This window comes from Narcine bancroftii, chromosome 10 (genome assembly GCF_036971445.1).
Source record: "Narcine bancroftii isolate sNarBan1 chromosome 10, sNarBan1.hap1, whole genome shotgun sequence".
Lineage (NCBI taxonomy): Eukaryota > Metazoa > Chordata > Chondrichthyes > Torpediniformes > Narcinidae > Narcine > Narcine bancroftii.
This window is the reverse complement of record NC_091478.1, coordinates 35,353,123-35,595,432: the sequence shown is the minus strand read 5'-3', so window position 1 is coordinate 35,595,432 and position 242,310 is coordinate 35,353,123. Positions and strand designations below refer to the sequence as shown.

Below are 242,310 nucleotides of genomic sequence, written 5' to 3'. Positions count from 1 at the left end.
GGATTGCATTCAGATCTAAGGAATACTGGAAGAGGATTTAAAATTGTTGGACAAATTGCTTTTAAAAGGGAATTTACGAAAAGGACAAAAAGTGAATGGTGGAATTGGAGTTGTGCAATGTGATTTACTGAGGGTTGGGCCTAAATATCAACGATTTTTCAAAGAAGTGGTGTAAATTTGACTACACAGAAGCCTCTTGGCTCAAAGTTCTTCGATTGCATGATTTAGGACTTTGCAACCATGGGAAATCCTCTAACTTCAACAAATGCATTGAACCTCTCTCTCTCTCTAGAAAAAAAAAGCACAAGATCATAAGAAGTAGGAGTAGGCCATCTGGCCCATCGAGCCTGTTCTTCGATTCAACAAGATCATGGCTGATTTGACTGTGGATTCAACTCTACCTACTGCTTCCTTGTCCAGAGAATTCCACTAATTCCATTAGCTTCTGCCTTGAAAAAACATTCCCTCCTCCTCTCTGTCTTAAAGCAGGGTTGCATGGCTTGAACTTCAATGTCTTGTTCAATACCAGAGAAGGGGAATCGAGAACCAGATGATGTAATTTTAAAATCAGGAGGGAGAGATTTAATAGAAACCTGAGGGGCACTTATTTTACACAGAGGGTAATGGATGCATGGAAAAAGCTGCCAGTGGAGGTAGCTGAGGCATGTACTATTGCAACGTTTAAGAAACATTTAGATGGATATGTAGATAGGATAGGTTCAGAGGGACATGGGCCTAACACAAGTAGGTGGAACGAGAATGGATACGATATTTTGGTTGGTGTGGGACAAATTGGGCCAAAGAGCCTGTTTCATGCTATATGGCTCTATGATAATATACTGGATGTCTTGATTGGAGACCCCATTTCGTGGTATATCAATAACAATTCTTGCTAGTGTGAGAGTGGCCACTGGAAGGTGATGCCATTCCCACTAAGAAACATCCTCATTTAATCTGATAACGTCCCTGTTGCATTTTTCACACTGAAATGGAAATATTTTGGAAATTAACATTAGTTGAGATATTTCCGAGCAGAACTGGGAGATTTTGATTTAAATCAATAGTCCTCAACCTTTTTCTTTCCACTCACATCCCACTTTAAGTAATCCCTATGCCATCAGTGCTCTGTGATTAGTAAGGGATTGCTTAAGGTAGTGTGTGAGTGGGAAGGGAAGGTTGAGAATCACTACTCTAGACGCGATTGTTACTGAAGTATTTTCCTTGAGAAAAATTGTCATTGGCCCATTTCCTTTGGAGTTATGAAACCGTGCACATAACGAGTCAATTAGGTACGATTAAAACAGTGGTTTTCAACCTTTTTCTTTCCACCCACATCCCACCTTATGCAATCCTTTACTAATCACAGAGCACCTATGGCATAGGGAATACTTAAAGTGGTATGTGAGTGGAAAGAAATAGATTGAGAACAACTGGGTTAAATCATCTTTTTTTAAAGATTAGTAATAACTAATGGCAATTGTAACAATTAATTCCCTTCATTACACTCATATTTTTGGCTCTGTAAGTTTTCCAAGGGGTTCAGAGAATACACACTTCTGTGGTGAATTGCATCAGATGCCTCAATTGCCCAAGAGGAATGATTATTGGACGTGAGCGAAACACGCAAGTTATGAGCTCAATCAGTTCAATTCAATCCAATTATACCAAATAGTTAGGAACTCAGCATTGTTGCATTCATTTCAAGCAAATAAACACACACACAGCAGCAGGAATGGCCGCACCCATGAGATTTAAAGGGACCATCAATTACTTGCAAGTTAATTCTTGTTTTGTTTGTTTCAGGTCATTAACTGATTTTACAACTAGTTGTTGATTTCTAGGTTAATTTCATGTAAAACTCTATGGGAAGTGGTGTGGCAGATTCCCAAGGATACTTCGCTAACTTGAAGGATTGTCAACCAACCACTTGTTCCCAAACGCGGGTCCACTGGCTAATGCCAGCACAACTGGGAAAAAAAGAGCAAAGGGCATGGAGAACAGCACACAATGCTGGGAGAGGGAGAGGTGGGGAGAGCGAGGTGGGAAAGGGAGGAGGAAGAGGGAGGGGGAGGAGTGGGGGGAGGAGTAGGGGAGGGGGGAAAGGGGGAGAGGAGAGAAAGGCAGGGAGCGAGGGGGAGAGAGGGAAGATTGGGAGAGAGAGGGGGAGGAGTGGGGAGAGGGGAGAGGGGGAAGGAGGTGGAGGGGAGAGGGGATAGGGGAGGGGGAAAGGTTGGGATAGGGGGAAGGAGGGAGGGGTGGGGGGAGAGGGACAGACGGGGAGAGGAGAAACAGGAGAAAAGGTAGATAGAGCAGGAAAAAGAGAGGGGAGAAGGAGAAGAAGGGGAAGTGGTAGGAGAAAGACAAATAAAAAAAATGGAGAAATGCATAGAGAGGGAGGAGAAAGATAATCAGGAAAAGAGAGGAGAGGAGAAGGAACAAGAAGGAAAGGTTGAAAGAGGAGGATAAGAAGAGGGGAAAGAAAAAAAATGAATAGAAGAAGTATAAGGAGGAGAGGGAGCGAAGGAGAAGAAGGGAGGAGCCAATTGCCGCCCCGACATGACAGGATAATTTGCAGTGAATGCCATAATTCAGTCAGAGGGCATCACAGCAGACATTTGCGGAGCAGGCAGGTGATGGCATCTATCAGTCTATAATGCAGATCTGACCCCAGCACTGAATTTTTGAAGTTCACTCCTATAGGTTAATGGAAATACAACCTTGGGCAGCAGAACAAGGTGTAGGACCATATGATGATCTGCACGAAAGGTCATGATGTAAAATATCTGTGGTTCAATGAGCATCTTCACTCTGAAATCAGCCACTACCTGCAGCTGGCAACTGTTAGCCCCCGAATAGGACAGGGACTGTATTGTCAATTGTAGTCAAACATGGGAAAAGGAGATTTGTTTGTGCGCTGTATGAATCTGCATGAACTTTAGGGTATGTGGGCTCATCCAGGTTAATGCTGGAGATCTTTGCCATATTTCATACCTTTCTGTCCTTTGGAATTATAAAAGAAATCACTGAGATTCTATTTAATGAATTCTTATCATATTTCATTCCTTCTTGCCAGAGACCAGCGCTGGTAGGATGTTGAATTCCCCACCAACACCATTGATTGCAAGCACAATGTGTGGCAAGCTCACGACATGTAATTTCTAACCTACCTTGAGCTCAAATACAGTATCAAGCTTCTGTGCTTTTTCTTACCACTGCTCTCAGGCAGAAGGTACAGAAGCCTGAAATCTGGCAAAAACAGACTTTTTTTTTCCCCCCAATTACTATCAGGCTCTACTATGAACCTCTCCATACAACCCTACCCAGAGCACCACTCCAGGACAAAAGATTTCTCTGCACTTTTTTAAAATACCATTTTTTATTTTGCACGAACTGCAATTGTGAATATTTGCATTTTTATATTTACTGTATTTTCTCTCTGTGTGGCCACTTATATTTATTGGTGTACATTGTGGATATCTACAGCTGTAGCAAACAAGATTTTCAGTGCATTTGTTTGACAATAATCCATCAAAGGCATACTTGGTGGATGAATCACAGCGTGGTGTGGAAGCTACTCTGCTTAAGGTCTGAAGGTAATGAATGCAGCTCGGAAAATCCAGCACATTCTGTTCCCTTCAATCGACTCAATCTTCACGTCCTGCTGCCTAGGAAACTCAAACAACATACTGAAAGATCTATCATAGCCAGCAGCGTATTCTCCCTTCATTAGGGAGAAAGCTTGAGAATGTGAGTGCACGCACTAGCAGACTTAAAGACGGCTTCTTCCTTGCAGCCATCAGGCTCCTGAATGAGCCCCACAACAGTGCTCCCACACTGCCCTTGCTTGGTGATAATAGATCTTCCTTTTCATTGTAATCCTATACTCTGTAAATTATGCTCTGTGCATAGAAATGCTACAGCACAGAAAACAGGCTGTTTAGCCTCTCTAGTCTGTGCCTATCTAGATGAATGTTAGAGCTATCCTGTTAGTTGTTCTTAGAAATACCTTTCTCATTGTACTAACTATTGAGTGACAAATAAACAAATCCAAATAAACATAAACTCTCATCTCAGAGCCAGAGGCAGCAAATCATGTAAGCCAACCCCCAGAATCCAGTCAATGGTCAAGATGCCTTGAATCTGCAAAAGGGAATTATGGAAGCTACATTTAGCCACCTTTACAAAGCAAAGGGTGGCTGCTGGGCGTCATTGGCTCCCCTCTGATGATATGGCTAATGGCTCCATCGTGTAATTGTCTCAGTGAGAGCCAGATTGTCACAGAACATGTGATTAGGACACCCTCTTGGTTTGCTGGATGAAAAGGCCGAGGACCCTATGATATCTGTCTTGGAGGACGACATCAGAACATCACTCAAGAGGGTGAACCCTCGTAAGGCATCAGGCCCTGATGGCATACCTGGCAGGGTACTGAAAATCTGCACCAACCAACTAGCCAGAGTGTTTGCAGACATTTTCAACCTGTCACTGCTGCAGTCATAGATTCGCACCTGCTTCAAAGGGACATCAATCATTCCAGAGCCCAAGAAGAGTATGCCTCACTACCACCCAGCAGCACTAATTTCTACTGTGACAAAATCCTTTGAGAGGCAGGTCATGGCCAGAATTAACACTTACCGAAGCAAAGATCTGGACCCACTGCAATTCACCTATTATCAAAATCGTTCCACAGTCGATGCAATATCGTTGGCTCTCCACTCAGCACTGGATCACCTTGAAAACAGCAATTCATACATACAGCTGCTCTTCATCGACTACATCTCAGCCTTCAACACCATTATTCCTGCAGTGATGGTAAAGAAGCTACAAACTCTAGGCCTCTGTAACCCCCTCTGCATCTGGAACCTTGACTTCCTCATCGGAAGACCACAGTCAGTATGAATTAGAAACAACGGCTCCTCCTCACTGATTATCAATACAGGCGCACCCCAAGGATGAGCGCTTAGCCCACTGCTCTACTCGTTATTCACCCATGACTGTGTGACCAGGCACAATTCCAATGCCATCTACAAGTTTTCCGATGACACCATAATTGTCGGCAGAATCACAAATGGCAATGAGGAGGCATACAGGAGGGAGATAGATCAGCTCATTGAATGATGTAATGACAACACCTTGTGCTCAACATCAGCAAAACCAAGGAGATTGTTGTGAACTTCAGGAGGAAGTCAGGGGAACATGACCCAGTCCTAATCGAGGGCTCAGTAGTGGAGAGGGTCAAGAACTTCAAATTCCTGGGTGTCAACATCCCCGAGGATCTGTCCTGGAACCTCCACATTGATGCAATCACAAAGAAGGCTCACTACGGGCTATATTTGGTGAGGTCTCTGAGGAGATTCGGTAGGCCACCGAAGACTGTCATAAACTTCTACAAGTGTATGGTGGAGAGCATTCTGGCTGGCTGCATCACTGCCTGGTATGGAGGTGTCAACTCCGACCCCCATCATCCTCTTCACCATCAGGGAAAAGGTACAGGAGCCTAAAGACATCCACTCACTGGCACAAGGACAGTTTCTTCCCCGCTGCCATCAGATTCTTGAATGATAAATGAACCAAAGACACGACCTACTTTTCATGCACTAGTATTTTTACTTTTCTTTATGGTAATGTCATAAGATGGTTATAATATAAATTTTTACACTATGATTACTGCTGTAAAACACTGAATTTCATTACTTGTTTATGACAATAAATTCTGATTCTGAATGTTTGAGAGGATTTTGCAACACCAGCAGAATAGATGTTCTGGTCACCTCATTATTGGAAGGATGTGGAAGCTATGGAGAGGGTGCAGAGGAGATTCACCTCGATTGGAAAATAAATCTTATGAGTCCAGGTTAGCAGACCCCAGAGTTTTCTCTTTGGAGCAAAGAAGGATGAGAGGAGACAATAGAGATCTGCAAGATTCTGAGGGGCATAGATAAGGTAGACAGCCAGCACCTTTTACCCAGGGTATGAGCAGCAAACACCAGAAGACATCTGCACAAAGTGAGGAGAAAAATGTTCAGGGAAGACATCAAGGGTATGTTTCATCCAGAGAGTGTCGTAGAGATCTGCGTTCTATTTCAGGACTCATGGCGCTCTGAAGGATGCCAAATGTGTGCATTGCCCTGTGAGTTCACACAAGCAGAAACAGTGGTGGAGTTTGAGCAAAAATAGAAAGAGGGAAAAACGTTAGCATCTCCAAATGTGCTTTGGAATCAAATGTACTGTTGAAATGCAGAACCACAGGAGGAAGCAAAAGAGAAAAGCAACAAAGACCACTGCCAAGGTTCTCCTTGGTCAACTTTAGTCAACATAATAGCAGTGAACACAATTCTAATTCCCCATTTTTCCCTGGAACTGAATGTCTACCTGGCCGCAACAAAAGCATGAAATTTGATGCAAAAGAAACATCCCAAAACCATGTGTACATATCATGGGGAGTTCTCATTCTGCACGGTAATGTTAATTAATCAACTTTATTCACTTCCACAGCTTTTTAAAAAAATTGATACATGGTAGAAATTCATTCCAGTCGGTGAAACACAAGCCGCGCAATTACACCCAATTGACTTATCAGCCCCTGTGTCTTTGGAATGTGGGAAGAAACCAGAGCACCCAAGGAAAACCCTTGCAGACACGGAGAATGTATAAACTCCTTGCAGACAGCAGCGTATTCGAACCTGAGTTTCTTGTGCTGTAATAGCGCTGCGCAAACCGCTACACTAACCGTGCCTGCCTTCTGTGTACTGAACTTTCTTCCAGTGCTCTCCAGTCGTTCAGTAAAAGTGCATGTAAATGTGGCAGGAAGACAGCTGCTAGCTGCCAGCTCAGATAAAACCTCCAACATCTCTGAGCCCTGGCTTCGCTCTGCCACAGCTTGGCATGAGTGGCAGCAATCTGGGCTGTCATGCTAGTTCATGTTCAAGTTCATTGTCAGGTTACAGGCAGTCAAGAGAGAGAGAGAAGGAATGGGAAGAAAATCTCAAAAAACAAAGTGCTGGAGAACTCCGCTGGTCCAGCAGCATCATTCTCAACGTTTCAGGTCAGAACCCTAAGAGTGGGAAGGGCTGGTATAATGGGAAGAGGGTGGGTGTGGTAAGGATGATAGACAGATGGGGAGAGTGAGAGGTAAAATTGGGAGACAGAGGCAGTTGATTGGCAAGTGCCAGATTAAGGGATAGAGAGGCACTGATAGAGGGTGATAAGTGGAAATAAAGTGTACCAGTACTGGAATCCAATAAAGTTATAATAGGAAAATGATGGAAACTATTAGGGGAGAGGAAAAAACTATCAGAGAAAGGTGGAGACAGCCAGCCTCATGGACCCAATGAGCGAGTCTGTTCAGTGTTCTCAGTTCTGCTTGGTTTGACCCATCTCTGGGGGGAGGGTGGGTGAGGTGGGGCACGGAAGGGGAAAGAGAGAAAGCACACATAAATGCACTGTTCCCACCCCAGCAACCGACAAATCCACCCCCATCCATTGCACCAGTCTCCCAGTGTCCAGCAAATATCCGAGGAGGACCTGTGTGCTCAATCCACAAGCACCGCCAATCCGCAGGACAGGGAATTCAGTGCGTATGTGTTTCCAGGGCATGAAACAAAGGCAGGTACGCAAGTTGTTGCTTTTGAATAGATGGCGGAGTTCAATCTCCTGGGCTATCTGAAGTGTGGCACCAGTGCAGGCAGGGAGAAACAAGGCCCAAACCAAATGCATCCACATGACCAAAAAATTGATTTAGTAAAACTTACCAAATCCATTTTTTAAAAATTACATTTTCTTGAACGGGGTGGGGGGGGGGAACGTTAAAAAGGCTTCACTTTTTGTAAATTATGAAGTTGGAGATGAACAGCATGAGCTCACACTGCCTCCTTCTGGCCAGTTCTCCACACTTTCTTCATGCCTTTTTTAATTTCATTCATTTATTTACCTTCGATTCAGATTAGTTGTCAGAGCACATGCATGACATCACAAGCAAATCTGAGCTTCTTTTTCTGTGGTCAAGGCAGAATTACCACATATTGGTAGCGCAAAAAAAAACTACACAGCGTATACATATTTAAAGAACTGTAAACAGAAAACAAAAATAAACACATCGACTGTGTAATACAGAATTTAGAAAAAAATTCAATAAAGTGCACAAGCGAGAGTCCCTGATTGAGTTTGTTGTTGGTGGTGGAGGGGGAGCAGCTGTTCCTGAACCTGGTGGCGTGAGTTTTGTGACACCTGAACCTCTTTCCTGATGGCAGCAGCAAGAACAGAGTGTGTGGTGGGTGGTGTGGACTTTTGATGATTGCTGCTGCCCTCCGACGGCAGTGTTCCCTTTAGATGTTCTCAATAGTGGGCAGGGCTTTGCCTGTGATGTCCTGGGCTCTGTCCGCTATCTTTTGGAGGACTTTGCGCTCAGGAGTATTGGTGTCCACATACCCCTGATGCAGTCAGTCAGCACATTTTCCATGACACATCTGTAGAAATTTGCCGGAGTTTCCGATGGTATACCAAAGTTCTGCAAACTCCTGAGGAAGTAGAGGCGCAAACGTGCTTTCTTCTCGCTGACATTAGTGTGTTGGCTCCAGGAAAGATCCTCCAAGATAGTGACTCCCAAAAACATAAACCCTCTTCACCTCTGATTTCCCCCAATGATCACTGGATTGCAATACCTCCGTTTATCCCTTCCTGAAGTAAACAATCAGCTCCTTAGTTTTGGTGACATTGAGTGTAAGGTTGTTGTTTGTGCACCAATCAGCCAAGTTTTCAATCTCCCTCCTGTAGGCTGACTCATCACCTTTCCTTTATATAACCCATTTCCGTAGAATCATCGGAAAATTTGTTGATGGTGTTATTGTACCAAGTCACACAGTTGTAGGTGCAAAGTGAGTAGAGCAGGGGACTAAGAGTAACTAAAACTAATATTGATTCATTAGCTTGCTTCTGTCCTTTGAATTGCCAATGTTCAATCCCTCACTTCCCCAGTCACACCCTCAACTCAATGAAGCCCTTACGTGGCATAAGCTGATCTTGGCAGCAGCTGCAGTAACAACCTGTGTCTCCTTGGTTAACTGCTTCATTCAGAAGTGAAATGATCAATTAATGAGCCTGGGTATTAATTCATAATATTAGTAAAAAACTGAAGAGGCAGGTTCAGGGACGTGATCTAAGGTCCATGTAAATTGGTCAGCCAAAAGAAAATATCACAGGAAGTTCACCTTTCACACAGAGGGTGATGAGTGCATCAGAGAAAGCTGTAAAGGAAATTGTGACATTTAAATGACATATGGGGCTTTTACATGAATAGGACATAACAAGTCAATGAGGTACGATTACAACAGTGGTTTTCAACCTTTTCCTTTCCACTCACATTCCACTTAACTATTCCCTATGCCATAGGTGCTCTGTGTAAAGGATTGCTTAAGATGCTATGTGGGTGGAAAGAAAAAGGTTGAAAATCACTGTTTTAATCGTACCTCGTTGACTTGTTATGTGCACGGTTTCATAACTCAAAAGGAAATGGGTCAATGACTATTTTTTTAAAGCAAAATATTTCAATAACAATTGGGTCTACAGCAGTAATTCTCAACCTTCCCTTCTCACTCACATACTGCCTTAAGCAATCCCTTACTAATCCAGAGCATGATGGCACAGGGAATACTTAAAGTGGTATGTGAATGGAAAGAAAAAGGTTGATTAATGTAATTAAGAATGACTCCAATGTTATTAGTTATTAAATTCAAAGAAATGAATGCTTTAAGAGTTTTTATTCCAAATTACATAGGTCAAAATCTTTAAAGGATGATAATAAAATAGGTGGCTCTCTATCTTAGATAAGTTTATCAAGATTGAGTATGGAAGAACAGACAAAATTGAGTGCCCACCTCACACAGGTAGAGGTGATGGAGGCAATGAGTTCATTGCAAAATAATAAATCTCTGGGAGAAGGTGGATTTCCACATGATTTTTATAAATAATTTAAAGACATTAATTCCTATTTTCTTGGTCCTATTTTCTTGGAAATGTTAGATCAGACATCAGCAACTCACACTTTCCCGGAATCATTTTCAACAGCAATAATTACTGTGATACCAAAAAGAGACAGAGACTCTTTAAAACTTTCATCTTATAGAGTATTTCATTATTAAATGCAAATTAAAAGATTGTTGCCAAAACTTTGGAAAATAGAATGTCTAAATTATTACCTAAATTAATAAATATGGATCAGCCAGGTTTTGTATAAGAGACAATTGGCTGAGAATGTGTTTAAATTACTTAGTATTATACATTTAGCACAAAAAAGGAATTAAGTTTTACAGTGGCTCTAGATGCAGAAAAAGTGTTTGATAGATTGGAGTGGGCCTTTTTTAAGATGTTGGATAAATTTGTATTCGGAAAGGCCTTTATAAACTGGATTAAGACATTATATAATAATTCTAAAGTTAAAGTAGTTATTAATGGACAGATATCTGCTCCATTCCAATTGGCAAGATATAGTAGACAAGGATGTCCTTTATCTCCAGCTTTGTTTATATTAACTATAGAGCCACTTGTAGAGGCCATTAGGAGTGATTTGGAAATTATGGAGCATAGGGTTAGTCAAGAAGAGAATAAAATTAGTTTATTTGCAGATGATGTTGCAATATATTTGGCAGAACCTGAGACTTTCTTGTGAAAATTGAATTTTAAATTGGAAGATTATTGAAAGATTTCCAGTTATATAATAAATTGTCATGAATGTCCCTTACGGAAGGGCCAATGTCAAATAAATACTCAATTCAAATGGCCAAAAAAGGGATTAAATATCTAGGGATTCGTATAGATAATAATTTAAAGAATTTATATAAATAGAATTATTTACCATTATTTACAAAGATTGAAGATGATTTGAAAAAATTGACAATTTTACCTTTAACATTAGTAGGAAGGATTAACTGAGTTAAGATGAATATATTCCCAAGAATACAATATCTTTTTCAAACTTTACCTATATTACTACCTTAAAAGTTTTTTTCAGGAATTAAATAAATATGAAAAGAAATTTCTTTGCAAAGATAAGATGTCAAGAGTCTGTATAGAAAAGTCAACATGGAAATATGAATTGGGAGGCCTACAGCTTCCTAAATTAAAAAATTATTTTCATGTGGCCCAAATGAGATTTCTTTCTTTTTTTTTAAGGAGAGAGATTAACAGAAGAATTTATATATAAATGGGATTCAAAATTAATAGTTGGCATTAAAGAAATACCATTGTTGAAGCACTTGATTAAGTTTGGAATAAGATTAATGATGAAATTGGAACAAAAAGATGTCTCCGATTCAAAATTGTCATAGCTTTTTCCAAAGGATAATCAATTTTAAAATACTTGGTTTCATTAAGGGATTAAAATACTGAAGTCTGTTATGAATGAGACCAATTGATATTGTTTTGAACAATTAAGGAATAAATATGGAATAACTAGTAGCACTCTCTTATGTTATTTTCAATTGAGAGGATATTTCAGGGAAAAGTTAGGTTTAGCTATGTTGTTACCTACTTGTAGTGAGTTAGAAACTCTCATTAGGAGGGGAAATATTAAGAAATGCAATGTACCTTTTATTACAAACAGGAACTCCTAAACTTGGAGTTCATAAGTCTAGACAGAGGAGGGAGTTGGATTTGAATATTATAATTGATGAGCAAAGCTGGTCAGATCTTTGTCGAGACCAATACCATTAATGTAAGATATAAACTAGTTCAATATAAGTTTTTACATCAGCTATACCTTACATCATAAATATTGAATAAAATGAAATCAGATTCATCAGATCAATGTTTTAGGTGTGTTGAGGAGATGGGAACTTTCTTGCAGTCAACTTGGTCATGTCCCAAGGTAAGAGATTTAGGGATTATTTTTTTTGAACAGGTTACATGTATTGACTGTATTTCTACAAAACCCAGATTTATTTTTATTGGGGAATATAGAAGGAATAAGTCTTAAATTAAAACTATCAACATACCAATTGAAATTTGTTAAAATTGCATTAGTGGTGGCAAGAAAATGCAGTTACTTGGGTATGGGAAGATGGAATGCAGAAAATTACATATAATTTGAGAAATAAATATGGTATATTTTTGCAAATTTGCTGCTCGTATATGCAAATTTTAGGTATAAATATGTAGTAGTGTTCTTCCTGCTCCTTGAGACCCATGTTAATCCTCTCTAAATTATATAGAACCTCTGGTGGGATCCTATGTGTTGGATACTGTTCCTCCAAGCAATCCCTCAAATGTTTTTCTTTTATCTATAAACATCTTTATCGTCAGCCCGCAACCTAGGAGCATGAATTTTAAAGTGCTCAGTGTGTTCAGATACTTACCACTCACATCATTACTCTGTTCATATTAGTGATGGCTCAAGTTTTTTTTTGTTCTTTTGGGTGGGAGAGAATGTCTATATTAATTTTTCACTTGCCAGTGCATATGGATGACATCACGGTGATGGGCGGTGCTACTGCACCACTTGCCCCGCCTCCTTCGGCTCTGGAAGACAGCTCCCGACACTGCTCTATAAAGGCAATGCCAGATCAGCCCTTCTCCATAAAAAGGCAAATTCACCCTTTTTTTTGCCTTCAACCAGCTTTAATGTGGTGTTGCATTATAAAAAGGCCTTTTGTTTCAGTATTCACCAGAGAAGAGGACCTTGGTGAAGGGAAGATAAAAGAACCAGCGTATGAACTGGACTACGCTGAGATTAAGAAAAAGGAAGTGCTGGATTGTCTTAAAAACGTTAGTTTTGATAAGTCTCCAGGACACGACGGGATGTTCCACAGGTTGCTATGGGGAAGGGAGGGAAGAGATTGCTGGGGCATTGGCAATGATCTTTGCATTCTCGCTGGTCACAGGAGGTACTGGAGGATTGGAGAATGACAAATGTAGTCCCTCGATTTCAAAAATATAATAGGAGGAATCCTGCGAGTCATCAGATAGGTGAATCTTACGTCAGTGGTGGGCAAAGTATTGTAGAGGATTCGTAAGGACAAGGTTTATGAGCATTTGGAGAAGTGCAGTTTTCTCAGGGATAGTCAGCATGTTTTTGCGAAGGGAAGGTCACGCCTCTTAAGCCTACTTGAGTTTTTTTGATGATGTGACCAAAAAATTGATTAAGGTCGGGCGGTAGATGTAAGGTAGGGTATGGATTTTAGTAAGGCATTTGACAAGGTCTGCTATGGGAGATTCGTTCAGAAAGTCATGAGATCCATGGAACCTTGTGTGGATTCAAAATCGGTTTGCTTGTAGAAAGTAGAGAGTAGTAGTGGACAGAAAGTATTCTGTCTGGAGGCAGTATACCTATAGTACACTGGGATTCATTAGTTGGGGGATTGAGTTTAGGAGTTGTGAGGTAATGTTGCAGCTCTATAAATCGCTGGTGAGACCACACTTAGAATATTATGTTCAATTCTAGTTACCTCAATGCTGGAAGGATGTTTAAGGCATGGAGGGGGTACAGAGAATTACCAAGATGCAGCCTGGATTGGAAAATATGCCTTATGGAGCAAGGTTTAATCCTACATAACATTATTAAATGGGTACTTGGTGTGAAATGAGCAAGGCTTCTCCAGCATAAGAATTCATCACTACCATATCTCAATGGTGAGCAGTAGCAATAAAAGGTGAGCAGTAGCAATAAAAACTCTAGCTGTTGATGTAATGCAAATCATACAGCAACTTCAGTTCACTCTGTCCACAGATGAAGCTGCTGTAGAGTTTGCATAAACAACCCAGAGCAACACTGGTCTCAATTATTTTCACAGGAAATTATAGCCCAATATATTTTAGTTGTATTTATTTCTGGAAACGGGGGGTTAGAGATTGAATGGGAATTGGGGCAAATTAGGTGCATGTAAAGTAAATCAAACTGAAAGAATGGTACAGACCAAATGCTGGCAAAAAAGATCAGTACAAATGATTCTCAGGGGGTTGGTGGGTGAAAGGGTGTTTTTTTGTGTGGTATGACTTTACTCTTCTACCAAGAAGTACTATTTTCCCCATCTTGTATATAGTCAGGCATTTTATAATATTAGAATATTTTAGAATATTTATAGAAGATCAACTTTACTTAAAAATGTAAGGGTCCCATTTCATCAAATTTACTGAGCAGATACCCCATAGATAACCAGATCTTAGGATGACGCGCATCCCTTCTGAGCTATCATGTCAAGCTAGAATTTTGGAATCACCACAACCGGACAAAGTTTGAATCAGGATGTTCCTGGGATTGAACACTTTGAGTCGTAGGGAGAGATGGGAGGGGCTGCTATTTTATTCATTGGAGCTTAGGATGCTGAGGGGTGACCTAAGAAAGGTTTGTAAAGACATCTTTTTTTTCCCAGGTCAGATGATTCTAGGGCCAGAGGGGGGAGAGATTTAAGAGGGAGTTGAGGGGCAACCTTTGCACTCAGCAGGTAGCCTGGAACGAGTTGCCAGAGGAAGTGATCAAAATGATTAATTACAACATTCTAAAGACATTTGGACATACACATGGATAAGAACAATTTAGATAGATTTGAGCCAAATGCGGTCAGTCCAGATTGCCATTGGGTCAGATTACCACTGGAAGAGCCATGTCGCGGGGCCTCTCCGTGATGTACAATTCTATAGCTCCATGATGCAGTCAGTCACAAATTAACTAATTTCTCTTTTAACGGGCAGTTCAATAATAGATATTACGTGACCCAATTTTGTTGCACATGATCATATTGTTGATATGGATGTGTAAATACCTTCCTGTAAAAGATAGCGCTCAAACAGAAACCTAATGCAAATCCGTTGTGACACTTTGGCTTGGCTTCGCGGACGAAGATTTATGGAGGGGGTAAAAGTCCACGTCAGCTGCAGGCTCGTTTGTGGCTGACAAGTCCAATGCGGGACAGGCAGACACGGTTGCAGCGGCTGCAGGGGAAAATTGGTTGGTTGGGGTTGGGTGTTGGGTTTTTCCTCCTTTGCCTTTTGTCAGTGAGGTGGGCTCTGCGGTCTTCTTCAAAGGAGGTTGCTGCCCGCCAAACTGTGAGGCGCCAAGATGCATGGTTTGAGGCGATATCAGCCCACTGGCGGTGGTCAATGTGGCAGGCACCAAGAGATTTCTTTAGGCAGTCCTTGTACCTTTTCTTTGGTGCACCTCTGTCACGGTGGCCAGTGGAGAGCTCGCCATATAACACGATCTTGGGAAGGCGATGGTCCTCCATGCTGGAGACGTGACCCACCCAGCGCAGCTGGATCTTCAGCAGCGTGGACTCGATGCTGTCGACCTCTGCCATCTCGAGTACTTCGACGTTAGGGATGAAAGCGCTCCATTGGATGTTGAGGATGGAGCGGAGACAACGCTGGTGGAGGCGTTCTAGGAGCCGTAGGTGATGCCGGTAGAGGACCCATGATTCGGAGCCGAACAGGAGTGTGGGTATGACAACTGCTCTGTATACGCTTATCTTTGTGAGGTTTTTCAGTTGGTTGTTTTTCCAGACTCTTTTGTGTAGTCTTCCAAAGGCGCTATTTGCCTTGGCGAGTCTGTTGTCTATCTCATTGTCGATCCTTGCATCTGATGAAATGGTGCAGCCGAGATAGGTAAACTGGTTGACCGTTTTGAGTTTTGTGTGCCCGATGGAGATGTGGGGGGGCTGGTAGTCATGGTGGGGAGCTCGCTGATGGAGGACCTCAGTTTTCTTCAGGCTGAAAACTGAGAAAACTGAGGTTGTGACACTATTGCTTTTACAAAGCCAATGACGATAGCAGACTTTCATCACCTATCTGACACCAGTATGCCACCCAGTGGACAGTTCCAAGATAGCAAGAAGCATTTTTAATATTCACTGATGCTTCTAATAACCCTCAATGGCAATAGAAGGTGAAACCTGACATTTTAATTAAAATGCACAAATATACAAAAAAAACCTGGGAATTACCAGTAATTCTGCGCCCAAATTCCCACACTTACATATCCGCCTCACTTGTAATTTGAAAAAAAAATTAAGAAGCTACTAAATTCTGCCTGCGATATCCCAGCCATGGAATCTATGTGTAGTTCAGCAGATCATTGAGGAAACTACTCAATGAAGTTGCAGAACTAAAATTTGGCCTGGGATCTATGAGTCCATCTATTTAAATAAAGATCAATGGTGATAACCAACAATGGATGAACACAAGATACTTTACAATATTTTAGGAATACAAGTTTGTTCTAATCTTTCAAGCTGCATTTAAATTAATTTGTATTTATTGTTCCACTTCTTTTTATGTTTATATTGTTTAACTCGTCTTGAGCCATTTTTGAAGGCCTGTCAACTGGATTTGTTGCTTTTCCAACTGTTATATTTTTAATAAGCATGATGTTATTGAACAGCTTTATTCAATCCCCACCCACCCTATTAACAAATGTTGAAATGTATTCACTTGAAGTGTGAGAGTGCCTGCAAAATGAACAATCCAGATAGTCAACCAACACATAGTACAGCAGTTAAAAACACATTGCCACATGATTCAGAACAGTAGAACAAAGCAAAAGACAATATAATTTTCCCCACTGTGAGGTTCATTCAGGAGTCTAGGACAATGGAAGTTGCTCAGATCTAGTGGTATGTGATCTCACACTAATCAACCTTTTTCCTGTGGCAGTAGTATTCATGCAGAGACCTGCTGTTGAGCAGGTCCACACTATTTCACTTCAGGTTAGTAATTCCCACTGTGGTGTCACTGACCCCAAGTTCTGGCCTTGTGCTTCATAGAACACAACAGCTCAGAAACAAGCCCATTGGTCCATCTAATCTGTGCCAAACTGTTATTCTGGCTAGTTCCATTGCTCCACACCCAGACTTTAGCCCTCCATATCCCTTCCATCTATGTACCTATCCAAATTTTTCTTAAATGTCAAAAGTGAAGCAGCATCCACCAGTTAAGCCGGAAGCTCATTCGACACTGTCACCACTCTTTGCATGAAGACATTGCCCCTAATATTCCCCATAAACCTTTCATCTTTCACCCTTAATCTATGTCCCCAAATTCTTGTCTCACCTTTATTCTATCTCTACCCCTCATAATCTTGTATACCTCTATCAAATCTTCCCTCATTCTCTGACACTCCAGAGAATAAAGTTGTAACCTGTTTAAACTTTCCCTGTAACTTAGTTTCTTAAGTCCTGGCGACATCCTTGTAAATCTTCCTCATGAATATCTTCCCCTGAAAGCACTCACACAACTTAATGCAGAAAAAAAATTAAAAATAAAACTAGTAACTGAACACTTGACACAGTTGATTTGGATTGAAGGTGCCCTAAAATATTTGGATAACAAAAGTATTTGAATAGCCAAAAACTGATTAGGGTAGTTAACTTTGTGCTATCTTTAACCAGTCTAATAGAGTTTTTCAAGGAGGTTACCAGGAAAGTTGATGAAAGAAATGCTGTGGATGTTGTCTACATGGACTTAAGTAAGGCCTTTGACAAGATTCCACATGGGAGGTTAGTCAGGAAGGTCCAGATGCTCAGTATTCATGGAGAAGTAGTAAAATGGATTTGACATTGGCGTTACGATAGAAACCAGAGAATGGTAGTGAATGACTGCTTCTCAGACTGGAGGCCTGTGACTAGTGGGGTGCCTCAGGGATCGATGCTGGACTTTGATGTTTGTCATCAATATCAATGATCTGGATGAGAATGTGGTGAATTGGATCAGCAAGTTTACAGATGACACAAAGATTGGAGGTGGTGTGGTTAGTGAGGAAGGCTTTCAAAGCTTACAGATGGATCTGGAACAGCAGGAAAACTGGGCTAAAAAATGGCTGATTGCATTTAATGCAAATAAATCTTGAAATTTGGAAGGACAAACCAAGGTAGGACATACATGGTAAATGGTAGGGCACTGAGAAGTACGGTAAAACAGAGGGATCTGGGAATACAGATACCTAATTCCCTTAAAGTGGCATCACAGGTAGATAGTGTTGTAAAGAGAGTTTATGGCATATTGGCCTTCATAAATCAATGTACTGAGTATGGGAGTTAAGATGTTATGGTAAAGTTGTATAAGACATTGGTAAGGCCAAATTTGGAAATATTGTGAGAAGTTTTGGTCACCTAACTACAAGAAAGATATTAATAAGATTTGGAAGAGTGCTGAGATTTACTAGGACATTCCCAGGACTTCAGGAACTGAGCTACAGGGAGAGGTTAAACTGGTTAGAACTTTATTCTTTGGAATCATAGAAGAATGAAAGGAAATTTAATACAGATACACAAAATTAGGAGGGGTAAGGATAGAGTCAATGCAAATAGGCTTTTTTCACTGAGGTTAGGTGAGCTACAAACCAGACGATGTTGGCTAAGGGTGACAGGGGAAAAGTTTTAAGGGGAACTTCTTCACACAGAGAGTGGTGTGAGTGTGGAATAAGCACCCAGCTGAAGTGATAAATGGGGGCTCAATTTTACCATTTAAGAAAAATTTGGACAGCTGCATAGATGGGACAGGTAATGGAAGCTATGGACCGAGTGCAGGTCAGTGGGACGAGGTACAATAGTTCAGCAGACTAGAGGGGCCAATAGGCCATGTTTTCTGTGCTCTAACGTTTTTGGTTCTAAGTGCTTTCACGCTTGATACCTTGGACTTGTTTCTTATTCTTTGATGGGAGAACTCTGGGCGAGACTGTCACCACACAGTTAGCAACAAGCATGAAACAGTGCCATGTTATGTACTAGACATGAATTGAGACTTTAGTATTATAGGCGGAGACCTTGAATCATTAAACTGAATCTTGATTAAAAAGATAATATTTGTAATTGTAATCATTAAATAATAAAATTACCATTAAAAATCAGAATCCTGAGCTAACAGCAATTCTTTGTTATTAAAAAATCTAATTGGTTCAATAACGTCCTTGAGTGCACAGAGCAAATTAAGGATTTTTTTAATAAAAAAGTCAATGTATCCATCTTCACTTTATTTCCAGGATGACTCACAAAAGTCACAAGATTCTCTATTTTGAGAAATGGAACTGCCCTGTTGGTAACACATTGGCTACAGTTCCTTCAAGGTTTGATGTGATCATCTGAACAGCAAGAAATGAAGAGCTGGAAGTCTAAAATAAGAATGGATAATGTTGAAAATATTTAGAAGGTCAGACAGCAGCAGTGAAAAGAGAAAAAGACTTAATGTCACATTATAAATACGAGTCATTAAAAGGGGGAAAGGATATTAAACTGAAAAGTAACTCTGCTTCTTTCCCACAGACGCTACCTGTCCTGTGTTAGTTCTGCATTACACAGAGGAAGGCTCACCTAATCTACCCAATGTACAGTGATTGATGCTGAAACCTGGTGGCAAAAGCAGAAAAGAGATCTCCTGTGCTTCAACAACCGGCACTTTTTAATAAGAATAAAAATGCATCAAGCGATTATATGTATTAAATTCCCCTCCAACAACTTTCATTCGCATGACAGAGTTTGCTCATACCCTGAACAACTTCTCAAAGGCTTGACGGGTACAACTCTACCTCGTCTCTCAACAACTTCTACAGGTGCCCGATCAAGAGAGCTCTAGCTGGACATAGGAGCTGCGCTGCCTAATTTCAGAAGAAATTGCAAAAGGTGGCGAATTCAGCTCACACAAGCCTCCCTCTCCTCCAGCAACAGCGCTGTCTAGGAAAAGCAGCCAAGTCACTGAAGAAGCCACCCCACTCTGAACACGCTCTTCCCCCTCCTCCAATTCCACAGGCATAAAGACAGTTTCCTCCCCGCAGCCGTCAGGCTCCTGAATGAACCTCACAACACTGAGCTCATGCTGCCCTTGCTCTGTACTCATTAATCATTGTAATTGGGCTCCTTCTTTTCTACCTTGTATGGTTGGATGCAGGTTGGAGTTGGCATGCTAGCCTGCTTGCAAAAGAAACCCTCCTCACTCTACCAGATATAATGTGACAATAAGCTTGAACTTTACGCTCCACATTCTAGTAACTGTTGTGTCTCTGCTTCAAGTCATGTTTACAAGACCACTTCTCATAAATTTTCTAATTTACAGTTGTCAGAAATATTAGTGTATACCACTCAAGGTTCTTTTTAAAACAAAACATCATTTCCAGTGTCTAATCAATGTCTTCACATGCAGTGTGCTACTGAGCAGCAAAATGGATAGAGATGGCTTTGAGACTCCCAGATTAATCAGGGTGCATCAAAATGCAACTTTTACCGTTAATCCTGACTTAGACCTGAACCCTGGTTGAACCCAAACAATTTGCGGGTCTGGGCAGGTATGCTCCGATCTTGGATTCAATTTCAGAATCGATTTTCTATATCACTAAAAGGCAATTTTTCCTCGGACAGAAATTTCTCAGCATTCTGATGAATCTATTGTCATATTTGTGTTGTTTCAAAGAAAGGGGATCTGCATTTTACTGAATGTGATCCGAGAAACTTAATGGGAAATGGACAGCAGATAAACTATTAGGTTTGACTTGGCACCATCCATTGTTTAGCACTACAGATCTTAAAATGAGTGTAACATGGCAATTGATATTTGCATACTTTTCCAGTATGATTTGATCTGATTTCCAAATTGGAAATAGTTGCAAGATACATGACATTTGTGTACTGAAGTATGCAAAGTAGGCTCATCACATAATCTGATCTGACATTAGCTCTCCTAAATTGGACCTCAATAATGCAGTTAATGCCATGTTCAACTCACATGGATAATCTATTGCTTATAAAAGCGAGATAGATGACCTGCCCATAATTGTGCTATTGTAAAGAATGATTAATTAATTGTAGCTTTGTTGTTGATTAACTAGAGTGTGTTACAGGCAAGTCATCTTCCTGGTTTCATGGTGCATTAGAAGTCTGCAGAATAAGACCAGAAAATTTTAGAAAAACCCATCCATTTTGGCAGCACCCATGGTTACAGAAACAGTGCAAATGTTTCAGGTCATTAACCTTTTAGTGGTATTGCAGAAAGGGTATTGACCCAAAGTATTAATTCCATTTCTTTATCCGATGTTGCCTACCTTGCTAAGAATTTCCAGCAATTTGCTTTATCCAGATTTTCAGCATTTAAAAAAAAATGCTCTCAGTCTACAGCATGTAGTTGTGAAAATGAATTATGTTAGTACTTTGATGAGCATTACCATGGCCGGAGGAGTGGGGGGGGGGGGGGGGGGGGCGAAGGCAGATATAATAGAGAGAATAAGAAGAGATTATGGGGTGAGAAGTTGTGTGAGGAGGTTGGTCAGAGAAAAGTTCTGCAAGTTCAGCAAGGCATGTGTTGAAGGAACATTTCTCCCTCAAGTATATTAGTAAGACACAGAGCGTTAAAAGGCATTGCTGCAAGCAGGTGTTCCCAACAGATGTGCTAAGGCAGGTAAGGAATATAGTGTCAGTAGTTGTTAAGGCCATGTTAGCCATCAAGTTTTATATTTCGAAGACATCCAGACTGGAGTGGGTGCCATCTACATCTTCAATTTTGATCACAAACCCTGTAGGAGGAAGTTCCATTCACTGCCTCCTTGGGTAAGAAATATAATAAATACTCCAGGATTGAGTTTCCTCGTTGCAGACTCATTTACTCCTGAATGATTTGAGCTGAAAAGATTCATGTAGTAATTATGTAATTTCCTGTCTTTGCTGGATTACAATCTCCTTCCATCTTTGCCACATTCCAATAACCAAATGAAATGTTCCATACTTTCTGCTTGGGAAAGATTAAAGTCGCACAGCTCCAACCATTAACCCTGAATCGTGATCAACTGCACACGTGGGAACATCTTCAGTCACCTCACACAACAGGAAATACTTGGATCACAGTGCATCGGGATAAAACCACTACCTCGGTGTATTTACAGAAAACATATTACCCCAGAATCAGATAGAGATATACCCGACAAAACAATAAAATCTAAATCATATGCAAAATGAGTTGCTGCTTTCTATAAAAATCAAAAAGTTCAATGTTTTAGCATTTCTTGGCAAGTGGTTCTGCTAAACATTCTATTCACTTATTTCAATGTCCTTTTTTTTTAAAAGGGTGTATTTAAAAAAACTGAAAAATCTGTGTATATCTAGATCCTGAGGATATCTTTGCTCTGAAATTTCAATTTTTCCATTGCCACAACAAAGCAAACATTTTAGCACTGCAGCCAAACATTTGGAGAACAGGTGACAAACTGCCTTTTCCCCCATGGTGCTCATATATATCCTCCAATCAAACTACTTGAAAGCAACATTAGCCCAAATGGAACTGCATTTTTAGACTCCAGAACCAAGAGAAAATGGAGGGGTCAGCAATATATTTGCATAGTCATGCTGATTGTCGGCGTGGGGAGAAACTGCACCTCCACTTGCATGCACTGACCATCTACATACTGTAGCTGACAAGAAATGACATTTTATATAGTTGCACCAAAGATACTGGTGGCTCAGTCCATATTAATATGGCCTTATCATATTAAAACACACAAATTCCAGCTTCATATCTCACTGTGTTCAATTCCATCTGAGCACTTAAAGCTTTGGAATTCATTACCAGCACTAAGGAATAATAGACTGTACCATTCATGTTGATGTTAATATTCTATTCTAATTGCTTGCCTGATGCTCCAACTGACTTCATTATCACACATTCTCTTTTCCCTTATGTACTTATTTGGCTACATTTTAAATGCATCCATATATTATATGCTTCAACATGCTCACTGTGGTAGCTAAATCCAAGTTTTGCCACCAATCACTGAGTTGCACATTTTGTTTCTTAATTACAATCAAAATCTACTTATGTGACAACATTCCCCAATTCTGAAGATTTCTATGAGGTATGCCCAAACTTTCCTTCAAGAAAAATAAAAGATTCCCCAATTGTTATTTTGTCTGGATGGATTTAATCTTGCTTTTCTGGCACAGGTTTTGTAAATCTTTTAAAGTTAACCCTTTATCAGACACCACACATACATCAACGGACACCATATTCTGTGTTCAGTCCCTGTGAGCATTACATGTCTACTTTTCATTCTGCATCCTTAAAAGTAAATTCTGGCTCTTAAACACTATTTTTATGATCTCATTAACCTCTATTTCTACCTTTGGAGATTTGTGTATATGTATTCCAAACTCCTTCTAGTCGTCTACCTGTTTAGGTTTGAATTCTCCACTATAATCTCATTTACCCAACTAAAATATCACATGAATCGTAAAAGTAGCGGGCAGAGAATCGTCTGAACAGCTACCCTTTAACCTTACTCCATGAATCCTGAACACAGATGATCCTTTCTACTGATACACCTCACTTCCACATTCTCATTTGTTGATGTACTACATGGCTTCCTATCAGTCATTTGTAAATCTTGATGCAGTACATCTTATAACTTATTCTCATCTCTTCAAAAGTTGGCCAAGCTACACTTTCCCTTTCAGCTGCAGACCATGTAGCCATTATATTTTTGGATTCTATCATCATTAAACTAAATGGCCAGTAGTTACTTTGATATCCATCACTTCTGTGCTAAAACAAAAACACTATATTGGAGACATAATAGACTGCAGATGCTGGAACCTGGAGATCCAAAGCATTGACACTTAGTTCCCCCCTCCTCTCACAGATGCCACCTGAGCTGCCGAGTTCTTCCAGCAGATTGTTTTTTGCTTGACATCTTTCAGTATTCCAGCACAACAGCTTTTAAAACAAATTTAATATTTGTGATCCCACCTCCACTACTAATTTTTCTCAACATATGTCCATAGACTTTAAAACACTTGATTACTTAATATGCTTCTACTTTAAAAATTACCCATACAATTTCTTATCCATGCTTTTCATGATCACCCTACCTATCGGCCAGTAAATATGAACAAAATAATTATTTGGCATAATTATTTAGTTATGCTAAGATCACAAATCTCAACTGTATCTGCATCCTCAATATAGAACAAGACTCGCACAGTGAATGGCAGAGCTCTGGAGTACTGAGATTGGAGTGAGGGAGGTGGGAAGTACAGGTCCATAATTCCATTACAGTTACATTGCAGGAAGACAGGGTGGTAAAGAAAGAGCTTAGCATACTTGCCCTCATCAGTCAGGGCACTGAGTACAAGAACAGGGATGTTAAATTACAATTGTCCAGGACATTGGTGAGATTGCACCTGGAGTAATGTGCGCAGATTTGGTCAAGATATTGTTCAGCTAGAAAGGATACAGAAAAATTCAGGAGAATACTGTCAGGATCTGTACAATTAACACCTTATTGGCATCCATTTTGCAAAGCAAATGATCACAGATAAAGCATGACAGACTTTAGACATTTATTTACCTTGAACCACAAAAAATTTAAAAAAAAACATTTAAAAAGCATAACCTGTTTGGTATATAATTAAATAAACCAAAAATGTCTATGGTTCAACCAAATGTCAGAAACTGCTTTGAGTAGCTTTTGCATTATTTCAGGGCTCTGAATAGAATTCATAATTTATTGATGCAGACTGTAGTTTGATCAAGTTAGTACTCTCACTGTGCCTTACAGATGCACTGAAAAGTTTTCCAAAGTTTAGACCATTCAGGCAGTACTCTTCCATTTTATGCCTTGAACAATGATATGAATGGATTCACAAACTGAACTACATAAAATCTTATTATATCTATCAATACAATCTAGTGAGTAAGAATTACACAAATAGTTTGGTATAAAGTTTTCTGTGAATATGAACCCAAGGAATTGCTGGGTTTGGTTTACATATCTAATAGGTGGTATTACATTCACAGAAATGGAATTTTTTGGGGGAAAAAAATTCCTCTTCTTTCTTCAAGTGTAGCTCTTTTCAGTGAGCAAAAGAAGAGCCTTCATTTAGCAATGTCACCAAAAATACAGCTCAACTTGACTTTCCAATTGTACATGCGAGGTTACGCTCAGTCTACACTGAGGTGCATCAAGCCATTTGAAACAGTGGCTTCTTTGGACCTTCGCAGTTTTTCTATTGCCTTCTGTAGATCCTGTTGCTTGATGGGTCGAATCTTCTCCTTGGCACTAGGAAAACAAGCAGAATATGAACATGTTGAATGAGCATTTTTGTGAAATCGGTATTTATCGGATTAAAAACGTTATAAGCATGGTATTGATAAAGTATAGCAGGATATCAATCATATTTTAATGAAAATTCTGCTCACTAAAAATGCTTGTGTTTACTTTCAGAAATGAATGTGATCCAGTATAAGCAAGTAATAGTTGGGGGAAACTATTTTACTTAAAAGAAATGCACAATTAATATTTTGAACCACCAGTCACAACAAGGTGTCTGTGGTACTACCATGGTCAACAACTATTGCACCACGTTTACGTGTTGGTTTTACTAACAGAATATGAGGAGAAACAGAATAATGGGAAATACTGAAGCTGCTGAGGTTCACTTGCCAGCAACATTTGAAGAACCAGCTCTGCATCCATTACAATTATATTTCTCAACCACACTTTATAGCAATTTTTAAATGATAGCTTTACATCTTGCACACCTTTAATTGCAGAATTAAAAAAAATTAAGAGACATTTCCTTTCACAGGGGACATCAATATCTTTAGACTGTTTTGAGCCTGTATTTTCAAACACATTTCATCCATCGACTTTAACCCTTCTCCATCAACTGCTATTCAGAGAAGAGCCAAAATGGGGAAATAATTCATGACCATCCTTGGCAACTGGTCACAGCATGTGAAACGTCACATACTGTGCAGCAAGTGCTTCATTCTATAATCTAATAAAATACACTACTCAAGTCAGTGGGGATAGTGATCTGAGGATCAAAGATCATTGGAAAGAGTAAAAGACAAAGAAACAAAAATAAAACGACAGGTAGGAAAAAGGAGAGAAAAATTATCTGCATCCCACCCTGAGAATGTCTCCAAATACCTTTCTCAAGTCATCAGTTAGCCCTAACCTCTCTCAACACTGTCAGTTTTCAAAAAGTGCTGGCCCTGGTAAGTACCTGCATCGTTTTGGGCATCAGGAGCTCAGATGGGCTGTGGTGTCGGGAACTTGTATAATCTGTTGTTTCAATAGTGTTATCACATTCACAACCTTGATAGTGTTGATGTTAGCTTAAAACTAAAGTCCTGACAATCAGGTCCATATGCAAAACATTTTATAATCCACCATATGTCTGGTGGATGAAATACTTTTGACTGTTTGATTGTGAATCTAGATCCAATTAGACACCACATTAACAGAAACTGTATCTTAAAAAAATTCCATGTTTTTACCAACCTTTCCTCCTCTTCAGAACCATCTACATAATCTCGGACACAGAACATGGCAGCGTCTCTGCAGAGTTCTTTTAAGTCACTCCCTGAAAAGCCGTGGGTTTCCTTGGCAATTTCACTCAAGTTCACATAATTGTCCACCTATTAAGAAACCAAAGCATATATTTTAGAAAACTATTTCTAGAATTAAGTTTAAATTGCCATGGGAAATAGTTAATGTATTATTTTTGCATGACACTTCTTCACAGGTACAAAGTAAATGAGACAACCTAACAATAGCCACAAAAAAGAAAAACAAACAAACCCTCAGGAGGGACTGTACATTGCAAGGGTACAAGTGTGCATGCAACCTAAACCAAATAATTGATAGATACACTTGCAATGGTTGAATTTTGTGGATTAATTTTTAGTATAAAATTGAGGGGGTCAACAATTACACACATCCTACTTTTGACTGTGGTAAGTACCTGCATCGTTCGGGACATCAGGAGCTGAGGTGGGCTGTGGCGTCTGGCACCTAGGCAAGAGATGGTAGTCGGGAACTCTGAATGGACAGGCAACTGAGGCCAAAAATAATGTTTGGGGTGGTGGGGAGGGGGTTGACTTTTGCACGCAACATGGAAAATAGCAGATTTTTGGCCCAAAATTGGGAGGGGGGGTTTGACTTTTACATGTTATTGACTATTATACGCATATATACAGTAGATAAAAATATAATGGTCTGAATCCATGAACAATGTACTTTAGAGGCTCGAAGAGGTCACAATATTAGTCTTTATAAATCATGGGAAAATTATGGGGCAAACCAAATGATGTGTGTGTCTCACTAAGGAATGCTGGAGATTCATGTCATATTATTACTGGTTCATAACCATTCCCAATATTGAATTCTCAATGTCAGCTGAACCAAATGGACAAAATAGAGAGCTATTATCAGAAAACTCAGTTCAGAGCTCTCATATCCCAAACAGAGCAGAAAGAAAATCAGTAAGAAACAAACATGACCTTCAAAATGACACTGCAAAGTTTGCAGAATTATACTATATTTGACGGCATACAAGACTCTCCCCCACATTATTAGCATGAGATTTCAGTATAAATTTGTTTCAGTGTATTTATCTTCACTCTCCTCAATGGAAATCCTTCCAATCTTGCATGGTCGAGATGCCAAAGCCTCCTCCCGCACGAGCAACAGCAGGAACACATCCTCCTGCCGCCGCACGCTGAGGCTCAGGCTGCTTCCCCCACCACAGTACAAGTAGTAGTAGTAGTTGGAAAAATGCTTGAAGCGTCATTAAAGATGAAATAGTGAAACTTTTGGAACTTAAGGGTTCAATCAGGGAGACGCAGCATGGTTTTAGAAAGGGAAGATCTTGATTGACAAACTTGTTAGGATTCTTTGAGGATATAATGGGTGCGGTGGATAGAGGGGCACAGGTTGATGTTGTATATTTGGATTTCCAGAAAGCGTTTGATAAGGTGCCGCACAAGAGACTTCTCAGTAAGTTACAGGAAAGTGGAGTCCGGGGAAGTATATTGGCCTGAATTGAAAACTGGTTGTCTGACAGGAGGCAGAGAGTCGGGATAAATGGGAGTTTTTCAGGTTGGCAGAGAGTGGTAAGTGGGGTGCCGCAGGGGTCAGTGTTAGGCCCACAACTGTTCATCACTTACATTGATGACTTGGAGGAGGGGATAAAATGTGGTGTCGCCAAGTTTGCGGATGACATCAAATTGAGTGGAAGAGCAAATTGTAATGAGGATGTGGAGAGTCTGCAGAGGGATATAGTTAAGCTGGATGAGTGGGCAAAGGTCTGGCAGATGGAGTACAATGTTAGTAAGTGTGAGGTTATCCACTTTGGCAAGAAAAATAAAAGAGCTGAATATTATTTAAAGGGTGAAAAACTACAGCATGCTGTTGTGCAGAGGGACTTGGGAGTGCTTGTGCATGAATCGCAAAAAGTTGGGTTGCAGGTGCACCAGGTTATTAAGAAGGCAAATGGAATGTTGGCCTTCATCGCTAGAGGAATTGAATTCAGGAGTAGGGAGGTAATGTTGCAACTGTATAAGGTACTGGTGAGACCGCACCTGGAGTACTGTGTCCAGTTCTGGTCTCCATATTTGAGGAAGGATATACTGGCTTTGGAGACGGTCCAGAGGAGGTTTACTAGGTTGAACCCTGGGATGAAGGGGTTGACTTATGATGAAAGATTAAATCGTCTAGGATTGTATTCGCTCGAGTTCAGAAGAATGAGAGGAGATCTTATAGAAACATATAGGATTATGAAGGGTATGGATAGGATAGATGTAGGAAGGTTTTTTGAGCTGGCCGGGAAAACTAAAACGAGAGGACACAGTCTCAAGATTCAGGGGAGTAGATTTAGGACAGAGATGAGGAAAAATAGTTTTTCCCCAGAGAGTAGTGAATGTTTGGAATTCTCTAACCAGGGAAGTGGTTGAGGCTGCCTGATTAAACATATTTAAAATTTGGTTAGATAATTTGTACATGATAGAGGAATTAGGGGATATGGGAAGAAGGCAGGTAGGTGGAGTTAGGTCATAAATTAGATCAGCCATGATTGTATTGAATGGCGGAGCAGGCTCGATGAGCCATTTTTGGCCTAGTCCTGTTCCTACTTCCTATGTTACTAAATGCCAATTGATTGACGGGGTGCGCTGGGACCTGCTGGTGGGAGGGAGAGAAGCCAAGGCAACGGGTAGGGACCAGGCCTACTGCCACGGGCAGCCGATCGCTTGCTTTGAGGGGAGCGCTGAGCCTCGGTGATCAGGCTCCACGCTGAGCCTTTGTTCAATGTGCACAGCTCCCTAAACAGATTGAATAAGGCGTGGGGATGGGTGGCAATGAACAAGTGGCATGTTGAATTGAGTGCGACAGGCTGCTCACTCACTGCCAGCTGCCCCTCATTCAAATTGCTTGCAGGCCGTACCCGTCAAACAAAGCCTGATCATCAAGGCCCAGCCCTCCCCTCAAAGCCCTGTGGGAGTGTGACTGCGTGGGAGGGAGGGAGAGAGTGAGCGGGCCTTCTTACTGGGGGAAATGAGCAGTGTCAACTCTGGAAAGCACGGGCCACCCAAGGGAAGGTAGTCCGCGAAGTTGTAGGTCCGCTTCCTGGATAGTCGCAGCACCTTCACGGGGTTCTTGAAGCTAGGTGAGTAGTTTGAGTGCTTTCCTCCTGTCGCCATCTTGCAAAGGAGAGCCTCCACTACATTTGTATTTCGATGCCCAAAATGGTGGCACTAAAATGTCACCTTCGTGTATTGGACCTGGGGTGGTTTTTGAGGTGATTATTTGGGGGTAAAAGTGTGGTGGGGGGGGGGGGGGGGTTGTGCTATATGCCATCAAATATGGTATTTATCACAACCAGCATCCATGTTAATTAATGATACAACAATAGCAAATCTTTTGTAATAGATCACTGGTCCTACAAAAAAAAATAATTTCCTATTGTTTGTACTTGGAAAGGATAAACCTACAATGGCAGTAGAAATAGATTTCAAAGCAATGATATATGGCTATAGAACAGCTATTCTCAAAATTTATTTGGCTCTGGCTCCCTTAGGAGTCTGCTCAAAGTTTATGGGCCCCCTTCTCGATGAAGAAATCAAGTTTAGTTGATTTCTTCAATACTTCTTTAATACCAACTGCTTAAAAAACATGAAAAGTATTTTATAGTTTCAGTCCGTGGCCACCCTTAAATGTGCTGTCACCCACCAGCCCCCCGCCATATAGCCACATTTGGGAATGGCTGCTTTAGAAAGCCTTGACAATAAAAGCAGTCTGATATATTACAACTGAGATGCAAGCCATATTCAAATAATATTTGACAATCCAATTAAAAACATATTTCAATTTTACTTCCTTTTAATACAAGCCACATACCTTTTCGTTTAGAAGAATTAAAGCCAGGATTAATTCCCGTTGCTTGATATTCTGTGAAAAATACAAAATTCAGCGTTTTTAATCAAACTGTAAAAACAATCCAGCAAAAAAAACTAAGATCATTACTATACGCATAAACGTGCAGCTTAAATACCATTCTAACTCAAAATTTGACAACAACCTCATAGTCTTGGGCTGAGTATCAAATAGTGATAAGTCACAATAGACTAGTGCCATGGTGCCAAAATAACAACCTATCTCTCAAAGTCAATGAGATGAGAATGATCAGCGACTAAAGAAGGGAAGAGGGGATCTACACCCATGTCCACATTAATGGTGTTGAAGTCAAAAAAGTAGCTTCAAGTTCATAGGAATAAAGATTTCCAATCACATCAACTTGATGATCAAGCAAGTACATCAACACCTCTACTTTCTTGGAAGACTAAGGAGGTTCGACATGTTTCCCCTTTTTCCCATTGCTCAACAACTTCTGCAGGTCCATCATTGAAAGCATGCTTACTGGGTGCATCACTGTGTGGATATCAGCGCTGTTCCGCTCAAGATCAGAAGAACCCTAAGATGGTACTAAAAGCAGCTCGAAAATAATGAAAATTTTCCTCCCCTCCGTGAATCCCACTAATTTCCTGCTGCCTGGGAAAGGCAGCTAACATACTGAAAGACCCATCGCACTCCAGATGCACTGTGTTCTCTTTCCTCCCAACAGGGAGGAGGCCTAAGAGTTTGAAAGCACAGACGAATAGGCTCAAAGGTAGTTTCTTCCCTGCAGCCATCAGGCTCCTGAATGAACCACATAACAATGCTCTCATGCTGCCCATATTTGTGCCAATTAATCTTCCTTTTCAATTCTCTATAAATCCTATGCTGTATAAATTGCACCCTATACACTCTAGCTGTAGGAATGTTACATGTTAGTCTGCTCACTGAAGAACCTCTCTTATTGCACGAGTATTCTTGTGATAAATATTTTTTTTAAAAAATGCTTTCTGCAAACAGAAACAACTGCTTGGTTTAGGATTGAGGATAATGATTGTAGTAATGCATTCTCCTCATCAAGAGAGGGTAAGGGGGAGGGGAGGGGAAGAGGGAGAGAGGGGGGAAATGGTGCTGAGCAACATGACAGGTGTAAAAATGTCATTCAGGGGAAGAAATCTGTCATCCTCGAATGTACGTGATCGGGCCCACAGCATCGTGGAGTCTTGATTGCCTTTGGAAATGTCAAAGCAAAATGGAAGGGCCAAGTTCAAGAACAACTACGTTAATCAATGCATAATTCTCAACAATGCTAAGGATCCTCACCTAATATTTTTGGTTCTTAAATATGGCCTGATGGTCTTTTCCAGTTCCATGCCAATTCTTTTTAAACAAGATGTTTTTTTGGGTCTATTTGCATTATTACTATTTAAGGTTTTGTTTCCTTTTCTAATTTCTTTTCATCTTTTCCTACCCTAGATTGTATCAACATATTCTCATGCATCTGGCCTGGAGTCATTTGCTCGCCTCATCATAAATCTGAATTTGGAGCCATCTGTCTGCTCTATCCCTGTAACTATTACAATGGCAAGCTATGATGTGTGTCACAATTTTAAAGCGAGATTGTGCTTTGTAGCAATGGGACAGGAGAGACAATTGATTTTTTTTGTTGTTGCTTGGGCTGCACATATGTTTTTATTGAACGAGAATCCTGAAGCTTTAAAAACAAAACCATTAAACAATAATATAACCATATAACCATTTACGGAGCGGAAACAGGCCATGTTGGCCTTTCAAGTCCGCACCAGTTCACTGATTTTGTGCGCCCTCTTCAGGCAATGGTCCCGGTAGATCACTTCTATCTGACAGTTCACGGAAATCCTGGAAATTTTTATCTAAAACAAAACTTACAGGCTGATTTATATGAAATCTTGTTGGCATCCTTCGTAAAATGGCAGTGTCCAGATCTTGTGGTCTGTTAGTGGCGCCCATTACAATTACCTGGACACAGGGCAAATTCATTAAAAACAGTGAGATCCTGGAACAGCAGCAAATCATCAACAATTTCAGATAAGAAATAATTGAAAATCACTTATTATTATTTCTCAAATCTAATAATTCTAAGATAGAGGCAATTAAAATTTATGATCATAATTGTACATAAATGAGCCGATAAAACACTCTTTCCAGACCATGGTGCACACACAAAAACCATATACAGGACATAAAGATCACATAAATAATTAAAGTATATGTATATAAATATTTGAGATGTTTCTCATGGTTACAGGATACGGTTTATCAGTCTCACAGCCTGTGGGAAGAAGCTATTCTGCAGCCTGCAGTCCTGATTTTGATGCTCCTCCACTTTCTTCTGATGGTAGTGGGTTGAAGATATTGTGCGCTGGATAGAAAGGGACTTCCATAATTCCTTGAGCCCTCTTTAGATAGCGCTCCAGATAAATGTCATCTATCGAGAAAAAGGAGGCCCCAGTGATCCTCTGCGCTATTTCAATGATCTTCTGTACAAACTTCCAGTCTGATCCTTTGCAGCTACCATCCCACACAATAATGCAGTCAGACTGGTCACTCTCAATTATGCTCCTATAAAAGTTTGCCAAGATAGGGGCTGGTAGCCTTGTCCTCTTCAGCCTCCTTCCTGACTAATGAGTAAGTGCTGCGAGTCCAGGATAGGTGGTCCCTTACATGCGTGCCAGGGAACTTTGGTCTCTCCATTCTTTCCTCAACAGAACTGTTGATGTGTCCTAGAGTGGTCAACCTTCATCCTCCTGAAGTTCACAATCATCTCCTTTGTCTTGTCCACATGAGTCACGTTCTTATTTTCACACCATTTTATGAGCCTTTTAACCTCCACTCCATAATACGACTCGTCATTATTGCTGATGAGATAAATCACCATTGTATCATTAACAAACAAAGATTCTGTTGGAGCTGAACCTGGTAGTGCAGTTATAAGTCACCAGCGTGAACATCAGTGGGTGAAGCACTCAGCCCTGAGGTGCGCCAGTGCTCAGCAGGGTAGGTCATGAAGTTTTCCTACCAACCCGGACAGACGGTGGTCCTGCCATCAAGAAGAGGGAAAGAAGTGTCGAGTCCCAGCGAAGACAGTTTATCCACCAGCCTCTGAGGAATTATTGTGTTAAATGAAATACATTAATATGTTAAGAATTTTTAAATGGAGGCTAAGGCTTCAGTAAAATAACAAAAGTATGATTGCTATCAAGCTCTTGATTAAAAATGTAAAAAATATGGGCTATTACACTTACAAAATAAGGAAATTAATTCTGCACAAGCGTAGTCTAATTTGTACACAGGGAGAAATTACCTTTTTTATTGCTGAATTATGTCAAGCAGCAAATGTTTACCTAATTTCTGTCAAATAAATTATTATCCAGAACTACACATGTCATTCTTGTCCCGCAACAACTTCCACAGGTGCACTATTGAATCCACACTTGCTTTATGAATCATGGCATGGGAGGGAAGCTACTCTGCTCAAGATCCGCAGAAGTTACAGAAGGTCGTGAATATGGCTCAGATTATCAGGAAGGTTTCCCTCTTCTCCATCTACTGCTTCCTTGGAAAGGCATCCAACTTACTAACGGACCCATCACACTCCAAACGCACTCGCCCAACGGGGAGAAGACTTGAGAATGTGAAGTCATGCACACACAAGCTTGAAGAGTTTCTTCCCCACACCCATCAGGCTCCTGAATGAACCACACAACAATGCTATCATTCTGCCCTTGCTTGGTGCCAATTGATCTTTCTTTTCAGTCATTGTGCTCATTACATAGTTACATGAATATTGGAGATAAGCTGTTAAGTCTTATTGCAGAAGAATCCTTCTCACAGTTCTGGGCACTTTGTGAAGTTATATGAACATAAACTACAATGCCATATTTCATGTTGCACTATCTCAAGGAGATTTGGTGATGCATAATGAATGCTTTGCAGAAGACACAAAGACATGACCAAAAATAGACACATTATAAATGATTTATTTAATTAAGTGTAGGGTTAATAAGGTTAAGATTCATCTGGGGGTAATAACTAATCAATAATGGAACTATTCGTGGGGTTATTAAGACATGGAACAAGAGCACAGGATGCCTTTAAAATAAAAAGAGAATGAATTTAATTCAAAACTTTGGGGAACGGAGGCACGCATAGATGGAGCAGCAGGACTTAGTGCAAGATAGCATACATCTTATCAGACTGAACAGGACAAGCGCCAAGGAAATAAAGAGCAGACTATTAACATTGAAACTTGCATCGTTTAGTCACCTGACAATTGGAGTCTGTATCAAGACCATCCCAGAGGCTCATGAACTGAGCTTTCATCATTGCTGTGGCTTCATGGTCAGAGCTGGACCGATTACGCAGAAAGGAATCTGTGGGATAAATGTTAGAAAATTTTCATAGATTGTTACACACCGAGCCCTTGAAACTAGAGGATGGCAGTTCTACAGTACTTTCCCCACCCCCCCCATCCAAAAAGCTTGGGACCAGATATTTTTCAGTTAACTGGATTTTTTGAATAACTGAATAAAAGAGTTAAGCAGGCCCAGTGGCATCAGCAGAACTTGAACAAGAAGGATTTTCAAGCATGAAATAATGTTTAATTCTTTCTTAAAAACTGCTTTCAAAATAAGATACTAAACACTTCCTCCTTTTCTTTTCCCCGACATTGACAGTGTTACCTGCAGACCTTTTTGCCATTGTACAATACCGTTGGATTCTAAATGGCGCAAGCAGAAAATCAGAGCCCCATATGAGCATGTCGGGTGAAATTGCTTTTTTTTTCCAACTTGTAATGTCACATCACCGCCAAAAGAAAAAGTTCAGATAATTTAACGTTTCAGTCGAATTTTGGATATGGGGAAACGTGCTGCATCAGCACCATGTGACAGTGAGAGCAGAAAGAGGATAGTGCACATAAACATGTTGCTGAGCAGTTGATGCAAGATGGAGGCCTTCAGATTTATTAACAATTGGGGTCCCTTTTGGGCAGAGGTGACAGGAGTGGCAGGTTGCACCTGAACATCAAGGTAAGGGAGGTAAACTGCTTAAAGTGAGATACCTGATGGGTAAAGAGGATAAGCTTAGGGCGTGGATAGGTATGGAGCAATGGGATATTGTAGCCACAAAGGAGATGCGGTTGGAGGAGGATCTGAACTGGAGTTTACTTAAATAAATTTTTGGTAGAACAAATTTTGCATTTTAGCGACCTCAAACATATCTTTTGGACTGCCTTGTAGACCTTACACCCCTGCTTAGAAATGCTCGTTATAGATATGATCGAGATAGTGGGAAGAGAGGTGGGGGGGGGGAAGACATCAACATTAGTCAAATAAGATATCTGTATCCATTTACTTGAGGGCATGAGGTGGGGAGGGGATTTAATTGAGGTCAGTAAAATCATGAGGGGCATTAATAAGGAGAATAGTGACTGCCTTTTTCCTAGAGTAGGAGAATCTAAGACAGGAGGGCATAGCTCAGGTGAGGGGTAAGATTTCAAAGGGATGTGAGAGGACAATTGTTTACTTATACACAAGCTGAGCCTATTTCCATGGTGTGAGTCTGTAACTATGCAGATGAACAAGGAAAGTGATTAAAAACATAAATGAATTTTTTTAAAGAAATAGTATCAGCAGAAACTGTAACAGGTGACAAAGTCAAAAATGAATTTAAAAGTGGCAATACATGATCAAAGAGCCAAACTGATTTGATGGAATCATATCATGGAATTAAAGGCAGTCCAAAAGATATGTTTGAGGTTGCGAAGAAAGCACCAGCCTGCACAGATAGAAAATTGTTTGACCAAAAATAAATGAAAATAAACAACAGTAAGAGATCACAGGTTATCTATTTTTTATACAATTTTTTTTTTCTATTTTGCAAAAGAAAAAGCCATTACACATCAAGATTCCAAATGGAAGACAGTTCATGTGTGTATAGTGAAAATAACAAATGCCATGGTTTGAAAATAATATCTTAAGATTAAACAAATTTGCAAGTTGCAAATCCAAAATCCATTATCCTTGTAATTGAGACTGGCTGGGATTTTTGATTTCCTCATGCTTTGTTTGGGTGGGGGGGGGGGGGGGGGGTGGGGGGTGGGGGGAGTTGTATGCATCAAATAGACAATAATTACACTTTTGCTTTTACAATGCTATCCATCGTCTCTTTTAGATAAGACTGGCAAAACACACAGGAAATCAAACATAGGTCAGGCAACTTGGGTGAAATGGCTGTGAGAGTGGGAACAGTTCTGGCAAAGGCTCTGCAAACAAAGCCACAAAGTTGATGGCTGTCCAGGGCACTACTGTGAACCTCTGCCAAGCCCAATTTTCCCAGTACCTCAGACAGAATATTTTTTAAAATGACAAGTTTTCATACAATGATTTTGAATATTCAACCACATTTAGTTTTCAGGAACCAAGAAACAAAGTTCCTGTAGGGTTTTTCAGTTTTCAATGTTTCCAGCAATGTCATGTGCATGCCATGATGTGAAAGGAAGAGATTGGCATGGTATATATTCTTCAGTGAGCAACATTTCTTGATTAAGGGTTATCTATTCAACCCAAACACCCTAAACATACATAAAGCATAACTTTTGGTTCAATTAATTTTGCTTCCGCTCCCTACCACTACAGTTGTCGATAAGACAAAGGAATTAAGCTAAAACTTAAAACAGAAACATCGGTCCTAAAATGTTACATGTCACATTGATAATGCAATATTGGGAAGCTAAATGCACATAATTTTACTGAGAACTATATGCGACCTGTATTAATAACCAAACAATGCAAAAGTTGTGAAAATCAATTAGAGTTGTGAGTCATATAATTAATATCTGCCCGAAGGTGGTTCATGACTGATACACGCTTCACAAAATAAAATCCTTCTGACAAAAGAAACAGACCTCCTTGCAAACAATATGAACACAAGGAGCACAGGAGGCCTTCCAGCTCAAGGAAAGAAAATAAATATGAAAATCATCATTTTAATATGGGAGTAAAACCCTGATACTATAAGCTATGGCATATAAAAAATTGTAAGGAGGTTACTGAAACTTGAGTAGCCTGTGGGGCAGAATATTCCAAATTATTAATTCTAAATTTGTGGGATCAAAAGGTTGAAATCATTACCATTGATAAATTGCATACAGGATATTAGAGGGTTACTTAAGGGCTCCGTTTCTGAGAACAGTCTTTGAGCTGATTTCTCCTTGTCCATTTTCTACAGTAACCCACATCGTATCGCTCTATATACACTTGCTATAATTCTTTCATTTCATTGAGTAACCACCCTAGCACTTCACGAAATTAAACAAATGGAATATATACTGTATCTACTCATTAATGAGTATTATAATGTACTGCTATTAGTAGCTTGAAAACTGCTTTAATAAAGAATGGAAACCATTTTGCAAGCCTGGTCATTTGTAGTCTGGAGAGCACTTGTATATTACAGATGGCCCCCATATTACAGGAGAGTGTTGCATTCCTAGAAAATGATTCACATCACCATTTATATATCATCCACATGTGCATTCCTCCAAAGAATTTATCCTGCATCTCAAATTTTTGGTTACAGATTTGTTAATTCTGTTACCCAAATGGCAGTAACATGGGGGATTGTGAGCAATTGAATTGGATAACAGGAAGATGCCATTTGGTATGACAGGCCCATGTCAGTGTTTGTGCACCAAATCAACTTCTAGACAATCTATCAACATACCTCTTTCCCTTGGGTACTAATTTAGCTTTTCCTACGTTGGAAGGCATCATATAATTTGACAAGCAAATTAATGATACATTAAACAGATGGATTAGAGACTTTTATCAACACCAAGAACATCAAGTACCTTATGCTGGGTATTATTAGACCACCGCCAGTGGGCTGATCTCGCCTCAAACCGTGCATCTTGGCGCCTCACAGTTCGGCGGGCAGCGACCTCCTTTGAAGAAGACAGCAGAGCCCACCTCACTGACAAAAGGCAAAGGAGGAAAAACCCAACACCCAACCCCAACCCACCAATTTTCCCTTGCAACCCCGTCTGCCTGTCCCGCATCGGACTTGTCAGCCACAAACGAGCCTGCAGCTGACGTGGACATTTACCCCCTCCATAAATCTTCGTCCGCGAAGCCAAGCCAAAGATTAGAGCTGGGTCAGAATCGGCATCTAAAGAATTTGTTACAATTCAAACCTCTTGCCAATGTTATTTTGTAATGTCACAATTATTTACGTTTAATCCTTCATCTTTCACCAAGCAAAATACAGGATATAATTATCAATTATGACCAGTTCAAAGTGACTACAAATTAAGGGTTAGGATCCAACATTATGGTTGTAACATTGTGGTCAACTGCTGAAATTAGCAGTGCTGGATTAGGCAGAATTACATTTATAAATTAATTGGGTGACAACATATGAAAGAACAGCATCAGATATTTTAATGTTCAATCTGCCTGAAGCATTTTAATTTCACAAATCTAAATCTTCAGTTGCAAATATACATGCTGCAAAACAATAACAGCAGCAATTAAATCAACGTACCAATTTCATCAATAAAGATGATTGAAGGCTGCAGTTTTACAGCCAAGGAGAATACAGCTGCAGCCAGTTTTTGGGATTCTCCATACCATTTATCAGTCAAGGTGGATGGCTGTAAGTTAATGAAGCGACACCCTGCTTCCTTAGCAGTAGCCTTGGCAATGAGAGTTTTTCCACAGCCTGGAGGCCCATACAAAAGTACACCTAAAGTGAAACAAACAACATGCCTGAAAGTTATTTAAAGATTTCATCATATCACATGGAACTGAAGAAATAAAAAATTACAACCCCTGAAGTCAAAATCAGAGACAAGAAATGAGTGTGTATCAGCAAAAAGAGGAATAATCACCTGAGCATGAGGTCATGTATCATTCCAAATAGAAAAAAAATACTGGCTTGATTATTATATATTATCAATTATTTTTAGGATCAAGTTAGAACCATGCCCCTTAATTGCTTTATTTGTTTTTTTTTCAAGAAGAAGAAATACTATTGACTTAATCTCAGAAGCAAATTTCAGCTTTTACCTTGTTGATAGCTAGATGGGCAATTTTGATGAAATGGAAAGAAAGTAGTCCACCTACTCATGTTCAATGGTTACAGGAGGTCATGTCCTTCCTAAGTTTAGAAAAGATCAGACATAATGTTAAAGGTGAACTTTTATAAGGCGTGGAGCCTATTCATGGAGTATTATAGTAATTTAGAGAATTAGAATGTTTGGATGCCTCCTGAACAGCGTTGTCAGGTTTCAGAATGTCTTTAGTTTCCTATGTATATTAGATATGCAAGTTTGCCTTGTTTAGAGGGAGGGGTTTGCTTTCTATTTTAAAATTTTGATATAATGGGTTTAATTGGGAAGGGTACACACAATTTGTACTATGTAGGATCAAGGTTTTTATTTGAAAAGTACAAATTATCTGTTTTTTTCTTATATTCCAGCTTATATATTGGATTTATGTGTTTTTTTTAAAATTAATAAAAATAGTTTAAAAAGATAATTTATGATATTTTAAAATCTACTGGCAACAATCTGAACACACTATACATGGTCTGATTTGAACAGCTACAACAAATATGTGTGTGGATATTTAAGCACCAAGAGCACCTCTGGGTCATTTCATATCACACTCATACTAAAAGGCTATGAATTAATTGTTAGCCCAGAGTATTAAGCAAATGGGGTGGGTAAGGCGGGGTGGGGGGGGGGGGCAACAAAATCTGACATTTCAATGAAGCCCTTATTGTACAGATGGAGGTTGTGTTTTTTTAGATGATGTTAGACTTCATCTGCTCTTTCAGATGGTACAAGACATTTTGCAGTGCTATTCTGAAGAGTGGGAGCCTGGTGTCCAGGCCAATATTTATCCTCCTATCAGAAGATCCAAACCCTATTACCTGTTATTAGTGTTAATCATGGAAGTTTGCTGTTTTCCCATCGACTGGTCAATTTCTTAAATTATAGCAGCGATTCCACTTTAAAAGACCTGTGAAGTACCTTGGTATTTTTTATTTTTTATTTTTCACACTATGAACTATATTAATCAAAATACACACAAACATTTCCGTCTTGAATATACACAGTGTAATTTTCTCCCCTTTTCTTCCCCCTCCCTCCTTCCCACCCCCCTGCAAACCCATTAAATGTTCAACATATACAATACAATAAACCCATTAAACAATGTCATCACACAATGAAAATAAACAAGAGAATTGTGTCATCTACTTTTACACACTGGATCAGTTCATTTTGTCTTCTTCTCATTCTATCATTTTAGGGGGTGGAGGACCACGGTCGGCCCTCTCTGTTGTGTCCCATGTACGGTTCCCAAATTTGTTTGAATAATGTGACTTTATTTTTTTAATTATATGTTATTTTTTCCAATGGAATACATTTATTAATTTCCATGTACCATTGCTGTACTCTCAGGCTCTCTTCTGATTTCCAAGTTGACATTATATATTTTTTTTGCTACAGCTAAGGCTATCATAATAAATCTTTTTTGCGCTTCATCCAGTTTGAGGCCTAATTCTTTTCTTCTTATATTACTTAGAAGAAAGATCTCTGTATTTTTTGGTATGTTGCTTTTTGTGATTTTATTTAATACCTGATTTAGATCTTCCCAAAACTTTTTCACTTTCTCACATGCCCAAATTGCATGTACTGTTGTTCCCGTTTCCTTCTTACAGCGAAAACATCTACCTGATAATGTTGGGTCCCATTTATTTAACTTTTGGGTCGTGACCAATTATATTGGTCTTTGTAACCAATTATATTGTATCATGCGTAATCTCGTGTTTATTATATTTTTCATAGTTCCAGAGCATAACTTTTCCCATGTTTCATTTTTTATCTTTACGTTTAAATCCTTTTCCCACTTTTGTTTAGGATTATAGCTTATTTCATCAGTTTCCTTCTCTTGCAGCTTGATGTACATGTTCGTTACAAATCTTTTTATTATCGTTGTTTCTGTAATCACATATTCAAAGTTGCTTCCTTCTGGTAACCTCAGTCTGCTCCCCAATTTGTCCTTTAAGTAGGTTTTCAGTTGATGGTATGCGAACATTGTACCATGAGTTATTCCATATTTGTACTTCATTGTTCAAATGTTAATAAATTATTTCCCAAAAAACAATTTTCTATTCTTTTAATTCCTTTTCTCTCCCATTCTCTAAAGGAAAGGTTATCTATTATGAAAGGGATTAGTTGATTTTGTACCAATAATAATTTTGGTAGTTGGTAATTTGTTTTTTTCCTTTCTATGTGAATCTTCTTCCAAATGTTGATTAAATGGTGCAGTACTGGTGAACTTCTATATTGCACCAGTTTTTCATCCCACTTATAAAGTATAAGTTCTGGTACCTTCTCTCCTATTTTAACTAGCTCTATCTTGGTCCAATCTGGTTTTTCCCTTGTTTAATTTGATAAAAATCTTAATTGTGCTGCTCTATAATGATTTTTAAAGTTTGGTAGCTGCAAACCATCTTGTTTGTATCATTCTTTTAATTTATCTAGCTCAATCTTCAGTTTCCCCCCCCTTTCTATAAGAATTTCCTTATTATTCTCTTGAGTTCATTGAAGAATTTCTCTGTTGAGGGAGTTGGTAACGATTGAAATAGGTATTGTATCCTTGGGAAGATATTCATTTTAATGCAATTTACCCTTCCTATCAGTGTTAGTGGTAAATCTTTCCAATGTTCTAAGTCATCTTGTAATTTCTTCATTAATTTGATAATTTAATTTGTATAGGTGGCCTAAATTATTATCTAATCTAATACCTAGGTATCGGATTGCTTGTGTTTGCCATTTAAATGGTGATTCTTTTCTAAACTCTATGTAATCCGCATTATTCATTGGCGTTGATCTTGTACCCTGATATTTTTCCATATTCCTTCAATTTCTTATGCAATTCTTTTAATGATATTTCTGGTTCCGTTAAGTATACTATGATGTCATCTGCAAATAAACTGATTTTGTATTCCTTCTCTTTTATTTTTATCCCTTTTATTTTATTTTCTGTTCTCATCAGTTCTGCCAATGGTTCTATTGCTAAAGCGAACAGTGAGGGAGATAGTGGACATCCCTGCCTAGTTGACCTGCTTAATTTAAATTGGTTTTATATATATCCATTTACTGTCACCTTCGCCAATGGTCCCTTATATAATGCTTTAATCCAATTAATATATTTCTCTGGTAGGTTAAACCTCTATAATACTTTGAATAAATAATTCCATTCTATCCTGTCAAAGGCTTTCTCTGCATCTAAAGCAACAGGCATTGTTGGTATCTTATTTCCTTGTACTGCATGGATTAAGTTAATGAACTTACAGACATTGTCCGTTGACCGTCTTTTCTTAAATCCAGTTTGATCTAGTTTTACTATTTTTGGTACACAGTCGGCCAATCTGTTTGTTAATAGTTTTGCTATTATCTTATAATCTGAGTTAAGTAGAGATATTGGTCTATATGATGCTGGTGTTAGTGGATCTTTCCCTGTCTTTGGTATTACTATAATTATTGCTGTTTTACATAAATCTGGCAAGTTTTGTATTTCTTCTATCTGGTTCATTACTTCCAGGAGAGGAGGAATTAATAACTCTTTAAATGTTTTATAGAATTCTATTGGGAGTCCGTCCTGTCCAGGCGTTTTATTGTTCGGTAGCTTTTTTAATATATCCTGTATTTCCTCTATTTCAAATGGTTTTATCAATTTGCTTTGCTCCTCTTCTTGCAATTTCGGTAGTTCAATTTTAGCTAAAAACTCATCTATTTTGTTCCCTTCATTCTCAGTTCGGTATAATTGCTCGTAGAATTCCTTGAAGTTTTCATTGATCTCTGTTGGGTTATATGTAATTTGTTTGTCCTTTTTCCTTGATGCCAATACCGTTCTTTTAGCTTGTTCTGTTTTAAGCTGCCAGGCTAGTATTTTGTGCGTCTTTTTCTCCTAGCTCCTAATACTTCTGCTTTATTTTCATTATGTTCTTCTCCATCTTATATGTTTGTAAAGTTTAAGTACCTTGGTATTTCTGAATGGCATCATGAATGCCCCAAAGAAATTACCATTTTTTACTCAGAGAAACAATTCATTCAGCTTTGTTGGTCTATGTGTTTATGTTGACCAAAGCCTCTTCCCTTTCTTCCTCTAACCTTATTCAAAGAGGTATCTTGTTGTTGGAAACAACTGAAATACATCGCATTGTTCCTTTGTACCAGAAGACTATCCTTTAGATTTGCACTCCAACGAATGCAGTTTTCATCACTCAATCAAGAGTGATCATTACTTTCAGGAGACCAAATTTATTTTCAAGGATGTGCTTCCTCACATAGAACATTACAGCACAGGAAACTGGCCTTTTGGGCCTTCTAGTCTGTGCCGAAATATTATTCTGCCGAATTCCACTGACCTGCACTCAGACCTCCGTACCCCTCCCATCCATGCACCTGTCCAAATTTTTCTTAAATACAAAAATTGAGCCTACATTCACCATTTCAGCTAGCAGCTCGATCCACACTCCCACTATTCTCTGTGTGAGGAAGTTTCTCCCTAATGTTCCCCTGAACTCTTCCCCCTTTTACCCTTAACCCACGTTCTCTGGGATGCCTCTCACCTAACCTCAGTGGAAAATGTCTACCTGCATTTACTCTATCTATACTGCGCATTATTTTATATACTTCGATCAAATCTCCCCTCATTCTTCTACACTCCAGGGAATAAAGTCCTAACCTGTTTAGGCTTTCCTTGTAACTCAGTTCCTGAAGTCCCGCTAACATCCTAATGAATCTTCTCTGCACACTTTCAATCTTATTGATATCAGTCCTGCAGTTAGGTGACCAAAACTGCACAATCCAAGTCATGTACAACTTCACCACAACATCCCAACTCCTATACCTTGATGAAGGGCTCGAGTCGATGTAAAATACACTCTTTGACCTGCTGAGTTTCTTCAGCATTGCGTTTTTACCCCGACCTCGGTATCTACAGGCTTTTGTGTTTCACTCTCCTCTACACAATACTTTGATTTATGAAGGCCAATATAATATGCCAAATGCTCTCTTTACAGCCCTATCTATCCGTGACGCCACTTTCAGGGAATTATGTAAAGCATCTGCATTCCTATCTCCCACTGTCTACTGCATTTCTTAGTATCCTACCATTTACTGTGTATGCCCTACCTTGGTTTGTCTTTCCAAAAGGCAACACATCACATATGTATGTATTAAATTCCATCTGCCATAGGTCAGCCCATTAGTCCAGCTGCTCCAGATATCTCTGCAAACTTTGAAAGCCTTCCTCACTGCCCACTTGCTGATTCAATTTACCACTTTATCATCTAGGTCAATGCCATACACTTCGATGACAGAGAACAATGGTCCAAGCACTGATCTCCGAGGAACAACACTAGTTACAGGCCTCCAGTCTGAGAAGCAATCATCCACTACCACTCTCTGGCTTCTCCTGCAGAGCTAACGTCGAATTCAGTTTAGTACTTCACCAGGAATACTGAGCATTTGAACCTTCCTTACTAATCTCCCATGTGAAACCTTGTCAAAGGCCTTACTAAAGTCCATGTAGCCAACATCCATAGCCTTTCCTTCACTAATTTTCCTGGTAACATCCTCAAAGAACAAAGATTGGTTAAACATGATCTACCATGCACAGAGCTATGTTGACTATGCATAATCAGTCCCTGGCTATACAAATACTTGTATATTCAATCTCTTAGAACACCCTCCAAAACTTTGCCTACTAATGACATCAGGCTCACTGGTATACAACTTCCAGGGTTACCTTTGGAGCCTTTTTTAAACAACGGAACCACATGAGCTATCCTCCAATCCTCCAACACCTCACCAATAAGTGGCTGAGGACATTTTAAATATTTCTTCCAGTGCCCCTGCAATTTCTACATTAGCCTCACTCTATGTCCAAGGCAGGGTCGGTGCCAAAACAAGTCTTAGCGGGGGGCAATGGATGGGGCACAATCTGACACTTGAAGACCTGCTCAGCAGGGGCAGTTGGGGTGCCTACCATAAACCACCGCCGCCATCCATCCAAAGTAGCAAATGCACTGCTTATATTGCGTGAAGACTAGTGATACTAGAGATGTTAAGACTCTAATGCTGCGGGTGGAGATGGGGGGGGGGGCAATGGCCACAAGTGGGTGGGGGGGTCACCCACTTGGGGGTTGTTCGGGAGGGGCGATACCCACAAATGCTCCCCTCCCTCCAGCGCCAACCCTGGTCCAAGGGAATATCTTGTCAGGCCCTGGGGATTTATCCACCCTTATTTGTTTTAAGACTGAAAGCACCTCTTCCTCTTTAATATGTGCAAGTTCCATGACCTTCTGCTTTCCTCACTTCTCTTTGCCAGTTTTCTGAGTAAATACTGATGCAAAAAACTATTTAAAGTCTGCCCCATCTCCTCTGGCTCCATACATAGCTGACCACTCTAATCTTCATGTGGACCAATTATGTCCCTTACTGTTCTTTTGCTCTTAATATACCAAAGCTATCTCATGTCTTCTTTTTGCCTTCCTCATTTCCTTCTCAAATGTTTTCTTGAATTTTTTTTGACTTCACAAGTACCTCAGTTGCGCCATGTTGTCTATACCTGCTATACATCTCTCTCTTCTTCAACATATTCCCACTATCTCTCAAAAAAAGGTTCCCTATGCCTGTTAAGTTTGCCTTTAATCCTAAGAGGAACATACAAGCTCTGTACTCTCAAAATTTTGCCTTTGAAAAGCTTCCACAAACTGAACACATCTTTGCCAAAAAACAACTTGTTCCAATCCTAGTTTTTTGGATTCTTTCTCGTTTCCTCAAAATTAGCCCTCCTCCAGTTTAGAATCTCACCCGAGGACCAGACCAATCCTTATCCATAATAAAATTAATTATGAAAATGGCATTATGATTACTGGACCCAAAATGTTCCCCTACAAATACTTCTGTCACCTGTCGTATCTGGTTCTCTAATAGTAAATCCAACATTGCATTCTCTATAGTTGGTACTGCGATATTTTGATTTAGAAAACTTTCCTGAACACACTGAATGATCTCCAAGCCATCCAGCCATTTTATAGCATGGAAGTCCCAGTCAATACTTGGAAAATTAAAATCTGCTGCTAACACAACTTTGTTTCCTGCAATTGTCTACTATCTCTACAAACTTACTCCTCCAATTCTCGCTGACTATTGGATGGTCATACCTTTCTCGTTCCTCAGCATCAGTAGGCAAGCCCTCTGGTCTGTACTGTTTGAACACAGCTGTGATATTTTCCCTGACAAGCAATGCCACTCCTCCCCCTTTCACCCATCCACACTGTCCCCACCTATTGCATCTGAAGCAACAGAAGCCCAGAACATTGAGCTGCCAGTCCTGCTCCTCCCGCAACCAAGTTTTAGCAAGTCATAATTCCACTTACCAATCCACGCTCTAAGCAGGTCTGCCTTTCCTACAATACTCCTTGCATTGAAATAAATGCACCTGAGAACATTTCCACCACATACAACCATTTGATTTCTGACTCTACATGCAGTCTTCACATCATCTTTTTCCTCCTTCACTCCACTATCTGCTCTGGCACTCTGATTCCCATCCCCCTGCAAATTGAGTTTAAAATCCCCAGAGCAGCACTAGCAAACCTTCCCACAATGGTATTAGTTCCCCCTCCTGTTCAGATGCAAACTGTCCTGTTGGAACAGGTCCCACATTCCCTGGAAGAGAGCCCAGTGATTCAGAAACCTGAAGCCCTCTCTCCTGCACCATCTCTTTGGTCACATGTTAAGCTGCATCATTTCTAACCTCATTAGCACGTGGCACGGGTTGCATTCTTGAGATCACAACCCTGAAGGTCTTGTCCTTCAACCTAGCACTTTAACTCCCTGAACTCTCTTTGCAGGACCTCATCATCCTTCCTCCCTACATCATTGTTTATCTACATGAACCTCGACATATGGCTGCTCACTCTCCCTTTTTCTTATATTTCTTTTCTCTGTCACCAAGAACATCCTTAAAATCAATCTTTTTGGTCAAAATCTACAGTCTTTGTCCTTATGCATCTCAAAAGTAAGTGTCAAATTTTATTTGAAGGTGTTCTTTGGTGTTTATTGGTTACATCAATCTTCCATTCTGAACTGTGCATTTATGCCATAGTCAACATAGCATCAATGATAAGGAACAAGAAACAATCTGGAATTAGGCAAATTAAGCCTGGCACTTGATGCGCATGAAATATCAAGTGTAGGAGGTGGAATTAATCAATAAGATAGCATTCATACCTCTATAGAAGATTTGTGATGACAATTGTTTGGTTGTGAATTAGATCCCATGAAAATTCCATACTAAAGCTAAATTTATTTCACACTTGTCTATAATATTGTAGCATTTCACAACACCTTTCTAAAGCAAATAAATGGAGGACATCGCTCTATTCAATATTAATGACAAAGTATTGTAATCCACATCACACCATGAATTTGTGTTTATAGCTTAAACACAGTGGGTTGTAGCACAATTTACACGTGAAATGATTAACCAATTTCAAAAGCCCATTGATGCTAAATTCAAACAGAGTGTCTTTACATTTTAAGTTTTAATTCTATGATTCTTTATTCTAAATTATGTTATAAAAGGACAATGAGCATCATGGCACATCATCTGAACACGTAATATTCAAACCAAAGTCAGTGAACTCGTGGTACAAATCAGTACAAGGGGAGATCATTTCCGAAATGTGGTTGCAGAGTGGAGAATGGTTGGGAATTAAATAAGCAAGGGTATCAGGCAATTTGGAAGGATAAGCAAGAAGGTAAGGGGTAGCAATCTTAATTAAGGATGGGATTTGGGTGATAGTGAGAGACAATAGAAGATCCAAGGAGCACAATGTTGAATTCAACTGGGTAGAGATTAGGAACAGTAAAGGGGGGGTGGGGGAGTGAAATTACATGGGAGTTCAATATATATATTTTTAAAAGCAGTAAAGACTCCTTTATCATGTAGCCCTTTGATTTTAATGACATTGGGACATAATAGCTTGGGTAGAAATGAAGATGGTACAACCAAAAATTTATTCTGGTAGGTATTGATAAAACATGATCATCCAGAATTATTTTAATAATCAAGCAGCCATTCTCAACAGGGATGGGGCTACAGTGCATTGAAGGGGGGGGGGGGGGGCAATGACTGAAATCATAAAATATTTGGGTTTTTTTTTATGTAGTCAGCAGAAGAAGTATGGAAGGAATCAATTAAATTTGACTGCTTCACAGGGAAGGGTCCCATAAACTATGAGCAGAGTCCTAAGGGGACTATAGCCAAAAGAAGGTTGTGAATGGCTGATCTATATAGCAGCAAATAACAGCATTACAGTAGCACAGGCAATAAACCAAGAAATACCTGATGCATGCAAGGATGGAAAGGCAGCTGTCTTGGGGGGGGGGGGGGGGGGGTGCGGGGCTTTTAACGTACATAAAATGGGGAAACCAAGTTGATCGAGGCAGACTTGAGGAGGACTTCATGCACTCTTTACATGAAAAAATTCCCCCTCAAATCCCCTTCAAGCCTCCTCCTCCATCTTGTACTTAAGCCAGCTAGTTTCAGACATCCTACCATGGAGAAAAAAAGACATTGGTTATCTACCCTCTCTATGCCTCCATAATACCTTTATCATCTCACCTCTCAGCCTCCTTCACTCCAGGGAAAAAAAAAGGCCTATTACCCATTCAATCTTTCCTGATAACTCATGCTTTCCAATCCAGGCAACATCCTTGAGAACAAGTCAATGTGCTCCACTCACAGATCTTTAGCAAATGCATTTGAATCTGGAGCTTCAAGAATTGCAACTTAGTAAGTAAAGCTGTATCCTCAATCTTCGAGCAATGGATGATCAGTTATAGGAGTACTCTAAGTTAAAGTGCATGCCTGCCAATTGGTTATTTGGTAAAAATATCGTTGTAACAACCCTAATTTGTATACCGCTCATAAATTTACACAAAAAACAAATGCCTATCCCATCTGTTTCAAGCTTTGAACCCACTCTCCCCTGCTATGACATACCTTTTGGAGGTTGCAAAAGCCTGGAACCTTCAAATAAATGTCTTTTTTGAATTGGTAATATCACAGTGTCTTTGAGCTCGGCAATCACATGATCCAAGCCAGCAACATCATCCCATGTAACCTGTTGAAATTACATACAGAGATGAAGGCATTGTATTAACAATGACTGGTGGCATTGCAGCTATTGTAGTGAAATAACTTTCAGTGCAGCTGTACCAAAGGCACAGACAACCTTAACAGATATTTTTAATTTACATTCATTGTTTATTGACGATAGTACAACTCCAATGATCTGAAATCAGATTGTCCAAAATCCTCATATATCTGAAAATTTTCCGTAGCTCAAGTCACCTCACAGTTTGGAAAAAAATTAATCCGACATGAAATTAGAACAATTGTCCTCGTTTCAGGTCTTTCTTTCCAATTCTTCTTTAATTGACTTTTCTCCCCAACTCTCCCTCTCAAACTGTGTGCCACTGTCTCCCAGCTGCAAGCAGTCGGGCGAATTCCTTGTCCTGGCATCATCAAGGAGAGCGGCCTCCCGAGCAGGAGCAGGACTTCGGACTCCCGGGCAGGAGCGGAGACGTTGGGCTCCCGGGCAAGAGCGGAGACGTTGGGCTCCCGGGCAAGAGCGGGGACGTTGGGCTCCTGAGCAGGAGTGGGACCTCAAACTCAGTGGCGTTCCGTCCCATTCTCGACACAGTGGAGATCCTCGATGCTGACTCCAAACCCTCACCTCAGCCTACTAGCACACATGCACACCAGGGAGTCCGGTGTGTGAGTGCGGTAGGCTCAGCAAGGGAGAATTCGGAGTCAGGACTCGAGCGTCGGGAGCTCTGGTGACTGGGAAGACAGGAGCCCGCCAATTTGCCAGTGAGTATTCCACCAGCTCGGGAAGCCTTCCCAAAGATCAGTGGCAACGGTGCATACATGTTGGGGATCGGCTGCAGACAGCACTTTTTGATGAGAATTAAACATTATTTTAATGCTTAAAAAGCCTTCCCTTGGTGTTTGTTGTATCAATGTTTAAACAACAAGTGATTTGCTGTTGCTACTGGGCTGTTTTTAAAAAATGACCGGTTCTCCGAAAAACAGCTATCCAATATAGGCCTGGTCCCAACCCTTTCAGATAATCAGGGTTGCACTGTATTTAGCCATTTGTTATGTTTAAAGACTATCCAGTGAAGAGGATATAGAATGCCAATTCAAAAGCTAATTATAGTTAAAATGCATGGAAACATTCAATATTAACAGATAACAATTTCCTGTTAAATAATTTATAAAAATTTTTTAAATACTGTAGTAAAGGCATCTTTACAATGTATTCTTTGATCTTACTGATGATGGAATGTAATGGTTTGGGTAGAAAATGAAAATGGCACAACCAAAAATTTATTCTGATACTGATAAACCATGATACCATGATCATCCAGAATAATTATAATAATTTATAGCACCAAATAAACACCAGTGCTAATTTAATGCCATTTCCAATATATAAATGGAGTGTTGTAGCATGTAGCCTCTCCATCTGGAACCTGGTGGAAGTGTGGATTGTGGAAGATCATGTGGCCTCTCCATCTGGAACTTGGTGGAAGTGTGGATTGTGGAAGATCATGTGGCCTCTCCATCTGGAACCTGGTGGAAGTGTGGATTGTGGAAGATCATGTGGCCTCTCCACCTGGAACCTGGTGGAAATGTGGATTGTGGAGGGTCATGTGACCTTTCCAGCTGGAACCTAGTTGGAAGTCACCTCTCCTACCAATAATAATCTGTGAGGCTGTCGTGTGATTGGTCCAAGCACATCGAATGAATGGGCAGCCGTATGTGGAGCCTGCTCATCCTCGTTTACTGCTATCTCAAGACCATCACTGAAGTCCAGGCTGCAGGCCACAGGCTGCAATGGGCCCATTCCACATCCCAAGCTGTGGTCGCTGCTGGAAACCAGGTTCATTTGATATACTTGTTGTTGTCATTAATTTACTGTTCATTAGTGTGCTGTGCTTGTGGGTGGATGGGTATTGTGTGTTTAACCCTTGCATTCCCAATTGGGAGTTGAGATTGCTTAGCAGTGATTTACTTGTGCCTAATCAAGAGGGCATAAATAAATTACGAAAGTAAGCTTGCGGCAAACATAAAAACCAACTGCAAAAGCTTTAATAGATATGTCAAGAGGAAAAGATTGGTGAAATCCAGAGTAGGTCCCTTGCAGTCAGAATCAGGGGAATATATAATGGGGAATAAGGAAATGGTAGACCAATTAAATTCTTATTTTAGTTCTGTTTTCACAAGAGAGGATACAAATAACCTCCCAAGGATGTTGGGAAACATAAAGACTAATGCAAGGGAGGATCTGAAAGAAATCAGTATCTCTAAGGACATGGTCTTGGGGAAATTGAAGGGATTGAAGGCCGATAAATCCCAAGGGCCTGATAATCTACATCCTAGGGTACTTAAGGAAGTGGACATTCAGATAGCAGATGCTTTAAGAATTATTTTCCAGAACTCGATAGACTCAGGATCAGTACCCATGGATTGGAGGGTAGCTAATGTTACCCCACTATTTAAAAAGGGGGGTAGAGAATAAGGCTGGTGAGCCTTACATCAGTAGTGGGCAAAATGATGGAATCCATTATTAAGGATGTAATAGCGGAGCATATGACTAGCAGAGAAGGGATCGGACAGAGTCAACATGGATTTACAAAAGGTAAATCGTGTTTGACACATCTATTGGAATTCTTTGAGATGGTGACAGGTAAAATAGATGGGGGAGAGCCAGTGGATGTGGTGTTCCTGGACTTCCAAAAGGCCTTCGATAAGGTCCCACATAAACGACTGGCATGCAAGATCAAGGCTCATGGGATTGGGGGCAAGGTATTGATGTGGATTGAGAACTGGCTGGCAGATAGAAGACAGAGAGTTGGGATGAACAGCTCGTTTTCTGAGTGGCAGGCGGTGACCAGTGGGGTGCCACAGGGATCTGTACTGGGACTCCAGCTGTTCACAATTTACATTAATAATCTAGATGAGGGGATTGGATGTAATATCTCCAAATTTGCAGATGACACTAAGCTAGGAGGGGTTATGTGCACTGAAGAGGGGGTCAGGAAGCTCCAGTGTGATTTGGATAAATTGGGGGACTGGGCAGATACATGGCAAATACACTACAATGTGGATAAATGTGAGGTTATCCACTTTGGTAATACAAACCAGAGGGCAGATTACTATTTGAATGGCAATAGATTGGGAGATGGGGAAGTGCAGAGAGACCTAGGGGTTCTTGTGCACCAGTCACTGAAGGCGAGCATGCAGGTACAGCAGGCGGTTAAAAAGGCAAATGGTATGTTGGCCTTCATATCAAGAGGGTTTGAGTATAGGAATAAGGATACCTTACTGCAGCTGTACAGAGCCTTGGTGAGACCACACCTGCAGTATTGTGTGCAGTTTTGGTCGCCTTCTCTGAGGAAGGATGTTCTTGCAATGGAGGGAGTGCAAAGGTGATTCACCAGGCTGATACCTGGAATGGCAGGAATGACTTATGAGGAAAGATGGCGCAATTTGGGATTGGACTCGCTGGAGTTTAGAAGATTGAGAGGGGATCTCATAGAGACATATAAAATTCTGGCAGGACTGGACAGAATGGATGCAGAAGGGGTTTCCAATGGTGGGGGAGTCCAGAACCCGGGGCCATGGTTCAAGGATAATAGGCAAACCATTTAGGACCGAGATGAGGAGGAATTTCTTGACCCAGAGGGTGGTGAATCTGTGGAATTCATTGCCACAGAGGGCAGTAGAGGCAGGTTCATTGAATATATTTAAGAGGGAATTAGATATATTTCTTCAGTATAAGGGAATTAGGGGTTACGGAGAGAAGGCAGGGATGGGGTACTGAACTTTAAGATCAGCCATGATCTCATTGAATGGCGGAGCAGGCTCGAAGGCCTGAATGACCTACTCCTACTATCTTCTATGTTTCTAATGAACAGTTATTTGTGCATTGTATGTTAGTCTGCGATTGTGTGTCCTTTTGTGAGCTTCCCTCCCCCACCCCGTGCATAAATAAAGACAACTGTTTGTTGATAACACATGTCCAGCCTTGATTCTCTTTGATCCTATCAATCCTATTCTGCACACAAGGTAATGCTGAAACTATTAAGTGTATATTTAAGAGGAACAAAATAGGAGACAGTATAAAGAACCATTTTATTACTCTAGCTTCATTGTTTACTAAAGGCAACTTAACATGCATCATGTGAATAAAGAATGGAGACAGCAGTTCTACTATTTACAGCTTCTCAATTGGCAGCATTATTACTGCCGCAAAATGGTTCTCAGTAGAACGCTAAATACATTACCGACAGGAAAATAAAGGGACTGTTGGGTGATTAACTAAAACTATTAATTAAATCAATTTCAGAATATACTCTGATGCACCATTAATTACTCCGGAGACTATTGTGGAGAAACCAATAGGCTTTAATTCACTTGAGAACATAGCATATCCTTACGGTTTCGCTGCCCTGCACTGAGTTGCTGGGGGCTGTGGAATAGCCACCTTTATACAGGAGCCTGTGGGGAGGGGGCCACAGGTACAACCAGCCAATAGGCATGCTTGACCAGATAATTATACATTTTTTTGTGGATTACCACATACTCCATTATAGATCCCAAAGTTTTTTAACGAGGAACCACATCCAGGAATTAATGAGTGAAAGCACTAGAATTTACTGCAATGACTCATTACTAAATCACTCACTCCATAAATAAGAGAGCAGTTTTATGCATATCATGAGAACCAATTTTGTAACTATTGACTTAGTTAATAGTTCGTTAAAGTTGTTAGTTAAAGCAAACAACTTTCTACTTAATTAAGAGCTACATATTCTAAATTCTGAAGTACAATTTTTTGGAAGCCATGTTTTATACATATAACTTATCCTCACTTTTTCCATTTTTTTTCCATATTAAGCTGAAAAAATAGAAATCAAAGCAAGACAAAACAGTGGAAAATCAGAGCTAAATTTTGGACAGCTTTTTAAAAAAAAAACGTGTATCCTTTCCCTCAACTCTGAGTGATTCAAAACCTTCAATTCAAATACTGATGGGTTTAAAATAAATTTTAAAATAAATTTTTCATTTATCGCGCTTTTCAAGATGACAATATGTGAAATACTATGGAAGTTTTAACACATAATTGCTGTATATTTGAATTGGATAAAAGTATCTTCAGTTCCTTCATCAAAGTCTTTTATACAAACTGTAAAAGACGAGACGAGAGGAACCAGCACCTGTGGAATCCAAACAGAAATCCCAACTTTGTTTCTCATCATCCAGCCAGTTTTTTAAAAATTCATGTCAATATGTTACTTATTAGACCATGGGCTTTTGTTTTCTGCAATAATCTCATCAAATACGTGGTGGAAACCTATTTCCACAGCTTCCCTTTTATCTGTAGCACATGTAATTTCTTCAAAGAATTCTAGTTAATTTCCACTCACTAAACTCTACCTCCACTTATCTAACGTACTGTCAAAATGCAAAAATCATAAAATAAACTCAATGAACAGCACGATTCTAATCCAAAATAAATTGTTCAGAGAAGTTGCCATCCCTTTTAATAGAGAAAAGATTTTAATGGGGATTAAATCTTGTACTGATTTATGTCCCTAAACAATGATTGTACTGATCAGTTCCAAGGGTTCTTTTGGAAGAACAGCGTCGGTTGAATGAATGTTTCCTCCATGATATTAGCATATCAAAAATGTATTTTTAAAGGATAGCCATTTCCAAACTTGAAGTGTAAAGGATCATTATTCTCCATTGAATGTACTCAGTCCACACACAACTCCCAGACCTTTCAACACTGGTTGACAAGACCTGGTAAGGTTAAATTGGCCTTAACCTTTAATTAAGATAATAATTCATTTAAATCGCCATCTTAAAAAAAAGGTTACTATATGAAAAATATCATTTTATTGCAAATGTAACAGTTCACAGCTAATACAAGAAATACCTTCACTATTCTGATCACTTCTTATTTTCCAATACAAAAACACCCAATATTATTAAAGCAGGTCTTACCTGCATACTCAATGGGTCCACAAGGTGGGCTGCAATACTCATCTCATATTCTGAAAGCTTGACATTTTTTACACCAATCTGCTTCATGAGTCTCTCTGCCTAAAATCAATGAATAATTAATTTAAATTATAATTGAAACCAAAAGCATACTCACAACTGTACCCAAAGACTGATTTATTCTCACATTACAACATTAAAGAGCAAGCACTGAATTTTTAAATTCACAGATAATGACATCATTACCAACTCCTCAATTAATAAAAGCAAAGAACAAATTGAATTACGACAAAAAAAGCATAATCCTTGGCTTCATGTTCACTTCCTGCAAGATTCCCACAATTGCACTCACATTTTGCGGGTACACCAATAACAGAGCACATTGCAGTTGCAGACATCCTGCAAGATAGAGTGATTTGCAAGCAGTGATGGGACTTTAGTTTGCATAAACTGTGGCTCATCCCTTAACTTGCATTTCCAGATACTTGATAATGTCTCAAAAACATCCATGGCATTTAGAAATGGTTGAATATATTTGATTGAAAATGTTTAAAATACTTACAATATTAATCTTCAATTAATATTTTAATGAATACAAACCATCACTGGATGGCTTGGAGTTTGTCAACTGTGTTTAGGAAAGTTTTCTATATCAATATATAGCGGTACCAATGAAAGAGGATGCAATACTTGATCTCCTATTAGGGAACCAGACAGCTCAGGTGACAGAAGTATGTGTTGGCGAACATTTTGGCTCCAGTGACCATAATGTCATTAGTTTCAAGTTATAGTAATTACAGATAAGGATAGGTCTGGTCCTCCAGTTGAGATTCTAAATCAGAGAAAGGCCAATTTTGGAAATGAGAAAGGATCTAGGAAGAATGGATCGGGGTGAGTTGTTTTCTGGCAAGGATATGTTCAGTAAATGGAAGGCCTTCAAAGGCAAAATTTTGAGAGAGTTGCATGCTCCCATCAGGATTAAAACCAAAGTTAACAGACATAGGGAACCTCAGTTTTTAAGGGATATTGGCAATCTGGTTAAGAAGAAGAGAAAAATGTATAGCAGGTATAGGCAACAAGGAGCAAATGAGGTACTAGAAGAGTATAGAAAATGTCAGAAAATATTTAAGGAAATCAGGAAGGCAAAAAGAAGACATGAAGTTGCTTTGGCAGATAATGTGAAGTTAAACCCAAAGGTTTTCTACAAGTACGTTCAGAGTATTGGTCCCCTAGAAGATCAGAGTGGTCCTCTATGTGAGGAGCCTCACTAGATGGGGGAGATCTTAAAACAGTTTTTTTTTACATCATTCACTCAGTTAACTGCCATAGTGTATAAGGAAAGAAGGGAAACAAGCAGTAGTGACAGAGAGATTAAAGAGGAGGAAGTACTTGCTGTCTTACAGGGAATAAAGGTAAATAATCCCCTCAGGCCTGACATGATATTCCCTCAGACCTTGAGGGAGACTAGTGTAGAAATTGCAGGGGCCCTGGCAGAAATATTTAAAATGTCCTGAGGCATGGGTAAGGTGCCAGAGAATTTGAGGGTAGCTCATATTATACCGTTGTTTAAAAAAGTCTCCAAAAGAATTACAGGCTGCTAAGCCTGACATCAGTGGTAGATAAAATTAATCATGCATAATTATAATATAATTAAGCTATACGTCCAGCACAGTGTGAGCCCTTCAGCTCCTGTTGTTGTTGTGCTGACCTAGATAAATCTTTATAAGGGACCGTGGGAAAGTGTGAGCAATAAATAGCAATAGCAGGCCATTTTTAAGCAGCATGGGAAAATTGGTAGCACTATAGCGCACAATTTATAAAGACTGTGGGGGAAAAAAGTAATGGCGGACCTGACTTCCCAGAATTCTGTGCGGCAGAGAAACCCCCTCTATGAATGCTCCATGTATGCAGCCAGTTGTTTGAATTCCAGATAACGGGGATTATATCATGTTGTTTAGATCGGTGGTTCTCAGATTTTCAATCTTAAACCCACCTTGCTTCCAACCTAACATGCCATGGCCCACTAGTGCCATTGACTGAACAATATTTTCAAGTCAAAGGCAAAGAAAATCATTTTCATCTAATTTTTAAAAATTTATTTAACATTTTTAAAGACCCACATGGAAACATGCGGCGGTCCACCAGTGGGCTATGGCCCAATGGATGAAAACCAATGGTTTAGACCTGTGGTTTTCACACTTTTTCTTTCCACTCACATACCACCTTGAGTAATCCCTTATAATCACAGATCACCTAAATAAAATTTCATCTGAACAATCCCTTTAACCATTGAAGTGACAGTCCTTCATTCCTGATTATCCCCTTTCTTATAGTGCACATATAGTTTGTTTGTTCAATGCCATGCACTCTCTTTCAAATTATCCAAACTGATTGGACAATGCAGTAATAAACCAAACATATTCAAAATGCATTGAAATAATCACTCATATTTAAGCACAATTTTAATCCTTAAAAAGCGATTCACTATCTTTAGCCATAACCCCTACACTAAACTAAAAGAAGATATTGAAATTTGTTTTTTTCTTGTGTTATGAAGATACCAAATAACCTTATCATGAAGAAGGTAACTCTCTGTTCACTGTAAATTTGGAAGAGCACTGAAATCTGTACAGCTTTGGCAATAGGCCTCAAAATACAAAATGCACTCATTCTCTGCAAAATCAACTGGCTTCTTGGTTTTCATGTCTTTTGTAAAGCTATCATTATATTTTTCCAGATGTTTCTTTATGTGGATTGATTTTCTTGTCTAGATCAGTTATGAATGGGTCGCAAACTCCGTATCTCTTTTTGAAAGATAGGTTAGGCTCACTTCCCCTTCAAGGTAAATTTACACAATGGTACCAAGTATAAACAAAAATCTTAATTTGTCAATTAATTTTAATCAACTGGGATTGTGAGTACTTTAATATTTTTTACTTTTTAAAAAAAAAATTACCTGGTAAAGGCCATTTCGGTCCACAAGTCTGTGCTACCCAATTAACCTACACGCCAAGTACGTTTCAAATGGTGGGGGAAACCGGAGCACCTGGGGGAAACCCACGCAGACACGGAGAAAAAGTATAAACTCTTTAGAGACAGAGCGGTCCTGATTGCTGGCGCTGTAAAGGCATTGTGCTAACTGCTACACCAAACATGGCGCCCTGGAAATGCATCTCCAGTCTTTGAAGAAGAAATGATCACATCTCAATCCTATTTAATTCAGCACATACATTAACCAGTGAGTAAAACAGATAATCACAAATCAATTTTGACCTGGATCACTGTAAATAAACAGTAATGTACAGAGAGCCAATCCTCTTGCTCCTGACCTACTTGTGTTAGTTAAAGCTTATCTATTTCTTTCTAAAAATTGCATTTTGCTCTTTTTAAACTTTTAAATAATTGAGGATCTCTACCACCCCGCAAACAGCATCTTTCAGCTACTCCTATCGGTAAAGAGATACAGGAGTATCAGGGCCAGAACCACCAGGCTTCTTCCCATGGGCAGTGAGAATGCTGAATGACCAAAGGAACTGATCACACCAACTGAGCTAAAACAATATATCTATATCTATATGAATACTTGTCCAGCATATGTATTGTTTGCCTGTATGTGTGTTATGTCTGGTTGTATGTCTGCATGCTTTGCACAGAGAACGAATGCTGTTTCATTGGATAATACTGGTACAACTTGGATGATAATAAACAGCTTGACTTAAATTCTGAGATGAACATGGTGAAATATACATTGCATCCATTAAAAAACCCTGTGTAGGGCAAATACTTCATGACATTGGAAATTTGGTGCTATATCTTCAATCTATTTCTGGTTAGTTGATGGCTCTGTTGTGCACATTTATGAATAAGTTTCCTAGTGTTACTCATTTCATTATACAATTGTGGAGGCCAATGGCCATCAAGCCGGCGCTCCGGGTGGCAAGTGCAACCAAAGGCCAGCAGCCCGCACAGTGGCACTGGCCCCAACAAGCGGACTGGCGGGTGAACGGCAAGGGGAGCTTAAAGGCTCTGGCCTTAATGGTTCTGGCCTTAAGGCGCAGCCAACAGACAGGGACAGCGAGCTGGGTAGAACGGCATTGTTATGCAGGAAAGTACCCACGTGCGGGAAACCCATGCATTGTGACATCATGCAAGGGGTGTTGTGACAACAGTGCAAGTATAAAAGTCGGGCCTGACCCCTAATAAAACTCAGAGCTTAACCCTAACCCTAACCCTACGTGCGTGACTTCTTTCGAGTAGCGCCCAGCTACACAATATTAACCAACTGCCCCGGGCAACATCAAGGGTAATTTAAAAAAAGGCACAAGTATTTCAATTGATGAATATTCTTCTCATTCCATCAATGCATGTTAAATTTATCTCACAGCTGACAATAACACATCTTCTAGACTTCAAGTAAATGCAAAAATGAGAAAAGGCTAAAAATATTCTTATTTGTCATTATTTTGAATATTATCATACAGCAAAGAAAAGAGCTCTTTTGGCCAACTTCGTTCTTACAGTCTACAATACCTATTTGGTCTGTGTGCATTAAAATTTAAAAAACATGAACCAACCTGTTTCTGTGCTTCTACTTTTTGTTTCCTTGTAGGATCAATGGCATCTACCATCCATTTGATAGTGTAGTAAGTTACTGCACCAAATATTGTCAGGCGAAAGATCAAACCAACTATTTCATTCCGTGTCAAAGGACGGGCCAAAGATTCTGTTGGGATGTCTTTTAAGACCATCTTTGCTGCAAGATAAATGATGAAGAGGGAATAAGAAAATTAAATGGTGACAATCAGTTTTCCAGCTATCATTCTTGAAGCTGTACATCACAGAAACAGGGACTTCAGCCAAACTCATCCAGGCCAACAATTTGCTGGATTTAAGAATAGCCTTACTAGTTAAGATGAAGAACGACTGGGAACAGGATTTGAATTTATCATTTTCAGATGAGGTGTGGGACTCTATTTGTCATCTGATTAATACTATCTCCTTATGTGCACATTATTTGTTGTAATTTAAAGTGGTCCATAGAGTACATATGTCTAAAGTTAAATGATCTCGTTTTTATTTAGATACAATTCTCTGTGACAAATGCAGAATTTTTAATGCTTCATTGGTTCACGCGCTCTGGACTTGCCCTAGTCTCAAAAAGAGATCTTTCAAATTTTATCAGTGATTCTGAAGGTCAAATTAGAACATTCCTCTTTAATTGTATTCAGATAATTTCAAGATGATTATGTTTTACTGACTCAAAACCAAATGTTATCCTTTACTTCATTGATACTCAGACATGCAATTTTGATTAAATGGAAAGATAATACTCCACCTACAGATACACAATGGTTAAATGAGATAATGTCTTATCTAAGTCTAGAAAAGAAATAGATATTAAAGGTTCAAATATTAACTTCCAAAAAGATGTGGGCCCATTTATGGATAATAGGGTCTTTAGAGCTGTCAGGTTCGGGGTTGGCGTCACTTGATTTCCATGCACCTCTGTGAGTTCACCCCTCAGCTTTCTATGTTGCAGTGAGAACAAATCCATCCTATCCCATAGGAATACAGCCCTCCATTCCAGGCTTGTCTGCGCTCCTTCTAATGCCGCTACATCATTGAAGAATACAGCCTGTCCAATGATTTCTTCAGCTGCATCTAAACAACTTGAACATTTCACATCTCAACCGAAGAAGGCAAGGATGCTGAAAATCTCTTTCAATATCTCATACTGTGATATCATTTTCAAAAGCCTGTATGTGTGTTATGTCTGGTTGTATGTCTGCATGCTTTGCACAAAGAACGAATGCTGTTTCGTTGGATAATACTGGTACAATTTGGATGATAATAAACAGCTTGACTTAAATTCTGAGATGAACATGGTGAAATATACATTGCATCCATTAAAAAACCCTGTGTAGGGCAAATACTTCATGACACCCCTAAGATTCCTGCGACATCTTAGTTGCATGATTAATGATTGGGGATGGGGGGGCTTAAGAAAAACAATTCAAAGTGAAAGTCAATTTTCAAGGTATTAATCAGAGGTGTACAGCACACAACTCCTGAGGTCCATCAAGTTTGTACTTGATGCCAAAAAATATTTCACATCACATTTGTATGGATTAAATTCCATCTGCCACTCTGGCATTCAACTTTCCAAGTAATCTTTGGCCCTCTGAATCCTTTCATATTGATCTTCACCATTAACTTTTACATTTATTGTATACAAAAATTAAAATAAAGTTAAAAACTTTGGGCACAGTCAGGAAGTGCAAATTGGAAGGGGAATTCATTACTTTATTAATTCCAACATCAAAGGTCTAGTGAAGCAAATTCCCCAGTAAATTTACATTTGGTTGATATAGTACTTCATGTATATTATACCCAAAGATCTAAACTTTATTTTAATTCCAAAGTCTGTATTTTAAAGGTCTAGTCCTTTGAAACCACTCATTTCCCTAACAAAATAAATCCGAGCATTATGATCCAATTAGCTTAATAACAACATCATCAAGTAAGTGGCAATAGGAAATTATAAATTGGCATATTTTACCTTTCAAATATGTCAAAAAATATTTTTTCCTAAAAATCACCATAAAACAAAATATCACCACCCTAGACTTGATGGCAAGACCTAATCCCATACAAGAGGATCCCCAGCCCACACGACCAACCAGTACTTCCCACTCCCACACCTCCACCAAGAAAGGCCGAAAGGTAGACCGCACTCCCCATCCCTATACCACTACTGAGGAGGTCCAGAAGGCAACAGGAGCCACAAAAAATTTTGGACTTATGAACTGACAAACAAGGGAAGGAGGACAAGGGCGGGGAAATAACATTTTTTTTTAAGGGGGGGTGAATGCTGGTGACCTTGTCTATAAAGCAGTCCAGAGCTACAGTCTAGCCTTCCAGGTTCGTCTTGCAGAGAGACAAGACCTCTTAGTGTACATATTAGTTTATTAAAGCTGTCTTATACTCACACTGCTGGTATGGTTATTGTCAATACAATTTAATATATGAATATAACTAGAAAAAAAATGGGTATATGATCTCTGGTGTTTGATAAAAGGCATCATTCAAAAGGTTGTTGAATGAGGGAGGCCACATTCCAGCACAACTAAACAGCTGGAGAAGGGAGAGAATAAAGTGTAAAAAAATCTATCATTTACATGTCAGCAGACTGCTGCAAGGAGGATAACACAGGAATCCGTGTTTTAAGTTTTTCATATTTATATTTGCACTGAGATGAAAAAATTGATAGGAAGAAGTGGAAAGCAACACAGTTTCCAAATATAAGAAACCATCAAATGCTGGTGCAGAGTTGGAGCGAGCTTATCTGCAGATATAACAAAATATCTGGAAGAGATTTGGTCTTTATTTCAAGAGTTTGGAAAACAAAAGTACATTTGTGCCGATTATACTGGGCTTGGTGAAACTTCAATTGTACTGCAAGTAATTATATTCCTAGCTTCCAAAAAAAAGGTGCATCTTGTCAGTGAAGTGCAAGTTCACCAGGTTGACTCCTTGGAAGTCTTATAAAGAGATGTAGGAGATTAGTCTATACTTACTGGAATTTAAAAGTATTAGTAGATCCTCATTAATATACAAATGACTGAGAGGCTGCTTGCTTGTGTTAAAGAAACTGAAAATTGTGGGTCTTATCTACTGAGGATAAGAACAAGAGATTTCCTGATGGAGAACTTTGGATTTTTTTTTAATCCCAGAGGGCTATAATGCCCAAATGCTGATTATATTTGAGACCAAGATTGCAGATCTTTGCTATTCATGATCTGCGTGGGTTTTCCCCGGTGGTTCCGGTTTCCTCCCACCATTTGAAACATACAAGGGGTGTAGGTTAATTAGGTGGCATGGACTCTTGGGCCAAAATGAATAGTTACCATACTATATGTCAAAATACAAATTTATACCTGAGATTATGCATATCAGATAGCAATGTACACTAAAGGATTTGAATCAAACATGCACTTATTGAATGATGGAGTAGGTTTGAGACACCATATAACTGAACCCTGACTCCCACAGCTACTTGACTATATCTCCTCCCACCCTGCCTCTTACAACAATGCCTCTTACAACAGTTTCTCTGCTTCATCTCTCAAGATGAGGCCTTCCACTCTAGGATAAAATGTTCCTTTTCAGGAAATGCTGCTTTCACTCTACTGTGGTCAATAGAGCAGTTTCCTACATTTCCATTACTCAGAGTCTCACCCTCAAGCTCTCTCTAAACAGAAAACAGCTAGAGGGTTCCTCCTTGTTCACACCATTCACCTGACCAACATCTACATTCAGTGCAAAATAGCCCTCAAAAATATTACCCTGGAAGTATATTATGTGCTATAAAGAGTAGAGATGTTATCACAGAGAGAGAGGGAAATATTTTAACCATATCGTTAGAAGATCAGAATCATCTGGCAGCATGGTTTAGCATAGCAGTTAGCGCAATGTTGTTACAGTGCCAGTAATCAAGGTTCAAATCCAGCAGTCTATAAGGAGTTTGTACACTCTCCTGATGACATGCGTGGGTTTCCACCAGGTGCTCTGTTTCCTCCCACTGTTCAAAAAAATTTAACAGGGTTGTAAGTCAAATGGGTGGCACGACCTCATGGACTGAAAGGGCCTGTTTTTGTGCTGTATGTCTAAATTTAAATACATTAGACATTGATCGAAGAAAAAATGAAGGCAGGAGGGATGTCTTCTAAAAGTGCCCTAATATTCAATGACATCTATGGCTGGTTTCACTATTTCAAAAATGTGTAACTTCATAATATTTGCTGTTGGTCCACATGAGACATCAACACCTGAAAAAAACTATCTACCACCTCAGTGCACAAAGCAATCATTTTCATTTGAATTCGGAGTCGCGATGAACGACTGAACTCCTCACAATAGCCTTTCCCCTACTTTTGCTGATCAAGAAACATTGATTTTTCCAATTTTTGGTTAGTCCCACCTCAATCCTGTTCCACTGTCTACATTTCACTTTTCTCTCCAAACCATCCCCCCCCCCAACCTTTACCTACATCTCTCTAATACGGTAGGTCAGACAAGCATACATAGGGTATTCCCCCACCTTCTCTGCCCCGCCCTTTTATTCGTATTTATATACTTGTTATCTCTCCATAAAGGGGCCTGGCCTGAAATGCTCGATGACCATTTTTCTCTGTGGATGCAATACGCAAGAGTGCTGGAGAAACTCAGCATTCACAGGAAGTGAAGGTGACCAACGTTTCAGGCTGGGCCTTGGAGAGTCAGCGAGGCTGCCCGACCCGTCAGGTTCCTCCTGTTCCCTCCAGATTCCAGCCTCTGCAATCCAGTTTCCAACACATGCAGTCTTTCAGCTTCCGATTATTGTTTTACATCGGGTACTACATGAAAAGGCAAATATAAAAAGGATTACCCAACGATTCTCACTTTAACACCAGCCATCTCCAAACAAGAGGCTTTTTAAATGATAAACTGAATGAACGTGCGGGTTTAATGGTCTAGCTGACGTGGAAATCTAGTGGCACAACAGACCGCGATGCGTTGTAACGACCCCTATCATTGCATCGCCGCCAGTGTTGAAATATCACAGATCTTCAATAAACTTTCAGGGTCACTTGATGCCCCTCTGGGGTTTTTGAAAGGGTCGCCCTTGGTCGGACATCGGAAAGAACGTGATCCACTCCACACTCCGCGGCCTTGTTCACAGCCGCAAGGTGAAATTGGGGAGGGTGGAAGCTCCTTGCAGCCCGATCCCCCCCCCCCACCCCCCACCAACCCCCACCAACCCCCAAAATATTTGCCCGCTCACCCAGAGAAACGTCCTGAAATCCAACCCGGTGCCCAGGTATCAACTGCAGTCAAGGACACGCCACCCTCTCGGGCACCGGCTTGACACACACTCACCTGAACTCGAAGCGAGGGGGCGAACTGCGCATGCCCGGCCGTGTCCGCCTGCACCAGACGTCCGGAGAGCAGCAGCCGACGCTGTGGTTCCGGGCGGGGCGTGGAATCGCCCGGGGCGGGTGGAATCACCGTGGGGGGAGAGGGAGGGTGGAATCCCTGGGGGAAGGGAATCACTGGGGGGGGGGGGGGGGGGGGGGGGGAGGGAGGGTGGGATCACTGGGGGGGGGGAGGGAGGGAGGGGAGGGAGGGAGGGAGGGGAGGGAGGGAGGGGGGAGGGGAGGGAGGGGGGGAGGGGAGGGAGGGGGGGAGGGGAGGGAGGGGGGGAGGGGAGGGAGGGAGGGGGGGAGGGAGGGAGGGGGGGGAGGGAGGGAGGGGGGGAGGGTGGGATCACTGGGGGGGGAGGGAGGGAGGGTGGGATCACTGGGGGGGGAGGGAGGGAGGGTGGGATCACTGGGGGGGGGAGGGAGGGAGGGTGGGATCACTGGGGGGGGGAGGGAGGGAGGGTGGGATCACTGGGGGGGGGAGGGAGGGAGGGTGGGATCACTGGGGGGGGAGGGAGGGAGGGTGGGATCACTGGGGGGGGAGGGAGGGAGGGTGGGATCACTGGGGGGGGAGGGAGGGAGGGTGGGATCACTGGGGGGAGAGAGAGGGGGAATCACTGGGGGGAGGGAGAGTGGAATCACTGGAGGGAGGGTGGAATCACTGGGGGAGAGGGAGGGTAGAATCACTGGCGAGCAGGTAAAGTGTGTCTGGAAATTAAATCCAGACCCAGGTATTGGTTAGAGCCAAGGAAGGTGACCTTTCTTTTACATTTTTTTCTAGATTTTGTGTTTAAATTTTCTTTATTCATCAAAATAGATTCCCATATAATTCATACAAATGCAGGCAACAATGAACTGCTGGAGAAACTCGGTATGTCAGACATCATACATAGGTAGAAATGACCAGACACTGTTAGGATTATAACAAGAATATCTCTACATGGGGGTGGGGGGGGGAGGGGGGGTGGTTTATACACAAAAGGTGTGTAATCGGCTGCTCACGTTTTTTTTAAAAAGGCGAATTTACCTTTTATGCTGATGACCAAAAATCCGGATCACTCTGCGCTTTCATGCAGGAATGAATCGCAAACCGGCTTCCAAAGCTGAAGGAGGCAGGGCAAGAAGTGCAGCAGTGCTGTCCGCCACCGTGATGTCAAACATACGCGGTTGGAAGGGCAGTGGTGGACTAACTACCACCTGAGGCCTTAGACTGAGTTTTAGTAAGGCTCCCCAAAGTTGGTTTCATGGGCAGAGGGAGCATAAGCGGGCCTTGCCCCAACTCACCTCCTTCCAACCATCTCACGTTCTTGCTCTCGCGCTCATACACCCACTCACTTGGAGTTGCACATGCCACAGTTTGTTGGCAGGTTTAGTGGAATTTTTCCAGTCTCCAGTGCGATGTGTTGGTAACTGTAATTGTGTAAGAAAATAGGGAGGGTGGGGTTAGTGGGATGGAACCTATCTACCAACCTGGTCTGACTGTGGTCCTTCAGTCAAGAAGTCCACAATCCAGTTGCAGAGAGGGGTGTTAAGTCCCAGTGAGAACATTTTATCCACTAGCCTTGTTGGTATGATGGTGTTGAACGCTGAGCTGAAGTCAAAGGGCAGCTTTGAAGAGAATTGTTCTTTTTTAAAAGAAAATGCTGCAAGCTTCAATGGAAGGCATTAGTAAATTAAGGAAAAATATCATAGAGGAGAATGTGTCAGGGTAACCCTCTTTAAACGCTCAGATTAGTGGATGGACAAAGTTCAACACCAGAAGATAGGCATGTCTTGTTTCCTGACTTAGAGAAGGAAAAGATGATTGATGAGATTTGTCATCGAATACACTATCAAACCCATGCAGGAGCACTATGGAAAGTAGACTTGCTTTGGAAACTCGGGTGCCGAGGAGGCTACACTAAGTAGCAAACCAAGCAAAGTCCATTATGGGCACTGACCTCCCATCCATTGAAAACATCTCTGTGAAGGCAACTAACATCATTAAGGACCCCCAACACCTTGGTCACAACCTCTTATCTCTGTCCCCTTCAGAAGGTATAGAAGCTTGAAGTCCAGCTCCTCGAGGTTCAAGAACAGTTTTTAGTTAACTCTTGAAACATCCCATACCGCTCTAACACTAACCATAAACTGCTGCAGGCCTACCAAAACATCTGTCCACACCCCCAAAATGTCACTTTTACTTTCTAGCACTAACTGCAGCTATGAAATTTACATTAAAAAAATAAATTTAGACATACAGCATGGTAACAGGGCATTTCAGCCCACAAGTCCGTGCTGCCCAATTAACCTACACCCCCGGTATGCTTCAAACGGTAGGATGAAACCAGAGCCTCTTTGGAAAAATCCACTCAGACATGGGGAGAACACACCATCTCCTTACAGAAAGCGCAGGATTCGAACCAGGGTCCTGATTGTTGGCACTGTAAAGGCGTTGCGCTAACTGCTATGCCAACCTGTGCCACCCTTTTTCTGTCTTGCATTGTGGTACTTTAATGTATAGCATTGTAATTACAGTAGTGTACTTGTTTTGCTGTGGTAAGTAAGAATTTTGGTGCATCAGTATATGTATATGACAATAAACTCACATTTAACATTATCGGTGTGTCAGCAATGGTTGCGATGCAATTTGTTTCCAAAAATGTATTTTGTTAATAAAATTTGCAAGTTTACAATACAAATTGTTCATGTCTCAATTTACTGTACATAACGTTACATTGACATTATATCTGCACAACATAACTTTTTTTACAGAAATTCCATGGGCATTTAGTTCAAGGTTTTTACTTTGCTTCCAGCCCCTACTGGTTGTGAAAGGCATTGCCAAAACTAAGCTCATTAACTTACACATTTCCCAGTTTATACTTGTACTGAATCCACAAGCATTCACTGTGAAACTAATCGATAGAAACTTTGAGCAGGGAGATGCAAACATCGAAATTTGGAAGTCGCTGTCTTTGTCTTTCTACAGACAGCTTTGTTTTTCAATTTTGTCCAACACAAGTGAGGAAAATCTCAAGCTTGTTGCAAGCATTGTTCACTACAAAATCCCCGTGCTTGCTAAACTGGTGCATGACGTGTGAGCAAGCTTTAAATGATGAACTCATACATAAATTGTCTTGCCCTAAAAATAAACTTTGTGGTTTGTAATTCGCTAGCAAATATCTCAATTAAATGAAACGTTTTAATGAGTTTATGTTTCAGTTATTTTCATCTCATGTATGTTCCAATTATTTATCTTGGTTTGTAAAGTGTTTAATTTATCAACTATGTGCTTGTATTTCTTCCTGGTAATCTTGTGTCATTGGTGCTTACTCAGCTTGGAGACATCACTCTTTCTTAATGCCTGGATCCTATGGAAATAACGCACAACAGCTACTGATTTTTGAAAAAGTGGAACCCAGCATTATGGAATTCACCATTTCTTCTGGTTACCTTTTTAAAATTTTAAATTTTTTTTTCACACTATGAACCATATTGACCAAAATACACACAAACATTTGAAACTAACTTCCTCAGCAGTCACTGAAGACTTGAATCTAACACTCCAGAACTCGGGTTACTTATTCAGTAACCACCACATGGCTCGGCCATTTCTGACAATTTAACTACATTTATGCTATAATCTATTTCAGTTCCAGTACTTCTTAGATGGCATTTGAAACTGTTTGGCAGATGACTCATTTGTCGTGTTCCTAGTCCTACTGCTACTTCCCTGTTCTCCTTTCTTGCTTTGCTTTTTGCCATATTGGTCAAGCTGACACCTCATTTCAGGCAAGTATCTTAAATCTGTGGAATATTTAGCACCAAATTGGACTGGATGAACAAATGTGTACAACCACCTTGAATGCTATCAAAACCTGCTGAATAGTTTCCACAAGGAAACAAAAGCGTACTGTTTGCAGCATAGGTAAAAGTGAGCACAGAAGGTGTGAACTATTTTCCGTGGGTTTCTACTTCCTAAAATATTGACTTTTGATATCAAATTTAGTGAAATGCTGACATTTTTTTAGTTTTTCAAACTAATAACCTCAACTAAAAAGAGTTAGATATTTCTATTTGCAGTTATGTGACATCTGGTTTCTGTCACTATATATAAATGTAGGCACATGGAAATTAATTTATGAACTGAACTCTTTTATAACAGACTACAGATTTTCAATCTACTGATATTCAACAATAAACTTTCACAATCCATTCTGTCCTGACCCTATGCTTCATTTCAATTTAAAAGCAGTTGAGAGATTATTTGAATTAACTGTTTTTCAAAATATTATAAAGATATCCCACTTGAAGCAACAAAGTATAAAGGCATGTGGAAACAATCTGACCTAAATTTTAACATATGATTTTCTTATCAATATTTTTTCCACTAAGATGACTGAATATTTAATATCATTTTTAACTTATTGGCTCCTTTTAATTCAATTAACTATATTATTTCTAGTTATTTTTGTAGTTGTTTTGATTTTACAAAGTACCTGATAAGCAGCAACAAGAAATTCAGCGTATTGTACAATGTCAATTTACTAATTTTCATTATTTATTCACTGCTTTCTTTTCAAGCATTCCTTGTTCTCAAATTCTCAACAATCTGATATTCTTTTTTCTATTCTATCCACTCACTGGCTTCTCACAACAAAGAAAGTAACTTAAAATACATTTAGCCTTCCTTTCCTACAAAATTTATCAGCAACTTGCAGTTTTATCCTTCTCTTGACCATGTCATTATGAGGATGGCAAATCTTTGGAGTTCTACTGTACCTTGTCAAGCAGTAGTGGTTCAGTCATTGAATTAATTCAAAGCAGATCGATGGATTTTTGGATATTAATGGAATAAAGAGATGGTTTTGGAAAATGAAGCTGAGGTAGCCATGATATTGTTAAATGGCAGAGTAAGGTTGAAGGGCCAGATGGACTACTCCTGAATTTCATGTTCTTCTGATTCAGATATTTAAATGTTTTTACCCTGTCAAAAATATAACTTATTCCTTTAAAACCCTCACAAAGGATAACTTTTTACCTCAAAAATCAATCAAGTAAAACTTTTCTGCACCTTTTTTAGAAATTATGCCTTAAGTTTGGTGACTGAAATTGCACAACGGTGTGGTCTTATATTTCAGCAAGACTTCCTTCCTCTCAATCCCTTTCAATAAAAAAAATAGCTTACCATTTGATTTCCAAAGTGTTTGCTGTGCCTTCTCTAAAAATATTGTAGCAAAGCCTTACTTTTTACATTTTTGGGATTACAGGATGATTGAGATTTTGAATGGGCTATATTCTCCAGAAGAATTAAAAATGATGTAATTGAAATACATAAATTGTTTAAAAAAAGCAGTATGAGGACCATCATTTCCTGCAAACCTATTCTGCCATTTATTTAAATTCACAGTACCTGCAAAGAAAAAGTTAATTCATGATTTTTGTAACCTCCTTCAATGCGACAATAGTCTAAAAGAAGTTTCTCCGATTTGAGATTGACTGTGACAGAATTAATTTTTGAATGATTTTAATTCTGTTGAAGCCTTACAATATTTTACTTTGTTTAAGCCAAATGTTAATACTGTAGAATTAATAGTTATTTTTAAAAAAGAAATAAGAATAGATTCTTTCGTGCTTTATGCCAGCTTGGTTATCATTAAAATCTTTGACATCTTTTACCAGCTTATTGCACCAATATCCTTTAACTAAAAATCCACCAATCCCTTTCTTCAATACTGTATATTTAGTCTCCATAACTCTCTTGGCTCCTATTTCAAGGGCTCCTATTCTCTGGCCTCTGGTTGAAGAAATTTTTCACCTCATGACTGAGGCCAACCTTTTACTTTTGAGACTATGACTTCCGATTCTTGAACCTTAGCCATTAATTACGCAGCTACCCTGTCAAGCAACATAAGAATTCTGTATGTTTCATTGAGATTAGTTCAGGGTGACTCCTGCATTATGGCTGTTTGGATTATAGAAATTCACCTTTAGAGAATTCACATCACTATTAAAAATTTGATCGATTAAATAATATTCACTCACCCAGAATTTCTGTGAAAAAAATTAAATAAACATAATATTTATTTTTCTTCAAAACATAACTGATGGCACAGATTCACATCATGGAAAATCACGATGTGGATCACTTTCTTTGAACACAGCTCTGCCTGTTACATTGGAGTCACCAATATAGTCACAACCTTCTTAAGCTCTCTTTATTGGACAACTTTGCCACTCCAAGAATCAATGTATCAATGATCAATTAACCATTGCTGGATACCTTTGATACAAGTATATCTGTTCTTAGGTAGGGATATCAAACCTGTACATACTATTCCAGATGCAATTTTACTAGGACAATGGATTATTTGAGAAAGGATCTCTGCTTTTGTACTGAAGTATTATTGAAACAACATACCAGTTACCTTATTAATTGCTTGTAGTGCATGCATGTTAAAGTAAACATTTCAAATATTACAGGCACATTAAAATTGATAAAAACTAAACTAAACCTATAATGGAGTTAAACAGTAAAGTCTGCAGATGTTGGTGTCCATTGAACCTATGTTGATCCACTTCCACTATTTAGTCGACTTGATCACCCAACAGAATGGTATACAGAATCATTTTTCAATTGCAAATGGCAGGTATTTCATGGAGAATGAAGAGACCAAATTAAGGAGCTTGATGACATTGATAATAATGAGTTTATTGATATATCCATTGTACACAGACACCAAATTTGTTTCCTGCTGGAGTCAAACAGATATTTTATGTAAAAAAAAGCTACAAAAGTATACATTAAATTACCATACAGAAAAAGATAATGATACAAAAGATGGACAATAAATATTCAGTTACTCTACTGCCAAAAAAAAGTAGCTTAACAACAGTGCAGACAGCATTTTTATGGTTCTGATTAGTTTCTGATGAGTGCAGTGCAGGGAACTTCAAGAACTTGATCTCCATTGGGACAAATTTGTTTTTGAACATCGACGTTGCAGCAAGAAGTGGTTGTAACCAAGATGTTGGGGCTCTTTATGGGATTTACAGATAAAGCCACAATTTCAGATATGATATCTTTCCTCTAGGCTCGTCAGTCCTTTAACCAAAAGTTAATTATTAATTCAAAGTTATGAAAATATAATGGAAAATTTTACAGAAAAATTACAAAGGCTATCCAGGCACTACACTGGAGGTATCAAGCAGCAAAAGCAACCCAATTCCTTCATCTAGGCTTACTGTTCTACTTTAGCTGACTGACCACAATGAAAATATTAGCCCCTTTTCCTTGCCCAAATTTATGGTCCCCCGTTTAGGGCAAAAGTAGAACAAATATCTTTAGCTTTGGATGGATTTCTTTGATTTACATGTCATGAATTTGTATTTTTAAGATTGGACAGTTACCATCTTTTCTTACATCCAAGAGGTTTCCTTTTCTCCATTAGGCAATTTACATCCCACAAAAATCTACTGAATAGAAAATCTCACCCTTTTGTCTCTCTTTTCCTTATTTGTCCTCTGTTATGAAACAGGATTACATATCTTTTCACTTTTGAGGAAAGATAAATACTCAAAACATAAGCTTAGCTCTGTGTAGGACAGTCAAATTATCCTCCCACAAATATGGATTGTGATTTGTTCAATTGTCTTTGGAAAAGTTGGTGTGAAAATGGCAACAGATAATCAAATACCTTGACTGGTATATCAGGTATTTCTGCAGATTAGAATTGACATCAGTCTAGAACTTTCAAGATTTCATTTAAAAATCAGTAGTTGGTTGTATAGTTCAGTGAACTCGTTTCTGTTCACTAAAATCACCTTTTCTCCAAATAATAATTGCTCCTACATTATAGTCTGAAAACACAACATACAACTGCAACAGTATATATGAGCAAGATTTTTTTAACTTGAAGATTGTGACCCATCGACACTGAATCATCTTGAATTAGTCATACAGTCTCTGCTAGTCTGCCAATGAACCACTTTTCTTCATTTCATAAAATTATTTCTTTTTCAGGAAGATAGGTGGAAGGATTTCCATCGTTAATAACATCCAATTTATTACTGTCATTGTTCATCATCTATTAAACATATTTGTAAAATAATGTTAAAGATAATGCTTTAGAGACTGACATCTGGTATGATAATTACCTAAACAACTTAAAGTTAGAACATAAGAAAAGATGACAATAATAAATACCCACTTGGATTATGTTGAATGATACTTTTGAAATAAGTGGGAAATTGAGATAAGATCAAAATTTCAAAACAATATTCCATAGAGAATTTTAATTTTCTGTGGTAAAATTGTTGCTAGCTAATCCTACGAACTAACCCTATGCGCATAAAATTCTTCCTGGAAGTGCCAAATTCCCTCCAGATTCAGTGTTGATCTAGAAACTTAGCTCGTGTTTCTAATTTTACCACATTCATTCAACATTTATTTTATCCAATTTTTTGTTTTTTCTGTATCCTTCACTATTAAAGCTATCTGCATATAAACTTTGTTTTCCAAATCTTTTTCATCTCACTATTTGTTTTCTTACATCCAAGAGGTTTCCTTTTCTCCATTAGGCAATTTACATCCCACAAAAATCTACTGAATTGAAAATCTCACCCTTTTGTCTCTCTTTTCCTTGTTTGTCCTCTGTTATGAAACAGGATTACATATCTTTTCACTTTTGAGGAAAGATAAATACTCAAAACATAAGTATCTGCATTCCTTTACAGGTACCTATGACCTTTCTGCATGTTTTTATTTTGCATGAACATTTTTGAAGAAGTTTTCCTTCCTAACTTTGGCACGATTAACGTAACGGTTAGTGCAACGCTGTTACAACACCAGTGAAAGGACAAGGGTTTGAATCCTGCACTGTCTATAAGGAGTTGGTACATTTTCCTGTGTCTGCATGGGTTTTCCCCGGGGCTCCGGTTTCCTCCCACCGTTTGAAATGTACCGGGGATTGTAGATTAATTGGGTGTAATTTGGCGACACAGGCTTGTGAGCCAAAATGGTTTGTTACCTTGTTGCTTGTCTAAATTTAAATTTACAGTCTCAGATAATTAATATGAAATTATATGCACAATTTCTTTGGAGTCTTTCACCCAAGTTGAAGCAGATGGGAAAGAAAACTTTAATTCTATGCAAAAATTTTTTTGATTGTTCTTCATTCTTTTGAAGTCCTTAATACCTAAGGACATAATAGAACTAATGGAATAAAGTTTTTAAGTGTTAACAGTGACATAATTTTGACCACTTTGATCCTCTACTATCGGTATTTGAAGTAAAATTATACTGAAATGCTGGAAGAACTCAGCCGGTCTTTTCAGCATCTATAGGAGAAAAAGGTATATTGCCGACGTTTTGGGCCTGAGCCCTCCTTCAAGGGGATAATATTAGAAACAAATGGCTTTGAGGCCTTCAGTATGAGGGATTTGACGTCTATTGTAAACATGAGACAATTGAGTTCAGGGAATTGGAAGTGATGGAGGGCATGTGAAGTGTCCAAGAGGAAGGTGGGGAGGGGGGGGGGGAACTGATCCAGGGGGGACAAAACATAGTCGAAGTAAGCAGAGACCAATTTGGTGGGGCAGGAGCACTTGGACACGATGGGACTACTGGGACAATTGGGTTGGTGGATCTTGGGTAGGAGATAGAAACAGGCATATCGGGGTTGGGAAACAATAAGGTTGGAGGCCATGCCAGTGAGGTAACCAAAAGTGATGAGTTCGGAGATGATGCAAGATATCATGGTTTCATGAGTTTTGGTGAGGTCCTGTTGGAGGGGAAAGATTTGTCATCTGGATTCGGCCAGATAAAGATTAGTGCACCAGACCACAACATGCTACCCTTGTCTACAGGTTTGATGGTAAGATTCAGATTGGTGCAGCGAGAGTGGAGGGCCAGGCATTAAAAGGGGTGAGATTAGAATGAGTAAGGGGAGTAGTGAAGTCAATATTGTTGATCTCACGGCGACAGTTAGATATATAAAGGTCCAGAGCAGGCAGAACACTGGATGGAATGTGGTGTTCAGGAGGAAGAAGGTTTAAAGCGGAAGAAAGGATCTGTCATGGGCAGTGGAGAATCGTGGTTGTGGAAGTGGGCACAGAGACAGAGCAGACAGAGGAAGATTTCAGCGTTATGGTGTGTGCAGAACACATTAAGATGTAGCAAAGAGGCAGAGTGTTCAAGTCTCCAAGAGTGGAGGTTGAAGGGGATGGTGAAGATCAGGCAGGGGTTAGGGGCTGGTTCAATGTGGTGGCGGATGATGGGGAGGGGAGGAAGATAGGGTAGATCAGGAGGTGAAGAGTAGGAAGGATTAAAGGGAGCATGGGAAGGTTTGGGAAAGCCGGAGAGTGGAGAGAGAGAGGCCTGTGTGCTCCTGGAGCCAGGGTGGGAGTTCACAATGGAGGCTTGGTCCTGTAGGTCGCAGGGGTCAAGGTGAAAACCCACTTTGAAGCTCAGTTCTGTAGGTTGCTGAGTTCAGGATGAAAGATCATGTCGGAGGCTCGATCCTGGAGGTCAACAGGGCCTGCCTGTGAAGCCCAGTCCTATGGGCCAGCGAGTTCAGGGGGAAAGTTCCGTATTTGATGATGTGTAGGCTGTGTTCAGGAGAATGAATCTAAGGAAAGCACCTGATTGAGTACTGAAAACCTGTGTTGACCAACTGGCCAATGTATTCACAGATATATTCAACATCTCACTCTAACAGGATGTGGTACCCACCTATTTCAAACAGCCCTCACTCATACCAATGCTGAAGAAGAGTGTGGCAACCTGTCAAAATGACTACTGACTGGTGGCATTCATGTCCACAGTGATGGTGTTTCGAAAGGCTGCATGTCAGCTCCTATCTGAGCAGTGACATGGATCTGTTCCAATTTACTTACTGCAGCGACATGTCTATGGCAGATATCATCTCAGTGACTCTGCATAAAACCCTGGAATACCTGGACAGCAAAGATGCAGACATAAGGATATTCTTTATCAACTACAGTTCGGCATTCCACACCACCATCCCCTCAAACTCCAAGTCCTGGGCCTCAATAATCCACTGTGTAATCGGATCATCCTCCAGATTCCAATCAGTGCAGATTGGCAAGAACATTTCATCCACAATCTCCATCAGCACCGGAGCACCACAGGGCTACGCACTTAGCCGCCTGCTCTCCTTGCTTTACACCTATGACTGCGTGGCTCAGTATGACAACACCATTTCTAAATTTGCTGATGATGCCATGGTAACGGGGCTGTACAAAGAACGGCGATGAGTCAGCGTTACAAGAGGGAGTTGAAAACTTGGCTGAATGATAATATTAACAACAATCCCGCACCCAATGTCACCAAAACCAAGGTATTTCAGGAAGGGAAAACCAGAAGTGTACGATCCAGTGATCACTGGGGTTCACTACCTCAGAGGTCCTTTGCTGGACCCAACCTACGCACTTCCATTTCCTCAGGAGTTTGCGAAGGTGCGCCACGACATTGGAAACCTTGGCAAATCTACAGATGGGCTGACCGGATGCATCATGGCTAGTATCTGAGCAAAAAGCCCTGAAATAGATAGTGGATACCACCCATTACATCACAGGCAAAATTTTCCGCACTATGAGAACATCTGCACGGAACGCCGCCAGCAGCAACCATCAAGGAGCCGCACCATCCAGGACGTGTGCTGTTGTCGCTGCTGCCATCAGGAAAGAGGTAGAGGTGCCACGTCTCGTAGCACGACGTTTAGGAACAGTTGCTGCACCGATGGTACTATGGTACCCTGGTTTTTTCTGATATATAAATCTGTTTTGTTTCTCAATACCTGTGTGCAGAAAGCAAATTTGTTTTGAAACCATACTAACAAAATATGCTGTTAATCTGAAACGATAAAAGAAAATGTGTGTGTCCATGATGCGGCAGCGTTTTGTCAAATGACTTTAACAAGAGTAATTGTGTTCAGCTGCATACGTGATGTACCATTCAGCCAAAAGAATGGGGCTGAGTTACAGCAAAGGATAAATATGAAAGGAGGCAAAGTAACTTAGTCTTATGAAGATATTTGCAATTAAGCTGATCAGAAACAGAATCAAATTAAAATATAAAATGAAATACTGTAGGAAACTTGTCAATGGTGACCTACAAAGCATGTCAGATGTATCTGTTATTAAAATAAAGTACCAATGAAAACCTTGACAGCTCAAAACGTAAGGGGTTAACTTCAAAAATTCATTGTTGCATTGAATGGATTCATGAACCAAGAACCTTCTGAGAAAAAGATCTAAAAAACTGGTAACAGTCCAGGATATTTTTTTTGTTCAGTTATGGAATTATGGTATCCAGATACAATTCTTTTTTTTTTCCCCAGAGCAACAGGAGACATCAGGTAATTGTGAGATTAAGTCAAGTGGAGTTTCATCTGCAAAAGACCAAATTTCCACGTTTTTTAAAATCCCTATGATATTAAATTTAAGCATAGAATGTCCTTGGGCCATAAGGGGCCAATCACCATGATGTATATTTACTTAAAAAAAATTATTAAATTAAAGCACATTGCTTCAATAACTATCATGGATAAAGGTGTCTTCTTAAAGCCATGGGTAATTACCTTAATGAACTTGCTGATCGCAGCTGAAAATAGGTGAAAGTATCTTGTATAATATACACATTTCAACTAATTAATAAACGAGTACCTTCTGACCTCATTCTAAATGGATGCCATCCAATGTGCCCATTGCAAATGAGAGGAAAAATAAGTACCCTTTCCGACCCAGTCTCGAGAAGAAGCAAGCATTCAAGATGAATGTTCACCAATGACTGAATTATTAAGGGCAACTATGCTGAATTTTGTATCTGCTGAACTCATTCACGTTTGGTTTACAATTTAAAAAAAATTAACTGAAGCAAATATGCATGAATCTCTCTTCCATTCAACCACATGTTCATGATATAAAGCTTAAACTTATTAAACAGGCGACAATTTTGAAAAGTTGATCTGAGCAAATTTAAATAATTTATCATGAGCAAGAACAGCAAATAAAATTATAATCCCAGTGGTTTTAATTTATTGCAATTTTTACCGTAAATATTCTATGTTAGCAGAATATCACTGGAAATATATCCATACCTAATCTACCTGAGTTATTTTATGTTTCTGATGGTTTATGCCAAAATACACCATTTCCATTTCAGCTGACCAAGTCCTGTTTGATCCATATCCTTCTAAACTTTTCCTATGAATGTTGAATTTTGAATGTTGTGAATCTGCTTCCATTGCTCCTCCAGCACTCGTAACTAATATGGACCATCCTCCGTGTGAAAATGTTGCCCCTCACATCCATCTTAAATTTCTCCCCCTTCACCTTCAACCTATGTCTTCTGATTCTAGAATTGTGTCACCTGAGAAAAAGCTGAGGATTCACTTTATCCATGGTCCTTGTAATTTTATAAATCCCCACAAGGTCACCCCTCAGTGCCTTACGATCCAGGGAATAAAAACCCAGTCTTTCCAGTCTTTCCCAATGACTCAAGCACTCCAATGACATCTTGATGAATATCCTATGCATCCCTTTTAACTTGTTAGCTTGTCAACCAGAATTGCACATCATCAAGGTAGACCTTCACAATACCTTGATAAAGGGCTGAAGCCCAAAACGTCAGTTCCTGTATAAAAGACACTGTTTGACCTGCTGAGTTCCTTACTTTAATCAAGTCTAGAGATTTTCATGTTTTACTTCTTTTGTCTCTCTGTTCTACAATACTCTCCAGGGACCTTCCCTGGTGGAGAGTGTGTGTCCAATAATCTACCAGAAGCAGAAAGGATTGTTCCTCTATCTCCTAGTTGACGATGGAAACCTCCTTTAACCCAACAATCTCAAAAGATGGTTCTAGTAATTCCTCAGAACAACTTCCATTTGGTCCACAATTATCCAGATCTCTTCAGACTTGGTTATATTTTGAAATCAATGTAATCCTATGATTTGGGCTTGTATTTGGTCTGCCTGACTATAATCTTGCACACAATCTTCAACCACAGCAGTAATGCAAAATGCAATTTACAAAAAATAAGCTTCAACTCCTGACAAAACCCTTCAGAGCATTAAGGTATAGAGGGATCTTGGTGTGCAAGTCCCCTCGCTCCCTAAAAGTGACAATACAAGTAGGCAGAGTCATAAAGAAGGTACTTAAGCAGCATACTTGGCTTAATCAGTCACAGCACTGAGTATAAAAGTTGGCAGGTCATGTGGCAGCTGTATAAAACTTTGATTAGGACACATTTTGGGGAAATGTATGAATTGCCACTCAATAGGAAATAGGTTGAGGCTGTGATGAAGGTACGTAAGAAGTTCACTATTATGTAAAATTGATTGGAGTTTATTGGCCATATGAAGTTGGACAACTTGGATTATTTTCTCTGGAGCATTGGAAGCTAAGGAGTGATCCTGGCAGAAGTATATAAAATTGTGAGAATTATGAGAGCTCAGATAGGCAGTCTTTTTCCAAGGGTGAAAACGTCAAATACTAGCAGGAAGAACTTTTAAGTGGGAGAAAACTTACCTTTGGTGATGCAAGTTTTTTTTAAAATATGAAGATTGGCAGGTGTCTGGAATATGCTGCCAGAGGAGGTAGTAGAGGCATATATGATAGCAATTCTCAAGAGGCATTCAGAGAGATACATAAACAGGACAGGGAAGAGCGCGCACAGGCCACATGCAGGCAGATGGGATTAGTTTAGATTGGCATCATGGTCACCACAAATGTGGTGAATCATCTCAAAAGGCCTGTTCTGTGATGTACCAGTCTATATTCTACAAACATTTCTTAGTTTTGCTCTTTAATTGTGATATTCTTTCTTTTCTGTTTTGTTCTGCACTTTGTTTTCAGGTCAGGAACAATGAGATTTAACGTTGACCTCAATTTTGTTGCCATGTGCAAGTTTTGAGGAAGCTGCTTCGTTGTAGAATAATGTGTAACATCAACCAAGACACTTTGGTTTCAATGCTGCCTCTTTATAATGCCCTAATTCCTTCAATAAAAGTCTGAATAGCTATCTCTGCGAATCCATTAAAGTCAAGGTGAAATGGGGCAGTTGTCGCAATTTATGTCATTTTGTATCATTTAGTCTTAATTTCCATACTAATGAAGCAATTTCCATTTTCTGATACAAACATGACAGTATCATAAACATTAAAATTCTATCAAGGTATTTCAGTTATAGCACATGACTGGTAGAATCACTGGAGATACGTCCATCCACTGTGAATTACAGTATTACCATAAACATCTTCCCAGTGAAAAGCTCTGGCATAATCGGCATTGAGTCGATTCAGGCCACACTAAATTGTGGCAAGGAAGTAGAAGCAGTTAACTTTTTGCTTTTTTCATAATTGCTGCAAACACCTTACTTCTTTTCATTGTCGAAAGTCCAATCTGGCTCACCCTTTTACTCTATTAATTCCTGAGTATGTCTGATGCAGCTGTTTCAGAAACAATGGCCAAACTTGTGTAAGAAAGATAACTCCAACTCCCCACTTGCACATCCATCATGTACACTGAGCTGTAAATTCTTAGAACAATAGGACATTTGCTGTAATTTTCTTCCTGGAAGGCCACACATCCATAATGTTCTCATGAACTTCAAATGGAATAGGATGCTTTTAACTGTATCCTACCTGGCTTGAATGGTAGAGTACTCAAAGATGACGCATCCAGATGATTCCTGCATTGCTTCATCTGCAATGAAAACAGAAAATGCCAAAAAAAAACCAGTAAGTCAGGCAGCACTTGTGGAAATAGAAACATTTAACCTTTCAGGTCAGACACTTCAACAGGACTGAAAAAAATGAGAAAACATTTTTTTTTAAACTTTGCAAAGAAACTAAATGATGGTGCAAGGATATTTCTTCATGGATTGGCATGTTAATATGCTGGGTAATATAGTCAAAAGGGTGAGAGACATGACAAAAATAAAAGATATATGAAGGCAGTGAAACGCACACAGAATTATTGCAGAGAACTTAAACCAGAATGTTGGAAATGGACAGCTGGATGGAGGAATAGAGTTAATATTCTAGATAAATAGTCTTTGAACTGAAACATTAACCCTGTTTTACAATTGCTGTCTTGCTAAATGTTTCCAATATTTTGTGGTTTATTTTAGTTTTCCAACTCATCTCCAGTACCAAGAGGTATCATCTGATTTCCTTTTGCTCTATCTCTGCTTTGAAAACAGGAATATGTTCATATACTTTTCATTTTAAAAGCTCATGTTTGAACATGTGGGGAAATCATTTGATGCACTGGCTTTATTCCATAGAACAGGAAATCAGGGGTTTGCAAATGATGAAGTGACATTCATAAATATACTTACAGAATTGCTGCACTCCAAACATGATGGTAAATCTCCTTTATGCAGCTGGCAGTATTTGTTCCCTGCTGTTGTCAGTGTTCTGGATATATTACCCCATCAAATTTTCAGAGGTATTTTTCATTTGATAGAACAGCCTTGCACCAGCAATGCATCAACATTTGTTAAGCAGAGAACCAGTACATCAGTAGATTGTAATAATTCTTTGAAAGACATTAAGCCTTTTGAACTTCCATTCCCATTCCACTTCATGCTGTGAGTTGATGCAATGGAGTTAGAGTTTTTCTAGATTTGGCAGAAATTCAATAATGTCCTACTATGTCTTCAGCCCAGTTCTTTTAGTTAGGAGCACTGCAACTAGCTTTTTACCTCTAGTCCTATAGCATCTTTCTTTGGCTTGGCTTCGCGGACGAAGATTTATGGAGGGGTAAATGTCCACGTCAGCTGCAGGCTCGTTTGTGGCTGACAAGTCCGATGCGGGACAGGCAGACACAGTCGCAAGGGAAAATCGGTGGGTTGGGTGTTGGGTTTTTCCTCCTTTGTCTTTTGTCAGTGAGGTGGGCTCTGCGGTCTTCGGAGATAAAATATTGTACTTCATTTTCCAAATGCTCTTGCTTCTCTTTTGACATATGTCTGTCTTTTTCAAGTTTGCACAACAGTTCTCCGAGATTCAATCACTCTTAAGGCTCCTGTAGGCAAGAAGATCATGCAACATGCTTTCTATGGTTCTCTGGAAGAAAGCATGCTCCGAAAAAACTCCCAGAGGTGGTCTGATATATGTGAATAAGCCATTGTTTGTGCTGAATCAAAAACTTCTTTGACTATTCCAACTTTACACTGATGGTTACATGACTCATGTCTTTAGTGAACTGCTGCCCTCCAAATTGTAAGTAAACCTTTCATTCTCGGAGCGGGGTATTGTTTCTCGGATAAGACTCGATTAACAACCAACCTACAATTGCAATAATTCCAAAGGGATCCCTCGTTTTGTAACATTTGCACAAAGTGTGATGCCAACCTTGTGTATTTAATGGGCTCAATTTTTTTTCTTCAAGAAACCTATCAATTTATGCTTGCAACTTTGGTTTCACTGCAAAAGACATTAGTTTAAAGAACTACAATGGGGTATTGATTTAACCCAAATTCAAACTTGGCTGTCCTTCAATGTGCCCAACTCATTTTTGAAAATATCTTCACATCATCCTTGCACTTTCTATCATGTCAAAATCACTGCTTGGAAAATTTTTCAGTATGTTTTCAGAAATCCAAATCACACTGCTAACCACCTCTGAATCCAATCATCGGTTCTCTCAGTATTTTAGGGGTGATGCAGTTTTGGGGGGGGGGCGTGTTAAACTGGATTTGAAGGGGAGTGGGAACCAAAGTGAAGAGGCAGAGGGAGATGGTTGGCACACAAGAGCTGTTCACAAGGCTGTCGAAGGACAGGCAGATAGGGCAAAATTGCAGCCTCTCAGATAAGTTCCAGTGCAACAGGGACACAGAGTCAAAGAAAATAACAAATACAGGGCAAAAGGATTTTTATTTAAACGCACCCTGCATAAGAAATAAACAGCACAACTTTGTAGTACAGTTACACATTTGAAGGTATGATGTCATGCCTAAAGGATGGATGGCATTGGGATCTGAATGTCCAAGGATACATTGTGTATCAAAAGGATAGTCAGGTAAGCAGAGAGGGTGGTATGACTCTGTGAGGAATTACATTAAAACATGAGAAAGAGGTGACAGAGGATCAGAAGATATAGAATCATTGTATGTTGAGTTAAGAAACAGCATGGGTAAAATGACACTTTTGGCAGAAGGGCAATGTTATGGTAGTCATAAGAGATTTTAACATGCAAGTAGATTGGGAAAACCTGGTTGGGACTAGATTTTGTAGAATCTCGATGAGAGGGTTTTTAGAGCAGCTTGTTAATGAGCCCACTAGGGGATCGGCTGCACCAGAAGTGATTAGAGAGCTTAGGGTAAAGGAACCATTAGGGGGCAGTGATCACAATACGACTGAGTTCAATTTGAGATTTAACAAGGAGAAACTAAAGTCAGATGTGTCAGTATTTCAGTGGAGTAAAGGGAATTACAGTGGTGTGAGTGAGGAACTGGCCGAAATCCTGTAGATTGGAAGGGGGCACTAGTAAGGAGGATGGAAGAGCATCCATGGATTGAGTTTTTGCAAGAAATGAGAGAATGGTGCAGGATAGATACATACCGAAAAAGAGGAAACAATCAAATGGAAAAATGTCACAACTGTGGCCGACAAGGAAAGTCAAAACCAACGTAAAAGCAAAAGAGAGGAAACAAGGAAGCAAAAATAAGTGGGAAGATTGAGGATGGGGAAATTTTTAAAAACTTTCAAAGGCAACTAAAAACTCAGAAGGAAGGAAAAGAAGAAAGTATGTAAGTAGCAAACAGTATCAGAGAATACAAGAAAGCTTCTTCAAGTATATAGAGTAGAAGAGGTAGGGATATAGGACCACTAAGACTTTATGCTGGAGGAATAATACTGGGAGAAAAGAGATGATAGAAGAGCTAAATAAGAATTTTGTATCAGTCTTCTCTGTGGAAGACACTAGCTGTGTGCCAGATGTCAAAAGATATCAGGGAACTGAGTGCAGTTGCTAATACAAGGGAAGAGGTGCTCAGAAAGCTTAATGGTCTGCAGGGGTGGCCAACCTTTTAATTTTGCATACAGCATGGTAAAAGGCCATTTCAGCCCATAAGTACGTACCGGGGGTGTAGGTTAATTGGGCGGCACCATGCTGTATGTATAAATTAAAAGGTTGACTACCCCTGGACTAAGGGCAGTTACCATTAAGAGTCCCAAGTCAAGTGGATTGTACCCTTGGATTCCGAAAGTAGCTGTTGATATTGTTGAATCATTGGAAATCATCTTTCAGGAAACTAAGGAGCTGATGCTGACTTCAGGAAAGGAAAGCCAGATGTGTACAAGTCAGTGGTCATTGGGGGAAATCAGAGGTGGAGAGGGTGAGCACATTTAGGTTCTTGGGAGTCACTATCTCAGAGGATCTTTCCTGGACCCAACACACCAATGGCATCATGAAGAAAGCACATCAGTGCCTCTATTTCCTCAGGAGTTTGCAGAGGTTTGGCATGACATCAGAAATCCTGGCAGATTTAGACAGATGTATGGTGGAAAGTGTGCTGTTCGGCTACATCACAGTCTGGTATGGGAACACCAACACCCCTGAGCATAAACCCCTCAAAAAGGCAGAGGACACAGGCCAGGATATCACAGGAAAACCCTCTCACAATTGAGCACATCTATAGGGAATAGTGCCGTCTGACAGCAGCAGCAATCATTAAAAACCTACACCACCCAGCTACCATCAGCAAAGAGGTATAGATGCCACAAGACTCACCCCACCAGGTTCAGGAACAGCTGCTACCCCTCCACCATCAGACTCCTCAACAACAGACTAATCAGGAACTAATTTAAGGACTTTTACTTGTGCACTTTATTGATTTTCTTTGCTCTCCCTGTATTTGACAGTTTGTATTAGTTATCTGTTTACAGTTCTTTTGATTGATTACATGTCCATGCTGTGTGCACTACCAATTAGTGGTAATTCTCCCACCCAGGAAAAAGAAATCTCGGGGTTGTATGCAATGTCATGTATGTACTCTGACAATGAATCTGAATCTATAGATTCTGGCATGGTGGCAGAGAACTGGAAAATTGCAATGTCATCCTACTATTCAAGAAGAGAGGGAGGCAGAAGAAAGGAAATTTTAGACCAGTTAGCCTGACGTTAATGGTTGGGAAGATGTTGGAGTCCATTGTTATGGAGTACTTGGAGGCATATGACAAGATAGACCAAAGCCAGCATGGGTTCCTTAAGGGAAAATCTTGCTTGACAAACCTACTGGAATTCTTTGAAGTAGTGACAAGCAGACTAAACAAAGGAGATGAATGGATGTTGTATATTTGGATTTTCAGAAGATCTTGACAAGATGGTGCATGTGAAGTTACTTTAACAAGAACCTATGGTATAACAGGAAGCATGCTAGCGTGGGTAGAGCATCAGCTGATTGGCAGGAAACAGGGAGTCAGAATACAAGGATCATATTCTGGTTGGCTGCCAGTTGCTAGTGGTGTTCTGCAGAGGTTAGTGTTAGGGCCACTTCTTTTTATGTTGCATAAATCAATGATTTAGATTATGGAATGAATAACTTTGTGGCTAAGATTGCAGACAATGCAAAGGTGGGTAGAGGAGCAGGTAGCGGAAGTGTTGAGAAAACAGGGAGGCTGCAGAGATTAGGACAATGGGCTGAGAAGTGATCAATGTAATGCAATGTCAAAAAGTGTACAGTCATGCGCTTTGGTAGAAAAAAGAAAGGCAGACTATTTTCTAAATGGGGAGAAATTTGAAAATTGCTGGTCAATGGAACCTTGCAGGAAGGTAGACATGCAGGTTGAGTCAGTGGTGAAGGAGTCAACTGCAATGTTGGCATTCAATTCAAGAGGAATAGAATGCAAGTGTACGGATATAATGTTGAAGCTTTATAATGCACTGATGAGACCTCACTTGGACTATTGTGAGCAATTTTGGGCTCATCATTTAAGAAAGGATGTGCTGATATTAGAGAGGGATCAGAGGTTAATGAGGATGATTCTGGGAATGAAAGGTGGATAGCTTGAGGATACGAGGATAGTTTGATGATTCTTGGCCTGTACTTGTGGGAATTTAAGAGAATGAGGGGGATCTCATTGAAACATTTGAAATGTTGAAAGGCATGGACAGAGTAGATGTACAATAAAAGTCCTAAAATATAGATGCCAGAAATCCAGACTCTCAAACTTTTTAAATTTAGCTGGCTTTTATGTCCATGTGTAAGCACCATAGATATACAGCGGCAACAACTGACCACACTCAATACAGGTAATCTTATCACAAAGAAATCCATTTGTATACTGTATTTCTTATATAATCTTCATTTTTAATTGGAAATCAGATGCATATTTAGGTATGGAGAGATGCAATGCAGAAATTCAAAGTTGTATTCTATTGGAGAAAATTACATACAATTTAAGAAGTAAATATGCTACCTTTCTGCAAATTTGGAGCCCAGTTTAGTTTAAGGATAAACGTGCTTCTATCTGCTTGAGACCTGTGTTAATATTCTTCCCTAAAATGACCATATAAATACTATGGGGTCCCAGTGTGTGAATTGATCCATTGAGCAATCCAGGAAACTAGTTTCTTCTCTCTTTTCTAGACCTTATATATCTCATTGATATCTTTTGTATAGTTTTTGTGCAAGAGAAAAGTGAGGGTAAAAACCATCATGTCACCAGTGTGATTTTCTAACTTAACCAACAAGTAATTAATAAATTGTTATTTAAAAGTTTATTAATTACATGCATGTAACATTTTTAAATAATTTATTGAAAAAAGTTTCATTTTTAAACATAATTTCAAGCATTACACTCTTTATTTAATGAAAACATTGTTTACATTTTTGTTAAATGTTGACTTTACATTTCTTAAAAATTGTTCATTTTTATAAATGAAGCATTTGTATTTGATAATGAATAAACTATCGAAATTTACCTGTTCATCTCTGGATTTTAAAAGCACTGTCTGAAAAACTGGGAAATCCAGACCAACTCATCCCCAAACAATCCAGATTTTAGGATTTTTAATTTTAGGCTTTTTTACCATGGTTGGAGATTCAAAAAACAAGAAGGCACAAGTTAAGGCTAGAAGGACTTCCATTTAGAATAGAGATGTGTAAGTATTTCTTCAGCCAGAGGGTAGTGAATCTGTGTAATTAAGTCACTGGGTGTAGATGAGAGGGGAAATGAATCAGCTAGTGATTGAGTAGTGGGACAGACTTGATGGGCTGAATAACTTATTCTTTGTTCCTGTATCTTATGGACTTTTCTTAAATCCTTCATTCCTTTGACTTCCTACCAGTGTTTCCCTGAATTAAAGTTAAATCCTTTCAGACTGTCTCCTTACTTTAGGTAAAATGGAGCTTTCATAAAATACTGAATATTTTAATCACTGGGGTTTTCTAATTTAATGCCAAGGTTCCAACAGCACAGCTGTAAGCAAACTAGTTTATTTTCATCAACAACTTCATTTGCAATAAAGAAATGCAAAATCTCTTTGAGATTCCTCTCATGCCTACATTTACATAAAACCTGCAATCATGCCTATTGTTCCAACATTTTTTTTCTGCATGCTTCTCCTCTGCATTGATTTTATGAAAAAGAGGGTTTTTTCCGCCTCATCTACAATAATCACAGGGAACAGTTTCTCATTTATTGTACCTTGGACAAAAAGACAAGCGATAACCTTTTGACAGTTTCACTTATTTGCTGAGTCAGCACATACACCAACCACAACCTAACAGAGTAATGGCCTCTGCCAAAAATCAGATAGTTGCCAGGCAGCCTGGGGAATAATCAATCAGACATTGCTGTTTGCCTCCAGCATTTTCCACTTTTATTTCAGGTATTTAGCATCTGCAGATTTGTGCTTTTTGCATTCCTTACATCACATTTGGTTTGTCCATCATCTTCTTGAGGTGGGGCGGGAAAGGCAGGGCATGGTAAAAGTGGGAAAAGGAGTATGTATGAGGTGGGGGGAGGAAGCGGGGGCGGGGGGAGGAAGCGGGAGCGGGGGGGGGAGGAGGCGGGGGCGGGGGAGGAGGCGGGGGCGGGGGGAGGAGGCGGGGGCGGGGAGGAGGCGGGGGCGGGGAGGAGGCGGGGGCGGGGAGGAGGCGGGGGCGGGGAGGAGGCGGGGGCGGGGAGGAGGCGGGGGCGGGGAGGAGGCGGGGGCGGGGAGGAAGCGGGGGCGGGGAGGAAGCGGGGGCGGGGAGGAAGCGGGGGCGGGGAGGAAGCGGGGGCGGGGAGGAAGCGGGGGCGGGGAGGAAGCGGGGGCGGGGAGGAAGCGGGGGCGGGGAGGAAGCGGGGGCGGGGAGGAAGCGGGGGCGGGGAGGAGGCGGGGGCGGGGAGGAGGCGGGGGCGGGGAGGAGGCGGGGGCGGGGAGGAGGCGGGGGCGGGGAGGAGGCGGGGGCGGGGAGGAGGCGGGGGCGGGGAGGAGGCGGGGGCGGGGAGGAGGCGGGGGCGGGGAGGAGGCGGGGGCGGGGAGGAGGCGGGGGCGGGGAGGAGGCGGGGGCGGGGAGGAGGCGGGGGCGGGGAGGAGGCGGGGGCGGGGAGGAGGCGGGGGCGGGGAAGGGGCGGGGGCGGGGAAGGGGCGGGGGCGGGGAAGGGGCGGGGAGGAAGAGGCCGGGTAAGGTGGTAGTAGAGAGGGAGCGGTCAAGGAGGCTCTGAAAATAAGCGGCCGGTTTGACAGGGCAAGTGGACGTGTCCTGACAGGCAGCTCCTTTACCAAGATGGCGCCAGCACGTCCCAACCCTCGGGCTCTCACCAAATCAACTCGTCCCGCTGGCTGAGAACCGATCGCCGACCGCAGTCTGGGACGATGCCGCCGCCTCCTCACATCACTCCCCCCCCCACCCACCCACAAACACGGGACAACGACACCTCTTCACGGAAGATCATCCCTCCCACCCCCCCAGGCCGGTCCGGAGGGTCCCCACACTGGGTGTGGTGGGTTTCAGTGTGTCCCCTTCCCCACACAACGTGCCGCCATCCTCACCATCTGAAAGAAGGAATAGGTCTCTCTCCACCTCCCGCCCCGGCCGTCAGTCCCTCAACCCTTCTTCCCCCGCCCCACGACGGTGGGGGGGAGGGAAATCGCAGCGGACACGTGACCCACCACAAGGAGTGCTGCGCCCGTGTCCCGCCGCCGCATCACCGATGTGGTAATACTGATTTAATTCATTATTGCCCTCGCCCCCCCCCACCCTCCCGCAAAAAGGAAACCGAGCAAAGGGGCAGAAGGCAACTTCAGACCGTCTTCGAACGAATAAAGGAGGGCGCGAAGAACGAAAGACGGCCCTTTGCGGGAGAGAGCGTCCGGCGAGGGACTATGTTTGAAGAGGCGGAGGGTTATTCTCTCCCTCCCCTCCCGGCTCTCGGGGGCATTGCGCTTTTTCTTCCCGGGGAAGCCATGATGGGAGTTTGAGCGTCCGGCGGCCGCAGCGGCTTCGAGGAAGGAGCTGGAGTCGGCGCCGCGGCCGGAGCCCAGGGCTTCGGTGCCCCGAACGGATGGCCTAAGACGTTCCCCACCCGTGTGGAGTGCCTGCTGCTGCTTTAAATGGTGACCGCGGAGCGGCTTGGATCCCCGGAGTGTGGATTATATCTGCCGACGGACGGAGCCCGAGGACCGGCTGCGGATCTATAAATCTCTTCTCGGCTCTTATTTTATTTAAAAAAGAGGGGGGGAAATAAAAGAGCATCTGCTCAGTTTTAAACCCCAGGATTTGCAACCCCCCCCCCTCCCTCCTCCCCTTCCCTCTTTCCCCCCCCCCCATCTTGAGCCACGGGTGAGGGGATTTTTTCTCTCCCCTCCCCCCGGCCGGCGGTAACGGCGGCGGAGGAGGTGATCGTGGAGGAGGAACCTTCGCTGGGAGAGACGGTGAATGTGGCGACCGCCCCCATCCCCTCTTCCTCCTCCTCCTCCTCGTCCCGCATTGCTTTCGCTTTTACCCCACGGATTATTTCTCTCTCTCTCCCCACCCCCACCAACCTCTTCCATGGTGATATAGCGACCCCCGCCCCCCCGGATCGAACTCCCCGCGGAGCAGGTCAGCGGGAGGCAGGCGAGCCCGTGTGTGCGTGCGCGCGCGGGGCTCGCCCTCGGGGTGTAGGCCTCTGAGTGACAGTCGCTGTGCAATAAACCAGAAGCCAAGGGATCCCTTCCACATCCCCCCCCCCGCCCGCCTCTTTCACCGGGATCGCACAGACATGGCCTCGAGAATCAAAGAACTTGTCAGCAGGAACAAGAGGAGATACCAGGAGGATGGATTCGACTTGGACTTGACATGTATCCATTTTTATTTGGGGGGGGGGGGGGGGTCGGTTTCTCTTCTGCCTTCATGAAGGTTGGGTTGCAGAAGTGCAAATGAAACTTTGCACGGGCTTCTAATTTATCTTTTTGGATGAAAGGGCTGGAGACAGGACCATTTTTATCTGATTTTACAGTTCTAGGTAATACGAAAGTGACTGCATAGAGATTTATGGGTGAGTACTTTAACAGTTAAATATTTGTGGGGGGGGGGGGCGTTGTATTTAACAATTCTGTGTATTCTAAACAGCAAATACCTATTGTGCAGTTTTAGGACTGCCATGCGTGATCTTGTAGACATAGGGTGAAGATCGGTCTTGGCCTAGATTGGAACGGCTGAAGTTCTATTTCCAAATGTCTGCTTTTGGCCAAAGCCCTCGGTATACTTATTAAAGCTGCTTTGCACCATAATAGCTTTGCAAAAGATTTAAGCTTTCGTATGTTGGAGACAATTACTTTGATCAGCTCTTCTTTCTTGAGAGATTTAGTAATCCCCGATTTCAGTTTCCTAGCAAAGCTGTCATTCCAACCAAACGGCTGTAAGAGCAGTTTGAAGCAAAATCCATCATTGTGTATTGGATGATGACATTTTAAGATTTGTAATGGATTTCTTGCTTGCCATTTTCCGATCTGACCAAGATCTTGTTTTAATTGTAGTTGAATGGCACAAAGCAGACTTGTAAATGGAGTTAACCGACCAGTTCCTAGAAGCGATGGCACCAGGTCATTTTAAAATTGCATGTGCACACTGATCTGGTTTCTTGAAACCTCTTTCAAATCCTCGACGTAGCTGGTGAATATGCATTTTGTTAGAATTAAGAAGTTTAATGTCCTGTAGTGTTTTTGGCAAATTGAAGATTAAAAATAGGCTGAGTCTTCTTTGGAGTGCAATGGTAGTAGCTTTTTGGAGCTGTGCCCATTGTCCAAGTGGTAAAACTTAGTTTATACTAGTCTTGTTGATGAGATGCCAACCGTTAAAACCCAGTGCTTGATTCATGTTTGGGGTCTATACGTGCATTTTTGTGTGTGAAAATGAACACAATTAACTGTCAATAGTTCTGGTGTAACTATGGTAGGCTTGCTAAAGTTTTCCATAATTAAATATCCTGAAGCATATGTTTGAAAATTTGACGTTTTGTAAATGGAAAGTGTAGCATCTTCCCCCTGACTGATTACATTTTAAATAATTAAATAGGTTTTAAATAACCATGTCAGATCTATCCAAAAATATTTTGTGCATTTGACACTTGTCTCAGTAAATAAGAAATACGAGGGCACAAACCATTACTCTAAAATGGAATTTTTAAAAGGTTTACATTATACAATGCAGATGGTGTTTTTCTTAGCTTTGTTTGATCAAGATTTGTTCATTTTCCATCATGATTGAAATAATCAGTGAAGTACAAAATCTTTTTTAAAAATAAAGGAACTTGGGTAGTTGATATGAAAAGGAGTAACAATGTGACATTTTACAGTAAACATTGCTAATATTATGGTTGAACTTGCATATATTTGTATACTAGATGCTCATGCAGTAATCCACAGTAACAGGATATGTTATTGGTTTAACTGTTTTACCACTGCAGTTTAAATTGTGCAGTAATATTCCCTTCAAATAATTCAAACACACATGGCTGTCATCTGTGGGGCTTTATGACACTTGATGACGTCTGTGTGTTAAGGAAAAGGTGGCCTATTAATGCCAATGTTGGGTAGCTCAACAGTTAATACTCAAGTCTCGAAGTTGGTGTTGGTTCAAATTCTAGGCTTGAGAAAGAAAGTTGAGTTGCACATTGAAAATGCCATCCTTCAGATGCAACTCTAAATTAGTGTGATGTATGTATGATCAGTTACTTGAAGAATTTGACAGTTCCATTATCCGTTTTATCAGCATGATTGGAATTTATACTTCACCCCCATTGAAGAAAGTTCATTAGGCTGTTTATTTCATTGATATTACTGAGATGTTAAAATGTTTGATCTTGATGCCCATTTGTGCATCTAAAATAATTTTTATAATGCTTTGTATTTGAAGCTGTGGTAGTCAGAATGGTTTTTTGGTACATTGGACATTGAATTAAGTCATTAAGTCATTAAGATATAAGTAGCATGAGAGATGAGAGGAAAGCAGAAATGAGTGAAAGTTTGGAATATGTTGATGTGATCTAGAGTAGATTGCTATTTTGGAAGGCAGTAGCGTACATTAGGTATGTGAATTTAACTTTAATTTAAGTACTTTTGCTTAATATGTATGGTTTTTAGAAGTGTATCTTTTTGATGTTTTCCATAGAATGAGTTTGAGGATGAATGTCTTTGGGTACAGCACTTCAAATTTTGATACATAACCGATGTTTTGGGCTTGGCCAAAACCGATGTTTTGGGCTTGCTAGCTAAAGTACACTCTTTGACCTGCTGAGTTTCTCCAACATTGTGCTTTTACTTCAACCACAGTCTCCACAGACTTTTGTGTTTTACCTCAAAATTTGATTTGGATTGGAGCATGGGTTTTGTAGCTGTTTCTAACAGTACTCTGATACTTGGATAAATGCTAGTTTGATGTAAAATTTTCTCTAGCCCCGAAACTGTGACTCTCCAGCAGAAAGAAAAATTCTTTGCAAGATTTTCTCAGGTTTATTGGCAGTGGGCCAGAAATGGGAATCAAGTTTTGAATCATTTTTTTGGTCTTGGAGAAAAGATTTTTTTTCCAATCTGGCTCAATTTCAATAGTGATTCTATCCTTAATAGATTGGGAGAAAAATTTCCTCTGTGGGTGACCTGCACAGAATTGTAATTTGGAATTGTTCACATTTCCTGAAATTGCTTTCAGACCCAAGTGTGGACTTCAGGAGGGGAAAACCAGAGGTGTATGATTCAGAAATTGCTTGTTGGATTAGAGGTGGGGAGGGTGAGCAAATTTAAATTCCTGGGAGTCACTATTTCAGAGGATTTTTCCTGGATGAAACACACAAATGTCTTTGTAAAGAAAGAACTCTACTTTCCTCAAGAGTTGCAGAAGTATGACAATCGAAGACAGTGGCAAACTTCTTGATGTATAGTGAAAAGTTTGCTGACTGGCTGCATCACAGCCTGGCGTGAGGGCACCAATGTCTCTCAGTGGAAAGGCCTCAAAACATAGTGGCAAAACTTTCCCCATCATCTAGAAAATTTACATGGAACACTGGTGTCAGAGAGCAGCAGGAATCAAGGATCCACCCAAGGCATGCTCTATTCTCACTGGTGCCATCAGGAAAAAGGTATAGATGCCACGTCTTGAACCACCAGATTTAGGAATAGTTGCTGCCTCTCCACCTTCAGACTCCCAACCAACTCAGAGACTCATTTAAGGACTCTTATTTTGCACATTATTTATTATTGAATGTTTGTCTGCTGTATTGCACATGCTTATTTACACATTTTTCTTTTGTATATGTATCTTGAATACTATTTTTTGCACTACCTCTAAGTAGAAATTTTGCCAGGCCTGTAGGAAAAAGAATCTCGTTTGCATGTTATATCATGTTCTCTGACAATAAATCAGAACTTTGAATAATCTAGGAAATGGGCATTAATACCCATTCCTTTAATTATAGTTTTTAAACTTTGGACAATAAAAAAAACATTGATATTTTTTAGTTGAAGAGTTTTTGTTATCAAGCAAAGTAGGGCGCAACATAATACTACCTACTGTTTTATAACAGAACTTTTGGTTCTGCATTGTATTTTGCCTGTATTGTGGAATGTTACCAGGCATACATTGCAACCAGTTGTTTTTTAAATGAGTAAATACGGTGTTAAAAATGCATTATCATTATTTAACAACAGCTTAAAGTTCAGTTAAGACCTTTTAGAATTGTGACCCAAGACCGATGCAGATGGTGAATTGCACTAATTTTTAAAATGCTGTGATCCTTACTGAGCAGAGATAGGCTCTTTTGAAAGAAAGGTTGAATGTCATTTTACTCCTTTAATTCAAATTTAACTAAAATGGATTAGTATGGTTAGAAAGGTTTGTTTTAAAATTTTATTGTTTGGTCTAAATCTGCCTGTTTTAAACAGAGATACTCCATTAGAATTGCCAAAGCAATGATTCATTAATTTTAGTTTCATTAAATTGCTTTTGGTTTTAACTCTGAAATATTAAAGTAGGACTGCATCTGGAAATGTTAATCGTACCAGTAGAATAGGTAATATTGAGTAATTCATTGGAGAATTCGGCATTAATAGCAATTTGTCTGGTTTAGACACAAAAATGTCCATTGCAAATGTAACAAAGGACCTTTTCTGATTAAATCTGTTCATGATGTTTTAATACCTGTTCAAGAAGGGACAATTTCACGTGGGGAATAAAGCACTGGAAAATTGTTCTGATCTCCAAAGCAGATTCATTGTTGATTAAAGGAATAATTGTCCCAATGCCAGCCTGTAACTGCAATCTTTCCTGGTTTCCAATAAATACTTCATACGAGCTAACAAACTTTTTATTGTACCCCTTGCCTTTCCAATTCTTACTCCTGCATTAGTAATTTGTTCTCCTGAACAGTTTATCCTTCAAAAGACAGATATTAATGTCTTTGATCAAATATTCCTGTTCAGTGAGCTACCTTGGATGCTCAAGTGTCTGAAAATTTGATGTCAGAATAGTTTGAAGTTCTTGAGGCATCCAAAAAGGTGCAATGTCTTTGACCACGTGAGGGGGCCAAAACTCAACAAAAGAACTTCCAAAGTTGGTATTTTTAGTTTTTCTATTCAACTAACCTTGCATTGCATTGGAATAATCCATTTGTTTTCCTCATGGCTTCGCATTATTGGTCGAAGAATTTATATTCAAATCCCTTTTGTGACTTGATGCCTAAAAATGCATTGAAGCCTATGAAGTACTTTAATTGCAGTCAGCGTTACATTGGAAACCTGGAAGAAATGTATTTGGAGGAAGCAATATGGTGATGATCAGATAATCTGTTTTCAGTTTGATTCAAGGATAGCATTGATCAGAATACTGTCACTTTAAATAGTACAATGGGATTATTTTGCATTGAAAGGGGAGATGAAGCTGATGTTTTGTAATAAGTTTTTGGAGTAGAATTTGTGTCCTGATAGTCACCTAAACTTGACTGATGCTTCGTTTCCATTTCTGCTGAGATTTGTAGCTCCTTTGCAAGTTGAGACAAAAATTATCTTTGGGGAGCATAATGAGTGATTTACCGAGTAGCTTTACTCTGAGATGCATTGATAAACTCCAGCTCCATGAGTGCAAACTCGATTTTGAATTTTTTAGGTTTTGCTGAATTTTCCAAAACCGCACAAGGGGAGAAGGGGATGGTTGGGAGAACCGAAGGCAAAGTAAGTAGGTACTTTATGGTTGCGCTCAGCAGCACCCACTAGTAAGATTTCTGAAATGTGCCAATTTAAAAGATAACTGCTTTCTTTTAAGCAGTTGGGATATGTGAAAGTGCCATTGTGTATATTACCCTTTCCAAAGGTGAAATAATAAAGCAGAATCAGCATTTCATGAACATAAAATTTGTTGTTTTGTGGCAGTAATTACGTTCAAAATTGCTGCAAATTACATAAATAAATTGGTGCAGAAGAAGAGAAAGTGAGATAATGTCTGTGGTTCATTTCCCCTCTGCGATCAGATTTCTGGACAGATGCTGTCTCTCTGCTTTTTGGTGTTCAAGCTCCTGTACCTCTTTCCTGATGGTAGCAGAGAGAAGATGGCATGTCCTGGGTGGTGAAGGTCTGTGACGATGGAGGCTGCTTTTTTGAGACTCTGCCTCTTGTCGAGTGTAGGCTGATGCCCATGATGGCACTGGTAGAGTTCACATCTCTGGAATTATTTTTTTCCTGTACTCTGGCACCAGACAGTGATGCAAATAGTCAGTCTGTTCTCCATGTTGTACCTGTAGAAATTTGTAAGAATCTTCTCAAACTCTCATGAAGTGTAGCCACTGGTGAGCCTTCTTCATGTTTGCGTCGACATAGAGGCCACAGGAGAGATCATCAGAGATGTTAACAACCAGGAGTTTGAAGTTTTCTCTGCTGGACCCCTCTGAAGGCTTGTACTCATATCCTGCTCCTGGTCCACAATCAGTTCTTCAATTTTGCTAACACCACTCAATCAACTGATGTATTTTAGTCTTGTACGCTTCCTTATTGCCACATGCTATCACTTCACAAAACCTAGAATCTGTCTTCTCTCTTGATTTTTAAAATGTCTCAAGCGTTCGGGTGCTTTTTATTTTTATTTTATTTTTGAACCTCATTCTTTGTTGTGAGTTGTCTTGAGAAATTTGTCATTAATCCATGTAGTTGGCTTCTGCAATGTCCATTGAGCTGTGGCCAATTGTCTGAGCAGGGCAAGGAAAGCATGTACATTTTCAAGATATTCTATTGGTTTGGCCATATGAGAAAATTATTATGCATTATTTGCAAAACTTTGGCAGACTTAATTCGTTCCTTTTGAAAAAGGAAAGAAATATTGAGATTTAACATTAAAAAAATCCAGAGTCTTGAATGAACAGAGGTCTGAGGGACTCGGGGTCAGGCAGGATCCATGCAGAGAAATAGCCACTTTCAGATTGGGATATTTTACTGAGAATGAAGAAGGAAAAGGAGATAAATATATATGAAGGGTGTTGGCCATGAGGTGAAAGTGTATTGGACAGAAGGTGAAAAGAGTTGGGTAGAGGAAGAGGCTACAGGAAGTGGGTATGAGAATTGCATTAGAGAAGGTGATAACTGGAGCAAGTTAAGAGGAGATGGAATTTGGTGAAAGTGGGGAGTTGCTAAAAGTTTAAAAAATCAATGTTCATGCTGTTAGGTTTAAGACAAGCCAGAACCAATATCATGAATACGTTGGGTTCATCCTGACAATGGATGAGGCAGAGAACAGAAATGATTGTGTGGGAATGGTTGCGGGGAATTGAAATGGCTGGAAACTGGGAATTCTAGCTTGGACCTCCTGAAAATCACCATCAGCCTCAACATCTGACACATCCACTGACAGTTTCTCCCAACATTAATGTGATCCCATCAGCCACGCTTCTGTTCCCCCACTTTTATTGGGATATTTCACATGCAACTATCTCTCCTGGGCTTCTGGGTCTGCTCTTGCCTCCCCACCCACCATTCCACTCCCTGAAGTACTTCCTGTTGTAATTGCAGAAAGTACAACATCTATTCTCTCATTTCCATGCAAGGCCATAAGCAGATCTTCCATGAGAGGCAGAGTTTTGCATGCACCTTGCCCAATCTCATGTCTAGATTAGGACAAGGACACTTTATCCTTTTTTTTTTTTTTGCCCCTGTGCTCTACAGTTTTAATTTTGTAATCAAACCATTTGTGTGATTTTTAAAATGCACATTCCACATTTTATTAAAGGTTATTGTTTACATTTTGGATTGACCATGTAGAAATTACAGCACATTTCATGCATAGTTCCCACATTTCAGGGTGCCATAATGCTTGTAACACTTGGCTTCACAGATGTTTGATTACTCGGGTACGTTTAATTGCTCATTAGTGCAGATACAAGAGAAAGTCAAAGAAACCATTGAGGTTTTTTTAAAAAAAAAACAGTCATCGGCCAAACCTTTAGGATTACTAAAATCGACTGTTTGGAATGCCATTAAGAAAGAGTGTACTGGTGAGCTCAGTAACTGCTAGGCCAAGGAAGATCTCCACTGATGATGACAGACAAACTCTCATCCTAATGAAGAAAAATTCCCAAATGCATGTCTGACAGATCAGAAGCACTCTTCAGGAGGCAAGTGTGCATGTGTCACTGACTACTGCCTGTGGAAGACTTCATGAACAGAAAAACGGGCTACACTGCAAGATGCAAACCACTAATTATCCACAGAAACAGGATGGCCAAATTAGTTTGCCAAGAAGCTTTTGAGTTTGCAGAATTCTGGAAAAAGGTCTTGTGGATAGAGGAGACCAACCTGTATTGGAGTGATGGTAGTGTAAAAGAACTGCCCAAGGTCCAAAACATGTCACCTCATCTGTGAAACTGGTATTGGCACGCTTCTCTTCATCGATGATGTAACTGCTGATGGCAGTAGCAAAATCAGTTGAAGGGTATATAAACATCTTTACTAAAGTTTGAGCAAATGCTTCCAAACTCATTACATGGCAAGACATACTGCTAAAATATCGGGAGTTTTTTTTACAAAACTTAAAAACTGGATAACTTTTGAATGGCAAATCGGTCACCTGATCTAAATCCAGTTGAGCATACCTTCTATATGGTGAAGAAAAAAAACCTAAGGGGACAAGACCCTGAACCAAGCAGGAGCTGAAGATGGCTGCAATAGAGGCCCGGCAGAGCATAACCAGAGAAAATTTTGCAACTCGTTGATGAATCACAGACTTCAAGCAGTCATTGCATGCAAGGGATATGCAACAAAATGCTAAACATTATTACTTTAATGTATATACCATTGCTATGACCCAATATGGTGCCATGCATTGAGGCACACATGTCAAACTCTGGCCCATGGGCCACATTTGGCCCCCGATATAATTATATTTGTCCCGCAAGATCATTTCAAAAATGTATTAGAGGTGGCCCGCTGGCCGCGGCGGCAGTATAGCGCATGCACAGCTAATACTATAAATCCCAGAATGCATTGGCGTCAGCCCGCTAATCGCCCCCACCTCCTCTGTTTACGTTGCAGGGTCTCACCGTGGACTCTGGTTTTGGGGCCTGGCCGGTGTCAGGGGAAGCCAAGGCCGCTTCCCAGCGCCCGGAACCGGAGGCCTCGGGCCTGACCTCGCCAGGACCGTTGCCCACTCCCCCTCCCTGCCGCAGGCCGACCCGCGACTCACGGTGACGGGGCCGCTGATCCGCCGAGATGCTGCCCTGCAGCGAGAGCCGATGCCCCCGCACTGTCGTTGTCCAACCCGATCGCCCGCAAACCCCGCCCTCCCGCACACAGGCCTGAATAAGGATTATGAACTTTAATCTCAGGATAAAACGATCTTCCAATAGTTTCATGTCACAGTGATAAATATATTCCTGGTTAAAAGTGGTCCTGCACCTGGATACAAGCTCATTAGGCATAAAACTTGAAAAGTGTGTAAATCAAAGGATATCTGTACCAATGGAAAAAGGGCATGGCAAATAACCCTGCTAGAGTTCATGCCTACAATCAATCACCCATTTGATTGTTTCAGGAATCATGTTATTCTCCCACATTCTCAATACCCCTCAGATTTTACTATTCGACAGCACACTAGCAACATTTGACAAATCCTCTATAGAGAAATATTATTTATTGAATATTTTATTTCTCATTTGTTAATGCTTCTGGAAAGAGTTTATCCAAAACTATTATTAAACATTTATTTTAATAAGAAAAAGTTTAACATTACATATGTTGAAAGAAGAGAAAACATGCAGATGTTGTTGAAAATTTTCAATAAATATTTAGTTCGGCCCTCGACTTAGTCGAAGTTTTTGATTTTGGCCCTCCGTGAATTTGAGTTTGACATCCCTGCATTGAGGGGACTATGTATTTAAAAAATGCTGTAATTTCTACATGGTTAAACCAAAGTGTACATAAATAACCTTGAATAAAATCTGAAATTTGTACTTTAATCTCATGTGAATTGTTTGATTACAAATTTAAAACTGTGGAGCTCATGGGTAAATGCAGGAAAAAAAATGGTCTTTGTCCCAAACATTATGGAGGACACTGTATTCCATTTGTTATACTCAATGTGGCCTTCTCCACATTGGTGAGACAAAACATAGTTTAGGCAACTGCTTTGCTGAAGATCTTCACTCATCTATAAGGCCGAACAGGAACTCCTGGCACGGTTAGTGCAATGCTGGTTATAGTGTCAGCAGTTGGGGTTCAAATCCGGGGCTGTTTGTAAGGAGTTTGTATGTTCTCTCCGTGTCTGCATGGATTTCCTCTGGGTGCTCCGGTTTACTCCCACCATTCAAAAGGTTCCAGGGTTGTAGGTCATTTTGGAGTAATTGGGTGGCCATGGGCTCGTAGGCCAAAAGGGCCTGTTATCATGCTGTCTGTCTAAATATTTCCCCTCATTATTTTCACATCAGCACATCTATCCTCTGCTTCATCCATTGCTAAGGTGAGGCTAAGCATAAAACCTGAACAGCAGATCATATTCCTTTTGTTCATCCTTGAACCCAATGGACTGGTATTGTTTTTTTAAACATAGATAGCTCTCACTACTATTGTATTTTTAAAATTAATTTTTTTTTAGACAGTCGGCATAGTTACAGGCCCTTTTGGCCCATGAGGCTAACCTGCCCAATTAACCTACACCCCTGGTAAGTTTCAAATGGTGGGAGGACACGGGAACCTCCGGGGAAAATTCATGCAGACATGGGGAGAATGTACAAACTACTCACGGTATGTGATTCGAACCCTGGTTCCAAACGTTGGAGCTGTAAAGGTGTTGCGCAAACTCCTACACCAACTGTGCCCCCCATTGTCTTTATTGAAACTTCTCACAAAAGTTCTCATTTTTTTCTCTAATTTTCTCTTCCCTTCCCCCCCCCCTCACCCCCCCCCCCCCCCCCGTATATACTTGTTATCTCCTCTTCCTGCTTTAGTCTTGATAAAGTGTCCTGACCCAAGATGTTGACTGACCTGCTAAATCTCTCACTGTTCACATTTAGACATATACCACAGAAACAGGCCCTTGTGGTCTATTACCTGCTTCCTATTTTGGCTCATGGCAATCTTTCAAACTGTTAAATACCATTAAACCTTTTGTAAGGGGTGGGAGTTTGCCTTCCTTGTTTATGGTATACTGGCTGATGGAGGGTAAAAACAATAAAATTTAAAAAAAAAAGTATTTGCAGGTGAAGAACTTTATGTAAAATATTCCTTGTTAAATCTGTGTTCTACTGATGCCAAATAGAAGGCACCTTGATCATCTCGGACCAGTTAGAATTGAAGATTGCTGTTTATTGCTGGTAACATTGCTCTTGTAGACAATACCTAGTTGTTCTTGAAGTGTCATTCTTGGAGCTGTGCAAAGCTCTTTAAGAAAAGTCCTGCACTTCTAAGCCATGAATTTTCTACAGATCTGATTATGGGCTGCATAAGTTAAATTTTTGTCATCAGTGATTAGGCCTGACCAGTTCAAGATAACCCTCAGTGGCTGAAGAGGCAGAGTGGAAAAGGGAACCATGGGTGAGGGTTGCATCTCTTTTTAATCTGGCGATATTGCCAGAAAACAGAAATTTACTCCTAAGGGAACCCTTGTATAGGGCAAAGATAGTGCAGCAGTTAGCTCAATATTTACAGCGCCAGCAATTGGGACTGGGGTTCCAGTCCTGTCCTGTTCTGTCTGTAAGGAGTTTGTACTAACGGCAGCAGATTCAACCTTTATAGGACCAGCGATCGGGAGCAGGGTTCGAGTCCCATGCTGTCTGTAAGAGTTTGTACTAATGGCGGCAGATTCAAATGTGCCAGATCATGGGAGTTGCCAGATCACAGATTGTTGGATAAGAGAGGTACAACCTGTAATGATGGTTCATATGGGTTGCAAAATAATCTGACATATTGTATTGTGATGTACTTGTAGATATGAGGAAAAATTACATGTAGAGTGTCAAATGTTCTCAGTGCAGAATTACAAAAATTAAGATAATATAATTGTGATCATTTTGTGTACTTTTTAATGGAAATATGCATTGATTATATCTGGGATTAAGCAAAAATGTATTTTTTCAGAATTCTAATGCTGATGTTGTTTTCAGTGTATTCATCCTAATGGATGTACAGTACATTTCCGATTATCCAAAATGCTTGGGACCTGATCGATGTCGGTTATGCAGATTTATTGGATAATCAAGAAATTTCTTTAAGCAGCCCAGTGGTATCAGCGGAATACTCCCGCCAACTCCATACACTTCCCCACCGCCGTTGCCAATCCTGTCCGGGAGCCTGAGGTCCCTGCAATTACGTGGGGCTTTGAGACTCCAATGCTTCACTTGAAGTATTGTGTATATTTTTTAGTCTCCTTGACAAACATCATTGTATGTGCCACAGAGGAAATGCAGTGAAGAATCACTAAACTTTTGCAGGGATGGTGGGTTTGCCATATGATACCTGGCTTGTATTTCCCAGAGTTTGAGAATGAGAGGGCATCTCACTTTAACATTTTAGTGCCAGCACAATGGATGGAAGAGAGACCCTGGCTGAAGAGTTGAGAATAAAGGTTCAACAGTATCAATAAGGTCACTTAAGACATAATAAATTTTTTCATGCTTAATATGGTGAACCTTGGAAGTTTTCCACTCTGAAGAGATCTCATCATTAAGTTCATAAACCTATCCAAAGACTTGTACTGGTCAAATATCGATTCAATACTAAAGAAAATAGAGTGCACCAGCACCTCTATTTCCTCAGAAGCCTGCATCCCACAACAACAATTTCTACAAATGCACTATTGAAGGTTTCCTTTGGGTATCAGAACTGCAAGAAACTGCAGAGAATTGTAAAAGCAGCTCAGACCATCACACAAACCATCCCATTCTATTCTCGCCCCCTCCCCCCACTTCATTTACAATCCTGTCTTGGAAAAACAACCAACGTTAAAAGACTTGTAGCATCTTGATTTTATGCTCTTCCAACTGAGCAGCATATTCTTGAGTGTGAGATCAAGCACCACCAGATTCTTTCCTGCTGTTATCAGACTTCTGATTGAACCTCACAATAGTCAAGTTGCCTTTGCTCTGTTCTAACCTCTCTCTCTATCTCTGTTTTAGTGATGTACTACATATGGGTAGTAAACTTGAATCAGAATTTGTGATGAGCAAGTCATGAAATTTGGTGTTTTGCCGTAGCATCACCATGCAAATATTCATATTATAACCATCCTTTGACATTACTATATAAAAATACTAGTGCATGAAAAGTAAGGCAGGGTCTTTGGTTCATTGATTATTCAGGAATCTGATGGCAGTGGGGAAGAAGCTGTCCTTATGCCATTGAGTGTCTTTAGGCTCCTGTACCTTTTTCCTGATGGCGGCAGAGTGAAGAGAGCATGGCCTGGGTGGTGGGGGTCTTTGCTACAGCTTAGAGGCTTTTTTTTATATAAAGACATTGCCTCGAGTAGATATCCTTGATGGAGTGAAGTCTGGTGTCGCAGGCTGAGTTAACAACCCTCTGGAGTTTATTCTTGTCCTGAGACTTGGCACCTCCATATCAGGCATTGATGCGACCACCCAGAATGCTCTCCACGGTACACCTGTAGAAGTTTACTAGAGTCTTCAGTGACATACCAAATCTCCTCAGACGCCTCAAAGTATGGCTGTGATTGCATCAACATGGAGGCTCCAGGACAGATCCTCAGAGATGTTGAGACCCAAGAATTTGGGGTTCTTGACCCACTCTATTACTGAGCCCAGCATGTTCCCTTGACTTCCTCCTGAAACCCACTATCATCTCCTTGCTTTTGCTGACATTGAGCGCAAGATTGTTGTTATATCATTCACCGAGCTGATCTGTCTCCCTGTATGCTTTCTCATTGCTTTTTGTGATTCTACCAACTACTGTATGTCATCAGCAAACTTATAGATAGCATTGGATTTGTGCCTGGCTACACAGTCGTGGGAATATAATGCCGTGGCTAAGCACACATCCTTCTGGTGTCCTGTATTGATAATCAGTGAGGAGGAGACTATCAATGTATTTCTGCATTTAATGGAATTAATGTAGATGGGGATGGCAAAAGAAAACTGAATTGAGGTAAAAGATCACGCCTGGTCATGATGAATGGCAAAGCAAGTTAGAAGGGAAAAGGTGGCTTACTTGGGTCATTTCCTATTTCCAATAATTCACTGAAGTCTCGAGTAACCTGTTGCTGACACAGTTAAGATATTGTTCTACCAAACCCAATTCCAGAACAAGACTTTGGATAGGAAGAGTTCAGAGCTCTATTGGTCAAAAACTGACAAGTGAGGCTAGTTTAAGTAAATAACCTGGTTAACATGGATATGTTGGACTAAAAGGTCTGTTTCTCTGCTGTAAAACTGATTCTTGTGTTTCTTTAACTAGTCCATAATCTCTTTGTACATAGTGGGTTTTGGCATTAAAGACAAATTCTTCAGAGTGGGTCTAATATATATTGTATATGTATAAACTTGCCTGGAATCAATCCATGCACAAGACAAAACTGAAGTATTAGCAATAATCTTAAGCCAGAATTGTGTGGATGGTTTGTCTCTGCTTCCTTGAGTGGTTCCCAGCATCATAAATGCCAATCTTCAGCCAATTTGATTTATTCCACATTGGTATCAAAAACAACTCATAGCATTGATTACAGTAAAGGCTATGGGCTCTGACAGCATTCCAGCCCTTGGCCAAGCTGTTCCTGTATAGCAACAGCACTGACATCTACCCAGCAATGAGAATGATCTGGGGTGAGAATCTGGGCACAATACGGCTCAATGTTATTGGAGGACACGTGATGAGGGTTTAATTCCATAGCTGGCTAAAGTGTTTGTACATTCTCTCCATGATCTCTGTGTATTTGTGTGCTCCAGTTTCCTCCCACCCTCCAAAATGTATGACATTGTCATATGACAAGTGAAATTGGGCTACACTGGTTTCATAGGCTAAAAAGGCTTTCTACCATGCGGTATCATTAAAGATCGTTGCAGGTACATAACAAGTTTAATTGTTGGGTACTTTTACTATGTTTGTTCTGATGGCCCATGATTCCTGATGAAGGAGATTAGGCTTGAAACATTTAATTTTTGCTTTTCATGGATGCTGCTTAACCTGCTGAGTTTCTCCAGCACTTTTTATATTGCTCTATTAATCTTGTTCTATTTGCTTTGTCTGTATTCTACAACTCATTGAAAGGTGTCAGACACATCCCCAACCTCATCACATATCTGGCAAGGGGGAGAGATTGGGACCATCTTCAAAATGAGTGATGGAGTCCATTTGTGATACTTACAAAAGGGTGCCCCTGATATTTGTTGGGGAGAAGCTCAATTTCATGGCAGTCCTTAATAATTACCTCTTCCTAGTGGTTAGAGTAACTCCCATAATTCGTGTGGATTCTCTCTATCTATGGCAGTGGTTCTTAACCTTTTGCCACTCGTATACCATCATAAGTAATCCCTTAATAACCACAATATTGGATTACTTCAGGTGGTATGTGAGTGGAGATTTTAAAAAAAGTTGAGAACCACTGATCTAAAGGGACAGTGATCATGATCTTTACCAGGGTACAATGGCCAGAAAGATGCATGAAGCAGAACCAGTCACCACACATGGGCCTCTTCAACTTCACAGAACCTTTGACTGAGCCATCTAGAAGGAACAGTGGAATGTTTAAATTAGGCTGTGTACAGAAATTCATTTACATCTTTTATGTGGTGCACAACGGCATACCAGCCATGATGTTAACCAGTGAAAAGACAGCACAATTATTTTCACTGGAAACTAAAGTCAAGCAAGGCTGCATCTTTGACCCCAAAACCTCTTAATCTTGCTGCATTGTTCATCTTGACTTTGTTTTTTGACATTTCAAAGTCTTGGGAAATACTGGAATTAAGTATTTCAAACTCTCTCTGTACTTTTTCAAGTTCATTTTAAGCCTAATTGCCTTGTTTGGTACAGTTGGAGAGAGTGGCGTAACTTTAACAGCATCTAACTTGCATGTATTAGCCTTTATTTCTCTAGGTTGCTCAAATGGAAGGATATTGCTCCGCCTATCCATGCTCAATGGCCTTGTGAAGTTATGTCATGTTTAAATTTAGAGAAGATTAGATGCTCAGTTTCCAATTTGAACTTAAATTTTCAAACACTGTGGAGACTTTTTGAATTACTTTTAAAATATGTGGTGTTGATGCAGAGGTGTTGACTAATAAGAATTTATTACTCTAAGGAATTTTTTTTCCCTCTCTTTGCCAAACAGCTTCATTTTTGGTAGTGGGCTGAGATTTTTAAAAAATATATGATAGAATATTACTATGATATAATTTGTTTGAGAATCCAGGGAAAAGTGTAAAATTTTTGAAGCCTCATTAATTCATGTTTTGGGAATGTCCTAAATTTGGAGGATGTTGGCAGAATATTTTCAGTCTTTACCAACTATTTTTAGATTAAATTAGATCCATGCCCTTTAATTGCCCTGTTTGATTTTTCATGTGAGCCAGATCAACTTTTATCAACACCTCAAGAGAAAGTTTTAGCTCTTAGCACATTGATAACCAGTCGAGCAATTTTAATGAAATGGAAAGATGAACTCTGACTGACTCGTGCACAGTGGCTACACGATTAAGTTTAGAGAAAATTAGGAATAATATTAAAGAAAAGTTACAGTTTGAAAAGATATGGGCCCAGAGTAATGTATTTTTAAAAACTTTTAATATGCATTTTTTGATGTGGAATTTCAACAAAAATATTGAAAAAGAATATTCAGCTTGATTCCATGTGGACCACTTCCAGTTCACTAGAGCTGTAGTATGGTGAAGGTGGGCACCTGCAGTGCAATTCACCAATTGATGCCATAATTGTTGCAGCTTCTGCGTGTTTAAGGAATAGGATGTATGGATGTGACTCTCAGGCTTTTCATAAATCCCTGATATAGTAGGCAGCAATGATTTTAGTGTTTCAGAGTGTTGGATTACCTACAGTAGATATTATAGTGTTGGAAAAATACTGTGAAAACCCTCTGCAAAGTCCTTGCATTCACCTCAGGCATAAGCAAACCAAGTCATTGTTCTCTTTTTCAGGTGTTACACTCTGATCATTTGCTATGTTGCTAGACAACAATCCTTGAAACAAGGCGCTCTAGTTCAGGCTATGTTCTAGGGAGAGATTACCAGATGGACAGAGGAAAAGATTCAAGGATGTATTCGAAGTCTCCTTGAAGGAATGCAAATTACGAACTACTGATAACTTTTGGCCCATGATTGCTTAAAATAGAGAAGGAATATTTGATGGCATCAGGAGCACGCAAAGGCTGCTTAAGTGTTAAGAGGAGTGGAACATATCTGAGACAACCCAATCGCTGCCCCATGTGTGCATATCTTTGCAGTTGCCACTTTGGCCTCATTCGCCACTTCAGAACACAAAGTCAGAGTGGATATGAGTTTAAAATCATTAAAATCGGGCAGCCTGAAAAATTTTTTTACTTTTGCCACTGCAAAGAATTATTGACATTCTTACTCCCATTTTAGTCGACACATTTATCATTATGATTTTTTTTTAAAAATAAAAGCTAATTATTTATTTTCTTCCTTACCAAAACCCTAGATCACTTTTGAACTGAAAATTGTTTTTTAAAAAAAAATTGAAATAGTTTGACTTTAAAAGATCAAATTTTAAATGTGTTCACTTTGCAATAATGGCTTGGTTAATTTCTGGCAAACAGATTTTATGTACTTGTGGTGAATAGTTTGAAAAATCTGTACATTGTTCTATTTTGGAATAAAATGAGTGAAGATTTTTGCCTCACGTTGTCAATAGCATTCTTGTGAAGACCAAAACAAAAAAAGTCATTTACTATTCCAGGTGTATTTCCATCTCAATGCATAATTCAGTGATCATTGTCTATAAAATACATGCTCCCTAAATGCATTACGAGGTCAAAAGTTGTTCCTTTTCAGAAGTTGGGAGAGCTGTTCCATGAATGTCTAGGAACTGCTTGGAGCATCGCAGCTAGGTTGTCTAGATTGATTTTTGTCACATAAATTTTATAATGTATGCATTGAAATTCTTGCTGGAGCTGAGGGGGGCACTTCATGAAGATAAAACAATAGTATATACTCTTACAACAGCGCAAGGGGAAAAAATGTGCTATGGCTGCATGTGGTCCTTTTTGTGAAGTCTGATTAGTGCAACAAAGGGAAGTCAAAAGAATGTGATGGCTGTTGGACAAAAACTGTTCTTAAATCTAAAGATGCTGGTCTCAGGCTTCTGTCCCTTTCTGAAGATAGCCACAAGAAGAGATGTGATTGGGGTCCTTTTATCATTTTGGCAGCTTCTCCTAAAGATAGAAGGTTGGAGCCTTTGATGGACCTGGCAATATTTACACCTTTTGCACTCCTGGGCATTTGTATTCCCATCCAGGCAGGTGTGATACACCAGTCAGCATATTACCACATTACACCATTATAAGTTTGATAGAGTACTTGGCATGCCAAATCCTATTAGAAAGTAGAGGCATTGGTGTGCCAACTTCACTGTTGTCTCTGTGCGGGCTCCAGGAGAGGTCTTCTGAAATAGGGGCTCTCGGGAGCTTGAAGGTACTAGCCCTCTCCACTTCTGTCCTATCAATGTAGACAGATATGTGGCCCCTTGACCTCCCCTTACTAAAATTAACAATAAGCTCCTTGGTTTAGGTGATGTCGACAAGATTGTTGTTTTGTCACCAGCTTCTCAGTCTCCATACTACATTATGACTCATTTCCAATTCTTCGGCCAACTGGTGTCATCAGCGAATTTATAGATTACATTGGAGTGAAGCTGAGCTATGCAGTGATGAGAAGGCACTGAGTAGAGCAGAATAGAATATGTTCATTTATATTTTTGTTAACTTTAAGACCAAGAAAGCATCACAGACCAACCTCATTCCCCCACCCCCTCCATTCCCAAACTCCAGAGGGGACCTGTGTACCATTGGTGTAGATCACCTTCATGTTACATCAGCCAACCTCCCTCCTTAGTGGTATCTACTATGTGTTCTGCGTTCCTGTCAAGGCCTTTCGGGTGCCCCTTTAATATTAATGGGTATTCACTTTTTGTACACTATCTTTACTCATCTTGTATTCCTTTTTACTTTGGCAAACACATTCAATCTGATTCTTTCGCAAGTCACTTAACTTTGTATCCTTTACATATATACAGAGTCAAGTTGCATCCCGTTTTGCTACAGCTATCCAGTGAACACTGGCTATTCCTTAGCTTTGACTTGCAGCCCATTGAGTCAAGAGAGGAGGGTGGAAGGAGTGGGTTTGGATATCATTACTTTTCTTCTTCAGGCTGGCCCCATGGTCTTGAGCTCAAGCCAGTTTTACTTGTATTACCTGCTGTTACTTGGAAAGATTTGGTTAAAATTATGAGCCAGCTTGCTTAATAACTTTTTGTACTTAATTGGCATTTGGTATCATTTGATGGGCATTCATCTGCAAACACAGTCTCTTGCCTTTGTCCAGAATACAAGATATAGGAAATGTCTTGGTCACACCTGGCCCTTTCCTACCTCTAGCCAGAAGATATGGTTATGTGTTCCATCATTCAGCAGTTTATGGCAGTGAATGATGATGTTGTGGATAGTGAAAGCCTTTACCTATAAATGGGACATGAATTCTCTGCAACAAGCTTAGTGTCACAATGGATGCCCTGCCTATCAACATTTTGCTGTCAGAAAATGGATACCAGTGCCCATCTCATGATGTGAAAAGCCTGTTAGTGAGAGTAGTTATTGTTGTAACTGCCCTTAATTTGTGACCAAATCCTTGTTCACATGATGCCTATTGGTATCCTTAACTTTGTCATTCTGCCCAATATGTCTATTAATTCCAACAAATTTGCAATACCTTAGATCTTGATAAGTTTTCATTGTGAACTGCCAGTCAGAGCAAGGTTTAAATTTCCCAATTTCTTCATGTTATTAAGAGGTTAACGTTTTTGGTTTCTCCCTCTTTCAAGTGCCTCTGAACAATTGTCCCTGATCTTGTGTGTGAACTTCTCTTTGGTGTTCTGTTCCCTCCCCACCTCTTCCCCACCCCAGGAAGAGTCATGGCTATCTCGCCCATCTTTCTGCAATTTTCAAGTTTCTAATACTGAGTTTGGTGCTATTTTTGATCTCCAGGATTTAATTCTCTATGTAATTCTTATGAGCCTTTGTGGTGCCCTAGACAATGGACCCAAGTTTAACAATTAAAGGCAAATTGTATCATGAAGTAAAGTTACTTGTTTAACAGTGTAGCATTGTTGATTTCCTTCCTGTAAACCTTTACTGAATCGGAATGTTTGAGTGTAATAAATCTCAAGTTATTAACTGAAGAATATTTTGCTGATAACTTTGTAAACTCTAATATTGTGCTTATAATGAATAGCAAACCTTTTTTCTTTGTGGGAAGCTGTTTGAAGATTTAATTTTGATACTGTTGGATCTGATCAGGGAAAACAATAGACTTAAGTGAGATCAGTTTTGGAATGATATTGGCAAGTTTCCAGAGCCCTTAAAGTCACTTGTTCCATGTTCTCTAAATGTACACAAATGAGCGAAATGGCAGTAAATGAAAATGTAATATGGGAATGTAAATTATTGCCTAAAAATAGGTGAGTTCATTAGTACAGGTATGTGTGTATGAAAAGGCATTGCTCAATTTGATAATTTCTCAGAATCAACAAGACAAAGAAAGTAATTGGAATATAGTAATAAGCAAATCTTCGTCTGTACAAAATATCTTGGATATGTTGTACGCTGAGCATGGCACAGACTACTCACTGAGATATATGGGAGACTTTAGATCTTGAATCAGTACTTTGATTTCTCGCTTCCTTTCCTGTCATTCTGAAAATTAATTCAATTATCTGTCAACTGCTTCAAGTTCTTAGAAAACTGCCTATCTTGCAGATTGTATGTTGAATCTTTAGCTTGGGTAATATGATTGTTTATGTTGAAGTATGGTTTTGCATACTTTTGAAAACCATAGAACACTACAGAAGGGAAATGGGCCCTTTGGCCCATCTAGTCTGCTGAATTATTATTCTGCATAGCCTCAATGACCTGGACCATAGCCTTCCATGATCCTAGCATCCATGTCCCTATCTTTTAAATGTCTCTTAAATGTTATTACATTGAGTGGCAGCTCGTCAAAAGCAATCTTTTACAATCACTCCCCTGGCTTCTGAAAAATCAAGGTCTAATCCAATTTTGTATCTCATTCTGTATACCAAGTGGCTGAACCTCTCCGCAAACCTCTCATATGGGATCTTGTCAAAGACCTTACTAAAGTCCATGTAGACAACTTTCCTGGTAACCTTCTTGAAAAACCTATTGGTTGGACTTGATGTACCATGCACTAAGCCATATTGATTATTGCTAATCATTTCCCAACCATCCAAAAACTTGTACATTTGAGGCCTCTTGGAATTCCATCCAATAACTTACTAGTGATGTCAGGCTCACTGGCTGATAATTTTTCTTGAAGCTTTTCTTAAACAGAAAATTATCTATCGTCCAATCCTCCAGCTCCTCATCCCTGGCCAAGAATGCTTTAAATACTTTTGCTAAGGTCCAGCAATTTCTGGACTAGCCTCCTTCAAGGACCAAGGGAATATCTTGTCAGGCTGTGGGAATTTATTCATCCTTGCTTGGCTCAAGACAGCAAGCACCTCCTCTTTTGTAATCTGTATGGGATCCATGAACTAACTTCCATTTTGCTCCAATGATTCCTGAGAACGATGTGGGAAAAAAAATCCATTTAAAATTTCCCTCATTTCTTTTGGCTCTTTGATGTTCATGTTGGGAAGAAAGCTTTTGTATTAATGAGTGTCAGTTGAAATGTATTTTTTTAAATCTGCAATTAGTTGAACCATATTAGGTCTGGTGCCATGTGACTTAAAAAAAATGGTGTAATGGTTATTTCAAGCCAAATTTTTATTATATTTTGGCTAACTTCATTGCTTCATCAATTTGATTTCTTTGCTTTTGAAAGATTTGCAGAAATGTAGATTTATTTGAGTCTTTTCTGATAAATTTAAGTTGGTGTAAAGTAATTTCTTTGTCTATTTAATTACCTATTGATAATTTATTAATTGGATGTAACATGATTCGGCACATCTTGAAGAGATGGAATGACTAAACATTTTGGATGTTGGAAATTTTGGTCTGCAGACTTGGTGAAATGCCTGAGAATATAGGTGTACTGTAATTTGAAATTGACCTTTAGTAGCTACAGTTTCAGCAAGTGAATATTTGGGGAGAAATGTCTCATGACAAAATCACAAATGAACAAGAGAGTGGGGTAGAACTATTGACAAGCAATTTGAATAAAATGAGGAATTCGTTATGTTGTGTCACATGAATTTTTTCAATCACTTATTTTGCCTTTCAACAAATGCAATATTCTGGACCATCACAAATGCAATGGAAAAATGAATCGGAAGAATACTATATATAACATACCAACAGGATAACAAATAGAAGTTCTGCAAAGAACAAAAAGTACATAAAAGAATCAGAAAACACCAATCAAAATTCTTTGGACACGTGAAGAAATACATTAGAACATTTCGTTACAGCTGGAAGGAAAAAGCAGAGGCAGACACAGAAAGAAAATGATAGATGGATTAACCTCATGGTTAGAAACGGGAGGTAACAACTACAATTTGGAGGGTCAGAGACTGTGATGGATGGAAAGACGCATGCTGAATGGCAAGGCACCTGAACACACATTTTAAACAGGTCAGGATTGTTTTGTGGAGTAAAGATGTTTTGGCCAAATAGTTCCTCATACCAATATTTTGATGCTCTTGGAAAATAGTGTAATTCTGTCAAATTTAAAAAAAAATGAATCACAGATGTTAAAGCTACCAACTCTCTAAAAGTGTAACATTTCTGATTTTCCATTCCTTTTGTGTTTCCAAGTCCAGTTTTACACTTGGTGTAGTTTGAGAGTTTGATTATTAGCGGGAGCTTTAAAATTTGTACAATGGAATCCTCAAATTTCAGAAGTGTTGTATTCAATTACTTTTTAATGATCAAATATTTTAAATGACATTGCAATACCATGTCCAAAATTATTCCTCTTTAACTATTTTAAACGAAGAATTTGTCATTTGGTTGGATAAACAAATCATTAAAAAACATCAGGAATTCATTCCTTCATCTCTCCCTACCTCACTCTGTACACTTGTGTTTGAATCAGATGATCAAGTTTACAAAAGTAGTTTGCAGCTCTCTTTTAGCAATAGACAAGCAAATTGCCCAATCATTTTTTTGTAAAATATTACCAAATTTCTCCATGGGATGTTCATGTTGCAGGTTAGCATACAGAATCTTTTGTTTGTTTTTGTAGATGTGGATAATTGTAAATCTTCCTGCAGAAGTTTGTCATAAGGTATGCACATTTCAGGAAGTAAAGTTTAGAGTAAATGAGGGCTACCTTAGTCTAGGACCCTACAACTAGATGATAATTTGTATTTTCAGGAGAAGGAATAGAGCAAAAAAAAATTTCATGTTGCTAAGACAGTGAAGTACTCCTCGATCTTTAGCATTCAAATCCTTGAAGTTGCTTTTGTTTTGGTCTTTAAGACTCTTAATCAAACTCCTATTAAAATCATGAGCTATTTTGCTTGAGGATAAATTTTGTTTGGACTGTTATCCTTGATAGAAAATTAGCTTTTGATGTTAAATTACCAAATTAGTAATTTGGCAATGGATCTGAGTTTTATTAAACCATTATTTTTTTAATTTTGTATCCAAATTGAAACTCTGCAGTTTTATCCACTACTTTTGTACTTTGTCTGGCAGAAGTATTGAATTGTTTGAAAAGAAGCTTTCTGCATTTATGATATAAATGCAACAACAACATTTAGAAGAAAATTCTACAATAAATAAACCCAGTCTCGAGTGCCTTGGATTTTGTCTGTACATTATGAAGTATTTACTTGGTCCAGGAAGTTCAAGCAAGTTTGCATACCATATCTCCAGAGTCCCACCACATAAATGTGCTCTGCCCAGAAGTGCAGTGTTCACCCTCAGTTGTTTCTATTTGATTTTGTTCTTGTTTGCTTGTTATTCTTGGATGTGTGGGTTCAGTTGAGATCTTGGATCAAGTTCGCATTGAGATTTTGACTAAAGAGGAGGGAAGACACCTAATACATAATAAAGTTTTGAAAATTGTATATTTTTCAGTTTGGCAAAAGCTATTGTTAGTTGGCCAACTAAATTCTTATTTTTGTGCCAATTGAGTTTAAGAAAATACAATATGCGGCAAGTTACTTTTTGATCTTGGTATCAGAAGCATAATTTTGTGGCAGTGAGGAAAAAATATTGCTACATTTTCATAAATTTAGTATATCTGCTGATTATAAATTAAACATGACAATTATTTTGGGGAGATGGCATTAAAAGTTTGAATCAAGTTCTTAGATGGGATTAACTTCCTTTCATGAAAATTTGTTCCATACATTGTAATCAAAAATTGGAAACGTTCTGTTTTCCATTGCCTTAGAAACCTTAAAGCTTCCAATAAAATATCTACTTTTATTTTATAATGCTGCAATCTGTATGTTGGTTTCTTTAAAATGGAATGTGTTTTATGATGTCTCCTTTTTCTGAGAAGTTTGAGTTATCTATTGTATATATTAAATTGACTATATTGTGGTATTGTGAAGCATATTTATGAATATGATTCAATATTTTAAAATGTGATATATGAAAGAATACTTTTGCTTCATTCTCCCCCTCCCCCCCCCCCCCCCACCAGAAACATTGTCTTTAGTGATTCAACTAACTGCATTGCAATTTAAACTAATTAAAAGGCTGAATTGAATACAATCTTCCCACAAGTCTTAGTTTTTTTTCCCAGGCTTTCTCAAAATGACCTTGACTGCCAGAAGGTTTAAAGTTAACCATATATGTAGAGGATCCATCATTACCCAAATAAAACAAAATTAGTTATGTCAGCAGTGATCAACTTCCCTTTTGTAGATCATTTGTGTGTCTATCTAACCCTCTGGCCATATCAGGGGCTTCTGATTGAAACAGAAAGAAGCTCTGGTGGGTTGTGTGGACTTATTTTATGCCTCTAGACAAAGAGCAGATCTTTTCCATTCACTGTTTGCAATAACTTTGTATGCACTGCATTATCAGCTGGTCTATAGCAATGATCAGATAAATAATTATCAGTTGTTTGAAGGCTTGATATACCATGTGGTTCCAGCTCTTGTGGATTGTGAGCCTAAAATCCTGCCTCTTGTATGCTTCAGTCCATAAGTAATAATTTGGGGCTACTCCTCAAACTAGTAACTATGCCTCAATCTACATATTAGAAGATTGACCTTGGTTCTGGAATGTCATTTTAGGTAGATCAGTTCCTTACTATAGTGCACTTTTCATAATCTGCAATCTGACCTTGTGGATATTCCAGTAGTTAATCATATTGGCTTATCTGGCACTGTTTCATATTCTCCTGTCTAATTTGTCTGACATTCAACTGGCCTCTTTTCCTATTCATCAAGGTCCAGCTCTCCCATCCAGCTATATCCCTGTTTTTCACAAGATTTTCTATCTTACTGGGGTTCAGTTTCCTGTACTCTTTAAACATGCCAGAAATGTTATGTAATATCTAAAGAAATTGAATTAAAATTTGGTTATTAATATCTGAACCACATCCAATATTCTGGAAAATCTGTGAGTCAGGCACCACCAGAGTCCTGAATATGGAACATTGTACATTACGGCACAGTACAGGCCCTTCAGCCCACAATGTTGTACTGACTCACAATGTTGTACTGACCCATATATACCTACCCAAAAAAAAACCTGAACCCAAGTAAGATAGAAAATCATGTGAAAAAGATGGTAGAAAAAGGGAATCATGGTGAACAAAACAGGTGAGGTAGCTACTTAAGTGGAAGGAAGCATACATTAGCTTAGGAGGCAAAAAACAGGAAGAGCTCATGAGAATCCTATGGTAGCCAGAAGGAACTTAAGAAAGCATTTAGGAACCTTTTCTTTGCCATATCCTTCTAATCTTCATCCACATGTCTGCCTAAGAGTCTTTTAAATGCCTCAATTATTCCAGGTTCAATCACTCCTGGCAATACATTCCTGGCACCCACAACTCTCTGTACAAAATAAGCTTGCCTTATCCTGAGGCCTGCATAAGTAGTCCTTAAACATCCTCCACTTCTGTGCTTTCTCGTGTGAACATCTGTTCCCAATTTATTCTTCCTAGTTGCCTCATCCCATTGTAATTAGCCCTTCCCAATTAGACAGTTTGCTATTTTGACTGTTTTATCCTTGTCCATAGCTATGCTAAATCTCAGAGTTGTCACTGTCACCAAAATGTTCCCCCACTGAGAGGTCTGTCACCTTATCAGCTTCATTACCCAGTTCAAGATTCAGTATGGCCTCTACTCTTGTCGGCTGGTCCACACACTGTATCAGGATTCCTTCTTGGGCTCACCTGACAAATTTGGTCCCCCTCCAGTTCAGGTGCAGCCTGTCCTTTTTGTACAGGTCATACCTTCCCCAGAAGAGATCTCAATAATCCACAAATCTGAACCAACTCTTCAGCCACTCATTCATCTGCTACAACTTCCTATTCTTAGCTTCACAGGCAGCATTCTTGAGATTATCACCCTTGAGGTCCTGCTTCTTGGCTTCAGTATGCTGAATTATTTCATGTTTACTGTAGTTCTGAAGATTAGCTCTGCTCCAACATGGAATTTCAAAGTGAAGTGCAATATTACAGCAAGAATGAATAAAAATAGCTTTGGAGTACTGTCTTGTTTGGTACAAGTTTTCTGAGTTTGCCTTTTTTAAGAGTCCTGGAGGAGACACACTATTCTGAGCTCTCACATTTGGAGAATACCAGATGAATGAAGAAAATGATTCCATGAAGTCTGAAAAGCTGCTTCAGAAGAGATGCAACATCCCAATGACCAGTGGGAATCCCTGTTCCATGATGACTGAAAGTGAGAACAGCACATCTGAAGTGTTGTTGTAAATATCAAACCCATACATTTGGAGCACGTCGAAGCTCTGTATACCTGGCAGAAGCAGTGCACCATCTCATAGACAACCTACTTGCTTGCCCTCTCTGAGGAGGGGTATACAGTTCTCAAATCAGCTCCAGAGTACACAATACTCAAGTGAAAACAAGACATCCTTGGCCCCAGGTGTCAGTATAAAATGAAAATGATTTACACTGGATACATTTCATCAGTATTCCTTTAGACCAGTGGTTCTCAACTGGTTTTCTTTCCACTCATATGCCTCTTCTATTCCCTACACCATAGGTGCTCTGTGATTAGTAAGGAATTGCTTAAGGTTGTATTTGAGTGGGAAGAGAAGGCTGAGAATCACTGCTCTGGACACAATTGTTACTGGAATATTATTTGCTTGAAAAGAATTGTCATTGGCCCATTTCCTTTGGAGTTATGAAACTGTGCACATGAGTCAACGAGGTACGATTAAAACAGTGGTTTTTCTTTCTACCCACATCCCACCTTAAGCAATCCCTTACTAATCACAGAGCACAGCACCTAGAGCATAGGGAATATTTAAAGTGGTACGAGTGTGGAAAGTAAAAGGTTGGGAACCACTGATCTAGACCCTTTCAGGACCTGCAAACTGAATCATGCAAACTGGTAATCAGGTTTTGTAATTTTGGTTAAATAGAATATGTCCACTTAGGCCGTGTTGATTTTTTTTAAAGCTGCTTCAACTTGATATGGTTTTAATGTGATTGAGATATAATTTAGCCTTCTTTTTCTGCACGTCATTACATAATTCTAATTTGTTTTTAATCAAAAGAAAGAAAACAATCTTTTTGATATCTATGATTCAAAAGTTGTGTGCTGCCTTTTGAATTTGGTGTTGAATTTGGCCATTAGATACATGCTTATACTTTTTGAATTTTTCTTGACGTTCATAATCTATTTAAAATGTGGAAAAATATTTTAGCACTTGTCCAGTTGAGAAAGCAGAAAATAATTTGCCAGTTACCGAATAAAGGTTTTTGGTCTGAAATTTGCTGAACAGATGCCAGGTTTGGTTCCAATGATCATCATTCAATGAAATGTTGTAAAAATTGGTAAAATGACCTCTTAAAAGTCGATAGCCATTTTCTCATAGATAGCAGTGTTTAAAATGTAACCTGCAAGGTTCATTCCTCTGTGTCTGTAGAGATTGCTCTTCCCAAATTTGATGCCAGAGAAGGCCTTGGCCACTATTTTGAACACTGAAATTGGCAGCATAAATACCACAGCATAAATGCCTGCTGTGGGTATTAGGAAATATCTGAGGACGAGAGCATGTGATTTAAGTTAATGCAGCCATACCAGAGATTTAAATTCTGACGTGTAGGTCATCTAAGCTTTTTTGTGCCATGCATAGTTTTCGATGTCTGGAATGAGACAGCTTGACAAGTATGTAGAGCACTGATAATGTGGGAAGGTATCTGCATAAAGCAATGTGGAAAAAACAATGGTTGTCGGTTAGATACAATTGTTCCATTGGTAAGACAGGAATGGGAATCTTGCATGTGAATGTCTTCATTGCATGTACATTGTCACCAAAATAGGCTATTAAAAGATGCATTCCACCCAGAAATGTCCAGTTTTTAGTGGGTCAGGACATCCACTGATGAGGGTCAATGTTGTTAAAATGTCCAAATTGGTTTATATTTGACCTGCACATTTTATTTTTACAAAATCAATGTTCAATTTAAGGTGGTTTTTCTTTGAATGAAAGAATCTGTTTGCATCGTAATATCTTTAACAATAGTGATTATTAGAACAAACTCAAGCTAACTAGAAATTTGATCATATTTTACTTGGTTCTCTCGCAATTGTCCATCCATAATCTTGTTTGGTAACAAGGTAAAATAATAATGCCAGTTTATCCTTCATTAAATTACAATTATGCTTTATTTTAGTGCACCAAATATGAAATAACTCACAGTTCTGTAGTCAATGAATTGTCTTGTGTATTCTTGATAATTATGGAATTGATAACTTAAAGGTTCAGAGAACCCACGTATTTAGCACTTGTAACTGATCAGAATGCGAGCATAATCTTAAAATAGTAGGCTGGATTTTGCAGTCATAATGACAGTATAAGTTTTTGCCAACTATTGCTCAGCACTTTAGCATTCTTCCATTTACACTGGAAGGCATGGCCATTTCTTGAATGGCCCTGAAGTTTTGGCCAATTAGTACAGCTGTAAACACTTTTAGCCTTTGTTAAACCTATTAATGGTATGATGGTATATTACAGTATAACAAGGTCCAGTCTTTGAATCTATTTATGTATTTTACAACTCTGCACTGATATTTCAAACTAAAAGGGATTTAAAATTATTTTTTATTTTTAAGTTTAACATATCCCAATATCTCTTTAATGTCTAATAAAGTACCTGTTTTTTTTTTTTTGCTTTGACTTATGCTATCCCTTATTGCAATTAGATGTTCAACAAGGAATTTTCTTGAACTGAAGAAACTAAGAGTTTATTTGCTCCAGTGTATGTTGCAATTTATTGGAAAGTTTTTGGGCGAATATAAAGCTTACTTAAATGCTAAGAAATCTACTAAGCTATAACTGGTACAAAGGAACTTTTGTTGTATCCTCCATCTTTCTCTACATTGCTTTTTTTTAACCCCAGCACATTATAAAATGCTGTTTGTGATTGGACTGTTGATTTTCTGTATGATTGCTATAAATGTAATAAGACAACAGACTCGCCAAGGCAAATAGCGCCTTTGGAAGACTACACAAAAGAGTCTGGAAAAACAACCAACTGAAAAACCTCACAAAGATAAGCGTATACAGAGCCGTTGTCATACCCACACTCCTGTTCGGCTCCGAATCATGGGTCCTCTACCGGCACCACCTACGGCTCCTAGAACGCTTCCACCAGCGTTGTCTCCGCTCCATCCTCAACATCCATTGGAGCGCTCACACCCCTAACGTCGAGGTACTCGAGATGGCAGAGGTCGACAGCATCGAGTCCACGCTGCTGAAGATCCAGCTGCGCTGGATGGGTCACGTCTCCAGAATGGAGGACCATCGCCTTCCCAAGATCGTATTATATGGCGAGCTCTCCACTGGCCACCGTGACAGAGGTGCACCAAAGAAAAGGTACAAGGACTGCCTAAAGAAATCTCTTGGTGCCTGCCACATTGACCACCGCCAGTGGGCTGATAACGCCTCAAACCGTGCATCTTGGCGCCTCACAGTTTGGCGGGCAGCAGCCTCCTTTGAAGAAGACCGCAGAGCCCACCTCACTGACAAAAGGCAAAGGAGGAAAAACCCAACACCCAACCCCAACCAACCAATTTTCCCTTGCAACCGCTGCAATCGTGTCTGCCTGTCCCGCATCGGACTGGTCAGCCACAAACGAGCCTGCAGCTGACGTGGACTTTTTTACCCCCTCCATAAATCTTCGTCCGCGAAGCCAAGCCAAAGAAAAAAAAGAAGGAAGAATGATTTATGATTGCTGGTCTATTTTCAACTAACAATGATTTATGAATTTTAAAGTTTTTTGTGTGGACTTGATGTCTCTTGATACACTAAGATGCTTAGCTCAAGTTAAACTGCAGGAGAACAAATGATGCTTCATTACAAGTATAGTTTGACTTGGGAAGAACTGATCAACGTACATGAAAGATTCTCATTTTAGTGTTGTAGATTTTTATGCATCATTTTAAGACTGTCTGATTAATCATTGCTGATTCTTAGTTTTTCTACCTGCTTAATAACTGGATCTTATTTATCTATAGTTTGTAGCCAATGAACATGACTAATGATGCAATGAGTTGGCATTTTATTGAAAACCTGTATGGGTGTAAAGCAGTTTGGGGTGATACATTCATCATGTGGAACTTTTCTGTAGATTCAGAGCACATATGAGGGAGTGGTCATTGCCGGAAAATAGTACAGCTTATTTTTTTTTAGTCTTGCTCAAGGATTGGATCTCGATCTTCTGATGTGGCTAAATGTGAATTTGTGCCCACTCCAGTAAAGTTTTACTTGTACCTTGTCCACTTTTTGGGGTGTGAAGTTTATTGCAGCTCAATTTGATGAGCAATATGTTTTTTCAGTTCCTGACTTAAAAATTTTTCAGTCAATTTTTTTTTGGTCTGCACTCGGTAGGTTTCCCTATACTATTGTAATGTTCAAAAGTAATTAAATTACTTTGTAGAATAGATTGGCAATCCAAATGTCCATTGTCTTGTTTTAACCATACAGATTTTATTTACATGAAAGACTACACAAATACAGCTCAGTATATGCTCTGATTAGTATGAAATAACTAGAAGCCAATAATGTTTTGTGTTTGTATAGTTCATTTGAAATTGTTTTCCTGGAGCCTGAATATCAGTTTTCAAGATGTTCACTATATCTCAAACTAATTTAAACTTTAATTATCCATAGCCATTGCTTCTGCCAACCTTTCCCAAGCCCTTGCCCTCATGGTAGATATTTTGATGCTTTCTCTATTATATACGGTGGCTCTGAAACAACAGTCGCCTTTTCTTTCCATTCAAATTGCTGTAAAGTCAAAGCTCTTGGATTTCTTTTCTAATACTCGATATTTTTCTGCTCAGACCCACTTCACTGTTTGTGGTTTCTGAAGGTAATCCAGCAAATGAGCATGGATGTACAAAAGAGCGAGGGTCTACTAAAACAACTGGCAAGATTACACATGTGGCATAACAATGTGCAATTTAACCTCTAGCTCCAAATGGTGTGTCAGGGCACTTTGGAAAATGATAGGGCTCCTGTTCATGAAAATAGACCGGGATTTTTTTTTTTTGTTTCTTGACGATGAAACTGCATTTTACATGCAGCTATGATGAACCAAACCACCTTCCCACATCGGAATTTTCATTTTGAATATAGAAATACACACGATCAGAACTTAGTGATAGTCAATAGAGAGTGAAAATTGCAAAGAAGCAGAAGAGCTGATGTTTTATGCTTTTTTTGATGTTTTATGTTTCATAGATATTTTTGTGATTGTTATAGACAATTTTATTTTCGGACCATGGTCAGGACCGGTGCTGTGACATGCTGAAGTAGTGCTGGGAAAGTTGACAGCTGTGTGGGAAATGCTGAAACAACACTGGGGAAAACTGACGTTGTCTAGGAAGCGCTAGGCCAGCGCTAGGAAGCTGATGGCTGTCAGAAGCGTGACTCCATGCGTTGGAAGCCAGTGGGCTCGTGGAGAGCGTTCGTGCTGTGGTCAACCTCTCTCCGCACTCAGGAGAACTGAAGGCATTCACTGGGGCAGTTGAAGAGCCCAGGGCACTGAGTTTTGAACTGGCTGGTTAGGAGTTGGTCGGAGGACAGTCAGTCAGACAGTCGGTCTGTGTATGCGTGCTCACCTGGCAGCTTCAGCAAACAAGAGGCTGAGTTGCTTTGTTCATAGATGCACTGCCGTCTGTAACTGTCTGTCAGTGTGTTGACACAGTAGTTTCAGTGGGAGAAAGGAGACTGAGCCACTTTGTCTATAGGTACCAGCACTGTTGTCCTGATAGCAGTTTGCGCCACTGATACCCAGAGTGTGCATGTGTTGACCTGGACTTCTGCAGTCCCCTTCCAAGAGGAGGACTTCATGTGACAATCGCTTGACAACCTAGGACAGGGTGTTTAGAGGGGACATATGTGGCAGAAGGTCTCTTCTTAATCCTAAGGTGAACTTCAGAGGTGAGACTCTGATGTAGTGACAAGGAAATCACTGGGTGAAAATTCCCATTTGAAGAAATCAAAGGTGTTTGTTGCCTCAATTGAAACTCAGGAAGGTCGTAAGTCAACAGTGATCATGGCTATCTGTCTCCATGCCCAACTAAAAGACCAGCATGAGCTTTTCCTTTTTGATTGACGGACACAGTACAACAAACTAGATTTTCAGAAGCTGCCCAGGCACTAAATGTAGTTGTCAAACTTTGGGAATGTGAGGAAATATCTAAAATAGTTTGAGTCTTAATACAGTACTCCTTTCTTGAACTTGCAATTGATATTGGACTGTGTATCTGAACTGAGCCTCAGCCACTTATAAACAAACGTTTCTCCATCTTGGCAAAAGTAGTAGAAATTCTCTTCCCGTTGAGCCACAAGAAAAAGCACTAATAATAAGATGGCTACCAACCAGCACTGCAATTTTTAAAAAATTGCTGAAATAATATGCTGCATCTTTACTTGATAGCAAATGGAACTAATTGCTGTTTTGCTGCAGTTTTCAGGAGATTCTTTGGCAATAGAGAGCAATAGTCTCTGAGTCGTGCAAAGTTAGATGGGCTAAAATGATGAACAAACAAGGAGAACTGAAGGGAATACACAAAAGTGCTGGAGAAACTCAGCAGATCCCCCAGCCTCCATAGGAGGCAAAGGTAATCAAACCACAGTTTCGGGCCTGAACCCTTTGTCAAGGTCTGAGCAAAAAGCAGACGAGCACCAAAATAAAAAGGTGGCAGGAGGAGGGAAGAAAGGGCAGGGAGAGGAGCTCAGGCCAACAAGCAAGAGGCCATAAGTGGACATGAATTGGAGGGCTCGCGTACAATTGCCAGTTCTACACTCACCTGGTATCTCAAATTCTATTAATCTGAAGGGATTCAATGTGACAGGCAGCATCCATAGAGGGACAGTCAGTGTTTTGGGTTCGGGTATTGAACTGAAATGTTAATTCGCCATTTCTCACATCCATCCAACTTCTCATTGTTTGCTGAAGATTCCAGTATCTGCAGTTTGTGTGTTTCTCTGGACGACAGTGATATTGGCTTCCCACCATTACCAACAATGCTGTGGTTGCAAGCTGGAGGTGATGGCTTTCGTTTATTATTTTGTCCAGAATTGTCAAATTTCACAAGAGCAGTTGCATTTTGGACTGATTGGTTGGAATGTTCACTGTTCAGATGAAAAGCAGTGGAACCAACCAGATGGCTTCTCACCACCCTGTCTTTTCTGCTGTTTCCGAAGCTGCAGATGGGCTGAAGGAAAAATTGATGGCCTGGTTATGACTCAGATTATACACACTACTGGTGATGTACTATGGAACAACTTGGCACTTTCAGGACATTCACAAAATTGTCAACAGCATAAATGCAAGCTTAGCATTTGAAACCAAATATTGGGTTTTGTTCTTGGTCTCCTGCATATCTGGTTGTAAACTTTATGTTGGTGAAGATTAATATGGCTAACCACTCTCTGAATATTCATATCATCTCAATCTGCTGTTTTTTGAGAAGGTCTCAGGTGTGTTGAGCATTTAATGATTTTCTTTAATTCTAAAAATGTTTAATAGTTCTATTGTAACATACTGCAGATATAATAAGGCAGCATAAAACATCAGCTCTTCTGCTTCTTTGCAATTTTCACTATCTATTGACTATCACTAAGTTCTGATCGTGTATATTTCTATATTCAAAATGAGAATTCTGATGTGGGACGGTGGTCTGGTTCATCATAGCTGCATGTAAAATGGATTTTAAGTTGAAGGATGTTTTGGAGAGTGGAGGTCCAATGAACTGTTGCACAAATGTCAGGGTTCAGGAAGTATGGTTCCAGAAGATTGGTGAGTGTTGTGGGTATTGTACCAGTTGGCAAGTGTGACTCAAAGTAATTTAAAGAATTTTGAAGATTGCCTGTTTTGAATGTGCAAGCTAAATGAAGACTCAGATGATAGCTAATCCAGATTTAACACAGGATATATTTTAAATGTGATTGTTAAACTGTTTTTTCAGATAGGCTTACGTGGGAAAGTGACATTTTTCTGATTTTTTTTTAAAAGCTGTTTTCAAATTACTTTTTCATGATGTTTAAATAGATAAGTCAGAGATGTAGGAAAGGCCAAGTATTATTGGGAAGATGAAAAAATACTTTGGAGAAAAGTCATTGTAATCTTGCTTTCCATTAATAAGATTAAAATGACTAATTGCTCCTTGTGTTCTAAGCTTCCTGTGGTTTCTGTTCATTACACAGTAAAATTATGGATTGGTTATTTGTAACTTTTTTCATTACTTTTGAAAATTTACAAACAAGGAATTTTGGTGAGAGCAGAATGTGCTTGCCCCTTAATAAAAGCTGAGATTTTCTGTTCTTGTTTCTTTTTTAAATCAGTTCAGGTACACAATCCTTTATCCAGGCATCCAGAAAGCTCCAAAAACCAGCAAGTCGGGCGGGCAAGAGACCGGCAGCACAACTGGAAGGTGGGGGTCGATATGGCAGCACAATTCGGGTGGACTTAAATCTGGCTTTCCAAAATCTGGAAAAATCCGAAATTCAGAGCACATTGTCCCCCAAGGGTTCCGGATAAAGGATTGTGTACCTGTATTCTAAAAAGTACATGTATTTACTGCAAAATGTGTATTTTGTTTGAACAAAAATGGCCATTCTTTGGGATCCCACCCATATAGCTAAACATTCAAAAAATAAATTGATTTGTGTAATTTCATTCTTGTCATGGGTGTGCTATCTGTATCATTTGTCATCGCAAAGATCATTCCAGTATACAAGTAATCTATCAGATCTTGGGGGTCTGATTAAGTCTTCGAGGACTGAAACTCCAGGCCCTCAGTTTTTTCCTGATGTTCCAGCATGTGCCAAATATTAAATGGTGGAAATAATTAACAAATCAAGCAGTATTTTTGGCAGGAGAAGCTGTGTTAACATTTCATATAAGACACCCCTTGGATACTTTCACTTTACCTATTTTGCCATGCACTTTTCTGCTATCCACTGCACTCTGTGATATGCCTGGTTCTTAGTCAGCCCTGTTCCAAATTTTAAAAAGTTTGGCACATTCAGTGCCTTCTTGAAAGAAAGCTATATTGTTGGAAGTCTTTTTACTTGGATGAGATATTACCGCCCCATTGCATGAAAATAAAATATCTTGTGCTACTCTTCAGAGAGGAGTACCACAAGTCCCAATTAACATTTTTTTCTTTGAGCAATGTAATTAATACTGGTTTTTAATTTGCCTTTTGACTATTTTATGACTTTGCTCTTCCCAAATCACCTGTCGAATATTATGACAGTGAATTTGTTGTACCACATGATAGGCTTTGTACTTCCAGTGAAGGCTGTTGCACTTGCCAAAACTGATGCAAGTCTTTCACAGACTGGAATTTTAAATCTTGAATACATGTCTATATTGCATGCCTTTTAGGGGGTTATTCATTAAATAATGTTAAATTCATTGAAACGATTCTAACATGGAAAAGGCTGCAGCACCTTTTTCCTTTATGAAGAATGTTCATTGCTACCTTAAATTCTGAAAAATATAAATAACCTTTAGAAAAATATGAAAATTAAAAATGAAAATTAAATATGAAAATTAAATTTTAGCCGTAGATATTTTAGTTTTGCGGAGAACTCTTCGCTTACAATTACTGATTCTTTGGTGGCATCTGGGGGATGAGTTATGTCACGCCCTTGACCCATTTTACTAAATATAACCCACCTTGTTCAAGGTAATCGATCGCAGTCCCATAAATGCATATCAATATGTTTGTGTATTGTGAAACTTCCTCAATTGTACAAAGAACGCTTTTATCTCAAAATTCTGTGTGGCTTAGTGATCAACCTGAAGTCTGAAGCGAATCCTTCATTTGAAATTTGTCAGTTCCATTGACCACAAATAGATTGTAAATTATAACTGTTATAGGAGCCTCTGGAATTCCAATTCAAAACCAGAGAACTGCTTCTAGGTTTCTGAAATAGATACTTGGACATTTTCATATTGGAACTTAAATTCTTCCAGTCCGTTTATCAATGATCAACCAGCAGGAAAAACTTCCAAATAAGTAACATTCCTGTTCACCACAGGGACAGTGTTGAAATCCAATTTGATACCAAACAATAAGACTGTCAGATAATCAGACTTGGTCAAAATATTTAACTTTATTTCTACAATGTCTTGGATAAAACTGCCAATAGTAAGAATTTCATGTTTTTGTTTTTCTAGTGCAGTGTAACCTGTTAAAAAGCACCTTTGATAAGCATAATGTGACAGAGGGGCAAATGAAAACCGAATGGATCATGGCAGTAATAAAGTAACGAAGATGGGTCAAAAGAAGGCAAAGTGATGCAGAAGATTTCAATGGCTGGAAGAAGTTTGAGACAGGTTGTAGAAAGCAGATAAGGTCACATTCAGGCTTCAGACTAAGGATGAGGATTTTAGAATTGAGGTATAGTTAGTAAGTGCTGATACAATAGGCCAAACAGGCATGAGTACGATATTTTTCAAGTACATTCCATAGGCTGAAGTTCCATCATTGAATAAAAGTACAGATACACAATCCTTATTCCGGAACCCTTGGGGAGGGGGGAGGGGGGAACAGTGTGTTCCAAATTTTGTATTTTTCCGGATTTCGGAAAGCCCACCCAAATTGTGCTGCCATATCCACCTCCACCCCATTCCGGTCCCTCGGCCGCCACCCCCAACTGCCGGTCCCCACTTGCTGGATTTTGGAGCTTTCCGGATTTTAGATGTCCGGATAAAGGATCGTGTACCTGTATTATGTTCTTGTGTTCAATATTTATATGAAAGTTAATACGTTTCCTTTAGAACAATTAGTTTCAGAGGGCCAAAACAGCCATTCATACAAAAAAAATTTGACCAGCCTTTTTTCTTACTAATCTGTGCTTTGAGGTGTTTTATGTTTACTGTTAAGCTTTAATGCTCGAAGAATTGCTTGGAGTGTCAATAAAAGCCTTGGCCAATGAACTAAGGGTTCATCCTAGAAAACAAAAGAAGGTCGCTGGTCTGTCTAGTGTGAATTTCTCAAAGGGACAACATGTCCTTGGCAAATTTTTTTTTACTGTTTTTGGGGTCATGATGGCCTTGATTATGGAAGCATCTATTTTAGTTTGAGGTTAAAAATGGGATTATTGGTTAGTGTTTACTTAAGAGGTGCTAGAGTAGACAATGAGAGAGAGAGAGAGAGAGAGAGAGAGACACACTAGAGTTGAAAATGTAGTTCATTGAGCACTCAACTGTTTAAAATGATTGAACCCAGCTACCAATTTTGCTGGAAATCTCAAATCACTCTCCTGCAATTCAAAAATTTATTTATTCTGACTTGGAATATACCAAATGAGTCCATATTCATGGCTTTCTCAAGTAGGGAATTGAAAAACATTCACAACTTAAGGAAGTAATTTCTTTTTGTCTGGTTTATGTTCAACTAACTAGGTGCTCCAACTTGTTCCTTTGTTGGAGGGAAAATGTTCTCACACCACTTGTTCTGTTATTTCCCCTCACAATCTTGAATGTTTCAATAATATCATCTTGCACTCTTCTAAATCTATGATCATATAGGCCTTGACTTTCTCTCCTAACTCAGTTTGTAAAATTACCTTCCTCTCATGGTTTCTGCAGTTGTCAAAATTGTATTTGATTTTGAACTAAATTTTTCAAGTACGATTGATCTCTACTTTCACTTGTATCTGGAAGGACATTATTGTATGACAACTGCAGTCATTTTTTCTCCCAAGACTACATTAGACTGCTTTGATCACTGAGTTGACTATTGCTTCAGTTCGCAAACATGATGGTGATAGTGTAGTCTAGTTTTGTGTGTTGGATAATACTACATTCACTTTTCTCATTGTGCATGAGCAGAATTGTGGCATGGATTCTTGAACTTAATCAAGTTGTTGACAGTTTGAGTTCTTTGGTCTAGCTGATTCCCTCTCCTAATCATAACTGAGCATTTATTGAGTAGAAGTGGGGAGGCCCACACCACCTACAGATGTCATTAATCAGCTGTTGATTGAATTTCCTGCTATGGTTTCTCAGGGGTTTGTTTGGTGTTGCCTTCTGTTTCAATTTATTAAAATCTACAAGATCTGCCACAGAAGATGCTTTGAAGGGATCAGTGTTCAACCACAAACAAGGTCCTGGTTGGAGCTTAAAATACTTGACATTACAGTATTTTATGAAGGATATCAATGTTTTTATTTAAATAAAATTAACTTATTGTGCCATTAGAGAGTGGAAAACTTGAATTAGTGAATGAGTTTGAGAGGATTACAGAATTTGTAATGGCATAACTTGCCATTGATTACATCACCTGCTGAAGCAGCATCAGTGGGAGAAAAAGAGCTAAAATTCTTTATCGGGATTGAGGAATGTTTGCGTTTGTAACACCAAAATTTAAAATGTTGCGAGGTTAGAGTTGTGTTGAGGGGAAAGATGCAGGCTACACTAATACCAGCTGCAAATTAGTAGAGATTTGCTTGACCTGACAATGTCTGCTGATGGGACAACACATTCTTGATGGAGGCATGGTGACTTGGCCACATTTGTCACCTGTTAACATGTCACCTGTCATCTCAACCTGCAACAGGTGGTTAAGTTTGTTGGTAATGTGCAATTTGGCCATCAAGATTAAATAGCTGACGTTCAATATATATATGAATTCTCTTGCTGTCCTCTCACCTATCATGTGTAGTCCAATTTGTGCCCATGAAGGGGGCCCCCCCTCCCTCAAACAGTGAGGCGATAAATCTCGCTTGGGAAGCCAATATTTTTTTTAATCTGGCAGTTTTAGATTCCCTAACTTATATTCCCATGTTAATTTTTCCCAGAGATTCTAGCTACCTTCCCATCCACAAAAAGTTTCTGACATATTTGAGTATTTTGAAGAAGCATTGGGGCAATAGAACAGGCAGCATTTGGAAAAGATATTGCAGTCTTGGCATCACCTTCATTTTGATACAATTTACCCTGCCCAGTAATGTTATGGGCAGAGTATTCCATCTAGCCAGGTCCTACTCTATCTTCCGGAGCAAAGGGAGATCATTTAACATGTATATAAATGGAACACCAAATTAACTTCCAAAAAGATAAATAACCCCATATTAAAACATCTATACCAAATATGACAAAAAAATACATCAATGCATTGGATTGAAGGTGGGGGTGTCTCCTAATACGCCCTTGACCCAGAACAGTTTAATACCCATGACACTGGATAACGAGATCCTGGACACCTGGTGCCAGAAAGGGATCCGGTGTATTAAGGACTGTTATGATCAAGGGCAACTAATCTCATTTGAGCAATTGAGAATTAAATTTGGGTTATCTAGTAGAACATTCTTCTGCTTCCTACAGTTGAGATCTTAAGAGACAAATTAGGACAAACAATGACTCTGCTGGAGTTTAGTATCATGGAGATTCTAATTCAACAGGAAGGAATGTATTTAACTTTATTTCTACAATGTATTTCATACTTGGAGTGAGGGCCCGAAACCAGCTCCCCATTCGAGGGAGAGATGGGAGTCAGACTTGGGTACAACGATTAATGATAATTAGTGGGAAGACTTGTGTCTAAACAGCATGGTAGGGACTGTCAATGCTAGATACATGCTGGTGCATCAGTTGTTCCTCACACCGCAAAAAGTTTGGATATGTTTCAGATGTGGTGTAGAGGTTGGAACCTTTAACCACTCCATTTGGCTATGTACGAAGGTGGGATCCTTCTGGGTAAACCTGGGAGATATCATTTATATATAAAAAAAAATTACAAAAGTGGAGTTTCCACAAGACCCATAATTGTTCCTCTGGGAGATATTAGTGAAGTACAGTTTAGATTATCCAAACACCAAATTCAATTTGTGAAGATCGCTTTGTCGGTCACCTGGAAGTGTATAACGGTTGCATGGAAGTCTGACTCTCAACTGAGTATCACACAATGGGGTACAGAAATGCAAAGTTGCATTCCCTTGGAGAAGATTACTTATAACTTGAGAAAGAAGTACAACACATTCATTGAAGTGTGGCAGCCATACCTGAGGCACATGGGTGCGCAGATATGATCTATACACCCCTTCTTAAGAAATTAGTTAAGATACAAACCGTCTGGACAGACAAAGAAGAGACAATTAAGGTTGTAGTACAGATGATGGGTTTTAATTTTTAGTTTTTAAGTTTTTTCTTTGCCTTTTATGGTTTATTTACTATTCGGGGAAGGGGAAAAATACTGGATTCTGTATATTGTATGATAAGAAAATGTGTTTTGTACAGCTGCCTAACATTTTATCTGGAATCGTCAGGACTGCACACCTGCTGTTGTTTGGAATCTTCTGGATTTCAGAATCGTTTTGATTTCTGTCCCTTAAGCCCACCCGAGTTGCAATGCTGTCTCCACCCCACTGAGTCGCATTGCCATCTCTCCCCCCCACCTCACATGCCTGCGTCGCGCTGCCATCTCTGCCCCCCCACCTCGCCTGCATTGCGCAGTCATCTTTCTCCCCATCCCCAGCACCCCACAGTACCAGCACTAGGGGAATGGCCTTCTCTTGGTTCCCCTGCACTGGCGCTGGGACAGCGGTTTTAACGGCGTTGAGTATTATGGGGAGCGATGACAGCCATTGAGCCACCACCATGCTAACTAAAAGTGCTGCAATGCTGGGCGGGCATCAGTATAGTCAATTTGGAAGTAGCAGAATGCATCGGGATACATGAGAGCTAAGATTGGGTTGCATTGGGTCATGTTGGATGCCAAACTCCATCTTTGATGAGCAGATGTCATCTACTTAAAAAATAAAAGTGCTGATTTTTGGAGGTTGCTGGTTTTTGGATAAAAGGTTAGGCATCTATATATATTTGTTTGAGTCTTTTAAGATAAAATATTCCAAAAAAAATAATGAATAGCTGACTACATATGCACATTATGAAGTGAGTTGTAAAAGAATGAATGTTGACTAAACCTATTATCTGAACTAGATTTTTGGCAGATAATTGCATTCAATGAGTACGAAAATCCCACTTTTTTTTGCGACCACCTGTAAACACTGGAAATGAGTATACCCCGCTAACTCTATCTTACGGTAGACACAAGTTAAAGAATTTCATGTCTTTCTTTGGCTTGGCTTCGCGGACGAAGATTTATGGAGGAGTAATGTCCACGTCAGCTGCAGGCTCGTTGGTGGCTGACAAGTCCGATGCGGGGCAGGCAGACACGGTTGCAGCGGTTGCAAGGGAAAATTGGTTGGTTGGGGTTGGGTGTTGGGTTTTTCCTCCTTTGTCTTTTGTCAGTGAGGTGGGCTCTGTGGTCTTCTTCAAAGGAGGTTGCTGCCTGCCGAACTGTGAGGCGCCAAGATGCACGGTTTGAGGCGATATCAGCCCACTGGCGGTGTCAATGTGGCAGGCACCAAGAGATTTCTTTAGGCAGTCCTTGTACCTCTTCTTTGGTGCACCTCTGTCTCGGTGGTCAGTGGAGAGCTTGCCATAGAACACTATCTTGGGAAGGCGATGGTCTTCCATTCTGAGACGTGACCTACCCAGCGCAGTTTGATCTTCAGCAGCGTGGATTCGATGCTGTCGGCCTCTACCTCTCGAGTACTTTGATGTTGGAGATGAAATTGCTCCAATGAATGTTGAGGATGGAGCGGAGACAACGCTGGTGGAAGCATTCTAGGAGCCGTAGGTGATGCCGGTAGAGGACCCATGATTCGGAGCCGAACAGGAGTGTGGGTATGACAACGGCTCTGTATACGCTAATCTTTGTGAGGTTTTTCAGTTGGTTGTTTTTCCAGACTCTTTTGTGTAGTCTTCCAAAGGCGCTATTTATTTGCCTTGGCGAGTCTGTTGTCTATCTCGTTGTCGATCCTTGCATCTGATGAAATGGTGCAGCCGAGATAGGTAAACTGGTTGACCGTTTTGAGTTTTGTGTGCCCGATGGAGATGTGGGGGGGGTGGTAGTCATTGTGGGGAGCTGGCTGATGGAGGACCTCCGTTTTCTTCAAGCTGACTTCCAGGCCAAACATTTTGGCAGTTTCTGCAAAACAGGACGTCAAGCGCTGAAGAGCTGACTCTGAATGGGCAACTAAAGCGGCATCGTCTGCAAAGAGTAGTTCACGGACAAGTTGCTCTTGTGTCTTGGTGTGTTATGTACAATAATGGAACATTTACCTTTAAATATGATTGTTGACCTTTTTAACAGGTTACACTGCACTAGAAAAACAAAAACATGAAATTCTTACTATTGGCAGTTTTATCCAAGACATTGTACTAACAGTTTTAATTTTTATGAACCAAAGTTTAATTATTTCTCTGTGCATCTGTTTTATTTTCCAAAGTTTAATTTCCAAAATATATGTAAAATAGTGTCAAAATTTTGCATCTCTATGCAAAGTGGATCTTTGGGTGATGATTACACAACTTTACCATAATTATGGGATATAACAATGTAAGTTGTAATACAATTCTCGTCATATGAATATCCTCAATTTTGTTTTCTTTTGAAAGTGGATGTTGGTGGCAAAGCCAGTATTTTCCCATTTGTAATTAACCTTCAGAAGATGGTTGTGTGTCATCATATTAAATCATATATTCTTTGTACAAGGTGATAGAGGTATTGGTTTAGGGAAATGCACTGGGAATAATAGTGGTGCAATATGTAAATCACACAGACTGCAACTACATTGATGGATAGAATGAATGTTTGAATATTGCTTTTTGAAGGTTTACCTTTCCATCATGCACCTTACTTGTGCCTTGGTGATGGAAAAGCTTTGGAATGTTGGGGTTCAAAGCACGTTGGAAGATAGCCAGCCTCTCTCTTGCTTTTGTGGCCACAGTATCCACTTGGCTAGTTGAGCTGATAACCTCTAACTTAGTGTGGGACTCTAATGACAAGACCACTGAATATCAAGGGTAAATGTTGACAATGAGAAGGTTCTGTAGATTGTGTGTGTGCGTGCGCGTGTGTGTTTATTTAATAAATAAATATATAATGCAGTGGAAGTATTGTTGTTAGTCTGGAGCCATCTTGCATGAAAATTAGTCTCTCAGCCCACCATGCCTACCCTGGCCATGTTGCGATGAATACAAGCAGACCAGCAATATTGAGACGTACCCTTTGAGATCTCCATTGATTAATTATATCAGGACTTGCCTGTAATTTGGAGCATCTGCCCATAAGAGTTTGATGTAATCTTCTGATCCCCTTTCATTTCTCTTAAAATCGCTCGAATATATACTTATGGGCATAATTTCATCCCATCCGTCATCTTGGCCATACCAGGAATCAGTCTAGGGAGTCCTCATCACACTTGATGATACTTTCGACAATATTCTCCATCACTTTGAGAGTGGTTGAATGGTAATTGTCTTGATTGGACAACTAATTCTTTGTGTGCAGGATGTAAGCATATGACTGCTGCTTCTGGAATATAGCTGGTCATTACTGCAATCCATTGATTTTGTGGTTCCTGACATGCTAAATAATGATAACGACATGATGGATCATGTACTTGGCGTTCTGGCTGCAGATGTCTGGAAGCAGTTAAGCCTAGCCCTTTAAAATGATGCGGTGTTCTGCACATCAATAATCACAAATACTAACTGATTTATGTCGCAAAAGTGCGAAAATAGTTTTTGTATCATCCAATTTTTTTTTCTTTCCTTCACTTTTGTGTGTCTCATTATCTGCTGTTAGATAGAGGTTTGACTGGTGATTTTAATCTAATCAGAATGGTAATACATTTTTAATCATTGTTGCTTATTTAGTTAATTTAGCTCAGATTAAAATCTTTATACGCTTGACACTGAATAGATTAAAACTTTTTAGCGCATCGTAAATTGTGCATTTCTGGTGCAGAAACAAGTAAAGAAGGGTCTTAAAATATTGTGTTCCTCTTGTTGTATCTTGCTTACCTGTGACGCTTTATGCCTTTCAATTACAAACAACTTTATTATACACATGTATCGCTAGTTGTGGTATTACTCAGTCGGTATCTTGTCCAATAGTAATTATTGGGCTTCCAAGTAAAATTGGGGGTAAATATATATAGAAGCAAAATATGACTATTTCCATTTTGATTATTCTGTCTAATTTTTTTTATTTTGTTGTCCTTGCAAGTGTCTGCCACAATGTTATTGTCCTTAATTGGCATCAGATATTTATCCAAACATCATTGCCATGGGATTTCCAGCTGACAGACTTGAAGGCGTCTACAGAAATAACATTGATGATGTAGTAAAGTAAGTACTTAAAAGTCTAAAATCACTTGTCAATTTTATTTTTGGATTTTAAAAAAAATCTCAAAATTTAAGATGGAGAGTTGTGTTAATTTAAAACTCTGATTGCATTTTGGTATATGTGTGAATATAGAAGTTAAAGTAAAACTTTAGTTTTTAATGGACTTGTATGCTGTTTGACCTGCCAAGTTTCTACAGCATTGTGTCCACCCCCCCCCCCCCCAACCTTGTTTTATCTGTAATTAGCATTTCATTTCCATTTGGAGAGAAAAGTGAGAAATTATGTGATTAAATGAGTTGGTTAATGCTTTTAACCACTAACTTTCATATCTAAATTTTAAATACTGCAGTAAATTTTTTACACGTGTTAGAAGAATTTTAAATTGCATCATTTTTAAAAAAAAGCGCTGGAGATCTTGAATTCTGTTTTAATGCAACGCTGAAGGGTAATTGAAAAGTTTGGGATTAATATCAGCACACTGACCACTTCTGAAATTTGCTTTAGATTTATTGACCATGAATTGTTGTGCTCTACAGCTTCAGCCAAAATGCTGCTTTCATGCAGTTAGCATTTATAATTTGTGAATCCACAACTCCACGAAACAAAAACTGGAGTGTGAAAATTTTATAACCTGTAATGTTGAATTGAACTGAATTTTTGTTTGTTTATTGTTATTTTTAAGATATAAAATCACTGATTACTGTTGCATCTTAATTTTAAATAGCATCACTTATTTTTTCTGAATGGAATAGAGTATCAATTCCACACGAGATTATTTTGTTCTATCCTTTGCTTAAATCAAAGTACTTTTGCCATTTATATTTCTAGATAAGTTTCTTCAGTAGTTTTACTTAAACACTTTTAAAATTTGATAACTATTTCTCTTGGTTATGCTTTTGTTTTCCAAAGCCTTAAATTCTATCAAAGTGTACTTTAATGTCGTTGACATTAACTTGAAGTTAAGGCTTATGTAAAAATTTTCTAACTATTTTGTTGATGGGAAGTGATTTGACTTCCACATTCACATTGGACAATTCGATCACTGTCATTGATGGAATGGGTTGTTTCAGCTGAATTCTGGAGCACTGGCACATATGACCGGAAGATATTGTTTTGTGGTTGTGGCATGAAAACATTGGCATGTACTAAATTATAAACATTTTGTTTCCCCGTATTCAAAGTTCTGAATGCTGAAAAGATCCAAAAACCAAACTTTCAACCATTGTTAATGAGGCAGATGACGTTGGAGGAAACATTTGAAAAAGTGATTGAGGACAATCTCTAGTGTTTGATGCTGCATTTATCTTGTAAGCGGAGATCAAGTTGTGTTTTGGGATGTATTAGACATTACCTCATGTTCAAAAATCCTGCTATTTAACCACTGATACAAGTATTCTGCTGGTGCTACTGAGCTGTTTATAACCGTTGTTCCAATAACCGGAAAAATACATAACCGAGAAACATCCAGTCCCAAGCTTTCTAAAAGAAATATTAAATGTCATAGTCATGGAAGGTGTTGCTTTTTGTCTCTAAAGCAACTCAAAGCTCTTGTTCAATGCAAGAGAAAAACTTGTCTCAAACTGATGCACCTCATTATCCCTTCATCAAATGAAGATTGCGTTAATCTATCTGGAACAAATAATAAGTCAATTATCAGGCACTGATGTAAATTGTCTGCATTTCTGAATTTCTCCACAGAAGATAGCCTACCAACTTTGGTTTACTTTTTTCCTGAAACTTTTAAAATCAATCTTTTAATTAACTTTTATTTTTGGACTTGTTTTAACTATATCTTGCAGCATTAAATTTTGCATATTTTCTAACTTCCTTCATTATTATAAATGTAATCTAAAATTTAAATCTATGACCACTAGAAATGATCAATCATTATGTACATTTATTATAGCATTTTATGATCTTGAAAGCTTCATAATGTAACATTTTCAGGTCCAAAGAATAAATATACAATGCAATTACTTTTAACAATGAAGCAAAACATTTTTTGTATGGCGTTTCCTGCTTAAAGATTGCTCCAAGTAATGGGCATTCTTTGAAGAAATGCTTTCTTTCATTTAAATACATTTAATTTTATCAATATATATTTGTAAATTGCAATTTTATTGGGAAGTTGATCTCACTCAGTCTCACTCAGTCTCACTCAGTCTCACTCAGTCTCACTCAGTCTCACTCAGTCTCACTCAGTCTCACTCAGTCTCACTCAGTCTCACTCAGTCTCACTCAGTCTCACTCAGTCTCACTCAGTCTCACTCAGTTTCGCGCACCCCCTCTCGCGCACCCCCTCTCGCGCACCCCCTCTCGCGCACCCCCTCTCGCGCACCCCCTCTCGCGCACCCCCTCTCGCGCACCCCCTCTCGCGCACCCCCTCTCGCGCACCCCCTCTCGCGCACCCCCTCTCGCGCACCCCCTCTCGCGCACCCCCTCTCGCGCACCCCCTCTCGCGCACCCCCTCTCGCGCACCCCCTCTCGCGCACCCCCTCTCGCGCACCCCCTCTCGCGCACCCCCTCTCGCGCACCCCCTCTCGCGCACCCCCTCTCGCGCACCCCCTCTCGCGCACCCCCTCTCGCGCACCCCCTCTCGCGCACCCCCTCTCGCGCACCCCCTCTCGCGCACCCCCTCTCGCGCACCCCCTCTCGCGCACCCCCTCTCGCGCACCCCCTCTCGCGCACCCCCTCTCGCGCACCCCCTCTCGCGCACCCCCTCTCGCGCACCCCCTCTCGCGCACCCCCTCTCGCGCACCCCCTCTCGCGCACCCCCTCTCGCGCACCCCCTCTCGCGCACCCCCTCTCGCGCACCCCCTCTCGCGCACCCCCGTACCCCAATTCTTCTCTTGGGGGTGGGGAGGGAAGAGAAACGGATGACACTTTAATTATACTCCGTTAAAGACCTAATTTTATTTTATTTTATCTTGCCTCCATTCCTTCTTGGATGCCCATGACCAGTTTACAACTCTTCTTACTGCTCGAAAGATGTGAGTGGCACATAATCCAATAGGAAAATTTAAACCTTAACGCAATAACATGATCACCTCGTTGCAATTTATTGGGAATTTAAGTTATCAACCTGCACATTTTGAAAAGTCTTTCACTTTCTGACTTGATTGATGTTGGTGAGCTACTGTTTACAGATATTTCACAAATGTTTGGATTAAATTATTACTTAAAGTGGATGTGAGACTTGAATTTATTTCTTGATGCCTTTTACTTAACTGGTGAGATCTAATTTGCCTTTGTTTTAACCACTTGTAACTGTCAGACTAAGCTGTTCCTGAGTTTATTTTGTAATTAAATAAACTGGCAATTAAATGCTGGCAATAATGAGAAGGTGAAAGATCAGTGGGAGTGATAATAATGATTGGCTGTAGTTACCATTACATGAGAAAGCCATACAGTAAAGCACATGCTGTCTCTCCTGTATTTCCACTTCTTTTGTATACAGTTTGTTGCTGACTTGTGACCCATGTAACTTATAACCATCCATTCATACCATGGGGGGGAAACCTGTATAAATTAACCATCACCGCCATCTATCGTTGTGGGTTGGTGGTGGGCTGTCAGGGGACTCTCTCAGCGGCCTGCTGTCGGTCCCCACACTGCTCCCTCCTGACAGTCTGCCACCAGCCCTCACACCAATCCCACTGCCCCCGCTCCCTCCAAGCAACCCGCCACCAGCCCTCGCTCTGATCCCACCACCCTGCTTCCAATGGACAAACGATAAAACGGATACAGTGAATTTCCAATGCATCCATTTCGAGATATGACCAGTCGGTCAGAACTGAACTCTGACGTACATCGGGGAATATCTGTACAAGTTTGGAGTAATCATGCTTTAACTTGAAGATGTGGACTAATTAATTGGAATATGAAAGGGTAATTTGTGGCAGTAATTTACTTTGCTGTATGACTTGCTGATATTGAAAAGTGGGAATCAAACTCATCAAGAAAATAAAAGATCAGAATAGTCAATGTTGGATTGGTTTTCCCCGGGCAAGCAATAAAATCCAGAACTTGCTGAGAACCATATCACAAGCATTCAAGGCCAGAAATCAGAATGCTACTGAAGGAGCAGGCATGACCTATGGAAAGCTACCTGATGGGCAGTGGAGATTTCAGATGAGAATGGAAAAAGCACAGGATACCTGACTGCTGTGGCGTGACCTAAATGACATAACCTGTTTCAGAGCCAAATCCGATGCAATTGGAGACATCAAAGCTTCATTCCCAAATGAGCTCGCTGCCACATGAACAATTTTTGACCACTAGAACAAGGAAAAACCACTGCACTCCCCCGCATCCCCTGATGATCCTCGACTGTCAGTATCCAAAGATGATGTATATGGGCTCCCTCAGGAGAGTGAATTTAAGTGATGCATCAGTCTAGATGAAATACTTCATTGAGAACTGAAAATGTGCTGAGCAACTGGCCAATGTTTTCATGGATAACTTCAGCATCTCGCTCTGACAGAGTGTGGTACCCACCTGTTTCAAACCGGCCTCAATCGCACCATCGTTCAAGAAGAATCAGAATTCATTGTGATGAACAATTCGGTGTTTTGCGGCAGCGTCGTCGTGCAAAAGCTCCTGTTATAACCATCTTGTGACATTACTATAAAAAAATTAAAATAATAGTGCACAAAATTAAGGTAGTGTCTTTGATTCATTGGTCATTCAGGAATCTGATGGCAATGGAAAAGAAGCTGTCCTTGTGCTGTTGAGTCCAATTCTTTAAGCTCCTGTACCTTTTTCCCCAAATGGTATCAGAGTGAAGAGGGCATGGCTTGGGTGGTGGGGGTCTTTGAGGATTAAGGCTGCTTTTTTTTAAAGAGCTCATGAGATGTCCTCGAAGGAGTGAAGTTTGGAGCCTGTGATGTTGCAGGCTTTTTAATCCCCAAATGGCTTACTTTGTTCTTTTGTCTAAAGTGTGAGAGTAAATTGGTAATTATTATTTTGCCTGGAAAGAATAAAAATGGCAAATATATTGCCACATGGATTAAAAAAAAAAGCCCATTAGTTAATCTTTCATTTGTAATATTGTGACTTGTTATTCCTTCCAATCAACCATAATAAGAAATCGAAAGAGAGCCTGTGCTGCTGCTTTGTCAGTTGAAAACAGTAACTTTGATCCTTGTTTTATCTCCTGGGCAAGGCCATTAGGCCCTTTCAAACTGCTGTGTAAAATGGGGTTAACTGGGCAATTTGCCTGGTTAGTGCACCAGTTACGCAATAGTTAGAAAGGGTTCGACCCGATCAACCCTGTCTGAATGCAGCTGGGTCCTTGACCGACCTTAGAAGTAGCCAGGGAACCCAATTAAACTTACCTAGGTCGTGTCCAAGGGCAATATGAAAACTAAAATGGCCAACCTGCTTATTCTGGCGCCATCAGTGCTTGCGTGCGTGCGTCACTGGGCAGCCAGCATCCGAACATCAGCAGTACTTCCGGAGAGTACATAACGTGTCATTGCCGGGGTGGGATCCCCCTTAAATTGCCAGGCTAGCATTTTAATAGGTGGATCCCCCTGCAATTTGAAAGGTGCTTCCAGCACCTTTGCCCCAGTAATTGCACCCAGGTCCCAAGAGGGCTACCCAGGTGCTGCAGTTTAAAAGAGACTATTGATTTATGCAATGAGTGGCAGTATCTACTTTAATAACATGGGTAAATTTGATTTTAAAATGTAAGTTTCTAAAATACACATTGAAATTTTTGTCAATTTATTCAGAAGAGGTTTTGCATTTAAATTTAATTAAGTTTTAATCATAGATTTAGGTTTTTCTGGGACTTCGGATATTAGAGCAATCATCTCATTGAATCAGGTATTGCCAACTGATTAGAGATGTTTGCATCTTAACAAGAGTAAAGGCCATGGACGAAGTGAGGATAAAATAAATTTTGTCCATATATGCACATTATGTATAAGTAGTAAAGGAGTAAATGACCAAGTGGAGCAGATTGAGCTTGAGGAAAATAATTTTAAAAAAAAAGAGTCCGAAATGAGTATGTTAAATGTTAAGAATATCAAACAAATTAAACATTACAAAGGTCCATAAGTAATTAAAGAATTGCATGAGTGATTCATAAACAATGATATGGAAATGTCATTTTTTTTCAGTGAAAACTGGAGCAATAAGGAAATGTCTGAAGTGGAAGATGTCTTAATAAAAAAGGATTAACTACCAGACAAACTGAATGAACTTGAAACAAAACTTGTGCCCATTGAATTGCATTGAAAAAGTCTAACTAAATGAGAAAGAAGGCAAAAAGAGTTGTAGCAATATATTTTTTAAAAAGTCAATGAAGTAAAAAGGCCAAAAGATTTTCAAGCAGCAAATATTTCTTGTCAAAAACCAAATACTGGAAATCTTAATTGCGAATCAGATTTTTAAACCTCAATACAGCTGCTTGAGCATTCTGTGGAGAAAATCGGGGTTAATGTTTCAGTCCCATAATCCTTAAGAACTTGGGGTGGGGGGGGGGGGAGGGGAAAGTATAAACTTTGTTAATACTTTCCAACTTTTTTAAGTTCATGTTGAATCGTTCGTTTGATATGTTAACTTTTTTCTCTCTGAGATTTTGTATGACCTGCTGAGAATTTCAATTACTTTCTAATTTTATTTTTCCTCCACCTTCATGAAGAGAGATGAACTACTCCAAATGGAGGTTGTTTTGACATTTAGTAGGAAAGATGCAAGAAAAATAACAATGAGATTAAGACATTAGAAATGAGCAGAAAATAGTTAGGACAGCAAATCAATCCTACAGGATTGCTAGATTTTTGGTAGCGCTGGACTAGCAAATTTTTGAATTAATTTCATATTAGGCCTATTAATATCTCAACACCTAAAATCTTTTTTTTTTCAAAAGTTGCTGTTTAAGTTTTCCAGTGTGAGATCAAAGGGCATACAGGAAACACGATCCAGCATATTTAAGGTACAAATGCCCCAGTGTGTTTAAAGGGGCCTGGGAAACAGTCCCAGTAAAGTTAAAGGGAGCATAGGAAACTGCTCGTGTGAGATGAAAGGGAGTATGCAAAATAGGGCCTCGTGAAATTGACAGGATTGCAGGAACTGAATCCTATTGAACCATTGGGATTTCTAAATGATCGGTTATTCAATTATCAAAGTTTTATTGCATTTATTTCTAAATGTTGAATGTTTCTTAAGCCATTGTGTGCAATTCTGATTTGGAACTGGAAGGGTTTAGAGTGCTGAAGAAAGAACAAAAAAAATTGTGCGTTGGTAATATTGAATCGACCATGGCATGCTCTTTTTGAAAGATCAAAGACAAAGAAACAAGGCAGCTCTTCATAATTATAAATGGGATGCAACATGGGATAGCCATCAACAAATTAGATAACGTTGTTTGTATTTCTCGTTACGATTTACAGGTAAATCCAGATTGGTATTTGTTCCATGATCACCTCCCTTTCATCTAACCGTATCAACATAACCCTCTTATATTTTCTTGTTACATGTTAAATGCATCCATGTTTGTTACTTTAGCTGTTACTTGTTCTGGTGAGTTCTACATTTTCTATGAGGTAAAAAGTTCTTGTGAATTTCTTTGGATTTATTAATGCCTATTGTGTGTAGCCTCAAATTCTATCTTCCTCCTTGGTAAAAACACCACCATCTTTATACTTGTAATTGAAAATGCAAGAATTCTTGGAAGCTTTTTTGATGAAAGCATAAGAATCACTCGGCTATTTTACAGTTTTGGGAATGGAATTTCTGGTATGATATTCCAGTTCTGCTTTTTAATTATTACTTGCAAGAATGAAACTTGCATTTTGTTTAAATTTCATTATTGATTCACCTTAAATTTTAGTGCTTTTAGAATTTTGTTCATCTTATTTTTCTGACGAAAATATAGTTAATAACTATCCCATCCAAATCGAAATTTTCTTTTGTGCTTCATTTCTAAGGATACCTTGTTTATTATCTCTCAAATTTGAAGATGTTGTGAACTTTATAATAAATTTTGTTTGCAGTGGCAGTACTAGTCATTAGAAATTGCTGACTTTGCAAAACTTTTAATCTAGTAATGATGGATTTTCCTTAAGTTAATAAATCAGATATTCATGATGAGTAAATAAATCATTTCACTACCATATTGATTTTTAAAAAATGAACAATTTCCATTTGGGGCTTCCATTTAGGAAGCACTAAAAGTAAATATGACGAATGAAAACATTACATGCCAGTCAGAAATATAACTGACCACATCGCAAATATTTGGTAAAATATTGATCGAACATGTTACTTTTTTGGGTCATTCTTTAATTCAACAATTAAGTGTTTGAATGATTTCTGTGAAGTTGGTTTGACCCACGCTTTGCATTGTCTCAGTAATTTCCTTGTGTTTTAAAACCGGACATTTGCCATAAGAAATGACACAGTAGTGCTTATGCCATGACTAGATTCAATTAAATGGATTGAGATTAAATTGTAAACAATTGCCAAAAATTTGCTTGTTGAGGGAAGATTCAAATCCAACAAAATAGTTGGTAGTTATGTTTGTCTCTTTATCCAATAACAAGCTCATGAGCATAAGGATGTAGATGGTACTTAAGATGGCAAATGGAAAATATTGTGGAAAGATGTAGCGATTAGGAAGAAAAGAAAATTTTTAATGTGGCAAGAGCTAGTAAAAGTGGGTGTAAATTGGAATCTGGTCCATGAAATGCAAGTATTATCCTTTGCATTATAGCTTCAAGGACTGTAATCTCCCCTTTGATAGATCTTGGGGCGAGGTACACATTTCAGTTAAGATCCGGCTGAGTATTAAAAATCTGTGCTGAGCAACTTACCAACATATTCACGGATATCTTCAACATCTCACTCCATCAGGGCAAAGTACCCACCTACTTCAAACAGGTGTCAATCATACCAGAAGAGTGTAGTAACTTGCCTTAATGACTCTCTACTAGTAGCACATAATCACAGAGATGAAGTGTTTTGAAGGGCTGGTGTTGAATCATATCAGCTCCTGTCTGAGTGGTGACATGAAGCCAATTCACCTATCATAGCAGCAGGTCAACAGCACATGCCATCTCATTGGCTCCACACAAAGCCCTGGATAGCAAAGATGCTTTCAATCAGGATGCTCTTTAATGACTACAGTTTGGCATTTAACACCATCATCTTCTCAGATGGTCAGTAAACTCCCAGATCTGGAACTCAACACCCCTCTATGTAATTGGATCCTCGATTTCCTTACCTTCAGACCACAATCACTGAGGATTGGCAATAACATCTCCATGATCCCCATCAGTACTGCTCCCCCCTCCCCCCCACAGATCTGCTTTCTTCGGCCCCTTCTCTACATAGTTTGCACCTATGACTGTGTGACTTGGTGCAACGATAACACCATCTACAATTTGCCAAGATACCACGGTAGTGAACTTTTAAAAAAAGATGATGAGTCAGCATACAGGAAAGGAGTTTAAAAACTTGGCCGAATGGTGCACCAACAACAACCTTGCACCCAATGTCATCAGAACCAAGGAGCTGATTGTTGACTCAGGAAGAGAAAACCAGAGGTATACGATCATTGAGATCAGAGGTGGAGAAGGTGAGCAAATTTAAGTTCTTGGGAGTCACTAACTCAGAGGACTTTTCCTGGTCCAAACACACTAATGGCATTGTGAAGTAAGCATGTCAGACCCTCGACTTCCTCAGGAGTTTGCAGAGGTTTGGTATGACATCAGAAACCCTGACAAATTTCTGCAGATGTTTGGTGAAACGTGCGCTGACTGGCTGCATCATGGTCTGGTATGGGGACACCAATACCCTTGAGCATAAAAACCCTCCAAATTGTAGTGGACACAGTCTAGGACATCACAGGTCAAACCTACCCCAACATTGAGAACATCTACAGTAAATGCTGCCGTCAGAGAGAAGAAGCAATCACCAAGGATCCACACCATCCAGCACGCGCTCTGTTCTCGCTGCTACCATCAGGAAAGAGGTGCAGGTGCCACAAGACTCGTACCACCCAGTTCAGGAAGAGCTGCTACCCCTCCACCATCAGACTTCTCAATGACAAACTCAATTAGGACTCATTTAAGGACTCTTACTTTTGCATGCTGATTATTATTTTTCTCTGGATTGTTCAGTCAGTTTGTTTACACCTGTATGTTTTGTACCGTTTTTGCATTACCAATAAGTGAAAATTCTGCCTCGACAACAGGAAAAAGAATCTCACAGTTGTGTGTGACGTAATGCATGTACTCTGACAATAAATCCAAAACTAACTTTTGACTTCACAACTACAATTAAAAGCAATGGAAATAATGCAAGTGTTTTTCTTTGAGCCTTATAATTTTCAAGCTAGCACTGAACAATCTTTAATAAAGCTCCTTGTATACAATATTATTGTTTTTTCCATATGTGCATTATCTGGCATGGATGTCATACCCAGTACCTTAAAATGCAATTCCTGTTTAGTTTTTTTAGATTACTGGTATCCCCCTTGTGGATGAAAGCCAAAGTTGCATACAATCTGGAATATCGAGGACATTAATAACCTGAAACTGAAAAGATTCCATGAAAATTCAAAATAAATTAATAAATTCTGTTTTCAGTGGTTTTTGCCTTTTTGTGTATTAAGAATCTAAGGTTGACATAACTCCCTCAATCTTTTGAATAACCTAGGATTTATTTGCCGTCACTGCTTCCTATTTTATATTGCTGTACAATTGATTTTGTTTCCATCTTCTTGCACTCCCATTTGCAATTTGTATTTGATATTCAAAATATATAGATGCAGCTATGCTGTATTTCACTTCACTGTAAACTTTGAGAATCCATTTAATTAGGTTCCTATACCCACATCTTATAAAATGCCCTTGGGCCATCTTAAGGAATGTTTTTGGAGCATATTTAGTTTAGCAGTTATTGAAAAATACTCAATGCAAAGGATGGACAACAATGTAAAATCAAAACTGGTCAGTTTCATTGAAACTGAAGATCCACATTTAGTTTCCAGGCTTCATTTTATTTCTTGAATGTAGTTTGTATCCATTCTTTTAATCGGTAAATTAAATATATATTTCATTCCTATCAAAATTAAATCCCAATGGATATCCAGCAGGGTATACTAAAGATGTGTGACATGATTTCTGATTATCCATAAATTACTTAACCAAAATTCTGTTATCTGAAAAAAATCTTGGCGGTAACATTATATCACAAGTTGGGGGGAAAAATTTACCCAACATTCTCATGTGGAGCTCTGATGCACTGTTAGTGACAGTTTGGTAACATCAGTGAGCAATTGGAGGAGGTCGGCGGGTCAGGCAGCACATGGGGAGATTGTCCTCATTTCAGGTAACTCCTTCCCCTCTCTCTTTCGATTTCTTTTTTACCCTCCTTTGTACTTAGTTCTTCACTGACCCCAGAGTCAGCATCAGAACAAATCTAATCGGGCATTAGGGTAACTGCATGGGGCGGGGGGGGGGGGGAGGGGACACTGATTTTTCGATAGCATCCAGGTGGGAGGGGGTGTGATGGCAAGACCTTGGACTCCCAAGCAGTATAGGCAACGGCAGTGGAGAGATGTCTGGGATTGGAGCAGGGACCTCAGGCTCCCGGCCAGGTTCTGTGACGGTGGCATGAGTGGGGATCTTGGACTCCCGGGCAGGATTGGTGAAGGCTGGCACAAGGATCCTGCTGATTTCTCAGTTATCCAAAGAATGCATTTAATTGATATACGTCCAGTCCAGAGCATTTCAGATAATCTGAAACTTACTGTACTGACCATTTAAAGTATGCTTTGAAATACTTTGTTTGCTACTTTGTAATTACCTGATAACTTGCACACTCATATCAACTGGAAATTGAATTTTATCCAAATGGGCTTCATGGGTAGAATTTGAACCTCCTATTGAAGGATACATTTGATTTCCGTTGTTAACTCTTATAACGAGACTCCATTACTGAAATTTGTGCAACATTTTTCTGCTCTTTGCCAGTTTTGTTGCACCATGCCCAACACTTCCACTACTGCTATTCAATTGTAGCCAGAGGAATATCTGTAATGACATTTCTTCCTGCTTTCATGCTGTATGGTTTGCAGCCATGAAGATCTATTCTCATCTCTCATCCGTTAAGTGTCTGTGGGTCATTTTGGAAACAATATTGAGGAAAGCTGTTGTGAAACAAGGTCTGCAGGTGCTGTGACTGTCATAAATACACAAATGCTAGCGAAACCCAGCATGTCCAACAGAGTCCATAAGAGGCAAAGACATGGACAGGAAGGCAGGAGAGAAAAGTTGAGAATTAGTCAGGGGTACGCCTGTGTATGCAGAACTGGAGAAAAGGAGACCTAGGTATAGGGTCTGGGGGTGGGGGGGAAGCATGCTAGTTCAACTATGCCTTTTTTCTTCACAACTATTTCAATATATCCAGATATTGTTTGATGGGCATTCAGATTGTCTTCATGTAGACATTGAAGACCAATATATTTGGTTTCCATCGCAAAAGTCTATTGAAAACATTTATCCCTGCAGTTATGACCCCCTTTTTGCTTTTGTTGCCTGCCTCATTTAAGTTTGAAAGATTTTCATAAATTGGCATTTAAAATTATTTTCCCAGAGAGCATTTACTGTTGCCGCTTATTTTGTTCATTTTGAATCCATCAGGTTCCAAGGTGCAACTTGTATGCTTAATCCAAGCAGGAAGATCGGAAAAAAAAAACAAGAACATATAATTTATTTCTATTTTGTTTTTAATTGCATTTGCTGAACTCTCCTTTTTTAGATTATGTACATAATTTATTATCCTTGTCTAATCTGCTGCTGAAGCCCTCATTCATGCTTTGGTACATGGAAATAATGAAGTTTCTAATACCCTTTTGATGAGATGTGAAGTCAAACCATGCCTCTGCCAAAACTCTTTAACAAATTGTTTCCTTCTCACCCCTGCAATACAAATCCACAATGCAAGATAGAAAAGATTATTAATGGATAAAAATAAGTCATATTAAGCATTTCTACTGAGGAGAAAGGTGATTAATGATGTACAACAACTATGACCTACTGTCTTATTTGAAAATTTGTTTCATTTTTTTTCTAATTCCTACATGATCCTGACCAATCCACATCCATAATTTTCTGTGGGTATGCAGTCTTTTATGTTGTCTGTTTTCCATTTTGATGTCATGGACATCCTAAATTTAACGTCTGTGGTTGCTAATATTGCGCTCCATCTGTAAAGGCTTGCTACTTTGAATTCTCAACCCTGCTTCCTTTAAGAGACCATTTGTGTCTATCCCTTTAACCAATCTTTGGCTATCTGCCTTGCTGTCTCCAGATATGGCTTGAATTCAGAAAACATTTGAATGATTTGCCTTAAGAAAATATTACACTTAAAGGACCTGCACAATTTCAATATCTTGAAGTTTAGTTAAAATGACTGTTGAACTCTGAAGCAACTTCCTGAGTTTCGGGCTCAAGCCCAACATGTCAGTTATGTATTTTTATTATGTATTTTTACCATTGCTACATAAAAGACACTGTTTGACCTGCTGAGTCTCTCCAGATTTTTGTGTTTTTACTTCAATCGCGGAGTCTACAGATTTTCATGATTTACTCCTGAATTTGAGGTAATTTCAAATGCAGGGCAACAATTCAATCAACCAAATTAAATCTACTTTGAGCAAGGAAGGTACAGGTCCAATAGGTTAAAAATTCCCACTATAAGACAGAAAGAAACAAATGTACCCTGAGCACACAAGAATTTGTGATATTTTTCTTAGACCTCTTATTCGTGTAGTCACTATCTCCCGCCCCTTTTTTGCATTTAGAAGTTGCCTGCTGGTCACTGTTGTGTCAGAATTGTTTTGGCCTTTTATAGACATTGGGCACATTGCTACTTTAGTTTTCCCCACTGAAATTCTATTCAAATTGCTATGGTTTGCAGCAACACAGTGAAGCACTGATCATGGGCTATCTATGTTTAGGTGAAAGGGAGATGATTAAAAGTTGGGTAGGAAGTGGGCATTTCCATGAAAAGTGAATTTAATTGGCACACAATATCTCAATATGGGCCTAGGGTGTTGTATCAGGACTTCAGTCTTGGCTTTCTTAACTGTGTATCAATTAATTGCATTTGCACCATACTTTTGGTGTTGTTAAATAGCACTTAATAGGGCATAATGGGTAAATCAAAGCTTGCCTGACAAGGTTGCTTTTTACATAATGAATGGAAGACTGGGTCATGGGGAAAATTTGAGATGCATAGCCTAGATTGACTAAGTCATAAGCACTAGTATGAAAAGACAATACTTGATGTGTTTGAGAAGGTTCCAGGGGGAAAAAAAATAATGGAGTGATATGAAAGAAAGAACTATAAATTAAATTGTGATAGATCAGAAGAGCAGAAGTTTGGGAATAGAACCATTTATGGGTTAGAGTATTGTCAAGAGCAGTATTTTTCATGAATTCAAGATGGTGGACAACATAAAATGTGTTCTTGCCCAGAAGAGAATTGAAATAGTTGATTATCAAAGATTAATAAAACATGGATAAGACAAATAAGTCAGGTTTGTGAACCCAAACCTGACTTGTGGTCGTGAGGTTGACTTGACGTAACTATCCTCCAAGTTGAAGTTCTTTTAAGATTTATTCATTGATGCTGTAAATTAGCCAGTTTGGAGTCAAGGTAATGCTGATAAGCATAATCTGGTTTAGCTCCTTATAATTTCTGCTGTTTTTCCATATTTGTGCAAATATCTTTTTTTCTGCAGCACATTTCTTATGCATTGCTGCAGGAGTTTGTTGGAAAACTGCTGGAAAAATGTTTTCCCCAGCAATCCAATGTAAAAAAAAAAAAGTTCTGTTTGATATTTCATACGGCAAATGATGAAAACCTCAATCTAAAATGTTGCACACTTCTTTTGAACTGACCTTCATGCACCAGTAGGAGAGTATAGCCTGATTTATTTTGGGGTGGGGGGAGGGGGGTGGATAGAAATATTTGGGTACTGTTGTAAATGATCTATTATTGCCTGTATTTCATCATGTGTTGTATTGTCAGTTTGCCTTTCAATTTTTTTGATGCCTGAGAACCTTCACCGTTCCCTCTTGGGTTAGATTAACAAATTCTTCATAGTTACATCACAGGAGCAGGTTCTTTAGCCATGAAGTCAGTACGAAACATAAAGAAAAATTGAACACATCTCTATTCCCTGCAAATTTTGTGCATCTCTGGAATCCTCTTAAATGCTTCTATTATATCTTCTTCCACCACTACCCATCTTGGCCCATTCCAGACACTCACCACTCTCCATGTTATGCAAGATTCGATCTCCACATCTTTAAACTCCCTTCCCCACTGACTTTTCCCCATGGGAAAAATAATTTTTCAATTTTCAACTATCGCAGATTAAAACTTTTCTTAGTCCAAATATCAGAATGTTAATGTGATCTGCTGTCTCTAGAATTTATCGATTAATCTCCAGACCACATTGGATTTTTGCATCCTGGATGCCTGTTGGGCAAAGGCCTCTTGGAGTTCTTGGAAATTTAACTGGGTATATGCTGTGTTTAATAATTTAAATGTGCCATATGTTGATTTAAATTCAGTCAATTCAATAAAAGGCAATTAAAAAAAAAGTAGCTTTATCAATTGAAGGTTGTGAACTGATCTGGTTCACAATTGCCTTTTCAGGCAAGAATTCTGTCCTCCTTGACTAACTCTAGATTTATAACCCCCTATGGTTGATGATTAACTGCCCACTCTGCTCATGAGCAGCAAGAGATGCTGATAAGATGCAGATGAACTAAAGGGTTGTATTATTCTCATTCTGGAGTGCTCCTGTCTTAACTGAAGAATGCAATGTTGATATTTTTGCAGGCAAGTTTGCACACTACCTGCAAGTTATGTTCCTCCTAAGCCTTCTGTCCATACGCACAAGAGAAGCCGAGTTTTCTTCCATCTGGCTTATGTGAGAAAGTGCAGCAAAGAAAACCTGATTATTGGATTGTTTATTTTGGTGAAGAATTTGTCTCTCAGCTAATATTCATTGCAAACTAAATGGGGTAATATGCCTTTAAATACTGCACTGGTATAATTAATGACCAAGTAGTAGAGCACTAAATTGTGACTTTGCTGACTGGAGAATTTCCCAACCTCTTAAAATTAATTTATATTGAGGATAAGTCATGGTCTGTTTGTTTAGGGCAAGTTGACAAGTTCTAAAAGCAAAAGAAAATTAGTTATTCACAATCAGGGGACACCAAGTTCATTGAATAATTTGACTGTAGATGGCAGTGCCAAATGTTTACTGATATAACTTCATGTGCAGGCAATTTGCAATTATGCTTTTGTGGCCCAATGATTTATCAATGAACTGAAGGGATCAGCATATTTCCAAGATTAAAACTGAAAGATCAATTGCATCTTTTGCATTGAATTTAGAGGTCCAAAACCAGGGTGCTGAAGTTTTTCCTAATTGATTTTTGGTTATGTGGGTATAACAAATCAAGAAAGAAATCTGCAAATACAATACAAAAAGAAACATCAACTGCTATCTCAAGCTAATATCCTTGACTGGGAATGCTTTTGGATGATTCAGGAGATTAATTATCTGGAAGTTTTTTTAGATTTGTAGAGTTCAACAGCACAGAAACAGTTCTTTTGACACATCTTGCCCATGCTGATCCTATTAGCCCCTCTTCGGCCCGGATTCCTCCAAAATCTTTCTTGTCCATGTACTTAACTAAATGCCTTTAGAATGATACAATTACTTTTGTTTCCACCACTGGCACCAATCCGTGAATCCACGGAAAGTGCTGTTCAGCTCACTTAAATCTTTCTCGTCACCTTAATTCTCTTCCTTCTCGGTTTATATTTCCCAACCCTAGGAAAATAACTAATTACCTTTCTGTGCCCCTCATTTTATAAACCTCCAAGTCTCCCCAGCCTCCCAAACTCCAGGGAGAAATGTACTAGCCTCTCCTGACAATTCAAGCCAACCAATCCCATTCTCATGAATCTTCTCTGCACCCTTTCCAACATAATATTTTTCCTATTGTTGTTTGATCGGAACTGCAAACAATACTCCAAGTGGATCTTATCAACATATTCTGCTGTTGTAACATGATGTCACTGCTCCTGTATTCAGTAGCTTGATTGATGAAGGCAAGCATACCAACACGGCCTTCTTCATCCTGTCAACACGAGTTGCCCTTTCATGGAACCATACATCTGTACCCCAGGTGTCTGTTCTATAATGTGCTCTCCAGAACTCCTCCATTCTTGCAAGTCCAGCCCTAGGTTAACCTTGCAAAGTCCAACACCTGTACTTGTTTGAGTATTGCATATTGCATCTTTTTCTGCGTGAAGGATAATGCATTTTTTCATTCAGGAACATTGGGAAAATCCTGAAAGGCTAAGGTTCATTAATGTTGATTTGTTTTAATTTGGTGATTTGTGTTTTGTGATTGTCCGAGTTTGCCCCATTATTTTCTAGATTCTCCTTTACTCATTTTGTAGTCTGAACAAACATAAATGTAGTGTGAAAACTTGCAACAATTTCCTAACATCTACATTAAAGGTATTTATCTAAAAAAAATAAAAAGCAGTGGTTCCAAAACTAAACTGTTTTGAATCTGGGATCCACTCTTAATGATATTACTGGCCATTTAACACAACTGCATTGCCAGAATATAGCATCTTGCTAAGCCATTGGAGCACCTTTGACAAATACTACACTGTTTAGCTTTGGTAAGCAAGTTTTCAAGGATAGCATGTCGTAGGCTTTGTTGGTTCTAGAACAGAAAGAAAATTGCCATTGGCTTGTAGTGTTTTGATTACCTCTGAGGATATTGACGTTCTGGACTACAGGAAGCAAGTTGAATGTGTTTTGTGGATTGACATAACCGTTAATAATTCTCCAGATGATTTCCATATATTTGTGTTTTACACTGCTCCAATGAAGGCACTCTTGGAGTGCAATCTCCTTTTTTCTGCCCTTAGAGTTATTGTAACTATTGTGACCATTCATTCAAGCAATGTTCTATTCCTTCCATTTTAAACTTTTTGGTCCTGCGTCCACTCATCTTTATCATGCACCAAATTTTAATCATTTAATTCATCGAGGCCTTCAAAAATGTTTTTTTTTTTCATTTGTGGAATAAGCAGTCAGAGGAAACTATCGAAGCAGGTACAATTTTCAACAAAAAGGTATTTGAACAGATGTATTGATAGGATAGGTTTAGAAGGATTGGGATGAAATGCAGGCAATTGGGAATAAACTGCAATACCAACTTGGTCAGCACAGACAAGTTGGGCAAAAGGGCCTGTTCTGTGCTGTACAGCTGACCTTCTAATCCTTATCTCTCCTTTTTTCTCTATATTCTTGATAAATTATAATATTTCTAGCATGCTTTCCAGTCCAGATGATGGATATTTGAAATGTTAAATATGTTTCTTTTCATGGATGCAGCCTGACCCAGTGAATATTGCAGTTCTTATTTCAGATTTCTATCATCTCGATAACTAATTTTTCTTTATGTTAATGCATCAGGATGCTGAACAGCTCACATGAAATAAATATTAGATTTACAGCTTTTCTATATTTCAATGCATGCATAGTATGGGTCACTTTACAAATATATTGAATTGATATAAAACCTCAATAAAATTGTTTGATATTGAGTTTTATTTTTTTATTTTATGTGATAATAAAATCCCATCAGTACTGGTAGTGATTTCAATATAGCAAATATGATCTAAATTACCTACATTGGTAAACACAATGCCGAGAAACAATGCAAACAAAATTAACCAAGCTTAATTGGCCAACTGGTTTGAAGAGTAAAATTCCAAAGATTGGATTTTGGGGAATATCCTTTTGTCAAGCCTAATTCTTTTTTTTGTCTTAACCTAGGTTTCTGGATGCAAAACATAAAAACCATTACAAAATATACAACTTGTAAGTATGGATTTTATATTATTTCTTGTTACAGGTGTTCATTGTAGAAGTCATGAAGGGCTGCAACTCAAAAACAATTTTTTTGAAAAATGTGATGCAACAGTGATTTTCTTGTCTTTCTTTCATTTCTTCATTCAATGTATCATTACATTAACATGAGTTTCTCCTATACACAAGTAGAATGTACAGTTGGACTGAAATTATTTGCTGCAGCCAAAGATAAGGAGTACCAAATACAACAGTAAAAATTAAATTGCCACAATATAAAGGTAGTATTCATACCCATAACTACATTCTCACAAAGTAACTTTTGTAATGACATGTATCCCAATATCTACCACTTGTTACTGATTTCCAGTCAGAAAAAATACCCAGTCACCATTCCTGATACCTTGCCCATTTTGGATCCAATTCAATATTCTGGTTTAATCTACCATGCAGGACTTTTATCACAATTATTATAGATAGAAATGGCAAGATTAGGAAGTGCATTCGGTAAAAAAAACTTTAGCAATCTATTGCAGCATTGTTCAGTTGGTGCACAAAGGAGTGAATGAAGTACCAGTGAAGTAAGCTATTTTCTCTAAATGCTATTGGAGTTGCACTCCCCCAAACAGGTGGAGACTATATAATCATACTCCATGTGCCTTGCAAATGGAGTAGGTTGTTTTAGTGTACTCAACCTTAGTTTTGCACTTGTTGTTTGTGGTTAATCTCATTAAGTCACTGGTCAATGTTGTTCCTTTATTAAAGCCTTTAATGTCCATCAAATATTGAAATACTTTGCCCATGGATCAAGAAATGTGTCAAGAATGTTTATTTCTCTTTACTATACAGGTACTAACTAACGTGCTGACCTTTTCCAGTACCAAAATAATTTCAAATTAAGCTTTTCTATTTGGTGTTGCTTCAAATACTGATTTTGAATTTGGATTGTTATTTTTATTGAGGTGTATTATTATAAATCGTATTTGTACTGTAAAGAGTTGTTATCTCAGTTTAGTAATACAGTTCTGATTTTGACTGCATGATTCACAACAGTTATGGGAATATTATCATGTCAAGCAGTTATTTAGAATTTCATAATTCATTTTAAAATTCTAGTTGGGCAGCACTTAAACTTGGTGAAACAGTTGAGTACCAGACTGAAGACATCTTATTTCAGTGGCAGAATAAAGGATAGAACTTATTCTTTGAACTTGATGTTCTGGGTGTCCTCAAGAGGAATACTATAAAGATCTGATGTTAGGGAGATTCATTAGCAAGGACAGAGAAGTTGCAATTTTTCCTTGAACACAGTGACAGCAGATTTGATCACCTGAGGATGATGAAAATATAAACTAATATGTGGGCAAGGAAGGGAACTTGGGTTGGTCAACTGTTTGGTGGAAATGGTATCACAGGAAAGAGGTGGTAACTTGGGGGTGGGGGGAGGGAAAAAGCTGAAAAAGGACAAGAGGGAAAATGACCAATTGAGATGGGTTTAAGCTTAGGGTTCAGGAAGGAAAGAGTGAAGGGATACATCTGTAAATCAGATTAGATAATATTTATTGTCCTGTAATAAAACAGAAATGTAATATCACACTAAATATAATATTACACAGACTAAAGGCAGACAAGGATTCCCTATTGGCATTGCCCAGTGCCCCTTAGTCAGAGAAAGAAGCTAAAGAGAATCTCCTCAGAGTCGCTTAGCGTCCGTGGATTTTCTTCCAGTGCACCTCCAGCCTCTGCAGCTGCACAAGTCTCCAGTTCAGTTCAAACTATCGGCAACCCGAGCCCAGATCCAAGCTTCCACCATGATAAGGAAGCCTTCCCAAGTCCTGATTCTGATAGCTGGTTCTCGTGAGCCAGGCTCTAGCAGTCTGCAGCTTAGTGTGAGTCCTTTGACCTTGTCGCCAGCAGCATGTTTGTGCTCTTCAGCCGCAGAGCTTCTCGCGGGTCCACCCCCACGGTCACCATCCTTGGGGTCATCTCCTAGTCTAGCAATCTCAAGGAAAGGGGTTGTTGGCAGAAATCAATTTGTTTTGATCTTAGTTATTGAAGTGATAGTGGTGGAAACAAAAGAGTAATTTAAAAAAATGATTTGAGTAGAGAAAACAAGCCATATTTTAATTCCAGGATAATCTTGGAATAATGAGGCCTTGTTCCGAAGGACTCCATGTTTATTGTGGCTCTGTGAAATGGCTAAAGCAACTCTCTGCAGATCTATTCAAGACTCTATTATCTGCACCAAAGGATTTGAGGTGATGATTGAATGTGGAGAATGGTTAAGATGAGAACTTTATTCTTGATCAAATGTGACAGGGCACTTTTAGTAGTATTCTTTACTTAAAATTCACTTTTTCATTAGGAAATAAATATCTCTGTAGTTGCAGTGATCAGCAAGTCAAAGGAATTAATTGGGGTTGATGGAATGAATTTTATGCATTGTTTCGTAGATCCTTTACCAGTGGAGTAGATTAGTTCCTGGAAGATTTAGCACAATGTCGCCTTGTTTTTCAGCTATTAATAGCTTATTCATAGAGGAATGGTATTTGATTGTTACTAACAGCTGTTTACAGTTGCACCATTTAATACAAGGAGAGCAAAGAAACAGGCCCTTCAGCTATGTAGCTGTGCTGGCCATCTAACCTTCCATACTAATCCTTTACCAGCCCTTGGTTTGCCAAATAGGTGATTTAAGTGCTCGTCCAGATGCTTAAATGTGCCTCTTCCACCCCTTTAAGCAAAAGCATTCCAGATTTCAACCATCCTCTGGATCATGAATTCTCCTTACTTGTGTAAAACCCATACATTCTGGTCTCTGGTCCAAGACTAATGCCATGAGGAAAAGCTTATTATCCTCCCCTACTGATTGATGTGCCTCGTAATTTTATCTTTAAGGCTTCCACCCCCCCCACCCCCCCCCCCCAGGCTACTTTAAGGACAAAAGACTGAGTATATATGTCAGTGATAGGAGACTCTGTAGTTTTGGACATGGGTGTTACTGTAATTGCAAGTGGGACTTCAGTGATGGGAGACTGTAGTTTTGGACACAGGTGTTACTGTGATTGCAAGTGGGACTTCAGTATGTGTTGCCTCCTTTGTGCCAGAGTCTGAGTGAATGCAAGGCATTCTGAGAAGGGTGGATGAGCAACCAGAGATCGTGGTGTATATTGATACAAGACAGGAAGTGAGATGGGGCCTTGCAGAATGATTTTCAAGAGCCAGATAATAAGTTTATCAAGCAGGACTTGCAGGGTTGTGACTAGTAGAAAGACAATGCAGTTTAATAAGGTGCAAAGGAGCTGATACCAGAATGAGGGTTTGAGTTATATGGACGACTGGGCAGATGGAAAGGGTTACACCAAATCTGGAGGGGAGCCAACCTTCATGCAGGGAGGTTCATGAATGTGACTCAGGAGGGTTTCAACCAGAGTGTCAGGGGAATGGGGACCAGAATAGCAGGGCAGCAATTGGAGAAGTTGAGGAGATGACAAGTGCTGTGGCATCAAGTCTGAAAGGGAGGAAAAATGAGCACAATGGGAATAATCGGCTGATGGTGTTTAATTTTAATGCAAATACTATTATAAGTAAGACAAGTGAACTGACCCTGGAATAGTACGTTTAATTAATGTTTCAGCCTTTACAAAGACGGCTGCAAGAGGAGCAGGACAGGCAGTTCAGTGTTCTTGGAGTTTGATGCTTTAGAATAGGTAAGAGGTGGAGGGGTTGCATTACTAATCAGGGACTGTGTCACAACTGCACTCAGGATGTACTGGAGGCTTCATCCATAGAGACAATATCGGTAGAGATCATAAATTTAAATAAAAACAGGTGCAATCACTAGGTGTATATTGTAGACCTTTCAAAAGCCATATCTTAAGAAGGGGTAAGAAACAGTTCTGAGTACCTTATGGAACGATGTAAAAGCAACAAGGATGTTATAGTGGAAGACTTTAATTTACCCACTATTGATTGGGATGTTCAAGTTTTTGTCAGAGTACATGCATAACATCAAATACAGCTCTGAGATTCTTTTTTTCTTGTGGGCTGGACAGAATTTCTATCAATAATGCAAAATGTACTCACAAAGAAGATATTTGTCCAAAAGAGAGAAATGTAAACAGATTGTGCAAATACAGAAAAAAGAATACTCAGTAATAAATGTACAAGGTAAGAATCCTTAAATGAGTCTTGAGTTTGTTGTTGAGGAGTCTAATGGTGGAGGGGTAGCAGCTGTTCCTGAACCTGGTGGGGCGAGTCTTTTACCTATACTGCTTTCCTGATGGCAGCAGCAAGAATAGAGCATGTCTAGTGTGGTGTGGATCCTTGATTGCTGCTGTTCTCAGACGGCAAAGCTCCATGAAGATATTTTTGATGGTGGAGAGAGTTTTATCTGTTATATATAACAATTAACAAGTACAGCACAGAAATGGGTTATTTTGGCTCTTCTAATCCACACTGAACTAAATCCAGAACTTTTTTCAGGGCTTTCTGTTCAGATGTATTGATGCCCCAGGCTGTGATGCAGCCGGTCAGCACACTTTACACTCCACATCTATAGAACCTTACCAAAGTTTCCACTGACATACTGAACTTCTGCAAACTCCTGAGGAAGTAGAGGTGCTGCATGCTTTCTTCACAATGACATGAGTATGTTAAGAACAGTCCTCTAAGATAATGACTTCCAGGAATTTAAATTTGCTCACCCTTTCCACCTCTGATTGCTGAATGTTCTTCGTGCCAGAGCCTTTGATGAACAGAATTTGTTGGGTGTGTCCAGAAGGGTTTCCTGAAGGAACGTGTAGATAACCCAACCAGGAAAGCGGGCATACAAGACCATAATGGGAAAGGAGCCGAGCCAGATGATCATACTTTCAGTGGAAGAGGATTTTGGGCAATAGTTATCATAATTCTTTAAGTTTAAACACATCTAGACAATGTCCTACACAATGATTATTGCCCTGGTGCCTCTCATATCCATCATTGTGTAGCAAAGGTAAATATATATCGCCAACGTTTTGGGCTTGAGCTCTTCATCAACGTGTGGGGGAACATGAGAGATGTCTGAGCAAAAGGGGAGGTGGGTGGTGAGGTTGGGAGATGAGGGGGGGGAAATGGCAGGAAGGGGGAGGAGTCTTGGTTAGTGGAGAGAGAAAGGCAGTAGGAACTGGAATAATTAGTTAAGTTGGTGGGGGTTGGGGGGGGAAGGGAGCTGATTAATGGAATGCAGTGAACTCATTGTTCATGCCCTGATGTTGGAGGGTGCCCAGACGAAAAATTAGGTGGTGTGCCTCCAATCTGTGGGTGGTCATGGTGGGGTGGTGTGAAAGGCCATGGACAGACATGTGAGCTTGAGAGTGTGATTCAGAATTGAAATGGTTGGCTACGGGGAGGTTGCTTTTGTTGTGCACAGAGGAGGTGTTGGGCGAAACGATCACCAAATCTGCAACTGGTCTCTCCAATGTAGAGAAGGCCACAGAGGATGCACTGGATGCAGTAAATGAGGTACAGGTGAGGTTGCCTCCTAGTTAGTAATGATCCAATGCAATTTACTGATTATTATAATAAATTCACAGCAGATGCCACCTCCCTGGTTCTGTGCTCTACCCTGGAACATCTGAATAAGGACTCGTATGTCTGATTCCAAATATTTGACTGCAGCTCTGTATTCAATATCATAGTCTCAAATAAACTCATCCTAAAGCTCTAGGGTATGGCTATCGGCACTCCCTCTGTGATTTAGGAGACTAATTAAGTTCAGCATGTTCCCCAACAACTTCTACATGTCCATCATTATAAGTATATTTCTTTGATGCACAACAGTGTGGTATGGCAGCTGTTTTTCTCAAGACCATAAGAAGCTGTTTAAAAAGAAATGGTGAATGCAGCTCCAACAATGCAAACTTCCCACCTCTCTCAGAACTCTACCAACATCTCCCACTACCTAGCAAAGGCAGCCCACGTAATGAAGGACCCCACAGATCCTGTTGTGCTCTGTTTTATCTCTCCCCTCCGTGAGAAGGGTCGGTTCAAAAATTGTGCACCAACAGGTTTAAAGCTGGTTTCTTCAATGCAGCCATTGGACTCCTGATTGAACCCCACAACAGTACAATGCTGGTGCCCTTGATTTGTACCATTTGATTTTTTTTTCATTGTAACTCTAAACTTGTGTTCTGGTTCTTTATATGGCAGTATGATGTTCATGTTAACTTGAGACTGCTCTTAGAAGAACCCATCTTGGTGTACTCCGTATAGTTGACAAATTTAAACTTGATCCTTGACTTCTTGATCTGCAGTTACAAGCAGGGAAGGATGGTGACTGTGCCTGCTGCATAATGATCCTGAACACCGGCATCATGGCAAGTCTGCATTCTTGTGCTTTCTTGGTGTAACGTTGTCATTACATCAAAATAGCTCGAAGGCTGTATGGTATTGGTGGCTCAGCCCCATACTATGCCCTCTATACGCTCATATCTGTAACCAAACATTACTCTTTTCAGATGGCACCATCGTCATAGGTCAAATCTCAAACAATACCATGGTAGTGTGTAGAAAGAAGAAAGATTCAGGTGGTATGGTATCAGGATAACAGCCTCTCTCTCATTGTCAACAAAATTAATCCCAACTCTGTCAAGCAAAGGATGCAAAATATTCTGGAAAACACAAGCCTCCAGATTCAAGGATAGTTTCGATCCTGCTGTGATTGAACTCTTAAATGGCAAAAGCTGATGAACGTACAGTTTTTAACTGTGCTTTTCTCTGCACCCTGCAGTTATTTTTTTTCCCTTGGGGCTTACTGACTTTCTCCAGCATTTTGTGGATAGTTTTTTTCCATCCATGCTTTTTACTGTACTCTCCACTATTTGATGTGCGCCACTAGTGTTTACTGACTTATTATTATTGCTATGCCTGTTGACTTGCCTGGATAATATTAGTATTTTGTATTGAAATCTAGGACATGTGAAAAGTGGTATAGCAAAATAATGTATAATCTATTGCCTTTTGAGAGAAGTTGAATCCATTTCTGAATACAGTACAACTCCGATTCACCGAAATGGTCAGGAGCAGGCCTTTGTCAGATAAACTGTGTTTTCAGAGAACTGATAATTTTTTTTTAAAAAACATCCCAGTAGCAGCAGCAAATCACTTTTAACAGCGTTTAAACAACAACAAGCAACAAGGGAAGGCTTTTTCAGCATTTAATGTTAATTTTCACCCAAAAAATCCTGGCCACCGCTGATCACCAACACCTTCCCACCGAGGCCCTGCTCCTTCCTGTCTGGAAGCCCAAGGTCTGTGCTGCCGCCGCCGGCAGTCCAATGTCCCTGGTCAGTTCAGTTCTGAAAAAAAAATTGGGATAAATGAGGATTTCTGATTTGTTTCTGATATCCTCATTTATCCAAAATTTAAACATTTTTGTTGGATAAATGAGGATTTTGGAGAATCTGATTTTGGATAATCGGCGTTGTACCGTAATACACTCCTCGAGCAACCTTTCTTGGAAGACGAGATCCTTTTGAACCATGAAAATAGTGCATCCAAAAATTTGTGCTCTGGCTTTTGAGAGGTGCTTCTGTAGACTATTGATTGCCCTCCCCTATTTATTATTAAGCTTCACCCATGAAAATTATCTTTATTGTAGGCCATGAGTAGATTGTTCATTTGTACCAGTGCTGGTAGACCAAAAAATAATTGAATCAGGATTTCATTCAACTTGGTTTAAAAAAAAATAAAAAATTCTGAAGCATTGTTGGTCCCACAATTTTTCCACCAATCCCAATTTTGGGAATTAATATGTTTACAGTAGTATATGTTGATGTTAGATAATGCAGATGCCTAGAACCCGAGAAGCTTAAACATTTAGCGAGGGAAAAGTGAGCAGCTTGCGGTGTTTGCAACTAAGAAATGTGCTGAAAGTTTTTTCTATGATCATCGTCATTAGGGCTTTCATCATATGGATTTCTCCAGCAAAATTCATACTCATGGCTATAATTGCCAACATGAAATTTGGATATTAGATTCTATTGATAATTGTTACAGTTAGAGAAAAAAAATTAGAATTTTGCAAACGGGGGGCCAATGTTTTCAAAGTGTGAAGTTTTTTCATTTTGACAATGGGTGCCGTTATGTTTGATCTTCTGCCTTTATCAGTCAAGATTAAAACACTATTTGTCATTTTAGAAGTAGCTGATTTTTTTTTTAATAGAAGGAATATGGAGACAAAAAATTAAAGAAAAGTTGAAAGTAGTATTGATAAGTGAGGAATGATCATTCACTTTGTTTTGAAGCCACTTGAACTTTTTTTCCAAATTATCTCAATTAATCCTCTGCCAAGCAGAAGATAGAATAGTCCATGTACCTGGTTCAGTACTAGTAGGATAGTCCATGTACCTGGTTCAGTACTAGGATAGTCCATGTATCTGGTTCAGTACTAGGATAGTCCATGTATCTGGTTCAGTACTAGGATAGTCCATGTACCTGGTTCAGTACTAGGATAGTCCATGTACCTGGTTCAGTTCTAGGATAGTCCATGTACCTGGTTCAGTTCTAGGATAGTCCATGTACCTGGTTCAGTACTTGGATAGTCCATGTACCTGGTTCAATACTAGTAGGATAGTCCATGTACCTGGTTCAGTACTAGGATAGTCCATGTACCTGGTTCAGTACTAGGATAGTCCATGTACCTGGTTCAGTACTAGGATAGTCCATGTACCTGGTTCATTGCTAGTAGGATAGTCCATTTACCAGGTTCAGTACTAGGATAGTCCATGTACATGGTTCAGTACTAGGATAGTCCATGTACCTGGTTCAGTACTACTAGGATAGTCCATGTACCTGGTTCAGGACTAGGATAGTCCATGTACCTGGTTCAGGACTAGGATAGTCCATGTACCTGGTTCAGGACTAGGATAGTCCATGTACCTGGTTCAGGACTAGGATAGTCCATGTACCTGGTTCAGGACTAGGATAGTCCATGTACCTGGTTCAGGACTAGGATAGTCCATGTACCTGGTTCAGTACTAGGATCGTCCATATACCTGGTTCAGTACTAGGATACTCCATGTACCTGGTTCAGTACTAGGATAGTCCATGTACCTGGTTCAGTACTAGTAGGATAGTCCATGTACCTGGTTCAGGACTAGGATAGTCCATGTACCTGGTTCAGGACTAGGATAGTCCATGTACCTGGTTCAGGACTAGGATAGTCCATGTACCTGGTTCAGTACTAGGATAGTCCATGTACCTGGTTCAGTACTAGGATAGTCCATGTACCTGGTTCAGGACTAGGATAGTCCATGTACCTGGTTCAGTACTAGGATAGTCCATGTACCTGGTTCAGTACTAGGATAGTCCATGTACCTGGTTCAGTACTAGGGTAGTCCATGTACCTGGTTCAGTACTAGGATAGTCCATGTACCTGGTTCAGAACTAGTAGGATAGTCCATGTACCTGGTTCAGAACTAGGATAGTGCATGTACATGGTTCAGTACTAGGATAGTCCATGTACCTGGTTCAGTACTAGTAGGATAGTCCATGTACCTGGTTCAGTACTAGTAGGATAGTCCATGTACCTGGTTCAGTACTAGGATAGTCCATGTACCTGGTTCAGTTTTAGGATAGTCCATGTACCTGGTTCAGTACTAGTAGGATAGTCCATGTACCTGGTTCAGTACTAGTAGGATAGTCCATGTACCTGGTTCAATACTAGGATAGTCCATGTACCTGGTTCAGTACTAGTAGGATAGTCCATGTACCTGGTTCAGGACTAGGATAGTCCATGTACCTGGTTCAGGACTAGGATAGTCCATGTACCTGGTTCAGTACTAGGATAGTCCATGTACCTGGTTCAGTACTAGGATAGTCCATGTACCTGGTTCAGTACTAGGATAGTCCATGTACCAGGTTCAGTACTAGGATAGTCCATGTACCTGGTTCAGTAGTAGGATAGTCCATGAACCTGGTTCAGTACTAGGATAGTCCATGTACCTGGTTCAGTACTAGGATAGTCCATGTACCTGGTTCAGTACTAGGATAGTCCATGTACCTGGTTCAGTACTAGTAGGATAGTCCATGTACCTGGTTCAGTACAAGGATAGTCCATGTACTTGGTTCAGTACTAGGATAGTCCATGTACCTGGTTCAGTACTAGTAGGATAGTCCATGTACCTGGTTCAGTACGAGGATAGTCCATGTACCTGGTTCAGTACTAGGATAGTCCATGTACCTGGTTCAGTACTAGGATAGTCCATGTACCTAGTTCAGTACTAGGATAGTCCATGTACCTGGTTCAGTACTAGTAGGATAGTCCATGTACCTGGTTCAGTACTAGGATAGTCCATGTACCTGGTTCAGTACTAGTAGGATAGTCCATGTACCTGGTTCAGTACTAGGATAGTCCATGTACCTGGTTCAGTTCAAGGATAGTCCATGTACCTGGTTCAGTACTTGGATAGTCCATGTACCTGGTTCAGTACTAGTAGGATAGTCCATGTACCTGGTTCAGTACTAGGATAGTCCATGTACCTGGTTCAGTTCTAGGATAGTCCATGTACCTGGTTCAGTTCTAGGATAGTCCATGTACCTGGTTCAGTACTTGGATAGTCCATGTACCTGGTTCAATACTAGTAGGATAGTCCATGTACCTGGTTCAGTACTAGGATAGTCCATGTACCTGGTTCAGTACTAGGATAGTCCATGTACCTGGTTCAGTACTAGGATAGTCCATGTACCTGGTTCAGTACTAGGATAGTCCATGTACCTGGTTCATTGCTAGTAGGATAGTCCATGTACCTGGTTCAGTACTAGGATAGTCCATGTACATGGTTCAGTACTAGGATAGTCCATGTACCTGGTTCAGTACTACTAGGATAGTCCATGTACCTGGTTCAGGACTAGGATAGTCCATGTACCTGGTTCAGGACTAGGATAGTCCATGTACCTGGTTCAGGACTAGGATAGTCCATGTACCTGGTTCAGGACTAGGATAGTCCATGTACCTGGTTCAGGATTAGGATAGTCCATGTACCTGGTTCAGTACTAGGATCGTCCATATACCTGGTTCAGTACTAGGATCGTCCATATACCTGGTTCAGTACTAGGATACTCCATGTACCTGGTTCAGTACTAGGATAGTCCATGTACCTGGTTCAGTACTAGTAGGATAGTCCATGTACCTGGTTCAGGACTAGGATAGTCCATGTACCTGGTTCAGGACTAGGATAGTCCATGTACCTGGTTCAGGACTAGGATAGTCCATGTACCTGGTTCAGTACTAGGATAGTCCATGTACCTGGTTCAGTACTAGGATAGTCCATGTACCTGGTTCAGTACTAGGATAGTCCATGTACCTGGTTCAGTACTAGGATAGTCCATGTACCTGGTTCAGTACTAGGGTAGTCCATGTACCTGGTTCAGTACTAGGGTAGTCCATGTACCTGGTTCAGTACTAGGATAGTCCATGTACCTGGTTCAGTACTAGTAGGATAGTCCATGTACCTGGTTCAGTACTAGGATAGTCCATGTACCTGGTTCAGTACTAGTAGGACAGTCCATGTACCTGGTTCAGTACTAGTAGGATAGTCCATGTACCTGGTTCAGTACTAGGATAGTCCATGTGCCTGGTTCAGTTCTAGGATAGTCCATGTACCTGGTACAGTACTAGTAGGATAGTCCATGTACCTGGTTCAGTACGAGGATAGTCCATGTACCTGGTTCAGTACGATTATAGTCCATGTACCTGGTTCAGAACGAGGATCGTCCATGTACCTGGTTCAGTACTAGTAGGATAGACCATGTACCTGGTTCAGTACTAGTAGGATAGTCCATGTACTTGGTTCAGTACTAGGATAGTCCATGTACGTGGTTCAGTACTAGGATAGTCCATGTACGTGGTTCAGTACTAGGATAGTCCATGTACCCGGTTCAGTGCTAGGATAGTCCATGTACCCGGTTCAGTACTAGGATAGTCCATGTACCTGGTTCAGTACTAGGAAAGTCCATGTACCTGGTTCAGTACTAGTAGAATAGTCCATGTACCTGGTTCAGTACTAGGATAGTCCATGTACCTGGTTCAGTACTAGGATAGTCCATGTACCTGGTTCAGTACTAGTAGGATAGTCCATGTACCTGGTTCAGTTCTAGGATAGTCCATGTACCTGATTCAGTACTAGGATAGTCCATGTACCTGGTTCAGTACTAGGATAGTCCATGTACATGGTTCAGTACTTGGATAGTCCATGTACATGGTTCAGTACTTGGATAGTCCATGTACCTGGTTCAGTACTAGTAGGATAGTCCATGTACCTGGTTCAGTACTAGGATAGTCCATGTGCCTGGTTCAGTTCTAGGATAGTCCATGTACCTGGTACAGTACTAGTAGGATAGTCCATGTACCTGGTTCAGTACGAGGATAGTCCATGTACCTGGTTCAGTACGATTATAGTCCATGTACCTGGTTCAGAACGAGGATCGTCCATGTACCTGGTTCAGTACTAGTAGGATAGACCATGTACCTGGTTCAGTACTAGTAGGATAGTCCATGTACTTGGTTCAGTACTAGGATAGTCCATGTACGTGGTTCAGTACTAGGATAGTCCATGTACGTGGTTCAGTACTAGGATAGTCCATGTACGTGGGTCAGTACTAGGATAGTCCATGTACCCGGTTCAGTGCTAGGATAGTCCATGTACCCGGTTCAGTACTAGGATAGTCCATGTGCCTGGTTCAGTACTAGGATAGTCCATGTACCTGGTTCAGTACTATGATAGTCCATATACCTGGTTCAGTACTAGTAGGATAGTCCATGTACCTTGTTCAGTACTAGGATCGTCCATGTAACTGGTTCAGTGCTTGGATCGTCCATGTACCTGGTTCAGTGCTAGGATAGTCCATGTACCTGGTTCAGTACTAGGATAGTCCATGTACCTGGTTCAGTACTAGGATAGTCCATGTACCTGGTTCAGTACTACGATAGTCCATGTACCTGGTTCAGTACTAGGATAGTCCATGTACCTGTTTCAGTACTAGGATAGTCCATCTACCTGGTTCAGTACTAGGATAGTCCATCTACCTGGTTCAGTACTAGGATAGTCCATGTACCTGGTTCAGTACTAGGATAGTCCATGTACCTGGTTCAGTACTCGGATAGTCCATGTACCTGGTTCAGTACTAGGATAGTCCATGTACCTGGTTCAGTACTAGGATAGTCCATGTACCTGGTTCAGTACTAGGATAGTCCATGTACCTGGTTCAGTACTAGGATAGTCCATCTACCTGGTTCAGTACCAGGATAGTCCATCTACCTGGTTCAGTACCAGGATAGTCCATCTACCTGGTTCAGTACTAGGATAGTCCATGTACCTGGTTCAGTACTCGGATAGTCCATGTACCTGGTTCAGCACTAGTACGATAGTCCATGTACCTGGTTCAGTACTAGGATCGTCCATGTACCTGGTTCGGTACGAGGATAGTCCATGTGCCTGATTCGGTACGAGGATAGTCCATGTACCTGGTTCAGTACTAGGATAGTCCATGTACCTGGTTCGGTACGAGGATAGTCCATGTACCTGGTTCGGTACGAGGATAGTGCATGTTCCTGGTTCAGTACCAGGATAGTCCATGTACCTGGTTCAGTACTAGTAGGATAGTCCATGTACCTGGTTCAGTACGAGGATAGTCCATGTGCCTGGTTCGGTACGAGGATAGTCCATGTGCCTGGTTCGGTACGAGGATAGTCCATGTACCTGGTTCAGTACGAGGATAGTCCATGTACCTGGTTCGGTACGAGGATAGTCCATGTACCTGGTTCGGTACGAGGATAGTCCATGTGCCTGGTTCGATACGAGGATAGTCCATGTACCTGGTTCGGTACTAGGATAGTCCATGTACCTGGTTCAGTAGTAGGAAAGTCCATGTACCTGGTTCAGTACTAGTAGGATAGTCCATGTACCTGGTTCAGTACTAGTAGGATAGTCCATGTACCTGGTTCAGTACTAGGATAGTCCATGTACCTGGTTCAGTACTAGGATAGTCCATGTACCTGGTTCAGTACTAGTAGGATAGTCCATGTACCTGGTTCAGTTCTAGGATAGTCCATGTACCTGATTCAGTAGTAGGAAAGTCCATGTACCTGGTTCAGTACTAGTAGGATAGTCCATGTACCTGGTTCAGTACTAGTAGGATAGTCCATGTACCTGGTTCAGTACTAGGATAGTCCATGTACCTGGTTCAGTACTAGGATAGTCCATGTACCTGGTTCAGTACTAGTAGGATAGTCCATGTACCTGGTTCAGTTCTAGGATAGTCCATGTACCTGATTCAGTACTAGGATAGTCCATGTACCTGGTTCAGTACTAGGATAGTCCATGTACATGGTTCAGTACTTGGATAGTCCATGTACCTGGTTCAGTACTTGGATAGTCCATGTACCTGGTTCAGTAATAGTAGGATAGTCCATGTACCTGGTTCAGTACTAGGATAGTCCATGTCCCTGGTTCAGTTCTAGGATAGTCCATGTACCTGGTTCAGTACTAGTAGGATAGTCCATGTACCTGGTTCAGTACTAGGATAGTCCATGTTCCTGGTTCAGTTCTAGGATAGTCCATGTACCTGGTTCAGTACTAGTAGGATAGTCCATGTACCTGGTTCAGTACTAGGATAGTCCATGTACCTGGTTCAGTGCTAGGTTAGTCCATGTACCTGGTTCAGTACTAGGATAGTCCATGTACCTGGTTCAGTACTAGGATAGTCCATGTACCTGGTTCAGTACTAGGATAGTCCATGTACCCCGTTCAGTACTAGGATAGTCCATGTGCCTGGTTCAGTACTAGGATAGTCCATGCACCTGGTTCAGTACTATGATAGTCAATATACCTGGTTCAGTACTAGTAGGATAGTCCATGTACCTTGTTCAGTACTAGGATCGTCCATGTACCTGGTTCAGTGCTTGGATCGTCCATGTACCTGGTTCAGTGCTAGGATCGTCCATGTACCTGGTTCAGTACTAGGATAGTCCATGTACCTGGTTCAGTTCTACGATAGTCCATGTACCTGGTTCAGTGCTAGGATAGTCCATGTACCCGGTTCAGTTCTAGGATAGTCCATGTGCCTGGTTCAGTACTAGGATAGTCCATGTACCTGGTTCAGTACTAGGATAGTCCATATACCTGGTTCAGTACCAAGATAGTCCATGTACCTGTTCAGTACTAGTAGGATAGTCCATGAACCTGGTTCAGTACTAGGATCGTCCATGTACCTGGTTCAGTACTAGGATAGTCCATGTACTCGGTTCAGTACTAGGATAGTCCATGTACTCGGTTCAGTACTAGGATAGTCCATGTCCCTGCTTCAGTACTAGGATAGTCCATGTTCCTGGTTCAGTGCTAGGATAGTCCATGTACCTGGTTCAGTATCGGATAGTCCATGTACCTGGTTCAGTACTAGGATAGTCCATGTACCTGGTTCAGTACTAGGATAGTCCATGTACCTGGTTCAGTCCTAGGATAGTCCATGTACCTGGTTCAGTACTAGGATAGTCCATCTACCTGGTTCAGTACTCGGATAGTCCATGTCCCTGGTTCAGTACTAGGATAGTCCATCTACCTGGTTCAGTACTAGGATAGTCAATGTACCTGGTTCAGTACTAGGATAGTCCATGTACCTGTTTCAGTACTAGGATAGTCCATGTACCTGGTTCAGTACTAGGATAGTCCATGTACCTGTTTCAGTACTAGGATAGTCCATCTACCTGGTTCAGTACTAGGATAGTCCATGTACCTGGTTCAGTACTAGGATAGTCCATGTACTTGGTTCAGTACTCGGATAGTCCATGTATCTGGTTCAGTACTAGGATAGTCCATGTACCTGGTTCAGTACTAGGATAGTCCATGTACCTGGTTCAGTACTAGGATAGTCCATGTACCTGGTTCAGTACTAGGATAGTCCATCTACCTGGTTCAGTACCAGGATAGTCCATCTACCTGGTTCAGTACTAGGATAGTCCATGTACCTGGTTCAGTACTCGGATAGTCCATGTACCTGGTTCAGTACTAGTACGATAGTCCATGTACCTGGTTCAGTACTAGGATCGTCCATGTACCTGGTTCGGTACGAGGATAGTCCATGTGCCTGGTTCGGTACGAGGATAGTCCATGTACCTGGTTCAGTACTAGGATAGTCCATGTACCTGGTTCAGTACGAGGATAGTCCATGTACCTGGTTCGGTACGAGGATAGTGCATGTTCCTGGTTCAGTATCAGGATAGTCCATGTACCTGGTTCAGTACTAGTACGATAGTCCATGTACCTGGTTCAGTACGAGGATAGTCCATGTACCTGGTTCTGAACGAGGATAGTCCATGTACCTGGTTCAGTAGTAGAGTTTGGATACAAGAACATAGGCAGATTTCTTGGTAAAATTAGCAAATGTTGACTCGTTCTCTATACTTCATTCCCATTTCTTCTTTTTCACCTTGAACTCTTGGCAAATTGGGGAATTGGATGATAAATACTTATTATTAAGCAATCATAGTGTGTTAGATATTTAAAAACCATGGCATCCTTTTTAATTTTTGATTTGAATTCCAATCCTTGCTACTTTTGGTGGAAAGTAAGTCATATTTCCTGTGTAACATTGAAGCATTTTTCATTCATATAATAACATCTGTGCTGGTTATTTTGGCCAGATCTGTAATTGTGAGGTGTCAAAGCACCTTGTTGCACCTTGAAACTGATATCACTGAAATTGTATTGGAAATGAATGCTGAACTCTGAAAGATATTGATCTGATGCTCCTTCATAGTTTACGCTGCTTTGCTTCTTTTCTCATCAAAATCAAAACATCAAAAAAGATCAGTGAGCTCGAAAAAAAATTAATAAACTTTTGCTGTAACATGCATGCATGTCTTTGTTGAATGATCTCATGTGAGTGACCTGAGCAATAGTTGACATCTCTAGCCTTTTTTAACAAAATACATTTTGCAACAGGCTATAATTCCCACCTGCTTCAAGAAGGCCACCTTCCGATCAGTACTGAATAATGATGGGCCAAATATCCATCAACTAGTGGTTCAGATATTCACCTTTGAAAAGGTGTAGCCTCACAGCCAGTCTTGACCCACTTCAATTTGTCTACAGTTAAAGCTGGTCCACAAAGAACACCATATCCTTGGCCCTCCACCTCGTTACAAAGGACGCAAGGTCAGACTATGTTTATCAACTTTAATGTTATTTTGTAGCACCCACTAAACTCATCCCAAACTTCGTGTTGGTCTTGGCACCCTCCTTTACAACTGGATCCTTGAACTCCTGTCACATAGCCCTACAAAGGAGTATACTTAGCCGTTACGACACAACCTCTGTTCCTACGACTGCACAACTAAATACCTCCATCTTTAAGCTGGCTGATAACACTACAGTAATGGACTGGATGTTGAATACTGATGAGATGTAATACAAGATAAATTAACTGATTACCGATTTCTTATCAACGTGAATGGTACCGAAATGGAGACGGTAGAAAAATTTCAGGTTCTCCAGTGACCTGAACTGCACTGACCACAAAGACCTAATGGTCAAGAAAGTGCACCAACGTGTCTATTTTTTTTAAGTAGGCTAAGGAAGTTTGGCGTGGCCCTCAACTTCATAGGAACAACCAAGCTAGATACATCATAGCATGATGCAGCAGGCTGTGTTACCCGTGATCAGAAGCTGCTGCAGAAGATGGTGAATGCAGCTCAGAATATCCATAAACCTTCCTCCCCTCCAACTCTATCTGCACCTCCTGCTGCCATAGAAAGGCAGCCACCATACTGATGGACCTCTACTATCCTGCCTTACACTCTGCTGCCATCAGGGAGAAGGTCCAGGAGTGTGAGATTGTGCACTAACAGGTTCAAGGATAGTTTCTTTCCAACAGCCATGCCTCCTGAATTAACCTCACAATAGTAATCTTGTGCTCTCCTTTCTATGTACCAATTGACTTTTTCACTGTGACACTACACACTGTATAATGCGTCCTTGCTCTTGTATGTTTATCAGCACGTAAAGATTGAGTGTAGCTAATAGTTGTGATACTTCCTGTTTATGAATTTTTCAATATGATTGGTAGCTCAATGATTTTTGAGATTGGTGTTGGTGGATTTGAAAAATTTTGTTGAACACAATAGAGATCACAGTTTTAAAGGTGACCATCCTTAAGCTCGTCAGCTCAATCCATCTCTTTCTCACTGATGGCAAAATCCAGACCAATGTAATGTTGGCCGTTCTGTCTTATTGAGTCAACCTTTTAGAAATATAATACTGGAAGAGCTGAATAGAAAAACAAAGAAATAGATTTCTCAATATAGCCTGCTGCAATTTATGACCAGGATTGAGAATAATTTTGTATAATTGAAAGCCTGACAAACTATTAAAAAGGTTCTTTGTACTTAGTACAAAACCAAGCGATTTAGTTCAGCTGAAGTGTTCCTGCTGTGCATAAATTTCCCGATCATGCATATGATCCAACCAGTTTTGCCTTTTGTGGTGTGGTACTTAATCTTGCCATTTCAATTAATCTCTGCCATCTGATGGAACGAGTTCCATATTTCTAAACACTAAGAAATTCCTCAGCAATTGTTCAATAGGCTTGTTGGTGACCTTTTTAAATCTGAAGGTATGAAGAACCTCATTGATGAGTTTTGTGAATAAAATATTGACTATACCATTAAAAATTCATTAAGGTTGGAATGCACAGGCCTTAAACAACTTTGGCATGCTTTCACATAACCAACCGTACCATAATAAGTATTTCAGTGCAAGGTCTACTAAGCTCTTGGTTATTGCAACTTTTCAAGAAGAGGGTATTTTGGACAACAGTAGTACGATTTCCACATTAAACTTCTGAAATGTTCTGTCCCAAGAAGTTGCTGAGCTTCTTGCCATAGCTTCTATTGTAAAATATATGGCAAAAAAATACAGTTTACAAGAAAACACAAGCTCCAATACATAAGTTAAGCCAGGGCAGAATAATTATTATTTATCACATTGTTTAGAGTTCTTGGACTTAATATAGTCTTTCTCTGGCAATTTCACTTCCTATTTTATAATGCAAGAATTAGGTTACTCAATGCATTCAGTAAAATGCTGCTATTGGTCAGTGCTCAGCAAATATTTATCAATTAGATTCTCAAAAAGAGATGTTTAGTAAGCAATACTGAAAATCGTGTTTTATCGCATGTACCTAATTCTTTCATACCTTATTTCCGATATAATGACTAAGATTTCTTTTTGATTTTTCACTTGCAGATGTGCAGAAAGACATTATGATGCTACTAAATTTAATTGTAGAGGTAGGTTAACCATTTATTGAAATTTCTATTTTGAAATTATAGGTAGTCCCCAATTTACAGTGGGGTTGCTTACGTTCTGGCACTCCCAACATAAATCAAAAAAAAGGGCACTGGGAACCATGGGGGACAGACACTGGGCAGTGGGATCAGTGTGCGGACTGACGTGGGGCAGTGGGGAGAGAGTGGGCAGTGTGATCAGTGTGGGGACTGAAACAGCGTTGTCAGGAGACACTGATCATCATAGCCTAGCCAAAAATTCGAAGTACAGTATGAATTCAAACCATCATAACTTTGAAAAATAGTCTATGACTTACGATGGTCTGACACTATCTGTACCCAAAGGGTAAAGCTACCTTATCTCTCCATGAAAATAAGCAAAAGTGTACACACAACAAAGCATGTCAAACTTTTGCCTTTAACATATTTAGCTGATGATAAAGATTAATTCTATTGTAGCAAACAGCATAGCAACAATTACCATAAATATTTGTGTATAATGCGTTCAATGTATAATACGACCCCCCCCCCCCCTCACCTGCCTGAGTCACGCTGGCATCTCTCTGCTCGCACGCCCAGCCTCCTGAGTAATGCTGGCATCTCTCCGCTCACATGCCCAGCCTCCTGAGTCAAGCTTGCATCTCTCCGCCCGCTCAGCCTCCCAAGTCGTGCTCGTGTCTCGCCTCCCAAGTTGCACTCGCGTCTCTCCGCTCACCCGCCCGGCCTCCAGAGTCGCACTCGCGTCTCTCCGCTCAACCGAGTCGCGATCGCGTCTCTCCGCCCGCCCGAGTCGCCCTCGCGTCTCGCCGCCCGCCCGAGTCGCCCTCGCGTCTCGCCGCCCGCCCGAGTCGCCCTCGCGTCTCGCCGCCCGCCCGAGTCGCCCTCGCGTCTCGCCGCCCGCCCGAGTCGCCCTCGCGTCTCGCCGCCCGCCCGAGTCGCCCTCGCGTCTCGCCGCCCGCCCGAGTCGCCCTCGCGTCTCGCCGCCCTCGCGTCTCGCCGCCCGCCCGAGTCGCCCTCGCGTCTCGCCGCCCTCGCGTCTCGCCGCCCGCCCGAGTCGCCCTCGCGTCTCGTCGCCCTCGCGTCTCGCCGCCCGCCCGAGTCGCCCTCGCGTCTCGCCGCCCGCCCGAGTCGCCCTCGCGTCTCGCCGCCCGCCCGAGTCGCCCTCGCGTCTCGCCGCCCGCCCGAGTCGCCCTCGCGTCTCGCCGCCCGCCCGAGTCGCCCTCGCGTCTCGCCGCCCGCCCGAGTCGCCCTCGCGTCTCGCCGCCCGCCCGAGTCGCCCTCGCGTCTCGCCGCCCGCCCGAGTCGCCCTCGCGTCTCGCCGCCCGCCCGAGTCGCCCTCGCGTCTCGCCGCCCGCCCGAGTCGCCCTCGCGTCTCGCCGCCCGCCCGAGTCGCCCTCGCGTCTCGCCGCCCGCCCGAGTCGCCCTCGCGTCTCGCCGCCCGCCCGAGTTGCACTGTCCACCTGCAGTTTTTTTTTTAAATTTTACTCTTGTGTATAATGCGTTTTCCCTTCCATTACAGTATATTCTGTAATGTTTTAACTTTCCAACGGGTGCAATACAAAAATACTTCTTTTGTCAAATATATCTATTGGTTTCAAATTTCTGTGCTGAAGACTAGTGGCATTATTCTTAGAGGAGCAAAAGTATTGCAAAGGTACAATGTGAAAACAATATTTGCCATGAAATTTTGTACAGTATTTTCACACATTTTTCTCCATTTGTAATCCTGCTAATTGTTTTAAACCCAAAACCAAAATTATTTCAGTCATTAAGTTTATTAGCTTTTTGAGGCTTTTACTGTGACCTCTGTGCATAATATTTGCACCAAATAATTGTTAATAAAATGACATTTTGCATTTTTTGTAAATAGTTTGTAATCTTCTACCTTTTTAGTCGCACAATATCCTTTTGAAGACCATAATCCACCGCAGCTAGAACTCATAAAGCCATTTTGTGAAGATCTAGATCATTGGTTGAGTGAAGATGACAACAATGTTGCAGCAATCCATTGCAAAGCTGGAAAGGGACGGACAGGAGTCATGATTTGTGCTTATTTGCTTCATCGTGGCAAATTTTTAAAAGCACAAGAAGCCCTAGAATTCTATGGTCAAGCAAGGACTATAGACAAAAAGGTCAGTGGAAGCAAGTTTTATTAAAGAGTAAATTTTACAAATATGCAATTGCAATACATGTTGAATGAATGTGAAATTAAGTATCTGTGACGGTGTGAGCAGTGGAAGAAACACAGCTACCACGTTGAGGGTCGTTAACGACTGTTTTTATACAAATTCAGCACGTCCCTTTAAGGGCAGCAGGAGCTCAGTCACCTGGTGCATTGTGACGTCATAATCGCTGCCCAGGGTGCGCGCTGGAGGGGATGCTGGAGTCAGAGAGAAATGTCTGACGATGCCATTTCCCCATGGCTGCCCTGCCATGTGGCGATACAAGCGGGGCCGGTTCGTCATTAGGATGTGCACCACCACATATCAATACTTCATCATTTGCATGGTGCATGATGAACATATTCTGAAAATTTAACTACATTCTGCAACTTTACTGATTGGCGAATTGGAAATGAGATGGTATCACAAATTCACTTATTTACCATCTGATTGTACAAGTACAACCTGACAAAACGGTTTTCTCTAGTCCTTGGTGCAATGCTACAAACACAGGCACAGCATAACACACAGATATAACGTGCATAATAGGACATATGCACTGTACATACTGTATATGCAAATATTAAAATAAATATTATTGTTAAATAGTTGAGTCAGCAGTCTTATTACCCTTGAGGAAAAAGCTGTTTCTCAGCCTGGTGGTTCTGGCTGTGATACTTCTGGACCTCCTTCTCGACGGGAGAAGCTAGAAGACACTACGTGCAGGGTGGTAAGGCTCCTTGCTAATCTTGCAAGTCCTCTTAAGACAACAATCCTGGTAAATCACCTTGATTGGGTAAGGGGTGGGGATGAGGGAAATCCCAGGATTCCTCCATGCCCTGTGGATTGGCCTCTGATCTACTTCTCTTTAGCGACCCCAGTGACGCAGCCAGCCAGAATGCTCTCGATAAAGCTCCTGTGGAAAGTTGACAGAATGGTTGGCCTTGCCTACTTCAATCTTCGCAGGAAGTGCAGTTGCCTTTGCACCTTCCTGTCAAGTGAGATGTTTTGTCCAGAAAGGGTTGCTTCTTAAGTGGACTCCGAGGAACTGGGTGCTCTCTACTACTGCTATTAATCATGTTCAGTGGAGGGTATTTCTCTCTGGTCCTCCTGAAATCCACAGTCATCTTCGTCTTGTCCACGTTGAGATTCTGGTTGTTATTCTCACACTATTTTGCGTGATTTTTTCCACCTCTTCTCTGTTATTGCTGATGAGGCCAAATCCTGTCGAATCCTATGCAAATGCTCTCTTTTGGAAATGGATCTGGCGCTGCAGTTGTGGGTCAGTAGCGTGAACCAGAATGGGCTGAGCACACAGGCCCTGAGATGCACCAGGGTTTAGCATTATGGTGCTGTGCATTCTGCTGTCAACCTGGACAGACTGGTCTTTCCTTTGGAAAGTCCAGAATCCATTTACAAAGAGGGGTCTTGAGGCCCAGCATTGGCTATTCTGTTCAATAACAAAACAACATGGGAAAGAACTATAATATTAATATAATTTAGTTTTCCCAATCACAGAAGAATGAAGGCTTGAAACAGTGTTTTGGTCCTAAAATGCAATAATTTAGTCAAGTTACAAACAATTGATCTGCAAATCTTTGTACCAATTTATAGACAACTTTTTGTCACGTTAAGGAGTTAGCCATTTTCCTAATGTCTAGATTTGTTGCTTCAGATTTATTATCAGAGTACATACGTGGCATCACAAACAACTCTGAGATTCTTTTTTCTGCGGGCACGGCAGAATTGCCACTTTTTGAAACAAAACTACATAGCATTTTCAGGTAAACAAACTGGCTGAAATACAGAGAGATTTTTTTTTTAAAGTGCAAGTAAGAGTCCTGTAATGAGTCCCTGATTGAGTTTGTTGTTGAGGAGGGGCAGCAGCTGTTCCCGAACCTGGTGGTGCGAGTCTTGTGGCACCTTTTCCTCTTTCCTGATGGCAGCAGCGAAAACCATGTGTGTGCTGGATGGAGTGGATCCTTGATGATGGCTGCTGCTCTCTGACTGCAGCGTTCCCTGTATTTGTTCTCAATAGTGGGGAGGGTTTTGCCTGTGATATCCTGGGTTATGTCCACTAACTTTTGCAGGGCTTTACGCTCTGGGGTATTGGTATCCCCATACTAGACTGTGATGCAGCAGTCAGCACAATTTCCACCACCACACAGCTGTAGAAATTTGCCAGGGTCTCTGGTGTCATACCAAACCTCCGCAAACTCCTGAGGAAGTAGAGGGGCTTGCGTGCTTTCTTCATGATGCCTTTAGTGTGTTTGGTCCAGGAAAGATCCTTCAAAATGGTGACTCCTAACAAATTAAATTTGCTCACACTCTCCACCTCTGACTCCCCCAATAATTAATGGATTGTTCACCTCTGGGTTTCCCTTCTTGATATCAACAACCAACTCCTTAGTTTTGGTGACATTGAGTGCAAGGTTGTTGTTGGTGCACCATTCAGCCAAGTTTTCAATCTGTCTCCTATATGCTGACTCATCACCTTTCTTTACACAACCCACTACAGTAGTATCGTCAGCAAATTTATAGATGGCGTTATTATTGTAACGAGTCAAGCAATCATAGTGAGTAGAGCAGGGGACTAAGAAAGCAGCTCTGTAGGGGACTGGTACTGATGGAGATTGTGGAGATGTTCTTGCTGCTCCTCACTGATTATGGACTGGAGGTGATCCAATTACACAGTATTAACTTCCAGGTTTTGCAGTTTGCTGATCAGTTTTGAGGGGATGATGGAGTTAAATGCCGAACTGTAGTCGATAAAGAGCATTCTGACGTATACATCTTTATGGTCCAGGTGGTCCAGGGCTTTGTGTAGAGCCAGTAAGATGGCATCTGATGTTGACCTGTTGCTATGATAGGTGAACTGGAACGTTTCCAGGTCACTGCACAGGCAGAAGCTGATGTGCTTCAACACCAGCCTTTATCTAGGAAGATGTAGCTTTGAAAAATCTTGCTTTTCTCTCAGATTCAAACTGTCTCCACATTGCTTATTAAATACAAAGCTTTGCTTCCAGAGGTCTTCCTTAGCCACTGAAGTTAACTTTTCTGAGTACTCTTCATTTTGATGTTCATTGACCTTTTCTGTAACTATCCTAATATTGCAATTACTTGTCTTCCCTGCAAACAGATCAAGCAACGTTGCAGTGTTTGTAGAAATGTAAACTTGGTGATCAGAGAAGCTCTCTTGTCAATATTTCTGAAACACCTGCCTTTTGCACTTCAACTCTTAATCTCTTACATATGCTGGGAAGTCTCCAACTATTGCAAGGTTGAGGTGAGATTCTGTTTCAGTAGAATATTTGTTTGAAAAGCCTTCTAAACATTAGCTATTGAGCGAAGCCATGGTGTACTACACACAGACACACCAGTGAGAATTTGTACCTCTAATAGAGATAAGTGAAGATAATCTGAAGGAAATTAGGATAAAAAAGATTGTTGCCTCTGTTCACTGTATTGCAAATGTTTATTTGGTTACTTGGAAGGAGAACAAATTTGTTCATGGCAATTGTTGGCATTTTGTTTGAAAGTCCTTTTTTCTAATGCTCATTTGCATTTAGTGAAGTTAACCTTGGTTGTATTGTTAATGAATACCATGATCTGTGAAAAATAGTCAAGCACTAGTGTTTCAGAGAAAGTTGTTTGGTTAATTACTTTTGTCAGATTATCACAAATAATGGATGGGAGCCACATCGAAGTTGTCAAGTCTGTAACTGTTAAAAAGCTACTTGAGGTTTTACCCACAATGCACCTACTTTGTCCCAGATGCAATAAGGACAGGGTTCTCCTCATTCTAACCTACTACCTCACCAGCCTCAGCATCCAATGTAGTCTCCACAATTTATGCCACCTGCAATGGGATTTCACCACCAGACATATCTTTCCCTCACCTCTCTACTTTCCATAGGGATCACTCCCTCTGTGACTCCCAAATCTACTCATCACTTCCAACCAATTGGCCCCTTGGTACCCATCCTTGTGACCACAAGAAATTCTACACCTCCTCCCTTACCACTATTCTGGGCCCCAAACACATTTACTAAGTGAAGCAACACTGCAGGGATCATTTATGGGTTTTAGATGCTGCCTCTACATCAGGGAAAATGGATTCCGGTTGGGAGATCGTTTACCACCCTCTATTTTCACAGCCTCGTGAACTGCCGAGTTGGAGGAAAAAAATCTTGTATTCTGTCTCAGCAGTCTGCAACCATACCATGTCAATGTAGACCGTCAATTTCCATTAAACCCCCCCCCCTCCCTGTTTCCCTCCCTCAACCCATTTTCTCTCTTCTTTCAGCTTCCAACCCCTTTCCCTTCCTTTGCTTATCAAAGAGCTACCCTTCTTGGGCTTCTGCCCTCTCCCCTATCACTTAAGTTTCTTGCTCTTCTATCCTCCCACCTGTATCCTCCTATTACAAAGCTGGCCAAACTTGCTGGACGTAAGCGCCACATACGATAAACTTCAGATTTTTAGTCTTAAGATCTGAAAAAATATTGCATGCATGTTTTTACTCTTCCATGCACATTTTGTTACAAACTTTTAGATAAATATTAAGAAATGTATGCACTCAAAAATGTGGTTTTTTTATCTGATAATTTGTAATTGTTTCAATAATCAAAAAGTACACAGACGGTATCTATGCTCCAAATAAGTCAAACTTTTGTGGTGTAATTTTTATGGTAAAATTTAGGGGGAAGGGGGTGGCAATTATGGCACGCATACTACTTTTGACTACAGTAAGTACCTGCGTCATTCAATGTACCTGGAGTTTGGGTGGGTGGGTGTCCAGGACCAGGTGGTAAGTCGGCGGTCGTGGCATCGGGCAGCCAGGACCAGGCAGTAAGTAACTGGATGGAGCATCGAGAGCTTGGATGGGTGGCCAGCTAGGGCCTAGGCAAGAGTCTGCGGTCAAGGAGTCGGGAGCTCTGGAGGGCATGTGGCAGGGGTCCAGGCTAGAGATGGCAGTCCAGGCATCAGGAGCTTGGGTGGCCAGGGCCAAAAATAGGGGGGTCAACATTTACATACGTATATACAGTATACATGCCAAGTTGTGCCTACTAAAACTATCGTGAGCACCAGAACGATTCCTGTCTTGGCCAAAGTATTTTCATGAGTCACATATCATATGTCAAAGAGCTGCATGTGGATTGCAAGCCATGCTTTGGCTACCCCTGTCCTATTGACTCATATCTGCTAGCCTGTGTTCCTTCCTCGTAGAAGCCTTGCAGTATCACGCAGTAAGTCAAAGTCTTGAGTGGGGTGAGTTGATCCTAATTTTTAATTTCAGCTTTTTGAAACCATAGCTTAGTTGCTATTAAAGTACATTATAAACATATTAAAATATCTCAATCTGTGAATTAATTGCTATTTATTAATTGTTAGCTTCAATTTTTGGTATTCCTGCTAACTTTGTATGAAAAGTCCAGCAGGCGAAACAAAAAAATATCTTTTGTCTTTTATTGTATCATCTCAGAATAATTGTAAGATAAATCCTGCTTTAGGTGGTAATGATGCAAGGTCCATGTACAAATGATCCAATTGAGATGGTCAAGACAACTTGCCAGACATTTTGGTTATTTTATATTTATTGCTGGATATGACAACTTTGGCAAGGCCAGGATTTATTGCTCAACCACATTTGTCCTGGAAAAGGAGATAAGCTGCTGTTTTGAAATACTGTGATCTGTATGATGTGCTGTTAAGTTCCATGATTTTGACCAAGTATAATGATACATTTCCAAATTCAAAAGTAGTCTACAAGTGGAGATGTTACACACGTATGTGCACTTCTCTTTATAGGTGGTGTTTGTTGTATACTTGGAAGGTGCTGAAGAGCATTTAGTACACAAGACGTGTTGCAGACATTGTCTCTCATATGAATGTTTAAAATGCTCGATGGAATGCCAAACAAAGAACATCAAGACTTGAGCTGAAAAATGGCCACTGACGCTCATCATACAAATCCCCGATTTAATGGTGTCTATCATTTACCAGTAAACTAAATTCTGTAGCTTTAAACTGGAGATTCTTGCATGTACAAGGAATGAATATTGCTATTTTTTTTTAATTTAAATTGGCACTCTAGTATTTTATTTCCTGGAGTTCATAAAATTAGAATTTTCAATTCCACTCTCAAACTAGAAAGATTGTCACCACATCAGCCGTCAATGTGAACACATTCTTGGAAGTTCAAAGTCACAATCCGATACAAATTGGATACTAATATCCTGCTTTATCCTGATGCTGTCTAGCTGAGGTACTATTGGAACTGCATGCATAGGTCAGAAATTAGATGGAATATGTATTGACGATTGTGGGGGGAAAAAAATTTAAAGGTTAGGAATTCAGTCATGTAATCACAGAATCTCCAGTTTAAAGCTACATAATTTAGTTTGCTGGTAAATGATAGACACCATTAAATCAGGAATTTGTATGATGAGTGTCAGTTGTCACTTTTCAGCTCAAGTCTTGATGTTCTTTGTGACTTTCTTTAAATGGCCTTCTTCAGCTACATTATTTGCGGCTTTGCAAATAGAACCCACATTTTCATTTTAAAAAAACATTGAAAACCAGTAAATTTACCACTTCAGATCATTTAATGAAGTGGGGAGGGCTATGGAAAACTATTCATTAAGTGGGTGAAAATGAATGGCAGCTCCCAAATCAGTATGACTCAAGGCAATGGAAAGTATTTTTCCCTTCACTCCCATTTAAATTTGACCATAACTCTTGATCATATTTGACCAATAGTTATTGGTGATATTCAGAATAGTCTCTGCTCACCTCAAGAATTCTGCTGTGATCATCTTTGTTTGATTCAAGGCACTTTCTCGACCCATTCTAGCCACTGATGCACAGTTTATAAATTTGTAAATGCTACTAAGTACCTGTCCATTGACAACACTTCAGAGTTGTACAGGCCCCTCAGCCCACTGCATTGATGTTAGCCATCAAGTATCTATCTCTATACCAATCTAATTTCCCACATTCAACCTGTTGCCTTCTCACTAATGGAATTTTGTGCTTACCTTTGGATGCTCTTCTTGATTTTTATTTTCTTCTGTAAGATTGTTCATTTTTCAGTTTTAGTAAAATGAACTAGTCTGTCCTCGTAGCTTAAATGCTCCGCCCAAGGAACATTCTAGTAAATTTCCTCTGCACCTATTCCAATGCAACCACATTGTTAAATTGCAAAACTTTTTGGGATGTTAATTGATCTCATTGGGTTTGTCTGGTTTACTGTGGACGAGCTGTATACTATGTCATCTCAGGTATGGACTTGTATCCATATTATTGCAAGGTAAATTTGGTCAGTGCTAATAGATTGTGTGAAACTATAGAACAACCATTCTCAACCTTTTTTCTAGCTTTGACCTGCCTTTGGGCCCCCTTCACTTTGAAGCTGTCAAGTTTTGGTTACTTCTGCACTTCCCACCTACTGACTACATTTTTTTAAAAAATGTCAAGTGAAAAGAAAACCAGGCTTTTACTGAAACGTACGTGGCTTCCAAGGAGGGTTGTCAGCTCCCAGTTGGGAATGGCTGCTGTAGAGCATGCCCAGCTATTTTTGTTGCCTTTGTTTCCAGATGTAAGCTGCTATTTTGCCTTGGGTGCAAGAATTTGACCTGCTCAAGGCAATTGAGCTGCGTTATTGAAATAATGTATTCCCTTCTACTTTAGGGCGTAACAATCCCTAGCCAGAGACGCTATGTGTATTACTACAGTTATCTTTTGAAGCACAAATTGGATTACAAGCCGGTGGCGCTACTGTTTCACAAGATGCAGTTTGAAACGGTTCCAATGTTCAGTGGTGGAACATGCAGTAAGTTTTAATTCCTCTTTAGAGATAATGCACAAAATAACTCTACATTGCTGCTTTATTTTACTGGTATCAATGTTGTTGATGACATAGAATTAAAATAGCAAGTCATCTGACCAATCCTCTAGTATATTATTAACAGCATTTAAAATATTTTAAACTAATATTTCCAGTCAATTTTAGTTATCATCAAATGTTTTCCCAATATCTGATGAGACTGTTTCACTGGGGGGGGGGGGGGGGGGGAATAATAAAAATATATATCTTGAATAATAACTTGTACGGTTAAATAGAATATCCGCAGAGGATACTGCTCACAAGTTGACCAACACAGCCATTAATTGATATAGCTAAAGTTCAGTTAATCAGCTGTGGAGGGTGGTCAGAGGTGATCAAAATGGATTGCTCCATGAGATTAATATGTATATATCAAATTACTATCTGTTTGCTGCAATAATCCATTACTTGCAAGTACCAGGAATGAATGTTGCTAGTTTTTTTTGTTTAAATTGGCACTCGAGTATTTCATTTCTTGCTTTTCATGAAATTTGAATTTTCAATCCCCTCTCGAACTAGCAAGATTGTCACCACATCAGCCGTCCACGTGAACACATTCTTGGAAGTTCAAAGTCACAATCCAATACAAATTGTGTACATTTTTGTTTCATTTTTATCTTCAAGCTTTCTTGGAGTAAGGCTTGTATTACTTGATAGCTTTGTCGGCTTTGGTACCCTCATGCATATGAAGCTTGAGAATTGATTTGACAATTAATATGACCTTAGGGAGAATATCTTTGCTAAGCTTGGCTCTTTCACATATTGAACAGCAGGTCACATGGTAAAAATAAAATTCCAGCTATTTTTCTTCCTCTGCTTGATTGTAATCTAGGAAATTTGCTACTGTAACAAGTTGGGTGTATTTCATGGCTAGACCTATGAACCAGCTTTACATCTTGTTTCTGATTTGCTTAAAAGGAAGAGCTTCAGAAAATGAGTAGGGAAGTTGATGCAAAGAAGAATACAGTCATGGGAGCAATTAAACAGGATTTTCTGTTTTCGGGATGTCGTGACATGAACACTAATTTTTTGTAATCACGTCTTGTGTAAAAATGTCATTATAACTTGTATGGAGTGAATTGCTGAATTATTAATTTTCAATAATTTATTTTTTAAAGCATGCCCATTTATAGAGGGAGCCCATAATCAACCAGAGAGAGATGCTTTATGATTGCAGATTAGCTAAGGGAGGATAAATGATGTGTTTATGGCCCATGGAAATATCTGATTTAAAGTGTCTTTTATTAAAAATCAACAATCCAGCTTGGAGAAAAAAGTCTTCAGTTTGAAAAGGACTGAAAAGCTAAATTTTGTCCATTCATAGATCCTCTATTTGTGGTATCGCAGTTGAAGGTGAAGATCTTCACTTCCTCTTTGGGACCGACCAAACGTGAAGACAAGTACATGTATTTTGATTTTCCTCAACCTCTACCAGTATGTGGAGATATTAAAGTGGAATTCTTTCACAAACAGAACAAGATGATGAAAAAGGTTTGTTCTTATTAAATATGGTCATTGAATACAGATGGTATAATCTGCTTGCAGTTTACATGGCAGTCCTTTTTCGTCAAGTTTCAGGTTTCATCTTCAACAGACTTTTATAAATGGGTAGAAAGGTGAGGATTTACATCAACTTATTTCAGCTGTTCTTTTCCCCATTTCCCCCATTTCAATCACTACTTCAACATAATTGGCTGTTAAGCATCTCACTAATTGTGATTTGACCTGTTCAGCAAAATGCATATTAAATTGTGTAAAGCTAACCGTTGCTGGACATCCTGAGGCATTCAGAAGATCTGGGCCTATTTTTAGATTTTGCTTGATAAACCAGGATTATCAGAAACTAAGTATGTTCTCATTGCAAGGTTAACAATTCACTATATATTCCGATTTAATCTCATTATTTGTACAATTAACTATTATTTCTGTTTGCTTTGTAAGATTTTTAAAGATTAAAAACCATGTGTTAAACTTAGCAAAGTTATTTTATTGCATTATTATTTCCTTAATAAATTTACCCATTTTGGAGGAAAACAGTTTTTGTTTGAAATGCCAAAATATCACCATAGTTGCTGACTTTAGTTAGCTGAGATAAAGATCCATAAAATAGTGGTCTTAGAAAAGAATAGGTTAAGTTTTTACATGAAACTGTGCAACTTGACAGAACTTTTAGTTTTACTAAGCTCCCATCCTGTCTTGAATTTGCATTACCGAAGTAGACAACAGTACAGCTTAAGAACAGTAACCTCAGAGACTCATTTTCACAAGTTTTAGTTGATTCCTGATTTATTTCATTGTCCTCATTGCAACTGTCATTTGGCCATCTGATTTTTGTTTTGCATGGCCAGATTTTTAAAACAAAAATGAAATATGTTAGGTTTGCAATTATACATAAAATGCATCTCCATATGTGGTAGAAAATAAACTAATGCAATGAGTCAAATGCAGGACTTCATTCTTGGGATCTGGGATGATGGCCGCTTTTCAGCATTCTTCAAACCAACAATCCATGGAAATTTATAGTACAGGTACACAGTCCTTTATCCGGTTATCTGAAATCCGGAAAGCTCCAAAATCTGGCAAGTGGGGAAAGAGACCGACAGTGCGAGTCGGGCGAGGGGGGGAGACGGCAGGGCAACTGGACGGGGTTGGGGGTGGATACTGTGGTACAATTTGGGTGGGCTTAAATCTGGCTTTCTGAAATTCGGAACACACTGTCCCCTGAGGGTTCCAGATAAAGGATTGTGTACCTGTACAATTTGCCATTTGTGTGTGATGCAAAAATGCTTCCTGCTTTTAACTTCTCTCTCTGTGCATGAGATCTGTAGTAAGTTTTTTGCTTTCTTATTCAGTGGAAGTAGATTTGATATCTGACCTCGTAGCTGCTGCACAGATAAATGTTTGGGATTTAAACTGATATATTACAGAAAGACAGCAAAACCATTCTATTCTGCTACATTGAGCATCTGTATTGCTTGCCAAGCCTTCCACTGTGTCATAGAACAGAACTTTACAGCACAGAACAGGCCCTTCGACCCATGATGTTGTGCCGTCCTAGATAAACCTACTCAACATGTGCCTGTCTGCGTATTTTAAATGTCCCTATTCTACCAGCCTCCAGCGCCATCCTTGATAATGCTTTCCAGGCACCCACTACTATGTTTTTTAAAAATAAAAACCCCCCCTGACATTTCCCCTAAACTTATCTCCCTTCTTCTGCAGACATCCTTTCATGTTTGCTGCTCTTGCCCTGGGGAAAAAGTTGCTGGTTGCGCACCCTGTCTCTACCTCTCATAATCTTGCATACCTCCATAGAGAAAAGCTCTAGCTCTGTTAACTTTGGGCTTTAGCTTGTTTTGGGTTTAGTTTGCATTATTCATTTTTGTTAGAACAAAAATTATCCCAAATTTAGAATTGGCAATCAGTGAGATGATTGGACAGCTATTTAGAAGTAGAAAAATCAGATGCTATTGAGATTGGGACTGAGATTGAAGTAGCTTAGTTTTAAGTTTAAAATTTTAAATTTGAGATGCAACATGGTAACAGGCCCTTCCAGCCCACAAGCCCGCATCACCCAAATACAGATTTTAGATTTATTGTCGGTGTACAGACATAACATCACGAACAATCTTTTTCCAGTGGGCCCGGCAGAATTGCCAATTTTTGGTAGTCCAACAAAAAAAAACAGACTCAAGGTACACATGTAAACAAATAAAGAACTGTAAACAAACTGAAATAGAGAGAGAAAAAAAAATAAAGTGCAAAAGTAAGAGTCCTTAAATGAGTCCCTAATCAAGTTTGTAGTTGAGTTTGATAATGGAGGGGTAGTAGCTGTTCCTGAACCTGGTGGCATGAGTTGTGTGTACCTCTTTCCCGATAGTAGCAGCGAGTCCAGAGTGTGTTCTGTGGATCCTTGATGATTACTGCTGCTCTCCAGCAGCAGCGTTCCCAGTAGATGTTCTCGATGGTGAGGCGGGTTTTACCTGTCATGTCCTGAGCTGTGTCCATTACCTTTTGCAGGGCTTTATGCTCAAGGGCATTGGTATCCTCCTACCAGACTGTGATGCAGCCAGTTAGCAGACTTTTTAACCACACATCTGTAGAAATTTGCCAGGGTTTAAGATGTTATACCTAACCTCCAAAAATTCCTAAGGAGGTAGAGACACTGATGTGCTTTCTTCGTGATGCCAGTAGAGTCCAGGAAAGTTCCTCCAAGATAATAATTCCAAACAACTTAAATTTGCTCACCCTCTCCACCTCGGATTTCCCCCAATGATCACTGGATCGTATACTGGGTTTTCTCTTCCTGAAGCCAACAATCAGCTCCTTGGTATTGGTGACATTGAGTATGAGGTGGTTGTTGGTGCACCATTCAGTCAAGTTTTCAAATCTCCCTCTTGTATGCTGACTCATTGCCCCTTTTTTATATAACCCACTACCTTGGTATCATCAGTGAATTTGTAGATGGTGATATTGTCGCATCGAGCCACAAAGTTATGTGTAAAGTGCGTAGAACAGGTAAGAATGCAGTTCTGTGGTGCTCTGGTACTGATGGATTTGTGAGGGAGATGTCCAGACCACAATCAGTGGTGATTGGTAAGAACATGAGGAAATCCAGGAGCCAATTACACAGTGGGGTGTTGAATCCCAGGCCTTGGAGTTTGCTGATCAAATTTGAAATGAAAATGTGTTGAATCCTGAATTGTAGATGATAAAAAGCCTCCTGATATATGCCTCTACACCAATTAACCTGTACACCTTTCAAACCTGGGAGGAAACCCACAAGTCATGGGAAGAATGTACAAATTCCTTACAAACACTGCCAGATTTGAACCTAGATTGCTGGCACTGGAATAACATTATGCTAACTGTCCCAGTTGGTCTGTATTTAATTGCTCATTTTGAGAATACTTAATATTCTTTAGACTTTAAGATTAACATTGGTTCCCTGAACTCGAGTATATTTGCATTTGTGCAAGCTTTTTTAAAGTAGCTTGTAGCAATGATGCATGCACCCTGGATATTATAGAGAGAATTGTCATGTGTAACTTGGATTGTCCAGTCTACAATGTAAATTATAGATTGTTGTTCTTGAATTCAGTCAAGAACAATGAGATTTATTTATTGCAGTCCTGCTGTCCTAAAATGACTTGGTACCTTTCAAAGAACTTTGTACTTTATATAGTAAAATTGCAAGTGTGTTACTTGTGTATTGTTCTGTAGTTTTGTTGCATGTAACAGAGGAAGTCTTTGCCCATGGGATAATTTTGTAAATTGATAACTAATCAGTGCAAACAATCAAATTATTAAAAAGTAATCTGGATTTTAATTGTTTTTTGGAAACTATTGGTTCTTTTTTAAAATCTAAGGCCGTTTTTGCTCTCTGACCATGAAAAAGTGATTTGTCAATAGGAAAGAGGACTTCATTTTATTCTTGTTCATGGTTTCACTTGCTGTCACTGAATTGTTATTTCTCCTCAAGCACCGGTGTTTGAGGTAGCCATGGATTTGTATGCCCACCTCTGATTTGAATGCCAGCAGGCCATTGAATTGAGAGGTTCACTCTTCAGAATCTTTTCTCCACTCCCCCAATCCCCATATTCTCCAGTGTGCTGTTTTCAGTTGGAGCTGCAAAATAACAATTGGGAATAGCATCATAGATACAGTTCTCTTCCCCAACCTTGTTCCACAAAGGTTTACTTTTAACACTCCTGCCATGTTTTTACTGACATCAGTTAATTGGGCAAAAAGTGGGAATTAAGTTTCACTGACAGTAAATTTACTGAGCTATTGGAAAAATATTTGGGTATTTTTCTTTATTTCACTGACACACAGAAACCCTGAATTTACCGGTTCTTGTGTTAAAATGATGAAAAATAGTGGGACAGATAGTTGCACCACCTCCTGTTGCTTTTTCTCTCCTCTAGGACATGCAGCATCCTATGCCATCTTCAGCCAGGTCTGTATGAGCATCTTGTATGTATAAGTTCTTAATTAATTACAGTACAGGCAATCCCCAGGTTATGAAAGAGTTCCGTTACCTAGGCCTGTCTATAAACTGAATTTGTTCACAAGGTGGAACAAGTACTTACGGTTCTTATTTAGCGTTCGTGAAGTATTGGGGCATAATGCACATGCACCAATTGGGGGTACAATGTGCATTATGCGCCGATATACGCGCGTGCGAATTTGGGAACAATTATGTGCATGCATGAATTGGGGAACAGCCCGTTTGTAAGTGCGAGTTGTTCGTAACCAAGACGTTCGTAACCTGGGGACTGATTGTATCTCCAAAAAATACCATTTTGAAATTGTTTAGTTTATGTTCAGTTTCAGTTATTGTTCCTCATAGCCGTGTGCATTTTCCTTTGGTGTCTTTCCTCTGCATAGTAAGAAAAATATTCAGACATCCAGAAGAGGGTAAAGACTGCTTGGCAGCTGGAATTCATTAATCTTTATATTTCTCAACATTTCTAGAATCTGAAATTACTGTTGAAAGCATCAGTTAATATCTCTGAAATTTGCGCTAGAATTTTTTTACAGCTTGTGCTGAAACAAGTTCTTAAAATATTAAAAATAAGTGCCTCTGGTGTCATTTCTATCTTAAATAGAAATCAGTTATGGTTTTCTGCTCAAACCCTGCCTCCTAACCTTTCAAAGAACAAGGTAGATTCAGTGCTGGTTTATTTCATAATTGCATACGATAAAACGTTGGTTTCACAGTCGGCAAACGTATGGTTTAAGTGAAGCTCTTTTTTAGTGAAGCTCATTTTCATGTTTGCTGACAAAAAAAAATCTTTCTTTCTTCAGGATAAAATGTTCCATTTCTGGATAAATACATTCTTCATCCCACAACCAAATGAGAACTTAGATAAAGTAGAAAATGGCAGCGTAGTTTCAGACAAGGATGATGATGGTTGGCGTACAGATAATGACAAGGAATATCTGGCTCTCACATTAACTAAAAATGAACTTGACAAAGCAAATAAAGACAAGGCCAACAGATACTTCTCACCGAATTTCAAGGTTGGTAATGTTTCTCCTCCATATAAAATGGGAAATAATAAATGTTATAACATTATACTTGTTGCTTTTTCCCAGTACACACAGAATTATTTTATACTTGATCTTCAGAGCTTGTACCCTGTTATGTTTACCAGCTTTATGGTGATGAATTAAATATGATATTTCTTAATTTACAGAATTTTATTGGAGCTTAATATTTCATCTCAGCAACTTGCATATTAAAAAAATTTGAATACCTCTGGGATACCTTTAGCTCAATCAAGACCAGTTGAAACAAATTTTGAGAGTTGTTTGTGAATTTGTTTTAAAATTGTTGCTGTTTATTATTGGTGAGGCCACTTGCTGCTGCTTCACTGGCACCTCTTCTAACAATCACATCATGTTAACTAAGGAAGGTTAATTGTGGCATTGAACATTTAAATACATTCCCCAAAGTTATTAAAGTTGCAGGTTCATGGAATTGAAGGATAGAATTTATCCTCATTGGCTTTGTGTAAATGCACACATATGTAACACCTGAGCATTATGCCCTCCTTTCAAAATTTGGTTCCAATCATTTTAAACAAGGACCAGTTTTGGAGCACAGAAAATCTGAAATATTCTTGTGTGCATAGCAAAAATTTAAAAGAGCTTTCTGATTAGTCACAGTCCTCTATAGTTCCTGATTTTTCTTCTCAATCCTGTGGAAAACAGTATAAAATTTGCTTCCATTGTTTCCTACTGTTGACTCCAGATCCTAATTGCTTCCTACTGTTGACTCCAGATCCTAATTGTTTCCTACTGTTGACTCCAGATCCTAATTTCTTGCCCAAAGCTTCACTTGTCCTTCTTTGATTTTTCAATTCATTGCTCTTTTGTGCCAATTATATTAAACTTTTGCATTTGTCAAGCACTGAGAATAGTATATTCAAAGCTCCACAATTAAACAAAATCTGAATTTTAAATAAAACCAAGTTCCCCTGTTTCATGGGAATTCAAATTGCAGATGCAACTGTTGTCACATAGAAAATTCCAATATAGCAATATGATTCATCATTTAAAATATAAGTGTTAACTTTGTATCCTGATTTTTATTGAACAGAATCTTAATCATGCAAGAAATGTTCACTTAAAGCCTGCTTAAGATTTTTTTTCCCCCTGTGGTTGAGTCAGAATTACCACTTATTGGTAGCGCAAAAAAAAAACCTCAACATACCCTAGTAAACAAATTAAGAATCTAAACTGTGCAAAAATCAATAAAGTGCACAAGTAAGAGTCCTTAAATGAGTCCCTGCTTGAGTTTATTGTTGAGGAGTCTGATGGTGGAGGGGGCAGCAACTGTTCCCAAACCTGGTAGTGCGAGTCTTGTGGCACTTGTACCTCTTTCCTGATGGTAGCAGCGAGAACAGAGTGTGTGCTGGTTGGTGGGGATCCTTGATGATTGCTGCTGCTCTCCAATGGCAGCGTTCCCTGTAGAAGTTGTTGATGGTGGAGAGGGTTTTACGTGTGATGTCCTGGGCTGCATTTACTTTTCAGAGCTTTGCGCTCAGGAGTATGATGTCCCCATACCAAACCGTGATGCAGCCGGTCACACTTTCCACCACACAACTGTAGAAATTTCCCAGGGTTTTTGATGTCGTAACAAATCTCTGCCAACTTCTGAGGATGTAGAGGCACTGACGTGTTTTCTTCATAATGTGTGTATTGTCTAGGAAAGATCCTTCAAGATAGAGACACTCAAGAACTTAAATTTAGTCACCCTCTCTATCTGATTTCCCCAATCATCTCTGGATTGTATACCTCTGGTTTTCCATTCCTGAAGTCAACAATCAACTCCTTAGTTTTGGTGAAATTGAGTGTGAGGTTGTTACTGGTGCACCATTCAGCCAAGTTTTTAAATCTCCCTCTTGTATGCTAACTCATCATCCCTTATATAAACCACTACCGTGGTCTCATCAGCAAATTTGTGGATGGTGGTATTGTTGTACTGAGCTACACAGTCATAGGTGTTTTACAAGAAGAGCAGGCCCGTGGTGCTCCGGTACTGATGGAGTTTGTGTGATGTTCTTGCCAATCCTCACGGATTGTGCTCCAGTCATGAGGAAATCCAGGATCCAATTACCCAGTGGGGTATTGAGTCCCAGGTCTTGGACTTTGCTGATCAGTTTTGACGGGATGATGGTGTAAAATGCTGAACTGTATTCGATAAGGAGCAGCTTTGCTGTCCAAGTGTTCCAGTGCTTTGTGTAGAGCCAGTTGTCACATTTGTAGCCCGAAATGTGAAGTTAATAAAACATTAAACACAAGTTTATCAGGTAAACTTCTCCGTTGTCTTTATTTTCCGGTTTCCTTTTGTTCTCCTGCTTGTGTTCTTATCTCTCTCTCATACCACGTGACTTCTGGTATATCTCATACATATTCATTATCATGACATCCCTCCTTTAATCAGAAATAAACTTTACCTTCACTTATCAATATCCCTCGGAAACATACAAACATCGTAACTAATGGTAATGCTATGACTCACCTACATAAAATTTACTTCCTACAGCACTCATACATGCACTTTATGATATAAGATTAAAATACTGTCCCAAAGTTCTTATTAAAACTATGGCACAAAGTCTTCGTATCGTTTGGGCACTTTCCGGTTTCGTTTCGGCCTGCCTGCGATATTGTCGTCGCTTCTCGGTTGTTCACTCTCGGCGTCGGACATACTGCTCACCATGGCTTCGGGTGTTTCTGGCGCTCTAGTCACTTCATCAGGAGTGCTGGTAACTGCCTCTGGAACATCATCAGGTCTCTCAGTTTCAGCATCTCGTATTGGCCTTTCAACCTCTTCGCTCGATGTATCTCTGGACTGGTACCTTTTTACACTTGATACATTTCTCTTATACAGGACTCCAGTCGGAGACTTGACTGTCACCATACTGCCACTTCTGGATACGACAGTATAGGGTTGATGGTAATAAGGTGTGTCTAGCTTACCACCAGTTTCATGCCTCACTAGAACATTATCTCCTGGCATGATGTCTGAGTACTTGGCTCCACGTTTCGAATCTGTGTACAGCTTTGCTGCACCTTTCTTTTCAGCATCGTGGTCCCTCATCTCCTGATCATCTCGGATTTCCTTTATTTCTGGCATTTTTGTGCGGATTTTTCTCCCAAAAAATGCTTCTGCAGGACTTTTTCCAGTGGTTGCATGAGGCGTTGCTCGATAGACAGCCACATAAGATAGCAATGCTTCTCGCCAATTTTGTCCTTCTGCGTGTGCAATTCTCAATCGTTTTTCAATGGACTGATTTTGTCTCTCTACTTCTCCATTGGCTTGCGGCCATTTCAGAGTTACTTTATGATGGTGGATACCTGTGGTCCTCATGTATTCCGTAAATGTCTCTGAAATGAATTGTGGACCATTGTCAGAGTATAATGTAACAGGTAATCCATATCTTGCGAATATCTCTGCTAATGCTTGTATTGTTTTTTTCAGTGGTTGTGGACTTCAACACCACGTACTCATAGTATCTGCTGTAATAATCTATCACTACCATAATTGATTCACCCGTCGGTAAAGATCCTAGAAAATCAACAGCTACGTCGATCCATGGTCCTGTCGGAAGTTGCGTACTCCGGATCGGTTCTGGCGGATTACTCCTACTTGTGATTTGACATCCGTGACAAGTTTTAACAAATCTCTCGGCGTCTTTATCACAACTTGGCCACCATACCTTGGTCCTGAGGTTTTGCTTGGTACCAACAATGCCTAGGTGTCCTTCATGCGCTAAGGATACAATCTTCGGTCTCAATCTTTGCGGAATCACCAATCTGCAACCTCTCAATACACACTGTCCGATGCAAAAAAGTTCGTATCTAATGGGAATGTAATCCTTGTGAGTACACTTGTCCCATTGTCCACTCTGTATGCATTCTCTTACTTCCTTGAGTTCTGGATCACGTTCGGATTCTCTCTCGACCTCCTTCGTAGTCACAGCTTTCGGTGTCGCCTGAATAGCTACGAAGCGTACAAAGCTCTCTGTTTCTGTTCCCAATTCTGACTTGGATTGTGGACCTCCATCCTTCACCAATCTGGACAGCGGATCTGCAATGTTTGCTTTCCCTGCAATGTGGATTACTTTATATTTGTAGGGTTGTAGTCTGAGTACCCATCTCTCTATTCTGGCACATGGTTTGGATGGATCTAGGTGCATAGATCACCTCTAATGGCTTATGATCTGTGATGAGTTCAAATTCAATGCCGTATAAATATGCATGGAACCTCTCACAGGCCCATACAAGTCCGAGTGCTTCTTTCTCTGTCTGAGAGTATCTTCTTTCCACATCTGATAACGATCTGCTGGCATAGGTAATGATTCTTGGTCCTCCATCATGCATCTGGACCAACACGGCTCCTAAACCAACCGGGCTGGCATCCGCTATGACTTTGGTTGATGCCGCCGGATCGTAATAACCAAGAGTTTTTGCATCTGTCAGGCTTTGCTTCAGCGCTGTGAACGTTTTCTTTTGCTCCGATCCAAAATGAAAAGGTACACCTTTCCTGGTTAGTTTCCTTAGTGGTTCTGCCACTGTAGCAAAATTAGGAATGAACTTTGCACAAAAATTGACCAATCCTAGGAAATTCCTCACCTCTGTTGCGTTCTGAGGTGCACGTGCCTCTTCAATAGCTTTCACCTTGGCCTCTGCAGGGTTTAGTCCTTTCCTTGTAAGTCTGTGTCCCATGAAGTCCATTTCTGACACACCGAACTGGCACTTGTTTCCATTCACGGTAAGGCCTGCCTCCTGTATTCTAGATAGTACATGCCTCAACCGTTTGTCATGCTCTTCCTTCGTTGGTGCATGGACTATGATGTCGTCAGAAATGTTGGCAACTCCAGGAATGCCTTGAATCACTCGATGGATTTCATACTGGTAGATCTCCGAAGCTGCATTAATTCCAAATGATAGTCTCTTGTAACGATACAATCCACAGTGGGTCACAAATGTTGTCACATCTCGGGATCCTGGATCCAGCTCTAATTGATGATAGCCCCATTTCAGATCAATTTTTGAGAATACCTTGCTGGTAGTTAGTTCTTGAAGTATTTCTTCCACTGTTGGTATAGGATGTCGTTCTCTAATTATAGCTTCATTGGCCATTCTCATGTCAACACATAGTCTTATGTCACCCTTTTGTTTGGGCACAATCACTACTGGACTGACCCATTGTGTCGAATGTTCCACCGGTTCAATAATGTCTTGTTCGATCAATTCTTTAATTTTGTCTTCGACTTCCCCACGAAGTCCAAACGGAGTTCGGCGCATTGGTTGTGCCTTGGGTTTGACCGTTTCATCTACCGCTAGCTTCAATTGTCGACCTTTCAGCTTTCCTACTCCTTGGAAGACTGCGGGGAATTCTTGCTTCATATCCTCGTATGACTGAATTGAATTGACACAAGCTCCAATATGAAGTATTGCCAGGTCTTGCGCTGTGCTTCTACTCAGCAATGGTTCTCCCCTCTCTTCTATGACCATAAACTCTGCTTCGGTGTACTTATCTCCAGCTTCAACAGTTGCAGTAAAACATCCAATGGTCTGCAATGGCTTTGTTGCTGTGTATGGATACAGTTTCTTGGAACACTTCTTTGAGGTACAGATGATCTTCTTCCTTTTCAACTTCTCCCATAAATGTCGATCAATCACATTACTGTCACTGCCTGAGTCTACAATGACCTGCACTGTCACTCCACCAATGATCACTGGGACCTTCTCATGATGTACATCATTCAACGTAAGTTGGTAACAACTCTGTTCCTCCTGGGTATCATCATCGTCACCGTCTATCTGGCGAATGGTATCTTTCTTTCCAGGATACTTTCCTTTCCCCCAGGCTTTGCCTTTGGAAGTTGTACTCTTCCTCTTCTGGTCTGCATTGGACTTGCTTTTGCACTTCTTTGCAAAGTGGTCCTTGCCTCCACACTTTTTGCAAACTTTGCCTTTGGCCGGGCAATATGGATCTTTTCCAAAGTGACCTCGGTTTCCACATCGATAACACTCCACGTCCTGTGTCGGCGTATATCTTGGCTGATTATGGCGATGTGAGAGCCTCTTAATTTGCTGGCTTGAGTTGTCTTTCAGGGACATGGTATGAAATTGCCCTTCAACAACCTCTAATGCAGCAGCAATGGTTAAAGCATCGGTGAGTTCCAACTCACTCCCTCTTTCCAGTAGACGTCTTCTGAGTTTATCTGATCTGCAGTGCTGTACGACTTGATCCAGTAATTGGTTGTCCAAATCAGCTGGCATGTAATTGCATCCAACAGCTAGCTGGCGTAGTCTCGTCACGTACTGAGCAATTGTCTGGCCATCTTCTTGTCTCGTTCTCCGAAACAAATGGCGTTGAAATGTAGCATTTGGTGTCACTACATAGTGTGCATTTAATGCATCTACCGCTTTCCGGTACTCATCCTTTCTTCCAGTATTCAAAAGTGTCTTAAATTTTTCCCGAACTGAGGGTCCTGCAGTGAAAAGAAGTAACGCCCTTCTCTGCGCTTTTTGTTCAACAGTACCGGTATCTAGAAATAGGCCACGACTGTCGGCGTAGGATTCAAATTCTTCCAGCCATGCCTTCCACTTCACACTTACAGTGCTTGCATCACCAGTCGGGTCAAAATGAGCAATTCTACTATGTGTTAGAAAGTCACAGTTTGCACCAGCCATGAGGAAATATTTCAGCCCCAAAAGTACTGAGTCACAGAGAAAATTCTTATCACCTTGAAGTTGTCTGCAATCCTCTGTAATCTTGTTTAGTCTTTAATTTTCTTCAAGCTTCTTTCATCCTCGTCGCCACTGTCACATTTGTGGCCCGAAATGTGAAGTTAATAAAACATTAAACACAAGTTTATCAGGTAAACTTCTCCGTTGTCTTTATTTTCCGGTTTCCTTTTGTTCTCCTGCTTGTGTTCTTATCTCTCTCTCATACCACGTGACTTCCGGTACATCTCATACATATTCATTATCATGACACCAGTGAGATGCCTAATGAAATGGCAAAATATATTAATGTATCTAGATTGAACCAAGACATTCTCCATACACATATTTTAAAAGCGCTGCAACTCTTGTTGAGTCCTGTTAGTTAGAGTGCACACAACTTTCAGAGGTCATTTAATAAAGTAGAAGTATTTTAGAAAATTTAAGGCAAATGCAACAGCTATTTCAAAGTTGAATGGTAAGGAGGAAAAAATTCAAGATAAATTGGTGTTTCTTTTTTTGTGTGGGCTTAATGGTCAACTTTTGATCTATATAGATATAGGTTACTTGGTCGTGTATACGGGGAGCACAATCTAGAAATGTTATTGATGACATAAGAATCTTGGGAAAATGCTTGGAAGGCTACAAAAGGCATTCAGAATAAAGTTTACCACACTAAAGTAAATGCATGAACTCGATTGTGTGACAAACCATCTGGGAAAAAAATAAAAGAAAATGAACAAATGATAATGAAACACTGCAAATACTAGAAAATCTGAAATAAAAACAAATGTTATAAACACAGATCATACAGCTATGCAAAGTGCAAAAGTTTTTTCTTGAGGTCAAAGACTCTTTGTAAGAGAAGTTTATTTCTCTTTTCGCACAGGCTCACTGACACTAATTGTTTCTAGCATTTTTTTTTTGTTTTAAAGTGTTTCTGAGCTGAATATACATCCACCAAAAACAAGGAAATCTGCAGATTCTGGGGTCTCATGCAATACAAAAAAGTGCTGGAGAAACTCAGCAGGTCACGCAACATCCATAGGAAGTAACGGTTTAAGGCTTGAGACCTTCGTGGGGAAACGTTGATGACCTTTTACTTCCTATGGATGATTTGTGATTTGCTGAGTATTTCCAGTACTTTAGTGTATGCATCCTTGAAAACATTCTACTTCCACTTCCATAATATTCCCTGTCTTATTTATTGGCCTGCTGAAATCTTGTTCATGCTTTTATTATCTCAGAACTTTTAGGTCCAGTATTGCTCTGTCTACTTGCCCAACCAATTGTGAAAGGAACCAATAGTCATGTATGTTAGGTTTGGATCTGGTTTACCTACCTCCATACATTTAGGAGTTTATCGGCTCAGGCTGCTGTCCCATTTCAACTTGGTTTCTTCTCAAAAAGTAAGATTGGCTGTCTGCTGAGCTAAGAAATGGATGGTGGCTTGACCCAGGATGGGGTTTTATTGAAGTGCTAGTTTCAAGATTGGCAGGCTATGATACTTAGCAAGAAAGTGAATATTGTGAAGAATTCCAATTGACTAGGTGGTTACATCAGCCCAAGATTGGAGATGAGACGAGAGTGATGCCCTTGATATCAAGGTAGTCTTTAACTGTGGCATCCAGGAATCCCAGTAAAATAGAAGTCAACAGGCTTTAAGAGGAAAGCACTCCAGTGGTTGCATTGGTTTGGCTGTTCTAATAGCAGATCCAAAACCTGCGAACTCCACCATCAAGAAGGAAAATAGCAGGCAAGCGAATGGAAATACTTTTGTCTTCAAACTTGCCCACAAGTTGCATACCTGATTTAGAAAAAAAAACAGCCACCCTTGTTCGCCTGAATCTAAATGCAAGAAATCCCTTCCAAAGACCACTGTTGGAATACCTTCACCAAAAGTACTTCAGTGGTCCAAAACAGCAGCTTGCATTTTATCTTAAAGGCAATTAATTAAGGATGAACAATAAATGATAAATAAAATAAAATAAAATAAAACATATTGGTCAAGTATATTACCAAATCTATTTTTTGTTGATTTTAAAATTTGTGAGAAATTTAGTCCCCTTTTTAATTAATGGTGTTGCACCATCATTTTTCCCTTGTAGCAGTTCACTACTAATTTTATTATATTTGATCACTTTTTATCTCCATGTTTAGGATTACCTTTGGTTTAATTCATTTGCATATTGTGATGGAATAATGAAGAGGATCATTAATTTCCCTGCTGAGTGTTTTGTTCCTGTGTGAAAAGTTTGGTGTTTGGCATGTTTAGTGAAAAACTCCGATCGAAACTCCGATCCATGTGAAAGAGAGGAAAAACTATGCAACTCAATTTAATAACAAATTTTAAGTGCCATTTGTTTATTCTTTTTGACAATTCTTCGAGGAATAAGAAATTTGTAACTCTAAAATTTTTAAAAAAAATGTCTTAAATGCCATAATTTTTGGTTTACAATTTTGTGGAAGAATTAGCATATTGTTAAGTCATTGCATATGCTGGTGTATATATTTTTCATTGTGTATTGTGAAATGCAATGAAGGTTAAGTCAATAGAATACATTCAAAGGAATCCAGAACTTTATGACATTAAAATAAGTTGATCAAATTAAGTCAAGGTATATCTGTACAAAACAGTTAGAATATGCAGTGGATTGCCTGAAGAGTTGATGAAGCCAAATTGCAGAGTTTTGGGCCACTCAGAAATAAGGATATCATACTGAATTGTTCTGTATCAGAAACTGTTAAAATAAAATAGCACGGAGGTCTAATTCATTTCTGATACAACTGTTAGTCCCTTTACAGCATAAAAAGGGTCATTTTCCATGCCAGCTAAGTTGCCCACCTGAGGAAGTCACATTTGCCTGTATTTAGCCCATAACCCTCCTAAATATTTCCTATCCATGAACCTGTAAATATTTTTTAAACGCTGAAATTGTATTATTTCCTTTGGCAAGTCATACCACATACCTTCCTTCTTCTGTGTATGGTGGGGTGGGGTGGGGGGGGGGGGGGAGAGGAATGTGGAAAGCTCCTCATTTCCAGAGGGAACTCCAGATTCAGCCCCTCCTTGTGACAGAAGACTTCCAGACTTGGTAACACCTTTCTACACCTTTTTCAACTTAATGACATCCTTCTTATCGTTATAGCTGCGTGACCAGAACTGTTCATAGAACTCTAGTGATAGTTCTCTGGTATCAGCATCCCGTATTTGTTCAGATAATAGGCTTTTTATTTCTTTATACCATTATCTGACTTGGTAGCTGGGATGCCACAAAGGCTACTTTCCTTGGAGATGTGCATATTGTGTACATGTGTGTGGAGAATACCAGTTTTAAGCACAAATTTGGTTTTGTATTTTGTACGGTGGAAAGTGATTGCAAATTAATTGTTTCATGGATACATTTTGTTACCACACCTCTACTCTTGATCTCCCTTATCAAGTTGGAATGTTTCTTTTAAAGCAAGATTGGAAATGTTTAAAAAGGCAGAAGAATAATAAAAGCAAATTGTTTATTGATAAAACTGGACAATTTTTTTCAAAAGATTTGCTTCCTGAAAAAAAATTGGGAATACAAAGATCATTTCACATTTGCTGTATCACAAGGACACTTTTATTGAATGTTGTATTTTTAATTGAATAATGATGCTTGCACATTGCATTAGTTCAACTGACCTAAACATGTTTTGCAGCTAATTTTAGTTTATACTCAACATCTGTGGCCTCTTGTGTCAGTGTCCAACAATCATTGACCAGTATTGATGGATTCCAGTTGCTTTTCTATTGTCACAATGTCCTGGTGAACCTTTCACTAGGTTTGTCACCAGATCAGCAGGGAAGAAGTCCAAGTACAAATGCAGAAAATGAACTTTCAGTGATCATCTTGCTCTTCATGGTTTTGGATGCTTGAAGCATGTTAAAAGTATGACAGGAAATCTCAAAAATAGGTTATATCTAAAAAAGAAATGATACATGATGGGATTTTTTCAAGATTATTTTCGTGATCAGCCGCCCAAAAATCCATAAAATACATCCAAAAGTGTTCAGGAAGAAAAATCTTCATTGTCCAATGTAATTTCTATCAAAATTTCTGAATATCAAAATTAGCTCAGTGTAAGTTAATGTGAAGTAATTTTAATGATTGATTATTTTGTATCCTTGTGCAATGCAGGTGAAGCTGTTATTCACAAAAACTGTAGAGGAACGACAACATCCCATGGGCAACAGTTCAACCACAGTAACACCAGATGTTAGTGATAATGAACCAGAGGACTATAGATACTCAGATACCACTGACTCTGACCCAGAGAATGAACCTTTTGATGAAGATCAGCATACGCAGATAACAAAAGTCTGAAATATTTTTATGGAAAAATTAAAACTGCAAGAAAAAGGAAACACACTTGAATAAACTGAAAGCAAGTACCTTTTTAATGGCAATAGGACAATGTGTCAAGTAAAATGCTACACCAATTATAGGAACAATGATCTTTTCCTGACCAACGTCGTTTAGCCCCATACACCTGCATCCGCGAGGTTTTGACACTGTTGTCCAATGAAAAATGATTGCGTAGATATGTATATACACGTTGTGTCAAATAACACATAAAAGCGCAATCAGGAATAAAAGGCACTTTCCCATTTAATTCCAGTTTTATAAAAAGTGGAGACAGATCTGGTGTGGACGTAGGAAATTTTTTTCCATTTGTGTTATGTTGCCAACAGTAGGTGCTCACTTACCTGTACAAAGGTTTAAGCCCCTGCCTCTTTCAATCCATTTAACAGCAGATCAGTCTGTTATCAGCCAGGAGGATTTTGGAAATGGTTTGCATAAAATGCATGTTTTTTTTTTGGTGAAAAGGGGATTAAAGAGGATGAATAGAAAGGAAAAAAAAAATCCATAGTCTGGTTCCAGTACCACCGACAGCTTTTTGCATCTTGATGCAAGGCATTTAAACCTGGCAAATTGTGTAATTGGCTGCTCTACTGGTGCTTGCTTTTTGTGCTTTTAAAGCACACTGGTGCTCGAAAAGGCAGCTGGATTAAGAAATTCTTTCTGGGAGGAGGCTTGAACCTTGGACAAAAAGAACTGCTGGTCCACAGATGTACAGATGGTGGAGTCGATGTAGGGCAAATTTTCAAGTTTTTTCCTTCCTTTTCTAAGGGATGTCTCAAGATAGAGTCCCTTGGTAAAATGGCTCAATTTTATAAATGTGGCAGCATGCCCGCTCAAAGTATGACAGTTAATGTAAAAAAGAGAATTTTACAATGATTTAATAAGTTAGCTAGAATTATTTTAATTGGTGCTGCTCTATGATGTCCTGTGTAACCAAGGCCAGTGCTTGAAGTTGATCACTCTTTTGTTAGTACTGTTTTGGACTTTAAGTCAGTATCTGTATAACTTCATTACGTTTGTGTAGTTCTAGCTGTTTTATTCCTTCTGGCAAGATGCCTTCTTTCTCCACATCTCATATTGGCATATGATCCATGGTAAGGACAAAATTTGGATTGGGAGTATGCGGCATGTCGGGTGGCACATGTCATGTACATAATGTTGTGTGGAAGTAAACAGAAATTGTAGCCAATGTTTCAACAGGAAAAAAAATGATCTTGGCAAAGTCACAAAGTTTTAACATGAAAATTAAGGGGTTTTGTATTCATATTCTAGGAAGCTGTTGAGACGTTCCTCATCTGTAACAGCATGAAATGAAGTCGCTTGTGACTTAGTTAAAGTGTTAAACCGGTAGTTGTCGTCATTTCCTGTAATTGTCAAAAAATAGAACTGCATACTCCCATGAGGCCCAGCCACATGGAGTTGGATAGACATGGTAAAAGTCTGATGTGAGATTTCTTTTATGTTCTCTTTTAAAGGACAGAGATCAAGACTGTTTCAGCTGGGAAACCTGTATTTTGCTTGAGGGTTAATGCATTAAATAGTACCTGTTATTTTCTTTACTTCAGCACAAAATTTATTATGCTTGGCCATTTGGTGATGGACAACTACAATTACAAACATTGTGTCCAGCTTGGACTGGAAGTAACTTCCCAAAACATTTAGTGTTGGTTAGTGTCTAGATGTTTCAGTTCTGGTGTCTGTTTTGCTATAAACCACAAATCTTTTCAATCTTTATTTGTAGTGGTGCTTTAAAACTGTCTAAAAGCTAATGTGAAGAGCATGAGTTTTGCAGTGAAAGAGAAATGGACAAATATAGCTCAAGAGGGAAGGAATGCAGGTTTAGAGATCAAATTACAAGCTTCTGTTGACAGTTTTCTTTTATTGGTGGAGCTTTCCTTAATTTTTGTTTTTCCCACCCTTCAAAATCTGTTCCTTTCTTTTAGCTAATAACTGAACATTTGAGACATGCCACTTTTGAAGAGTTTCCTTATGTATATCATTCATAAAGAAGTTTACCAGTTATCTAAATCTTATTTTTATATTGATAAAAGAAAATTTTGACAACCAGGAGCAGGCAATAAAAGCCGGTTTGTAAAAGGTGCACAAAAACAAGTGAAGGAAAACTTTCCTGCCTTACATGCCTTGGAAATACTTAGCTTGGCTTCAGGCAAAGTATTTATACAGCTTTATTTTCCCTTTAACATTAGGGGGCAAAGAGACGGCCCTTTCATCTTCAGAACACTGAAAATTAAATTCTCAGTGTCACTTGGAATGCTAAGGAGCCGGGGTAAGAGCAGCTGCATATTGTACTGGGCTTTAGCACTGTAAGAATTTTTTTTCATTTTCTGTTGAAAATAGAGGGTGTATCGGGGTCCATAAACAACTTTTCCAAACCTTCCAAAGGCTTGCATGCTGATGGTGGAAAAGGTGGCAATAGTATGTTTTCATATTCTTGTATTGATACCATCCTTGTAGAGTCAGACATGTGTTACTTTGAAAGTTGTCCAGTCTCTTTATTTATGACAGTATTCATAATTAGTCTGGTAAATACATTCTGCAGATTATCTCTCTTGAGTTTCCAGACTATATGCTTAATAAAAATCAATTCTTTGGATGTGCAGCAGCTTAATGTCTGAAATTGTTTGTTGACAGCATCACTGTAAAGGAATTTATTTGGCCATCTTTAGTCATCTGTAGCCCCACTGAATTATATTTGCCACAGTAAATCATAAAAGGGCAGTTGCATGGGTAGCCTCAGGGGTCCTGCACTGTGGCACAAGGTATGGGCCAAGTGGATTTCACAGGCAACATCAAATATCCAAGTTTCAGCTTTAAAATATTCATAAGGTGCCAGTGTGAAAGTCCATTTCATTAGTAATACCTGATTTGTGCAATATGTTTAACAAAGCCTGTGGTTGCCACGAAGTGCCTCTTGTTTACTTAAAATACTGTTCAAAATTTTGTCATCATGCATGCAGATGGAAAAGATGGAACTGTGCACTATAAAGGGGCTTCACTGCAGTGTAGGACAAAGCTGCCTGTTGCTCTGCCTGTTCAGATTTGGATTTTGTTTCTCATAGATGTATACAAAAATATATTTTCGGCTTGTAAAACAGCCTTTTCCATTTCAGCCTGTTAAAGATACTATTGTGCTGTGCAGCTATTTGCTCTGTGTGTAATGCTATGCACTGAGAATACACAAAAGGTAAACCAATAAATGTAAATTGTACAGGTTATTGATGCCTCATAACATCCAATGTCCATTTGTTATTGTATGTGTTGTTAACAGCCCTTTATCTTACTGTTATAAACTCCACTTAAAACCGATTAAAGTCTCATTCTTCTCATTGGGCAATAGTTATAGTATTTAACTTTAAATATTCCTTTTTGAATGGTGTTGTTTTCATTGTTTTTATTTGCTCAATGTACAATTTGTAGGAGAAAATACAAAAGGCCTCCAGTTTTTAAGGTTGCCTTTTCCGAGATTTGTGGATGGCAGATAAATGTGATGGGTATAAGTAAAAATGCCACTGTATCCTATCACTTGTATTTCCACCATTTTAACAAGATTTGTTTTTACCTTTACATTCTTGTTTTTACCAACAAGAAAATGCATGTGTTTTGGAATTATTTTCCTACCCAGAGGTCCATTTAATGTACTAGTTTCTATGCATGAAATATGATTTTCTATTGCTCCTCAATCTTCTCGTGTTTGCCAGTTTGAAATTTATGATGTGTTTTTAACTTGGTAAATTCTGATTTAACAAGAATTGGAATTTTGAACTTGCCTTGCCACAACTACTTAATACTCTTGAATGTTTCTCCAGATTGCTTCACAGCTGAAAAATCCAGGTGTTTTGACTCTTCCTGCATTAATATTTGGTTCTTGTGCACTTGAAGCCATTGTATGTTTCATTTTTGCATTATTTCCAGAATTTAAAAGATTAAAAAGAAAGGAGCAAAGAGTACATTGTGTGGGCACTGAACATCTGCAAGGAAACATAGGATAGGGCAGTGGGCAGTAATGGAATCTGTTTCTTTAAAGAAAAGTATGTAGTTAACTACTTTAGTAAGAGTTAAAATAAAATGCCTATTGTTTAAAGAGATCTTAGAATGTTACTGTTTAGAGGAATCTGGGTGTGCATTGTAAAATATAGAAAATTGATGTGTAGGTGCAGAAAGTCATTTAGAATGCAATAGAAGCTTGTCCTTGATTGCAAGAAGAATGGGCATTGAAAAATGTTGCTTCAGTTGTACAAGGGTTCTGAAGACCACACTGAAATATCACGTAGGGTTTTGGTTCTTGGATAGTCCCTTGGGAATGAAGCAGGGTTCTGGGTTCTGAGATGGCTAATGAGGTCAGTGCAGGAAATGCAAGCTCTTCCATGGATGGAGCAGGTTGTAGCTGACTGGGTGGTTTAGTTGCATAATTTGTGACATGGAGCACTTTTTCTTTCCCCTAGGAGAGGGGACACGGGTGGGGCACAACAGAATCCGGAGAAGTTGATGGCGTTGCCAACTGGTTGGAGAGTGCCCACAGATTGGAGAAGCAGCACTTGCTGTTGTACCTGGGCACTCTCCAACCAAATGGCAATAATACCAACTTCTCCAGTTTCCAATGGACCCCTTTCCTCCAGCACCCCCCCCCCCACCACCTTCCCCTCCCATTCAGAGAGTTGCCCCTTCCCCCATCACTTCTCAGCTTTGCTCTTCTGCTGTCGTTCTCATATCCACTGATTGAGCTCTTGTCTGTCCATGGCCTCCGGTATTATCCCATTAAGACCACAGGTAAATTAGAGGAACAGCACATGATTTTCCTTCTAGGCATTCTCCAGCCAGAGATAATTAACATAGACTTTTCCGGTTTCTGCTAAACTGCTATTCCCCCCCCCCCACTTCCCTTTCCTCTGTCTGCTCTCCACCCCATTCCCTCTCACCAAGCCATCCCTCCTCCCCTTCACCTTTTACCTTCTGTCTTTGCAACCACGCCTGCCCCTTACCCTTTTATTCAGATGCCTGCTGATATTTTCCCATACTTTGATGAGCTCAAGCCCAGAATGTCAGTTATATATCTTTAGTTTTGCTATATAAAGGACACAGTTTGACCTGCTGAGTTTCTCCAGCATTGTGTTTTTAACTGTTCTGAGTTGCCAGGGGCAGAGGCAACCTGATTAATGGAAGGATTGCAGCAACCATATCGAACCCTGAGGACCACTGCCACACAGCTGGTCAAAGCTGAGGAACATTCTGAAAAGTATCAAGAATTTAATGGCTATCTGTCCAACGTACACAAGCCCTGGGTAGATGATGTGAATAAAGCTCTCCATGTCACAAATTACGCAACCAAATTGCTGCATCTGTGGAAGACACTGCATTTCTTGTACTGACTTCATTGATCTTCTCAGATCCAAAACTAAGGAGCTGATGGTTGACTTCATTTACCTTCTCAGATCCAAAACTAAGGAGCTGATGGTTGACTACAGGAAAGGAAAACCAGAGGTATACAATCCAGTGATCATTGGGGGGATCAGAGATGGAGAGGGAGAACAAATTTAAGTTCGTGGCTGTTACAATCTCGGAGGATCTTTCCAGGACTCAACGGACCAATGGCATTGTGAAAAAAGCATGTCAGCACCTCCATTTCCTCAGGAGTTTGCAGAGGTTTGGTATGACATCAGAAACCCTGGCAAGTTTCTACAGGTGTGGTAGAAACTGCTACCTGCTGCATCACAGTCTGGTATGGAAACACCAATACCCCGAGTATAAAGTAATCCAAGAGTGGATACAGCTCAGGATATCACAGGCAAAACCCTCCTCACTATTGAGCACATCTACAGGGAATGCTGCCGTGGGAGAGCAGCAGCAATCATCAAAGACCATCACCACTTAGCACTCGCTCTGTTCTCGTTGCTGCCATCAGGAAAAAGGTATAGTGCCACAAGACTCACACCACCTGGTTCAGGAACCGCTGCTACCCCTCCACCATCAGACTCCTCAACGTTAAACTCGATCAGGGACTGATTTAAGGACTCTTGTGCACTTTATTGATTTTCTTTTTGTCCTCTCTATCACACAGTCAGTTTGTTTACAGTTCTTTGTTTACATGTTTTGCACTGTGTACAGTTTATTTTTTGCACTGCCAATTAGTGGTAATTTTGCCGTGCCTGCAGGAAAAAGGAATCTCAGGGTTGTATGTGGTGGCATGCATGTACTCTTGAAATAAATCAGAATCTGCGATCCGGAAATCTGGAAAGGGAATCAGTCGACTTCAATCCCAGGGACTGCTCAAGAACCAAAACCCAATGTGATGTGTCAGTTGTGGTTTTGTCAATCCTTTGGGCAGTAAAAATGTTATCAGGGCTACATTTCTATTGCTTTTTAAATTACTTTCTGCACCTGCCCATCAAGTTTGTTCTACAATGCACACATAGATCTCAATCTACAGTAACATTCAGGTGCCTCTATTTAAATAAAAAGCTGCTTTTCGTTATTCTTCCTATGAAAGATTCCATTACCAATTTTCTGCCATTCACCTCTCCTGTGTTTTCGTGCAGATGTTTAGCGTCCACACAATGTACTTTTGCTCCTTTTCAGCGTCAGCACATTTAGCCCCATCGTTACTACATATTGTAACTAATCGACCCTGGAGCTTATTCATCTGATTTCCCCATATAAGTTAAAACAGTTGAAGTCAGAGGTTGATGTATTGAAATCTTACAATGGCAGGGTTGGATAACCCTAGCCCTTTGCTTCGACAGATGCTGCATGGCTTGCTGAGTTTATCCAGCACTTTTGTGTGCAAACTTATTGACAAATCTCTGGCTTTCCAATTCATCATCATTATTTGTGCTTTGCTTCTCAAAGCTCATTTGTTCCTTTACATTAGAAGCTAGTAATTCTGAGCTTTGCAGCATGACTACTTCCTCATCTCACAAGTTCCCATAATTCCCTTTCAGGTTTCTTAGCTATTTGCACACTTTGACTTGCATTTTTTTTAAGATTTTTTTGTTGAAGTTTGCAATAATACAAAAATTAAACACTACAAATATATATTGAAATACAAATGACAAGAAAAAGAAAAGAACCTTGTTAATTCAAAACCCCTACAAGATTGGAAAAAAAAACTAACGTGTGGGTATCAAGTGATGACACCCTGGAAACAGACTGTCATCACTTAACATAAGCTTATTAAAACTTTAGGTTGTGGTGATGGTCCATGAAGGGCCCCATGTCTTTTAGAAATTAGCATTTGAATATTTAATGGCATAGTTTTATCTTTCCATTTCATCAAAATTGCACGTCTGGCTATCAAAGTAAAAGATAAAATTTGGTTTTGAGTTGAAGTCAATAAAACGTCATCATCTTGAAATGATTCAGAAAGAGCAATTAAAGGGCAAGGTTCCAATTTAACCATGAGAATCACTGATAATGTTTGAAAAATACCTTTCCAAAATTTTTTTAAGCTAGGGCAAGTCCAAAACATGTGAATCAAATAAGCCTCAGCAATTTTACATTTGTCACATACAGCGTTTATATCAGAATAAAAACGATATAATTGAACTTTAGACGTGTTTTCTATGGTCCATTTTAAGTTGCAATAAGCAATGTCCATGCACAAAGGGAGGTCGTATTAATCAGGTTACAAATGGAATCCCAAACCTCAGAGAATGAAAGATTCACTGTTTTTGTCAGGAAAGTTTTTCCACTCGATTTAATCAAGTTAAATTATTATTATCAAGATGGTCACTTTCACTGGTCATATTAATTCTATTAAAATGAATATTTAACCTAAATTTTTATACCTCTTTCAATCCCTACCAATTTTCATCCCAAAATCTTTTTTTGATTCACTTGACTTCCTTATATTTTCTGACGTATGGCATCCTCACGGATAAAGCTCATCTTCAAAAAGTTAAAAGGAATGGTGGATTGGGAATTCCTAATTTTAGATTATATTATTGGGCGGTCATTATTCTTAAGTTAATCCTTTTGTTACATTTTGATAATTTGGTCGAACACCCTTCATGGGTAGAAATGAAATGAAATTTTACAAATACTTTTATTGGCAATTTTAGAGTCCTTTTTATCTTCCTCATACGTTAACTGATAGTTCAATATTTAAACATAGTTTGAGAATATGGACACAATTTAGAAAGTTTTTTGTATTTAAGAACTTTTCTCTTGCTAGCTTTTTCAACCTTCTTTGCAAGATACTGCCTTTAATAACTGGCACAGATTGCATATTAAATATTTTAAAGACCTTTTTATTTGTAACAATTTTGCTTCCTTTGAACAATTGGAGGTAAAACTGAATTTACCAAACATTTTTTTTAGATATTTGTAAGGTGGGCATTTTGTTCCCGAGGCAAATATTCTTGATTTACTTTTTGATTTACAATTTTTTCATGTAGGTTCAATATCTCTTATTATAACAATTTACTTGATTTAAGAAATCAACAAGATTTTGCATGCTAATCAATGGAGATGTGTTAAAACGGTGTAAATCTAGCTGATGTGGATTCACGAGGATCAAAAGTTCAAGAGAGAGACTTGCATTTCAAGTATGCCTGGTAATTTTTCATGTAGGATTCTCATTTTTTGGCAAATTTTATCATAAGCTTTGCTATCACTTCAAAGCAGGTATCAGTTAGCCTGTTATCCTTTTCAATGCTTTGTTTGCTGGTGCTTTCAAGATTCTTCTAAGTGTTCCTCAATCTTGGTTTACATTCCATTACTTTTGTCGGTTACTGATGCCTGACCAGTGGTAGTTGCCTTGGTCTTTTTTGAATTGGGGGTTGCTTTTGACACCCAGGTATTTGTCTTAATGATCAATGGCAGTTCTGGGATAAATGCTACGGGAGTTGTTTTCTGGAACTAGTCATTATTCACTTTAAAGTTATGCTGGAAATGCATAATACAAGGTGATTCATAAGAATAGAGCAGTGACATTTTTGCAGGACAACAGTTCCTATTGACAGTTAACAAGCAGCTCAATATTTTTAATAATAAAACCATATTAACTACGTATTAATTTTTGATCTATTAAGATTTGATCTATATGTTCAACCTTGTTGAAGTGCTTTACTATTTAATTAATTTTCAGATTCCTCCACTCCATGGACCATTATAACCTGTATCTGAAGATTTACAATTATCCAGCTACTATTTCTCTCTGTAAACAATATTTTACTTTGGATTCTTGAGTTACTGTTACTGTGCCATGCCTCTCTAGCCTGTGAACATGGGCTTGCCCAAGCAGAATTCTGAACATGTTACACACTTGATGTTTTACAAAGTTGTGCCTTTTTCCATCTCCCAAACCTCTTGTTCTCTTGAACATAACTATTTTATAAATTATGTGCAATTTCAAGGAGCAGTTGAAGCCATGATGTGATCATTCACCCATGATGAGGTTTATGGGGTATCATTATTTTCATACCTTGTACATACTTTCCATTATCAAATTGGATGTAAGGTTTCAGTTAGTTTTCAAGTGTACTATGATATAATGTTTGCGTACATTAAATTTACTAATCTTTTTCCATTGGGTTGGTTCAAATTTCCCATGACTGTGTGGCTCGGCACAATTCCAATGCTATCTATAAATTTGCCAATGTTATCGCCCTCGTCAGCGGAATCACATGGTAATGAGGAAGCGTACAGGAGGGAGATGGATCAGCTCATTGAGTGGTGTCACAACAGGAACCTTGCACTCAACATTAGCAAAGCCAGGTAGTTGATCGTGGACTTCAGGAGGAAATTAGGAGTACAAGAAACAGTCCTCATCGAGGGGTCAGCAGTGGAGAGGTTCAAGAACTTCAAATTTCTGGGTGTCAGCATCTCAGAGGCTCCAGGACAGATCCTCCATGTTGATGCCATCTCAAAGGCTCGCCAATGGCTATACTTTGTGGAAATTCAGTATGGCACTGAAGACTCTCAAACTTCCACAGGTGTACCGTGGAGAGCATTCTGGCTGCATCACTGCCAGTGCTAAGAACAAAAAAGAACTCCAGAGGATTGTTAACTCGACCTGCAACATCATGAGCACCAGGCCATTGAGGACAACTACAAGTGGAGGTGTCTTAAGAAATCAGCCCACCACCAAGCCCAGGCCCTCTTCACTCTCCTACCATCAGGGAAAAAGATGTAGGAGTCCGAAGACGAGCACCCAGGGGCACAAGGACAACTTCTTCCCCCTCTGCCACCAGATTCCTGAATGAACAATGAATCACAGACATTGCCTTACTTCGACTTTTTTTTGTAAGGTGGTTGATATAAATGGCATAACAATAAATTCTGATTCTAATCAAAGTTGGAACATTATTTTTCAGAAATACCACAAGCTTGAAGTATTTATTTGGTATAATTGGTCTTATTTTTGGACAATCTGTCTTCTACTGATATGATTTGACCAGTAATTAAGCAAAAAAAAAAATTACTTCTCTTTCTAGTACTGTCAAGGCAGAGTTAAGAGCTTTTGAATTGCATTTTTTTAATCATAATGTTCTTGGAGGTTAGGCAGTGGGGAGAACTGGGCGGGCGGGTTGTGGTGGTTACTGCTACACAATTGTATCTGTTTTAGAATCTGCAACCATTTTGCTTCTCCTTTAACATACAATAGAATTAGGCCCCAATCCAAAATCGTATTGGGAGCATGACCATAGAAATGATTCCTACATATTTTCACTTTGAGCTGCAGTAAGTTATTTTTGAGGAGACCATGCTCCAATCAATTACTCCAATCAATACTCTGAAATAATTTTTAGTGTCTCAAAACCTGCTTTCCTTGTTTCCAAAGGTGTGATTTAATTTCAGCTCTACATATTTTGGTGAATATTGCTTAACTCCAAATTTAAAAATTCAACTGAGCATATAAACTGATCAGTGTGTGTGTTCTTGTCATGTATTAAGAAACTGGTTGCAGACCAAGATACCAGAAGAAAATGGCAAAATAAAATTTCTTGATGGGTGTAATCATAACTCTAGCCCAAATAATTGTTTCAATTGCAGTTTCCTGTATTTCAGGTGAATTTAGATTATAAAATTTTAAAATACTTAGGAATTAAAGGACCAGACCAGGAAGATTGAAGGCAGGGCAGTAAATGCCTCCATGGACATTGGTAAAGCTTTTCACAAGGAATTGCATGGTAGGCTGGTCTGTTGAGAAGCTACTTGGTAAGTGAAATCATTTTCAATTTAGACATAACAGCATGGTAATCCATTTTGGCCCACGAGCCCATGCTGCCCAATGACACTGAATTAACCTACAACCCCCCCCCCCCCCGTACATGTTGAATGATGGGAGGAAACCGCAGCCCCACGGGAAAACCCCATGCAGACAAGGAGAAGACATACAAGCTCCTTGCAGACAGCACAGGATTCAAACCCCTGTCCCAATCACAGGCTGTAACAGTGTTGTGCTAACTGCTATACTAACTGCCACCCAAATATATGGACTCAAACGTTTGGGTGGTTGTCATGCAGAAAATTTTATAAAGAAGTAACAAATTGTATTTGCACGGAGCCTATCATGGTATATAATTGTCAAGCCAATGAATCAAATATTTGGAAGACTTAAAGCTTGCAGAATTTTTGAGCAGGTAGTCAAACTGCACAGAAATGGGCCTTTTGGCCTATCATATTGAACAGTTACCAATCTACACTGATTCTATTTGTCAACACTTTGGGAGGAAGCCTTCGATTCACAATGCTGAGGTTAGGCCGATTCCATTTCTGGCTGCAGCTCTCAAGTGCTCAATTGGATACATGAGATGAAAGCTGTGATTTTTTTTTAAGGTAATGAGTAACTCTGACCGCCCTCTTTACCCCCCCCACCCCCAACAGTACTTTGCATGAAGCAATTCTCTTAGTTGCCCTGCATATATGTACCATGTTTTTGGCCGTTTGACCAAGAAAAGCAAGTCCTTCCTCTTCATTATGATTTGGTCTCTTATAATTCTATACAACGTGAGTAAATCTCAATTCAAGCCCCAAAATAGCATTGCTCAGAATGGAATTCTCATTATGGAAACACCCTTGTGAATCTCCTGCATTCTCTTGTATAATGTACAGTCCTAAGCATGGACAGTATGCCATCTGTTGAATTGCACACACTTTCACCCACTTGACTTGGAAATGTACTGTCATCCCTCTCAATTCTGGAACTTCTACGATGCTCTGGCATCAGGATTATCTTCAGAAGGACTTCTGTGCTTTGGGAAGATGGCTTGCCAGCACCTGAACCTTTTAGAGATGGATCATTAATCTTGGCCAAGCCATTGATGGTTTCATCCTAAAAATGAATTAAAATATAATTAGTCTTCCTTTCTTGAAAATCATTTACTATGTATGCATTCTGATTCTTCTGTTCTCCTGTTCCAGGCTTGCAGCCAGTTATGCATTCCTTCACCTCTCTGTAAGTGCATTTAAATACCTTCCTGCAATTTAGTTTTTCACTGTCAAATATATTGGTAATTTTTATATAATCTGCAAGCTTCTGCTTATATTTGTGTCTAAATCATAATATAAATATAAGAACTCACAGCTGAAGGACAACTAAGTGGTATTTGTAAAGTACCGACATTCCAGCTTTTTGAAAATATTGCTTTGGGAAAAGTATATTCATTTCTTTTCACCTTTGACATTTACATTGCTGTATAAGAAATAAAGCAAGTGTAAGCGAGAGTTATTCATCTGTTATCAGTGGTAAGAAAATAGTAGAGTAATAATGAACGTTCAGAAAAATCATTCTCTCGACAGAGTCCCGACCTGAAATGCTGACTGACCACTTATCTCCATAAGATGCTGCCTGGCCTGCTGAGTCTCTCCAGCTTCTTTGTTCGATCAGAAAACAACTCCTTGGGCCCCAATTATTGAACACTTTTGCTGAGGAGGTTAAATGTTCTATTTCAAAGTTTATTGTTGATACAAAACCAGATTGATTTACGAGTAGGGCAGAGGGTGTGTTCAAAATAAAAAGCTTCAGATTGACTGGCAAGCAAATTGAGTGTCCAAGAATATGACAAGTAATAGAATGAGGAAAGAAAGCTTGAGATTCACTTGAGTGCAAAAAAAAAGAAAATTTATTTTTAATAGCAGATCGAGAACTGTCGATAATCAAAGGGGCCTAGGTGTCTGCACAAATTTCACTGAAAGCTAGCATGTGGCTGCAGCAAGCAATTAGGAAGGCAAATGACACATGGACTTTAGACTTCCACATAAATTGTCTCGTTGTAAAGCTGTCTCATTGTAATTATACAAGGTGTTGCTGAAGCCACACCTATTATATACATTTGTCTTAACTAAAATATTTACTGTATATCCCATAAAGATTCACCAAACTGCATCCTGGGAGAGTGGATTTACTATGTAAACAAAGACTAAACCAGAATTAAATTCTTCAAAGAATGAAGAAATCTTATTAAAATTTTAAAATACTTAGGAATTAAAGGACCAGACCAGGAAGATTGAAGGCAGGGCAGTAAATGCCTCCATGGACATTGGTAAAGCTTTTCACAAGGAATTGCATGGTAGGCTGGTCTGGGAGATCAGAGTGCATGGGATGCAGGGTGAGCTGGCCAATTGGATACAAATTTGATTGATAGGAGTCCGAGGATGGTAGTTGAGGGTTATGATTCAGATTGAAGGCCTGTGACCAGTGGTGCACTGCAGGAATTGGTGCTGACACCACTGTTCAAATGATTAAAAGGGAGGACAACATACTTAACATGATAGTAAGCATTTGGATGACACCAGTATTGATGGTGTAGTGAACAGTGAAGCAGAATATCTTAAGATTACAACAGATCTCAATTTATTGGGGAAGTGGGCCAAGAAGTGGCAGATAGATTTTAAAATGAATAAGGGCAAAGTTACACCAGGATGTATATATGGAACAAGCTCTCAGAGAAAGTGGTGGAAGCAGGAATAATTCTAAAATTTAAAATGTATTTAGGCATGAATCAGAAAGATTAAGAGATGTGGGCTAACACAGACAAATAGGGACTAGCTTGGTTGGCATGGACATATTGGGCTGAAGAGTCTGTGTCTGCCTTAAAGCTGTGAGTATAACTCAGCAAGTTAGTTGGAGGTTGGATGTTTTACCCCAGAATAAGAATCTGGTACGAAGACTCGCAGACTCATTCAATGATTGATTATGTTCATTTAAAACAGCCTTGCAGACTTCGGGGACATTCTGCAATATAAGGATATTGCAGGAATATGGCACTAAGATTGAAATGGCCCATAAACTTGAATGGAAGTAAGGTTGAAGGTCAAGTGGCCTACTTATTCTTTTGTTTGAAGTAAGCTTTCTAGATGTCTCTGATTTTCCCCCACGCCCCCTCAGCTGTCCTCCACTAATGTTAAGCTATCAGCCTGTGATTTATCCCCTTCTGTCTCTTTTTTTAAAGAGTGCCACATGAACAGTCCTCTCATAATGCCAGTACTAAAGTCTGGCAAAATGTTGTTTGCGGCCTCCAGTAAGTCGGCTCTTAAAATTTAACTACTATGGTTTAGGATTTTAACAATGCCTGTTTATCATGTATACTTTATGTTTTAAATTCAATATCAATTATTTGACTTTTTTAAAGATGAGTGATCCATTTTTTGTCAACTTCCTTCTCCCCGAGATATTGGTCCATGCTAGGTTGGGTTTTGTTTTTAAAAAAAAAACCCATCTCCAAAGCAGTTCCAAGAGGTTGTATTTCCTGTTTGTCAACAATTTCCAGTAATTGCAAAGGAAATAGCACATGTAGTTGGAATATTTATTTATTTTCTATGATTATATTACTGGATAACAATCAACGACCACAATTCTTGCTCTTCTCTCCAGACCCCTTACTGTTGCTTGACTGACAGCTAGTTGTCACCAGTAGAAATAATTGAACTTGGGTCATGTAAAATTTGATATATCGAACATTTAATCCACTTGTTTTTTTAAATGACTTTACAGAATGTCTGGTTTTTGAGAGAAATTTAAAATATTTTTTCTTTGAAAACTTGTCATGAATTTATAGTACCAGCATTGTGAATGAGATGATTTTTACTGGATATCCATTATTTTTAACTGAATACTATCCATGTAATTGTCAGTGTATCTATTGAAGTACAGTGCTTTAGAATTTGGAGTACAAATTTTACCAAATTATGTGCAATTTCGAAGGGAACCCCCTTAAAAACAGAAAATGTACATTTGCTTTCACCAAAAACAAAATCTCGGTTAAGTTGCTTCTATATTTTATTAATAATTCTGTGGACCGGTTTGCTCAGATTTTTACTGAGACTAATCCCATTTTAATGCTGGAAGTGCAGATAATAGGATGAAGGAAATGGGTAAATTAAATAGTGGATCTTGTGTATCAGTCCAGCAAATGTTTTACATGAATAATCTTTAAAATATTTTGAAACGAAGTTGACTAATTGAAATACTTTCCTAAATAAAAGTTGCAAATGTCCATTTCTTAAGCATTCAAATGAAAACTGTGTGGACATAAATGTGGAATGAGCTTCCGGCAGACGTGGTCGAGGCAGGATCATTGGTTACATTTAAGGAAAGACTGGATCGGAGGGGACTAGAGGGGTATGGACCGGGTGCTGGTCAGTGGGACTAGGAGGGTGGGGATTTGCTACAGCATGGACTAGTAGGGCCGAACTGGCCTGTTCTGTGCTGTAAGTTATTTTTAATTGGGGAAGAAATGGTTTGTTTTGTGGGTTTTAGCCAGTGTTGGCACTGCATAATGTTATCATGAGCGTACTTAAAAATTGTAGGCACATCTTTTCACTTTCAAGTGCCAAGTCAGCCATTCCAGTGAAACAAATGGTTTATCACTCCATTGGATTTTATTATGCTCTGTTTTCTTGATGCCCTTCACAAACATCTTTCCAGTTATGTTCAATATAGATTGGCACCTCCAGTAAGGTACAGTTGTGAGCATTACACTAAATATTGTCCACTAATGCTGCAGAACTTGAATTAACACCTGCCTCTGGAATGCCACCAAACAAGACAAACATTATAAAAGCAGAATACTGCTTTGTTTTTGTTATGTTTCCCAGTATCTGCACTCATTTGTCTACAAGGCAAACATATATTTGTTAAATGCAAATAGATCCTGAATAATCTTAATGCCAAAACACCATTTTCCCCCAATGATGCTGTAATCCCTTGATACAAAGATAACTGTATCTGAATGAGTCACTAATAGGATCTGATCCACAATTATAAAAATCACTGCAAAGTTAGTAACTGATATTGCCACCTCTAACAAGAGAATCTAACCATGTGTGATTGACATTTAGCCAATTCCCATTGCTGAGTCCTATCAGTACCCTGGAAGGGGGGGGAGGGGGTTGTCACCATTGACCAGTAATCTAAATGGACCACTGCACAAGTAGTATAAACATACAAATGTGGAGGAACTCAGCTGATCTTGCAGCGTCCGTAGGAGGTAAAGATGTATTACCAACGTTTAAGGCCAGAGCCCTTAAGGTAAACCCACCGTCAGTAATATACCTTTATTTCCTATGGCCACTGCAAGACGGGCTGAAGTTCCTCCAGCATTTCCGTGTTTTGACTACAAGTTGCGTTTCACTGCATGTGAGCAGCTCAGAGGCTGGACCTCGTGCAGTGAGTAATTCACCTCCCAAAATCGTTTTTTGAAGTAACCAGCCAGGAAGTGTGCTAGATTATTTTCCTTCTGCCCGCAGAAATTCAGCTTTAACACTGAGCTCAATACCATCTCATTTAATTGATGAACTTTTCACAACTCGTGCATTAGTCCAGCGTACACCTTTCAAACTAAAGACCTTTACTACCAAGTAGAGAATAAAAGTAGCAGGTACGTGAAAGCACTGCCACCAATGAGTTCATTTCGATTGCTAGAGTATATACAGCACAAACTGGTCCATGCTGACCAAGTTGCTTACCTGAGTGAGTCCCATTTGACTATAGCCCTCCAATCATTTCCTGTCCATGTACTTATCTAAATGTTGTTTAAATAAAAGTTGTTATTGTACCTATTCCTACCACTTCAAGCAGCTTGTTTAATATACTTCACTCAGTGTGGAGAAAGTTGCCCCTTGTGTCCCCTTAGATCTTTCTGCTCTCATCTTGAATTTATGTTCTCTTGTTTTAGACTCCCTTAGCTTGAGGGACAAAGAGTATGACCATTCACCTTAAATATGCACCTCATGATTTTATAAACCTTTGTAAGGTATACCTTCTATGATTTGGGGGGGGTGGTGAAATCCCCAGGTATCGTCTCTCCTTATAATTAAAGCCCTCAAGTCACAGTAACGTGTTTCATTTCTGCGCCCTTTCCAGCTCTGTGACATCTGTCTAGCTCCATGACCAGAACTGCAGTGTGATCTCACCAATGTTATAACTTGATGTCCCAAATCTTGCGCTCTGCCATGACTGATGATGGGAAGCAAGCCATATACCACCTTCAACTTGTTGACCAGTGTTACCTCTTTCAGTGAACTATTTTCTCCTCTGTTGAACTGCTCTGCTCTCTAATTATTCCCTGGTCCATGATATTCATGTCCAAGTCCTGCCCTCGTTTAACATCAAAATGTAACACCTTTTACTTGTCCTGATTTCATCTGTCATCCTTTGCTTATTTTCCTGATCTACCTGTCATCTTGGATAACCTTCACCATCAATTTTCCCCCCCAAAATACATTAATTATATTTGACAATTCATTACATATGAAAAACACCAATGGACCTACCACCTGTCCTTGCAGCCCTCCACTCTAAAACTGCAACCCTCTTCCATCATCTTCTGGTTCCTACCATCAAGGTAATTGTGTATCCAATTGACTAGCTCATCCAGGATCATATGTGATCTAACCTTGGCCAGCATACCATTTGTCAAAGACCTCGCAAAAGTCTACATAGACAATATCCTCTTGATCTCCTCTTTAAAACTGAACTCAATTTTATGTGCACAGAGCAAAGCAGACCATCCCTAATCAGTTGTTGCCTTTCCAAATGCAGGAGGATCCTGTCTCTCAGTATCTGCTCCAACAACTTGCTCATGACTGATATTAAGCCTGTAAATTCCAATAGCCTTTGCAGCCCTTAAATAAAGGCACAACATTAACTACCCTCATTATAGTGCAGTTTTCCAGAACCTCCCCTGAGGTCAACAATAATCAGAATTTATTGTCATGACAGGTCACTAAATTTTTGTTTAGCAGCACCATTGTAGTGCAAATATTGCCATAAAAATAAATTAGTCCAAAAATAAGAGAAAGTGAAGTAGTGTCTGGGGTTCTTTATCCATTCAGAAATCTGATGGTGGAGTCAAAGAAGCTGACCTTGTGCTGCTAGGTGTTCATCTTCAGGCTCCTGTACCTCCTTTCCAATGGTAGCAATGTGGAGAGGGCATCGACTGGGTCGTGAGGATAGAGGCTGCTTTCTTAAGACACAATCTCTTGAGGATGTCCTCAATGGACGGAGACTGATGACCATGATGGTGCTGGCTGAGTTCACAACTCTGTATTCTTGTCCTGTGCATTGGCACTTCTATACTAGACAGTGATGCAACTAGTCAGAAATCTGCAAGAGTCTTTGGTGATCTACTAAGTCTCCTCCAACTCTTAATAATATTAGCTGCTGGTGAGCCTTCTACATGATTGGATCAACATGGAGGCCTCAGGACAGATCTTCAGAGATGTAGAAACCCAGGAACCTAAAGTTCTTGACCCCTTCCATTGCTGATCCCTCAAAGACTGGTTTGTGTTCTCCTGATTTCCCCTTCCTGAAGTCCACAATCGGCTTCTTGGTTTTGTTAACGTTGAGTACAAGGTTGTTGTGGCATTACTCAACTAGCTGATCTGTCTTCCTCCTGTACACTTGGTCATTGCCATTTGTGATTCCACTGACAACTATGGGGTCATCGGCAAATTTAGAGATGGCATTTGAATTGTGCTTAGCTACACAGTTACTGGTGATACAAATATCTCTGCCATGGCCCCAACAATTTCTTCCACATGTTCCTACTTTTAACAGAATTTGTATCAGTAATTAATTACCCCCTATATTCAGTGCATATTAAGATTAATGGGGTTCAAATGTACTGAAGAATTTATTGAACTGCCCAAAGTAGTGGTCTGAGTCCAGTCTAACAATTATCTATCTATCTCAGTCTTGAAATTTGATCTCCTCAAATGTTTGCTATTATCTACAATAAGTTCCATTAATGGAAACCTATTGATGGAAGAAACATCCCAAGGCAATTCACAAATGGACAAATGAAAAATGAAGTTGAGCAGTGATGCATTAGGAGAGGTGTTCAAAAATTCACCAAATATTGACCTTGCATGTCAACTGTTCGTGACACTCTTAAAAATTAGTTTTCATTTTACCTTTCCCTGACTAACTTTTTTCAAACTCAAATGGTTTCATTTTGAATATGCTATTTAAGAAACCAATCACATCACAAGTAATTTGAAAGAAAGCAGAGACCTTACCCCCACCCCTCTACTTTTAGCATAATCTGTTTCCATTTTCTAATAAACATTGGTCCAATTCTTTGCTCCCTGATCTTGGTCCAGCAGTAGCAGCAAAACTAATGTCTTTAATGTGGCAAAAATGCACAAAAGTGATTCAGGAAAGAATGAGTGAGTAATATCACTTATCCAGAAGAAATAAATTTACAAGCTTGAATACTTTTGCAACAAGTTGAAATATAATATGATTGATCTGTTCAATTTAAACATGTCTGTGAAATAATGCTTTGTACCTGAAGTTTCCTTTAAAATCTCAGTTCTCTATTGGCAGTGCTTTTTGCTGGCATCCTCTTTTTTAAAAAAAAAAATGCCCATCCTGCCTCCCCCCCACCCCCCCAAACCCCAGACAATACTTCTACCATGTAATATGTTGAGGATTCAGTTCAGGAATATTGCTAGAATTCTTTAAAGGATATGATTTTCCACTACAAGATTAGACAACAGATTTTTCTCCTGGGGCCAAATAAATTTGAGAGGAAATTTCAATAAGGTGTACAAGATCCATATTGGGTTTAGGTTGGATAAATAGAGGGAAGCAATGATTTAAAACTTAGTGATTGTGAAGAATTTTGTTTAGTAGATTACAAGTCCAGAATGTACTGACAGCATGGGAGATGAAAAATAGATCAGCTGAAACCCCATTGAACTGAGACGTTAATTCTAGTTCTCTCTTCATAGGCAGTGCCTAACCTGCATATTTTCAGTATTTTCTGCTTTAATTTCATGGCAATCAATGTCCTGTTTCTCCAATGTTTTCAGAAATGAAATGTAATCTATTTGCTGCCGGGTTGGCTGCTGGAATTCCCTTGTCCAAGTTAACTTCACTCAGGAAGGTTTACTCCATAACTTGATGAACACGAATTGTTTAATTGCCCTGCTTACCCGGGCTGTTTAGTTAATCACATCCAGGACAATCTGCTCTTCCAAAATGACTTCAGGTTGATTCCTTCACAAATAGGCTTTTAAACAGTATAGATAAATTATTCTTTTGCAAATGCACAATCACTTCCTGTTTCAAAGATTAAATACAGAAGTTGCATCTGGACATTAAAGACTTGACAACAATGTAACCCTCTGATGTGTGTTTGCAACTCACTGTAACTCTCCAAGGTACAGTGCTGCACTTTTAAATTCTCTAGGTTACTTAAAAATTCCAAAACTCAATTGGCTTGAATAGACCTGCAAGGTTTCATTACATCAAAACACTTATTTGACTCTTACAATAATCCCTCGCCTAATGTTTTCTCTGGAGGTGAGGTTATGTATCTTGCAGTGCGGGCTTCACAAATTTAATCTGCAAACTGTTGCTGGAGAACTGACTGTATTTAACCTCCTTTGCACTGTTTGACACATTAAATGAATTCCATTTGTAGTTTTGTACGTGATGCAGTTCGACCCTGGTTGCAATTTTGCTTGGATGTGCACTTTTGGTGGGAATAATTGAACAACAATCTAGAACAGAAACTTGAGCCAGAGTTCCTGGTTTAATCCAAGAGCTTCAAAACTGATTAATGCTGACGGGTGTCTTCTGATAGCTCAGCTAATTTGAGGAATTGTGCTGGGGGTTTTTCAGTTTTTGCAACTCTAGCCATTGAGTGACTTAAGCATTGGGTGTGTTCAGCAAGTACGTGTTTATATGATTACCCTCTTTGGACAAAGTCCAATGTTGCAGTGAGAAATGCCTTTACTGTGATGTGTTTATAATGCTCATTTTGCCCTTATAAGGAAGTATATAATACAAGAAATTAAAACCATTTATTGGCAAACTTTAATTTTATCAATGTGCATTTTACTTAAGTTGATAAATGATGGACAATTCTGCACATTCAAATAATCCATTAATTTTGCCCACAGATATGGCTGAATAACTCAATGTTGACCAAAGTTAGTGGATGACCAAGTGTGCAGGCGTTGTAGTGTCATTACCAGTTTATTAACAATTAGCTATAGATATGGAATATGAATCCCTTATACCAGAATTTACTAAATATTAATAAACTACCCTTGTACTGAATCATTAATTTTACTTTTACCATTTGAAATGTGAATTTGAACATTTGACAAATGCTTATTTATATTGCAGGCATGGCACCTCAACGTATCTAACAATTGCCAAGAACAAGTGAAGTTTTATGTCGAGAAAAATTTTGAAAATGAACAAGAATGTATGAAGAATAAAGAAATCAGTTCAATCCCCATGATTTTAATAGACATATGAATAGTGAGGAAAATGTTAAAAGAAACTGTCAATACTGGAAATCTACATCAATACTACATAGAGCCAGCTAGCTAGTCAGGCAGTATCAGTGGCAAGGTTGGAGACCCTTTGTCAGAACATTAGTCCTGTGTGCTTGCTTCCCTTGCCCTTCCTGATGGTAAAGGTTGGGTTGGACCACTGCAAGGCATGACGTCATATTGCATTTCTCATAGCTGGCATGCACTGCAGCCAAATTGAGCCTGTGGTGGAAGGAATGGATGTTTGTTATTTTGTCAATCACCAAAGATCAGTTTCCATTTATGATTCTTTAGCTCTTCCACAAACAATCCTGCAAATGTGTTGAGAAGAAGGAAGCAAAAATGATGTGGAGGAGGACAGCATTGTCGTAGATCTCCCTTTCTTCATGAAGGGATGTTGCTAATGTTACGGTGAAGGTGATGGTCGCAGAAAAATGGATATATATAGATCTGCCAGGGAGTGTGGCTATGTTTGAGGTTGAAATGACACCTAGTCATTGAGGGAAGCTGGGGTGGAAATAAGGTGGTCTCTGGACTCTTTGATTGTAGGAATGATGGAAGGTGGGGCGAAATTGCATGTATTTTAGCCCCCATTCAAACAAAAAAGGGATGGGAAAAATTCAGTCAGCCAACATTGGAAATAGGCAAACATCAAAAAACAATAATCTGAGGCAGAATTGATATTTGATCAGATCTGGGTTAATAAATGACAGCTGACATGGTTTGCTCCATGAGTCTTCAGATGCATTGTTTCTGGTGGAGCTGGTATTTATTGCCTGTCCTCTGCTCTGAGAGGAGGAGATGTGACTTCTGAATTGCTGGTATCAGTCTGACGCATCAATTGACAGTGATGGACTTGATTCAGTTCACTGATTAAATAAGGAAGAGGGTTGACAAAGGGTGTGCAGGTACTGTTCGTTTATAAGTCATTAGATAAAGTTCCACATCAGAAACCTAGGCAAAAAAATCTATCCCTTCAGTAAAGGTTAAACTGATTAAGAGATGCATCAGACTTGAGGAATGATCTGGCAGAGATCTTTAAAATTAATAGAGTTGAATTGGAGAACGTTTCCATTCCAGGACAGTCCACAATGAGAGTCGGGGGGAAAAGAAAAAGAAATCCCCATCAATAAATTCAGAGAAAGTCCTTTACCAGAGAGTGTTTAAACCTTAACATTGCAATGAGTGAACAAGATCCATGCATTCAGGACAATCTAGATAATCTACAGAGAATGAAAGGAATGGCAGAGGTTGAAATATTGAAGGGTACAAGGAAAATCATGTGGAACAGACATGCTGGCACAGGACAGCAACAGGGCTGAATTGCTTGTTTCTGAGGAGCAAATATTTGTCTTGGTTTATTCAGTTTAACCTGAGAAATCTTGGCACTGAGGGGAGATAAGAATTATTACTGGAGGAGTTCAGAAGAAAACCGCGTGGAAGAATCTAAGAATTCAAGAAGTTTGGTGAGGAAATTGAGAGGACAAAAATGAGATGGTGGTTAAAGATAGTAGGTAAGTTTTTAGTTGCATACTTGCTTTTTCGATGCAGGTCAGGAAGACAATGGATATTTACTTGTGTGCAAATGCTTAGATGCAGGAAATGGAATTCACTTTCAACAGGAGGCCAGAGTGAACTGATGTGAAATTGGCAGTTTGTTTCGTACCTCAAGTTTTTCTTTCCAGTTGACTTTAAAATTAAATAAATTTGGGCCAGGCGTTCAAGATTTGCCAATTCACATTGGATGACTAGCCAAGACTAATGGAACACCATAAAAACAACGTTGTATTCAGTTCATAACTGCCATAGCTGGATCATCAGCTCTCCCCAGACTTTGGTTTCCAGCATCTTCCAAGCACTCCTTGCCAAGAACTTTTATACTTGACAACTTCAGTGGAAGTATTTGTCCTAAATGTGTGCATTTAGTTTTCTTTGAGCTCCTGAAGCGTCACCGCATCCCTTTTTGTTTTCCTACGCTACATAGTGCTGTCTCAACTCAAATCCACTCATTTAATTTTGCGAAAAACCGTAGTTGTCCACTAAATTATTGGATCTTTTTAAACAGGTTTGCCCAGTTTTACTCTTGAAAAAATATTTGTTCAATCTGCAATTTGCCCTAGCGTTTCTCAATCAGGTCTTCAACACTACATAGTAAAGTTCAAACTTTCACTTTTAAATAGCAGGTATTAAAATCCGAATTTAAACTTTTAAAAACTGTTAAAACACTGAAAAGATCATATATAATTTCAGATGTAGTTTGCCAGTTTGGCTGTGGTTCCTAGTTTACACGGTGCTGCAAATATCACTATATCAGAGGAAGTGAACACGCAGAGTCATTTTTGAACAGGAGTGACTGTACAATAAATATTACAACCTTACACCATAAATTCACCACCCAGAGTTTAATAAGTAACAACATCAAGAATGTTGACATTCAACTGCAGGAATATCCAAACGCCAAGAAAAGAGCCTTTTAATCAAAATGAAGCATGTTGGGAATAAAAATAATAGTGTTTCAATCCGTTCTCCAATAAATAAGCACAAAGTTGGTTCAGCTGATCAAAATTCAGTTTCTTCCCCTTAAGCTCATTTTCTCAAAGGTTTCTCATCAGTTGCTGATGAGACCATGAGACACAGGAGCAGATATTCAGTCCATTGAGTCTGCTCACCCATTCAATCATGAGCGGATCCAAGTCAAGTTTATTGTCATCTGATTGTAAATATCTGACAAAACAGCACTCTCCAGTTATTTTGCTTTAGCATTCTCACTGCCCCTGCCTGTTCCTCAGCCTGGTGGTCCTGGCTCTGATGCTCCTGTATCTCTTTCCCAATGGGGGGCAGCTGAATGATGCTGTGTGCAGGGTGGAAGGGGAACTCTGGTTTTGCATGCTGTCTTCAGAGAATGATCCCAGTAGTTGACGTCAACGGGGAGAGGGAGACTCCAGTGATCCTCTCTGCCACCCTTATGGTCCTATGGATTGGCCTACAATCTATTTCTCTGCATCAACTGGCCAGGACGCTCTCGAAAGAGCTCCGATGGAAGTTTGACGTAATGGTGGCTGGTAGCTTTGCCCGCTTCAGACTTCTCAGGAAGTGCTGTTGCACTTTCCTGACAAGTGAGATATTAAATTTGCCAGTGCTCAGCGTGACCGTGTTTGATGTCCTGCTACCAATCCAGACAGACTGTGGTCTTCCTGTTAGGAGGTCAAGGATTCAGTTGCAGAGAGGGGTACTGAGTCCCAGAAAGAACAGCTTCTCCACCAGCCCCTGGGGAACGATCGCATCAAATACCAAGATGAAGTTGATGAACAGCGCCATTCTCCAGGTTGGCCAGGACAGAGTGAAGCGACAAGTCTATAGGGACTGTTTCTTATATAGGCGAATTGAAATGGGTCCCATGTCCCTGGGAGGTGCCCTTTGATGCGTTCCATCATAATGATGGAACAGTGTCACAGAGCGGTAGTCATTGAGGCCTGCTATTGTCGCCACCTTGGGCGCTAGAATGATGGTGGCTGCCTTGAACCTTGCAGGAACGAGGGACAGCTGCAGTGAGGCATTGAAGGTGTCTTTGAAGACCATCATCAATTGGTCTGTGCAGTTCTTCAGTAGCTATCCCGGTGTGTTTTCTGGTCCCGCTGCCTTGGTTCACCCTTGTTAGGGTTCTCCTCACCTCAGCCGCAGCTATCCAGGAGGCCCATTCATTAGGGAGTCCATTCATTAGGGGGCCCATTCATTGGGGGATAGAGAGCTTTCTTTGGTGTCATCCTGTTCTTCATATCGGACTGTGTGTAGATGTTCAGTCTGCTAGAAGGGAGGTGTCATTATTCTTAACTCTCAAGGTTGACTTGTGATTTGTTGCAATCTTGATCCTTTGCCATGTGCACCTTGTCCCGCCAGTATCACACAGCTGTCTGTGGATCTTCTGTGCGCACTTTCGCTCTGCCTTCAGGATTGCATAGGAATGTTCAGCCTCGGCCTTGTCCTACACCCTGTCTGGAAGACAGCATCACAAGTTCTGAGAAGGGCCTGGACCTCAGCATCTAGCCATGGTTTCTGATTACCCTAGTTGTGAAGCATTTGATCTCAGGGACATCCTTGATTCACTTGCAGATGTAGCCTGTCACTGAGCTCCTGTACTCTATGATTACATGTCTGTTGTAGATGGCTGCCTCTCTGAAAGAGCACCAGTCCATTGACTCCAAAATCTTGCAGCTCTGCTGTGCCTCCTCCCCACCCCTCCACTCTGCCCTGCGCACATCCTGATCTCCCTATGAACTGACCTAGTTGGCTTTGCCAGTGGTTGGTATCCCAGGGTTAGTTGGATGGATATGTGATCTGAGTAACCAAGGTGGGGGGAAAGGTGCAGCCTTGTATGCACCAGGGACTTTGGTGTTCTCTCCTCTGGTATCAAAGTTCACATGCTGTTGGAACAGAGGTAGAACAGTTTTCGGGTTGGTGTGATTGAAAGTCACCAGCAACAATCATGGCATCATCAGGGTGGGAAGTCTGGGCTTCGAAGATAGCACCGTAAAGTTCCTTCATGGCTTCACCTTTGTTAGCCCAAGGTGGAACGTAGACTGTGGCAGTCAGAGTGGCCAAGAATTCTCTGAGCAAGTATAAGGGCCTGAATTTCACCAGCAGGTAGTCTATCTCTGCTGAGCAGAAGTCTTTACAACAGAGACAATGTGCACCAGGTCATATTGTTGTAAAGGTACAGTCTCCCTCCTTGCTTCTTGCTGGAAGCCGTCTGCCCTGAAGAGATAAGGCTATCCAACTGGATTACTGAGTCTGGAATGATGTCCTGGGGCCACATATCTGTAATTACCAGAGCACAGCAGCCCCACACTTCTCTCTGGTTCTGATGTAGCCTCAAGTCATCCATTTTCTCCTTCAGTGAACTTTCATTTGATAGTAAGATCTTTGGGAGCAGAGATCTGAAGGGGTCTGATCCATTTTCCCACTCAGCCCCTTTGCCCTCCTTCTCCCCATGACCTTTAATGCCCTGTGTAAACAAAAACCAATGAATCTGCCTTAAAACACCCAATGACCTGACCTCCACATCTGCCTGTCGCAACGAATTCCACACATTGCCACCCTCTGCTGAAGAAATTCCTATACATCTCTGAACCAAGTGGATGCCCTTCAGTCCTGAAGTTGTGCCCTCTTGTCCTAGACTGTCCCACCAACATGTATTACAAACTCACTAAATCTCACAACTACCTTGACTACACTTCCTCACACCCTGTCCCTTCCAAGGATTCTATCCCCTTCTCTCAATCTCTCCTGCACCTCATCTGTTCCCAAGATGAGGTCTTCCAGTCCAGATCTTCTGGTCAGCCTTCTTCCACAAATGTGGCTTTCCCCTCCAGCAGCATCAACTTAGTCCTCACCCACATCTCCTCCATTTCCTGTTCATCTGTCCTGGCCCCCTCTGCCCCCAGATGAAAAAAATCCCCCTTGTCCTCACCTACCATCCCACTAGCCTAAGCATCCAACACATAAACCTGTGGAATTCCGGCACTTACAACAGAATCCCACTACTAGAAACATTTTCCCCTCTCTTCCTTTCTCTCTGCCTTCCATAGGGACTGCTCCCTCTGTGACTCCCTCATGCACTCATCCCTCCCCACCAATTGCCCCTCTCCCTGGCTCCCCCCCACCAACCTTGGCACCTTCCCCTGTGGTTGCAGAAGGTGCCATATCTGCACCCACACTGCCTCCCTCACCAAGGTCTGAGGCCCCAAACGGGCCTTTCCAAGTGAAGCAACACTTCACTTGTGTATCTGCAGAATTGATTTACTGCATCCAGTGCTCCCTTTGTGGCCTTCTCTACATCGGAGATGGCTTTGCAGAGCACCTTTGTTCTATACACACCAGTGACCGAGACCTCCCAGTATCCAACCATTTCAGTTCTGTGTCACCCTCCCAGACTCGCATGTCTGTCCATGGCCTTGTGTACTACCCCACCAATACCATCTGCAAATTGGAGGAACACTTGATTTTCCATCTGGGCACTCCAGCCAAATGGCATTAACATCGACCTTTCCAGTTTCTGCTAACCTGCTCTCCTTTTCTCCTCTTCCAGCTCTCCTCCCCCTCTTTATTCGCCCAGCCATCCCTCTTCCCCTTGATCGCAGCTGTCCACTCCCTCCCTTCTCCGCCTTTTACCTCCTGTCTTTGTGACCACTCCTTCCCCCTACTCTTTCGTTTGGATGCCTGCCAACATTTTTCCACACTTTGATAAAGACCTCAAGCCTGAATCATCGGTCATGTATTTTTTTACCTCTGCTATATCAAGGACACTGTTTGACCTGCTCAGTTTTGCCAGCAGTGTGTTTTTAAACTAGACTCTCCCACTCTGGGGAACAACCTTTCAACATCTGCTCTGTCCATGCCTTTCAACATTCAAAATGTTTCAGTACGATCCCTTTGATTCTCCTAAATTCCAAGCCAAGAGTGGTCAAATGCTCTTCATGTGATAACTATTACATTCCTGGAATCATCCCTGTGAACCTCCTTTAAACCCTCTGCAATATCAGCATATCCTTTCTTAAATTAGTAGCCCAAAACTGCTCATTATCCTTCAAGTGAGGTCTTACCAGTGCCTTGTAGAGCCTCCGCATCACATCCCTCCTCTTGTAGTCAAGATGCATTATTGAATGCCAACATAATTTTCCGTAGTTCTCTCTGGAACACTGATGCCCAAACCTGCCCAAATTAAATCAACACAAGATCTTCTATTTTCCAGCTTGTAATTTTACCCCATGAGCACTTGATTGCTCAAGAATTTTAAAATAAATATTTCGCTGCTGAAAAACAAAATTTACAAAACTGCTGAGGGAATTTTTATTTACTTGTATACTTCAGGGGGAAACTGAGGAAGAGAAACTGAGTGCTGACTTCTCAACCCAAAACTAAAATGAACCAAGACCAAATGATGGTTTCCTGGCCAGCCACATTACAGGTAGATGTCCATGCATCAGTTTGGCAAGAATTCTGCAGGTGCTCTGAATCACGATTGAAGATAAAACCTGTACAGGTATTGCCTATTGAAATGGTATCTGAGGCTCACGTATCTAAAAAGACCGGTTTATATTGAATTGTTTATTGTCATGAAGGTACAGTGAAAAGTTTTGTTTTGCATGCTATCCAGGTCAGTTAACCCATACTTTACCGCATCAAGTAGCCCAACAATAAAAAGTTCAGGATATGGTTTGATCACGTCAAAAAGTGTGGAGCATAACTTTGGTGGGACAAAGTACAGGATATAAATGAAATTAGAGTTAAATATTGCACGGGTGTCCTATTTTACCAATGAGAGGCCCATTCAAGAGTTTAATAACAGCAAGAAAAAAACTATCCAGAATCTGGAGGTTTTTAAGTCCACACTGACCTGTCAGATTCACTGCCAGGGAGGGGTGGAACATGATCTTGAGGAACAATATCTCGTATTCCACCTGGGTAATCAAATTCAAGTTGATTCTCGTGTGTCGATAATGCAGTGATTGAGATGGACCAGTGGATGTCTCATACATTGTACAACATTCTATAGAACAAAAGTGCAGAATTGATCTTACACTTGTGAAACATCTTTTCAATGGGGAGAGTGTGGTGGGGCAGGGTGGGGTGAGTCTTTAATATGACAAGGCATGAAGTTGATGGAAGGGAGTTTGTGTGATGGTCTGAGGTATGTTCACAAGACTGCAAGGTGGAGCAGTTCCTCTGCCATGCTGTGGTGTTCCCCCGTAGGATTTTTTCAGTGGTACACCTTAGAAGTCATTGACGGATGCAGGTGCCTTGCCAAATTTTGTCCGGCTTCTGTGGAAACTGAGACACTGGTGCACTCTCTTGGCCATTGCATCGTGGGTGGACTAGGACAAGTTACTGGTGATATTTTTCCCCCAAGATAGCTGCCTACTATCCCCTGCTTGGCACCATTGATGTGGGCTGGGGCATGAGATCTGCCCCTCCTCTAATGGTACGAGCATAGAACTTTCCAATTTCAGAGAAACCTGACCCCCTCTGTTTCCCTTCACCCTCTCCTTGTGATCCACCTCCAGTCTTCTCATTTTTATTTCCTCTCCCACCCACTCCCTGTTCTTTCTGGCTCCATCCATTCACCAACCACACATTTTACCCACTAGATGCCCCCTCCTGCGTCTCGTTCCCCTTTATCCATTTTACCAAATCAGATTTCACCAAGTAACCTTTGAGTCCTCACTTATCATCCTCGGCGTCTCCACCATCACCACTCCCTCTCCCCAACCTGGCTGCTGCATCTTCTCCCCACTTCTGTCCACCAATCACTTCTGGGCTACATGTCTCATCACTCCCCTTTTCCTCTTCGTGGTGGCTAGCTTCTTTCTTCACGCAGTCCTGATGCAGGGTCTCGACCCAAAGCAATGCCCCCTCTCCAATAGATGGAGTTTGACCTGAATTCCTCCAGCAGATTGCTTGTTGCAGAGTTATGGGCCAGATCTTGCTGGGAGGAAAACAGTGCATCAGTGACGCATGTTATTATTTACATGTAATTCATTCAGAATACTTTGGGAAATTTTTAAAAATAAGCCACGAAATCCACAATGTATTAGTTGATTCGCTCCACTCTGCATTTTCCTTCCTTGAAGCAACAGCACCCCTTAATTGTTAGAATTCTTTCTTAATTGCCTCAAGATGGCTAACCAGCAGATTATTTCTTCAAACCTTGAAATGTAAAGATTGAGAAGGAAATGCATAAAGACAGAATGGACAAGTAAATTAGATCTAGAACTCCTTTACGAGTTTTCTTCAGTTAAGATAGAAGTCCGACTTATATGTGCCACCAAAATTGTAACATTTCATTTGTTTATCATTCTGGACTTTGTGATGCTAACTTTCCGTTCAGTAATTTTTTTTCTGTTTACTGCATGTTTTTACAATTCCCATTGTGAATAAACTTTTTTTTAAAAAGTCAGTTGCAGACAAACTGAAGTGTAGAGAAATAAACATTTTCTTTCAAATACCTTTCACTTGGGCTTTTTGAACAGCATGACCAGTTTTAATGTCATCTGAGACCCATCTTACTGAGCTCAATAAACTGGAAAGTATGACGATAAAATCTTGCCGTTTTGATTTTTATTTTGTTTTGTTTTGCTCTCAATCTATTTCATCTTTATCATCTTTCATATCTGATTTAATTTGAATTCATTCTTATTCTTCAGGTTATTTCTCGAACATCATGGTTCACTGTAAGGTGCCCGACGGACCCCAGCACCATCATCAACTAACTTTTGAATGTGTACGGTACAGTTTAACTTCCAACATTTGCTACAAAGTGCTCCAGTTTGGTAAGATGGAACCCAATATCTTCCCGACCCAATGCCTTGGATATATCCCAACTTGATATCTCCTGCCATACTAGCATGTCTGTCCAAGATCAAGCCACCTGCAAATTGGAAGAACAACTTGTATTCCAAACAGATGGTGTCAATCGTGCCTTCTCCAATTACTGTTAACCCTCTTTTCCTCATCTCTCTTTTCCTCATCTCTCTTTTCCTCATCTCTCTTTTCCTCATCTCTCTTTTCCTCATCTCTCTTTTCCTCATCTCTCTTTTCCTCATCTCTCTTTTCCTCCTCTCTTTTCCTCATCTCTCTTTTCCTCATCTCTCTTTTCCTCATCTCTCTTTTCCTCATCTCTCTTTTCCTCATCTCTCTTTTCCTCATCTCTCTTTTCCTCATCTCTCTTTTCCTCATCTCTCTTTTCCTCATCTCTCTTTTCCTCATCTCTCTTTTCCTCATCTCTCTTTTCCTCATCTCTCTTTTCCTCATCTCTCTTTTCCTCATCTCTCTTTCCCTCAGTGATGTATCTAGGTCAAGTGGTGCCCTTGGGCTGCCACTGACATCAGGCCCCCTGCTGCTTTAAAAAAACACATACAAAAAACTGCCACACACCAACCCTGCCACCTGACATATACCCCTGTAAATTACACACGTGTCACTTCATAGTCTGTGTTTCTTATCTGCCATTCCATATCCTGCTGGGAGGTGCAGCCCGCGGCTTCTGTGCCCCTGGCCTCCTGCTGACAACTTCAGGTTAGTATCAGTCGACGTCGGAATGTCCTGGGTCACACGCCAATCCAGTCTCCCATTCCATCGCCTGCTCTAAGTGCTCTTACTACTTACTGAAATGGGTGATGAGGTTGAGCAGGAGGAAGACCTCTGCTCAGACTCACACGGGAGCCAAATCTGCATGATATTATTAACCATTATTAATCATAGAACCATTAAACCATACAACACTGCAGCACACAAAGTCCATGCTAGAACCATACATGGAACCATTAAACCATACAACACTGCAGCACACAAAGTCCATGCTAGAACCATACATGGAACCATTAAACCATAGAGTGGAATTGAATAAATGGACTTGGCTCCGTCAAAAGAGCAACTGACATTTAAAACCATCTCAGCATTCACACTCATAAGCCATAAAATTCCCAAAAGTATTCCGATTCAAATACAATTCTCATAGCAAGAAAGAACATTACATTTAGATTGTTTTAGATTACATTTAGATTGTTTTTCCTATTTTAATTAACAAATAATGACACTACAGCAGCACAGACTCTGAATACAGTTTTGTAGTAAATGGTTTCATTTAATAAAAGACGGGCATGGGGAAATGGTAATGGGGATAGAACACATGTGCACATGTACAGTTTATAGCGACTGGGGGAAACCCCAGCAACAATACAAGTGCATGGGAAAGTCACTCTGTGACTGGGGAACCCTAGTGCTAGTGACAATATAACGCACATACCGCACAGTTTATAGCAAGCATGGGAAGTAGCACTGCACGCAATAAAAAAACATGCCTACAAATGTATTTTATTATAGCGCTCATGGGAAAATCCCATGGATCAGAGGTTCAGTGCTAAATATTTAGGTCCAGGGTTCCGACCGCAACCCATCAGACAGCGACTCGGATGAAACAAATAGAAGGTTATGACTACAGCGGTGGTGCAGTGCTGTGCTGCCGGAGTTCACGGGAGCACTGCTCTCTGCTCTGGCACCTCACCGGGCTGGCTCACTCTGACGCAGTGACACTGGCAGAGCAGTTTCAGCTGGTGGGGGCTTATGGGTAAGGAAGACAGCCATTTTGGCCATGGATTCCATATTGAGGTGCCACTGACCTCCAACTTGGATGGAAATTTAATACAGTAATAAAAACAAATACATGCACACAAACACACACCGAATGGGTGCCAGGTACAAAAATCAAGGAAAACAAATACAATATCTGCCCGTCCCACTCCCTCGCTACCCCTTGACTGACTCAGTCAGGCACACTCAGCTATCCTGTCTACGCCTACTAGCTACTAGGAACTTATTAGGCCAAATTAAGGGTACTAATGAAACACTCTCAATCCTTTAACAGTACAATACAGTGCACATCTTAGCCAACAGGCAACAACTTGCCATTACCAACAATTGTTCCAGAGGTTCTAGGCCTGGAATGATCAGCGTGAATCAGGGATGTCCCAATGGCCAAGAGGTGACTTGACTCCAGCACAGCGTGGTCCCAAGACCATTGGGACTCGATGGCGAAGAGGACAATTGAAGCACACATGGTGTCCTTCATAGTCGGAGTCTAGCCCAGGTCATTTACAGGAGCCCAATGGCACGACACCAAATTGGCCAAACACAAGCGGACTGGCTGGGGGAACCCAGCTAATTTACAAGGGTCAATCAATGGCTCAGTGCCATCAAGGTCAAGCCAATTACAAAGGCCAATGGGCCTTATGGCCCAAGGCCAAGTACAAAGGGATTTAAATTGGCTAATGCAAGTTGTGCACTTAATGGGTGGGGTGAAACCTTGATTGGCAGTGGTTCTGGGTAGCGCTGTGACTGTCGTGACCTTCACTGATTACTCACTACATTATATACATTCGATACAGAGTGGTGAAATGGTAATTCAGTCAAATAAATCTTCAGATCATATTTACCTTTTTCAGTTCCACACCGTGCACACACCATCACCAATGTGCTTTTAATTCAAGTGTCACAAAAAACTCTCAAAGATCCTACCGCGGACTCTGCGACTGTCTCTCTGCTGCAGGCAGAGCAGGTCCAGCAGACCAGCTGTGAGGTGCGGGTGCAGCTTGCATGCTAGGCCTTCAGCTGGAATGGCCATGCCACCCTGAAGGGTTGCAGCCAGCGGTCCAATGAATTGCCAGCCCGGCGCCCAGAGCGGCACTTGAGAGCAAATGGGATTGGGCTAGCCCAACTTGGATATTGGACGCTCCCCCCCCCCTGATATTTGCATCCCTGTTCTCTGCTCCACTTGCCATACCCTAGATATCCTTATGGCTTCCTTCCTCCAGCTTCCCTTCCTTCTATCAGTGAGCCATCTTTCTTGGCCTTCTGCCTTCTTCCCCATCGCTTCTTTCTGTTCAACCCTCCTATCAACCCAGCCTCACACGCCCCCACCTTCCAACTTCTTATTCAGGCATCTGCTTGTTTTTTTTGCCACTCCTGAAGAAGGGCTAAATCCCAAAATGTCAACTGCCTTGTACTTCCTATGTACGCTGCATTACCTGAGTTTCTCCAGCACTTTTGCGTACTCTTTATGTTCCGAGGCATCTTGATTGGGTGCTTGTAGAGAAAACACACAGAAATGCTAGAGGAACTCAACCATTCTTGCAATGTCCATAGGACGCAAAGTTATATTACCGACATTTCGGGCCAGAACCTTCCTTCAAGGAATAAGCAAAGAACAGGAAGGCACAAGAGTAAAGAAACTGAAGACTGGCTGGGGGAAACCTGACCAACAAAAGGTGTTCTGCGAAAGGAGACAGAGGGAAAAGGGAGATGGCTGAGGGAAAGGTGACAGGGGAAAGAAGAATGGGGAGGGGATGGTTTAATGGAAACTGGAGAAGTTGATGTTAATGCCTTCCAGATGGAGGATTTCCAGACAGAAGACGAGGTGTTGTGCCTCCAATTTACGGGTGATCTCAGTCTGGCAGTGCACGAGACCCTGGGCAGACATGTCAGCAAGGAAATGGGACAGGGATTTAAAATAAGTGGCCACTAGGAGATCCCCACTATTGCAGTGGACAGAGCCAAGACGAGCAACAAAGTGATGTGCCAGTCTCTCTGATGTAGATGAAACCACCACAGCAGCACTGGATGCTGCAGGTGAGCCCTGCAGATTCACAAGTGAAATATTACTACACTTGGAAGGACTGTTTTTGGGGCCATGAATGGTGGTGAGAAAGGAGGTGTGGGCGCAAGAGAGCATATTTCCTCTTGCCAATTTCCTCAGGAGTCACTGCTTTAAGAAAATGGTTGCTCAATTAAACTGGCCAGTAGGTGGATATTTTTTTCTCTTTGACAGAGGGTTATAAAGTTTTGGGGAAGGCGGGAAGAGCATTGTATTGAGATTATCAGGTCATTCACACTTCAGTTGAGCGACTAAATAGCTTGGGGGGGAAAATGGCCCACTCCTGCTTCACATCCATGTATTTAAATGTGTCCAAGCTCCACAAAGGAAAATTCTGCTCTGGCAATATATTGATGAGTGAGATTATTAACAGTTTTGCCAGAGACCAGCACACATCCAACATCTACCATTTTATAATCTGAAATTTGATTTAAGTGTTTAAAAATTACCATATATTTCGGCATATAAGACAACCTTCAGAAAAGATGGGCCCCCAATTTCAGCCTGAATTTCATGGTTTTATCATACATTGGGTGTATAAGACAATGCCCCCGCCCCCCCAAAAAGTGTTTGGGCTGAGTTGGTATCGCATTAACTGAACTGTTGGGTGTGGCCAGAAGGGGGGTGTTATCATGGAACCTCCAGTAAGTGGAGATTGTAGTAAAATCTTTTAAAAAGTGCAGTTTCTCTAGTGCAATGGTTGGTACGGAGGATGATTTATTGATAAAGTGGAAGCTGACTCATCAGATTCAGTCTGGGACCCGTCTGTTGACAGTGTAAACAGTAAGACTCTGGATGTGCCTCAGACAATGGTCGTGATAGTGATTTTAGATGTTTTTTTTAAACAATAAAAATTTATTTCTAATATACAGGTAGCTTAAAAATGTGTTGTCGGGTTGGGTCTGAGTGGGTTATAGAACCAATCGAGTGATATTTTGTGTAGAAGTTTAAGGTCACGTTCTTGTATCTGGCCTATAGGACAACTCCTGTTTTTGGCATGGGTTTTGGGTGCTTCATGGGTTGTCTTATACGCTGAACTATACGGTACATGAAATTTTAGCCATCCTGTTATGATATTTTTCTTTTTTTATCCACTTGTTTTTCTTAGGAAATGTAAATGTACACAACACTAAATATTTTGCTTTCTATTTCATTGCCATCAAGAGTTTTCCAGTTGGAGGTGCCCACAATAAACTGCCTTTGTATGTTAACCAACAAATACAGTTGAGCATGGGTTGAAAAAACAGAATTTACTTTTTCTGTAAATAAGTTATTAAAACTGCTTGAAGAGATAGGAAAACAGGCAACTATCGGCAAACCTGCATGTGGAAACAATTAGATAAAATCCATTGAACTGACATGCAAAGTCTCTCTCTGAGAGATAGGCAGTTGTCCCTGCAGCTGAAAAGGACAAGTGCGGCATGTGGTCATTTGGATTGGAATTCAGTTTGAACTATTGCACTTGCAACCCTAAATATTAGTAAATTTTAGCAGATGTTTTTTTTTCCAGTCCCTATTATCTTCATTGCGGTTTTTATGCTTGGCTTCGATTTAGAAAATGGGCTTGTTGAAATGAACTGTTTGCTGGCCGAAATTTGGTTCAAGGGAATGTTTGAAAGCTACTTTACGAGCGCAGGTGTCCAATTGATATTGATGCATGGTTTCAAAATGTACATACTGTTCCTTAATAATCACAAATGTCATACAGACCTACGTGTGGACTAATTACTATTGTCTGTGGAGTGAACATTGTATTCTAACCAATGGAAATATTCTCTTGACGTCATCCCTTTATCTTATCACAGCCTGTATGATGCTGCCAGGATCTAAGTTCAACAAATTTTTGGTCCAGGGCTTCTTGTGAATAATCTTGTTGAAAGGATGGAGAACCTGGTACTTCCTTCTAATTTTTTTTAATTTAGAGGCACAGCATGGTAACAGGCCATTTTGGCCCTTGAGCCCATGCTGTCCAATTGCACCCAATTAACCTACATCCCCTGACTTGTTTCGAACGGTGAGAGGAAACTGGAGCCCTTGGGGGCGGGGGGGATGGGGAAACCCATACAGACACTGGGAGAATGGACAAATTCCTTAGAGTATTCAATACTGTGTTAATTGATTTAGATTTGACATGAACAGCCCGGTGGGTCCAATTTTATGAACCTCGACCAAGATGGTCTTCAGGGCTCATCCCGTGTTCCTTCATTTGGTTCCTGTTCTTCTACACCTTCCTGTCCACACATCTGTCCAAATGCCTTTTGAAAGTTGAAATTGTGCTCCTTTCTACTGCTCCTCTTGCACCTCATTCTAGATATGAACCAGATTTGCTCCTCAAGATCTCCTTAAATCTCTCGCATCCAAGTTAGGCCCTCTAATTCTAAAAGTTGCCTATCCTGGGGTAAAAGACAGTGAGCCCATATGTGGGCATGAGATTTCCATGTTCACTCAAGGGTACCTTTAGTTTTCTCTGACTACTTGCCTCGATGGCTCAAAGGGAGAGTACATGTTGAGGAGTCTGTGGTGAGGCAGGCAGATGACATAGGTGGCTTACCCACTGGTTAAGCAGGATCAGAACCCAAGTGCTGGGGATGTGGGTCTGGTAGAGAATGCAGATGTTGGTTCACTTCTCCTGCTGATGGGTTTAAAGGACTTTTCAGAGATGGGTGGTGGTGGTACCTTCACCGCGCTTTACATTGTCCAACTCTCAGAAGTCTACCAGAGAGCAAGAACTTTGTCACTCAGAGAGTAGGCTGGTCTCTGCGGCTTGCTGGCCCATGAGCCTGGTGCCTGGTTTGAGGTCTTTGAACACTTTCCACTATTGGATGAAAGCTGTCATGGTGTACTGGAGACTGTGTTTGATTTTTGTCAACACTCAGTGAAAGATGGGGCCTGATCCATGTTGATTGATGATGGAGTGGTGCTCTGTGTTAGGTGCAGTTTGGTAAAGGATATTCTCTTGCACCCTTCAATGAAGGAATCCATGATAGTTTGGGGCCTGACCTCTGAGTGTTTTGTCCACCATCTATCATACAATGACGAATGTTGGTTCAGTCTTGATGAAGGCTGAATGTTTTTTTTTAAATTGGTCCAACTGATCAATTTCATTCCAGCAGGTAGCTTATTGGAGACGAGGTGAAGTATTGTGGAATGGAAGGGTGGATTGGAGATTGAGTTTGTGATGGAATTATTGGCAAAGATCATGGCTTGTTTGGCGAGAAAGGTGAATAAACTTTAGAGCAGGTATATTTTAGGATCCTCTGTAGTCCCTCTCTGCTAATGGGCAGGGAACTTTGTGAGGTCAAGTGTTGTGATTGACGCTGCTTTCTAAGCTTTTCCTGCAGTATCATCAATGTCAGGTTCGTTATCACTTGAAGATGAAGCCTGCATCACGACTCCATTTTATATGACCACTGGGACAAGATGGTTGGGAGGATCCTTGCAATGATGTCTCCTGCAGCAGAGAGACTCCAATCAGGCTTGTCACCAATCATGAAGATAGTTTTTGTGATAACGGCACCTCTGTGATCCCTGACATCCAGATGAAGGAGATGAGGTCGTGAATTGTGGATGAAGTATTTCCTATTAAGTTCCCATACTCCACCAGGGTTCTTTGCTTGCTCATAGAACCTTTTTTCTGAAAGCTCTCAGAAGTCTTTATCACCTCCCACAAGACTGGCATAGCATGAAAGTTGTGACAAATAGTGGACTAAGTGAAGTCGGAGACCATCTTTGCTGTTGAGGTCTTTAAAACTCCCCTTCAGTCGGCACTGTAGCGACTTTACTGTTCTTGGCTCTGAGGTTAGGTAACTGAAGACTTAAGATCTGGTTGTCCATGAGTTGCTGGGTCTCCAGTGGTCTTTCCACCTCTATCTTTGGGCCTCAAGTTTTACTTAGATCTCAGAGTTCATTCTCCTGTCGATCAGGTTTTCTCCCCCATGAGTCAATGAGTACTTCTATATCTCCTGGTCATCTTCATCAAACTAGTTTGGAGCTTTTAAGGTTTGAGGCAGGAGTCCTCTCTCTCTGCTAATACTGAGGGTGATCTGTAGTGGTGTTGGTTGGCCTTGAGGTGATCATTGAACTGACTGCATTTGGGATTGTTTGAGTCCTATGGTGACTTTCCCGTGGCAGTTCTTCTTGTGGTGTTGTTGCTTTGGAGCCAGGTCAGTGGGAATGACAAGGTAGACGATGTGGTGGGCCTGACAGTCACTCACACATGTCACAGCCTGAGCACTGTGAACCTCTTGACAGGTGTCAGAATGGAGGATTACACTTTCCTCTCTGATAGAAAGGAGGTGATGGTTACGATGAAGCTATGTTCTTGGTGTTTTCTCAGGAGGACTCTTTACTTCTTCCATAGCTCAGTGTCCTTTCCAACGCTGGTACCAAAATTCCTGAATAGGCAACAGGGACAAGGTGTGAGGTTGTAATCTATGGTTAAGCTCACCCTTGGCATCACTTAATCATTAATTAATTTAATTTGTTGGCTATGAAATTGGGTTTTACTGAGCCATGAATTTTGGTGATAGGAGGTTTGATTTGATTTCAATTTGCTGCCTTTTATTTAACATAATTATGCCTCACGGCAGAGGTTAGTTCAGTAATTATGATGTTGGTTGCATTGCGATCCTGAATTGAGGTCATGGCCAACAAAGTGGCCAGTTAACTTGCAACGGTAACAGCATCTTGGCATCTTAGTGAGGAGCAATGTTGATGGAGAGTCCACTTCAGGAAGGGTGTGCTTAAGATCTGCTACTTGGTCCAGTTCCAGCTATGTGGTGTGAAGGTTGGCTGTATCTCAATTTTGTGGCCTATGGCTCTTTCCAAACAGATGCCAGGGGACATTAATAATTTGGATCCTTTCCTGCACTTGAGAGGTGATGAAAGCTCTTCAGATGATGAGAGGTGATGCATCTTCAGGAAAGGGCAAGAGGCAGCCTGTGCATTCCTTGGCGAGAATTGTGCCTGTCTTGTTGGTACGGAGCATATCCACTTGACCTGAAAATGTGTATGTGGACTGTGTCTGCAATGATTTTGGTCCCTCTGTCAAGTTGGTGTCAGGTTGTTAACACCAGCCATCTGAGGAGCGCTCTAAAAGCTTCCATCTGGTCATCTACCTTCCATCCACCAGGCCAGACCAATGAGAGGTCACTCCATATGGCTCTTGATTCTTCCGTAAATTCTGCAGGCAGGAGGCAACCAATGTTGCTACCGGAATGATACTGGGACGAGAGACGGTGAGTAATACTGACCACAGGTCAATGACCCTCTCAAATGAACAGACCATTGGAGTGCTTAAACAAGTGCTTGCAATGTGGGAGATGAGCAGGAACTGTTTTTCCCAGAGAATAGTGAATCTCTGAAACTCTTTGCCCATGGAAACAGTAGATGCTGTTTCATTAAATATATTTAAGGCACAGATGGATCGATTTTTGCATAGTGATGAGAAAAGACATGGAGGCCAGATCAACCATGATCTTTGTGAATGGCAGAGTAGGCCCAATGGGCCAGATGGCCGACTCCTGCTCCAATTTCTGTAACAATGGGCCTGCTGCCTGGAAAACTCTTATGGTTGATTATATTCTTCATCTTTGTTGCATC

General features: G+C 40.1%; 2 protein-coding genes across 12 annotated transcripts; one reads left to right on the top strand and one right to left on the bottom strand.

Moving 5' to 3' along the window:
• Positions 1-24,276: 24,276 nt before the first annotated feature.
• On the bottom strand, positions 24,277-89,383 carry atad1b (ATPase family AAA domain containing 1b). Of its 4 annotated transcripts, none has more exons than XM_069900647.1 (11): positions 89,293-89,383; positions 80,949-81,009; positions 59,916-60,094; positions 55,345-55,443; positions 49,264-49,384; positions 38,711-38,911; positions 34,433-34,539; positions 32,036-32,125; positions 30,134-30,184; positions 26,240-26,376; positions 24,277-25,009 (listed from the first exon to the last, which is right to left on the bottom strand). In XM_069900647.1, the coding sequence occupies exons 1-11, from the start codon at positions 89,293-89,295 to the stop codon at positions 24,892-24,894; spliced, it is 1,167 nt and encodes a 388-aa protein (XP_069756748.1). In that variant the 5' UTR covers positions 89,296-89,383; the 3' UTR covers positions 24,277-24,891. The 4 variants fall into 4 exon arrangements, with proteins under 4 accessions (XP_069756748.1, XP_069756750.1, XP_069756751.1 ...); XM_069900649.1 differs by lacking the exons at positions 80,949-81,009; positions 89,293-89,383 and adding exons at positions 64,597-64,736; positions 65,165-65,253; XM_069900650.1 differs by lacking the exons at positions 80,949-81,009; positions 89,293-89,383 and adding an exon at positions 65,260-65,340.
• Positions 89,384-89,478: 95 nt separating this feature from the next.
• ptenb (phosphatase and tensin homolog B) lies at positions 89,479-223,448 on the top strand. 8 transcript variants are annotated; one of them, XR_011345540.1, is made up of 10 exons: positions 89,479-90,582; positions 135,209-135,293; positions 154,199-154,243; positions 173,515-173,558; positions 175,449-175,687; positions 183,408-183,549; positions 184,928-185,094; positions 190,414-190,629; positions 201,528-201,774; positions 223,354-223,448. XR_011345540.1 is itself a non-coding variant. In XM_069900642.1 (10 exons), exons 3-10 carry the CDS (start codon positions 135,232-135,234, stop codon positions 201,711-201,713), a joined length of 1,101 nt encoding a protein of 366 aa, XP_069756743.1. In that variant the 5' UTR covers positions 92,306-92,439; positions 127,266-127,424; positions 135,172-135,231; the 3' UTR covers positions 201,714-205,084. The 8 variants fall into 8 exon arrangements, 7 of the variants coding, with proteins under 7 accessions (XP_069756741.1, XP_069756743.1, XP_069756744.1 ...); XM_069900642.1 differs by lacking the exons at positions 89,479-90,582; positions 223,354-223,448 and adding exons at positions 92,306-92,439; positions 127,266-127,424 and having other exon boundaries at positions 135,172-135,293; positions 201,528-205,084; XM_069900643.1 differs by lacking the exons at positions 89,479-90,582; positions 223,354-223,448 and adding exons at positions 92,306-92,439; positions 95,879-95,943 and having other exon boundaries at positions 135,172-135,293; positions 201,528-205,084.
• The last annotated feature ends 18,862 nt before the right edge of the window (positions 223,449-242,310 follow it).

Coding starts and splice junctions, on each gene's coding strand:
- atad1b (XM_069900647.1), bottom strand. Junction 49,385..55,344: donor TGGACCCATTGAGTATGCAG/GTAAGACCTGCT, acceptor TAATTTCAACAG/GTTACATGGGATGATGTTGC. Junction 32,126..34,432: donor ATACAGACTCCAATTGTCAG/GTGACTAAACGA, acceptor CCCTGTGTCCAG/GTAATTGTAATGGGCGCCAC.
- ptenb (XM_069900640.1), top strand. CDS start 90,504: ATGGCCTCGAGAATCAAAGAACTTGTCAGCAGGAACAAGAGGAGATAC. Junction 175,688..183,407: donor CAAGGACTATAGACAAAAAG/GTCAGTGGAAGC, acceptor CTTCTACTTTAG/GGCGTAACAATCCCTAGCCA. Junction 190,630..201,527: donor ACTTCTCACCGAATTTCAAG/GTTGGTAATGTT, acceptor TGTGCAATGCAG/GTGAAGCTGTTATTCACAAA.